Source organism: Rana temporaria, chromosome 4, assembly GCF_905171775.1.
Source record: "Rana temporaria chromosome 4, aRanTem1.1, whole genome shotgun sequence".
NCBI classification, from domain to species: Eukaryota; Metazoa; Chordata; class Amphibia; order Anura; family Ranidae; genus Rana; species Rana temporaria.
In genome coordinates, this window is record NC_053492.1 from 414,761,975 (window position 1) to 415,042,487 (window position 280,513).

Genomic DNA, 280,513 nt, shown 5'->3' on the forward strand with positions numbered 1-280,513 from the left:
CTTTCTGCACACCAGGAAGAAAGCCTCACATTACGGAGTGTAGTTACAGACAGAAGTACAGGAAGTGACGATTTCTCAGAAGAAATAAGGACATTTAAAAGGAAAATTGAAGGATGAGGTAAGTGAAGGAGGACTGCACTAAGGTAAAGGAAGCTATTTCGGGAAAAAATTCCTTTACAACCCCTTTAATCCCAGACTTGCTTGAATTATTGCAGGAATGGCATCCTTTTAGGTGTGAAAACTTGGTGAAAGAAATTTATCAGCGTGTCAGTAAATCATTAATCAGCTTTTATGGTGTAAGCAGCAAGTAAAAAAAAAAAAAAAGCTCCTTTCGGGCTCTTTCACACGGACGTTTTGTATGTCCTTCTTTCATACATCCGTTTTCGGATGAATAATGAACATGCATGTATTCCTATGGGATAGCGCATGTACATTCGTGATGGCATCCGTCTCCGTTATGCTCTGTTTATCATGATGGAGGAAAACACTTTTTTTTCTTCCGTATAAAAAACGGAACAGACATAAAACGAATGTCAGCGGATGATCCGATTACATCCGATCCGCTGACATGCTGGAGAAGAGCAAAGTCTCATGGGAGATTAGATAAAAAAGATAAGAAAAAGATGAAAAACGGACATCTGCTGATGGAAAAAACGGACGTTTGCGGATGTAAAATGGACGTTCACGGACATGAATTGTCAAAATTGACATCTGCACCCATTTTTCACGCAAAAAAAAAGGAACTGAACTGAACAGAAAGAAAAAGGAATGTCCATGTGAAAGAGCCCTTACAAGTTGACATTAAATTGGTTGTAAAGTATAAACTTTTATTTAAAATGATAAACATTATACTTACTTGGTACTGTGGTACTGCACAGATCCGTTTCAAATCCCCTCTTCTAGGGTCTCCCACTAGCGCTTTTGGCTCCTTCTCTTCTCTGTGCGCTACCACAAGAAGCCACTTCTTTTGGTGTCACACCTGCGGGCTCGCTCCCGGACAAAGCTGTGTGCGTCTGCAGTGCCGATCCTGACCTCTCTGGGGCCCTAAGCAAAATGACATGTCACATTAAAGTTGAGAAGCGTGACATGTCACATTAAAGATTAAAAGATTAAAGTTCAGAAGTGGGGGGAGGGGCTGTTCTGCTGTCGAAAATGACATCTTACATTAGAGTGAGAAGCGGAGGGTGCTTACTTCTTACCTCTTCTCCCATGCAGCCAGCGAGTTGAGAATCGGGGCCGAAAATTACTTCTCACCAGGCGGGGCCTCTAGTAATTTGGGGGGCCCTCCGCAGCTTTGCAGGGCCCTAAGCGTAGCATAGTGAGCCTATAGGGCGAATTGGCCCTGTGCGTCTGTGAATACAACATAACGGGGGGGGCGCGGTCTCATCCTCCGCAACAGCGGGAGCCAATGTATTTATTTTTGTTCTCTATTGCAAGACAAAAGTCATATACTGCTGGTGGAAGATTAAACACTGGCATGCCCGCCTCTCTTTTATCCAACTTGGCTGAGAAAAGCCCAACTCATTTTTGCTAGCCTTTTTTTCTTACTTGGAATCAATTTTGGATTTTTGCTTTCCATTCTATTTAATCACGATTCCTTCTTTCATCACTGCTGGTGTCTACACGTCAAGTGTCCAGATTGGCCTTTCAGACTTTGGAATGCCATACCCCCAGACTCCCTTGAAATTGACATGTGGGGTTAGCTTGGAAGTGACTTGTGGTGCTTTCAACACCTCTGTGTACTGGTAAAAGTTAGCGGTGAAGCTTTGTCAAGTCTAAAGTCATGCATGGTCACGTCTGGCTTTCTGATCCTTATCGGCTACAACCACCCGGGTTTGTGAGTACCTGAGGCCTTGCCTCCTACCTGGACCCTAGTTGCATTACTGTTACACGGTCAAAAAAATGTCTGTACCTAAACAGTCCTGCTATCACAGGGGGCCTCGGCTCACACTCTTTCACTGATTCTGGAGAGGTTTACTTTGTTCCTTTTTGAGGGCACTGACCCCATGGTTATAATGTCTAATTCATCGGAAGTCCTCCTGGGCTCTGTCAGATGAGGCTTAGTGCTCTACCCTATCATGATTGACCTCTATTGCAGTCGTGTAAGACTTTATGGCCACATTCACTCACTTGGAGAAACTGAATGCAGATGCACTAATCCGGTTCTCCTCTTGCAGTGTCAATCTCAGACCTTCCTTGGAACAGGCCAAGCCGCTGGCTGTAGTGACCATTTTTTACTTAAAGTCTACACAGTCTGTTGTTAATGAGAAGGTTCTTGAGGCAACATAGTAGTACCCTGTAGCTATCTTAGACTTCGAAAGGCACCGTTCTAGCTCTTGCACATTACGTTTGAAGGATCAGGCTACTGTTTCTAGCCTTGTGTCTTTAAAGCTCTTACTATTTGGGGCATTCCTCTAGGTTGACTGGAAGCACCCCTGGGCCTTTACCCCACCTTGGGGTTTGCTGGAATTTATTCTCTTTGAGAGACAAGTTATTAAATGGAGTGTCATATAGTGTATGTAAATGAGCTAGAAAGGGGCTGCAAGGGCTGGGACAGTGATAATAATGGGGGGGGGGGGGTTTACCTGGAATTGACTGCAGGGACAGTTAAAGGGCACAAATGTATAAACCTATTACAAGACAATTTTATGGTCCAGTACAGTAGTCGGAGAGATCTTCTCAGATTCAACCAATAACAAAAGGCTGCGGGCAGCCAATCGGAGGCTCAGGCTGTAAATCACGAGGATCCCTTATATACAGATGGGCGGGCTGACAATATTAACCCTGATGTAAGTTAGACATCTGGCAATGGGAGGAGGGGAGGTGTGTTCCTTCTTTCCTCATATATATTTTTTAATTCTTTGTTTACCCCCTCACCTGAAGCCATGGGTGAACTGGGACTTAGGTTGTGAAAGGAGAGGAATACAATTTCATGTGCAATATTAACAAGATCATGGAACAAATTTAAAGTAGCATTAAAACCAATATCAAAATTGTCATATAGTGCAGCTTACCAATACTAAGAGGGGGTGGCTGCATTCCCCCCCCCCCTGGTGATCTGGTCACCTCTTGTATTAGAGTGCCCCTACTCTGGATGAAGGAGCAACACAGACACCTTTTGAACAGCAGTCTGAGGGGGAGAGGTGTTGGATGTGCTAGCATATTTAGGTACACTTAAAAAAAATGTAGCCAAACTCCAGCTCACGCTGTACAATCTTTTTTTTTTTTCCTATTGGGATAAAGGTTTTACATAAATGAAAACCGATCATTGTAAGCACCTCTGCTAGTGTTAAATGGTTTGTCTCAACCCTCTACCTGCTACATCTTCGAGACAGCACGTTCTTTTGAAAAACAGTTTCATGAATTAAAAAATAACAAAACAGTAAATTTTTTTGTATAATGTGAAAGAGGATGTTACGCCGAGTAAATAGATACCGAAAAAAGGCACGCTTTAAAATTGCGCACACTCATGGAATGGCGCCAAACTTCAGTACTCAAAAATTCCCATATGTGACGCTTTAAAAATTTTTACAGGTTACTATTTTCGAGTTACAGAGAAGGTCTTGTGCTAGAATTGTTGCTCACGCTCTAACGATCAAGCGGCGGAACTGCCGCTTTGATCATTCTTATCGTGCAGAGAATCGGTGGCTGAAGACGGTGATATCTGAATGATGCCTGTAGCTGCAGGCATCATTCAGATATCACTGCACAAACCGAGGACGTCCCAGGGACGTGTTCGGTTGTCAAGAGGTTAATCCTGTGTAAGCAGGGACACTGATCCATGCCTTCCCTTAGTAAAAGCACCATCCCACAGTACACAAAATCACCAGCTAGCCACACCGTTAACCCCCTGATGTTAACCTCTTCCCAGCCAGTGTCATTAGTACAGTGACAGTGGATATATATATATATATATATATTTTAGCACTGATTACTGTAATAATGTCACTGGTCCCCAAATGGTGTAAATTAGTGTCCAAATTATCTGCCACAATATCAGAGTCTCATTAGAATTTGCTGATCACCGCCATTGCTAATAACAAAATAAATAAAAAACCTCTTCCCAGCCAGTGTCATTAGTACAGTAGATATTTTTTTTTTTAGCACCGATTACTGTAATAATGTCACTGGTCCCCAAATGGTGTCAATTAGTGTCCAAATTGCCTGCCACAATATCCGAGTCTCGTTATAACTTGCTGATCACCCCCATTGCTAATAACGTAATAAATATATAAATCCTATAGTTCGTAGACACTATGGGGGAGATTTACAAAAACTAGAGAGTGCAAAATTTGGTGCAGCTCTGCAGAGAAACCAATCAGCTTCCAGTTTTTATTGCCAAAGCTTAATTGAACAAGCTGACGTTAGGAGTTGATTGGCTACTATGTACAGCTGCACCAGATTCTGTGTGCTCCAGTTTTAGTAAATCTCCACCTATAACTTTTGCGCAAACCAATCAATATATGCTTATCGGGATTTTTATTTTATTTTTACCCAAAAATATTTACTTGAATACATATTGGCATAAATTGATGAAGTAAACCTTCCGGAAGTGGTTAAATAACTTTTGTTTTTTGCTAGTGCCTGAGTTTTCAGCTGTAATAAATAGCCTCCAGTAAAAAATAAGTCCTATGGTGCATCAAAATATGTTTGATATAAATTGGCTTTAAAACCTGTCCAGAAATCCATACCTCACAATGGATTGCGTGGAAACCGTTCTCGGGCTCCCTGCTCCTATCTGATTGAGGACGTAAGCCAATTACAAGAGCAGGGGAATGAGGACTTGGGGAAATCTGTCTTCAATCTGTTTGCTATAGCAGAGCAACTGATTACAAAACCTTGAAATACACTTGGTAGTTCCAATAAATCAAGAATGGCTGCAGAACTAAATGGGATGTTCATTTTAGAATCTATGCAAACAGCTAAATACACCATGGAAATACATATATGGGCGCCATATAACATGCCAAAGAATTTATATTGCTCTCTATCCAGTTCAAGGTTCTGCCAGACAATCAACCAGCCTGTTGACCTGACTTTATACTGAAGTTAAGCAACGCTTCCCTACATCTGGACAGAGATGGGCCAACAACAGACTGATGATGTCATTCCTCTGCTTTTTACAGCTGTCACCATGTTCCTTGGAAGTAGATGTGAATGCAACACACCTGATTGATTCCTAGTCCTGCCCCTCCCGCTCCTCTGAGCTCTGCTGTACAAGGAATTTTAAGAGGCTAAAATTGAGTCAAATACAGATATTTACATAAGCTGCATTTACTACATACAGTATGTAGTAGCTATACAATAAAAAAAATATATATATATATAATATATATAAAAGAATAGCCCATTAAAACATAAAATAAAACAACAGCTTTTGCTGCCATATTCATCTCTAATCTGGTAATGTCCTATCTACCTTTCTCTGCTGCTAGATGTTCTCAGTCTGATGGCCAGCATTATTCAATCCACTTCCTGAGCCCAGGTTGTCTGTGACTGGACATTGAAAGGCGAAGCAGCGCAGTGTTGAACTCATCTGTCTTACTGCTTTCTCTCCCTAACAGCATGCCCCTTGCCAGCCAACTGATTGGCTCCTTGATGCTTCCTCCTACACTCCAGCCCTGCTGTACAGGAAATGCAGGAGCCTTATACTAGGTCAAATTCAGGTAAATACTTGCATCTAAAAAAAAATACATTTAATGATGTATTAGTGATTACAGAGCTGCATAATTCTAGGTCTTTTATATCTGCCTATAGTTCTGTTCTCTTTTAAATGCAGTACTGCATTCATTGGTATTTTTTATATCTGCCTTTAGTTTTAATAACCATACATTACAATACCAATTACACACTGCATATTTTTGCAAAGCAAGAGCTAGACTTTAAAATGGACTTTTACCCAAATGTATAATTAAACTCATTGTTTCATTTCATTTAAAGCCCAGACAATAGACTTGAAAATTCAAAATTAACCAAGGATCTGAATTACATTTACAGTGGAGCTATTCTTAAATGTCCACAGCTATGCTAACATAACTGGAATTGATCAATAGTAATAGAAGACATGAACTTCCAACCTTCCCTGTATAGCACATTGCTCAGGAATGCTTTCTGTGTTGGTCACCTGACCAAAAGCCTAGGCATATGGCCATAGATCTCTGCTGAAGAACACAAACTCATTGTCATGGACCTTGGAATGCTGAAGTGTTTCTACTTGAAATCTGTTACACAGTGGGGGGTCTTCTGCCCTGTCTTAAGGCTAACCCCCCCTCCCTCCAGACGGCTCCATGGTCTGGAGGAAAAGCATTGTTCTGTGTTTGGCTGTTTGTGTACTGTGATTGCCCCCTGGGGCTTCTGTCTCATTACACATATCAGTCCTCCTATTCAAGCTATCGGACCAATCCCTGCTGACCCTGTTTCAAGTCCTCATTTGCATGGCCAAGGGGACCTAATTGAGAACTACAATGTACTTTACAATTGACCAATAGGAATGTGGTTGTTGGGGGCAGGGAGTTCAAACTGCTGTATAAAAGTGTGTGTGCATCCAATAAAAGAGTCTCCTGTTTGAACTTACATACAGCCTGCCTGGTGTTTGTTCTGATGGATTTCGAACGGCACATAGCTGTAGTTCGCATCCCGGAGCATCGGATGGCCAAACCATCAGATGTCGCGATCCGCAATCTGATCCAATAGTAGCAGAGGAGTGTTGGGAGAGCGGAACCGATCGAGCAAGGGTCTTGTTACACTCATGTTTACACATTTCTCAGCTTTCCTTCCTGGCTATGCAAGCTGGTTATGGCAATGCAAGCCATCAAGCCTTCTGGGAACAGGAGACTAGAGTCAGCAAAATCTGGAGCATGCCCATGTTGGTCTATGTAGTGCTTCAGTGTCTGATTCGCCTTCTACAATTTTCAGACTGGCCACTATTTACATTTAAAATAAGCTTGTTTGGCCAGGTGACAGGTGCACACTATTTGGAGTCAGGAGTGCACCGCTAAGGTAGTGGAACCTACGACTGACTGCTGCTGATGGAACTCTGGGAGGTTCAGGAAAATAGGTCCACTGGAGCACCAACACGGATCCCACTGGGAGCTAGAACATCGATTCCCCAGGGCACGGAGTCTAAGAGCCAGCAGATGTTCACCAGAGCCTCTAGTGCTGAGGATGGACTGCGCTGCAATTGGCTCCAAGTCATGACCCCCAGCAGGGGCGGACTGACCATTGAGTCACTCGGGCACTGCCCAAGGGCCCCATGCCACTAGGGGGCCCCATCAGGGTTGCCAGGCTCAGTAAAACCAGGGACAGTATGTAAAAATCCGTTTTTTTTTTTACATCTGTCCCTGATATGTCCGAAACCGACATGCTTTTGATGTGAAAATCACGAGATTTTAGCTGCCCCGCCTCTGCACTGCCTCCTGGCGTGGTGGCCATCTGTAAGCCCGGGGGTCCCATAATCTTCTATTGCCCGGGGGCCCCATGAGTTGTCAGTCCGCCCCTGACCCCCAGGGTCTCCCAGCTCACACTCACGGTAGGCTACAGGAGAGAGGGGAAGGAAGCAGCAGCCTGGAACAACATGGATAGTCAGGAGATTAGCCAAAAGGTTAGGGCAACAAGCAGATGGGGATAGTCTAAGAACACGCCAAAGGTCGGGCTATGAAGCAGACAAAGACAATCAAGAACAAGCCAAGGTCGGTAAACAGGATCAGATGTAGGACACAGAGCAATGAGCACACAGAAGCCAAAACACACAATATTGATCAGCACGGCTGGCTTGCAGTGCACAGGTTAATTTAGAGTTCCCTGATAGAGCCTGGGGTGGAGCCATGCTTTGAGAAGAGATTACTTAAGCAACCAGGTGAAGGGCAGCTGGTCTCTTAACCACATGCCGACCGCCACACGCAGATATACATCGGCAGAATGGCACGGTCAGGCAAAAGGACGTATATATACGTCCCTGTTAAGAAGCGGCATTGTGGACGTCGCAAGCTCCGTGACTCCGACCACGGGCATACCCGTGATCATGTCACGGTGAGGAAGAAGGGGGAAATGCTTATGTAAACAAGCATTTCCCCAGTCTTCCTAGTGACAGGACAGTGAACACAGCTTCCTGTAATCGGAAGCAGTGATCACTGTCCTGTCACACACAGTCCATCCCCCCTACAGCAAGAATCACTCGCTAGGGCACACTTAACCCCTACAGCGCCACCTAGTGGTTACCCCTTCACTGCCAGTGTCATTTTCACAGTAGCAGTGCATTTTTATAGCACTGATCGCTGTAAAAATGACAATGATCCCAAAAAAGTGTCCGATATGTCCGCCATTATGTCAAGTCATGATAAAAATCGCTGACGCCGCCATTACTAGTAAAAAAATATTAATAAAAATGCCATAAAACTATCCCCTATTTTGTAGACGCTATAACTTTTGCGCAAACTGATCAATATACGCTTATTGCAATGTTTTTTACCAAAAATATGTAGAAGAATACGTATCGCCCTAAACTGAGGAAAAAAATGTTTTTTTATATATTTTTGGGGGATATTTATTATAACAAAAAGTAAAAAATATTGAATTTTTTTCAAAATTGTCGCTCTATAAATTTTGTTTGGGAGCCACGTCACACGACCGCGCAATTGTCAGTGCCGAATCACAAGAAGTGGCCTGGTCTTTGACCAGCAAAATTGTGCGGGGCTTAAGTGGTTAAGCTGAACACATGGATAGGTAAGCTGACAGACAAACATTACTGCGGATCCATGACAGAGCTAAAGCCACAAGATACTGAATATACTAATGGCCATTAAAAAGTGTGGAGTTTGATATTTTAAGGCAACTAATTCAGACCTTTCAGTGTTCAGTGTTTGCTTTGATGGCCCATAGCCACCCATCAGATACCTACTTTCAGAAAAGGCTTGAATCTGATCACTAGCTAAGTCTAATGCTTAGCTTAAAAAAAATCCATACAACTTTAGTCACATTATTTACCTGTAATGAAGTTTGTCTAAAGTTGTGCAGGCAGATGGCTCCTGGAGAAATCTTCACTGCAAGAATGCTTTCTCTTCCTGTCTTCTGACACTGCAGGGGTTAACAGCTTCAGGTTTTCAGGCAGAACAGCAGTACAGATGGTCAGACAGGGACACATCTCCATCCTTCCTCTTCCTTCATTGAGTAATGTTCTTTTATTGATTACATTGCTTGTAATCCTGACTCTCCAGACTCTCCCTATCCACAAATTATGTTAATGCGGAGGTTCACCCTCAAATTGAACTTTCTACCTAACCTGTCTCCAGCCTTAGTAAATCACTGCTGCGTTGTCATTTTTTGTCATATGTTTACACTGTATACCTGTATTCTTGCTGACTTCCGGGTCTTCTTTCTTGCGGGGAGTGGGCGTGTGGCTCCTTTTCCCCAACGGGGAGCTCTGCGCAATGTCTCCTGGGAGTGAGTGTTGATCCTCCCAGGAGACGCGCTGTGCGCGTCATGCCTTCCGAAAATAGACGACGTGAGACTCGGCTGTTTACGGCGCTATACGGCGCCTGCGCCTGCCGTGTAGAGCTGACTGCGCAGGCGCCGTAAAAAGCCGAGTCCCACTTTGTGTATTTTCGGAAGGCGTGACACGCTTTTCCAGCACGTCAATCATCTTTGCCTTGTCTTAGGAACGCCTACTCCCCGGGGCAGAGAGAACCCGGAAGCTGGGTGAACCCCCGCTTTAACTTTTTTTAAGTCAGCAGAAGGGCTAAATGACAGATCCACTTACCTCTGCAGCTAAGAAAACAAAGGAGCAGGGTCACTCAGTGATGTCACTGAGTAACCCCGCCCCCATGACATCACTTGCATCAGGTGATTCCACTCCCTTTCAACTCTCTGTTGGCAGTCGCCGTTCATCATAACCTACATTGCTGGACAACTTGATTGACGATGCATGTACTTGGGTGAACTTTTTTCTTTTTTTTAACAAAGGACTTTATTTTACTTGACTTTTCTTGGTGAATAAGTTGGGGTACTATGTACCCAATGCTCATTTACATGGGGGGCCAGGATCTGAGGGCCCTTTGTTAAAGAGGGCTTCCAGATTCTGATAAGTCACCCCCCGCACCCTCACAACCACCAGGCCAGGATTGTGGAGTAGAGGACAAGGTGCTTTACCCCCCCCCCCCCCAAATGTTGAGGGCATGTGGCCAGGTATGGTTTGAGGGGTGCACGTGCATGCAGCTTTCCTGGCCTGCCAAGCTGCATGCACGGATAAGAGTCTGGTATAGATTATTAAGGGGAAACTCGCTTTTTTTTGTGTGTGTGTGTTAGCCCCCCTATTCATACCAGACCCCAAGGGTTTGGTATGGAAGGGGGGACCTCACGCTTTTTTTTGTTACATTTTTGACACTTTTGTTTACATTCTGCTGTGAGCGGGGTGCCGGCTCCATAACAACCAATGACTCATCCCAGCTGCTGACAGACATGCTTTGGATACAGATACCAATGTGATTAGCTGCTGCCAAGCCATCAAATGGTTGGTGTCAAAGCTGATCACATGTGCAGCACAATGGCAACTGTTGATCAAACAGAGGCTGAGATGGCAGCTTCCTTGGCTGTAAAGAATAGAAGGGTTTACTTCCTCTTTAACTTCTCTATCCCTAGCAGTTTTTCTCATTCTTCCTCACTCCCATGCTGCTCCATTGAGTCATGTGAAGTGAGAATTGAAATAACAAGCCCTCTTCCATACAACAGTACTAGGTGCTTCTTCATTGGTCCAGTAATGTCCCATGAGAGAGGGTAATGAGTTCATATCCCTGTGTACACTCCGACAAGTCAGTTTGGAATTTACATAGGATTTTGTTTCCCCAGTCTTGGAGGCCAAACACATTGATACAAGAGAGAGAGAAGAGAGTTAAATTACCCATTTTCTTTACCTTGCATTGGCAAAGAAAAGGTCACGCTACTATTCCAAATGATATTGTAACTGAACAAAAAACAGGGAGACATCCAAAGAAAAACTTTCCGATACAGGCCAAATGAAGCTCTGCTCTTATGAGCACCTTTCCTTCACCCCAGCCATTCAACCTTTGTCTCATCTCTTGCGTTATATCTGGGCAGTGGGTTAAAGAACAGCTCAACTGGATTATCAGAATTATCAGCACCTGCACTGCATCGAGGTTATTCGCATGCTGCATGAATCATGTACAGATTGAAATAATACAGGAATGAGATCAGACAAAATCTATTTCTTAGATGTGAATGTTTCTTCCCCGTCCAAGCTCAGGAAGTAACAAAGTATGCAGCTCCATAAGAAAAAGACGAAAGTGAGCAATTGCAACATATTAGGATGTCTGTTAGATGAGAATCTCATGAATCATCATTATATCATAAATTATATTCATCTGGAGCCTAATGGTAGCATTAATATCAAATAGTTAACCTTTTGCTAGGCTCAGTCTGTTCTCCATTATTTCTACATTAGTGACATTTGCATTTTAGCATAGAACTTTAGACAACGATGTGACAGATTACAGCTGCCATTGTGGCGGCTTACCTGTAAAATATGACAAGAAAGTATCTGCAGAAACTTTATTAGCTGCTGCATTGAGACTCAAACGTTTGCAGATGTCAAATAGTTTCCACCTGCAACAGGAATAAATGTTGAATATTTAATATAAGGCGCAATCTCTGAGGTTGAAAAGGTTCTTAAAGCCCAGGAGGACTATGTTAGAAAACGTGGATTCGGCATGAGTAGCAGTTCAGGCCTACAAAACAAAAAATATATTCGTTCAAAAATTGTGAAATACCGTATTCATCGGCATATAACACGCACCTTCATTTTAAGAGGAAAGTTTCAGGAAAAAAATTAAATTTTAAATTAAGAACTTTGAAGCAAAATAAGGGTCAGTGCCCATCAATGCACATCTGCAGCCTCAAAATTGCCCATCAATGCAGCTTGATCAATGCCCATCTGCAGCTTCACAATTGCCCATTAATGCAGCTTGATCAATGCCCATCCGCAGCCTCACAATTGCCCATCAATGCCCATATGTCGCCTCACAATTTCCCATCAATGCAGCTTGATTATTGCCCATCTGCTGCCTCCCCATTGCCATGAATGCAGCCTGATCAATGCCCATCTCAGGGAGGGGGGCGGGATGAGCGCCGTCAAGAATCTCCTGTTTACTCAGAGGCATCTTTAATACAATGTCCCACCTCCTGGACCAGCTTCTATGATAGACAGAACACTGATCCAATGCCGGTCCAGGTGACGGGACTTCAAGAGCAGTATTGGCGTATAACACGCACACACTATTTGCAACCGATTTGCAGGGTGAAAAAGTGAGTGTTATAAATACAGTAAATGCTTGCAGTAGAGGTGTTTACTTTCTAAGCTGAAGCAGCATAGCCAGTGGTGTAGTGACGTAGTGGTGAGTACTAAAACAATGGTCTTGAAAGACAAGCCCATGAAGATGACAGTTGCTTCCAGCTTCAATCCAACTCCAGCCAACTTCCATCCCTTCACCAGCATTCACTTCCCACCATCTTTGATATTGCCACTGGGGATAAGGTACACGCACTTTATGCTGTGGAACTTTTTAATGAGACTCTGTTAAGTGCAGTACAGAACATCTTAATCCACAGATCAGACACTCACTTGAAAAGGTGTTACTCAACTCCAACTGATGCATCTTCAGTTATCTAGCAGTCCTTGTACAAGAGCCATTACACAGAGAATCCCTAAAGCTTTCCATACAATAGTAGATGTGTGTACGGAAATTCTTATTGTTACATTCAATTACTTGGCAAACGTCATTCGCAAGTACTTCAATATTTTGTTTGCATTTCAACATTCATTTTTTTAAATTCTTTTAAGAAGTTTTTTACAGACAGTGCACAAATTACAGTTACAAAATGTCAGGCATGGGGCAGTCCACACTGGATGCTAAACAAAACAAGTACAGCACATCCCCAGAAAACCAGCATATAGTATGTACACCACCATAACTATAAGCCTAACAATATCAACCGGACAGGCGCATAGTTCCCTGTCTGAGTAGTTTTCTCATTAAATAGAAACCAACAAGTAGAACCCCATATCTGGGACCACTTATGCCGCGTACACAAAGCCTTAGTTCTCCGTCACATACAATAAAAGCAGCCAGAGTTTTGTGTCGGGGAGTATGCTATAAATAGTTTAGCACAGAGCTGAATGATTCAACGATCAGCTCTGAAAGTCTCTACCTATGAGGAGAGGGGGGGGTGTGCCTTTCCTCCAATTAGCTGTCTTGGCTTTATGCCCAAACTTCACTGCAGTGTCGAACAGGAAGAGAAAATCTCCCAACACGATGTGAACTTTCTAAACAGAATATGAAGCTGAAGACAGCAGATATACATGTAAAACTTATGTAAGGAGATGTGTTTCATCTCTGTGTATCATCTGAGGCTGTTCACTTCACTGGGTATATGTGAGAGTTTACATCCACCTTAATACAAGAAAGGACTTTGCTTGCTTTGAAAACCGCAGCTTGGCATTGCATGCTATTATTAAGTTTATGATCTACCAAAACACCTAGATCCTTCTCCAACATTCTCCCAGTTGTACTCCCCCTAGTATGTATGATGCATGCATAGTCTTAGCCCCAAAGTGCATAACTTTACATTTATCAACATTAAACCTCATTTGCCACATAGTTGCCCAATTAAACAGTGCATTAAGGTCGGCTTGTAAGTTGGAGACATCCCATAAGGACGTTATTCCACTTCATGACTTGGTGTCATCTGCAAAGACGGAAATGGTACTTTTAATGCCAGACCCTAAATCATTTATAAAGATATTAAAAAGTAAGGGTCCCAACACTGAACCTTGGGGTACACAACTGATAACCTTAAACCATTCAGAGTAAAGCCTCGGATACACACGATCGGATTTCCGTCAAACAAAGTGTAGGACTTTTGTCCAAAGGGCGTTGGCCGTGAACTTGTTCTGCATACAGACAGCAAAACGCTGTCAGCCAACCAATACGAAACTACGTGTTTTTCCAGCTATTTAGCGCCACCTTTTGGGCAACTTCTGCTAATGTTGTACTATGGTTAGCATTGCTTCTGAGCATGCATGTTTGTACTTTGGATTTTTGTCTGACAGGCTTGTATACACACTATCAGATAATCAGGCATCACACATTTGTTGTCGGAAAGTTTTAAAGCATGCTATCCAACATTTGTTGTCGGAAAATCCGACAACAATTGTCCGATGGAGCATACGAGCATACAAACCCTGCCATCACACAATTTCCATCAAAAAATCCGATCGTGTGTACAGGCCTGAAGAGTCAATAACCACTTCTCTCTGAATTCTGTCTTTTAGCCAGTTTTCTATCCATTTACAAACTTTGTCAAACGCTTTTGCAAAATCCAAGTGTAACGGCTACCCAAATAGTGAGAGGGTATCAGCCGTTGGAGATGTCCTTTTCCCTGGCAAGTTGCTGTATGCAAGTAAAACCGGTATCATCCCATCCACAAGATCCAGAGAGAGAGAGAGAGTCAGGCTCAGCTGTGAAAGGAGCAGGATAATAGTCCCATAGCATCCCCTTTCAAGAATGAGACAAGGCTGCGTTTTGAAGGGTCAAAAAAACCGGAATTTTTAATGGTACATTCACCTAGCTTATATGTGGTTACAAGCTGTTACAGGACCAATGAAACTCCCCCCCCTTCTCACACAGTGGGGGGGCTTCAATACAGATACTTTAAAATAATGACATCTCCTTGAATTAATCACTTAATCAGTATCTAGACGTTTCAGCCCCGAGACCCATTTAACATGACCTGATCAGACACATTCCTTTCTCAATAGAATTCAATTAACCTTTAGAACAATACACACTCACAGATAATCCCATCAGCATACACCTGACAGGAGACTGTTAACTACACAAAGGAGAGTCAATTAGCTGAAGGAAGGGGGGCATTAGAATTTAGGAGTGAAAGAGTCACTCTACAATTAACCCTTTGTAGGCATCACTGCATGAGGATTATAGATGTCCAGGCAGAATACATAGTTCCGTTACACTGCTCCCCTTTTGTGGAACACTCCGGCAGACCCAGATTGATCCTTTTCGGGTCAACTTGGGGATGTCCGCTTGCGTGGAATTCATTATATGACAGCGTCGCGCACGTCGCCGCGTCATCATCACGGCGACGGTGCGACACGTCATCGCGATGGGATTTCAGCGCGGATTTCGATCCTATGGTGAGTACACTCCATCGGATCCAAATCCGTGGAAATCCTTGAGAGGATTTATCTGCGGAAACAGTCCGTTGGACCGTATCCGCGGATAAATCCTCTCGTGTGTATTAGGCCTCACTTGCTTTGCTCTCTCAATGGCTCCCAAAAACTGTTGCTGATGCTCTTGGGACAGATAAGGCACCACCTGGATGCAAATCCCATTTAATCTTTTGACAATTTCCGCCTGTTTGTGCATTTCAATGTTCAAGCCACGGGACATCTCATAATACATGACGCAGTGTCGTTGCATCTCTGATTTCTCACTGGCCAACTTGTCACATTCCCATTTTAGACTGTGATATTGTGTCGGATCTACAGTACATGTCGGGGAAGTTAGTCTTACCTGGGTCTCAGCAGCAAGCGAGTTGGTTCCTGCAACGCGGGTGGTCACGGGACAAGCAGCAGCAGGTGTAGGTAAATAAGCCGAAGTCAGAGGGCCAATGTCGTTGCCCAGCACAACCTCGGCAGGTAGGTTTGTCCATGATACCAACCGTGGTCTTTCCTGACCCGGCTCCCCAGTCTAAGTGCACCTGGCCGGTGGGTACCCCTGCGACCCGGATGGCAACTGTGCGAGTGGACATGTTCTCTGGCTTTACCAGATGTTTTTGAATCAAAGAGATAGTAGTCCCGGTATCTCTTAGACCTTGTGCTACTTGTCCATTCACCCGTACCTCCTGACGGTGATGCTGACGGTTATCTGGAGAGGCAGCTTGTATTGGGTCTGCCTCATACAAAATTCCCAGACATTCCTCAAGCCCCCCTCGGTCACTAGGCAGTGGGCCGCAGAGGGACGTGATGGAGTGACCTCTGTGTTGGGTGTTGTGCGTCTCCAGTTGTTATTTGTAGCTCTCAAAGGGCAATAACGAGCAATATGTCCCGTGTTGCTGCAGTTGTGGCACGTCACCCTCGACGAATCCCGGGGGTAGTTGTTAGGCCCCTGAGGACTTGGTGGTCCTGGTGGGACTGGAGCCCGAAACTCTGGGCGTGGGGTGACGGTTGGAGTACGCGGTTCTACCTTATGAGCCAGCCGTGTAGTACCCTGGCTTACTTTCCTTGTTTCCGCGTACTCATCTGCTAGCCGAGCCGCCTTGTTTAAGTTAGCGGGACGGCGATCTCGTATCCAGTCTTGTATGTCTGCGGCCAGGTCTTGGAAGAAATGTTCCATTAGGAACAGCTGCAATACTTCCTCCCCGGTGTTGGCCTTGCACCCTTGGATCCAAAGGGATGCCACCCTTTGTAACCGGTTGGCCCATTCCATGTGGGAGTCCACAGCCTTCTTCTTGGACTCCCGGAAGCGACGGCGGTAGGCTTCTGGAGTTACGGCGTATCGGGTTAGCAGCGCCTTTTTAACTTGCTGATATTGTAAAATATCCTCTGGAGCAAGAGCCCGAAAGGCTTCATTGGCTTTGCCCGACATTTTCCCAGACAAAATAGTGACCCATTGGTCTGGTGGTACCTGGTGTAGTGAGCACTGCCTCTCAAAATCAGCCAAATATCCATCTATTTCCTCCTCACTTTCTACAAAAGCTTTAAATGCAGTGAACGGTATTTTCTTTCCTGTAGCCGCGGGTGGGGGAGTAGGAACTGCATGTGTAATGGGCTGTCTAGCTCTTACCAGTTCCAGTTCTTGTCCCCTCTTAGTTTGTATCTCCTCCCTTGCTTCCCGGACAGCTGGTTTATTAGTTCCACGGACGTTTCTGGATACAAGGATAATCTCCGCTGTACAATCCCAGTAATTACATCTTCCTCGCTGACAGGTGCAAGGGGCTCATTTCCTTCCATGGATTCATCCATTTCGTCCAGCTCCAGCAGGTCAGCTATCAGCTCCCTCCGTGGTCTGTTACTGGCACTCCTACCATGACTCTCCAATAAATCTTTTAGTGTGGATCTTTTCAACCTGGCGTAGTGAGACTCCATTCAGAACTTGCTGTCTGGATAAAAGGACCATCCCACCGCTGCCAACCGATGTAACGGCTACCCAAGTAGTGAGAGGGTATCAGCCGTTGGAGACATCCTTTTCCCTGGCAAGTTGCTGTATGCAAGTAAAACCGGTATCATCCCATCCACAAGATCCAGAGAGAGAGAGAGAGAGTCAGGCTCAGCTGTGAAAGGAGCAAGATAATAGTCCCATAGCATCCCCTTTCAAGAACGAGACGAGGCTGCGTTTTGAAGGGTAAAAAAAAACTGAATTTTTAATGGTACATTCACCTAGCTTATATGTGGTTACAAGCTGTTACAGGAACAATGAAACTCTCCGCCCCCCCTCCTCACACAGTGGGGGGGCTTCAATACAGATACTTTAAAATAATGACATCTCCTTGAATGAATCACTTAATCAGTATCTAGACGTTTCGGCCCGGAGACCCATTTAACATGACCTGATCAGACACATTCCTTTCTCAATAGAATTCAATTAACCTTTAGAACAACACACACTCACAGATAATCCCATCAGCATACACCAGACAGGAGACTGTTAACTACACAAAGGAGAGTCAATTAGCTGAAGAAAGGGGGGCATTAAAATTTAGGAGTGAAAGAGTCACTCTACAATTAACCCTTTGTAGGCCTCACTGCATGAGGATTATAGATGTCCAGGCAGAATACATAGTTCCGTTACACCAAGTATACCACATCCACATCCACCCCTCTGTCCAAGGTTTTACTTACTCCCTCATAAAAAAAGAAATCAGGTTTGTTTTACGAGTCTTTCAGATTTGTCTTCCATGTGTCTGTTGCTTTTCCATTAAGAACTCATCTATGTGGTCTTTTAATAAACTCTCCAGTATCTTCCTGAGCATAGAAGTTAAAATAACAGGTCTATAGTTACTTGGTAAAGACTTTGATCCCTTTTTAAATATAGGCACCACATTGGTCCTATGCCAGTCCAGTGGTATTATTCCAGTCCTTCAAGAGTCCCTAAAAATTTGAAACAATGGCTTTGAAAGGACAGAGCTCAATTATTTTAGGACCCGTGGATGGATGCCATCTGGTTCAGGTGATTTATCTACCTTTATTCTGTCTAAATATTTCTCGACCATATCACTTGTGCAGCGCTTATAGTAGCTCATATTGCACAAGAGTTTAGAAGAGTTTATAGTCATTTTCTTTTTCCAAAACTTTCCCCACTGCTGATTTTTCAATATAAACAATGTACACTTGAAAATGCAGAATGCTCCTAAACGCAGTTAAACTGACGTCAAAATGCACCTGCAATATGCAAACTGCAACCTGCATAGGTGTGAATCAGGCCTAAACTCTCCTCTTGAAATATCCCCCTAAATGCCCTAATGTGCATGGATATATAGGATAACATTTTGACTGCTTCTACAAACAGGAGAAAAAAATGCAAAACTCCTGTAGAGTTTTTTAAAGCCTAGTGTGTATAGACCCTGAATGTTAGTGAATAAGATAAACCTATGTTAACTTTAAATTATTAATGATGTGTGAGGGAAATTTTAAAAAAGATTTTTGATAGCCACACTTTAATATGCACCATGATGCATGTCAATGCTCATAAGCATGCAATGGTTTGCAAAGTTTTGATGCATTTTAATCGCTTTTAATGGAAAACACAGCAATGAAAAAAATGCATTGAAACTAAAAAGATGTGCTACCAGTCCAAACAAAACACGTTTACTTTACTATTATCAATATGTCAGTTAATTGATCAGAAAAGGTCAATTCTAATTGGTCCACATGGATTACTACACAATATCTATCTTGTGTTACCTGGGAAGGATTTCCTTCACAGTTTTCAAGCAAGCAAACTATCTCATTCATCAGGAGGAGCTTGCCGTCACGCAGGCATACTTCTATGTCCTGCAAAACAGTTTGTTTTCATGGTTCTTCTCTACTTCTTGACAGCCATGGATGTAAGCGCTGCAGCTATCATTAGATCCCAGTGCTTTGGTCCCTTTCTGCCCTAATCCCCTTCAGTCAATTCCTCCAAATCCTGACCTCGGCTCCCTGCCTCTCCACCTTATCCACATCTGCATTAATTGAGAACATGCAGTGTTCTCTGATTGGCACCCATAAGGAATGAGTGACCTCCTGTACTTACTAAGCAGTAGGGCAGCGGTCTGGCACAGGACTTGAAAGCTAGTGGCTATTACTTCAGTATCGTGCCCACCACAGTGATTTCCAGCTTCTACAGAAATTGCCAGGTATGGATCATACATACTGTACTTAAATAACTGTAACTATGCAAAAAATATCCATATCTGAAATTCAGCTTTAAATAAAAAATGTTTAACTCCAAGCAAAGTAAGTATCTTAATTTGGCCCGGTATCAGCCTCTTACAGCACCTGTACAGCAGACATAGAGTGTAAGAGGAAGAATAAGAATAAGAAGCCAGTCAGTTCTTGTGCTGGCAAGGTGCATGCGGATAGTGAGAGTGACAGACAGATAAGTTTAATGCTGTGCTGTTTCTCCTTTCTGACCAGCCACAGATTGGGATAGGTCCAAGAGGACCTGGGTTCAGAGAAAGTAGGTTAAATGATGTTGGCCACCAGACTGAGGACATCTAGTGGCAGAAAGAATATACTGCAGTTTGTTATTTCATCTTTTAATGAACTAATCATTCTTTTATCTAGTTATTCTTGGCTGGAGTTCTGTTTTTAACAGTGCAATAAACTTTAAAGCGGTTGTATAGTCCCCGAACATTTTTATTTGTTTGGACACCTGTAAGGCAAAAGGCATAATGAGCTAGTATACTCGCTAGCTATACCGCATACTAGCTCATTATGAAATACTTACCTTAGAACGAGGCGCCGGTAACTTACCTGGTCCGCGCCGAGGTAGCTGACATGTTGCCTCGGTGTGTCTTCCGGGTATCGTGGCTCCAGCGATGTGAGTGGCTGAAGCCGCAATGTCGTCACTCCCACGCGTGCATGTGGGAGACTTACCGGCAAGGTCCGGCGTCTGCTGGGCCTTAAGCCGAGAATCCCCTGTGCGCATGCGCCACTGCAGTCAGTGGCTCATTGCAAGGGGAATATCTCCTGAACCATAAAGGTTTAGGAGATATTTTTTTTACCTACAGGTAAGCCTATAATAAGGCTTACCTGTAGGTCAAAGTGAACAATTTGACTATACAACCACTTTAATAGTATAAATAACTGCATAGTTGTGTAAAAGGAGCACACCTATAGCAACCAATACGATTTTGGCTTCTGGTGCCTAATGCCATTTTTTTTTCCTGATTGCTCTGGGGTACTGTACTTTTGGCATTACTATTGCTCTTTACTATCTTCATCTTCTCTGCCACAGGAAGAGATTATATTACTGTGCACCAATCTTAATTACCAGTCAAAAGAATGGCCACACACTTGCTATATATATATATATATATACACACACATTATATATATATATATATATATATATATATATATATATATATAAACACTTATGCATATAACACATTTTTCCTCTTAATGTGATATTTTCCTAGACCTTTCCTTCTGTGTCTGAAGAACGCATTCTACCAGACTACAAAGTCATCAGAAATATGGCGACAAATGTAACACTTAACTGAACACTCGGCAGTCTAACTCTACTGTTAATGAGTAGGAAATGGAAAGAACCCGGATCAAAGTGAACATTCTTTGCTATTATAATATACATTACACTCTTTATGACTATAACAAACATTACTTAAAACTCTTGACTTGTACTTTCCACCAGAAACAGAGAGTGTCGTCTTAGATTTTCCAATGTAAATAGGCAGTTAAATTATTATATATCAGAGTTATGTTATAGTTATGTTGTATTATTAGTGGGAATGCTCTCCAAGTATTCCCAGTATTGTTATTAGTTTTTTTGTTATTAATTGGAATGCTCAATAGCATTCCCAGTATTGTTATTTGTTTTTTATTATTCTTATTCTGTACGTTTTTTGGCTCTGCGTAACTTCTGCATACTTTCAGCTATTAGGACCATTCAACTTTTAAAATGTGCATCTCTTTCAGCTAATGATGGGGACTTCTTCAACTTTTTTTCTACTATTTATACTTTTTAAAATATTATTTTTTTTAACATTGAAGTCAATGAGAGCATGCTTCAAATCCTTAAAACATTCTCCCGCTATCAAAAGTTTCAGCTCCTTCATACTTTCACCTGCAGACACCAGCTATTCGGCTATATCTTTTCAGATTGATATCTTTTACAGTTTTTGTGAAAAAGTAGTTTAAGTTTAGTGATTTTTTCAGAAATTTTTATCGATTATACAGTGTTTCTATGGGGCTTGTCAGAGGGGATGATGTCATCGCTACAGCAGAGAGCTTTAAAAAAACTATCTTTATAGAGAAGGAACAAATTGCTCTCACGCCCACAAGATCTACTTGTCATACACAATTTATACATCAAAATGTAGGTATTTTTGTCTAGTTTCAGGCAATGTGCTCAGTTTTGTGATACACCTTTTACTTTTGGCTGGTTGAGCTTCCAAATGACAAGAGTTCCACACTTTCTTCCATTGACTGTCATGTAAAAAATTCTTCCGATTTCCCAGCGAAACGCACAGAGAACTTATTTTTAAATCGCTGACATTGACACATTTGTAAGTTTATCAACATACATTTCATACCAATACGTTCACAAAGGCCGTGTGTCTCTAACAGTGAAGTCGCTGTTTTGATAGCATGTACTATTGTGGATTTATTAAGGTTTGTTTGAAGGCTTCTCTCACTCATTAGGTTTGGGGATTAAAGGGGTTGTAAAGGTAATTTTTCCCCCCCTAAATAGCTTCCTTTACCACAGTGCAGTCCTCCTTCGTTTACCTGGTGTGGAGAAAACCTCTTGAGGGGGAGGGGGCAAGTAGACAAGTGAGGACACTGTCTACTTTGCAGACAGAGAAAGGAGCTGTGTGTTAGTGGGCATCCTGCTCGCCCCCTCAAGAGGCTTTCTCCACACCAGGGAGAAAGCCTCGCATTACTGTGTGTAGTTACAGACAGAAGAACAGGAAGTGAGGATTTCTCAGAAGAAATAAGGACATTTAAAAGCAAAATCGAAGGATGAGGTAAGTGAAGGAGGACTGCACTAAGGTAAAGGAAGCTATTTAGGGGAAAAAAAGTTTTACCTTTACAACCCCTTTAATAATCAAAAATAGGCTTTATAAGTACTGAAGGAACGCTGCTTGTATGTCCTAAAGTGGTTATGGTGAATGGCTTTGGTGTGGGCTTAGCAATTCAGCTATTTAGCATTCCCACACATTTTCTGCAGGAAATGCATTTTCTAGTTCTTAATTTTAATTTTATTCCGTATGTTTTTTGGCTCTGCGTAACTTCTGCATACTTTCAGCTATTGAGACCATTCAACTTTTAAAATGTTCAGCTCTTTCAGCTAATGATTGGACTTCTTCAACTTGTTTTCTACTATTTATACTTTTTAAAATATTTAAGCTTTTTAACACTTTTTTTAACATTGAGTCAATGAGAGCATGCGTCAAATCCTTAAAATCTCCTTCCGCTCCTAAAAGTTTCAGCTCCTTCATACTTTCACCTACAGACACCAACAACCTTTATAATGTTCATAAAATATTCAGCTATCCAGCTATATTTTTTCAGTTTGATATCTTTTACAGTTTTTGTGAAAAAGCTGTTTAAGTTTTTGTGATCATTTCAGGAAATTTTAGCGATTAAACAGAGTGTCTATGGGATTGCTTAGAGTGGATGATGTCATAGCTAGAGCACAGAGCTTTAAAAAAAATGATCTTTTGTTCCTTTTCTATAAACTGCTCTCACAATTTTTACATTGTAGGTATTTTTGTCTAGTTTCAGGTAATGTGCTCAGTTTTGTGATACGCCTTTTACTTTTGGCTGGTTGAGCTTCCAAATGACAAGAGTTCTACACTTTCTTCCATTGACTGTCCTGTATAAAATTCAGATTTACACATTAATGGCTGTGTGTTTAGTTATTTTGAGGGGGCAGCAAATTTACACTGTTATACAAGCTGTACACTCACTACTTTACATTGTAGCAAAGTGTAAATTTTTCAGTGTTATCACATGAAAAGATACAAGAAAAGATTTATACAAATGCGAGGGTTGTACTTACTTTTGTGACAAACTGTATGTGAGCTCCCGCACACAGAGGGGTGTACTTACTTTTGTGACATACTGTATGTGATATCCCGCACACAGATGGGGTGTACTTACTTTTGTGGTTACATCACACATGGCGTGTGCTGAGGTCTGCAGCAATGAAGGATTTTTGTATTTGAAACTTTAATGTAAATCTAGACAGTTGAGGGGGTGTAATATTCCCGCTGGGTGGAGTATGCGATCCTCTTACTTTCAATATCGCCCCAATCGAGGCGTGGTTTTTGCCGCGATTGTCGCCTGACAAATCGCAGGACTGCTTTTGGGAAACAGGCATCCCGTCATTTTGTTTGTGTGATTTGTCAGGTGACAATATTGTCCCATGATTGGGGTGCCATTGAAAGTAACGGGATCACAAGCTTGTGACTCGTTTTGCAGGAATTCGGGAAATTGCAATAATTCCGCCCACGGTGCGGAACGCCTAGGTGTGATCACAGCCAAAGCTAAGCGTCTTCTATCAGTTGCTGGGTTCTCCTTCTATACATTCTGGGGGAACATTTTCTTCCTCAAACATTCCATACATTCTCTTCATTCTTTATTCCACCGCTAATAAATACTTTGCATTGACCTTGTATAGCGCTTTTCTCTCTGAGGACTCCAAGTATTGGAGATGGCGTTGGCCGGGAATCGAACCCGGGTCAGCTGCTTGGAAGGCAGCTATGCTTACCACTGCACCACCAACGCAAAAGTAGCATTTAGTGTGGGAGGAAACCGGAGTACCCAGAGGAAACCCACGCAAGCACAGGGAGAAAATGCAAACTCCATGCAGATAGTGTCCTGGTCAGAATCTGAAACAAGGACCCCAGTGCTGCAAGGCTAACATCTAAGCCTCTGTGCTGCCCATATGCGGCCTCTGTTCTCTAAGGCCCACCCCCGCTGAGCGGGGTAAATCACTTATGTTCACTTAAAGTGCCTTCACAAGAAATCCAAACTTATCCTAAACTACAATATATAACACTCCTATAATAAAACACACCCAAATAACAAGGAGAGGTACAGTGGTCCCCAAATTAGCAACACAATGGAGCTAAATATTCCATTCACCCTTAGGCCTCATTCACACAGGGGGTATGAATCTGTACCCCATGGGAGGACCATGTTTACCGAAATGAGGATGCACAGGTGTTCCCAGCATGCCGTGTAGGCAGTCCCATTGCTGTCAACTGGGGTGCAGTGACTGTACCCAATGTGACATCTGTTTGGGTGCCGGTGCACAACCCCTGAACGCACCTAGGGTGCGTCTGCACAACTGCACCGACATGGATGTCCTTTTTGGGGTTAATGCAGCCCCCACACAGGGTACAGATTCATACACCCCGCGTGAGTGAGGCCTTGGACTTCTCCATGAAGGACCTCACTGGCGGGAAAAGTTCTCATTTCTCCAGCAGAGAAAGCCTAAAGAAAGCTGGAAAGACTCCTCCCACCTCTGAAGACAAAAAGAGTTCCAACCTCCAATTATAGCCGGTCCAACACACGCCTCAAAAACATACCGGCCTTCAACCTCCTCTTATAGCCAGTCCAACATGCGCCTCAAAAACATACCGGCCTTCAACCTCCTCTTATAGCCGGTCCAACACATGCCTTAAAAACATACCGGCCTTCAACCTCCCCTCATAGCCGGTCCAACACACGCCTTAAAAACATACCGGCCTCCAAACTTCACAACATAATCAACTACTAATAATCGACAATACATAGATCAACAATATCACCTGTAAAAATGTGCTTGAGTTGTTAGTGGTAAACAGCATGCTAGGCCCAGGGGAACCAAACCAAGTCCTCCAAAAGCTGCCTCATATCCAAAAGTTGCCAAGAGTGTTTATGTAGACATTATGTTTTAAGGTTAATCAAAAATATCACATTCTAAAGGGAAAGGTAGAACAAGGGGAGGAGGAGTATGGAAGAGGCAGAGAGGGAGGAAAGTAGGGGGGATGAAAGGTTCTGGGTAAGGAAGGGGTGTGGGGGTTCCCCCCAACCCTCACCCTCTTCTTCCTCCAACCTTCCCTTCTCCCCCCTTTCCTCCCTCTTTCATACTCCCCTTTGTTCTACCTTTCCCTTTAGAGTGTTATATTTTTGATTAACCTTAAAGTTTATTGTCTACATTTACACTCTTGGCAACTTTTGGATATGAGGCAGCTTTTGGAGTGCGTGGTTTGGTTCTGCTCGGACCTAGCAGGCTGTTTACCACCAATATCTCAGACACTTTTTCTTACAGGTAATTATGTTTACACAATGTATTGTCGAACCTTAAAGCTTCTGCAAAGCTGCAGAATGGTAAATAGAGGGCTGATGGGGAGATCCTCTGGTTACTGGAGTGGCAGCCGCCACCAGTGTAGGGACCTGTGTTGGTACAGCCGTACCTGGCCCCTGGGAGGGTCCCTCAAACTTTTTGTTGAGTCTTCTTCTAGGAACAGCCAATTGTCTTGTTTGTCCAACTAAATTGATAGTTGGTGATTCAGAAGCTGCTTATGAGAATCTTTTAAGAGATTGATGATGTAGTGGATTCCTGTCATGATGGCTTGAAAGGAAGATCCTCTCCCTCATATTCACTAGCAAATCGTCCTCTTCTCATCACCTAGTTTAACTTTTCTTCCAACATTTTGGCCATCTTCAATCCCAAGAAAGCTGCACCCCTCCCATTTAAGTGCAATCTGTCACTACTATAAAGATGGTAACGGCCTGAAAAGTCAGCCCAGTTCGCCATGAAGCCAAACCCCTCCTCCCTGCACCAGTTCCTCAGCCACTTGTTAAGTATCATAAGCTCTTGCTGTCTATGTGGTGTGGCTCGAAGTACAGGCAGTATTTCAGAAAATATTGCCTTGGGGGACCTTTTCTTCAATATGGCCCCCAAGTCCCTAAAATCATTTTGTAGGGCACTCCATCTTTCTCTAACTTTGTCATTGGTACCGATATATACCATGACAGCTGGGTCCTCTCCAGCGCCATCCAATAATTTGTCCATGCAATCTGCAATGTTCCGAACCTGGTAAACAACATACTCTTTGGTGATAATGGTCTTTGTGACAGATTGCCCTCTGTATTCTTCCAATAACTGAATCCCCTACCACTAGTATGTGCCTATCCTTTCTGGTAACCTTGCCCCCATCTTCGTCACATGCTGGTAGAGTTTCTGTGTGAAAGTCACATGCTGGTGAATTCTTTACGTGATTGTCACATTCTAGAGGGGTCTCATTGTGAACATCACATTCTGGAGGAGACTCATGCCGCGTACACACGGTCGTTTTTCGGCATTACATTTTTTTTCGCTTTTCAGCATGTCCAAAAAACAACGTTTTTCCAACTTCATCATTAAAAACAATGTTGCCCACACACCATAATTTTTGAAAAATGATGAACAAAGCACGGTGACGTACAACACGTACGACGGCACTCTGAAGGGGAAGTTCTATTCGCCTTTGGGCTGCTTTTAGCTGATTCCTTGTTAGGAAAAGACGATTTGCGCCTTTTTGTCTATTACAGCGTAAAGAATGTGCTTACTCCATTATAAATGGTAGTTTTACCAGAACGAGCGCTCCCGTCTCATAACTCGCTTCTGGGCATGCGCGGGTTTAAAATGTCGTTTTAGCCCACACAGGATCATTTTTTACAACACGAAAAACGACGTTTTAAAAAACGACTTTAAAAAATGCAGCATGTTCGAATTTTTTTTTGTCGTTTTTCAGAAGCCGAAAAACGATGTGAAGCCCACACACAATGATTTTAAATGACGTTTTTAAAAATGTCATTTTTTTTCATGCCGAAAAACGACCGTGTGTATGCGGCATTATTGTGATCGCGAATTTCTGGAGTAGTCTCATTGTGAATGTCACATTCTTGAGGGGTCTCATTATGAACATCACATTCTGGAGGAGACTGGTTGTGAATGTCACATTCTGGAGTAGTCTCATTGTGAATGTCACATTCTAGACGGGTCTCATTGTGAACATCACATTCTGGAGGTGACTCATTGTGAACGTCACATTCTGGAGGTGACTCATTGTGAACGACACATTCTGGAGAAGACTTGTGAATGTCCCATTCGGGAGGAGTCTCATTCGGAACGTCACATTCTGCCAGAGTCTTAGTGGTAACGCCACAATCTGCTGGAGTCTTAGTGGGAAAGTTACATTTTGCCAGAGTCTCTACAGAATCATTGCACGCTTAAGGAGTCTTCATGTGAATGACATGGTTGATTTAAAGAAATTCCCAACTTTTGGGCTATTTTCTTTTTCCAACAGAGCTTCACCCTGTTCATTTAAGTGCAGTCCATCCCTGCTGTAGAGCAAGTAACCATCTGAAAAGTCAGTCCAGGTCTCCATGAAGCCAAACCCCTCCTTCCTGCACCAGTTCTTCAGCCACCTGCTAAGCTCCCTAAACTCCTGCTGCCTTCTTGGTGTGGCTCGAGGTACAGGTAGTATTTCTGAAAATGCTGCCTTGGAGGTTCTTTTCTTTAGTATAGCTCCTAAGTCCCTGAAATCATTTTGCATCCAACAATCCATCCATCCGATCTACAATATACTGTTCGTCGATCACCATCATTCTCACAGATTGCCCTCTCTGTCCCTCTAATGACAGAATCCCCTACCACCAGGATCTGCCTATCCTTTTCTGTAAGTTTGCCCTCATCTTCATGGGAGAAGATATTCCCATGGCTGCTCTGTTTTTTTGGTGGGTTCCCAACATGTACGTCACATTGTGCTGGAGTCTTAACATGAATGTGACATTCAGGTGGTGTCTCCGTGTGAACGTCACATTCAGGTGGTGTCTCTGTGTGAACATCACATTCAGGTGGTGTCTCCGTGTGAACGTCACATGCTGGTGAAGTCTCAGTGTGAACGTCACATGCTGGTGAAGTCTCAGTGTGAACGTCACATGCTGGTGAAGTCTCCGTGTGAATGTCACATGCTGGTGAAGTCTCCGTGTGAACGTCACATGCTGGTGGAGCCTCCGGGTGAACGTCACATGCTGGTGGAGCCTCCGCGTGAATGTCACATGCTGGTGGAGCCGCAATGTAGCATTCATATTTTGACTCGCTCACTAGGGCAGTCCTGCCTTGTGAGCTATCTCTGCAGTAAATACGCTACTATCTTCAGCTCTCCCTGTGTTTCCCCCCCCACCCACCCTCCATGTACATGTCTCCATCATACGCTACTATCTGCAGCTCTCCCAGTGTCTCCTCCCCCCCTCCTCCTCCCCCTCACTGTACATGTATTCTTCCCCTTAGATGTACATGTCTCCATCATACGCTACTATCTGCAGATCTCCCTGATTCTCCTCCCCCTCCCTGTACAAGTCTCCATCATACGCTGCTATCTGCAGCTCTCCCTGTGTCTCCTCCTCCCCCCTCACTCTCCATCTACATGTCTCCATCATATGCTACTATCTGCAGCTCTCCCTGTGTCTCCTCCCCCTCACCCTCCCTGTACGTGTCTCCATCATACGCTGCTATCTGCAGCTCTCCCTGTGTTTAGTCCTCCCCCCTCACCCTCCATGTACATGTCTCCATCATACGCTACTATCTGCAGCTCTCCCTGTGTCTCCTCCCCCACCCTGTACGTGTCTCCATAATACGCTGCTATCTGCAGCTCTCCCTGTGTCTCCTCCTCCCCCCTCACCCTCCATGTACATGTCTCCATCATATGCTACTATCTGCAGCTTTCCCTGTGTCTCCTCCCCCTCACCCTCCCTGTACGTGTCTCCATCATACGCTGCTATCTGCAGCTCTCCCTGTGTCACCCCCTCACCCTCCGTGTACATGTCTCCATCATACGCTGCTATCTGCAGCTCTCCCTGTGTCTCCTCCTCCCCTCACCCTCCCTGTACATGTCTCCATCATACGCTACTATCTGCATAGTATCCCAGATCAACGGCGTCCCAAGGGGGGGCCAGAGGGGGCCCTGACCCCCCCCCCAACATTATGCTGTGCCCCTGGACCGTGGGTAAGTGTGTGCACTGCAGACTGCAGTACACTGTGATCACTGAACTGCATTATCTCCATCCCTTCTCTCCCCCATCTGTCTCCCTCTCCTGTTGTTTCAAGACATTCACAATTTACTTTCACTTTTAGTTAGGCAGGTAATATACAGTGCAAATTTCTTTCCTGCATCCACAGATTGCAGGAAAGAAACTTCCATGATTCCCCCATCAACAGACAGTGGTGACAGAGGAATATCCCTCCTGCCCAGCAATTATATTCTCCCGACAAACAGTGATCATTGTTGCAGATGCGGAAATACAGTTGTGTGTCGTCTGCATAGGAGTGGTAAAATAACTTCTGGTTACTGATGATTTGAAAGAGAGGGCGAAGATAGATATTAAACAATATGGGCGACAAGGGAGATCCCTGAGGGACTCCACATGGCACCGTACGTTTTTCAGAAGTGAAAGACCCCAGTTTCACTGTTTGTGATCGGTTTTCCAAGAAGGAGGAGAACCAGGGTAAAACACCTTCAGCGACTCCGGCTACTTCAGCTAGGCTAGCCAGTAGTAGTCCGTGGTCTACAGTGTCAAAAGCCGCACTTAGGTCCAGGAGTATCAGGAGACAAGATTCTCCTTCGTCTGTGGCCTCTAGAGCATCATCCCATATTTTGACCAGCGCCGCTTCTGTTCACATCCCTATCAGCATGTCAACAGAGAAGGTTATACAGCATTACTGCTGCTAGGTGACCAGCTGGGGGGCTCGGCTCTATATAACCAATAGTGCCAGCCTTCCCCTGCATGCACACATAATGTCACCAGCACCTGGTCCTAATAGACTGCCAAGGAGACAGATGCCAGACCAGCACTGTCAATAGCATGGACAGGACAGCTGGGGAACCCCACAGTGGCAGAACACCAGGGCCCTGGTGGCAAGACAACATTTGCAACCCTGATAGTTCTCCCACTGCTTTGGACCCTTATGCCGCGTACACACGATCATTTTTCGGCATGAAAAAAACGTTGTTTTAAAAAAAATGTCATTTAAAATGATTGTTTGTGGGCTTCACATCATTTTTCAGTTTCTGAAAAACGACAATTTTTTTTTCCGAACATGCTGCATTTTTTAACGACGTTTTAAACAATGTCGTTTTTCGGGTTGTAAAAAATTATTGTGTGTGGGCTAAAACGACGTTAAAAACCTGCGCATGCTCAGAAGCAAGTTATGAGACGGGAGCGCTCGTTCTGGTAAAAATAATGGAGTAAGCACATTCATCACGCTGTAACAGACAGAAAAGCGTGAATTGTCTTTTACTAACACGGAATCAGCTAAAGCAGCCCCAAGGGTGGCATCATCCGCATGGAACTTCCCCTTTATAGTGCCATCGTACGTGTTGCTAGAGCATTTTTTTAAAACGATGGTGTGTGGGCAACGTCGTTTTAATGATGAAGTTGGAAAAACTTTGTTTTTTCTACATGCCGAAAAACTTATTTTTTTTAATGCCGAAAAATGAACGTGTGTATGCGGCATTATATTTTCTTGGGCTGGTGGCATATATTTATTGTTTTCTGCCACCCTGGGGGGCCCCAGTATAGTAGGAAGGGAGCTCACTGCAGAACATGTTAAAGGGCCCGTTGTGGGATCATAGTAAAGGGCCCTAGGATATATATATATATATATATATATATATATATATATATATATATATATATATATATATATAATTGCATTTTATTGTTGACCCCCTACTTTTGTCCCTGTCCCCCCATGTGCCCCCCCTAAATATGAAAGCTGGAGACGCCACTGTCCCAAATACTAGAGTAACGGTACCGTACTGTTCATGTTTGTAATTAAATGATTTTTCTAAGTACTTTTGGCGCATTTGGTATGCATAGCAGACTTTCCCCTCTTTAGCTACAGAATTTTTACTATGAAAAGGGTATTGACAATTGAGCTTCAGCAGCCCCAACTCTCACTTTCTCGAAGGACTGGACATTCCTTGGATGGCCAAGCTGACGCCTCATTTAGCTTTATCTTCATACTATACAGTATGTGTATATAGTTTTATATTTTAGGGCACGTAATGCAAGTGCTTAATATGCTTCTCTCTTGTATGTACTTTTTGATTGTTGGTAAAAAGTTTTGTATCTGGCATACTGAATGATGCCAAGTACCCTTAAAGCGGAGGTTCACCCTAAAAAAAATATATACCATCCTATCCAGCATACTTGCGTCAGCTACAGTATGCTGTTTTTTTTTTCACTGTACTTACCGTTTAATCGTTCATTTTCTTTTCTTCTTCCCGGGGGGAAAAGGCGTTCCTATGAAGGGGCGTAGATTATTGACGTGTGGCTAAAGTGTGTCACGCTTTCCGAAAATAGCCGGACTAGGACTCGGCTCTTAACGGCGCTATACGGCACCTGCGCACAGACTAGGAGCTGACTGCGCGAGTGCCGTATATAGCCGAGTCCTAGGTCGGCTATTTTCGGAAAGCGTGACGCGCCTTAGCCGCACTTCAATCATCTACGCCCCTTTATAGGAACGCCTATTCCCCGCGGGAAGAAGAAAAGAAAATGAACGATTAAACCGTAAGTACAGAGAAAGAAAAGGAAAAAAACAGCATACTGTAGCTGACGCAAGTATGCTGGATGGGATGGTATATAATTTTTTTAGGGTGAACCTCCGCTTTAATACCTTTAAGAAACTTCAATAAAAAACTACTGGAAAAGAAAGTGCCATGCAAGCTTATACATGCTCAATGTAGAGCTGGCTGTGGTTTGTCAGAAAGCCACAGCTGGCTCCCATATCCAATATGGTAGTGCTGGGGACCTGCAGTGCTGAGAAGAACCAGATGCTGGAAGACAATGCTGGACCCCAGGCACTTAAAGTCTGATTTTTAAAAGACTTAAAAAAAATCTATCTGAAGTTCATCTTTAAACTGTAAGAAAATTAATACTTCCATACCTATCCTCAGAATGGAAATGGTGGACACTTCACAGTTGGGCATATCTTGTGGCATACAAAGAAGAAAGGCAGACCAGCACATCTTAACTGTGTCTCCAAGAAGACAACATGGGGGACGGAGAAGGTTCCGGGAATGGCGTAGATACCTGCGGGTGGCTCTGGTATCTATTCCAGAAAGTGGGAGCAAAATAACTGTATTACACAGGTATCTGCTCCCCCCTGAAAGGTGCCAAATGTGACACCGGAGGGGGGGTTCCGAAAAGCGGAAGTTACATTTTTGGGTGGATCTCCGCTTTAAGGAGCGGGCTTGGAAGCCAGCTGCCAAACCCTTAACAATCGATGACTCATTAGCTGTCAGACAGTTTCCCCACTGACAGCTGAATGTACTGTATACAAAAAATTCCTGCAATAAAAAAGGAAAAAAACAGCGTGAGATACCCCTTAAAATCCATACCAGACCCAAAGGGCCTGGTATGGATTTTAAGGGGAACCCCACGCCAAGATTGTTTTTAAAAATTGGCGTGGGCCCCCTCAAGATCCATACCAGACCCTTATCCCAGCATGCACCCCGCAGGTCAAGAAGGGGGGGGGGAGTGCGAGCGCAAATTCAAATCATTCTGAAAATTTGGAGTCAGTTAGAAAACGAATGAATGAGATGAGTTTCAACAAAATTTGTTATTATTGTTATTCAAAAATTCTGATACATCTGAATCTCTGAATAGCCCAAAATGTGTCTGAATTTAGATTTGGGCTGAAACGAATTGCATGTGTCTAGTCCTTTGGCTTTATTAACCAGTTGGTAACCGCCCTATAGCCAAAATACGGCTACAGAGCGGTTCCTGTACTCTAGGAGGGCATCAATGTACGTCCTCCCAGAGACTGCGTTGTGCGCGCCCGAGCGGGCGCGCACACGCGATCGCCGGTGCTCGCCGGGTCTACGGGACCCGCAGCAACAGCACTCGCGGTAAGGAGCCAATGGAAGCGGCTCCTTACCACGTGATCGCGCCGTCCAATGACGGCGCGATCACTTGTAAACAAACCGGCGTCATGTAATGACGCCGGTTCCTCCCTCTCCTCTCTGTACCGTTCGGTACAGTGTGAGAGGAGAGGGAGGGGGGGGGATCGGGCGGCAGCAGCAGCCGCCGCACTGTGGGCTGGATCTGTGACAATTGCAGTCACAGATCCAGCCATCCCTGCGCAATACTCTGCAAAATAAAAATAATGATGAGTGCAATACTCTGCAATACCCCACCCCATACTCTGCAATACCCCACCCCATACTCTGCAATACCCCACCCCATACTCTGCAATACCCACCCTGGGGGGGTGGGTATTGCAGAGTATGGGGTGGGGTATTGCAGAGTATGGGGTGGGGTATTGCAGAGTATGGGGTGGGGTATTGCAGAGTATTGCACTCATCATTTTTTTTATTTTACTCTGCAATACCCACCCCCCCATACTCTGCAATACCCACCCACCCATACTCTGCAATACCCACCCCCCCATACTCTGCAATACCCACCCATACTCTGCAATACCCCCCCCCCATACTCTGCAATACCCCCCCCCCCCTACTCTGCAATACCCCCCCCCCATACTCTGCAATACCCCCCCCATACTCTGCAATACCCCCCCCATACTCTGCAATACCCCCCCATACTCTGCAATACCCCCCCCCATACTCTGCAATACCCCCCCCCATACTCTGCAATACCCCCCCATACTCTGCAATACCCCCCCAATACTCCGCAATACCCTCAATACTCCAATACCTTGCAATACGTCGCCTATGGGGATTTTTAAGTAGCAACGTTTGGCGCAATTTCACGAGCGTGTGCAATTTTGAAGGGTAATTTTTTAAGCACAAAACTGTTTTTTTTTTAAAAACACGCGTTCAAAAAATTGCTGCGAAAATACCGTGCAAGATAAAAAGTTGCAACAACCGCCATTGTATTCTCTAGGGTCTTTGAAAAAAAAGCATATATAATGTTTTGGGTTTCTATGTAATTTTTTTAGCAAATAAATGATGATTTTTACATGTAGGAGAGAAATGTCAGAATTGGCCTGGGTGCTCCAGAACGCCTGATGGTGCTCCCTGCATGTTGGGCCTCTCTATGTGGCCACGCTGTGTAAAAGTCGCACACATGTGGTATCGCTATACTCGGGAGGAATAGCAGAATGTGTTTTGGGGTGTAATTTGTAGTATGCATATGCTGTGTGTGAGAAATAACCTGCTAATATGACAGAAACTAGATTTTTTTTTTTTTTTTTACAGAATTTTCAGTCTTTTTTCTTTTATAGCGCAAAAAATAAAAACCGCAGAGGTGATCAAATACCACCAAAAGAAAGCTCTATTTGTGGGAAAAAAAGGACAAAAATTTCAGATGGGTACAATGTTGTATGACTGAGTAATTGTCATTCAAATTGTGAGAGCACCGAAAGCTGAAAATTGGTCTGGTGATTAAGGGGGTTTTCGTGCCCAGTGGTCAAGTGGTTAACCTCCATCACACTGGAAGGTTACAACATCTGGGGTAGAGGGGGCATTGGAGTATAGAAGATTTAAATAAAAGCAGCTGCCAGCAGCAGAAGGCACACATCATACTGAGTATGTAATGTCCCTTATGCTGATATTTTTTTAAATGTTTACTAAACTTTGGCTTTAAATACCAGAAAAGCCACCTTGCCAGTTCGGACCTGGTCCCAACTCATAAATATTGCTTTACTAAAGCCCAAGCATCGTTCAGCAAAATGGCTGTCCTTATTCATGCAGAACAAATTTACTTTAGAGCAAATGTGGCTGCTAATCCTCTACACCAGTGTATCCAAGACATTGGCCATCATTTTTAACACATTATTATGAATGATTACCGAAAGTGGAATTGAGTGTTTTGGAGATCTAAGATTACAGGTCAAATCCACAAGAGGGTTTTGATTTATTTAACAACTGGAAAAGAAAAAAGAAAAAAACAAAGATCAGAGACCCACAATAAGCATTCGTGTATGTTTTTTATTATTCCTGCCTTCCGAAATTACATTTATTGTTTCCAATCAGAAATGACAGTTGGCCTTTGTTTCTGTTTCATATTGTTTGCATCATCCAAAAATAACATTTTGAAACCCTACTGACACATACTTTAAACATGCAGGGTTGCTAAAGAACCAAACAGCAAAGCAGAATGGTCGAGAACATTAAGTGTAACCCTCTGGCAGCCGTCTTGCGGAATAACACGAATCCACGCGCATATTTGTCTGCTACATTTTCTTGTAAATCAGAAATGATGGATGTTGCCCCAAATGGTAATAATTTACAATTCTGTGTTTTGGATGTTTGGATGAAAAGTACATTTTCATTAGTTATTGGGAACGCTCTACTAGTCTAAGATCAGAGGATTTCATTACTTTAAAGTATATGTGTATTAAAGGAATTAAATGCAAAGAATAGTTAGGGAAGGGATGATAAGACAAGTGAATGTAACATCTCTGGTGAACAGAGTGAACCACAACTGCAGTTAGCAAGGGTTTCAATGCACTTCTCTATGTGAGAATTCAGTATTGGACCCCAGGCGTCACTCCAGACAAACAGGAGTTTGGGGGTTCTCTACATCATCTCTCTCTCACATAAAGAAAGGCGTTGAGCTACTAAGGATGGACGCATTACAACATGCGATCAGAGCTTAGCGTTTAAAATTTATAATATACACCTTAAAGATTCCAATGCACCTCTATATGCAAGTGATTATCAGTATGGGACCCCAGGCGTCACTCCACACAAACAGGAGTTTGGGGGTTCTCTACATCATATAACTAAAACATTTAGAGATGTATTAGGCCACTAAGGGAGTTGGTATGAAATACCATCAACCCTTAGCATAGAAAAGTTAGAGCAAACATGTTCAACAAGTTTAGGGCAGGGCCCATAAGCAAATAGCACTTATGTCAAGCACGTAGTAAATAGGAGTTGTAGAGACAACTAATAGTTGCATATGAGAGGCAATATTGCTCAGGTAATAATAGTTGCATATGAGAGGCAATATTGCTCAGGTAATAATAGTTGCATATGAGAGGCAAATATAGCTCAGGTAATTTGAGAGTAGATGTCCCTTTAAGATATTTCTTAGCAAGCAGTCATAAGCACAGCAGTCTATCCCCAGTAGTATGTTAATAGCCACAAGTCATAATAAATATCAGCAATTGTTTTAGGTGGAAGGTATGCAGCAGATGTTTCTATAGAACTACAAGTGACACAATTGCTACTTATACGTTTGCAGGGCTCCAGTGTAGCAACAAGGGATTCTGCAGTGTAGGGGTGTCAGCAAGGAAGGTCTCAAAGGTTGTCCCCGGCAACGACAGTCTGTTGCAGCAAATGTACAGTAGTAGCATAGATGCAGGAGTTGCAGGCTGGTCAAAGTTTCAGCATGGGGATCAATGGCACCATAGGTTGTAGCATAAGCCGAGCTATGGCTGACAATAATAAAACAGTGTGCAGTCAGCACACCGCTCTGTTTAAAGGATAGGGCCAGGTGCAGTGCATTAGCACTGATTCAAAGAGAAGCGCCGTATGTTGTGGCGCACTTCCGCGTTCCACGGTCACCGTAATGCGTTCCAGCGTGTAACGCACTACAGAAAAGAGAGGGCGCGAGGAGCACCTGTTACAGTGAACTGTGGTGATAAACATAATGCTGTGTAGGAGCAAATTATAGGAAGTAAGTGATGAAGATTTCAGTGTGTATGTGTGGTACAGCATAGAGAAGAAGGGGACTTAACAACGGGAGTGTCAAAATGCAGACTGCTCAAAATTGGGGGCAGGCACTATTCGAACAAAAATTTACCAACAGCCGTGTTCAAGAGTCGACGATTAGATCAACCCCTCTTGAATGGGAATGATTGACCAAAGATGGATGGAAATTCGGCTGGTCTCTGCTGAACTGGCCAAATTTTGATCCATCTATGGGCAGCTTTAAGCTCACACAATACAATGTCCTTTAGCTCTACTAACAACTATGTAAAGCAAGGGCCCCGTACACACGAGAGGATCGATCCGCTGAAATTGATCCGCGGATCGGTTTCAGCGGATAGATCCGCTGGTGTGTACGATCCAGCGGATATTTATCCGCGGATATATTTCGGGCCGACCGATTTCCAGCAGATAAAAATTTCTTAGCATGCTAAGAAATCTATCCGCTGGAATCGGCTCCAGCGGATCGATCCGGTGGTCTGTACAGACTCACAGGATCGATCCGTCCGAACCCATCCCTCGCATGCGTCGTAATGATTCGACGCATGCGTGGAATTCCTTATATGACAGCGTCGCGCATGTCGCCGCGTCATCATCGCGGCGACGGCGCAACACGTCATCGCGATGGGAATTCGGCGCGGATTTCGATCCGATGGTGTGTACACTCCATCGGATCAAAATCCTCAGAGGATTTATCCGCGGAAACGGTCCGGAGGACCGTATCCGCGGATAAATCCTCTCTTGTGTACTAGGCAAAGGAGTTTTCTGACTCGGGTATATTCTCATACTGCATAGTTTTGTCAAATCTATACGATTTTGTGCAAAGATTGTACAGTCTCATTGTAATGTGCATGGAGAGCTTTAACTTTGCAGCTAAAAGTAGACCTAACTGGATGACATTTAGTCATCTACGCAAATCTACGCAGTGCCATATTGCAAAAAAATTCCTGGTCATTGAGCAGCCAAATCTTCCGGAACTGAAGTGGTTAAAGAGCCGAGATTGCGATCACATGACCAGCCAGCTCTCCCCTTCCCCCCTCCAGACTGACATCAGCAGGGGAATATCTGCCCCGACCGCTGCATCTGAGGAGGAAATGAGAAAGCTGGTTGGTCATCATGTGATCGCAATCTCAGCAGTGAAATTAGGTATTTGCAAAATGTATTTTTCTAAATCATTCACAGAGGGGGATACTACAATAGGAGGCAATGCTGATGGTATATACAGGTTAGTGTGGCCTAACAACCACTTTTAGCATGTCTTGTCAGAGAGGTTGGAAGAACAGGAGCGGGAGGGCCCAAACAGGTCCAGCGGACACTCCAGGGATAGCATTACATGGCAAAAGAGTTCTCATAGATGTATTTCAACTTTCAATTTAGCTGTTTGCCTAACAGCTTTAAATAACTAAAAAGCGTGATCAACTGAAGCATGAGCACTGTAATCCCTCTCTGTTTTCCTTCCGTCTGATGGTATGAGCAGTCTAAGGTTGTAATAGTTTTAATAAGTTGTATTAGAACTTTAGAATAGTTATAATGTATGTTACCCAAGCCGGGGTATGCCCAATGGCTTTGTTTTGTAACACTTTTTTATTTTATTTTTCCAAAAAACTCAATAAACAGTATTTTCAAAAAAAACCTAAAAAGCGTGTATAGCAATTATATATGTTATTTTTAAAATCATACGTTTTCCTTTTACCTCTCCAATGCGTACAAGTCCTATAATATTTTCCTGAAATAAAAAGGGAACTGGAGAATGGAAAATAGTAATAAACGGAACATGTCCTTGTTTTTTGTGTTATATGTAAATTCTGCTACATTTCCTTTCCAAGCTTGTACTAATTGGCCTACAAAGGAAGGTTACATATACAAGAGGAAACAGATGTAATTTTCTCTGAAAGTTCAAAGATGTGATAATCTGGCATCCTGTAATCAAGAATGTCCTCCGTGGGTTATTAGCATTATTTTCAGAGGTGCGAGTTATCACACATGCAGGTGATAACTGCATTTCCTAAGGGCAGCGAGATCAGATTTTCCAAAGCAGAATTTCAGCATAATATTGTAGCACGGCATACAAGTTAGGAAATCTGGCTTAACAGTGTGCATAAATTTGACATGCAAATCATACCTACCATCAGGCATAGGCTCTGATTCATTACATTGTAATGACATTCAAGACATGATACATAACACTTAAAGTTGGGCTGTAGACAAACAGCTATAGAATACATATATGGCAACTGTTTTACCTGACAAAAGATTTCTATCTCTCTCTATCCTTTCTTGAGATTTGAACAGCCCGGCACATCCAGGTGGATGACACCACTTACACTTGGGATATACAGCGGTGTCCTCTCTCTACCGCCTGCCCTGTGACTGGATAGCAGACACCGACTGATAACGTAATCTCTCTTTTCTCATCTCCTACGAGAATATTCTTTATTTAGCACCTCTCTGACACCTCAAAGGCAAAATAGCTCCTCCAGAGGCAAGATAGAATTTCACCACAGCCGCTTAGTTTAGGCCTAAAATGAGGGGATTAAGAAAGCAAATTGGGCGCCAGTCACTTTTGTCTTTTTAAGGTTTTATTGCAGAATGGTAAAGAGGTGGGGGGGGGGGGGGTTAGGTGTCCCAGATACAGTAGCAGATCACTTACAGATTTTTGAGATCCAGATCAATGTCCAGCTTCACAGTGTCATGTTCCCAAATTTCAGTGCATCTTTCACAAACACGTTCCCAAGTTTCAGTGCATCTTTCAAGTGAGTCACCACGTCCTTCTGAGAGACCAATAAAAAACAAAAAAGAGGGCGCCTCCAATTTAGGTGTAGCGATTTACTTTAAATAAAGCATAAAAGACAATAAAAATGCACTCACTAAAAGTATAAAAGTAGATCAAGACTTATCCTAGACCCATATATACCTCTACAGCAGTGGTTCTCAACCAATCTAGTGCTGTGACCCCTTGATAAATGTTCCCAATCTGTTGGGACCCCTAACGGTAGAATTCTCATAGCGTGGGTTGTCAGCACCCAAGGCAAGACAAGTAATTTGCGCCACTAACTAGGCATGTGCAAAAGGGAAAAATTTGTTTCGTTTCGTTTTAATTCGTTATTTAATTAATTTCGTTAAGTTAGATTCGTTACATGTGTTAAATTTGTTTTCGGAATTCGCTCGTTTTCGACCGAATTCCGAAAAATCCGGTCGAATTCGAAAATATATCGACCGTTTTCGGAATTCGTTAGTTTTCGACCGAATTTTTAAAAATCCGGTCGAATTCGAAAATATTTCGACCGGATTCGAAAACAAATAGTCTCTTTTCAAATAGAATTTGTTTTCGAATTCAATTAGAATATAATTTTTTATTCGAATTTCGATCGAATTTCATCTGCGGGTTTTCGATTCGGAATCAAAAACGTTCGTTCCGATTCGGTAAATTCGTTAATATTGCAACTTGGGAATTCGTATGCATCCGAATGTCCGAATAATGAAAAATTTGTCCAAATTTCGATTCGGAACGAATCAAAATGCACATGCCTACCACTAACCCATGGACATTTTGGGCTCCCCGAGTCCCTTCCACTCGTACCATATTAAAACCCCTTCTGGTAAATTTTAGGAAGTACCATTCTCTTTATGTTCTCCATTCTTTCCCTTTTATCTCTCTATCTTCATTTCTTTTTTTCCCCCATACCCTCTCTCTAGCTGTCTTTCCTGTTCTTTCTCTTATTATTTCTCTCCCTCTCCCTTCCATGTATTCTCTATTTTTATGCCTTCTCTTATTCCTTGGGGATTGTGAATGGGCAGCCACAGGCTCCAGGAACTGCCCTGCTGTGCATCTACGAAAAGGCTGTGAGTGCTGCGGGCTTCAGGAACAGCCCAGGATTTGGTGACCCCTGGAAAATTGTCCCGACCCCCAGGTTGAGAACCACTGCTCTATAGGATCACCGTGAGGCTGCAGAGCTCAGCAGGCATGTGGCTAGTTGAAGCAAAATTATTGGTGAAAATACAGGTGTCAGGCTTTAGACTGGAACATAAGCATCAGTAGCTTCCAGAAGTGGCAATATGGCTGAGGCTCCAAACATCACCTCTCTCGGCTGGGTGATGACAGGAAGTGGAGAGGATGTGGCTACATGTTTCAGGGCAGACAGGAAGGCCCCTTTATCAAACCATAGGAAGGAGACTGGCCAAAGGACAAGTCTTTAAAAGCTGTGAGGAGTGGGAGGGGAGAGACCAGCCTTCTGCCTGGCTCTGTCCAGCAAGGAGCCTCCTTTGGGTCTCCTCCTTGGTGAGCTTCCTTCAGTCTAGGCAGGACAGCTTCAGCACATGTAAGGCCCCAAACCAGGCTATAGGGCCTAACAGCAGAGCTCAATCCAGCAGCACTTCCCTAGGCCTCAACCCAGGGAAAGCAAGCAAGCACATGGCCTGTTCCTTTAAAGAAGCTGCTGGGCATTGATCGAAGGTGAGTATTACATAATGAGCTAGTATGCCATGTATACTATCTCATTATGCCTCTGTCTTGCAGGTCGTGTTTTTTTTCCCCTGGGTTTACTTCCTCTTAAAGTAAGGCATGATAGGGTATGGTCAGCAGCCCCTCCTAGGGTGTTGACTTTACTCCTTCCACTCTCTGCTTGTGGCTCAGTGACATTAGCTGCAATGATGTCCTCTCCACGCTCAGGCAGCAACACCAGACTATTCTATTCTCAATTCTATTCCTTTCTATTCTATTTGAATTGATTTGAATTTCAGAAGCTAGCTATATTTGTTTTATTTTTTTCTATTCTACAGTATACTATTTTTTCTATTCTATTCTATAATATTTAATTTCATTATATTATTTTCTATTCTGTTTTATTCTATTCTGTTTAATTCTTTTATTTTCTATGCTATCTTATTCTATTCTATTCCATTCTATTCTAGAAAGCAGCCTAAGTAAGAATCATCATCTTATTTCACTTTTATACCTTACTGTACTTACTGCAATATGTTTCCACTTCGAATTCAATTTTATTTTTAAATTCGGATAATTCCTTATTTCATGTTGTTATAATTTATTTTGGATTTGTTGAAATGTGTTACTATTGTGATCCAGAAACCCAGACACATTTGAATCTCTGAATAATGAAAATTTCATCCAAATTTTGATTTGTAACAAAACAAATCGCTTATGTATAATGAATACACCCTACTGGGGTTATTTACTGCAGTGCACATCACAGTGTATTTTTATAGAACAAAGTTATCAGAAGCAACTCTGTACAGTGTCTTTATTTTATACACTTTGCAATCCCTGCCACAATCTTTATGCAATCTTTCAATAAACACCCTTTGTGCACCATGTGTCACCCTCATCTACTCAGGTGGAACTTAATTATAATCTTGGAAGTAAGGTTATAAGCTTGCAAATAAGGTCAAAACACAGATTCATCAGAGGAGGTCTTACCCACTCCAAATTCTATCCAGTGCATTGTCACCAAATTAAACACACAGCCGCACATTTATTTAGGTTTGTCGTGGAAATTTTATGATGATGTATTGAATATGTATTGTCATAGTGTCCCCCAGTGTTAGTTCTCCCGCAACCCGCTCTAAAGAGCTGACTGGGGCAGACTGACGCTGGCTTAGATACATTTCCTGAGGTTGGCGAAGGGTGTTTGTGGAGTGAGGATATGTCTGCCGGCAAAAGGGCCCCTGTGTGATGCACAGACGTTCACCTGGGGGGGATGTGTCCGCTCTGAAAACGCATTATCGGTTTAGCGGATGTGCGCTCTTGTTACCTCTTTATGGCTGATCAACATAAATGTGGTGGCTGCAGATAAGCTCCCCTTGTCAGGAACTGTGTTCATTGGTTGTTGCATGCATTTAACTAACCCTGTCGATAGGGTTTACTGTATTGTCACATCCTGTGTTGTCAAATCCTTATATGGTCATTTTCCTGTGTGGAGGTCATATTCTGTGACATCACTTCCTGTTGGTAATTTCTTTTGTGATTTAAGAATAAAAGGCCAAACGGGCTAGGCTAAGTCAGAGATGCTGACGGAGCTGGGAACATAGCTGTGGGGATATCTGTTTACTTGGATGAATGGGTTTTTAGGTAAGATGCATTATATCATTAAGACGAAATGTGTGCTTATTAGCACAGGAGATTTGACTGTGTGCTCTGCAGACAGCCAAACTTTCCATGTCAGTTTGAATATGTATTTATTACATTTCAGTGAAAATACTGTACAATAGAGGAGCAAGAGCAGGGATATTAAACAAAATCCCCAGTAACAAATGTGTATAACAATACAATTGAGTAATAATTTACATACAATGCATAGGTATGCAATAGTCATGTAAAGGTGTAACCAGGCCCCCGGGACCAAAAGCAGACATCGTGCAGGAGAAAATTAATAATCAATAATTAACATTGGGCCGGATTCAGATAGGTTAGCCGCAAGTTTTTGAGGCAAGTGCTTTATTCAGAAAGCACTTGCCTGTAAAGTTGCCGCGGGGTAGCGTAAATCCCCCGGCCGAATTCAAATTCGGCGGGTAGGGGGCGTGTAATATTTGAATCAAAATTTCCCAGCGTGCATTGCTCCAAATGACGTCGCAAGGACGTCATTGGTTTCGAACATTAACGTAAATTACGTGCGGCCGTATTCGCGACGACTTACGCAAACAAAGTAAAAATTTCAAAACTTGGCGCGGGAACGACGGCCATACTTAACATAGGATACGCTGCACATACCCCTCATATAGCAGGGGTAACTTTCCGCCGGAAAAAGCCGAACGCAAACGACGTAAAAAAAATGCGCCGGGCGGTCGTTCGTTTCTGAATCGGCGTAACTCCTCATTTGCATATTCGACGCGTAAAAGATACGGAAGCGCCACCTAGCGGCCGGCCTGGAATTGCAGCCTAAGATCCGACGGTGTAACACAGTTACACCTGTCGGATCTTAGGGATATCTATGCGTAACTGATTCTCTGAATCAGTCGCATAGATACGACCGGCCGGCCTTAGAGATACGACGGCATATCAGGAGATACGCCGTCGTATCTCCTATCTGAATCTGCCCCATTGAGTCCACCAGGGGCCTATGTTTAATTATTATGCTACTAACATTGGTAAATAGATACAAAGGCATGTTATGCTTTTTTAAACTTTTTAACATTTCTTCAGTTGCTTCCTGGTGTCTGGCCTAGGCCAAAATTATGTCATACATCCCAGAAGTCTTCATGGGTATTTTTTTCTTTCATCTGAAGGAGCAGAAGAGGGGAACGTCCTGCAAGCCTGAATTAAGGGCAGATAGATTCCAAGAAGCAAACTCTACATGAATCTTCTGCCCTTACTGAAGATGACCACAGCTAGAAATGGAGGGGGGTTTCAAAGTGATCTCTCAACAAAATGAAGCATGAAGACATGGATGGATGATAGATGGTGTATTCGCTCTGAATATTAAAATTAATAAAATAGTGTTTTCAGTTTGTGGTGCTCAGATCCAGTTAAGCTAATCATAATGGCAGTTTCAGACCAAAGGGTCCAAAATTCATTGCTCTGTACTTGTCCAGTTTTGATGACAATGAAAATACCCTCAAAGCCAATCAACATATACTGACTGTTTCCTAATGCAGGAAGTGCTTTAACAAGTCCTTTGTAGTAGCACAATACCGCTAATCAGATCTCGCCTTCTCATGATGTCTGCTCACACCAATCCTTGGCGCTAGCTATAGGAACAGTTCTATTTTGCTGTATTACATTACAAGCTACTACATCCACAACCAGCTTATTTGCTGATCTTTCAGAATTTGTGTTCCTGCTAATGCGCCATGGATGGGTTGCCAGGAATTTATACCAAGTCATAAATGACTCTCAAAGTTCCTTGGGTGTAAAGTGTTATGGCGTTGAAATGTTACACCATAATATTTATAAAGGCAAGTACCCCAGAAAAGAGAATTTAAACATGTTGACATAAAATAAAAGAACTGTTTAAAAGGGAACAATGCCCATGAAAATATCGAAGGTTTAAGAGGTTAGTAACCTTTTAAAAATTAAAAGCTTTCCAAAGTGTTTTCCTATCCACAAAATATATTGCTACGCCAAGGTCTTGGTTCTGCGACATTTGAGGTATATTCATTTGTATTTATGACAAAGTCTCTCTTTAAAATGCTTATACTCCTTAACCACTTCCAAACCGCTGTACGTCTTTATACGGCCTAACTTTAAAGATGTATATCTTGGTAACGAGGTATCAATCTTTAGTGTCAGCGGTTCTGTTAACGATAACGGCGGTCTCCGCGGCGGATTCGCCGCGAGATCGCCGTTATCGGCGGCGGGAGAGGGCCCCCCCTCCCGCCGCTCTCCCGCACCCTCCGCCGATTACCGTAGCCGTCGGTAGCGGCGGAGGCGATCGGGACCGTTCGGCTGCTGACTGGGGACGAGACTGAAGGAAAAATCTCCTTCGCCCGTCCCCATAGCTCTGCTGGGCGGAAGTGACGTCAAAACATCAGTCCCGCCCAGCCTCTTAAAGAAACATTTTTTTTTTGTCATTTGAAAAAATGACAGTTTCAAATAATTTTTTTTTTTTTTTGCATTTAAGTCTAAATATGAGATCTGAGGTATTTTTGACCCCAGATCTCATATTTAAGAGGACCTGTCATGCTTTTTTCTATTACAAGGGATGTTTACATTCCTTGTAATAGGAATAAAAGTGATAATTTTTTTTTTCCAGTGTAAAAAATAATAAAATAAATAAAAATAAATAAGAAAAAAAGAAAAAATTTTTTAAAGCGCCCCATCCCGACGAGCTCGTGCGCAGAAGCGAACGCATACGCGAGTAGCGCCCGCATATGAAAACGGTGTTTAAACGACACAAGTGAGGTATCGCCGCGATCGTTAGAGCGAGAGCAATAATTCTAGCCCTAGACCTACTCTGTAACTCAAAAAATGCAACCTATAGAATTTTTTAAACGTCGCCTATCAAGATTTTTAAGGGTAAAAGTTTGACGCCATGCCACGAGCGGGTGCAATTTGTAAGCGTGACATGTTGGGTACCATTTTACTCGGCGTAACATTATCTTTCACAATATATAACAAAATTGGGCCAAATTTATTGCTGTCTTATTTTTTAATTCAAAAAAGTGATTTTTTTCCAAAAAAAGTGTGCTTGTAGGACCGCTGCACAAATATGGTGTGACAAAAAGTATTGCAATGATCGCCATTTTATTCTCTAGGGTGTTAGAAAAAAATAAATATATAATATTTGTGGGTTTTAAGTAATTTTCTAGCAAAAAAACTGTTTTAGTCTTGTAAACACCAAATCTGAAAAACACCCAAAGTAGAGAAGTGGTTAAAGAGGAGCTACTGGCCTTATTCCAAAAACAGTGCAGGAGTCTAAGTGTTAAGCCCTGTACACACGATCAGTCCATCCGATGAAGCTGACTGATGGTCTGATGTGCTTACACACCATCAGTTAAAAAACCGATCAAATCCAACGCGGTGACGTAAAACACAACGATGTGCAGAGAAAAATGAAGTTCAATGCTTCCAAGCATGCGTCGTCTTGATTCTGAGCATGCTTTTGCGTAATAACCATCGGTTTTGACCTATCGGTTAGGCGTCCATCGGTTGAATTTTAAAGCAAGTTCTAAATTTTTGGACCGAAGGATAACTGACCGATGGGGCCCACACACAGTCGGTTTGGACCGATGAAACGGTCCTTCAGTCCGTTTTCATTGGTTTAGACTGATCGTGTGTACGCAGCCTTACTTTGCATAACCTATTGCAACCAATCAGAAATCACTTGGCTGAAGTCAGACAAACAAGAAAACCCAGTCACAATGAGTTGACTTTCCAAAGGGGTGATGTGGATTTAGGGGATTAGGCACAGATGACACCAAAGCAGGTATTGATAAAATATACAAACTCTATGCAGCTTATGTTGCTTGTTGGAATTGAAAGGAGATCTTCAGTCTGCAGCAATCTATATTGTTATTCTTTTCTTTCGGCATGCAGTGCAGCTTTGTTCCCTTATTTTAAAGCTGAGGTTTAGGTATGGAAATTTTTACATAGTCCTGCTTGCTTCAATGTAAGTATGCATGTTGCCATACCTGTGGGATTCCTCTAGAAGCTTGTAGTAAGCATCAATAATCACCACTAGCTTCTGGGTCCCATGCTGAGCAGTTGCCCTTTCCCCATGGAACACCTACTGAACACAGGGGATTTCTTGCTCAGCACCATGGCATTCAGAGAACTATTTGCACTTTCTCATTTATTGAAAAGTGTTCTTTGATTGGATGAGGTGGAGATTATGACATCAGCATCCGTTCCTCTCAATCTTGTCCAAACAGAGAATGCTTTTCCCTCTTAGATAAAGCTATATATCATGACGTCCGTTAAACGTCAATCACTGTTGAGTGAAATGATGTGATGTGATGGTTCTACCTGACACCCACAGTGTACAGCCAGGTGGAACCATCACTTCAGTAATGCCTACTCAACAGTGATTGACATTTAGCGGACATCATGTCTACTTAAAGTGGTTCTAAAGGCAGAAGAATTTTTATCATAATCACCCCCCCCCAATGGTTACCTAAGCCCCAACTCAATCCATGTTACACGAGAACCTCGGCTGCCCGACACTCTCCCTCCTGGTCAACTAGGAACACAGTGCAAAACATCTACATTGCATAGTATTGCAATACACATAAGCACAGCTGAAAAGGGTCAAACCCAGCCCCGATTTAACAGCTGAAAACATTTTAACCCACATAACCTTTGGGAGCACCTGCTTACATATACTTTATGTTCTTTTTGTTAACCCCACACCTCTCCTTTTATCCATTCCAGTGAAGTTTAAATCTGCGATTGCAGTTTGAACAATAAAAAAAAAATGGCAGATCCCCACATCAACACAAACTATGTTTGATACAGAGAATTCTCCCACTGTTCTATTGTATTCTGACAAGGGGGACTCCCCTCTCCATCAAGTTCACACTAGCCGAAGCTCTGAAAAGTGATCCGCATCGACCTCCTGAATGCCATCTCCTGGCAATTTTTTTTTTCTTTTGCTGAACAGCAGTTTATACTGGGGCTATTGTGCTGTATCTGCGAGGCAAGCATTTGGCTTGTGGTTTTAGCATGGTCCTATTAACTTTAACAGGTGGATCTGACAGGCACAGGTGGTGCGACCTGCCAACTTGGCATGTTGCGTTAGATTTCCTGCGGCTGCAATGCTTTGTGTTGCGACAGTGGTAAATCGAACGCAACAATACAGAATGTTTACAGCCTCCTCCGGCTCAGGTTGGTGGCAAAACCGCGGCTCGACTTCACTTTGACTTTATGACTTCACTAGCTTCTAAATGATTTTGGGTCAGTATGACAGCAAAATACCATTTACATAGGAGGTCAGCACTGGCAGATTACAGGTTTGTCTAATCTCAGGTTTGTTTTAATCTTGAAACTGACAACCTTGGCACAAATATGTTTCTTTATCAAACTGTTGCATTTCTAAGCACTGTTACTTTCAATGAGATTCTTTTTAGTTCAATCTGATTTTATTAAAAAAATACAAAGAGAAGTTAGCACACATTAAAAATACAAGAAATAGTCTGCTTTGGTAATAAAAGAGGATAAATTACAATCTCTTATATGCAAATTTATGATCAAATAATCAAAAATGAAAGAAGTACAGGTGGTTACAATGAGATTCTTTTTATTAAATTACGACAACAGAAAATCAACTCGCAATCCTGCCAACATCGCAGTCATAAAAAACAAACATTTGTTGTTACAAATGGATTTCATTATAACAAAATCATTGAATGAAAAAATTTGACTTTTATGCAGAAAAACACAGATATTCACCCTAATCCTCTGCGGCAAAGTTCCTATTGTAAAATGGCAGATGAACTGATTTTGTAACTGAGGGAAACATCTCAAATATCAGAAAAAGATGGGCCCGGCCACCAATGGGTAAGTATAAGATCCAAATCCATAAATCAGAGTAATCACATTCACTTTCTTTAGGGAGATCTCTTAACTGTCCAGCAATTCAAAGACTATATAAATCTTCAAGAGAACTAGAGCAGGCCTTTAGAGAGTTCTGTCATGTTTCGTAAGTATATCAGGCTGTGCACAATGCGTGGATATAATCAGTCAGGTAATTGCTTGCATTAAAGATAATTATAATAATTCTATACAGTCATAATATAATATTATACATGCCAATGTATTCTAAAATGTACATATCAAAGAGATAATAAAGGGGGTCTGGGTTTGTTCTGATTTTAAAGTGGTACTCTACCCAACAGTTAAAACTTCAGGACGTGGCAAGAGAAGGCACTTTGCACAGTAATACATGATGGGATGCCTGCACTCTGTTGAGACTGATTACAATCATTGTCACATGTAGAAGTCACATTGATCTGATCCATAGGTGCAAGGTATAAGCAGGGGTTAGTACCACATTTAGGGAAACCTCTCCCCTGGGTGGATGTGGTGGGTGGGGATAGCTTATTGTCTTATCTACAGCCAGAAGAACCTGGGGCAGAGGGTTATGGGAAAAGGCTACCCCTAGTATACTACGATGTAAACTTGTAGTTTAATGAAGTGAACTCCTTGGGGTAAGCCCGGTACAGGCTCTGCTGGAGAACCCACCTATAGGAAGCTATGGTGAAGACAGTGGTTGGACCTACAATGTGCAGAGATATTAATGTTGGGACTAAAGAGGTGGAGGCAAACGGTGTGTAGTACCCTCTAGTGTGCTAGGGAATTCGTGTACAGGTTTTTTTCCAGGAGTAGGCACATTTTTAGGCTTGGCTGGCAGCCAAGCCTGGGTGTATTTTTGTTCTGGTCTGGGAGACTCACAGGTGGTGTGACCAGGACCTCCCACTTCTTTCCAGAATGTTCTAAAAAGAGAGGTGAAGAGGGGAGGTGGAGCCACCTGGTGTATTCTAGGGAGCCCTGACCAATCCCCAACTTGCATTGACAGTGGGCAGGCCTCCTTAAATACCCAGGGTCAGTCCAGCTGGGGAGGAGTTGATTGGGTGGAAGATGGGGTGTTAGGCTGTTGGGGCCTTTGAGGGAGATCCCCAGTCTGGGATGGTGACCTTGGGCCTGGGCTCGGGTGCAGACGGGACCCTCTTAAAAACCACGGAGGTGTCCTGGCCAGGAGGTACAGGAGGAGCAAGAGAGGACAGCAGGAGAACACTGCTGGGTAAATCTCCAGGAGTTACACAGAGGCAACCAAGAGGGCTGGTGAGTGAGCACACACCATCGGGAGGACTGGAGGCCCGCCTGGGAGGACTGAGATGCAGCAGTCTAGGATGGGTGCAGAGCCAGTCTGGAGGATGGTGGTGTCACGGGCAGTGGAGCAAGGCAGCTGCAGTCAGGAGGGCTATCAGTGCCTGAAGAGGTGGTACTGGAAGCAGTAGCCACAGGGATAGCTAGCACTGTGACTTTTCAACATTTTGCTACACCATAGGGGCTCGAGGTCCCTGCCTGTAAAGGGCACCTGCTTTAGGCCTGGCTGAGCCAGTGTTAGGCTTACCAAATCAGTGCTAGCTAGTCCAGAGAGTGAAAGACAGGAAGCAATGTGCAGGAGGAGAGAGGAGTGATGATCTGACAGCAAGCAATGTGTAGGAGGAGAAGAGGAGCGTATATACTGTGATGTATATAGGAGTCCCAATGTTTGACTTTAATTACCTGGGCAGCTCATAAATTCACCTATCCAAGTTCATTTCCCCTCATTAAAAATACAAAAACAAGTGCACAAGGACTCTTTCATGTCTCTGAATGCCTGAAATTGTGTGCCTGGCTGGGCAGGATGACACACGGACCACAACACTAAGCATCTCCTATGGGGGTACAGCTACAGGTGTTTTCTGCTACAATAAATGGCTGAACGTATGGACATTCCTTATTTCTGGAGGTGGGCATCAACCCGGGAAAGTGTGAGTGATCAAGGATGGAGGAGTTTCTCCATGTTACAGGTGTGTGTGTGTACCCTATCTCGTTCCTGAGCAGGAGGGCGGTGGGTGGGGCCCTTGGTCAGCATGGTTGTTGCTGGCGGAGAATTGGGGCCCTGCTAACATAGGTATTGTCATTAGTCAGAATTTACAACTATGTTGTGCAATAAAGGAAGTCATAGCATTGTTAGTCCTTTATAGAAGGAAGGATGTTGTTAAGAAATGCAGCCAGCCAGAATGGTAACGGGGAAAAAACCCTGGGAATCCATCACTCCTTCCCTGAGGATCCTTCATTGGCTAACCGTAAAGGATCGGGTCACATTCAAGACCCTCTGTCTCACCCACAAGTGCACCCAAGGAAATGCTCCTCAATACTTGTGCGAGAAAATAAAACACTACACCCCCAATCGCATGCTCTGATCAACCAACCAAAACCTCCTCCACATCCCCAAGTCCTGCTACAAATCGAAGGGAGAACAAAAATTTGCAGTCCAAGGACCACGGCTATGGAACGCTCTACCCACAAACATCTGCATGGAAGAAAACCATCAGGCCTTCAGGAAAAAACTTAAGACCCACCTCTTCTGAAGGATAAGGATGACACTGGATGGAAATAAGCACCTTGAGGCGATATAGTTCGCATTTGCAGCGCTATACAAGTTATTCACTCACTCACTCTTATGGATTAATAGGGAGATAGACTGGGTAATGGAATTTATTTGTTCAGGTACAATAACATCAGTTCAGTAATTGTTCTTTTAACCACTTCTCTACTTTGGGTGTTTTTCAGATTTGGTGTTTACAAGACTAAAACATTTTTTTTTGCTAGAAAATTACTTAAAACCCACAAACATTATATATTTTTTTTTTCTAATACCCTAGAGAATAAAATGGCGATCATTGCAATACTTTTTGTCACACCATATTTGCGCAGCGGTCCTACAAGCGCACTTTTTTTGGAAAAAAATCACTTTTTTGAATTAAAAAATAAGACAGCAATAAATGTGGCCCAATTTTTTTATATATTGTGAAAGATAATGTTACGCCGAGTAAAATGGTACCCAACATGTCACGCTTACAAATTGCGCCCGCTCGTGGCATGGCGTCAAACTTTTACCCTTAAAAATCTCGATAGGCGACGTTTAAAAAATTCTATAGGTTGCATTTTTTGAGCTACAGAGTAGGTCTAGGGCTATAATCATTGCTCTCGCTCTAACGATCGCGGCGATACCTCACTTGTGTGGTTTGAACACCGTTTTCATATGCGGGCGCTACTCGCGTATGCGTTCGCTTCTGCGCACGAGCTCGTCGGGACAGGGCGCTTTAAAAATATATTTTTTTTTTCTTATTTATTTTTATTTATTTTATTATTTTTTACACTGGAAAAAAAAAATGATCACTTTTATTCATATTACAAGGAATGTAAACATCCCTTGTAATAGAAAAAAGCATGACAGGTCCTCTTAAATATGAGATCTGGGGTCAAAAAGACCTCACATATTTAGACTAAAATGCAAAAAAAAAAAAAAAAAAAAAAATTAAAAATGTCATTTTTTCAAATGACAAAAAAAAAAAATGTTTCTTTAAGACGCTGGGCGGGACTGACGTTTTGACGCCACTTCCGCCCAGCAGAGCTATGGGGACGGGTGGGGATGATTTTTCCCTCACTCGCAACCCCACACAGCTGCCAAACGGACCCGATCTCCTCCGCCGCTACCGACGGCTACGGTAAGCGGCGGAGGGCGCGGGAGAGCGGCGGGAGCCCCCTCTCCCGCCGCCAATAACGGTGATCTTGCGGCGAATCTGCCGCGGAGACCGCCGTTATCGTTAACAGAACCGCTGACACTAAAGATGGATACCTCGGTTGTGGCAGCAGCTGCTGCCGTTACCGAGATATCCATCTTTAAAGTTAGGCCGTATAAAGACGTACAGCGGTTTGGAAGTGGTTAACTTTGTTGGGACAATTAACTGCATAATGCCCAGAGTCCCCACAATATAGACACAAGTTCTAAGGCCCCGTACACACGGTCGGACAAAACCGATGAGAATGGACCGAGGTTCATTTTCATCGGTCCAAACCGACAGTGTGTATAGCCCATCGGTCTGTTTTCCTTTGGTCCAAAATTTTAAAACATGCTTCAAAACCGAACCGATGGACCGCTGCCCGATCGGTCCAAACCGATGGTTAGTACAGAAAGCATCGGTTCAAAACCCGCGCATGCTCAGAATCAAGTCGACGCATGCTTGGAAGCATTGAACTTTGTTTTATTCAGCACGTCGTGTGTTTGACGTCACCGCGTTCTGAACCGATCGGTTTTTGGAACGATGGTGTGTACGAACTTCAGACCATCAGGCCACTTCAGCGGTGAACCGATGAAAACGGTCCGTCGGACCATTCTCATCGGTTTGGAACGACCGTGTGTACAAGGCCTAAGGCCCCGTACACACGACCAAACATGTATGCTGAAACTGGTCCGCGGGCCAGTTTCAGCATACATGTTCGGTCGTGTGTAGGCGCGAGCGGGCCGAATTCCAGCAAACATTTGCCCGCCGGGCCTTTTCCCAGCGGGCAAATATTCGTGGACGTGTTTTAAAACCGTCCGCTGGAATCCTGCCCGCTCGGACATGTACGGTCGTCAGTACAGACCTACCGTACATGTCCAGGCGCCCGCCGTCCCTCGCATGCGTCGAATGACTTCGACGCATGCGTGGAAGCCTTTAAATGGCAGGCCCGCCCACGTCTCCGCGTCATCGTCGCGGCGACGACGCGGACACGCCCCGCGTATTGTTTACGCGCGGACTTCTGTACGATGGTTAGTACAACCATCGTACAGAAGCCCTCTGGCAGGCATGTACGGTGAAAACGGTCCGACGGACCGGTTTCACCGTACATGTTTGTTCGTGAGTACCCGGCCTAAGAGTGTCTTCTCTCTTTCTTCTGGGTGGAAATGGTCAACCTGCATAGGTTAGGGAGTGTTAAATTCTGGAACAACTTTTGGATCCTTCTGAACAAACTGACCAGCAGAGAAACGCATGCCACCATTACTTCCAGACATTCCCAGTCTCTCCTTCCTCCTTTAAGCAATCCTCTGATCGATTTGGATACATAATTGGATGGAAGCCTCAAGATCATTAGGAGGAGTCTCATCTTTTACCTGTTCAGAGAGCCCTTGGTGGAACTAACTCTTTTGCGCTGCTGGGTTCCAGTTGGTATCTGCGATCCAACATCTGAAATCAGCTGTGTACACAGCAACAGAGCACCTACCCTGCCGCAAACAATGCAACTTTGCTTCAGCAGTAGTGCAGCCTTTGGGATCATCAAAAACCTAATCGCAAGAGTCTCAAAATTATTCAGAGTGGCGCTGTCTTGTTAACAAACATTACCTTCCTTTTCTTTGAAGAAAATGCAGAAGGTTGAATTTGGAAATAAATGTGACATTGGTTAAGGAAACCTCTGAAATGGTGGCGGTCTTCATCGAACTTGAATGGTAGAAGCACACATGTGTTAGCATCATCTCAGGAACTTAAAGGGAATGTTCACTTCTACCACAAAACTGCCTATGCACATCAGGGACATCTGTAGATAAAAACAAAGGCCCAGATTCACAAAAGAGATACGCCGTCGTATCTCTGTTTCAGCCCTGGTTCACACTGATGCTACTTTGAAATCGTGCTATTTCACTTGAAGTAGCACGATTTCAAAGTAGCAAGGTCAGCGCGATTTCAGCTACTACTTGATAGACATCTGTGTGGCTTCATACACAGATGTCTATTGAAATCGCACATGAAATCAGCAAAAGTAGTGCAGGAACTACTTTTGCAAATCAGTGCAGCACCACAAAATCGGTGTCGCACCGATTGGAACAGTGCCATTGCCTCCAATACTTATCATGCGATTTGATCTCTCAAATCGCATGACAAATCGCTCCAATGTGAACCTAGACTTAGGGTCTTCCTAACTATGCGACTGATTCATAGAATCAGTTACGCATAGATAGCCCTTAGATCCGACAGGTGTAATTGAATTACACTGTCGGATCTTAGGATGCAATACCTCGGCCGCCGCTGGGGGAAGTTTGCGTCGTAAACCAGCGTCGGGTATGCAAATTAGTAGTTACGGCGATCCACGACGGTTTTTCGCGTTCGCTACGTCGCTGCTAGTCTAGTTTCCCGTCGCAAAGTTAGTAGTCGTTTTAGCTGCCCTAACTTTACACAGCCCACGTATGTGCTGTATAAAGTATGGCCGTCGTTCCCGCGTCGAAATGTAAAAATGTTTTTGTCCGGGAATACGAAAGTACGCTACGCACGTCGCCGTTCGAAAAAATGACGTCACTTCGCGCAAAGCACGGCGGGAATTTCAAAACGGAGCATGCACAGTAGGTCCGGCACGGGAGCGCGCCTAATTTAAATGGCACACGCCCCTTTGAATTACGCGGGCTTACGCCGGAGGCCGCCGGCGTAAGTTTTCATGCAAGTGCTTGGTGAATCAGGCACTTGCGATGAAAACTTGCGGCGGTGTAACGTATCTACGATACGTTACGCCGCCGCAGTTCTATGTGAATCTGGGCCAAACTGTGCAGCTCTGAATAAAGTTGAAGATTGCCCTTGCTATAGGTGTAGGCCATTTACATACCTTATGAAGCCTGATTGGAATACTCCCAGGATGTTGCTAAGTACTCTCAGAACATTTTAAAAGGAGGCCTAGTCATCCCTACTCTTTATAATCTGGCAAACTAAGAGTACAGAGACATGACTTAAATCAGGAAGTTCATGGGAGGAGCAAATAGTTCAGGGTTCAAGACAGGATCATTCAAGGAATTGTCCAGGGAACTGTCTGGCATTCCAGGTAGCTCAGCAAGAAGAGACATGGTCCGACACAGCAGAGGTTCCAGGTCCAAATCCAGGCCCTAACAGGGCAATCATTTCAGATATGATTCTACTGGCTATCATTGGCCCTTTAAGGGTGCCACCTGTCAGTGCCAACTGCCAGTACCAATCAGTGCCATCTGTCAATGCCAACCAGTCCCACTGGCCAGTGCCATCTGTCAGTGTCAATCAGTGCCACTTGCCATTGCCAATCAGTGCCATCAGTCAGTGCCACCTGTCAGTGCCAGTGTTTCCAATCAGTGCCACCTGTCAGTGCCAATCAGTGCTTCCAATCAGTGCCATCTGTCAGTGCCGGCTAATATCAGTGCCAGCCAATGCCACCTATCAGTGCCCATCAGTGTTTCTAATCAGTGCCACCTACCAGTGCCAGTGCTTCCAATCAGTGTACTGTACTGAGGACATCAAGTTTGTGGTAGAGTGAAAGGAACAGGCAGGGGGGAGTGGAGTGGGAGTGGGTGAGTATATGAGATAAAGGGGAAAAAAAAGAATCAGCTTAAAATATCGGCTGCAAAAATTGGAATCATATATCGGCCATCAGCTGCCCCGATTTCTAAATATCGGCATCGGCAAAAGAAAAACCCATATCGGTCGACCTCTAGTGCTCTGTATAAGGTATTTACTGGCAGAAAAAAAATGTTTTACTATCCAAAGTTAAAACAACAAGGGCAGAAGATTTAATAGATGGAAAGATGAAAAATGACTGAAGGTCCGCTTTAAGCTGGCAGTAAAATCTGGACGCTGATTCGTTTCTATGCAGAGCTGCCCCAGATTTTGCACGCTCCAGTTTTAGTAAATCTCCCCCAATGTCTCCTACTTCATATTGCTGAAGGCCAGCACCTGGCTCACACACACCTAATGTGGTAAGACATGTTAAAGGAGAAGTACTGCTAAAGATCATTTGGCTGTACTTCTCCTGTGACCTGTTTTCAACAGACAGCGGACTGAAGCCCACTGTCGGCTGACCTCACAGAGCCGTTCTAGGCTGGGGAAAGATCATGACCATATGGTCGGGATCCACCCACATGACTGGACCGGCACCTGGCTTAGCCTCTCACCGAGCTTCTGAGCCGGCTGCTCCCGCCCCCCTCCCCCCCCACAGCCCAGCGCTCCAATGAGCAAGGAGGGGGCAGTGCAGAGAGTGATAACTGACAGTTTGCAGCTCTCTGCTCGGGGAGCTCTGAGAACCAAGCGATCGGCGCTGTCATTGTTAGAGCCGGTGGGGGGACTGATGCAGCATCCACCTGGGTAAGTATGATTTATGATTTGGGTCATGTTAAAGGGTTACTAAAGGAATTTTTTTTTTCTTTAAAATAACAAACATGTTATACTTACCTCCACTGTGCAGTTCGTTTTGCACAGTGTGGCCCGGATCCACGTCTTCTGGGGGTCCCTCGGCGGCTGTCTCTGGTCCTCCCCGCAATTACTCACCACAGTCATGCGAGAGCTCGCATGGTAGTCAGTAACCGCATCACTGGATGTGATTGACAGCAGTGCCAGCCAATGGCTGCACTGCTCTCAATCCATCCGCTCTAGCCAATCAGTGGCCAGGCTGAGCGGCGAAGAAGATCTCGGGACCGCGCGCGGGACTTTCAAGGGGTCAGGTAAGTATAAGGGGGCTCGGGAGGCACATTTAACCCCCGCTAGCGTCCTAGAAAGGGTTAGAGCAGCGCATTGTGGGCGGTATAGTCGCGCTGTCCCATTGATTTGAATGGGCAGCAACGGTGGAGGAGCGGTATACACACCGCTCCAAAGATGCGGCTAGCAGGACTTCTTTTTACCGTCCTGCTGGCGCAACGCTGGATACAATAGAGCAGCACTTTTAGGGCGGATTGCATGCGCTATTTTAACGCTATAGCGCCTGCAATACGCTCTCAGTGTGAAAGGGGTCTAAATGCCATAAGGGCTCATTTACACGTGGGAGCAATGCCGCAGCCATGGCAGAACAATGCATGCGGTTGCGTGGTATTTAGGGGGGTTAAAACAGGCCGTGAGACGGCGATAGAACACCGCTTCACCGCCTGTCTTTTGCTCTTTGAAGAGCGATCTGAACCCGAATCGCTCATTACAGCAGGTGTATGCGAGAGTTAAGTGCGCTCGTGTCATGTTTACACTGACATCAATGGAAGCGTTTTGAGAGCGATAAAGCCTGGCAAGTGACACACGTAGAGTCAGTTTTGATGCGGCACAACGCAGTCATGTGACCAACACTGGGCGCTGCAATGCGCGTAATTTTGGCAAACGTTCCTGGAGCTCAGAAAACGTTCATGAAATGCCTGGTTGTGTCATCCTAACCTGAACCTGTCCATGGATACAAATGTAAACATTCATTCTGAAGTCTATCCTGTTATAATAACAGAGTACATCCCTCTCATGTCCCAGAGCGCCCCTTCCCCTCACAGCGCTGACAAGTCATGTGACCAGACACGTACGAGAGAGCAGCGCGCATGCGCAGAGGAGAAGCCGGCTCCGGAGCTGCTGCTTGGATACGTGAAGGGCCTTCTGGGGCCCCGGCGGGTACAGACAGAGCGCCGGTCCACCCGTGAGTGTACCATCCCCCACCCCTCTCCTCGCCACAGCTGTACCCGCACCGGACTGTGCATGTGAGACACGGAGAGCACGGACAGGTCACCTACCTAAGGGGGGGAGGGGACACCACTGCACCGGTTCACCTGAGGCGCATCAGTGTGTGTCCCCCGGTGGGCGGAGTCGTGTGGTGGGCGGGGATAGTGCTGTATGAGGAGGAATGTCCCCGCTGCTCAGTCCTCCTGTATTGTGTATATGGGGTCAGTGCCTAAGTCTGCGCTCACCTCAGAGACAAGACGTGCGCCGCGTTTTGTTTTTGGACGCGTTTGGCGCACATCGCTATAGGGCATCGCCTTCACTTAAAGGCGAGGTTCACCCTAAAAACAACTTTTTCTTACTACACTGGCCCCCCACATTACAATACGAGTATGCCTGTTAGTTTTTTTTTGCTGCTGTACATACCTTGATACAGCATATTCACCCGTGGCTTCGGGGTTGCGAGTCCCGCGGGAGTGGGCGTTCCTATCATGCTGGTGATTGACATTTTAACAAAAAACAAGCTCCCCCCCCCCGTCGCGTAAGCCGCATCACGATTGCCGAAAGGAGCCGAACGGCGATGCGCAGGCGCAGTATAGCGCCGACTCGCCGTTCGGCTCCTTTCGCCAATCGTGACGCGGCTTACGCGACGGGGGGAGCTAGTTTTTTGTCAAAACGTCAATCACCAGCATGATAGGAACGCCCACTCCCGCGGCACTCGCAACCCCCGAAGCCACGGGTGAATATGCTGTATCAAGGTATGTACAGCAGCAAAAAAAAAACTAACAGGCATAATCGTATTGTAATGTGGGGGGCCAGTGTAATAAGAAGTTGTTTTTAGGGTGAACCTCCCCTTTAAATAGGATATCTCTACAAGGGTTACACCTAGGGTTGCCACCTATCCAGGATTCACCCGGACAGTTCGGGTTTTGAATCAGTCACCTGAAACCCAGACACATTATTCAGACCGGGCTCTGGCTCCCCAATAAGCATGAGCTCCGGCGTGTTCGAAAGCTCCACGTGCAGAGCCCGCCAGGAAGTCGGCACTGCGCTGCGCTAATCACAGGCAGTGAGACATTTCCCGTACTCCGCAGCCGCGCATCAGGAAAATGTCTTACTGCCTGTGATCAGCGCAGTGCCAACCTCCTGGCGGGCTCTGCACTGGAGCTTTCGAACACGCCGGAGCTCATTCTTACTCCACAAGTAACCAAGCTAGTCATACGCAAATCTCTTGCCGCTGTTTGTGGACAGGTTTGGCTTCACTGAAGGGTGGGGGTGATGATGTCGGCAAGAGAAATTTGGCCACACCCACTGGTGCACGCTGTGCGCTATGTTACTACTCTCCTTGGGGCACCCAAATGTGTCCCAGGTCTTTTAGGCTACTTTCATACTGGGACGTTGGCGGTAAAGCGCCGCTATTTTTAGTGGTGCTTTACTGTCCTTTTTGTGGTGGTTCTTGCCCGCTAGTCGGGTGCTTTTAACCCCCACTAACGGCCAAAAAAGGGTTAAAAGCGCCCACAAAATGACGCTTTGCCAGCACTTCGGCAGGGCTGCCCATTGATATTAATGGGCAGGGGCGCATTAGGAGCGGTGGACTTTTTTTACCGTCCTGCCAGTGCACCACTCCAGTCTGAAAACCAGTGGCGGTGCGTCCATAGAGGGCGCAGGAGCGCCGCCCCCTCTCTCTCCTGCACCGCATTGCATGAATCTATGTATTGTTGCTGCCGCCCACTATTCAGATGGCCGGCCCCCTGGTGAGCGCCAGCCATCTGAATAACGGCAGCTGGTTGACTTTGGAAGTGCCTATCAGACCTAGTGGCTCTGATAGGCTGTAATTGGAAAGCCTGAGGGCTGTAATTGGCTTTTAAATAGTGAACCAGGAGACGCACGGGGGTGCGTTCCCTGGCTAACACTGACAGGCGTCTCAGCCAATCAGGTTTACCGTAAACCTGATTGGCTGAAGCGTCATCGAGGGCTGGAAAGGACATCGAGGGACTGTGGAAGGAGGATGGCTGACCCCAGAAAGGTAAGTGTCGGGCGGGGGGGCAATCTGTCAGCATTTTACAGGGCACAAGTGGTAGTTGAGACAAGTGGCGACAATTGATGGGCACAGTGTCGACAGTTGATGGGCACAGTGGCGACAATTGATGGGCACAGTGTCGACAGTTGATGGGCACAGTGGCGACAATTGATGGGTACAGTGGCGACAATTGATGGGCACAGTTGCGACAATTGATGGCACAGTGGCTGTATTTGGCATGGCACAGTGGCTGCGTTTAGCATGGCACAGTGGTGACAATTGATGGGCACAGTGGCTGCGTTTGATGGCACAGTGGCTGTATTTGGCATGGCACAGTGGCTGCGTTTAGCATGGCACAGTGGTGACAATTGATGGGCACATTGGCGACAATTGATGGCACAGTGGCTGCGTTTGATGGCATGGCACAGTGTTGACAATTAATGGGCACAGTGACAACAATTGATGGCACAGTGGCTGCGTTTGATGGCATGGCACAGTGATAAAAATTGATGGGCACAGTGGCGATAAATGATGGCACCGCATACCAGCTCATTATGAAATACTTACCTCGGAACGAGGTGAGAGGAACTTACCTGGTCCACGCCGAGGGAGATGTCATCTTTCCTCGGCGTGTCTTCCGGGTATCGCCGCTCCAGCGCTGTGATTGGCTGGAGCGGCGATGTCATCACTCCTGCGCATGCACGCGGGAGACTTCTCCCCGGCAAGGTCTGGCGGCTGCCGGGCCTTTAGCCGAGGATCTCCGCTGCGCATGCGCCGCTGCAGTCAGCGGCGCATTGCGGGGGGGAATATCTCCTAAACCGTACAGGTTTAGGAGATATTCTTTATACCTACATGTAAGACTTATTATAGGCTTACCTGTAGGTAAAAGTGGTAGTACAGAGTTTACTACCACTTTAAAACACTTGGGCTTTCACATTGGAGAGACAGTAGAGGCGCTGTTTTTAGCAGTAAAGCGCCTCAGTATGAAAGCAGCCTTAAAATCCTATAGTGTTTACTGCAAAAAAAATAATTGCCCTGTGCTGCAAAAGTGTTTGGTTTGAAGAAAAGGGGGCAACCCTAGTTTTACCGCTATTGGTGCCCACACTAAGCATTCACACGAGTACTCATCCCATACCTGAACCCAATACCCCTGCGGTGTGATTTGATATCATACACAATCAATGGGCTCAAATCGCACTGCAAAAAAAAATTGCATGTAATTTAAACAGGAATGCGGCGCGGTACCTGTCTGACTCACATTACCACACCGCTCCTGTACCCAGTCCGTACTCCTGTCCTGGGTTCTCACAGGAGCCGAGCATGATTTACATCTCTGGAGCCTATAGGCAGAGAAATCTGAAGCGCCCCCCTTACAAAAATAATAAGACAGCAAGACCGACTTTTTCTATTTTCTTGATAAATCACTTATACAAGTGTCTCACTCTCTAGTCCTGCAAAAAACATATTTATAATGGGCCAGATCCACAAATATCCTGCGTAACTTAAATCTTCCGATTTAAGTTACACCGCCGCAAAATTTCTACCTAAGTGCCCAATCCACAAAGCACTTACCTTGAAATTTGCGGCGGTGTAACTTAAATGTGTCCGGCGCAAGGCGTGCCGAATCTAATGGGGCGAGTCCCATTTAAATTAGGCGCGCTCCCGCGCCGGACGTACTGCGCATGCTCCGTCGGGTAACTTACCCGACGTGCATTGCGCTAACAGACGTCGCTCTGACGTCATTTGCTTAGACGTAAACTTAAATGGCTTCCAGCGCCATTCACGGACGTCTTACGCAAACGACGTAGAGTTTAAAATTTCGACGCGGGAACGATGGCCATACTTAATAGGGCTTAGGCAAATAGGACTTAGCCCTATTTTTACACGGCGTAACTCGACGTAAACTACGTAAATTCAGCGCGACGGGCCTGTCGGAACGTTCGTGGATCGCCGTAAGTGCATATTCTAGGCCGGCCGCAATGGCCTCGCCACCTAGCGGCCGGCCTAGAATTGCATCCTTAAGATCCGACAGTGTAATTCAATTACACATGTCGGATCTTCTGCCTATCTATGGTAAACTGATTCTGTGGATCAGTTCCAAAGATAGAAACAGGGATACGACGGCGTATCCCTTTTGAGGATAACCCCCTTAATCCCTTATCAGTGAGAGGCTAGGTTACACATTGACGCTGCGTTCCCTGTAAAAGCAGAACACAACACTATGGAAAGTATAAGTATTGCAGCTCCTAATTGTGCGTTGCGTGCCATATAGTGAAGCACATGAAAAGCATGCTTCTTCACGGTCACTTAACGTGTTCGTTTTGCGGTTACGTGAGGCACGGCATGCATTGGTCTTTATTCTTACAGTAGAGAAGTCATTAATTATAACTTTTTGTGAATTGGGACATTTAAACTTGCTTTTTTTTTTTAATTCCAATCTAAATTTAGTAGGAGTCGGAGTCGGTGCATTGTTTGCCGACTCCGACTCCAGGTACCCAAAATTTCCCCCGACTCCGACTCCTCGACTCCGACTCCACAGCCCTGGTTTAAATATACCTTTTGTAATATATTTGTTTCCATTTAATGTGCAGGTTGAAGAATGAAATACTCTTAGTTGGTGGTGCCAACTGAATAATGTAAGTATCCTTGCTTCCATTTCCAAATATTTCCTTTTAACCACTTCCTACCAGACGAACGTCCATGGTCGTCATTGACTTTAAGCTGGGATATCTGAATGATGCCTGCAGCTACAGGCATCATTCAGATATCGTCTTTTAGAGCCTGCGATTCTGTGCACCGTAAAAATGATCATAGCGGCTGTTCCACCGGCGAGAGGGGACATCATCCCCCCTCCCGCCGCCCTCTGGTGCTGCGATCGGTGAGTCGGAGAACAGATCCCCGGCCCCGGATGCCTACCATAGAAATTTCCGGCGGACCAGATGGTCGCCGGAGTCTCTATGATCGTTCGGAGGCTGGGCGCAATGATATGATGTCAAGCCCAGCCTCTGCATTAAAAAAAACTGTGCCGCCTTGGCTGGGAAGCCAGGATCGTTTTTTGTTTTTATTTAAGGCTTCCCAGCCTAGAGGTGAGATGTGGGGTCTTGTTGACCCCATATCTTACTGTAAACAGGACCTGTCATGCTTATTCCTATTACAAGGGATGTTTCCATAACTTGTAATAGGAATAAAAGTGATCAAATTTTTTTTTTAAGTGCCCCTGTCCCCGATAACTCTCACGCCGAAGCGAACGCATACGTAAGTCCCGCCCACATATAAAAACGGTGTTCAGACCACACATGTGAGGTATCGCCGCGAACGTTAGAGCGAGAGCAATAATTCTAGCCCTAGAGTTCCTCTGTAACTCAAAACATGTAACTAGTAAAACATTTTAAAGCGTCGCCCATGAGGATTTTTAAGTACCAAAGTTTGCGCCATTCCACGAGTGTGTGCAGTTTTGAAGGGTGACATGTTGGGTATCTATTTACTCATAACATTATCTTTCACATTATGCTAAAAAAGTGGGCTGACTTTAATGTTTTGTTATTTAATTCATGAAACCGTTTTCCCAAAAAAAGGCGCTTGAAAAATTATTGTGCAAATACTATGCAAGATAAAAAGTTGCAACGACCTCCATTTTATTCCCTAGGGTGTCTGCTAAATAAACGTATATAGTGTTTGGGGGTTCTGAGTAATTTTTTAGCAAAAATAAATATATGATTTTAGCATGTAGGAGAGGAGTGCCAGAATAGGCCCAGTATAGAAGTGGTTAAAGCAAAACCCTACCCAACATGGGAGATAGTAGAGCACTGCATTATGAATTTTCCTTATGCAAATTCAATTCCAAAAAAATTGGGATGCTGTGTAAAATCTACATAAAAACAATGCAATGATTTGCAAATCTTATAAATTCATATTGTATTCACAATAGAAACTAGAAATGTCAAAACTAGAAACATTTAGAATTTTAAAATATAAGGTCATTTTGAAATTGATTGCAGCAACACATCTCCAAAAAAAGCTGGGAAAGTAAGTGGCACTAATGCCGCGTACACACAACCGATTTTCGCGATGTGAAAAATTAAATTTTTTTTTTAATGTCATTAAAAACGACCGTGTGTGGGCTCCAGAGCATTTTTTGCGACGTTAAAAATGGGCATTAAAAATTTAGAACATGCTCTAAATTTTCGCGTCGTTTTTAACGTCGTAAAAATAGGTCGTGTGTAGGCTTTAACGACGTGAAAATAACGTGCATGCTCAGAAGCAAGTTATGAGACGGGAGCGTTCGTTCTGGTAAAACTAGCGTTCGTAATGGAGATAGCACATTCATCACGCTGTAACAGACTGAAAAGCAGGAAGACTGAAAAGCGCAAATCAGCAAAAGCAGCCCCAAGGGTGACGCCATCCGAATGGAACTTCCCCTTTATAGTGCCGTCGTACGTCACCGCGCTTTGCTAGAGCATTTTTTTTTTTAACGATCGTGTGTAGGCAAGGCAGGCTTAACAATAATCGGGTTGAAAAAAACTTTGATCGTGTGTACGCGGCATAACAAGGAAAAGTTTAAAGAAATATTTTGCAACCAATGAGGTTAATTTGCAACAGGTCAGTAACATGCTTGGGTATAAAAAGAGCATCTAGAGAGTCAGTGTCTCAGAAGTAAAGATGGGCAGAGAGGATCATCAATCTGTGAAAAGCTGCATCTAAAAATTGACAGACAATTTCAGAATAATGATGCTATATTTGCTATTTTACGTTGAGGAACATCTACAGTACATAAAAACATGAAAAGAGTCTAAGGCCCCATACACACGATAGAATCCATCCGCAGATAAATCCCAGCAAATGGGTTTCTGCGGATAGATTCTATGGTGTGTACACGCCAGCGGATCTCTTTCCGCGGAGAAATCTCCTCTGGGATGGATTCCAGCAGATCGAATATTTGTTGTGCTGCACAACGAATCCATCTGCTGAAATCCATTCCAACGGATGGATCCGCTCGTCTGTACAGACTTACCGGATCCATCCGTCCAAAGGGATTCCCCGCACGCGTCGTAATGATTTGACGCATGCGTGGAATTCCTTATATGACAGCGTCGCGCCCGTCGCCGCGTCATAATCGCGGCGACGGCGCGACACGTCATCGGCAGAGGATTTCCGCGCGGATTTTAATGGGATGGTGTGTACACTCCATCCCATCGAAATCAGCGGATTTCTTTGAGAGGATTTATCCGTGGAAACGGTCCGCTGGACCGTATCTGCGGATAAATCCTCTCGTGTGTATGGGGCCTAAGAATCGGGAGAAATATGTGCACAAGGGACAAGGCGATCACAATATCGGATACCTGTAATCTCCAGGCCCTCAGATAGCGCTGCATTAAAATTGGGCACAATTCTGTGATGGACATCATTGCATGGGCACAGGAGTACTTCCAAAAATCACTTCCTGTGAACAGTTTGCAGGTTAAGGCTTTATCTTGTAAAGAAGAAGCCATATCTGAACATGATGGTCTTCTCTGGGCCAAAGCTCATGTAAAGAAGACTCAAGACTGTTGAGCAGGTAGAATACTAGAACAGGCAAGAATAGGATAACATTTCTTGTCCGAAACACCAGCAACTGGCCGCCTCAGTTCCCAGACGTTTACAGAGTGTTGGTAAAATAAGAGGGGATTCTATACCGTGGTAAACGTCACCCTGTCACAACTTTTTTGAGACATGTTGCTACCATCAAACAAATTTACTGGTTTGTCAACAATCTTATTTTCCTTATTCAGTACAGACAGAGACTTGTTTAAATGAAAAGCAGTCCAACTTGAGGGGTGGCCCACTAACAAAAACAGATCAAGAAGGGCTTGACACTCCTTTTAAATTTTTAACTAAAATAATAAACATGTTATACTTACCGGCTCTACGCAATGGTATTGTACAGAGCAGCCCCAATCCTTCTCTTCTGGGGTCCCCTTCAGCCGTTAATGGCTCCGCCTCTTGTGTGTGCCACCATGTCTGCCTGCAAGGTTTTTTTTGTGGCGGGGTCTCACTTGGTAGATTCATTGAGCGCGTGACCTGGCTTTGTTCCTGTTTGACTGGATGATGCCGGGTATTAATCCTGGATGGGGTGACATCATTTCTAGGTGTCGGAAGCTCTGGTTCTAAACCTCATTCTCTGTGCGGGAGATGGGAAGGGCCAGCTGGTGCCTTAATGGTGGTTCTTTCCAGCACCAGCATTCAGAATGCCACACATGGAGGACCTGATACTGCATTTTGGACTCTTCAGTGCAGGCTGCAGCTCTAAGCTGGAGGTTGCTCACCTACTTGCTTTCATATGTTTGTTCCTAGGTTTTCACCTAGCCTGACATCTGTCACTTGGGGGCCCCTGGTTTTTAATAATAAAGAGAGAAATATATATCAATTGATATATATAAAATGCTAGACATTCCTTTTAATATATATAGATTTGTTTGCTCCCTTTACAATCTCATGGTGTTGTGGAATGTATGTTTTTGCTTTTCATAGAAGTTCTTAATGCGGTGTGAATTGCATTTGTACTCGGGGCTGGTGCTACCCCTAGGCAAACTAGGCAGCTGCCTAGGGCGCCGGCCGCTTTTTTCCCTACTCTCCGTCTGTTCGTGTTATGTAAGTTTCCGGTGCTGAATTATAAATACCTCTGTAATAAATGTTTTAACCTCTAGTTGGCGCTGCTGGGATAAAGTGTGCACATCTAGGGAGATGCAGGGGATGCCTCTGATGCATGCTACTCAGGCAGCCGCTCTGTAGTGTCATTATAGAGGCACAGCACTGGAGGACATGTCCTCTCATGGAACGGAAGCAAACATCCCCTGAGCGCCTCTATGATCAGTGCTCTCTACTGCAGCCACATGCTTCCTCTAGCGCCGACTCTTGTCACACTGATGCTCAGGCAAAGTGGGTGGGTTTAGGGGCCGGGGGGGGGGGGGTGTCAAAATTAGGTTTTGTCTGGGGTGTCGAATATCCTTAGACCCACCCTGTTTGTACTATAGATTACGGCATCTCTCTGATGTTTACAAAAAAATGCATTGCCATGCTATTTCATAGACCAGGGGTCAATAAATTGCGGCCCAGGGGCCAGATGCGGCCCTTTGCTTGCATTTATCCAGCCCCTTGGCCCCTCTGATAAGAGACACTATTTTGCCCTCTGACTTTAAAAATGGAGCATAATTCTTGCCACTGACTTCACCAATGGGACACTCTAATACCAAAGATGGGGCACGGTTTACTCCCACTGATCCCAGAAAAAAAAAAAATCTATTCCTGCTGCCCACAGTCCGGCGCCCCTAAAGTCTGAAGGAAAGTAAACTGGCCCTTTGTTTAGAAAGTTTGGAGACCCCTATCATAGACCCATAATATGAACTCCTTTTATTTTAATGATTTATGGAAAGTTATTGCAGCAATAGAGACTGCTCTTTAGTATATCTGTTGTGTATGCTCATTTTGTCTTGCACTTTGAAAGGGAGTCCTTCCCTGGCATACATAGTTGAAGTCTGGGTTGGATTTGTTTGCATATTATAACACCATAATTCTTTTCCAGGAATTCCTCTAAATTATGGTTATCGGGGTGCTCTTTCCTAAGACAGAAATGATAGATCTGGGGTAACACCATGGAAAAGGCAGTAAATTCATCAGAAACCTCACCTTCTAAATCATCTCAGGTTTCAAGTAGGAAAGAGACTGAATCAACCAAAGATGCAGACTCCAGTAAAACGCAGAAGGGAAAAAGAGTTGGCTTCGTATTGGTGCATGCAGGTAAGGTAGAACAGATATGAACATTTCCTAGTATCATCTGTTTATTTTTATTATAATTTTTTGGGAGTAGAGAAGAATGTACCCCCCCCCTTTTTTTTGCCACAATCAATGAGAGAGAAATTGATAGGAAATCTGAAATTCTAAAGTTGTTGCCATAGATGGATAAAAATGACAGATAAAACAGCGCTGGTTCCTCCTTGTTTGATACTATAAACTAATAATTGCAGCAAAAAATAAACTGACCTGTGAAGACTGATAACAACAAAAACCTGGGGAATGCCCAGGAAAAAACCAAGCCTACTTACCGACCAGCTCGCAGACACCCTATTAACCTGTCTAACAGTATGTGTTAAAAACAGGGGTGTTGTCCGCACACATTTGCAAACGCATGCGTGAGCTACAGAGCCGCGTCACGGCACCCTGGAATCTGTGGTCCTACACTAAACTATGAGTGTCCCCACAATGGAGGCACAGGTGAAGACTGACCCTTCTCTATTCTCCCTAAAGCTGAAACATTATAATTTGGGTATACATACACTTTTTAAAGTAAGATGTGCAGTTTTATACGTTATTTTTGCTTTGTAGAATCTAGTTTGAGCCCCAGTAACACCCTGGTCACACCGATCATGACATTGAAATCCTGCTACTTCACTTAAAGCAGCGCGATTTCAAACTAGCATTCCAGTGCTACTTCAGGTGCGACTTGGAAGACATCTGTGTGACCTCATGCACAGATCACTATACAAGTCGCAACTGAACCTTCAAAAAGTAGAGCAGGAACTTTTGACTGCTTTCAATGCGGAATGTAAGGTGCGATTTTAAACTGTCAAATCACATGAAGGCCCATTTATACATAAATTGTTTTTGAGGAGTGTTTTGTGCTGGTGATATAAATGATACAATTCTAACCTATTTTTTTTTTGGTGCGGTTCAAAATATTCTTCATGCTGCAGTTTCCAGCAAATGCATCTTTCATGTGGGTGAAAAAAACACTACTAAACCTTATAAAACTTTTATTGGTCATCAGTCCCCCTGAAGGTTTCTTCCTGCATTTTTTCGGGCAGCATAATGCCTCTGGGCAGGTCCCCTGTATGTCAGTTCTACATTGTGAGGGACACCACCAAAGAAAGTGAGAGAAATGGTTCTAGGGACCTCCGACACTGTTAATTCTAAATGAATGAACTGTACTATTGATCTTCATCATTTCACAGGTGTGTGTAATTTTGAAGTTTGGTTTATTTGTTATCTATTTACTTGACCGAATGTCGCATTGTCTTTTTTTCCCAAAAATTGGGTATTACATAAAGCCTGTGTACAAAATAATTTTCTAAATGATTTCTTATATTTTCTGTAAAAAAAAAAAAAAAAAAATGATTAACAGTGACAATGATATTGTGTGACATAATAAAAATCAACTTCTACCATTTTATTGCATAAAGGGTCTCTGCTTTCACAAAACATAATGTCGTAGCAGTTTTAAGTAAACTTTATGCCTAAAATGTTAATTTTGAAGCTGAGTTTTAAGTATTCAATTTTCATTGTTCCATCCTGAACCAGTGTAAGAATTCATGTGGCATACCTGTGAGATCTGTGGAAGCTTGAAATCACTGTAGTAGGTGCTGCTATTACAGTGATTTCTGCAGTCCTGTAGCAATTAGCTGCCCTGCTGCATAGTGTACATAGGTGGTCACTTGCTCGGCATGGGCACCATTTACAGAATGCAAGGCCCTCTCTGATTGGACTTGGTGGAGATTGTGACATTACTGCCCTGCCTCTTCACCTCATGGGACCTGGAAGATTGTGACAGTCACTTTAGTAGTTCCTCCTAATACAAGGATTTGCAGCTTTCACAGGGATCCCACAGGTATGGCACAAGCATACACACATTGGTCCGCTGGACTGTAACCATGCAATAAAAAGCTCACCTCAAATCTAACCTCTGGGGTAAAAAGGTAATATAAAATGCAGCTGAACATAATTTTTTGTGTTTGGATTTGCTTTTCTTTATACTGATAAGTAATATACATTTTATGATGCTGGGTCTTTTAACATGTATATTTGTTTAGGTGCTGGCTATCATTCAGAATCAAAAGCGAAGGAGTACAAGCATGTCTGTAAACGAGCATGTAAAAAGGTACATGTTTTATTTTTTTTTACCCCTATATATGCAATAAATCCCCCCCCCCCACACCTAGGCCTCATTCACACTGGCACTGACAAACATACATTTATCTTTGTTTATAGGACATTTTGAAACGCATATGTGATTTTTCTATGGTACCATTTACAATGTGCATTTTAGGTGCAGTCAGTTTAGCTTCATTTAGAATTCTGTGCGTCCAGGTTCCAATTAGACACTTTAAAATGCAGCTACATCCATGTAATCTGCTTTTAAAGTAGGAACATCCTAACACAGGTAAAAGTGATCTGAAAGGCATAAAACCCTTTCAGTCTGTCATTCTTGACATTTTAGTGTGCCCAGGAGGGACAGGTCCAGCATCCAGCCCCATTGCAGGCAGCCTATTTTTAAACATTGTATCGAGTGGTATGCTCAGAAGACCTGCGTTCTGGACTTTCATCCCTGAATGCACAGAGCCCTAAATGCAAGGACCACTTGGTGCAGCATTCAGCCCCATCCAACTGGACGCTGAACCGTGCTCAATAAAACATCAGGAAGGACAGAGTGATCCTCCAAGGCCCCGTGTGCCTTACTGTTGTTTTTTCTTCCCGGATGACTTCTGCTGTTTTAGAAAAGCTGCGTGCAAGAGTAAATGCAAATTGGCTCGTCGTAGTGTTTTACGTCACCGCGTTTTGGCACGGTCGGAATTTAGTCTGATAGTGTGTATGCAAGACTGATGAAAGTCAGCTTCATCGGAATTCTGATGAAAAATTCCATTAGATTTTGTTCCATCAGAAATCCGATCGTGTGTACACGGCATTAGTGTCTGAAATAAGAAATGTCTGTTCTGTTTTAACCGAATTAGCTTTTTTTTTCTTAGCAACTGTTTAAGACATTTCCACCCTACCATTTTCTAGCCAGCCATTAACATGAAAGGCAGGATTGCATTGGTTGCTACAGAGGACATACGGTTCTCCTTTTAGAATATATTTGAGAGCGCTGTCTGTTTGTTCTCAGTATTATAAACTTTCTGCCCTTTACATGACTTTAGGTTGTTAAGAGGTTCCGAGAAAGGTTAAAGAGTTCAGATCAACCAACCTTGGTGGTCCAAATGTTTTTTATTTGTAGCAATAGACTATATTTTTGTTTCTGCTGTTACCTTCAAGCAAATGTTACATTGTTTTCGGCTGTTTTTTTGGCTTTCATACATGGCAGCAAAGGAAATAATGTTGTCGTGTGGAAAAAAGAATGCATATTTTTTTTTTCGTACGTGTGTGTAATTCACTTAGTCTTTGTAATTCAAATTTCACACACTTGCCAACATATGACACACTAGAAAAGTATGTGGTTCCATCTCAGAAAGGAATTAGACATTCATTGCAGTGGCCAGATTAAGAGAAGCCACATTCTTTGTCTCTTCATTACATAAATTGTGTTTTCATTAGTCTGTGCTGCCAAACTTGGCTCGGCAGAAAAAATCATCTCTAGACTGGTACTGAATAGCTAAGACATGGTGGGAAATGACTGTCTGCCGGATTGGTGCAGAATCGGGATGTTTGCCTTGTTTCTGGAGGCAGTGAAAATGTAGGTTTGGCAAATAAGGAGACAGATATGGCACAGGGAGTTTCAGCAGAATATTTATGTGGAACAGGATATTTTTTTTTTTTTTTTTTACTAGGCTGGACATCCCTGTTAAAGTAATATTTCCTTCTAGTCTTTACAAATATACAAGTGGGCATTTTTTCATGCCATATATTGCTCTAGCCACATCGTTAATAAAGCGGAACATCGCCTTGTTTGCATACTACCCCTCCCCCTCCCACAGCGAGTACCTGGTTTTAACTGCGGCAATCTGTGTGGAAGTTCGGGGGGTTTGAGACTGGAGCTCCTCTTTATATTTGGCTGCCTTAAAGTGGAGTTCCACCCAAAAAAACAACTACATACCGGCACATGCAGAACACTATCAACAAGTGAAATGGCCACATCTATTTTTTTTTAATAGCGTAAATACCCTATATTTAGTTTTTTAGCTGCCACTTCTGGGCTTTCCCTCCCGAGGGAGTAGGTGTTCCTACTCCTTTCCCCGACGCCGCAATGTCATCTGGGAGTACAGTGTCATGTTACCCAGAAGACAATGCGGAATGAATGAATGCCATCACAACGGGGCGTGAACTTTCAATGACACCGCCCGTTGTGATTGCAACCGTGGTGTTTACAGCACTACTCGCCGTAAGCACTGCGCATGCACGAGGAAGAGTGGTGAATGCTGGGAGATGAGCATTCACCCCTACCCGTAAATCGGTGCTTGTGGGCTTCACAATGCCCACAAGCAAAAAAGTTCTTCCTTTGCAAAAAAAAGGACAGGCGATTATTTCACGACACCAAACAAGTGAATTTTAATTTGTTCTGTAAAAACACATTAAATGCTCAAAAAAACAAACAAAAAAAAAACACTATTGGCCGCGGAACCTCCGCTTTAAGAAAATTTCAAAAACTGCTGATCTACTGGGATTTTCCCACACGACTATCTCTAGGGTTTAAAGAGAATGGTGGGAAAAAGAGAAAATATCCAGTGAGCGGCAGTTGGGTGGAGGAAAATGCCTTGTTGATGTGAGAGAATGGGCAGACTGGTTTGAGATGATAGAAAGGCAACAGTAACCCAAATAACCACTCGTTACAACCAAGGTATGCAGAATATCGTCTCTGAAAGCATAACGCATCGAACCTTGTAGCAGATGGGCTACAACAGCAGAAGACCACACCGGGTGCCAAGCCTTTCATCTAAGAACAGGAAACTGAGGCTACAATTCACACAGACCCACCAGAATTGGACAATAGAAGATTTGAAAAACGTTGCCTGGTCTGGTGAGTCTCGTTTTCAGGTCCAACATTCAGATGGTAGGGTCAGAATTTGGCATAAATAACATGAAATCATGGATCCATCCTGCCTTGTATCGATGGTTCAGGCTGGTGGTGGTATAATGGTGTGGGGATATTTTCTTGCCACACTTTTGGGTCCGTTAGTGCCAATTGAGCATCATTTAAACACCATGGCCTACCTGAGTATTGTTGCTGACCATGTCTATCCCTTTATGACTACAATGTACCCATCTTCTGATGGCTCCTTCCAGCAAGATAATGCACCGTGTCACAAAGCTCAAATCACCTCACCACTGGTTTCTTGAACACAACAATGAGTTCACTGTACTTTAATGGCCTCCACAGTCACCAGATATCCATGCAATAGCGCACCTTTAGGATGTGGTGGAACGGGAGATTCACATCATGGATGTGCAGCCAACAGATCTGCAGCAACTGCGTGATGCTATCATATCAATATGGACCAAAATGTCTGAGAAATGTTTCCAACACCTTGTTGAATCTATGCCATGAAGAATAAGGCAGTTCTGAAGGCAAAAGGGGGTCCAACCCGGTACTAGCAAGGTGTACTGAATAACGTGGCCGGTGAGTGAAGGGAAACGGAAACAGTAAGAAGTGAGACATGGAAGTGGGTTAGGGACATAATAGGAAATCACGAATTCGGTATGACTACAAAAGGATTTGAGAGCCAGAGATGTAACGCTCTCTGATCAGGTTGGTGGCCTTGTAGGAAGGGGAGGGGGGAGACACTTTTAAGAGAAATCCTGCAGTTGGTAAGTGAAGGTGATGCAGGATTTAATCCGCCGCGTCCACCCAAATTTAGAGGATCTATTTTAGGTGGAATTTGTCCCTCAACTTATGGCAACAATTAATTGTTTCAGAGCCACATCTGGGAAGTTATATTTTAACACATTGTGTGTTTTTTGTTGTGTTTTTTTTTTTTTTTTTTAATGCAAAAAATTATTCTTATTAACTATTTATGTGCAGGCAATTGAAAAGTTACAAGCTGGTGATCTTGCGACAGATGCTGTCACAGCAGCGCTCGTGGAGTTGGAGGTATGTGTGAACATAAAACAACTGTTGCTGCAAAACTGTGTATAAAGGTGGTTAAAGCGGAGTTCCACCCAGAAATGAAACTTCCGCTGATCGGATTCCCTCCCTCCGGTGCCACTTTTGGCACCTTTAAGCTGGGGAGAGGGGAGTGGATTCCCGTCTGCTGTTGAGGCGCTATGCAGGCGCTTCGGCAGCGGTACCCATTCATTTCCTATACACCGCTCCTTCACCGTCTCAAAGATGCTGCTTGCAGGACATTTTTTACCGTCCTGCCAGCGCATTGCTCGAGTGTGAAAGCACTCAGGCCTTCACACTGGGACTGCAGGGGAGGTGTTTATCAGGCTCTTTACAGGCGCTATTTTTTAACCCAAAAGCGCCTGAAAAACACCTGTGTGAAAGGGGTTTTAGTAAGGATGTCGGCACCTGCAGCAACGTTTTTTCCTGACAAGATTCTGGCCCGTGTGTACAGGGCTTAAGGCTGGGAATCAAGTGATTAAACACTGCCCATCTCTCGGTTCTCAGAGCTTTGTGAGCAGAGAGCTGGTGACTTTCAGTCAGGCTGGGGAGTAGGCAAAAGTGGTTGGGTTCAGGCTCTCGGGGGCACCTAGCTGAGCCAAGCCACAGCTCTCGGTGTCCATTCAGACACGGAGCCATGACCTGGCCCCACCCCCTTTCTTTTATCATTGACTCACTACTGACTTTGAAATCAGCAGGAGCCAATGGTGCCGCGCTGCTATTTCAGCCAATAAGGAGGGGAGTCCCGGACAGCCGAGTCTCTCGTGCAACATCGCTGCATCTAGATTGACCTTAGGTAAGTATGAGGGAGGCTGCCACACACAGAATGTTCTTTACCTTAATGCATAGATTGCATTAAGATAAAAAACCTTATGACTTTACAACAACTGGAGTATGCATCTACTGACTGCTGTGCTCTCCCAATCTTGGCATCTTCCATATCTGGCATCACTCCTATCGGGTCTTGTATTTTAAAGGGCTTACTTGATAAAACAATCATGATTTTTATTTTATTTTTTATTGTCAAAACTAAGTGTAGCTTTTTTTCCCCCTCTATATAGGACTCTCCGTTTACAAATGCAGGAATGGGGTCGAACTTGAATCTCCTGGGAGAGGTAGAATGTGATGCCAGTATAATGGATGGGAAATCTCTGAGTTTTGGAGCGGTTGGATCTTTGAGTGGTATGCTCCATATACAGTAACAGTTTCTTATGCCTCTCCTGCCCTGTGGGAAGATCTGTACACTTAAATTTCAAGTCTGCACACCAACTTCATCATTTATGGTTTCAATCTTCCCACTGAATATGTGATTTATTTTTTAGTGAAAGCAAGAAGAGGAGTTGGTGTCTTTAAACACAAAACGTTTCTCTTTGTATTTGAATTTTTAATGGTGTTTTATCTATACTGGTGTATCTTTTCTTTCATTATCTTATATATTAGATACTTAACCCTGCCTTTTCTAATCTCCTTCCTCTTTAAGAGCCGGTTCACACTGGAGCGACCTGGGATCCGACTTCAAGTCGCCCCAAGTCGCGCGGTCGAGAAAATTAATGGAAGTGAATGGGAGCTGTCTTAATGTACACTACTGAAGTCGCTCCGACTTCAGAAAAGGTTCCTGTACTACTTTAATCCGACTTCTAGACAACTTGTAGGCAACTTGTACCCATTGATTTCAATGGAAGTCGCCTCAGAAGTCAGGTCACTGTCTTAACTGAAGCAACAATACAGGAAGATAACATACATTTCTCAGGCAAACCCCTCGCACCTCCCTCCCTCCCACAGAGCTGATTGTTGTTTGATTGGCCACTTGAAAGCCTCCTGTCCTGGAGGTGAGTTGAATTTGCCTTGTACTGTCCTGGAGGCAACTTGAAGTTGCCTTGTAAGTTGCCTGATGATTCATACTCAAGTCGTGTCACAGTTGCCTCCCAAAGTCGTGCTGGAAGTCGTGTTGCCCCTGTGTGAATGGGCTCTAACTGTCAACAAAATAGAAGCCATATATGTGGCAGCAGTGTTGTCCACATCCTGCTCATACTCCACAATCTCCCCTTTTCAGTCCCTTCACTTTCCTCTACTCGAGCTGCCCCACCTGACATTTGACAGCTGGGGGACGGCTCAGAAGTTAGGACTATGGATGGTACTATTAGAAGTAATGATTGTTAGGGGATTTCTCTCCCTAGTTTACCGGTCTCATGTTTCACATAAAGCACTGGCTTTAGCAACTTTTCACAAATTGCTTTTACCAGCAGCTCTGCTGGCAAAGGCAATCCATAAACCATCCCTAAAGCTTTGTGTGAAACATGAGACCGGTAAACTAGGGAGATTACAACATACAGGGACATACAATGTAATACTGACACACATAGGTTGGACTTGTGTTTTTTTTTTCAACCTCACCTACTATGTAACTATGAGAGGAATACCCCTATCAATCATGGCTCCCTGTGTGAGAACACAGGAAAGACGTTGCAGTTTGCATCTGAGGTCTCTAGCAATCTCTAACCAGCAACCATAACACTATGGTGTGGAGCTAGTAATAACAAAGTTGCATGACTGCAGTGCTCAAGGCATTAAAAAGGTATTAAGAAGTAGTTTTATTAAACTGTGAGACATGCATTCAGATCTCATACTTTATAAACATGATTTAAAGCAAACAATGCATGAGATAAAGAAAACAAAAGGGTTTAATATCACTTCAACCACTTTATTTCACCAGATATCCAGGATGGGCCATATTTCAGTATAGCAGGAGGACCCTTTGTCTTAATGGCTGGTTTGCAGAGCTTCCTTACAAGCTCTGTCTCATGTGGTTGCTTTTTGAAGTGGGGAACATTTCCTTAAAATCCTTGGATACTTATATCAAGGTGGTCAGAGGGGGGGGGGGGGGGGGGGGAGTACCCTCTTGCCTCAAAAGAAGGCAAAAAGATCCTGCTAGTCAGTCTTTAATTTAACCCCAGTAATAAAAAAGCTCCTAGCATTTCTCTCAGGTTTCGGAGTCCAAATCCAATCCTGGAATGCAGTTCGGTTGCATAAACCAGACTTCCAAATGAACAAACCCTCCTCTCAATAAGAAGGTGCCCCTACACAGAGAGGCGGATCTTCACGTTGCTTCAACTTTTTAACTCAACGGATCAAAACCTTTGTTCTAGAGCAGGAAAGATTCCAGGGCTTCTATTCTGTATGGGTGGCATTTTTTATATTATTGTTTCCTGCAAGAGCCTGCAAAGCATTGCACTCGTGATCAGTAGATCACAGGTGAAATGTGGGCTACTGTAGACATGACCTTTGGCTTTCTGCCCATACCTATGTATAGGCTTTCTTTTTGAAAGCTAGAGGACATGTCGGACTACAAGAGCTCTCATCAGCGACCACACAGCTCATTCAAACCACAAGTCTGTCTGCTGTGGTGTAAGTCTGTACTTGTAGTTTAGTCACAGGAATCTGTGAATGAATGACGCGGCTGTGGGTGCGGGAAGAACCCCTGCTCGCTGTCACAGGAAGGGGGGGGGAGGGGGCAGAAGCTAAAACATGTTACATATTCCACAAAAGATACAAGTGGAATATGTAGCGTGTTCCAAACATGAGCTATGCCTTTTAAACGTTACAAAATATAACCACCCTTTTAGAATATACCCACCCTGTTGAACAATGTTTAGTTACCTCAAGTTCTGAGAATCTGTGTTTGCAATAGTTGGATGCAGACATTAACTTTAGAAGGATGCCTTTTTTTTAAATTGTGAACATGTTGGTGAATTGTAATGTTACAAAAGTTCATAAAATCTGAGAAGCTATAGATGTGATGTGAATGGAAAGCAGATGGAAACAAAATGAAAAAAATCCCCCTCTTTTTCTTTACATTCAGTTGTTGAGCTGGTTGATTAAAGTTTACCTGCCATTGTGAACCCTTTTTATACATTTTATGAGAATGACAAATGTTGGGATAGCTAATGCTTCAGGCATTTTTAAGTGTGAAATATTATAAAGTTTCAGATTGTATTGTGTTTTTGATATTTAATATTTCCTTTTAATTATGTTGATCTATTGAATTTTGTTTAAGGTATAAAAAATCCAGTGTTGGCAGCAAACAAGTTACTGTTTGAGGGACAGAAGGGAAAACTCTCAGCTGGCAGGATTCCACCTTGGTAATTATATTTCCTAAGAATTCTTCTAGACCTTTTAAGCATTTCAAGTCACCATATAAACCACACTACAGTATTATTTTTTTTATAATAATCAACTTTCCTATAATGCAATGCAACACTTTTTTTTTATTTGATTTATGTAAATGGTGCTGTCGACCAGCATAATGTAGTGGAAGTGATTGCTAGAGACAGATTATAAGAGGTTGTTGGATACCTGATTGCATCTTAGCTGCTCTCCCATGGCAGGGAGGTACAAAGGTTAAATGGTTGTAGTTGTGGGTTTCTATCCATTCTTATTTGAGCTAGTTAAGCGCCATAGCCATTTTTACTTTACAGCTATGGATTTGTAAATTATTCAGTAACTTTCCCTTATGACACTGAGGAGAGGCATATATTATTTTTTATTTAATTTTTTTCCGGATAAACAACGCTTTGTTTTGATTATATTGTTTTCCAAGAGTTGTCAAATTTTCTGGACAATAAGGCTTCTTTCACATGGGTGGACTGTCAGTTTTTCAGGCAGACCCAATTGGGCAATCCATTGCCCTCTATGGAGTGGCGGGTGTCAAAGAAAATGTGTCCGTTGACACCCGCCAACATCCGATCTGCTAAAAATAGATGGATGGGGATGGGATGGCAATCAGGTGTAAACGCATACATGGTCCATTTATATCCGACCGCCCATAAAGGAGAGCGGGCTGTGTCTGTGTTCGCTCTGCATTAGTAGACATGGACAAGCCATCCGCCTGCTCAGCAGGGATCAGTGGGCATATTCCCCAGCCAGAATCTTGGCGGAGTCTGCCCCCTGTGAAAGGGGCCTAAATCTTATCCCACCTCTAATGAGCTTTTAGGCAAATATTTAAGGCACCTCACCCCCCCTGCTAATAGAAAATGCTAACAACAGTTGAGTGGGGCTTTAAACATGCTACATAAATTGCTCAAGACTCCAAAAATATATAAAATATGACTTGTTATTATTTATTAACCATGTTTAAAAGTATGTAGACCTACATTGATTTTCAGTTCCCTAATCAGGGATGCAGCATAGACAGTATAATGCATTAAAATTCCAATTTCCTCCTGCACTCCCCCCAGTGTCTAACCCCTTATTGTGTACAATATGTATTACCAGTAGTCCAGAGGCTTAAATTTCTTCACACGAGTAGACGTCTTCTTTCTCTCGCAATGCATTTCGCACATCTAGTGTCTTCAGGACAGGTGGAGAAATTTTCTATAACATCATATAAAAATCAGAATTGGGGCCAATACATTTACATATGTGTGCTTTTCTTTAATATTAATGTTCCTTATGCTCAGTTTATCAGACTTGTATCATAGCTATCTCTCCCTATGAATAGACTAGAGTGCACACCAAATGAAGAGAAGAACAGTCCCTCTGGGATAGTTAATTGTAACTGCAATCAGGGTGCATTTGGTACCCACAAATTACTGTTATAGTCCTGCAAAATCAAATAAAATGTTTACCTCTATCCTACTACCAAAACCATTTTTTTTTGTCAAAGAAAATACATTTTACACCGTATAATTCCCTTTTTAGATTTGTTCATATTATTTAATTATTGTGTTTACTGTAGATATTAACGTCTTGCTGTCATTTGGGAATAAATGGGTATCTCTCCTGCTCTTCATTAGGTACTCGAAGAGAAAAATATTTCAAATAGTAATAATAAGAATTTATTGCTGGCTGTAACCCTGTAACAGCACTGGTGAACGGAGTGAACCACAACTAGGGTAGCAAGGATTTCAATGCTCTTCTTTAAGTGACAACTCAGTATTGGCCCCAGGTCACTCCTGGCAAACAGGAGTTTGGGGGATCTTTACATCATCTCTACATCATCTCTCTGTCACATAAAGAAAGGCGTTGAGCTACTAAGGTTGGACGCATTACAACATGCGACCAGAGCTTAGCGTTTAAAATTATAGTAAAATTACTAGTGCATATGAGCTAAAATTAATAAACTGAACACCAGTGCTCTGTGAAAGAAGTCCATATATTGTGAGATGTTGAATCCACCACCATTCAGCAGAAATGACTGCTTACCAGCTTGCCACGATCCCCCACCACAGAGGATCAATGTATGCCTGCAATCAGTCAGCTCTCTCCAAGAACCAGCAAACACAAGTACGATTCCTGAGCAGTGGCTATTAAATGTACAGACACCAGTCCTACTGGAGAACCGTATGGAGCACGAGGTGACATCAGGGCGGAGCGATGCACTGACGTCATCTCATGCTCCATAGGGTTCCTACATATCAATGTTTTTGTTTCACATTTAATTTTTAAATTTTATGGATGCACATCCGTCTTCAGTTTAGTTTATAACCAGTTGCAGTTGATTTCTGTTTAAGGAACACAGCCTTAATTCCTGATCCCCTCAGTTCTCTGTCTGCTCAGAGTAGAGAGCATTGACTGTCAGTCACCGCTCTCGGCTCTGCTCTTGCAGCGCTCATTGGAGTACCAAGCTGGAGGGAGAGGGGCAGATGCAGCTGGTTCAGGCTGGGAGCTGGAGGCCGCTGTCAACCAGGATTACTTCGTCTGACAGCAGACAGTGCCAAAAGTAAGTTCACACTTGTGACCCACAAAAATACTTTGGCCATACTCCTCTTCAATGTTAAAACATAATAAAAAATGTATTGGGGTGCACTCTAATCACGTCCTTATGAATTTATTCTCTGTGTCTGTGTTTATTTATGTATGTACATATACAGGGAGGGGGGAAAAGTATTTGATCCCCTGCTGATTTTGGATGTTTGCCCAATGACAAAGAAATAATCAGTCTATAATTTTATTGGTAGGTTTTTTTTTAACAGTGAGAGACAGAATAACAACAAAAATATCCAGAAAAACGCATTTAAAAAAGTTATAAATTGATTTGCATTTTAATGAGTGAAATTTTGTGTGAGAACCTCCTTCCCTCAGCTAGGGCATTAAAAATGGGTCGTGGATGGGTATTCCAGCATGACAGTGACCCAAAACACAAGGCCAAGGCAACAAAGGAGTATCTCAAGAAGAAGCACGTTAAGATCCTGGCATGGCCTAGCCTTTCTCCAGACCTTAATCCTATAGAAAATATGTGGAGGGAGCTGAAGGTTCGAGTTGCCAAACGTCAGCCTCAAAACCTTAAGGACTTGGAGAGGATCTGCAAAAGGGGAGTGGGACAAAATCTCTCCTGAGATGTGTGTAAACCTCCTGGCCAAATACAAGAAACATCTGACCTCTTATTGCCAACAAGGGTTTTTCCACCAAGTACTAAGCCATGTTTTGCGAAGGGGTCAATAACTTATTTCACTCATTAAAATGCAAATTAATTTATAACTTTTTTGAAATGCGTTTTTCTGGATATTTTTGTTGTTATTCTCTCTCTCACTGTTAAAATAAACCTACCATTAAAATTATAGACTGATCATTTCTTTGTCAGAGGGAAAACGTACAAAATCAGCAGGGGATCAAATACTTTTTTACCCTCAATGTATGTTTGTGTGTGTGTGCACACAGATCAGAGTTGTTGTTTCCAGCCTGGATATGAGGTTTAACTTTCTGTATTATTCTGTAAACCTGCAGTTTGTGGTTTTGTAGTGTAGATGCGCAAGCTACTTTCTCTAGCCTGGGAACATCGTAACCAGTGGTTGATGTGAGAACTGCTAATTGACTATTCTCTTGCTGTTTACGTGGATATTTCTGACATTACTTAATTTCATTTGTCTGTTTAGCTTCAGGCAATAAGAGACCGGAGGTCCAACTTGAAACAAATTATGCTGTTTTAGGCGAGCTCCTCTGTGCGTTGTTTAGCAGCATTTGGCATTCACTTGTGTTTTTCCTTTTTGTAGTGGTGAACAGGGATTTCATCTAACAGATGACTTTAGTGTTTAGGGATAGCATGCACTGACATTGAAGATATTAGGCTATTAATCCTCTAGTGAACTGACAGCATTTCTTTCTGGAAATGTAAGTTTGGTCTTAAGTTGTGTTGTCAGGTTTTTTTGTTCTTTTTTATTTCCTGGTACTGACAGCACTTAACCGATTAATATAATGTTACAGTACCTTTTTAACTTTGATCAACAGTGCAATCAAAAGACAAAGTATTGGAAGGTCCATGCTATCATTTCATTGCCTCTGATCTATTGCCCAGTTACTAAGAACTGCTAAAAAAACACATAAGTGAATAATGTATTCGCAATCAGGAGAATGTCCTGAAAAAGTGGTGCGTTGGTTAGTAAGGAGAATTTTATTAACTTTTTGTATAAATAAAACCATCCTTGTAGACTTTTGTGATTCAGAGCTGTACTCTGGCCAGTGAAAACTCCTTTTGGTTTTTCAGAAAAAAACGATTTGATATTTAATATTTGTAGACTGGAACCAAGAGTGTGTAGCTTTTCAAAACAAAACAAACACAATCTACATCTACACATGCTCATGTTCCCACCATTCTAGAAGTCCAGCTTTATGAATAATGGATCGTCTGGTTGCAGATGAAACGTGACTATTAGCAATAAATTTTTACATTTTCATATATCTTTCAGCATTTCTGTAACACTGCACAACATTAGTGGGCCCATTTGCTGGAAGAATGTTGATTTCTGCTCCTAAAGTAAATCTGCTCTCCCCAGCCCTTCATTATATGAGCTGTGTGCACCTGGGCACACTGCTTGCAGGCTGTCTCTAAAACCCGGACACAGGGTTGGAGATCCCGTCCCACCCATATCTCTGAGGAATCTCCAAGCAACATAGCCCCTTGTAGAGATAAATAAATGTGAGAAAACTGCCAGAGCAGTTCCCTGTTTTAAAATGTAAGCTCTGCAGCTCTGCGCTCTGCCGATATGCAGACTCTGTGTCCTTCAATATCATTTTCATTGGGACAGAGCCTCGCTCTGCCAATATAAATATATATATATATATATATATATATATATATATATATATATATATAGTTTTGCCCAGGTGAGCCAATCTGCCACAGTATATCTGCGTGAGCCGGTCGGGAACCGGTTAAACCATTAATCACATACTAGGCTGTGAAAGGTCCTTTCAGAAGAAATACAGAGGATACAGGCAACTGTAAACTGTTTGCTATTATTAGGAGTAAGAGTTGCATGCATAAAAATCCTCCCTTGCAGTGGGGCCACTTCCACATTGCAAGGGTTAAATGCATGGAAAAGGTCTGTTGGTCTGAGGAAAGCGAGGTCTGTTGCTTGGGGATGTCACCTGGTTTAGGAATGGATTCCTGTGTCCTGAACGATTAAGATAATGGGAATTGACATACCTGTAAATTCCATATCTTGGAGTACAATACTGAACAATGGTCCATCCCCTCCTTTTTTTTTTTCTGTGATTTCCTTAATGCTTGCTAAACCGCTTCATCCACAGATTGGGCAAGGTTATAAGGATACATGGGGGGGGCTGGGGTATCCAATCAGCTGAAGGCTGCTTTCACACTGAGGCGCTATAGCGCTAAAAACAGCACCTGCAAAGCGCCCTGAAAGAGCCCCTCCTCTCACTCCAGTGTGAAAGCCTGATGGCTTTCACACTGTGCGCTGGCAGGATGATAAAAATAAGTCCTGCTAGCTGCATCTTAGCAGTGCTGTAGCTCCTAATGCTCCCCTGCCCATTGGAATCAATGGGCAGCACCGCCGAACCGCCAGCAAAGAGGCGCTTTGTGGGCAGTTTTAACCCTTTTTCGGCCACTATCGGGGGTTGGAAGCACTTTGCTAGTGGCTGAAGAGCGTCACAAAAACGACAGTAAAGCACTGCTAAAAAGACCTTTACAGCTGATGCCTCAGTGTGAAAGCGGCCGACAGGAAATGCAGGTAAATTTTCTCCAATCAAACAAAGCAGGAATCGTACACTAACCCGAAATTTGACAATTTTTTGCATGTTTTACCTTCAACATAGGCTCTTGCTTGTGATGTTAGTTATTTCAAAGCAAAGCCTCTGACCCTCAGAATAGTTTGTGACAAGTTCCTGGAATCACCATGCCTCTGTTTTCTCCTGGCAGCCATAACTCTTCACATTTCTATTTAAACTGGCCAACTGAATGGTTGGAGATATACTCTTTATACTCTGCCAATATTATAAGTTACATTTAGAAATTATAAGCAGCTGTATTAGAACCAACAGAGTTGTAGAAAGGTTTGGGTCGCTTGAAAATGCAGCCGAAAACGTTTCTGACTAGACACCCTAATCAAGCCCTTGACCATTTATTTAAAAAAAAATTAAAAACATGTATTTTAATGAAAAAGTATTCTCAATTCAGCTGCTTTGTGAAGGAAAATGTTGATCTGTGCTCCACAAATCAATCAGAACTTTTCCAGTGTACCTCAACACTACTTATTGGTAGGAATTGGGGTCTTCAGTCAAAATACATGTTTAAAGTGGTTGTAACCCCCCCAAAAAATCAAAAAGCCTGCAAGACAAAGGCATAATGAGCTAATATGCATAGCATACTAGCTCATTATGAATTACTCACCTTAGATGAAAGCCCCTGCAGCAGTCCTCGTACACTGCTCTGGTCACATCGCTCCCGGAGTTACTTCTGGGTATCGGGGGCTCCGGTGCTGTGATTGGCTGGAGCCGCGATGACGTCACTCACTATGTAGGTAATGGCATACTAGCTGAAGCAACGGCACGGGCGTGCCTTTGCTTCAGTGCGCATGTGCCGATGGCGTTGGCACATGCTGATACAGGGGATATCTCCTAAACCGTGCAGGTTTACGATATATCCGAGGTAGCTACAAGTAAGCCCTATTTTAGGCTTACCTGTAGTCAAAAGTGGTTGTAAAGGGATTACAATGCACTTTGTGGAGAAGAGCCTACCTTCTGAATAGTGCTAGTTTTCATCCTGACATCATCGTGTGCATAATTCCAGGTTAGTTATACCAAGGCTTTGAATATTTCCCCTGTGGTTCTCAGAAGGAAGGTAACGCAGCAGGGGCTTGTTTCACGAGTGGTTGAAGGTTTATTCCTAAAGCCCTATGAAAAGCTTAAAGAATCTGCCTGAAATTTATTTTTTATGAATATCAGATTAAAGTGAATCCATTAGGCCTTCTGCTTTAGCATAGTAGTAACAGCAGTATTTCTTGGATAGCATTGTCAGTTCACTGGTTGATTTTACTTTTTTCCTGGAACTGTTTTGAGACTTACCTATGTAACCCCTTAGTAAGTAAAGCAGAAAAATATGCGTGTCAGCACATTTTGTAAAAAAAAAAAAAAAAAAACCAGCATGTTCCTAAAAGTTCCAGTACCTCAGGCCTTATTTTTCATCACTACCCGTATATGCCAAAAGGGATAAGATGCCAGCTCAGGATTACTGTGCCAGCAGCATGACAGACCTCTGTTGTCAGCAATCAATGAGGCCTAATGTCCCGGTTCTCTTCATGTTTTACAGATAATATATATATTTTTTTTTTTTTTCTTAAGAAGACTTTTTGGTATGTGCAGTTAATGTTCAAGACTTTTAATGCCAGTAAACACAGCTGTGGGATGTTAGGCATCCTCTTTAGTTTGCTTTAGGAAATTCTGTCTGAGTAAATTTACGGAAAACCGTGTTAAATACCAGTAGTAATAAATCATCACTAAATATGATTCGAGTTTTATTTTTACACTCCATCAGGTCATGTCTGGCAGTGAAGGTTTTGGACAGAGATGGTCTATTTCTGCACGATCCTGTAGGAGTGCCAGTTACCCATAGCCGAATTTCTGTGTACTGGGTCTAATTTCTAAATTAAATTTTAATAGATCTCTACAGAACCTCATTCACAAGACCCTTTTCCAGTCGTGGAAATTTATTGCCAAGAAATGCCTACACTTAATAGTCCTGGTTTAAAGCTGAATGAGTATTTTGTTAGAGTTTTTTTTTTCTTTTAAACAAAATCTATAACTCTAATTCCTTATTGTCTACCTAAAGCAGTCACCAGATTTTTCAAAGGTAGGCATTATAATTGCAGATTATAAAAGGTAAAAAAGAGTGCAGTGGTAACCGATGTATAACAAAGACACTTTGATGTTAAAGATGTTGGGGTTATGCTGGGGTAGATAGAACTAAAGGGCAGTAAAAGAGTCAAAATACCTTCCTTACCTCTTGTGCTGGTCACTAAGGGCCTGATCCACAAAAGGGATACGCCGGCGTATCTACTGATACGCCGTCGTATCCCTGTTTCTATCTATGGAACTGATCCACAGAATCAGTTTCTCATAGATGGGCAGAAGATCCGACATGTGTAAGGGACTTACACTGTCGGATCTTAGGATGCAGTACCGCGGCCGCCGCTGGGGGCATTTCTCGTCGAAATCCAGCGTCGGGTATGCAAATTAGCACTTACGGAGATCCACAAAGCTTTTACGCTTCGTTTTTTCTCCGTAAGTATTCGTTTGCAGTCGCAAAATTAGGACTGCTTTTACAAAGTGTAAACTGTTTACACCTTGTAAAAGTAGACCCTTCTATCCCGCATCGCTGTAATTTTTTTTTTTTATTTTTTTTTTCCCCACCGCTGAAAATTTCTAGGTAAGTGCTTTGTGGATCAGGCACTTAGGTAGAGATTTTGCGGCGGTGTAACTTAAATGGCAAAAGTTAAGTTACGGCCGGTTTTTGTGGATCAGGCCCTAAAAGCCTAGGCATTTCATTACTTTATCTCTGCTGAAGAGGAAAATCAATTTGTCTGGAATCTAAAGCTGTATTTCCACCTATGCATTTTTTTGTGTTTTTTGCATTTTTCATGTGGTTAGGTTGTGGTGCAATGGCAGGCAGTTTTGTAAATTCTGCTGAACTTTGTTGACACAAAAAGCTTTGTCACTGGCAGTAATGCTTAACGCCTCTGCTTCTGCCTGCACTACTTTTAAGTATTATTGGGTGGTTGATGCTTTTGCCTGCACACAGAAGAAAATGGTGTTATCACACGTCTGCTCAAACAGGAAGTGGCTGAAGCTGCTCTGTCCTAGTTATTTCCCAATGCATTGTGGGATACAGGAATCTTTACTGCCTCTCCACCAGCACTCAGCTAACACTTTATAAATGTTTCACTAACATGCTATAGGTGCGGTTAATGTGCAGCACTATTGAAATTAATGGAGGTGGCTGGCAAGTGTCAATGCCTCATGAGAGCAACAGGCTGCTTAATTTCTAACACTACACAACACTACCACTCCTATGTGTTACTGCACTGTGTAATGCCTATTGTAGTATTCTTGACAGGCATTGAAGGGCGGTTTTAAGGCTTTATAAATGCTGCTTAACACACGGTATTGATGCATGTGTAAACAAGCTCTGAGTATTTGTAAGCTGGTTGTCTGTAGATAACTACACCTGATCTTGTGAATATACAGGCTAGGAGTCCTGAGTTCTTGGCTCCACCCATCTGAAACTATTGCTTAAAACTTAATGGACAATTGTTGTAATTATGATGCCCAAGTTGCATTATTACAATTCTACATGCCCGTGCGCCCTCAAAATTCAATTACTGGTCTCCTCGTTGAAGTAAGTAGCCCAGAATAGGAGGTGAATGTACTGTCATTTACAGGCCAGGTGAATGCCTAACTGATTCCAACAATGGACAGTAATGTCTAATGTTTTGTTTTGTTTTTTGCATTACAGTTTTTTAGTTGGAGATGGTGCTTTCAAGTGGTCTGTTGATCATGGGATTCCAACGTGTCCTAGAGACATAATGGCTACAAGTGAGTACAGCTTTTGTGATTTGACCATTGTATTGCATGAACTGTCCTTGTTCTATTTTTTTAAGGGTTTCGTTTATTTTGGAAATTATTAATGTGTTTTTTTTTTTTTTATCAATCATGTGAAGGTTAGCCTTGTGTCTGAACTTGGTGTCATATATAGTGATGTCCTGAGGGGCTGAATGTTTAGTCGGCCACACTACGCTCTCCTTTAACCTTGTTGAGAGGCTATAGTTCTATATTTTGACAGGGCTTAAACAAGCCTTAAAGCCTATAGCTATAGCCAAAGGGCAAAACACGGCACTCTGTAGCTTGTATTTAGTGTATGCACAATGCCTTGTCAGCCCATTAATTTAAGTGGGGAAAAAAAACACAGCTAAAATGTGCACATACAGTTTTTTTTGTAACCCAGCACACTAAAACACATGATAGCATGCTACCATGAATTGTGGTGTGCTGCAATGCATGTTCATCGGCAAGGTACATTAAGATGCCATTGAGAATGAATGCCACCCGCATCACACCAAATTGGCATTACCGTATGTTGTTATATATGTGTGTGTGTATGTGTGTTTCCTGTTTTTGGAAAGCTTTTGCATTCTTTAAATCCTCGCTGGTCTTTCCAGCTTATGGACTTGGTAGAGTGACAGTTAAATTTTGCCTGCATTAAACATACTGCAGCGTTTCACCATGTGCAGCTTTCACTGCTTATAACCTACTCTTCCAATCACAGCACCTTAAGTGGTCCAAGAGGGTGCTCTGTGTATGAAGGTAAGGTAAAAAAGGTAAAGGTAAAAAAATTAAAACGAATGCAGCCACCTCATCTAAGAATTTTAAGAATACTTTCTAATTCTTACGGTAAACCCAACGAAACTAACCTGGTAGAAAAATAATAGCCTTTTCTAAACAAGAATATTAAACAAAAACAAATTTAGTTTCAAGAAAATAATACAAGACAGACAGATTGTATTCTATTAGCAATTGTCTGTATGCAATAGAGTTACACTAAAGTCACTTGGCATAGCTGGTCCATAATGTCCGTAGCATACAGTACTCTGAACATGAACTGATAATAGCAAATCAGGTTTTTGGTCTTGGCAGTCTGTCTTGTAGTGTTGTCTATGGTAGAATCTCATGGGTCTCAGTCCTTGGTGCTGCACAATGGCTTCTTTAGCAGTCGTCAATGCAGTTTTCTGTTCTAAACCTCATAAAACGATAGTCTCTTTGTGGCATCATCATATATGATCCTCAGGATTGGTCTAAGAAGTAGGATGAACAGTATGCAGAATCTCACAATTCTGAATTTCTGTGATTCATTTTTGTTCGTAGGGGGCTACAGTCCCTGGATAGTTTACAGAACTGTCTCAGAAATTATTCTCTGTGGCCCACTCCTTATCATTCCGAGGATTTCTTTGTGGTCTCCCTGGTAGTCTGTACTTCTTGAGACAGACTGGTATCTCTGGTGAAGAAAAAAAGTACACTGGGGTCCATTTCACGTAACCTGCAGCTTTCACTCCCCCTACCAGATAGGCTTTGTGAGGATATCTAAACGTGAATGTGCCCCATTCCATCTGGGTTGACTTAACTTAACCACTTGTTTGACATCCTCCCATTCCTGGGACTCGGCTGATCACAGATCAGGTAAAGGGCCAATCACAGCAGGCCCTTTACCATGTGATCAGCTGTCAGCCAATGACGGCTGGTCACAGAAGTAAGCAGAAGCTGTTTTTTTTCCACTCACACTGTTGGAGTGAAGAAGAAAGCCTTTAACTAGCTTCTGTTAGAAGGACATTGGTTCCACAAAGTGCAGATTAGTGCTGCTATTCATTGCCCTCCAGTGCCGCTAATCAGGGCCCACGAGTGCCATCTATCGGTACCGCCTATCGGTGCCACCTCTCTGTACCAACTATTAGTGTCCATCAGTGCCACCTGCTACCCATCAGTGCCACCTCATTAGTGCCCATCAGTGCAGCCTATTAGTGTTCATCAGCAAAGGAGAAAAATTGCCTGTTTGCAAGCATATAACAAAGGGAGGGGAGAGAACCCACCAAGAAGGTCACATAAGTGGAACACAGTGGTTGACTATAAGGCTTTATTGTACAAACATTTCTAAAGCAGTTAGCGGTGATTGGCTAATAAAACGTGTCAGCATGACGTTGCACACATGACGTCTCTCAGGACTGCTGCTAGCGGGCAGTAACAGATGGTGAGATGACCACTGACTGTAACCTGAAATCAAGAGGATTGGAGTGTCTTACTATGCGGAGCGGGAGTTTACAATGCAACATAAGTGGTGAGACCCCCCCACTCATTCGCTTCCCAGCTAGAGCTGCCAACTCTACTCAAGTGGTGAAAAATCCCCCCCCCCCTTTTTTGCTCACCTGGTGAACATACATCAGCATCCCAGGCTTGCATTGGTGAACTACCCCCGCTTGGCATTTTAGTCCGATCTGGATATATCGTAAATATTTCAACAAATAGCTTCCAATCACCAAATCTCAAATGGAATCAAGGCCAGTTATTGCCTCTATTTGACGAGGACAGTCGTAGACACCCAGGATGCCTATCTGCATATGCCCATTTATCCACCTCAGCAGCGCTTTCTATGCTTTTTAGTTGGAGGCAATCGCTCCCAGTTTGCCACACTGCCATTTGTCATATCCTGGCAGAGTATTCACAAAATTCCTTGCACAGCTTCTTGCTCTTATAAGAATTCAGGGTATCCAAGTCAAAGGTTATTTGGACCACCATCTTCTGAATGGACTAATTTTCCCTTCCAGATATCTGAAAACGTCCAAAGAACTATTCAGATTAGAGCTGGGTGATTTTTGCCCCCCAAAAAAATCTGTGATTTATTTATTTTTTTTAAAAAGAAACTCGATTCACAATTCATATCACGTTTTATTTTTTTTTCTGATGGACACTGCGCCTGGTTCTAAGGAGCTGCGGGTAGGAGTTTTTAGGCGAGGCCACGGCTTTAGCCTAGTCTGCTGCGATCCTGGGAACAGGCCGCGGACTAGGCCGACGCCGTGGCCTCGCCTAAAAAATCCTGCCTGCAGCTCGCCGCGATCCTGGGAAAAGGCCACGGCTCTGGCCTAGTCCGCGGCATCCGGCCTCGTGGCCTTTTCCCAGGAGCTGCAGGCAGGATTTTTTAGACGAGGCCGCAGCTTCAGCCTAGTCCGAGGAGCGCCGGTCCTATGGGAAAAAAAATCGATTTGGTCAAAATCTGAATCGATTTGACCTCCCAACTCAATTCAAGATTTTTTCCCCAGCCCTAATTCAGATGCTTCAAGTTATTGATTGGGTAATCGACTTAAAAAAATCTGCACTCCAACCTTCGCCAGGAATACTTGGGCCTAATTCTAGAGACAGCCCAAGCAAAGCTCTTCATTCCAAAGAAAAACTGCTCTCATGCAGAACTCTAGACACTCTAGACTTGGGATAAAAGAAATGCCTTTCTGTGAGATTCTCCAAAAGAGTCAAGGGTCTCACGGTGGTCTCCTTTTAGGGCTGTCCCACTTGCCTAATTTTATTTTTTGTTGGCATGGTACAAGCATGCTCCTTCTCTCGAGCTACCCATGCTCCTATGTAGCCTAGCAATTAATTTTCTAGCTTGGTGGATTTCCCAGTGGGGAAGTCATTTCTGCAAGATCACTGGAAGGTGATAATGACAGATGCCTGTTTTTCAGGCTAGGGAGGAGTGTTCCACTTTTTCATAATTCGGGGAATATGGTCACCAGCTGAAGACGAGCTCCCCATCAACATCCTGGAGCTCAGAGCTATAAGAACGGCTCTACACCACTCGACCCCCCTTCTGGAAGAGCACCCAGTCCAGGACCAAATAGACAACAACACAGCTGTGGCCTATATCAGTCACAAGGGGGTACCAGGAGTCATGGAAGTTGCATGACTCCTGGAAGGAAGGAAGCTGTTCCATATTTGGGGTGTAAATTGTAAAAAAATAAATTTTTGGTTTAGATGTACCGTATTTATCGGCGTATAACATGTGCCGGTGTATAACACGCACCCTAATTTTAAGAGGGAAGTTTAAGGAATTTTTTTTTTCCACAGCCCCTTTTACATTCCAAAGCCCCCCCCCTGCACATTACACAGACCAAAGCCCCCCCCCCATGCACAATACACAGACCAAAGCTCCCCCCCTGCACATTACACAGACCAAAGCCCCCCCCCCCTGCACAGTACACCGCTCCTTTACATTGCACAGCCCCCTTGCACTCCCAGGAGACCCCCCAGTCTCCTAGGTCAGCACTTCCAGTGTACTCTAAAGTTTTAAAACAATCACTGCCAGTGACTTGTACATACTGTGTCACTGTTCTTCCCGGCTGGTCACATAATGGCTCTCCTCTGACCGCTCTCCTCCTCCAATCTTAGACTACACTCGGAGGGGGAGGAGGAGCTGGAGGAGGAGAATGGCCAGGCAGAAAAAGGTTTGTGCGGGCTATGACAGTGATTTGTTAATCTTTATAGTATGCCAGCGGACTGTCCCAGGGCTAGGAGAGGCGGGACGGCCGGCATGACACCAACGCTCCAATCCCCACCCACCACGTTTGTAAACAAGAAAGTGATATCGGCGTATAACACGCACCCACGATTTCCCCCTGATTTTAAGGGGAAAAAAGTGTGTGTTATACGCCGATAAATACGGTACTTTAAATGATCCATTTATGCTTGCTAGCTCTCAAGAGCCTTGCTTTACTTTGAACTACAGCACAGGTTTACTTGAATCCCTGTACTATCCGGTTATCGCAAGGGATGTCTTTTTTGTGGTGATGTCATAGCAAACATTGGGCTGTATATGGCCTGCATTAATCATGTGAAAACAAAAAGAACTAGAGATTGAGTGAAAGCAGATCAAGTCCATGTATAGCACCCACTGTCTGGCTTCTTTCAGAGCCTAGGCATGACAAGTATGTTTAACTGCTTGGGATGCCATACTAACTCATTAGAGAGAAATGCACAGCACATGTACACAAAAGACTCTTCCCTCGGATGTCAGATATTCTGGAATGCTGAAGCTCTATGGGCTGTACTAAAATTTAAACTAGGAACTTAGTAATGTGCCAGAGCATGAGGTTTTCTTTACAGTATAGTTTGTTTTTCTTTCATTTGCTTTCATTTCTCAGTTGTGTTTTTTCATGTTCAATCTAAAACTAGGTTTGTAAGTTTTTTATCTTTATATAGCTTGGGTATTAAATAAGAACTCTAAGTCTCGTTTGCATCTCAGCAACCCCATATGTTAACTAGTTGTGGTTGGTCACATTCAGTTGGACTTGTTTTTGTAAGTTTGAAGATGTTTTGCAGCTTACCCAAGCAGCTTATTTGAGTCCAGTAATTACAGCCACATAGGTTGCTTAATCCAATCGCCGTTGGATTCAACATTACAAAGTAAGTTCAGTTGAAGACGATCAACTACTACTAGCTATGCCATTTCCTAGATAAATAAGAACCTTTACACACATAACGAAGGAATAGTGAGTATGTGTTGCTGGGGAGAAGGCCATTCATTGCTTTGGACAAAAGTTCAGGTTTGTTTTAAAGAATCCAGCTGTAAGCAAATGATGACAATGAAAGGGTAAAGACCCAAGCAATTATGGGGACGTTTTGTCATTCTAATCTAGTACAAGTATCAAAATCTGGCAGGTGATTTACCATTCCAAAGTAAATCAGTCTCATGCCTATTAAAGTGGAAGTAAACCCTTATTCTCAAGTCATCCTCAAGGACGGTCACATGAGAGATAGGCTCCACCTCCTGCAGTAAAAAAAAGGGCACAAAAGTTTAATGTAATATCCTTTTTGACGCAGTCTACTTTTTGGTTCCGAACTCAAAAAAGTCTTATGCCGCATACACACCATCACTTTATGTGATGAAAAAAAACGACACTTTCTGTGAAGTAAAAAATGACGTTTTTGAAACTTCAATTTTCAAAGACGAAGTTGCCTACACACCATCGTTTTTCTCACAATGTTCTTGCAAGTGAGGTTACGTTCCACCACGTTTTACCATTGAAGCTTGCTTCATAAGTAGCTTCTGGGCATGCGTGGATGAAAAAACGTCTTAGAAAACGACGTTTTTTGCTACACACGGTCAATTTCTGTGAAGTAAAAAATGCACTTTTGAAAAACGACACATAAAATTGAAGCATGCTTCAATTTTTTTTGGTCGTTTTTTACAAGACATAAAACGACGTTTTCCCCCACACACAGTCAATTAAAGTGACGTTTTTAGAAACGTAATTTTTTTTCATCACATAAAGTGATGGTGTGTACGCGGCATTAGAGATGTTGGCAGATAAATCCGAGGGAACAAAAGGAGAAAGTTTTTTTTGTTTTTTTTGGCACAAACGAGAAACTCAAACAAGAAACTGCAGGCTCAGCGAAGATGGGTCTTCAACAAGAACAAAGGAAAAACCAACATCTTGTTCCCTAGCTCTGTGTCTAACTAACCCCAATGACGCCAGCAATGTTACATTTCCTCACTCAATGGCGAGCGTTCTGCTCATATAGTTTCATGCTACAAATAAGAATATAATTTACATCAAAACCTCCTACTAAGTTCCGAGTCACGACTCTCCCAGCCTTTTCACAGTAAAGGATACCCATGAAGAAGGCAATCATGGAATTACTGAAGAAAAAAGTGATAATGGAAATATATCCTTCTCATCACACATCAGGGTTTTACTCCCACGTGTTTTTGAGAGCAAAACTCTCGGGCAGACACTGCTTAATCCTGGACCTAAAAAACCTGTACAGGACAATTCTCTACAGAAAGTTCAAAATGGAGACTATCTTCTCGGTGAGAGCTCTACTCCCAGAAGCAGCTTTTCTCGTAACCCTCAACCTAAAGGACGCATACCTTCAAGTCCCAATCCATCCTAGCCACCAGAAATATTTGAGATTCACCACCCAGGAGGGCAGAGGTGGCTCTATAATTGGGCAAATTAGGCGGTCGCCTAACGCCCCGCCCTCACAGGGGCCTCGCGGCCACCTAATTTGCCTATTGCAGTATTTAACAGACGGTAGTTTCCCAGTCTGCAATGCCATAATGCTGTAATGTAATGCTCCGCGGCGATCTACCCGTCAATCACAGCCAGCTGACGGGTAGATCGAGTATCAGCCGACATGCAGAGTAACGTGGGAAGCGGCTCACGGCTGTAATAAGTCCTTACTGTCCTCTCTCATATCGTGCTGTTTCCCGAGAGGCCCCTCCCCTCCTCTCCCCTCCTATCCCCTCCTCTCCCCTCCCCATACCGTGTGCCCTGCTGTGCCCTGTGCCCATGTCCTGATGTGCCCTATACCCTGTGCCCATTACTCTGATGTGTCCAATGCTCTGTGCCCTGCTGTGTCCCATACCCTGTGCCCGTTTCCTGATGTGCCCTGTACCATGCACACTGCTGTGCCATGTACACTGCTGTGTGCCATGTACACTGCTGTGTGCCATGTACACTGCTGTGTGCCCTGTACACTGCTGTATGCCCCATGCCCCGCTGTGTGCCTTGTGATAAGCCCTGCTGTGTACCCCATGTTATGCTGCTTGCCCCATACCCATTCATGAGCCCCTTAAAGTGCCCCATGTTCTGCTGTGAGACCCATGATGTGCCCCATGTTCTGCTGTGTGCCCCATGATGTGTCCCATGTTCTGCTGTGTGCCCAAGGTTCTGCTGTGTGCCCAATGTTCTGATGTGTGCCCCATGATGTGTCCCATGTTCTCCTGTGTACCCCATGATGTGTCCCATGTTCTCCTGTGTGACCCATGATGTGCCCAACGTTCTACTGTGTGCCCCATAACGTGCCCATTTTTCTGCTGTGTGCCCCATGATGAGCCCAATGTTCTGCTGTGTGCCCCATGATGAGCCCAATGTTCTGCTGTGTGCCCCATGATGAGCCCAAGGTTCTGCTGTGTGCCCCATGATGCGCCCAATGTTCTGCTGTGTGACCCATGATGTGCCCAATGTTCTGCTGAATACCCCATGATGTGCCCAATGTTCTGCTGAATACCCCATGATGCGCCCAGTGTTCTGATGTGTACCCCATGATGTGCCCAGTGTATCTCAGTATTTTATGCATGTATTTTTTTTAAAATCTATTTAGCAGTTTTATTCACAGATAATGCCCTTTTGCTGTGTTTTTTTTTCTGCCTTCCTCTGGATAGATAGATGTGGGTATAGGATTATGTATATGGGATTGTATGATTTTTATTTTATATTTTTCTCCCTTTTTATTGGTTCAACTTTTTCAACCTGACTAGCTATGTAACAATGTAACATCAGCATCTGTGCTTGAATACAGCCGCTGGTGTCAGGTAGGATTACAATGATGCCAATTCGACACATCATATGGTTTAAAGGATAAGTTCACCTTTAGGAGCATGTTACACCCATATTTGGGATGTAACATGCTCCTTTGCCCCAGCCACTTGCCCCCGCCACTTGCCCCCAGAGCCCCCCTCCCTTTGATAGCAGGTGGGGGATCCTGTCCCCGCACCTACTGTCACATTTCGAAAATGGTGTGGCTGTGTGGGGCTTTGCCTGCACTCCTTTGTGAATTAATGACGCAGATCTCTAAATGAATAATCTACAAGTTCCATCCGCCATTACAGCAGACTTGTAGTATCAATGAACTGCGAATGCACTGACGAGCACACTCTTAGTTCATTCACACTGCCTACAGCTCAGGACCTGTCTCACTGTACAGAGGTAAGGATATACAGCTCTAGGCAGTGTCTGCAGGAGATTGACACTGCACCTGTGATCCACTGATCATGGCTGCAATGTTCTGTAGGCTCCAGTGAAAAAAATAAATTGCACATTTTTTTCCCCCTTAAAAATATGAGCTTATATTATTTTTTTCACAAAGGTGAACTTCGCCTATAAGCAGGCTTAATTGAAATTACACAAGTTTTATTATGTTATATTGCTTGCAGCATCGCACAAGGTGATGGACTGCATTGCATGGTAGTGTATTGAAATAAAAAAGTAATGCATGTCATACCTTATTTGACACACGCCACCCCAACAGTGTGATGTAAACTGACCTGATGGGAGATGATGCATTTTGCCTTGTCTTTGATGGGACTGTACCGAGCAAGACTACCTCACACCGTCCCACTACACCTGGTGTGAAAGGATGCAAGAATTCCACCAAAAAAATATAATAATTAAAAGTCAGCAGGAGGGGGGAGGGGGGCAGAGTAGGCGTCGGAGGTGGCGTAGGTCACTGCAATCGCTGCGGTGATCTATGCCCGGAAGTGGGAGCAAATACCTGTATTACACAGGTATCTGCTCACACCCGCCCCCTGAAAGGTGCCAAATGTGACACCGGAGGGAGCAGTGCAAAAAAAGCGGAAGTTCCATTTTTGGGTGTAATGGATATCTATCTATCTATCTATCTATCTATCTATCTATCTATCTATCTATCTATCTATCTATCTATCTATCTATCTATCTATCTATCTATCTATTATATATATATATATATATATATATATATAATATGCTTGGCAGACATTTTATTAAGGACTTGCAAAACAATGCAATTCTCCACTGGAGAATTTAACATACATTTTGTCATTTTATTTTGCCTTTTGTTCATTATTTTTATAATTTTTTTTCCAAGAGGTACAGACAGAGAGGCAAGGAGGTCAGTGCAGTAGATGAAGCAGCAGTCACAATCCGATCAGGAATAAAGAAGAGCATGAAGATCAATAGCATTAAAATAATCCACCGTTCAACATGACCATTTAACGGTGTGACCATCTAATACCCTACATGTAGCATTGTAACAAAAGAACCAGGAATAACAAAAATTAGCCCTCTCTAATAGGGGCCAACTAGAGAAAAGAAAATAAACTTTTTTTTTTCAACAGCGTTGCAACCTTATAGCAGCGAGCAAGTATTTTATAGCCCAGTTTCTGGTATTTACACGCCATGGAAGAGTAGTGAGCAAATTAACCACTTAAGGACCTTGGGTGTTTTTCAGATTTGGCGTTTACAAAACTAAAACATTTTTTTTTGCTAGAAAATTACTTAAAACCCCCAAACATTATATATATATTTTTTCTAACACCCTAGAGCATGGGTGCTCGACCTGTGGCTCTCCAGCTGTTGCGAAACTACAAGTCCCATGAGGCATTGCAAGCTGTTCACAGTTACAAGCTTGACTCCCAAAGGCAGAGGCATGATGGGAATTGTAGTTTCACAACAGCTGGAGAGCCACAGGTTGAGCACCCATGCCCTAGAGAATAAAATGGCGGTCATTGCAATACTTTTTATCACACCGTATTTGCGCAGCGGTCTTACAAGCGCACTTTTTTTGGAAAAAATCACCTTTTTGAATAAAAAAATAAGACAACAATAAATTTGGCCCAATTTTTTTATATATTGTGAAAGATAATTTTACGCCGAGTAAAATGATACCTAACATGTCACGCTTAAAAATTGCACCGCTCGTGGAATGGCGTCAAACGTTTACCCTTAAAAATCTCGATAGGCAACGTTTAAAAAATTCTACAGGTTGCATCTTTTGAGCTACAGAGGAGGTCTAGGGCTAGAATTATTGCTCTTGCGGTCGCGGTGATACCTCACTTGTGTGGTTTGAACACCGTTTTCATATGCGGGCGCTACTCCCGTATGCGTTCGCTTCTGCGCGCGAGCTCGTCGGGACGGGGCGCTTTAAAAACATTTTTTTGTGTTTTCTTATTTATTTTTATTTATTTTATCATTTTTTACACTGAAAAAAATTAAATAAAAAATGGATCACTTTTATTCCTATTACAATGAATGTAAACATCCCTTGTAATAGAAAAAAAGCATGACAGGTCCTCTTAAATATGAGATCTGGGGTCAAAAAGACCTCAGATCTCATATTTAGACTTTAATGCAAAAAAAAAGGAAAATGTTGTCATTTGAAAAAATGACATTTAAAAAATGTTGCTTTAAGAAGCATGGGTAGAACTGACGTTTTGATGTCACTTCCGCCCTGCTATGCTATGGGGACGGGTGGGGGCCATCTTGTCCTCACTTGGCACGAGAGAGGACCCGATCGCCTCTGCCACTACCGACGGCTCCGGTAAGCGGCGGAGGGCGCGGAAGAGCGGCGGGAGGGGGGGCCCCTCTCCCGCCGCCGTGTAAGCTGCTTTATTTGGATGTTGGGCTGCCTATCTAATCTTTCCGATAGGTTTCCCAGTGGCTTACTAAAGGCGCTCCTATGACGTGCATGAGGGAGCTCCAATATCCAATAAATTAAAACAAATGGTGAGAGAGACTCCCTCCTAATGGCCCTGAAGACATGAGAGCTTGAATATATGATATGTGATATGTAAGAGATATTAGAATCCGTCAGCTGTTTTAACCACTTTAAGACCACCCACCCGCATTGTACTGTGGAGAGACAGCTCCTGCAGGCACAGTGACATACTTGTACATTGCTGCCTTCTTCTGGGTTCAGGACGCGTGCCCCCCCCCCTCCCCACCAACTCCCGCTGTGATTAGACACAGTGGGATTTTGTCAGCAGATCTTGGCCAATGATTCCAATCACAGCCCAGAGCCTTGTGTTGACAATGGGCTCTGTACAGAGGGAACAATCTTTGTTTCTTCTCCCTGCAAAGCAGGGAGAATGAACATATAGACTTTTAGTAAAAAGCAGCACATAATACACACATTAAAGTGGTTGTAAACCCTAAAAAAACAAAAAACAAAAAAACCCTGCAAAACAAAGGCATAATGAGCTAGTATGCTTACATCGAAGCCCCCGCAGCGGTCCTGTCACCTTTTAAATAAAAAAACTAAATAGGTTCCCTATGTTAAAAGAATGTTTATACCCACAGTCCGTTCCTGGAACTTATGTTCCCTGTAAGAACTAATGCCAACTGAAAAATATTCACATCAGAGACAATTTTGTAGGTGTCAGATACCATGGTCTCTTGCCCGCCCTAGGTCACTATAGTGCATAGCAGTTATAGAGGGTCCAGAGGATGGTACCTAAATGTCCAACAGGGGTAACAGCCATATGACACTCCCAAAAATGTAGAACATAAAGATTCTTCGGTTATGAGTGACCCTCCCTCTATCTGATCATTGGGTGAAGAAAAAAAATGTAAAACCCTTTTTTTCATATTATTTAAGCCGTGGTCACGTGATTATCCCAGAATATCAGCACTGGGTCCTTCTCTCTGTTTACTTCCTGGATGAGACCACCTTCCAGGTGTCCACATCATTGCCTGCTTGATGTGGACAATTCTCATTGGCTGGACAGTGAGGGAGGTCCTCTCAGGATCCAGAAGAGGAACACCACCAGACAGAGGGCAGTGAAATTGGACCATCCAGCAAAGGTTAACAGGCGGTGCTGAATTATCAGCCCCACAGGCGGAATTAACATCATGAGAGGCCTCAGGTGAGTATATCTGACTTCACCAGGTTAACGGCTGGCAGGATAGGTTAGAAATAGATTTGGGATAGAGTCGTGCCTCAAATACACCAACAACTCCTTTTACTCATACAAATGTCAGTAGCTCAATGCGAAATGTTGCTTCCTGTCAAAGCATTTTGTAGTTAACCAGTTTTGCTATGCATTAGCGAAATTTGCAAATGTGTTGTCCAACTGACAAATACTCTAGCATGTTTCCATCTAGCAAAAACTCGAGTGCACACTTGGCATGTTATCGAATTCTTCCAATTCCAAATTCAATAATGTTTCTTTAGGCAGTTGTAGATCATTATTTAATGCTGAATTTCATAGAGCAGTGAAAGCTGTTGAATTCAGACTGTTCTTAAATTCCCAGTATATTGCCACAGTAGCGTTTTATGAATGGGCTCCAAACCTTTTCAATATACCAAGTAAACATTTTTTTTTTCTACAGAAGTATTGTGTGGAAGGTTAACAAGAATATCTAACATTACTTATTTACATTTGCAGAATTAAGTTTAGCTGCCTTCAAGCGCAACAAAAGAAAACTGGAGCTGGCTGAAAAGGTGGAAACAGATTTTATTCAGATTAAAAAGAGAAGACAATCAAGTGAAAAGGTTAGCATTAAAATTGTACAAATACTGACCTCATCTACTAAATAAGTTTATCCTTGTGATTTATTCAAGCATATCTCAACTCAAACTAAAATGTATTGTAGTGATTTTTACCAGTTTTTGTGGCATTCGTTTTTTGCCTTTAGTTTTCACCTTACATTCTTGCAAATAACACAAATCGTTTTCCAGATGGCTTTGTTTAAGCCGGCCATAGAGGGTTGGAATTTTGACTGGTCTAGCTGGGTGTGACCAGCATAGATTCGAACCGTGTATGGGCAGGCTTGTTGTAGCCAAATTGATTGATCGATCAACATGTGTATAACCAACCTCTTGGCTTTTTCATGCGATTATTGCCATTGGCTATTATACAGGATTTATATAGCACCAACAGTTTATGCAGCGCTTTATTATTATTATTCAGGATTTATATAGTGCCAACAGTTTACGCAGCGCTTTACATTATAAAAGGGATACAGTTATAATACAATAAAATACAAGATGATTAAGAAGGCCCTGCTCAGAAGAGCTTACAATCTAATAGGGTGGTGCAGGTGGTAAAAAGGTTGTAACTGTGGGGAATGAGCTGATGGAAGTGGTAAAAGATTACTTGGAGACGTGATCGGCTTCCCTGCAGAGGTGAGTTTTCAGAGATCGCCTGAAGGTAGCAAGAATAGGAGGTAGTGAGTTCCAGAGGATGGGAGACGCTCTGGAGAAATCCTGGAGACGAGCATGGGAGGAGGAGACAAGAGAGCTTGACAGTAGAAGGTTTTGAGAGGAGTGGAGAGGACGGTTTAGTATATGTTTGGAGACAAGATTGGTGATGTAGCTCGGGGCAGAGTTGTGGATGGCTTTGTAGGTTGTGGTTAGTATTTTGAATTTGATTTCCTGAATGATAGGGAGCCAGTGTAGGGATTGGAGGAGAGGTTTGGCAGACACTGAGCGGTTGGATAAGTCTGGCAGCAGCTTTACAATATAAAGGGGCAGGATTACAATACAGAAGGAATAGGAGAGCCCTACTGATGGAGCTTACAATCTAAAGGGAGGCTATAGCCGCTAGCAATAATCACTGTGTGTTCTCCTGGCCGTGGCTGCCGGAAGAATGCAAAAGCTCTGTGACTGGGATTCTCCACCATCGTATTCTTAGACCCCTGGTTATATGCCAACACCTTCAGGTGATTGGACACCGGCAAAGCTTTAAAGAACTTGTCCCCTGGGTGTCCCATTATATTGCTCTACCCTATTCTGTGAGTCCTCAGTTTTTTGCTAGGTGATGGACATCTTCTCTGTTACAGAGAAATCACTCTTAGCTTAACTAGTTTTTTTTTTTTTTTTTTTTTTAATTCAGCACTTAAATCGACTCCTTCACTGTCTTTTAACATAACAATAGAAGCAATGCATCCAGATCGGTGCAACCTCAGTAAAACACCATGGAGTTGGCCTGTAATGTTGTTTTGGCCACTGAATCCTGCATGGGTGCTTATCCTCTGTACTTTGTGCAACATGTTGAGTTAGCTGTGGGGTGCTATATAATTTCATTGTTGTGGTCCATCCCTATGGAACCCAGACCCTGAAGACTCCTCAAGGGGTATGGTGAGCAAAGCGTGGACACCATATAGGGACTGGCATCGTACTCAGCTTAGACTGGGTCACACGTATTTGACCATTACTGTAAAAACTGTTATTGTGTTTGGGATGTTTTTATTTTTACAGTGTAAAGTCTTCAAACTTGCCACTAAAATTCAACCACTCAAAGCTTCGTCTCAGGTGGGTGGATGACCAGGTGTTTCATCACACGTGTTGCTTGGCAGGCTATAGTGCTTAGCCGGATTGTTCCATAGGGGCTTGGTGAGTCCTATTTAAGGGTCTCCCTTCTGAGGTGTGTTAAATCTACACCCAGGTACTCTCTTTTTGTGGCTATTAAATGTCTTCAAAAAAGAGGAATGGGACTAACACTACAGGGAAGGGCACACCTATGTCATCAGTAGTTCCTGATGAACCTAGTCGTATCCCCTGAAAGACCAGAGGCTTCCGGACAATCTGAGCCACTGCACCTATCTGGGATTGTGCCTACATACAATCAACACTGCTGCTTCACCCTTTGTCCATAAGGATAATCTATCCTCAGCCATAAGCGGGTTAGAAAACAGGATTGCTGGCATAATTTCCTCTATCCCGCAGGTTGGCAAGAAGCGTGACAGATCCCCCTTCCTGGAGCCTCCTAGTTTGGAGCAGGAATGGGTTTAGAATGGGGAAGCTCTGGATTGTGGCTCAGCCTGGCCAAAGTTAGACCCTATATGTAAGAGGTCTAATGGCACTTTATTTTGTATCCCAGCAAGACGCTCATGGATGGATGGTTGTTATTCCATAAAGTCAGGCATTAATGGGCAATATCCACCACAGACTGCTATGTTATCTCCCCAAAGATCACCCTTCTCATAATAATGAAATACTTGTAAGGAACATCCAGCCGATCCAATATCCTGCATGCAGGAGAAATGAAGGAGACACTATAGTGCAGTAAACTTGCATGTTTAATAAAGAGTGATAGAAATCATGATCATCGCAAAAACTGCATTCCACTGGCCAAGTGAGTGTGATTACGTCAGCAACAAATATATGTTTATACAGATTTCTTAATATTTTGTTGGTGTGTCCTGCTGTCTCTGAGATTTTTAGGTTTCATTGATTTATTCTGGACACAGAAAATAATTATTTGTGGTTTGGAATCCTGTGGTACTTTAGCGCATTTTTTCTTTTCTTCGTTTTTACATTTGTCATATTGACAAATACAGCAGCATTGAGAGCATATGGCGCTGTTGTTAATCTCGAACTGTGTGTAATCAAGAGATTTTTATGACTGAATGAATGTTGTAATCTCCCAGATGCATTTGTCTGTAACTGTTTATTTTGAAAAACCGAATCTCAGTAAAGCATTACAAAAAGGAACATTCCTATCAGTTCTTGCCCCCTATTTCATACACACGCACTAAGGCCAGTTTGGAAAACAACTGATTAACTTGTTAGTGTATTTCTAATTGTTCTGAGTGGAATGGCCTGTAAACATGAGGAGAAACAAAAATGCATATTTGGGGGTCTTATTGCCATAATAGAGAAGTGAGGTTTCAGCATAGACCCATTTACTTATTTAAATCCATAGTTGCATGACACCCCGAGTCTTCTATCTTTTTTGCTGCAGAAAAGGAGAGTCCTTCTTCAGGTTGTACATGCTTGATTCTGAGCCACAGTCTGTGTCTATTGACACACACACACCATGTGGCATGACCTTGCCTCCAGCTCGCTGGCTGTGATTGACAGCAGCAGAAGCCAATGGCTGCCTCTGTGTCCAGGGAGGAGAGAGTAAGATGCTGCTCTCATACACAGCGCTGCACAGAGATGTTTTTTTACTCTAATGCATATACAGTTAGGTCCATAAATATTGGGACATCAACACAATTCTAATATTTTTGACTCTATACACCACCACAATGGATTTGAAATGAAACGAACAAGATGTGCTTTAACTGCAGACTTTCAGCTTTAATTTGAGTTTGTATATGTGCCTCCCACTTTTTAAGGGACCAAAACTAATGGGACAATTGGCTGCTCAGCTGTTCCATGGCCAGGTGGGTGTTATTCCCTCATTATCCCATTTACAAGGAGCAGATAAAATGTCCAGAGTTCATTTAGTGTGCCTTTTTGCATTTGGAATCTGTTGCTGTCAACTCTCAATATGAGATCCAAAGAGCTGTCACTATTGGATGAAGCAAGCCATCATTAGGCTGAAGAAACAAAACAAACCCATCAGAGAAATAGCAAAAACATTTAGGTGTGGCCAAATCAACTGTTTGGAACATCCTTAAAAAGAAAGAACGCCCGGTGAGCTCAGCGACACCAAAAGACCTGGAAGACCACGGGAAACAGCTGTGGTGGATGACCGAAGAATTCTTTCCCGGGTAAAGAAAACACCCTTCACAACAGTTGGCCAGATCAAGAACACTCTCCAGGAGGTAGGTGTATGTGTGTCAAAGTCTGCAATCAAGAGGAGACTTCCTCAGAGAGAATACAGAGGGTTCACCACAAGATGTAAACCATTGGTGAGCCTCAAAAACAGGAAGGCCAGATTAGAGTTTGCCAAACAACATCTAAAGAATCCTTCACAGTTCTGGAATAAACATCCTATGGACAGATGAGACCAAGATCAACTTGTACCAGAGTATGGAGGAGGAAAGGAACTGCTCATGATCCAAAGCATACCACCTCATCAGTGAAGCATGGTGGTGGTAGAGTCATGGCGTGGGCATGTATGGCTGCCAATGGAACTGTTTCTCTTGTATTTATTGATAATGTGACTGCTGACAAAAGCAGCAGGATGAATTCTGAAGTGTTTCGGGCAATATTATCTGCTCATATTCAGTCAAATTCTTCAGAACTCATTGGACGGCGCTTCACAGTGCAGCTGGACAATAACCCGAAGCATACTGCGAAACCAACCAAAGAGTTTTTTAAGGGAAAGAAGTGGAATGTTGTGCAATGGCCAAGTCAATCACCTGACCTGAATCCGATTGAGCATGCATTTCACTTGCTGAAGACAAAACTGAAGGGAAAATGCCCCAAGACCAAGCAGTAGAGGCCTGGCAGAGCATCACCAGGGATGAAACCCAGCGTCTGGTGATGTCTATGCGTTCCACACTTCAGGCTGTAATTGACTGCAAAGGATTTGCAGCCAAGTATTAAAAAGTGAAAGTTTAATTTATGATTGTTGCTCTGTCCCATTACTTTTGGTCCCTTAAAACGTGAGAGGCACATATACAAACTGTTGTAATTCCTACACTGGTCACCTGATTTGGATTTAAATACCCTTAAATTAAAGCTGAAATTCTGCAGTTAAATCACATCTTGTTTGTTTCATTTCAAATCCATTGTGGTGGTGTATAGAGCCAAATGGATTAGAATTGTGTCAATGTCCCAATATTTATGGACCTGACTGTAATGCATTAAGGGAAAAAACTTTAAAGAACCACTTTAAAGACAAAACAAGACCATACAAAACCCAATAAGTAAGAGTAGGAAGTGGATAGAGCAAGAGACATCCTTCTCATCCACTGATGGAAACTTTGAGGTGGGTATGAAATGTAAGTGGTGTATGTCCTAAATGTATTTAGGGGTATCCTGTCTGAACATTGTGCTGTAAAAAGAATACTCCAGACTGCCCCATTCTGTATACTCTACACTTACATCTTCCACACCACTCAACTCTCAACGATATCATACTGCTAATCTAGCTGGCTGCTCTCCTTATAGAAACTGCAGCTGGTTTCTTCAGTCTGTACATCCCCCTTGCTTTTAAAACTTTTTTGGACATCGCCAATTGTGGGTAATTGGCACACTTTCAGTCAAGGGGTACTCTTGATGGCTCTGAATATGTCAGATAAATATTGCAAGTGCTGTCCCTTTTAGGCAGACTTGGTAAATTGATCCAGGAGCCATGTTTTTTTACTGCCACATTTCATTTCCATTTCTTAGGTTTTATTTGCTAGCGTGTTGTGTAATTTAATTTTACAGTGTCTGGTTAAGTACAGAGTAAAGCCCATGATGCAGCTGAGATTTTCAGCAATTTAGTTGTTAGATGGATTTGCAGATGTAGGAATTTAATAACAGCGTTGAGGTTGAGGCTGGAGGTGTCTACAGCTCACTTTATAGGAATGTAATCGGAGTCTGTCCTGCATCAAACTGTGTTCTTTTATCCACAAATAGAAGAAGGCAGCTGCTTGAGGCGCAAAATGCAACTGTGTGTGAAGAGCAGATTATTTGCAGATTTGGAGAGATTGGAGTGCTGTAGGTTGCAGGTTGTCATTACATTATGACTAATACTTTTAAAGGAGCTCTGTTATGAGGGCAATATCTTGTAATCGGTGTTGCAAAAATAAAAACCTGTTAACATTAAAGAAAACTCAAGATAACAACGTTTCTTATATGCTGGTGTGGTAGGACTACCAGGTTATGGGATGTGATGCATTTCCACTTAAAGCTGAATTCCAGGCAAACAACTGAATACACACATGAAGTACATATATAAGAACTGTTTTACTTGCCAAATAATTTGAATTTCTCTTCATCTAGTTTTGCCACACTGCACAGTACTTTTTGTCGGGGCAGTAGACTTTAATTTTCTTTGCTACAGTTCAGGAATACTTACAGAATTTGACAGTCCCTGTGATTGAACATTGAAAGAAGAAGCAGTAGTCTAATGAGCTCACCCCTCTCGCTCTGCTCTGTACTCTTATTAGGTATATCCTTGCATTGCAGCATACCTGATTGGCTGCTTGTGTTGCTTCTCCCTCCCCTAGTGAGCTGTGCTGTACAGGGACTGCAAGAAGGCTACTACCAGGTCCAATTCAGTTACTCATTCTGTTTGAAAATACATTTAATGATTTATAAATACAGAGCTGCATTACTTTTCTTACCTGGAGTTTAGCTTTAAAGGAAACCTGTCATAGAACAGGTGATGGAAGGGGGGATGGCTTTTTTGGGGAAAAATGTAAACTTTCAAAAGAAAATTAATTTTTTTTGTAGATATTGCTAACCTTCTGCAATCTGTCAAAGCCACCAACACTAATAATAATGTTTTCCCTTAAAGCACATGGTTAGAGCATCAACAGATGTTAAGCTTAGCCAAATACTAATTCTGGGGGACTATAGCTAAACCTCAAATAATTGTGCAGTGCTCCATCCAACAAAACAGTGCAAAGATATACAGTGTGTATGTATCTATATAGATGTATAGATTATTACCTCTTGTATGTCAAAACACTATACTCCTATATATTTATGACAGGCAATAAAATAAACTTCACAATACGGCAAGGCTGCCCGACCCCCCGCATTATGTGTGCTCTCAACGCACAATGTGGTCTATATTTAAGGACGAAGGCAGCAAATGTTGTACATGCTGGGCAGGTGACATGGCAAGGTGACGTGGCAAGTGGACAGTCCACAACTTGTGGTAGGTGACGTGGCCAGGTGACGTGGCCAGTGGACAATCCACAACCTGTGGCAGGTGACATGGCCAGGTGACGTGGCCAGGTCATGTGGCAAGTGGACAATCCACAACTTGTGGCCAGGTGATGTGGCAAGTGGACAATCCACAACTTGTGGCAGGTGACGTGGCCAGGTGATGTGGCCAGTGGACAATCCACAACTTGTGGCCAGGTGATGTGAACAGGTGATGTGGGCAGGTGACGTGGCATGGTGACATGGCAAGTGGACAATCCGCAACTTGTGGCAGGTGACGTGGCAAGTGGACAATCCACAACTTGTGGCAGGTGAAGTGGCCAGATGACATTGCCAGGTGACATGGCCAGTGGACAATCCACAACTTGTGGCCAGGTGATGTGGCTAGGTGACATGGCAAGTGGACAATCTACAACTTGTGACCAGGTGACGTTGCCAGTGGACAATCCACAACTTGTGGCATGTGACATGGCCAGGTGACGTAGCAGGTGATGTGGCAATTGGACAATCCACAACTTGTGGCAGGTGACGTGGCCAGGTTACGTGGCCAGGTGATGTGGCCAGGTGACATGGCAGGTGACGTGGTCAGGTGATGTGGCAAGTGCACAATCCACAACTTGTGGCAGGTGACGTGGCAAGTGACATGGCCAGGTGATGTGGCAAGTAGACAATCCACAACTTGTGGCAGGTGACGTGGCCAGGTGACGTGGTCAGTGGACAATCCACAACTTGTGGCCAGGTGATGTGGCAGGTGGACAATCCACAACTTGTGGCAGGTGATGTGGCCAGTTGACATGGCAGGTGACGTGGCCAGTGGACAATCCACAACTTGTGGCAGGTGACGTGGCCAATCCACAACTTGTGGCAGGTGGCGTGGCCAGGTGACGTAGCAGATGACGTGGCAAGTGGACAATTCATAACTTGAGGCAGGTGACGTGGCAAGTGGACAATCCGCAGCTTGTTTCAGGTGATGTGGCAAGTGACACGCTAAATACAAGTGCACTGCTGCTCTCTCTGCTAATACTCACTATGGTGACGTGGCAAGTGGACAGTCCACAACTTGTGGTAGGTGACGTGGCCAGGTGACGTGGCCAGTGGACAATCCACAACCTGTGGCAGGTGACATGGCCAGGTGACGTGGCCAGGTCATGTGGCAAGTGGACAATCCACAACTTGTGGCCAGGTGATGTGGCAAGTGGACAATCCACAACTTGTGGCAGGTGACGTGGCCAGGTGATGTGGCCAGTGGACAATCCACAACTTGTGGCCAGGTGATGTGAACAGGTGATGTGGGCAGGTGACGTGGCATGGTGACATGGCAAGTGGACAATCCGCAACTTGTGGCAGGTGACGTGGCAAGTGGACAATCCACAACTTGTGGCAGGTGAAGTGGCCAGATGACATTGCCAGGTGACATGGCCAGTGGACAATCCACAACTTGTGGCCAGGTGATGTGGCTAGGTGACATGGCAAGTGGACAATCTACAACTTGTGACCAGGTGACGTTGCCAGTGGACAATCCACAACTTGTGGCATGTGACATGGCCAGGTGACGTAGCAGGTGATGTGGCAATTGGACAATCCACAACTTGTGGCAGGTGACGTGGCCAGGTTACGTGGCCAGGTGATGTGGCCAGGTGACATGGCAGGTGACGTGGTCAGGTGATGTGGCAAGTGCACAATCCACAACTTGTGGCAGGTGACGTGGCAAGTGACATGGCCAGGTGATGTGGCAAGTAGACAATCCACAACTTGTGGCAGGTGACGTGGCCAGGTGACGTGGTCAGTGGACAATCCACAACTTGTGGCCAGGTGATGTGGCAGGTGGACAATCCACAACTTGTGGCAGGTGATGTGGCCAGTTGACATGGCAGGTGACGTGGCCAGTGGACAATCCACAACTTGTGGCAGGTGACGTGGCCAATCCACAACTTGTGGCAGGTGGCGTGGCCAGGTGACGTAGCAGATGACGTGGCAAGTGGACAATTCATAACTTGAGGCAGGTGACGTGGCAAGTGGACAATCCGCAGCTTGTTTCAGGTGATGTGGCAAGTGACACGCTAAATACAAGTGCACTGCTGCTCTCTCTGCTAATACTCACTATGGTCTCACAAAATGGCTGAAATGGTTAAATAATACTGTTTTTTGAGCTTAGGGAGGGTCTTATGATGTTTCTTAACTAAACGCTTATAAACGCAAATGCGGTAAAACGCAGCGAAATTTCGCGGCAAAACGGGCGTTTTTAAACGCCGGTTTTCGTTTTTAAAAACGTGTGTTTAGCAGAGTTTGCACCGGCGTCCCATGTGCATGGGGCCTAAATGTATTTGTAAAAGAAAAATGCAGACACTGCTATTGTTTGGAAAGGCCTAATATTCCCTTTTCTTCACTTTCTGTAAAGTAATGAGAAATTTGAAACATTTTTCTTCATGTTTTGATTTGGAATAGAATAGATTGTGCAGCGTTCCCAATGCATTTGCATGCATGGAAATAAAAGCTATTATAAGGATTTTGAGCTTTACTCACGTTTTTTAAACACACTGCTATTATTTTGTACACGATTGTAGCATACACATAATAAATTCTAGTAAAGGTTTCTCAAATTAGACTACAAAAGTGGAACTACACTTGAAAGTTTATTTTGTCAAAAAGCCTCCAGCCAGAATATAATTACCGAGTAAAAGCCCACTGTCTGTGGGGACAGGAATTGAGAGCCAAGAGCTGGAATTTAGAGCCATTAGCCACGCAAAGTGACATTAATTAATGTATCCACAGGGCATCATGCTGGGAAACATTAAAATATAGATTAAGGGAGATGAAAATTATATCTATATATCCAATGTTGCAAGATTTGGGAAACAAAATGTCATAGCATCACTGCTTCCTCATGTTACACTGTACATGTACGAGCGAGCAATGGGTTTTAGAAAGCAGTTGATATTGGAACGAAGGAACACTTGGCTTGCATTTATGCAGGAGCTATTCAGAAAATGAGAATACCATCAACAATAGGAATTTAGCTAGTTGGCTGCCAGGTTCAGAATATGAATTCCAGTATGATATTCACAATGCTGGATGGTTGTCTCCAGTCAGTTTATATATCCAAAAGTTCATGTTTCAGAGTGCACCTTTAAGGCATACTATTGCATTATGTAACTGAACTCTTTAAGGGACATTGATGTGTGCATGCTTTGGAAAAATACTAAATTATAATTACGTTCGTCATTTATTTGGTGTAATTTTGCTTGCTTTCACAAGGACATTTTTCCCCGTAAAGAAGCTGTAGGAGGTATAAGTTGTCTCAGTTTGAGTTACTTTAGTAGTTTCCAAATTAGCCTGTCTACTGCTGCAGAGATTTAAAGTGAATGAGTCACAGTCCTCTTCATATCATAAGGAATACGTGTCTGTGGTATAATGGGCATATTAAATTTGGGAGAAGTCAAGCCTTCTGGTAAAAGTTAGTAATTTAAAGGGCCCATGAATAAAAAAGTAAATCTAAAAGTATGATCTGCTGTACATACTCGGCTACGTAAAGTAATCGAAAGGTTTTGGGGGGGGGGGGGGGATAAATACCAGTGTTCCTATTCAGGCATCGTATGCTCTTCCTCTTCACAGCTCTCTCTCTGCATCGTGGATAAAATAATTATGTAGTATTTTATGCTGATTCTGTGATATCAGCAGTCGATGTCTTTCCACAAAGTTAATCGGTCCAGAGATTTATGTGTTTGAAAGTCTTGCAAGTAGTCTAATGATAGGGGAATGAAGTAGTGAACATTCTTTGCTTCCTGAGCCTGTAAAAAAAAAAAAGTCCACAATAAACGGTTTACATGCAGAGCACACTGTAGACCAGTAATTTTTCCTTGCCGTCAGAGTCTCATCTCTATGCAGACATATTGTAAGAATTTCTCTACATATGTGTAAAAAGTTGCCTCCTGTTAGTTTACATGCACAGGGGCCTTCTATAATATTCCCATCTACGCTGGATCTTTCTTTTAGGAGCTGGCAGAAGAATTCTGTGTAAATAATGCTGGTCTTGTTTTTTTTTTTTTACATGCCTTTATGCAAGTTTACAAGCGTGTGGCATTTAGAAGCCATTGTGAGCAAACTCATTCTATTGGCTAGACTAGAGATTTTTCTTTATCGTACACCACGGGACACAGAGGCTAAGTCTTTACATAATGGGTTATATGCTCACCAGAGGTGATTGGACACTGGCACAACCAATCAGTCAGTTCCCCTCCAGATAGCCCCTCCCATCCGGGAAGTACCTCAATTTTTTTGCCAGTGTCTAAGGTGTAGGACGTGTGGAGAAGTGCTAAGGAAGCTCTGCTTGATAGACCCTTCGGGGGTAAGGAGCTATGCCTTTTTTGGATCCATCCAAGAGGCTATGAAGCTATGCCAAAACTGGAATGGATCCGCGCCTCCTGCAAAGAGGCGTCGCCTGTAATGTCTCTCTTTGGAGGACTGGGCTCTGGGGTCCGGAACTTTTTGTATTAGAACTTAAAGTCCTGGTCAGAGTCTTTTACAAGGCCCAGGAGGAAATCTTAACAAAATATTTCTCCGCAAAATCCTGCGGCGGGGATTAAGGTAAGAGGAAAAGGAGCCTAAGGATTTATCCGAAGGACCTGAGAAAAAATTTGAGGGGTGTCTTCTCAAAGTTGGCCACTAGAGGGAGTAAAGAGCTGAGTTAGTCTCACCTCATTCAGAAAAGTTTCAGACCCATTGGACAAGCACACTTCCTCAGCTGCAGAGCTCTACTGAACATGGCCACCGCTGCTCTCCTCACAAGACGCCTCGGCACAAGAAGGGGAGCGGGGAGACATGTACGGGCGCGCACGCTATTTTTAAACGAACGGCGCGGTTTCCCATGAGCACAGATCCCGTTAGGAGGCCAGCAGCAGCAGATCTTCCCACGGGACACAGCAGCTTTGGGGGCACGTAAGCTCTAGGTGGCTGGTAGGGCAACCCTTTTCTGCATCTCAGATGCTAAAATCACAGGTACAATACTATGCTGAAGTAGTGCGTACTACATTCAAGTTACCACCTTCAGGGTTAACTGAATCACCTGTCTTCTCCCTGGGTTCATTAAAGACCCTGCAGAGCACATATTCCTTCCAAATTCATCCATTACTGAAGAATTTAATGTTTGGGTACTGGTTACACCCAGACAAACATTTTTCTCCTCCTTAAAAGTTTAATATTCTTTATCCCATGGAGGATGAATTTACAAAGAGATTTAGTCTGCCTGCTGTAGATGCAGCTATATCTTGTGTAAATAAGAACCTGACTTGTCCAGTGGATGACGTACAGGTATTTTAGGATCCTTCAGAGAAAAAGCTGGAGTCCTTATTTAAATCTTCCTTCCTGCTTGCAGGATCAGTTGCCCAGCCTGCAGTAGCAGCAGTAGGCATGTGTCAGGTCATCAAGGACCAGATAAAAGAGGGACTGAAGGATTTGACTCCAGAGCAGTCCAAAGCATGGGAAGATTTGCCTAAAGCTTTGTTTTACGATAGATGCTATGAGAGATTCTATCCTGCAAGCATCTCGTCTTACACTCCAGTTGGTGCACATGTGCAGAATTCCTTTGGCTAAAGCATTGGTCTGCAGAGGCACCATGTAAGAAGCTTCTGGCAAGTTTCCTCTTTCATGGCGAACGCCTCTTTGGGGAGGATTTGGAAAAATACATCCATAAGATATCTAGCGGAAGGATTACGCTATTACCTGAGAAGAAAAACAAGCGATCTTGTTTTAAACGTTCTCTCTCCCCGGCTCCTGGTAAATCTACCTCCAGCCAGTGGCGACGGCATTTTCAGCCAGCCCCAAAGAGCAAGGAAGACCAGGCCCAAAGAAACAAGAAGCAGTGGGGTTCAGGTTTTTAATCAAACCTCTTTGTGATCCCAAAACCGAATGGAAACGTCGGACCCATTCTGGATCTGAGATTGTTAAATCGGTTTCTGAATATTCGCCATTTTAGAATGGAAACTATTCCATCAGTAGCCGCCACCCTACAGGGAGCGGGGAATTCATGGCATCCATAGATATCAAGGACGCATATTTACATGTACCTATCCATCCCGCTCACCAAAGATTTTTAAGGTTTGCGGTAGAAGATCGCCATTTTCAGTTTGTGGCTCTACCCTTTGGGGTAGCCACAGCACCCCGGGTATTCACAAAGGTACTAGCTCCTTTGTTGGGCAATCTCAGAGAACAGGGCATAAAGATTGCAGCCTATCTAGATGATCTGCTTGTAATAGATCAGTCCATGGCAGGACTAGACCACGCAGTGCTCACCACTATAAGATACCTGGAGCACCTCGGATATATTGTACATTTTCAAAAGTCCTCTCTACAAGCCCAAAGAAGGGTAGAGTATCTGGGCATGATCATAGATACAGCCCAAAGCCGGGTATTCTTACCAGAATTAAAGATCAAGTCACTAAAGGACCTGATCCACGTAGTCAAGGCAAAGAATCTGCCTTTGCATGTGACTGTTAGGCAAGATGGTAGCCTCTTTCGAGGCCGTCCCTTATGCCCAGTTTCATTCAAGACTACTTCAGGGCAGCATTCCAGCCGCCTGGAACAGGAAGATCCAAGCTCTGGATCTACCCATGCGCCTGTCCTCACAGGTGCGCCAAAGCTTCAGTTGGTGGTTACAAACCTTTCTCCCAGTCACCTGGATGCCAGCCTAAGGGGCTGGGGAGCTGTGTTTGAAGAAGCTTTAGCCCAGAGGACCTGTGCCAAAACCGAGAGAGGTCTGCCCATCAACATACTCGAGTTACGGGCAGTATACTTAGCCCTCAAGACCTGGACAAGCAGGTTAGATGGTCACCCAGTGCGGATTGAATCCGACAATGCTACAGCAGTAACTTATATCAATCACCAAGGAGACACCCGCAGTCAGGGTGCCCAGAAGGAGGTCAATCGCATCTTAAGATGGGCAGAAGCACATGTTCCTTGTCTTTCTGCAATGTTCGTTCCAGGGGTAGAAAACTGGCAAGTAGACTACTTGAGTTGCCAGCAACTTTGTCCAGGAGAGTGGTCTCTCCACCCCAAAATCTTTCAGGCCATATGCCAGAGATGGGGAACCCCGGATGTAGACCTGTTCGCCTCCAGGTTCAACAGGAAATTGGACAACTTCGTATCCAGGACAAGAGATCCTCTGGCCTAAGTATCGGATGCACTAGTGGTTCCATGGAATCAGTTTTCACTGATCTATGCATTCCCTTCTGATCGCTCTCCTACAGAGGCTACTCCGCAGGATCAAGAAGGAAAGGATTCCGGTAATCTTAGTGGCCCCAGAAGACCTTGGTACGCCAAGATCATAAAGATGGCGGTAGGAACACCTTGGAAGCTTCCGCTTCGCCACGACCTGCTGTCGCAAAGTCCAGTTTTCCATCCTTCCCTACAAACGCTAAATTTGACGGTTTGGCTGCTGAGACCCACATTCTGAATAAGAGAGGGATCTCAGGCTCGGTACTTTCTACACTTATTAATGCTAGAAAGCCAGCTTCCAGACTTTTTTACTATAGAGTCTGGAAAGCATGTTTCATGGTGTGAAACCAACAAGTGGAATCCTCAAACATATGACATAAGTGGGATTCTTGCCTTTTGCCAGCTAGGAGTGGATATGAAATTAGCCCTTAGTACCATTTAAGGGTCAAATATCAGCTATCGGTCTGCTTTCAAAGACCACTGGCATCTCATTCCCTAATACGGGCTTTCATTCAGGGGGTACTGCGGATTAATCCGCCAGTTAAATCTCCCTTGTGCCCATGGGATTTGAATCTAGTATTATCAGTGTTGCAGAAGTAACCTTTTGAACCTATTCGCCACATTTCGCTGATTCTTTTAAGCAGGAAGTTGGCATTTCTGATTGCTATCTCTTCATCTAGAAGAGTATCGGAATTAGCAGCTCTTTTTTGTAAAGAACCTTATTTAGTTTGTCATAAAGACAAAATTGTACTACGAACCCATCCTGCATTTTTACCTAAGGTGGTGTCGGCTTTTCATTTAAATCAGGACGTTGTCCTGTTTTGTTTTTTTTTCCGAATCCGCAGACAGCGGAGGAAAGGTTTTTTCGCTCTCTAGGTCTTGTGAGAGCTGTAAAGACGTATCTGCAGGCAACCGCTCAGATACAGTGAATAAAAAATGTGATCAGCGCTTACATAAAACAAAATAAAACCAAATCATACATAATAATCGCATATAACAGTGCAAACCTGTCATGGAATGAATGCTGTGCTTAAATGGTTGGCTGCAGCAGCTGGTCACCCTAGGGTGATAAACCAATTAGCCGTCAGACCAAATACACCAGGTAGTGATCTCTAACCAAAAGAAAACACAGTGAATAAAGTGAAGCCACTTATTTATACTGACTATTCCCTTCTTTTCCTTATTATTTATTCACTGTGTTTTCTTTTGGTTAGAGATCACTACCTGGTGTATTTGGTCTGACAGCTAATTGGTTTATCACCCTAGGGTGACCAGCTGCTGCAGCCAACCATTTAAGCACAGCATTCATTCCATGACAGGTTTGCACTGTTATATGCGATTATTATGTATGATTTGGTTTTATTTTGTTTTATGTAAGCGCTGATCACATTTTTTATTCACTTTATTTCACGGATTGGTGCACCCATAGATCCAGCAGCTGCATTTATATTTTATACACAAGTTCTTTTTCACGTTCCAACACTCGCAGTAGCGCAATAGTCCTTTTAACCGCTCAGATACGCAAGACAAATATTTTGTCTATTTTGCCGGATGGTCCCAAGAAGGGACAAGCGGCGTCAGGATCCGCTATCTCCAGGTGGTTTTGACAGACAATTTTTCAAGCGTATGGTTTAAAGAATAGGACTCCTTTTTCTGTTAAGCCGCACTCAACCAGAGCGATAAGTGCTTCATGGGCAGTGCACCACCAGGCTTCGGTGACTCAGATCTGAAAAGCTGCAACTTGGTCCTCAGTCCACACATTTTCCAAATTTTATCAAGTGGACGTGAGGACAGGAGGATGCCGCCTTCGGGCGAAGTGTACTGCAGGCAGCGGTATAGAGCTTCTGATCCTGGACGGCCTGCTTGATCGGTGTCTCCCCCCCCTTCATATGGAGCATTGCTCTGGGACGTCCCATTATGTAAAGACTTAGTCTCTGTTTCCTGTGGTGTACGATAAAGAAAATAGGATTTTTAGACCGCTTACCTGTAAAATCCTTTTCTTGGAGTACACCACGGGACACAGAGGTCCCCCCTTCTTATGGGAAAACCTTATTGCTTTGCTACAAACCTGAGGTACTTCCCGGATGGAAGGGGCTATATGGAGGGGAACTGACTCTGATTGGCAGTGCCAGTGTCCAATCACCTCTGGTGAGCATATAACCCATTATGTAAAGAAGTAGTCTCTGTGTCCCGTGGTGTACTCCGAGAAAAGGATTTTACAGGTAAGCTGTCTAAAAATCCTATTATTCCAGCCGCTAGAGTAGCGAGCATTAATCTGTCTGTCTATTAATACCCCGGCAAGAAAAAATATGTGAATCCCTTGGAATTAACTGGTTTTCTGCAGTAAATTGCCATAGATCTGATCCTCATCTTAAGCCTCGTACACACTGGCCAAATATCGGCCAGTTCAACAGAAACCAGCCAACATTCGGCCAGTGTGTTCAGCTTGTATCTTTGTAAAGGTCAAAAATTCCTCCTGATTGTTGTGGAGGTCTGATCCAGATTGACCAAAAGCACTTGCTTGAAGTCATTGCTGCTAGGAGGGTTGACCAGCTATTAACTCCAGGGCTTCACTTACTTTTTCCTCCAGCACTGGGAATGTTTGCTAGGTGTGTTCAATAAAGATGCGAGAAATTAGAATTGTTTGTGTGTTCTCAGCACAACCACTTGCCGACCGCACTATAGCTGAATGACAGCTACAGGGCAGCAGGCCAGTTCTGGGAGGGCGACATATGATGTCCTTCCATGATCGCACCCACCGTGTCCTCCAGACACAGATGATCACAGATCGGGGTAAAGAGTCAATCAGCGGCTCTTTACCACGTGATCATTTGTGTCCAATCACAGCTTATCACAATGTAAACACAAGCCAGTTATCAGCATTCCTTTCCATCTGCTGACAGCGTGATGAGAGGAGAGCCGATAACCGACTTGTGTGAAAGGGACATCTACACTGATAATTGGGGCACCGATGATCAGTGTCCTGATTATCAGTGCAGTCCCAATAGTGCCACCAATCAGTGGTCATCAGTGTCACCGATCAGTGCCGCCTCATCTGTGCCAATCAGTGAAGGAGAAAAATTACCTGTTTGCTAAATTTTACAACAAACTAAAGAAAACCTTTTATTTTTTGTTTTATTTTTGGTCTTTTTGTTTTGTTTAGCAAAAAACAAAAAAGCCCAGTGGTGATTAAATTCCACCAAAAGAAAGCACTATTTGTGTAAGAACAAATTATACCAATTTCATATGGGTACAGTGTTGCATGACTGCGCAATTGTCATTCAAAGTGTGACAGCGCTGAAAGCTTAAAATTGGCCTGTGAAGAAAGGGGGTATAAGTGCCCATTAGGCAGGTGGTTAAGCACAGTGGGGTTGATTTACTAAAACTAGAAATTGCTAAAGATGGTTTAACTGTACATGGTAGCCAATCCACTTCTAAATTCAGCTTGTTCAATTAAGCTTTTTTAAAAAAAAAACTGGAAGCTGATTGGTTTAGGAAGCTGACTGGTTTATTTGCAGAGCTGTACCAGATTTTGCACACTCCGGTTTTAGTAAATTAATGTATCTAATGTTGAGACTTGGATGAGGATCAGATCACATTTTTTGGCAAATTACTGCAGAAAACCAGGTAATTCTAAGGGGATCACCTACTTTTTCTTGACACTGTATGTGCTAAATAAGATTTTATGCTACAGGATATTTAATAAATGGTATTGAGAATGAACTTTTGACCATTACAATACATTGGTGAGCTAAGTTCAGGGAAGAAAGATGCCTGTGCGTGTTGTAATCATTCTAGGATCCCTGTAACCTTCCGGAGAAACTTTTGCTCCAGAAAAGGGGGAAAAAAAACATCATCTGGTATTTTTCACAAGCATATTTCACCAGAAACCTTTTCCATATTTTTAAGTTATTAAAAAACCTTCCTAATAAAGCAGGATACAAATCCATATAAATCCTGGATGCACTTTAATGTTTATAACCACAGAGATTGAGTTGCTAGGCAAGATGATTGTATGCCACATTCACTAAACGTTTAAAGATGTCATTTGTCTTGTTTCTCTCCATCTACTGTAAATACTACCAGCAGCAACACTCCTGACCCATAGCAGACTGACGGAGCAGCACACTAGCAGTAAACTGACTCCTGGCTACCTGAGGGTAATTGATATAGTGTCTGTAATAACGCAGCGATCTCGCAAGCTTTTCTTGTCCATATAGCTTACTTTACAGTTTGAAGGAGCCATAGCCATTTAAAAGGGAAAACAAAAATTGATTTATTTTCATGTAATGTTAATCATATAGAAGTGAGCAATTTGAAGATGATCTTGGCAAACTTTCTTGACTGTGTTTAAAATAAATAAACCTCATGCAAATAACTAATCGCACAGTATATGTATATGTTTTTTTTAACTGTTTTACTTTGCAGTAGATTTGTAATGTTGTTAAAGCTACTTGAGTGGTCCAGGCACCCCAGCCACACAGCATAGCCAGGACTTTTGATTTTTGAACTGTCTACGCTGTATTTAAAGCGGAGGTTCACCCTTTAAAACATTTTTTGACATCACACAAAGTCGCGCCATCCTACCGACACAATGGCGGTGTTTTTTTTTTTGTCAGCACATACCTCTTAATCCCGATTTTCACCTCACAGCGATCCCGCGGGAGTGGTCGTTCCCAAGCACTGCCTGTGATTGACAGGCTTCCGAACGGTGCATACTGCGCGTCACAGGTTGCCGACAGAACCCGAACGTCGGAACGCAGGCACCGTATAGAGCCGCACCGACGTTCGGGTTTTTTCGGCAACCTGTGACGCGCAGTATGCGCCGTTCGGAAGCCTGGGATTAAGAGGTATGTGCTGACAAAAAAAAAAAAAAAACACCGGCATTGTGTCGGTAGGATGGCGCGACTTTGTGTGATGTCAAAAAATGTTTTAAAGGGTGAACCTCCGCTTTAAGCATTAAAGCCAACCTAAACTCCCAAAAGAAAATTAGTTCCACTTCAACACTCCCCTTCTCGGCCAGCAGAATTGCTTTTTTTTTTTTCTTTTGTGATCTAATTTCTTTTGTTAGCCCCACCCCCCCGGCCCCCACCACCATTCCAGCCTAGGCCAGAATGACATGCATCTGTTTTTGCAGCCTCCTGGGATACTAAAATCACATCTCCCTGGAGGCTGCAGCATCCACACAATGTGGCCAGGGGACAGGCCAGTCACATCAGAGCTGACTTTCTACACCTAGAAGGAGCAACCAGCTGAAGAGGACCAAGATGGCAGCATGGGACCCACTGTCTGGCACTCACTGTGTGAATGACTCTCTGCTCTGAATGTACAACACTACATGTAACTGCAAAAACAAAACAAAACCTGAGGGTGTGAGTTTAGTACCACTTAGTACCGTTTTGTATGAACATACAATCAGTAATTTCTTCCCCCCCCTGAAAGAACCGTTACACCGTTTACACACACAGCTCCCGGTTCTCGCTCTGTCACGAGTGATCGCGGGTGCCCGGCGGTCATCACGCCCGCCGGGCACTCGCATCAGCACCGGGGGCGAGCGCGCCCCCTAGTGGCCACAGAGCGAAATCGATTATATTACGTGATTTTGCGCAGCTGAGCCAACCTGCTTTAGTGAAACTGGGGCAGGAGGTCGGCAAGCGGTTAAATAACTCATAAAACGGCGTTAAAGACAATTCACTAAAGGAAATAAATCGGTTATAAATAAATATGGTAAAGAAGTAGTGGTCCACACATTTTAAGGAATGTAAAAATTTCAAAACCAATTTGGAGTAGTCTCTGCCTTTTTGGATCAGTTCTTTTCAAAAGTAATGCATAGAAACCTAAATATGGAAAAACACAAATTCATTGGAGCTGATTTATTTAAAGTATAACTTGAGGAAAAACTTTTTTTGTTTTGGATAGAGGGGAGAAGGGTTAGACCACCCTGACAAGTTTCTATAACTGTCTGTGTTTCTGTTGGAGAGATTAATCCTCTCTATTTGTGCTGTTTACCATTATCATTGAAAGTGAAAGAAAATCCCAAATTTTGGGATGTCTGCAGAAAAGTAATAAAGGGGAAGTCTTCCAATGGGGGCACTGGCTCTGGTGACCTGGGGGGATTATTTCCATTTGTAGGGATCTCCTGTTCTGGCTATGTGACAGGAGTGAAAGGGAAATCTCCCCAATAACAAAGTTGTCTTTTTTTATTGTTGGAAGAAGGGTATTTATATACAGTATCTCGCATTGCCTAGGCCATCTTTATGTAGAGCAACAATTCTTTTTTTTCAGATCCTAAGAGAGTTCTTTGCCTTGAGGTGCCATATTGAACTTTCAGTGACCAGTATGAGAGAGTGAGAGTGATGACACCAGATTTAACACACCTACTCCCCATTCGCACCCAAGACCTTGTAACACTAATGAGTCACGTGACATTGGTGAGGGAAAATGGCTAATTGGGCCCAATTTGGACACTTTCACTTAAGGGGTGTACTTACGTTTGGTGTCAGCGGTTTAGACATTATAATCCTGTTTATAATGTCAAAACTCCAATCACCAATGATCAGCCATCCGAAGAGGAAGTGTGCGTCTCCTTGCAGATGCCACAATCACTTCCGGGTAGAGAATGGTGGAGCGCAAGCGTCACTTCCGGGATATCAAGCGGGTCAGGCATGCCCCCCACAAAATTGTCAAATTTAAAAGAGAAAGGGGAAGAGTGGAACTTCCCCTTTTGGGGAGAGTTCCACGTTAATACATGAATTACCTTGAATGTAAATTAAATTGGAAAAAAATGTATATTTACTGCAAATGCTGAATTAGAATATTCTATTTTTTCTTCTATTTCCTAATTTCATCATTCATCTTAGCATTAGAAATGCTGTAAGCAGTACTAAGCATGACCTGTATGTTGAATATGACAAAAATAAAAAATTAAACCGGTGTTAAGTAACACTGACAACATGAGGGTTCTTGAGGTTACAATAATACAGTGTGTGTGTGTATCTAATAAACTCTGTTCTATTTATTTTATGCCAATATAAACAATAGAAAAACTATTACGTATGTCTCGTGACCTTCTCAACTGAAATTAAATGCTTACATTTCCTTTCCAGTATTTATAGTAGAATTGGTTTACATTAAAGTCCGCCTCGGTGCCTTGTTAAAATACTTTAAAGCAATTGCTGTTATTACTCCACAGGAGAATGACTCAGGAACTCTGGACACTGTTGGAGCAATAGTTGTTGACCAAGATGGAAACGTAGCTGCTGCTGTCTCCAGTGGTGGACTAGCCATGAAACATCCTGGAAGAGTTGGCCAGGTGAATATCCTTTTATGTAGAATATGACTCATCTATTGTCTCTGCTTTAAGGAAAATGTCACCCTTAATTTGTATAATTCATTGAATCTCCTCCCCTTCCTACAACTATAGAAACAGCAGGCGTTAAATACCGAGGATCATTTGGTAACTGAGAGCTAGTAAATCGACTCTATTTTAGTTGCCAGTTAAAAAACAAACAAAATAACAAACCAAACCCCCCCCCCCCCAAAAAAAAAACTCTTATATATTGCTATCAATGTGAAGAGCTCATGGCAAGTAAAGTCAGTCAGTAAACGTCTAATACAATTCAGGCAAAAGAAATTGTGTTCTAAAGTCAAACCGGTCTCTCTATTTACATGACATGACCCATTTCATAAAATTCTGTTTTTATTTTTTTAGAAATGCTTCCTGTTTTCACAGTGGGCTTGGACTGGGTTGTTGCTTAAATACATAATCATTTGTGAAATTGGGGCCATTTAGATGATGGTGATACTGGCTACTATATAGACTCCACACCATACATGCCATGATGTAAGATTAGAGTTGGTAAGCACGTAGGCTGTTGAAATTACAAATAGTTTTTCATGCATTTCTTGCAAAAGGGACATCAATGCCCCATGAAAGCGAAATGCTGCTTAATTTTTAGCACAACACAATGTTACCACTCCTGTGCATAAATCACTGTGTGGTGCCTATTGTAATATTCATGGCAGGTGTTGAAAGGCGATTATGAGGTTTTAAAGATGCTGAATAAATGCCACTTAAACACAGGGTATTGATGCACATGTGAATGAGCCCTAAGACAAAGCATGTTTAAAATATTTTTTTTTTTTTAAAGAAGTATGGCAAAAGCTCCTTTTGGTCATACTTCTCCTGTGGGTCACAGGAGGGCACTTTGTTCCGCACTGCTGTGACCCAGTTTCAGCCAACAGCAGGCTAAAGTCTTCTGTCAACTGATATCATAGAGCTGTTTAAGCTCTGCAGGGATCCAAAAAATTTATATATTGTCAGGATCCACTCAGATGCCTATCCAGCAGCTCGCTCAGCCACTTGGAATGCCGCTGGGAGACAGGGCTCGTCGCTCCAATCCCCTCCACAGTGCAGCACACCGCTCTAAGCACTGACAGTCACTCTGTGCTCAGGGAAGAACTGAGTAATTAACGCTCTTTGATCACCCCGTTTTTGGTGAAGAACCAGTGGGGGATAGCTCCACCCTGGTGAATGTTTGTTTTTCGTTTTTTTTTTTTTTTTTTAAATCCTGCACTTCTCTTTTAAAATGTTAAAGCGGTTGTAAACCACTGAAGAAAAATAAATAACCTGTAAGATAACAGAATATTGTGCTAGTATGCCTCTCAGACTAGCATATTATGTAATTTTCACCCTAGAATGAAGCCCTTCCAGTGGTGATCCCTTCACCACTGAGACAGCTGATCTCTTCCTCTGGTGTTTCTTTGCGGGCTCTGGCGATGTAAGTGGCGAGAGCCGCAATGACGTCACTCCTGCACATGTGATTGGGAGCTGCCATTTTCGGCACGAGCACTGTCATCTGATGTCATCGGCTGCATGCACTTTGAATATCTCCTAAACTGTGCAAGTTTAGGAGAGATTCACAGAGCCTACAGGTAAGTTTTATTTTAGGCTTACCTGTAAGTACAAGTGGTGTAACGGAGTTTAGAACCACTTTTATATTCATATTGCTCTTGTTTTAAATGTCATTAGTGCTATTTTGGGAATGTTATTGTTGCTTATGATTGCAATTTTTATGTCTTAGGTAATAAGCCATGTCAAGGATGACATGGGTTTATGACAAGCTGTACTTAAAAAGAAACTGCAGTCTGCTCACATAATTTGTATTAAAAACATTGCCATTCTGAAGCTTCCCTCCAACCACTTTGTATATTATTTTATATATACTGTGATTCCGTACTTGCCAAATATGCTGCAGAAATCTCCCTCCACTGAGTCTGTCTGCAACCATTTCAACTATGGGCAGCTGCAGTTGCTGCCTGTTCACTTCCTAGATTTACCCAGAGGCACACCTCCAGCTCTGCATCTCTCATTGGCTCTCTTATGACTTATCCCCCTCCCTTCCTGGCAAACTCTCTCTCTCTCTGAGAGCTGTACATAATGTCCTAAGCCTAGGCTTTTTTCCAGACAAGAAACAGGAAGTGGCCCGTATAAGGTATTCACTAGCAGAAAAAAAAAAACGTTTTATTATCCAAAGTTAAAACAACAAGGGCAGAAGATTTAATAGATTTAAAAATGAAAAAATAACTGTAGTTCCACTTAAATGTGCTGCATAAGTGATATCTGGTGCTCTGTGTACAAAACTCCCTCTAGTGGCTCAATGTGTTTCTGTGCAATGCAACTTCACAAAATCTTGTTGTGGAGCTGATACCTGTTATTACTTTAAAAAATAACTTAAGCAGTTATGCTTTGAGGTGTTCCTACACACTGAAATGTTTATGTGCATTTGTAATTAACAACAGAAGAATTACACTAGGAAAGGCTGGTGATAAATAAGAACCAACAAAAACTTAAAAAATGTAATTATGACCTGCAGCTGTCTGACCATGGTTTTCTAATTTGCAACCAACCCATAGGCTCGGTTCACACTGGAACTGGCTGCAGATCGCACAGGAACGCTGTGTGTCCTCATTCTCAGGGACAAATCTGGGCCGAATCTGTGCCTGAATTCAGGGCCGTCTTAATAGCATCATGGGCAAAGAAATGCTCTGAGGCCCCTACAACGACAGTGCAGGTAAACAGACATCAAGTAGGTAGGAGGCAGACTGCCTCCCCTGTGTATCTATCACTCTCAGTGCCATCATTGGGCCCCCAATTTCGGGGCAGCATAGGCTCAAGGACCAGCTGCTTTGGGGAAAGTGCAGGGGCCCCCCATGCAGCTGGGGCCCCTGGGCAGTGCCCAGGTGTGCCCTCTCATTAACACAGCCCTGCCTGAATTTGTCCCTGAAACAGAGCCAAAAACACACAGCATTTTTGTGCAGTGCGCTCCGCAGCCGCCCTGGAGATGTGTGAACCGGCTCCATAGAGAGCCGGTCACATTCTCCTGCTATGCGAATTGGATGCAGGGAAACTTGCTTCCAATTCGCATAGTTGTGAACTCTGCCTTAAGCTTGAGGTAATCTAAAACGGGTAAAAAAAAAAGTCTAAATTGGAATTTAAAGCAACTAGCATGCACATATAGATGCCCACCTACCACCTCTGCTGATCTGTAGGGGTCTCAAAACCTGGAGTACTATGTAATGCAAGTTATCCACCAAGGTTTCTGGTTACTGTTCCCACCTCCACCAACCTATATGCTTAATTATCGGTAAAGCGGACCCAGCCAGCATCATGCATATTTTTGCATGTGTAGCACATACAGTTATTTATTACCTCTTACGTTGATCATAGCACACCTTTCATGACATTGAGGTTGATTTACTAAAGGCAAATATACTTTGCACTGCAAGTGCACTTTAGTGCAGTTAGCTTTAGATTTGAGGGGAAGCTCGGCTGCTTTCTAGCATGTGCGGGCAAAAAATGCAGTTTTTTATTTTCCTTGCATGTTCCCCTCAGAACTAGAGGATTATGCCTTTGTCTTGCAGGTTTATTTTTTTCATCTGGGTTTACAACCACTTTAATGATAGAAAATGCAACACGTAATGTTAATTATTATATATAACTTGAAGTGTAAATTAGCACGTTTGCAGTGTTCTCTGTGCAGCATTTATAGCAGTTTACTTGTCAGTTTCAGTTATTATTGAGAGACTCCTAATAGTATAGTGTTTTCTTTCATTTGATCCATATTCCAATGCCTGATGGTAAATGCAGTTTGTTTTTAGTCATTTAATTATGTCTAGTCCTTTCTAGATTACTGCCAGGGGTTTGTGATAGCTCCATACTGGCACTCTGATCTCCAAATGTAATCTGATATTTCTTTGCTGAGGTAATGTGCAGGGCGCTTGTTAGATTGAGGGCCACTTGTGTGGTCCCTGGAAATATTCACTCTAAAATTGTTCTCAGGTGCAGTATTGTATAATTTATAATGGGTAAAAATGGCAGAATAGGTTAAATGTTCAAAGAGATAAAGAAAATATAGTAATTACAATTAATGAAGAGAACAGCTGTGGTATGACTTGTCAGATGTCAGTGCTGTTTTGCTAGCCAACAGTAGACAAGCAATTGAGTTGCTTTACAGAACTCTTAGGCCGCGTACACACGGTCGGTCAAAACCGATGAAAACGGACTGAAGGTCCATTTCATCGGTCCAAACCGACCCATCGGTCAGTTATCCTTCGGTCCAAAAATTTAGAACTTGCTTTAAAATTCAACCGATGGACGCCTAACTGATGGGTCAAACCAATGGTTAGTACGCAAAAGCATCGGTTAAAAACCTGTGCATGCTCAGAATCAAGTCGACGCATGCTTGTAAGCATTGAACTTAATTTTTCTCTGCACGTCGTCGTGTTTTACGTCACCGCGTTGGACTCGATCGTTTTTTTAACTGATGGTGTGTAGGCACATCAGACCATCAGTCAGCTTCATCGGTTAACCGATGAGAAAGGTCCTTAGGACCGTTCTCATCGGATGGACTGATCGTGTGTACAGGGCCTTAGATGTCCTGTGCCTTAGGTTTAAAGTAGTAGTTAAAAGAGAAGTACTGGTATGTTTTTTATTTATTTTTTTTCCCCATCATACTTGCCTAAGTGGATGCAGCATTGGTCCGATGCTGCAGCTAGCCCCCGGCGCCTCTGCACTGAAAACCGAGTGATCGAACACCGCCTATGGCTCGGTTCTCACAGCTCCCCTGTCATTTAGCAACTCTCCACTCTGCCCCCTGCTCTCACTGGAGTGCTGAGCTGTGGAGGGGCGGGGAGCAGCCATTTCAGGCTCTCAGCAGCTTGCTGAGAGGCTGAGACAGGCATCAGTCCAGGCCCCTAGCGGATCCAGACTTTATTGTCAGGATGACACGGTGCCTGGACTGGTTCCAGGGACATCAGCAGAGAGCGGACTTCAGCCCTCTCTTTGCTGAAAACCAGTCACAGGAGTGCAAAACGAATTGCACTCCTGTGACGCATAAGAGAAGCCCAGCCAAATGAGCTCAGGCTGGACTTTTAAAGCCTTTAATTTTTTTATTTTAACAGTGCATTGGACAGTACCATCAGTGCATGAATTGCTCAGTCACAAGGTCAAGCTGTCAACATCAATAATATGTAATCGATAGCACAGGTGCTGTTGGCTACACATTTTTGGTAGTGACATGTCAGCCTGCAGTGGCCAATAGGCTGCATTAATGCTTGTATACACATAAACATTACACATACTTTACTTGTGTACAGTGCCCAGACAACTTAAATGAAGAATCTTGCTGCCAGCAAGATTCTGTACTTTACACTGCCAAAATCAGTATACATGCCAGATTGAGCCTTACAAGCTAATGCAGGTGGCAGTCTTAAGATCCATACACGCGATCGGATTTTCCGACAACAATGGTCTGGCGGATGTATTTTATCGGACAATCCGACCATCTGTATGCTCCATCGGACAACTGTTGTCGGAATTTCCAACAACAAATGTTCGCTGTGCAAATTTTCCGACAAAACATTTGTTCCGTCGGATCATCCGATCCTGTGTACACAAATCCATTGGACTAAAATCCAAAGTACAAACGAGCATTCTCCGAACCAATGCTAAACGTCAGCCAACAATAGCAGAAGTTGCACAAAGTGTGGCGGCAAAGAGCTGAAAAATCCACGTGGTTTGGTGAATGTTGGCTGAAAATGTTCTGCCGTGTGTCGCCATACCAAGTTCATGGGCAACGCCCCTTCGGACAATAATCCACGGAAAAGTCAGATGGAAGTCCGATCGTGTGTACGAGGCTTAAGTGGAAATCAAATTCAAAACTTAAAAGACGCAAAGCAATAGTGCTAACCAGCATTCTGCCAATTAAACTAATTGTAATACTTTTTAATTGTTGAAATTAATTGTTTGTGTGGTGAAAAAAAAAATTGTCCATTTTAGAAATCAGACTAAAAGTTAGTGGATATTTATTTATGTATTCTAATAGATGAAGTAAGATTATAATCTGAGGCAGATATAAAAACAAACCCCTTTTTCTGTTGAATTCTTTGTAATTAGGATAAAGGGTAAAGTGAAATTGCTGTCCCCTGGAGACAGTTTCCAAGATTCAATATTAAATATCGGTAGATTGCAGCTGCTGACCTATTATGCTGGCATATTTTAGGGTAATTTAGCCCAATTTCTTATTGAAGGGAGTACAGACTTTGCTCTTTCTAGGTGCCATGATATGAGACTTTTTCCCCATTTATCTATTAAATCGTTTCTTTAGTGGCTAAACAGATACATTTTGCTTTTGTACTTATAGTATACAGAAGAAATTGTAAGATACTTTTATGTATTTTTGCAGTCTTAAAGCAAAATCATACAAAATGGAATCTACTAGTAAAAGAACACTCTCATTATACCCCAAATCATCATTACCTCTCTACCCTTATCACTCATTGCACTTCTATACCGAAACAATTGACCCCTTTTGAAAATTGGTGCAGGTTGAACCCACACTCTAAAGGCCTAGTGTCTGCTCTATACGTGTTCTTTTACAAACTCCCTAGGTCCACATAAACTTGCCTACATGGAAAAATGGGAACATGATCTTGGATGTACAGGAATGGGAATCTATATGGCTAGCTACCTCTAAATCAGAGATATGCAATTAGCGGACCTCCAGCTGTTGCAAAACTACAGGTCCCATGAGGCATAGCAAGACTCTGACAGACAAAAGCATGACACCCAGAGGCAGAGGCATGATGGGACTTGTAGTTTTGCAACAGCTGGAGGCCCGTTAATTGTATATCGCTGCTCTAAATTTACAATTATTATACTTGCTCAAGAAAATGCTTATAAATTCATGTCTCGTTGGTACATGACCCCAGGTCGCGTATCTACATTTAATCCTGATACTTCACCTCATTGCCTCCGAGGCTGTACTGACCATGGTACTATATTACATATTTGGAGGACATGTTCTGTAGCTTCTTGTTTCTGGACCAAGATTTATGATCTATTATGTTCTATTCTTGATATCACTCTCACGCTCGTTAAAAACTCTTGGGCTGCTCTCCTAAACCAACCTATTCTAGATTTGAGCTGGTGGGATTTGTTTTCTTGGCGGCACGACAATCATTAGCCAAAGCATGGAAACAGAAATCAATACCCTTCTCTGAAGTCAAACACGCCTCTTAGGTACTATGGTTCACAAAAAATGTACCTCTATCCTCACCGATAACCACACTAAATTCTTAAAACTATGGGAACCGTGGCTTGATTATATCAAATACAGTACTTTAATATTGATCTTTTCCTACTTTCTCTATGATTCATTCCAACTACTACTGTCTACACCACTATTGGTTCCACATGGGATTACAGCCTTCTTGTTACCAACCCCTCCCTGCTCCCTCTTTTCTCTCCACTACTTTCTTTTTATTCATTTCCTTGTATATTTTTTATGATCCTAATTATTCTGACCTCAACGACATAGATCTTTTCTATTCAATTAAAAAATGTTCACTTTCTAATACAGGGAGTGCAGAATTATTAGGCAAGTTGTATTTTTGAGGATTAATTTTATTATTGAACAACCATGTTCTCAATGAACCCAAAAAACTCATTAATATCTAAGCTGAATATTTTTGGAAGTAGTTTTTAGTTTGTTTTTAGTTTTAGCTATTTTAGGGGGATATCTGTGTGTGCAGGTGACTATTACTGTGCATAATTATTAGGCAACTTAACAAAAAAAAATATATACCCATTTCAATTATTTATTTTTACCAGTGAAACCAATATAACATCTCAACATTCACAAATATACATTTCTGACATTCAAAAACAAAACAAAAACAAATCAGTGACCAATATAGCCACCCTTCTTTGCAAGGACACTCAAAAGCCTGCCATCCATGGATTCTGTCAGTGTTTTGATCTGTTCACCATCAACATTGCGTGCAGCAGCAACCACAGCCTCCCAGACACTGTTCAGAGAGGTGTACTGTTTTCCCTCCTTGTAAATCTCACATTTGATGATGGACCACAGGTTCTCAATGGGGTTCAGATCAGGTGAACAAGGAGGCCATGTAATTAGTTTTTCTTCTTTTATACCCTTTCTTGCCAGCCACGCTGTGGAGTACTTGGACGCGTGTGATGGAGCATTGTCCTACATGAAAATCATGTTTTTCTTGAAGGATGCAGACTTCTTCCTGTACCACTGCTTGAAGAAGGTGTCTTCCAGAAACTGGCAGTAGGACTGGGAGTTAAGCTTGACTCCATCCTCAACCCGAAAAGGCCCCACAAGCTCATCTTTGATGATACCAGCCCAAACCAGTACTCCACCTCCACCTTGCTGGCGTCTGAGTCGGACTGGAGCTCTCTCTCTGCCCTTTACCAATCCAGCCACGGGCCCATCCATCTGGCCCATCAAGACTCACTCTCATTTCATCAGTCCATAAAACCTTAGAAAAATCAGTCTTGAGATATTTCTTGGCCCAGTCTTGACGTTTCAGCTTGTGTGTCTTGTTCAGTGGTGGTCGTCTTTCAGCCTTTCTTACCTTGACCATGTCTCTGAGTATTGCACACCTTGTGCTTTTGGGCACTCCAGTGATGTTGCAGCTCTGAAATATGGCCTAACTGGTGGCAAGTGGCATCTTGGCAGCTGCACGCTTGACTTTTCTCAGTTCATGGGCAGTTATTTTGCGCCTTGGTTTTTCCACACGCTTCTTGCGACCCTGTTGACTATTTTGAATGAAACGCTTGATTGTTCGATGATCACGCTTCAGAAGCTTTGCAATTTTAAGAGTGCTGCATCCCTCTGCAAGATATCTCACTATTTTTGACTTTTCTGAGCCTGTCAAGTCCTTCTTTTGACCCATTTTGCCAAAGGAAAGGAAGTTGACTAATAATTATGCACACCTGATATAGGGTGTTGATGTCATTAGACCACACACCTTCTCATTACAGAGATGCACATCACCTAATATGCTTAATTGGTAGTAGGCTTTCGAGCCTATACAGCTTGGAGTAAGACGACATGCATAAAGAGGATGATGTGGTCAAAATACCCATTTCTTTATCGTACATCACGGGACACAGAGCGGCATATTCATTACTATGTGGGTTATATGGAGTACCTTCAGGTGATGGACACTGGCAATCTCAAACAGGAAGTCCCCTCCCTATATAACCCCCTCCCATAGGAGGAGTACCTGAGTTTTTTCGCCAGTGTCTTAGGTGTTGGTCATGGAATAGCTTTGCCTCCACATCCTTGGGATCAAGGCAGGCTAACCGGATCTGTCCAAAGTGCCTCAGTGCCAAAGTGGACAGTACCCGGGCCCCCAAGCCGAGGGGTTTTGCCTATAACGCTTCTCTCTTTAGAGAGCTGGACCCTGGGCCCAGGACTTAGAGCCTTTTTTGTTAAAGTGCCTAAAGTAACCTGTTTGCCAGGGTGCTGTATAGGTCCAGGACAGTGGGTTCCTTCCAGGACCCCAGGGCCTGAAGGTCTAGTACGCTACCCACGGAGATGGGTGAAGGTTGGACCGCTTGCTGTGCAAGGTCCTGCGGCATGGAGCAGGTAAGAGGGGGGGCCTGCGGGACTTGGTTCGACAGCGGGCCCTCCAGGGATCTATGGGGAGGTTAGCCTGTGTATGCTCTGGCATTGGCAGTTGGGGCCACTATGTCTAAGAAAGACAGGATGGTCTGGGTATTTTACCCCCCAAATATTGGATTCCCTGGTCTGTTTGCAGGTAACCATCTGGCTGCGCGCTAGGTGGGTAAAGGAGGGGCTGTGGGCCTATACCTTTCCCAGAACTTAAGTGTTAACTTACCAAGAGTTCCTACCTGGCTGGGTGTCAGGCCGCAGGCAGCTGAAGATCTAGGCCGCTCTGTGTCCGGTAAAGGGATGCTTCAGAAACGCTCTCCTCTGGGCTGTAGCATGTATCCTGCATAGCAGGACTCCTGGTGTCTTCCAGCATGGCCCCCCCCTGATAGCGGTCGCGCGTGCGCGCACGAGAATATAGCAAAATTTTGCGCCGTTTCGGAGGGGGGGGGGGGGGGGGCGGGGACGTCAGGTTCATAGGAGGAAGGGGCGTCCCTTCCTCTGTGATGTACAGCTCATTCAATCTGAGCTTGGACAGGAGGACACAGAGCGGCAGCGCTGCGGCTGAGGAACAGTGACACCCGGTGGCGCAAGCGAGTATTGCAGTTCTGGAATTCAGAACTAGCTTAATTTTGTCCAGCCTAAAAAATCCTTATGGCAGCAGGTGGATACTAGCAATTTTTTTTGTGGGGGACAGTGTGCTTAAAAAAAAAAAAAAAAAAGAGAATATATATATATAATTGAAAAAAAAAAAACTTTTCTTTGAAAAAAAAAAAAAAAAAGGAAAAGGAAAAAGCACTGACTGGATTCCCCACCAGGTTTTTGGTCATCAGTAGTACTGCTGTTCCCTAAACCACATATATTATCCCCTAATTACAACAGTTAGTTGTTGTATACGGGGGTACCTCGGTATTGTACCATGGCTCCCAAAGGCTCGGGATCAAAAGGGGCAAAAGGGGTCAAAAAACCAAAGGGTTCCCCCTCGGATTCTGAGGATACGAGTCAAGCTATGCCGGTACTCTCCCCACCTGTCAACCCAGTGGTGGGTGCCTTGGTTGAGCCAGTAGGGGGGTCTGGTGCTGAGGCTGGCCCAGATCCACCCAACCCTGTGTTTATCACAGAGGAGATGCTAGCCGTCTCCCTAGGAGGGCTAGAGGAAAGATTGGCAGCTATGATCACCAGATCCATGCCAGGCAAGAAGCGGACTAGATCCCCTTCGCCTAAGTGTGTATCCTCGGATAATGAGGTTCTCTCCCCGGAGGAGTTAGAAGATCAGGAGGATCAATTGGACCAGAACCTAGAGGGTTCAGAGATTGAGGAATCTACTGTAGAGGAACCATTTTCAGCCTCCCAAGCGGAGAGTTTATGGATACAGTATTTGACAGACATGGTCCGCTCGGCCTTTAAGATGCCCTTACCAGAGCCTCAGCTTCCGGAGGTTTCCTCTTTGGGATCCTTAAAAGCGCCCTTGAGCAACGCAGTTTTTCCGGTCCATCCTCTGTTAGAGGAGTTAATCTTCCAGGATTGGGTACGGCCGGACAGAGTTTTTCTGCCGCCTAAAAGATTCTCTATTATCTACCCTATGGAGGAGAAATTTGCCAAAAAATTGGCGCTCCCAGCCGTGGACGCAGCCATCTCCTGTGTGAATAAATCATTAACTTGCCCGGTGGAAAACATACAAATGTTTAAAGACCCGGTGGATAAACGTTTAGAATCACTTTTGAAAGCCTCCTTTGCTACGGCAGGAGCAGTGGTACAGCCAGCGGTGGCTGCTATCGGGGTCTGTCAGGCTTTAAAGGACCAGACAAAGCAGATGCTTAAAGACATTCCTGCCCAGCAGGCAGAGGAGTTATCTGATATTCCCAGAGCTTTGTGCTTTGAGGTAGATGCTATAAAGGACTCCATCCAACAGGCGTCTCGTCTGTCTCTATGTTTGGTGCATATGAGGAGGCTCTTATGGTTAAAGAACTGGGCGGCCGAACCACCATGCAAGAAAATGCTGGCGGGGTTCCCCTTCCATGGAGGGCGACTCTTTGGAGAAGATCTGGATAAATACATTCAGACTATTTCAAGTGGCAAAAGTACCCTTCTACCAGTAAAAAAGAAGTTCCGGGGGCCTGCCTTTAAAAGGCAGCTTTCCCCTATGCCGAGTACCTCAAATTCCAGGCAGTATCGACGGCCTCCTGCGCAATCTAACTTTAACAATAAGTCGCAGGGACAGGCCCCTGGGGGCAAGAAGCCATGGTATCGCAAACCAACAAAGCCAGCCCCTAAGTCGGCTTTATGAAGGGGCGCCCCCACTCACTCGAGTGGGGGGAAGGCTTCGTCTGTTTGCAGAGGTTTGGGAAGCCAACATCCCCGACAAATGGGTCCAGTCATCTGTGGCCACAGGCTACAGATTAGAGTTTCAAAAGTTTCCTCCACCTCATTTCCTGGAATCAAGGGTTCCGAACGATCCAGCAAAAAAGGCCTTGCTGCTAGCGGCATTGGATCGTCTGCTTCGCCAGGGCGTGATAGTAGAGGTACCAGCCCAAGAGAAAGGGCTAGGTTTCTACTCCAATCTGTTTGTCATACCAAAACCCAACGGCGATGTCAGACCAATTTTGGACCTAAAGAGTCTAAACGTTTACCTAAAGGTCCAGTCATTTCGGATGGAATCCGTTCGGTCAGCAGCCGCCGCGCTCCAGAAGGACGACTTTCTGGCGTCTATAGACATAAAGGACGCTTACCTTCATATACCGATCTTTCAGCCACATCAAAGATTTTTACGCTTCACGGTGGCCCAGCGTCACTTCCAATTTGTGGCGCTCCCTTTCGGGCTGGCTACGGCCCCCCGGGTATTCACGAAGGTCCTGGCTCCAATTCTAGCCAATCTAAGAATCCAAGGGGTCACGGTCCTAGCATACTTGGACGACCTCTTAATCATAGATCACTCGGCTCCTTGCGTGGAGCGAGCAGTAGCCCTCACGGTTCAGTACCTGGAGAGGTTCGGTTGGATCCTAAACCGAGAAAAATCAGCATTTCAACCCTCAAAACAGTTGGAATATCTCGGCATGAGGTTAGACACAGCTCAGCAGAAGGTATTTTTGCCCCTGGTAAAGGTCAAAGCTATCAAAGAATTGATTCGATTGGTTCTAAGCAAAAGAGAGCCAACCGTTCGCCTATGTATGCGTTTACTAGGCAAGCTAGTGGCCACGTTCGAGGCGGTACCTTACGCACAGAGCCATACTCGCGTCCTACAGGCAGCCATTCTAACAGCTTGGAACAAGAAGGCCCAGGCCTTGGAGTTTCCGTTAACTCTATCATCAAGAGTCCGGCAAAGTCTGGGCTGGTGGTTAAACCCTCAGAATCTGCTAAAGGGAAAATCTTTCTCCCCCCTAGCCTGGAAGATAGTGACCACAGATGCCAGCCTGAAAGGCTGGGGAGCGGTCTTGGATGGTAGCACTCGCCAAGGTACTTGGGCAGAGGCGGACAAGCAGCTGCCCATCAATATCCTGGAGCTCAGAGCTGCTCGGCTAGCCCTCGAGGCTTGGACAACCAAATTGCAGGGGTCCCCGGTGAGGATACAATCAGACAATGCCACAGCTGTGGCATATATAAACCACCAAGGGGGAACCAGGAGTCGCGCCGCTCAAAGAGAAGTGAGCTTAATTTTTTTATGGGCAGAAGCTTATGTACCCTGCATATCGGCAATATTCATTCCCGGAGTGGACAACCTGCAGGCGGACTTCCTAAGTCGCCAAACTCTGTCGCCAGGGGAATGGTCTCTACATCCCCAGGTCTTTCGGACAATCTGTCAGAAGTGGGGTGTGCCAGACGTGGATATCATGGCATCAAGGTTCAACAAGAAACTAGACAGGTTCATATCCCGGACAAGGGACCCGATGGCCTGCGGAACCGATGCGTTGGTGTGCCCTTGGCATCAGTTCAAACTTCTGTATGCCTTTCCCCCGCTACAGTTACTACCCCGCCTGTTGCGCAGGATCAGGGTGGAGCACAAACCAGTCATCCTGGTAGCTCCAGCATGGCATGGTACTCACTAATCCTAAAGATGGCAGTGGGAGACCCTTGGACGCTTCCTCTACGGCCAGACCTACTCTCACAAGGCCCGATCCTCCACCCTGCATTACGGCGTCTAAATTTGACGGCCTGGCGGCTGAATCCCTGAGTCTCAGGGGTAGAGGGCTGTCTAGGCAGGTAATCTCTACCCTGATCAGGGCTAGAAAGCCGGTCTCCAGGGTGATTTATTACAGGGTCTGGAAGACCTACGTAGGCTGGTGTGAGTCCAAGAAATGGCTTTCCCGCAGGTATACCATTGATCGAGTGGTTAAGTTTTCTCCAGCTAGGAGTGGATAAAGGCCTGGCATTAAGCACAATCAAAGGGCAGATTTCAGCTTTGTCAGGGTGGTTTCAACGGCCGCTGGCCATCCACTCGCTGGTTAAGACCTTCATGTAGGAGGTCTTGCATATTATTCCTCCAGTTAAATCCCCGCTTTGTCCGTGGGATTTAAATCGTGGTCTGTCAAGTTTACAGAAACAACCTTTTGAGCCACCCACTCGCTGGTTAAGACCTTCATTCAGGAGGCCTTGCGTATTAATCCTCCAGTTAAATCCCCGCTTTGTCCGTGGGATTTAAATCGTGTTCTGTCAAGTGTACAGAAACAACCTTTTGAGCCGTTGGCTTAAATTCCTTTGGTTTCACTGACAAGGAAGTCAGTATTTTTGGTCGCCATAGTTTCCGCCAGAAGAGTATCGGAGCTGGCAGCCTTATCCTGTAAGGAACCATATCTTATTTTTGCATAAGGACAGGGTCGTTTTTCCGCCCTCATCCTTCCTTCCTACCAAAGGTTATATCCAGTTTTCATCTAAACCAGGATTTGGTATTACCATCCTTCTTTCCTAAACCTACTTCCGGAAAGGAAGGGTTGCTGCATACCTTGGATATTGTCAGGGCCATGAAGGCCTATCTTAATGCTACAGAGAAGATTTGAAAAACAGAGGTGTTGTTCATTTTGCCCGATGGGCCCAGGAGAGGGCAGGCAGCTGCAAAATCCACCATCTCGAGGTGGATTAAACAGTTAAACACTCAGGCCTACGGCTTGAAGAGGTTGACTCCTCCTTTGTCAGTAAAGACTCATTCTACCAGGACCATGGGCGCCTCCTGGGCAGCACACCATCAGATCTCTATGGCTCAAGTTTGCAAGGCGGCAACCTGGTCTTCAGTCCACACGTTTAAAAAAGTTTACCAGGTGGACGTTAGAAGGAATACTGATACAGCCTTGGAGCAGGCGGTGCTGCAGGCTGTGATTTAAGACCCTCAGAATCGGGGGCACCCTTGAGTTAAAATTTAAATTTAAGTTTAATTTTTCTCGACTAAGTTGGATTTATTATTATTATTTGAGTATATCTCTAAATTAAATCCTGTTGTCTTGGGAAGATGTCTCCCTCCCCTCATTAAGGCATTGCTTTGGGACATCCCACATAGTAATGAATATGCCGCTCTGTGTCCCGTGATGTACGATAAAGAAAAAGGGATTTTTAAATACAGCTTACCTGTAAAATCCTTTTCTTGGAGTACATCACGGGACACAGAGCTCCCACCCCTCTTATGGGGACCATTTTGGGAGGCATACTGCTTGCTACAAAACTGAGGTACTCCTCCTATGGGAGGGGGTTATATAGGGAGGGGACTTCCTGTTTGAGATTGCCAGTGTCCATCACCTGAAGGTACTCCATATAACCCACATAGTAATGAATATGTCGCTCTGTGTCCTGTGATGTAATCCAAGAAAAGGATTTTACAGGTAAGCTGTATTTAAAAATCCCTTTTTCCCTAATAATTCTGCACTCCCTGTATATTGATTGTTTTTATTCATAAAATTGTATGATATATTTATTGTAAAACAATCATGTGTAAGCAAGGATGCTGTTTTTATTTTGCGATTGAGTATTCTTTGCAAAATGAAGCTTTACCTCATTTACTAAGCTCTGAAGCAAGTGCACTTGCAGTGCACAGTATATTTTCCTTTGACTTTTTTATTCATACAGGGCAACAGACGTAAAGTGGTTGTAAAGCTACTATATTATGATCATACCATCCCATCTGTTAAATAAGTGTCCCAGTGTCTGTGCTGTATAAAAAAAGATGCATATTTCTACCTTATGTAAAAGCGTCTCCCAGCGCTCACGTAAATGCTCGCCTCTCTCCTCTCAAAGGCTGACAACTACAGCGGGAGGGGCCGAGAACTCAACTGACATCAGCCGGGAGGAGAGAGGCGAGCAGTCACACCATGTAGGTATTTTAGATTATACAAAGGGCCAAATTACACAGCACAAGCACTGTGCTGTATAACATGCCTTAAGGCAGTGCTTCTCATTTTTTTTCTGTCATGCCCCCCCTAGGAAGAAGAAAACATTTTGCGCCCCCCGCGCGACTGTAAATAGTATCATTTGTCTATAAAATTGTTCTAAGTACACCTCTGCATAACACTGTATCCACATATCCCCCCACACAGTATTGCCCTTCTTCACATATCCCCCCACACACAGTATTGCCCTTCTTCACATATCCCCCCACACACAGTATTGCCCTTCTTCACATATCCCCCCACACACAGTATTGCCCTTCTTCACATATCCCCCCCACACAGTATTGCCCCATCACATATCCCCCACCACACAGTATTGCCCCATCACATATCCCCCCACACAGTATTGCCCCCTTTACATGACCCCCTATCACATATCCTGCACACAGTTTCCCCCATCACATAACCCCCCTTTTCCCCCCACAGCACAGCCCCCACTCCTCATCCTTAACATTTCCATATATTTTTCCTCCCTTCCTCCCTCTCCACTCCTACCTGTAACTTTTCAGCGCGGAGAGCAGGAGGCGGGACATTCGTCAAGTGAAGCCGCAGCAGCACTGGGCGGTGCGGGGAGACTTTTGGGCGAACTGGTGATTGGCTGCTAGGACCGCCTCCTAGCAGCCAATCACCTGCTGTCCAACATGACAGGGTGCTACCTCTCTGGTCCCGTCCCCCAGTTCAAAAATGTCCCGCCTCCTGCCATCTGCTCCTCTAACTAGCGGAGGAGGCTGGGGACAGAAGCGGATACTAAATGGCGCGATCGCCGTGGTCCGGAACGAGCCCCCCTTTATGGAGCCTCGGGCCCCATGGGGGGCATGCCCCACTATTTGAGAAGCACTGCCTTAAGGGAACGAGAGTCTTTTTTTTTTTTAGGGTTACGAAAACTTTAAGCTGGCCATACGTGGATCAAAAATTCAGCTGTTTATTAGGACCTGGCTTAATTTCATGTATCGGCACTGTGGTTATACCGAAGTCAGTCTACCATTCAACCTCTGTAAAACCACTGTGTCTGATTTTTTTTTCTGTTCGATCTGTTGTGCTTTTTGCATTTTGCAGATTTGCACTACAGTCCATCCAATATGGTTTCCTATGGAACACATTCTGTAGCTTGTTGTCTAGGACCCAACCAAGGTTATTATTTGACTATGAAGGAACGAAAATTTGAGTGCATTCCTTCATCCCCCCCCATGTAAAAATGTTTACTGCATTAGACAAACGGACTTGTTAAGATAAGTTCTTAATATTTCCCCCTCCCATTCTGAGTGCCGCTGGGCGGGATATGACATCCACTGAATCAATTACTTATGATATAGAGATATACTTTTTTTTTTTTTTTAGAAATGCATAACTGGATTAAATTTGTCTTGGACTTTGGTTTTAAGTGTTTTCTATTGTCTTCTATGCAGGCCGCTCTGTATGGATGTGGCTGCTGGGCTGAAAACACTGGAGTTCACAACCCATATTCTACAGCTGTGAGTACTTCAGGTATTTACTGCTTCCATTTAACAATTACTTACTGCTACTTTTCTCAAGCGAGTGAGTAAAGTAGAACATGTGTGTGCCACATAGGCATTCTGTGCACAGCTGTATCTGTCAGTGCTTTTTCAACTTTGTTCTATTTATACCCCTTGTTTCTTTACTGTGTACAGTGCATTTGTAAGTGGCATCTGCTTTGAATCTTTCACTGTCCTTATTGTTTTATCTTGATTTCTTGTCTCTATGAATCAAAACACACTTTAAAGAGAAATCTTACAGAAATAAACCTACTGGCTTACAACTTTGGCACTTGATAAGTTATTTTCACCTGTAATTCTTGGTTTTCCAGGTGTTTTAGATTGTCACCTCAATGGCCATTAATGGGGCTGTTTACAAATGGAAGTGGCCCTGTTTTAGGAGCTTTTCATGTTTTAACATTGAGGGTTGTTCTATCAAAGCTTCTTATAAAATGTAGTAGCACCCCTCTGTAGCTGCTCTTTAGCCAAACCATTAAATTAGAATTGAACTTCCAGTATAAATCCTCCAAATCCTTTCCCGGTGCGCTAAAACAGGTGGTGCTCGAAATCGTGCAGACCAATTTCGTTAGAAAAAAAACACAGCCAGAGCAGAAAAGCCCTTGCCAATATGCTGCAAAGAAGGACTCTTGCTGTTTGCTGTGGTCCAACACACCAGCTAGAGTTGGACCTTTAGCTCTGCAATCGGCAAAGCTCATACTCCCTACTATGTAGAGAGGTATGGATCTGGCTCAGCAGCAGGTGTATGGGACCTCTTCTGGGAGATCACTGCTTCCACAGACAGAGCAAGGGTCCTTTTCTACAGTGTGCTGACAGGGCACAAGTATTTCAACTCATTCATTCGCTAAATTCTAAAGTAAACAGAGTATAAACATATTCGTGCACCAATACGATGATGTATGTATGGTGGTGTACGTGTTTTTTATCTTCTTATAGCAGTAATGACGAACCTTGGCACCCCAGATGTTTTGGAACTACATTTCCCATAATGCTCATGCACTCTGCGGTGTAGTTGAGAGCATCATGGGAAATGTAGTTCCAAAACATCTGGGGTGCCAGGGTTCGCCATCATTATTATAGCTTCTTCCTGTTTTTTTTTTTTTTTTCAGACCGCATAAGGTTTTTTATCTGGAATTCTTCTGTATTTAGCTGTATGTCTTATACTTTATATCATAACAAACCTTCTAGGGCCTGATCTGCTGTAGTAGAGAATCCTCTCCATAGCATGATCCATCATAGTAGGCGCAGTGCAGTTATAATCATATTCATATATCATGCAGTACATGCCTGTCCAACGTTCCATCGCCGGCATCTTTTTCTAAATGCTTCGGTTGAACGGACCACAGTACCTCAGTCCCCGTCTGGAGCCTAACGCCCCGGGGGATCAGGGTTTGGGTCCCTCTTCACAGGAGGACCACTTGATGTTGCACCCGTCTGCACGTTTTTGTGAACACTCTTTATGTGTGTGCACATTTTCTGCACCGGGTGGAGTTTTTGGGTGTGTTCACACGCCATAGGCTTTTAATAAAAAAAATCTTTTTCTAAATGCTGGTCTTCAGGGACTCTTCATTGGCTAGCGGGGGAGGACGTCACTCCTGCGCGTGCACAGAATATAGTAGTTTTGTCACTCGGACACCAGCCAGATACTGTAAGCTGAGCTTTGCATTCAGAGCTCAGTTTACAGCACCAGAGAAGACAGCAAGCAGGCAGGTAAGGGTTTTTTATTGCAGAAGAGATATGCAATGTGCAATAAAGCCTGTCTGCTCGCTGCGTCTTTCAGCGGAATTTCAGTTCTGCTTTTGTTATTGATTTATTGGTACTGTACTTCAAGGGATATTCAACAACTTGAATTTTTTTTCCATTAATTCCTTAACCACTTGCCCACCGGGTTAATTCTGGCACTTCTCTCCTTCATGTGAAAATCACAATTTTTTTGCTAGAAAATTAATCAGAACCCCCAAACATTATATATTTTTTTTAGCAGACATCCTAGGGAATAAAATGGCAGTCATTGCAATACTTTTTGTCACACCGTATTTGCGCAGCGGTCTTACAAGCGCACTTTTTTTGGATAAAAATCACTTTTTTTAATTAAAAAATAAGACAACAATACATTTTGCCCAATTTTTTTATATATTGTGAAAGATAATGTTACACCGAGTAAAATGATACCCAACATGTCACGCTTAAAAATTGCGCCCCCTCGTGGCATGGCGTCAAACTTTTACCCTTAAAAATCTCGATAGGCGACGTTTAAAAAATTCTACAGGTTGCATTTTTTGAGTTGCAGAGTAGGTCTAGGGCTAGAATTATTGCTCTCACTCTAACGATCGCGGCGATACTTCACTTGTGTGGTTTGAATACCGTTTTCATATGCGGGCGCTACTTGCGTATGCGTTTGCTTCTGCGCGCGAGCTCGTCGGGATGGGGCGCTTTAAAAAATTTTTTTTGGGTTTTCTTATTTATTTTTATTTAGTTTTAGAATTTTTTACACTGAAATAAAAAAATAAAAAAATTGATCACTTTTATTCCTATTACAAGGAATGTAAACATCCCTTGTAATAGAAAAAAGCATGACAGGTCCTCTTAAATATGAGATCTGGGGTCAAAAAGACCTCAGATCTCATAATTAGACTTACATGCAAAAAAATAAAAAATGTCATTTTTTCAAATGACAAAAAAAAAATGTTTCTTTAAGAGGCTGGGCGGGACTGACGTTTTGACGTCACTTCCGCCCAGCAGAGCTATGAGGACGGGTGAAGGAGATTTCTCCTTCAGTCCCGTCCCCGCTCAGCTGCCGGACACATCGGATCCCCTCCGCCGCTACCGACGGCTCCGGTAAGCGGCGGAGGGCGCGGGAGAGCGGCGGGAGGGGGGGGGGGCCCTCTCCCGCCACCGATAACGGCGATCTCGCGGCGAATCCGCCGCGGAGACCGCCGTTATCGTGTACACCACCGCCCCCTGAAAAGATGAATATCTCGGTTGTGGCAGCAGCTGCTGCCGTTATCGAGATATTCAACTTTAAAAACAGGACGTCTTTTTGACATGGGGCGGTGGTCAAGAGGTTAAAGTGGATGTAAGCCTAATTTATGAAATTTGAGTTGGGCACATATATCTGCAGTGTTTTGTTATCTCTCTTCAAAGAGCCCATAGCTCAACTCAACTCCGCTGTCTCCTGACCCATTCCTCTGTTATCAGCCTGATAACTCCTGACAAATTCTCGGATTAGATAAAATCAGCCTGACATTTCTGTCAAGGGAGGTTGCTAAAATAGATTAACAGGGAGCTGGACCTATTACAAAACACCTCTGAGAGTCGCTGCTTATGTGGAGAGGAGGGGGGAGTGTGCCTTTCCTTCAATCAGAAATTTAAGCTATCTTGACTGTATGCCCAGACATCACACTCTACAGGAGAAGAGAGGAGAAAATCTCCCAATACGATCTGAATTTTCTAAACGGTATGTAAATGTGAAGACGGCAGATATACATGTAAAACCTATGTAGGGAGATTTTGTTCACCCCTGTGTATCATCTGAGGCTGTTCACTTCACAGGGTGTATTGAAGGTTTACATCCACTTTAACTTGTGATTTTCAGTCACCTGATCATGGAAGTTGTTGGAGCGTTGATTTCTCTTTATGGAGTAGGTTGTGCGGCAGTAGTGTTTACCAGAAGTTAAACCTTTTGCATAAATGCGTTTATACTACAGTCGCTGGAAACCCCTTTACTACACACAGGTGATCTCCATTTAACTACTTGTGTGCCTTTTGAAAATAATTGGCTACGTTGGTGGTGATTCTGTGATTATTTCTGTGTTTTTATTGTCATTAAAGGGGATGTAAAGCGAGAAGGTTTTTTATCTTAGTGCGTTCTATGCATTAAGATAAAAAGCCTTCTGTGTGCAGTGGCCCCCCAAATACTTACCTGAGCCCCATCTCTGTCTAGCGATGTCCACCAGTGACTCGGCCATCTAAGACTCTTCCCCCTGATTGCCTGAGACACAGCAGTAGTGCCATTGGCTTCCGCTGCTGCCAGTCAAAATCAGTCAGCCAATCAGGAGAGAGATGGGCAGGTCTGGCCCATGGCTCTGTGTCTAAAAGGACACAGGGAGCTATGACTTGGCTCAGGTGCCCCCATAGCAAGCTGGGAGGGGCCAGGACTACTAAAGAGGGACCCGAAAAGAGGAGATTGCTTTGTGCAAATCTTTATACAAGTTTGCCGATACATTTTTTTCACGTTGACTTTTAAAGGTATAATTTATAAGGGTAAAAAATCAACTATAATTTAATGTTCTATGAAGGTAAAACATGAAAACTTTCAAAGAGTGACAATACTTTTTATTGGCACCTTATTTATTCACGTCGGGTGGATGTTATTTATCTGGTGGAGGCTTCACTGTCTATTCAAGATACAGGCCTTTTCTCACGAGAGCATGTTATAAAACAAAAGGACTTTTTGTTCACAAATTTATTTCTATTTCCTATTATTGCACATGATTGGCTCATATTCATTGTATCATATATGGACTTTAACACTTCGATTATTGTATTTTATATGTTTATATTGATTTGATTGAGCGCCCCCTCCCTCACCTTTCCATATATTTTTCAGTCACCTGAATTTTGGGGAGCTGCTACTTTAGTTTATTCACCATTTTTGTATACTGGTTTGCTTTTGGTAATTCCAACCGTGGCGCATAGATTTTTCCACACCAGTCCTTATATGGTGGTTGCATTACTTTTATTCGTCAGGCTAAGAACATCTTTCAACAATTACAGACAATATCTTATTCTTGCTGGAAATGAAGCATCCTTGTCACTTTTTGAGAGCTGACCAGAAAGCAAAAGCAATGTAATTTTTCTTCCGTAAGCTACAAACCTCCCCACTTCACAAATAAAAATGAAGGAAAGAAGACATGTTTGAAATGTAGCCTGGGTGGCAACCATGGCTCCCTTTATACAGTGAAAGAAGGAAGAAAAAATCTACCCAGGCACAGGAATTGTATCCACAAAATTGCTAGATCATTGGAAAGGCAAAAAGCCTGAACAAATAAAACTAATGCATGCATCTAACTTAAGGACTAGTAAGCTGCAATATATTAACTTTTTTGTTTTTGAGTTTAAATATGCTTTAAAGGTAGCATATTTCTTGCATGCATAATCCATGGAATTGGAAGCTCATCCATCTACCTGCTACAGTTATGACAGAATTGGTACAGATCTTCTAAGTCAAGTTCCAGAGAACTCTGAAGACCCTGCATGTGTCCAAACCCTGCACCTATATATTCATTTTGTGGTGGTTCCATTTTGCCTTTTTTTTTTTTTGGTGATTGTTACACATCATTTATTTCATGACATTTGTAGTTTGTCTGTTAACAGTCGTTACTTAACCCTTGTCACATGCTTTTACCTTGATAAATATTTGAGTTTGATGAATGATGATACCCTATGTGAAGGTCTGTTGTGACCCATGTATTTGTGAGCTTTTTCACTTCAAAATGATTGGTTACTTGCACAGGGTATTCTTGATCAAGAACATACAAATTAAGAGAACACACTTTAACAAATGTTAGCTTGATGAGTGTGTGGCTTAACCATCTGCTTGCTAAGGGATCAGCCTATTGATTTGTGGTATTTAATTGGAGCTCTATCTCTCTTTCTGTTTGAGGATTCTTTTAATTTTTTTTGTGGCAGTAATTTCTAGAGGATGTGGGTACTATCTTTAAATTAAGGCATTCAGCTTCAAATTGGAAAAAAAATAATCTGGATATGTAATTAAGCAGTGTAAGAGAAGGTTAATGAAAAACTCCCATGTGGGATCTGCCTGTTCCTTAATAATCCTTCATCGTTGCTGGCTTTGCCATCGCTTGAGTGATGGTTGAAGCTTTGAGAACAATTACAGAGTGTTCAGTGGTCTCTTAAAAGGCACTGATTTTATATTCAGGAAGTACAACCTCTTACAGAATTTCCTGTAATTATTTCTACATGTTGGCATAACATTTTCATATCCTTTTGTGATGTTTGTTTTTAAAAATATACCTTACCTTTTAGTGACATTAATAAAATCTTTAGCAGACTAATGTATCATTGCCTTCATTTACCAGAGCCCAGCTTACATTTTTTGTATTAGTACTTGCAACACCTTCTAATGTGCTTTAAATCGGCCATAGAAGGTTTGAATCTGGTCAACATTCAAACCATGTACGGACAGGCTGATCATTTAGCTTGGTTACAGCCATCCTGTAGGATTTTAAATGCATTTATTTCTAGAGGCCAATATAGCCGCTAGCAGTAATTACTGTGTTCTCCTGGTGAGGATAGCTTCTCCGGCCAGGAAAATATAAAGGCTCTGTGGGAGGGATTCCCCCCATCAACACTGACTGTCGGGGGGAATCAAGTGATTCCCAGGGTTGCAGGATAGAAAATCACTCTGTCTATGGCTGACTTTAGTCTTGGTACAGCATACAGTTATTAGACAAAAGACTTGTTGGAAAGTTTTTAATACATTTGTGATGAATTGTTTTGAGGAACCGTGTTCAAACTGATTTTTTTATTTTTTTTAAATGTGTGTGGTCACCAAGTGCATTAACATTACCTAGGCTTATTGAAGCTTATAGATATATAAACATTAGTCACATTTTCAACAGAATAGAAATTACAATTAATCCGTATGTTATGCACATATTGATAAACACATAAATAATCAAACTTTAGCTTAACGCTGAACCTGAAAATATATAACGCAAATTAAATATATATGGGTGTTTTAAATGCTAAAGTATTTGCAATTCTTTCTATCAATTACTGAGATTTATACAAACAACAAACGAAAAAATGCCTAGGTGCGAAAAATCATTTAGGCCACTTTCACACCGGGCATGGTTGCTGTTCCAGATCACCCAGATCTTCTATGGCAAGGTCCCATTTTCATACACTGCTTCATGGTCCTTGCCTTTAACGGCATAGCTGTTGATACATAGGCCCTAAAGGAAAGGGGCATCTTGAAATCTGTAATTCCTAAGCTTCTTAGTGCAAGAAAGGCCACTTTGCAGAAGTTATGTCATTGTACTTGGAAGATGAATTTCCATTGGTGAGCAGAGGTACTTCCACCCTCGCCATCATTCCATGGGTTTGTTGCTTGCCAACCTAAAGTTGGGGCTGAACCAAAAATTTGCCTTGAGTATTTTGAAAGGGCAGGTCTCAGTCTTGACCATTCTGTTCCAGAGACCCTAGCCTCTCACTCTTTCATATGAAAGATTTTGTTCAGGGGATGCTCATATTTTGTGGGACTTTGCTTTTGGTCCTCCAAAAACTGTCTTTTGAACTGATCAAGAAGATTCTTTTGGGAGATCTTGGGTAACCTTACTTGTGGCAATTACCTCTGTAAGAAGGGCTTTAGAGCTGACCAGCTGCCCTGTCCTGTAGGGAACCTTTTCCTTTTTATGGTGTTACATAATGCTTCCACTTAAATATTTTTACTTGCCCTCCCTTTGTCCTAGTACTAAGCGCAAAGGGGGCAACCCTCTATTGTCTGGATGTGTTGCTCTCTGTGAGTGTTTGCAATTGGGGTCATGCCCTCCATCCAAATATCACATTTGATTTTCATTGGGTGCAAAAAAGGTGGTTCTGAATTGCGATGCACAATTACTGGGTGGATATGCCAGATAATTTCTTGTCTCTATTCTCTGAAGGGTAAGGAGCTCTGTTCTGATACAGACTCTATACTACTTTACAGCCCTGTTATCTTTTTAAACAGTTTTCTGTACCACTGGAACTTTTGATTTCCACGCCATTCAATAACTGGATACACTGTTGTTAGTATAAATAGGACATGTGAAAAAGTTGATCTGTTTTTAAATTTAGCTTGGTGCTATATAACACTGTATTGTACAATAATGTTGTGGTATTGTATTGTGAAACAACTGGATTGATTCTATATTATTGTGCCTTGAGCCCTGCAGCAAATGGGAAATGTGTATTTTGTGAAGCCTAGCAGACCAAGCATAAACATTGAATGAATAAAGCTGGTACTGGGATGGTCTGTCTCCAGTGCTCATAAATGATAATGTTGTTTCAACGAAACACAAATATTGTTACAGTATATGCCCCCAACCTCTTCGGTACAATTCTCAAATCTTTACTGGAATCATTTATTTTTATGAGGGTCACATCAGCCTTTGTAACACTTCAGAAACTCTTAAACCTAAAAATGGAGCCCTGACTTTTGAAGTTACACTTGTTTATTATTTGAAATATTTCAACGTTTTAACTGTTGCTTCACATAGCAATCACAGTTCTTTTATGTTGTGATATAATTATCACACTGCATGCTTGGTGGAATTTACATAATTTCACATAAGTACAACTAAAAACTGTGTGAAATCATATATTGGTAATTAAACCTCTTAAAATTGTAATCCTTCAATTAATTTAGAGCTGAAGAATGTTTAAGTCTGTTTAACTAAGAAATTGGTTACCCTCACTATCGATGTGCTTTCCCAATGCTAAACTTCATAAGAGATGCAACATTTGCAGATCATTTCTAACAACTATACAAGCCAAAGCTCAAACTGCATCTCCCATGATCCCTTTCTGGATGCCGATTTGAAAGGGGTGTTTTTTTAGTGAGACTAGATCCTTCCGCAGGTGCTGTCAGGCTAAAAGACATAGGTTTGAGATAGGCGTGGCCATACAGTAGACATACATGAGGCTTGTTAAGCTGTTTTTATTATTATTATAATGCAACATTTACATAGCGCCAACAGTTTGTGCAGCACTTTACAACATGAGGACAGACAGTGCAGTTACAATACAAATCAATACAGGAGAAAACAGAGGGCCCTGCTTGTTAGAGCTTCCAATCAATCTACACTCATTACACTAAAAGAACAGCCCACTGTGACATTGGGGGAGATTTACGAAAATTGGAGCACACAGAATCTGGTGCAGCTGTGCAAAGTAACCAATCTGCTCCTATTTTTTTTTTTTTGTCAAAGTTTAATTAAAGACGTTGAAGTAGTAGCTGTTTAATTACTACACACCGGTGCACCAGATTCTGTGTGCACCAGTTTTAGTAAATCTCTCCCCCCCCCCCCATTGTGTCATTGCGTTTCACTGCAGTTTTAGTAGGAAGACAGGATGGAGGGGTGACAGTACTGCTGTCTCCGATTCCACCCAAGTATCGCTCCACCAGTCCAACAAGAAGCCGTCAACTCCCTCTGTCTTGTGCTTTGGCGCCATCTTAGTGGGGAAGCTGCAGGCTTTGCTGGCAGAGATGGAGGCTGCAGGACCTGCTGAAAGCCCTGCACATCCTGAAGACCAGACCTCAAGCACAGAAACAGAGCTCATGCTGCAGGCTATTGGGCAGAGGAATGCAACCTAATACACAAGAACATAGATAAGATCAGAGGCTGCCTCTCAGAGAGAGATACCCCCATATTGGCTACTAAAGATGCCATGGCACAGCTTTCTGACCTCCTGTAGTCTCTCCAACGCACAGTCCAGACGCTGGTAGACAAATTGGACAATGCAGAGAATCATATGCTTTGGAACAACATCTGTGTGTTTGGCCTCCCTGAGGGTGCAGAGGGGGACAGTCCCACAGAATTCGCAGAAGAAATCTTCAAAAACCTCCTGCATCTCACTGAGGTTTTGTCACATATGTGGTCGAGTGGGCACATAGAGTCCCCACTGGGAAATACGTCCCTGGTGCCCCTGCACAGCTATTTCTGGTCAGGTTCCTCAATTACAGGGACTATATTCTCAGTGAAGCCCGACAGCACCCCATCTTGCCATACGACAACACCACAGTCCATCTGTATCCGGACTTTTCAGCGGATTTGCAAAAGAAACGCAAGCCCTCCAAGAGCACAGGGTGCATTATGGTATGTTGTATCCCAGTCGGCTCCCGGTTGCTCATAGGGAATTGGTACGCTTCTTAAATCTCCTGAGGAAGCTGATGCCTGGTTACTAACCCTGGAATAAGCTGCTTTGGCCTGGGTTGCTGACATGGGCCTTACTGAGACCTGGCGATGGAAGCATCTAGTGTATAAGGCATTTTCTCATCTCTCGGCCATTCATGGTTTAGGATCCTGCATAGAATTTTTGTTTTGTTTGGCTCCGCTCTTACTGGCTGTTAAAGTGGTTCAGTATCCCCCAGCTGCCTTATCTGACCACGCTCCTCTAGAGCTGAATTTGTGCGTTCCTACTTGGAGGCAGCTGGGCTGTTGATAACTGGCACCATACTGGATCCTTGACACCACAGTGGAGGAGAATGTTTCTTCCAAAATGAATCAATGGGAGAATAATGAATCTTCTGTCTCTCATTCAATGGTTTGGGAAGTGTTTAAGGCTACTGTCAGAGGGGAATATATTTGAGCTATGAAGGCAGCTAAGAGGGATCTCTCTTGCCATACTAGGTCCTTGGAGCAGAGGCAGCAGAGGCATTTACAGTGGATTCCTCTCCTGCATTGTTTTCCCTACATGCTCAGGCCAGGCGTGATCTATCCCTTCATTATACTTAATTAACTTGGATGCCAAAATTATGGCTGGTAAACTGTTTGAATCCCGGGGATAAAATCTGGAAGCTATTGACCAACCTGGTGGCGGAACCCCATGTGCAAACTGTTATCCCTGCTATCATTTCCACTATTGGAGATTGGCTTACCAACCCAGAAGATATTTTGGCAGGATTTTAATTCTTCTTTTAGGGCACTATATAGCCGGGCTATCTTTTCGACTGAAACTGCCTTAGCAGAAGAATTTCAGCCACTATCTCTACCGTCCCTAGCTTTAGAAGACATGGAAAGCTTAGAAGCACCAATCTCAGTGCTTGAAATTAAAGCAGCTGTTGGATCCCTTACCAACAATAAGACTCTGGGGCCTGTTGATCTCCCAGGGGAATTTTATAAAACTTATGCTTCCATAATAGCCCCTATGTTGCAAACACTTTTTTTCCACATGTTTAGACATAGTTGAATTACCCCAAACCATGCACCAAGCACATATTGTGGTGTTACAAAAGCCGGGGAAAACCCTACAACATCGCTCTTCCTATAGATCAAAATACCTACTAAATTATGAGCTTAAAATTCTCACCAAGGTTCTAGCCACCAGGGTGCTCAAGGTAATCCCCACCCTCATTGATATTGATCAAACTGGATTTATGGCAGGCAAATCCACAGATATTAACTTACAAAGGTTTTTCACCTATCTCCATAATCCCCCCCAGGTGATAAGGCAACCAGAATACTTGTGGGTTTAGATAGAGAAAAAGCTTTTGACACAGTAAATTGGGCATATATGGCAATGGTCTTGGAGATTTTTGGATTTGCACAAAACCATCGTAGGTGGATTTGTATTTTATACCAGCCCTCCACAACACAAATAAAATTAAACCGTGATCTCTCCCCTGCATTTGGCGTAGAGAGAGACGAGACAAGGTTGCCCCCTATCACTGGCCCTATTATCCTTGGCAATGGAACGTTTGGCCTCTGCCTTGAGACAGTCAGACAGAGTAGGCCCTCCTTGCATGCCACCCTGCAAATTCTATATAAATATGCTAATCTATCCTGCTTAAGGGTTAACTGGGGGAAATAATTAATTCTTCCCATAGATGCAGGGGCACGAGCAGTAGCTGACCCCACTTTGCCTCTTACATCCTTAAGATACTTAGGAGTTAATATTACTTCCAATGTTATGGTTTTTGCCCATCTGAACGTATACCCCTTGTTGCATACTACCAAGTAGAGACTGAAAGCACGGGACAATTTACTGCTTTCTCTCATTGAACAAATTAATACATTCTCCCAGTTTTCCTGTATGTTTTGAGACTCTCCTCAGCGTGGATTCTTAAAAAAATCTTTATACAATTTTTGATTCTTTGCTTTTCTCCTTCTGGAAATCCACTCCTCCCCATTTTAGCAAGAAAACATTATGTAGACCCTGGACCCAGGGGGGATAAGCATGTCCTGATTTGTACTCCTATTTCTTGGCAGCATTTCTTTTACATGCCCACAACTGGGCTATTTTGGATGACACTTATTCATCCATCGTACTAGAAGTTGCTTATCTAGGCTCCTACTAGTCTTTATGCCTCCTCCCCTACTGGGAATATCGCTTCCAATAATTCTCTCAATGCAGGTGGTGATAAGGGCCTGGCGGCTGAAAGTGCCTAAGCGCATTGTTGACACTCACCTTTGGTCTCCTAACACCCCATTGTGGTTTATTTCAACCCTGCCTGAATTTTAGTTCATTCCAGGTCCGACTGTCTGGGCATCCAGGGGCATCAAAACGCTTGGACAGATATGTCCTGATGGTAAGCTTTTAGCTTTTAGATGATAATAAATCTTGGTTTAACCTCCCTAATTCCTTGTTCTTCAGGTACCTGCAGCTCCACCATGCCTATTCTGCCCAATTTGGCACATCCCCAGTTGACCTGTACACCTCAGACACTGAAAATATGTTATGTAATGACATGTTAACTAAACTGCTTTCAGAACTATACAGAACTATACATCTGTTCATGTTGGTATAGAGACTCTACAGACTAAATGGCAAGCGGATGTTCCAGATATAGATAATAAAGATTGGGATTATGCTTTCTTTTAATTGGTAGCTAGTAGAGATAGTGCTGGATGTGCTCGGAAGAACATGCAGATTTCAAACTTATTCTGGACATGTACGGAAATACAATTTTTTTTTGCTGAAGTTACATAGTTCATTGTTACACTAACTATGGTCGGGGTTCCTCTCACCATAGAAGTTTGCTTACTTGGTCTGGTGACCCCTCTAGCCCCTGTAGGGCACTTGGAATCTTCCTTAGTTTACTCCTTTTTTACGCTCGTAAAGCCATTATAATGAAATGGAAATCCAGGGAGGCCCCACTATAGTTTTCTGTCAGTCCTTAGTGAATGCTGTATTGCTTTTATATAAAGTCACATACCTCTCCCGTGGATGTCCTCATAAATTCTCTAAAGTCTGGGATATCTGGCTTGAATCCCCCTCGACCGCTTCTGCCTGAGATATTAAGCCCTCTTGGATATAAGTATTTGTTGACTTATGCTCTCTAGGGATATTGTGACTTAACTATGCATCCAGTAGCTCAGAGGTGCATATACTCCTAACCAGGGAAACCTTAAAGATGACTAGTACCATAGGTTATTCTGTATTTAGCACTGAGCAGCTGTTTTGTTAGAGTGTTATATGATCTTATGTTTTTTTTTATTGTTGTTTTGTTTGCTTTGAGCTGGGTATACCCAGAGCCTCTGATTTGTATTTTATTTGCAAAAGGAATAAAAAGAAATTTAAAAAAAAATGGCTGCTTTACTGGTTTTATAAGTCCTCTGTGTCCCCAGAAAGAAAAGGGCCATAGAAATATACAGTATATTTGTTAATAAAAGAGCAAAATTCTTTGAATTTCACTCTGCTGCTGTCCCTCCTTCCAGCAAGCCCTGTGAAAGATGTGATAGCAGAAAGAGTAGAGGGACAGAACATGGCTTGGATGAGTGGTGAGACACTTTTCCTTGCAAACAGCAGGTGGGTCAGTATAATTAAAAATTCCATTGTCCTGGCTTTGTTTATGTCAGGGCTCGACAAATCCCGGTCGCCAGGTCGCCATGGCGACTAGAAATAGTGTCCTGGCGACTTGGCTTGGTTGGTATTACAAGTTATTACCACCAGATGTGTGAGCTGGCGCTATCTGGTGGTGGCCGTTGGTATTACAAGTTAAGTATTACAAGTTAAACAGCAATTCTAATGTCATTTTTCACTATTTTTCACTGCCATCGTCTTCCCTCTAATTAGAACCCCCAAACATTATATATATTTTTTATCCTAACACCCTAGAGAATAAAATGGCGACTGTTGCAATACTTTCTGTCACGCCGTATTTGCGCATCGGTCTTACAAGCGCACTTTTTTGGGAAAAAATTACACTTTTTTTTAATTAAAAAATAAGACAACCGTAAAGTTATCCCCATTTTTTTTAATATTATGAAAGATAATGTTACACCGAGTAAATTCATACCCAACATGTCACACTTCAAAATTGCGTCCGCTCGTGGAATGCCGACAAACTTTTACCCTTTAAATTCTTCATAGGCGACGTTTAAAAAAATCTACAGGTTGCATGTTTTGATTTACAGAGGAGGTCTAGGACTAAAATTATTGCTCTAGCTCTACCAATCGCGGCGATACCTCACGTGTGTGGTTTGAACACCGTTTACATATGCGGGCGCTGCTCACGTATGTGTTCGCTTCTGCGCGCAAGCTTGTCGGGACGGGGCACGTTTTCTGGCTCCTAACTTTTTTAACTGGCTCCTAGATTCCATGCAAATTTGTCAAACCCTGGTTTATGTTCAAAACACTTGTAGTAAATAAGAGAATTGGTAATTTATTTGACATTGTTGCCACTCAATCAAAGGTAGCAGCTTCGCAAGGGCTTTTCTGACAACAGCAACAGGTAAGTTGGGGCACATATAGCGACTGTAGAGATACAAGTGAAATTCGAAAAATGTGAATATCGTGCAAAAGTTAATTTATTTCACTAATGCAACTTAAAAGGTGAAACTAATATATGAGATAGACTCATTATATGCAAAGCATGATAGTTCAACCCGTGATTTGTCATAATTGTGATGATTATGGCTTTCAGCTCATGAAAACCCCCATATCCACAATCTCAGAAAATTAGAATATTACATGCAATCAATAAAACAAGGATTGTACATAGAACAATATCAGACCTCTGAAAAGTATAAGCATGCATATGTACTCCGTACTTGGTTTGGGCCCTTTTTGCAGCAAATACTGCCTCAATGCGGCGTGGCATGGAAGCTATCAGCCTGTGGCACTGCTGAGGTGTTACGGAAGACCAGGATGCTTCAATAGTGGCCTTCATCTCCTTTGCATTGTTCGGTCTCATGTCTCTCATCTTTCTCTTGGCAATGCCCCATAGATTCTCTATGGGGTTCAGGTCAGGCGAGTTTGCTGGCCAGTCAAGCACAATAATCCCATGGTCATTGAACCAGGTTTTGGTGCTTTTGGCAGTGTGGCAGGTCAGCAGACATGAGTGTGTTTATATATATATATATGTGTGTGTGTGTGTGTGTGTGTGTGTGTGTGTATATATATATATATATATATATATATATATATATATATATATATATATATATAGGCCCGGATTCACAGACACTGGCGCATATTTATGCCGCCGTAGCGTTTCTCCTTTACGCTACGCTGACGCAGCGCAGAGAGGCAAGCACTAAATTCACAAAGCCAATGCTTCCAAATCTGCGCTGGGTTTCCAAGGCGCAAGTCGGCGTAAGTGGTAGTGGGCGTGAGCCATGCTAATGAGCCGTGACCCCATGCAAATGATGGGCCGAGCGCCAGACACATACGTATCGCCAACTGCGCATGCGCCATCCCATGGGCGCATCTCAGTGCGCATGCTCACAATCACGTCGGAACAACTGCCTAAGATACGTCGGATCACTGTCTACGGCGTGAACGTAACCTATGCCTAGTCATATTCACGTCCTGCGTAAACGACGTAAAATAATTTGGCTTGTGTTCCCTGGTGCAGCCCTTTGCATGGATGCTGCCGAGTTACACCTCCTTTATGGGGCATAACTTTACGCCGGACGTATGACTTTACGCGCACTGCGTCGGAAGGACGTACGTTCGTTAATCGGCGTATCTCCCTCATTTGCATATGTGAATAGAAAATCAATGGGAGCGCCAAATACGTCCAGCGTAAATATGCGCCCACTCTACGCCGGCGTAGGCAAGTTACGTCGGTCGGATGAAGCCTATTTTCAGGTGTATCTTAGTTTTGTGGGCACGGCGCACAGATACGACGGCGCATATTTGCACTTACGCGGCGTATCTCTAGATACGTTGGCGCAAGTGCTTTGTGAATCCGGGCCATATATATATATATATATATATATATATATATATATATATATAATATATTGTGGCAGAGCGAGGCTCTGTCACAATAAAAATAGTGGTAAAATGGACACAGGGTATGCACATTTGCTGGGTGCAACTCTACAGAGCGTAGATGTGGACTGGAGAAGACTGCTTGTGCAGCTTTCTCCAGGTTTTGGTATTTTGAAATGGGGCTCTGTAGTTTGGAGATTCCACAGTGTCTGGGGTGGGACGGAATCTCCAACCCTGTATCCAGACTTTGGTCATTACCAGCAGGGTGTGTGCTCAGATGAGCACAGCCCTTATAATGAGAGTGTAAGAAGATCTCATGGCTCTCCCAGTTGAAGATAGCTCCTGGAGGAGACAGGAGGTCTCCAGAAATCAGAGAGGCTGTAGGAGACAGCCAGAAAATTGGTAACGGCAAGAGGCAGAGCTATAGACGCTGAAGGGAAGCCGCCTATGTTGAGGAGTCCGCTGGTCTTGGTGACCAGGATAACGTGCAGAAGTACTGCTACAGAGAGCCAGGTGGGCTAGCATTTTCTGTTTGCATTTGATGGAGAAGAACCCCCTGCATGGGAAACCTTTGATTGAACTTTTTATTTTTGCCTTTTTAATAAAAATGGGCTACCATGCCCTTAAAACATAGTTCCTGACTGGTGTGAATCACTGTGGAGCAAGGACCCGGATTCCACCGTCTTGTGCCCGCTGATTCTCCACCACTTGTAAGATTGGGGGTTGTTAACTCTCGTGGTATGCATTTTTTCAGTGCATACCCTGGGGTAGATTCAGATAGAAGATACAAAGGCGTATCTCCACATACGCCATCGTATCTCTGAGTCCGGCCGGTCGTATCTATGCGCCTGATTCATAGAATCAGTTACGCATAGATTTCTCTAAGATCCGACCGGCGTAAGTGTTTTACACCGTCGTATCTTAGGCTGAATATTTACGCTGGCCGCTAGGTGGCGCTTCCATAGTTTTACGCAAGGAATATGCAAATGAGCTAGATACGCCGATTCAGAAACTTATGTCCGGCCGGCACATTTTTTTACGTCGTTTACGTTAGGCTTTTTTCGGCGTATAGTTACCCCTGCTATATGAGGCGTATCCTATGTTAAGTATGGCCGTCGTTCCCGCGTCGAGTTTTGAAAATTTTACGTCGTTTGCGTAAGTCGTTCGCGAATAGGGCTGGACGTAATTTACGTTCACGTCGAAAGCAATGACGAATTGCGGCATAAGAAAAAAACGCGGTATAAGAACAAAACAGTACAGTCTCTGTAGTATTAAAATACACAAAACAGCGCTAAAAAATCAATGATGATAGACTTGTAGTAAAAACCACTGAATAAAGAAAGTCTCGGGCCTCATACACACGACCGAGAATCTCGTCGTAAAAGAAACATTGTTTGCCTCTATGAGTTTCTTGTCAGGCTTGTCGAGAATCTTGTCAAGCTTTCTTTGCGTACACACTGTCAAGACAAAATCTTGACGTTCTCAAACGTGGTGACGTACAACACATACGACGGCACTATAAAGGGGAAGTTCGATTCCACTGGCACAACCCTTGGGACTGCTTTTGCTAATCTCATGTTACTGCGTGTTAAATAAAAGTTTGGTAAGAGACGATTCGTGCTTTTCAGTCTGTTACAGCGTGACGAATGTGCTATCTCCATTACGAACGGTACTTTTAACGAAGGTGCGCTCCCGACTCATACTTTATTCTGAGCATGCGCGGGTTTCTAAGCATACACACAAATGTGTTTCTCATTGTAAACCAGCCCGACGAGAAACACGACGAGGAAATTGAGACTCCCGACGAGAAAAAAGAGAACATGAAAAACATACACACGACCGTTTTCCTCTGCAAAAAAGCTCTGCCAGCATTTTTCTTCATGGATTTTGTCGAGGAAAACGGTCATGTGTACGAGGCCTCAGATGTAGTCAAGGTGATGTAAACAATCCAAAATGCTGAATGGAGTCTCAGTAGTGGTAATCCTAGCGTGCACCTTGCACCAGGGAAAACAATGATCTCAATCCACCGCGTGATGCACTCTCCCATAAAAGCTTTTTTCTACATTTACTATTATGTTCCTTCAATTTTCGAACTATGGAGGTATACGTATACACATAAATATAGTCAATGTGGTAGGTTGGCCTACCCTCTCTTTTCCCACTTTTTTTGCATTGATTGCGGTTGGTGTTTTTTCACAACACCACATATTTTAGTTTATTTATTTTCTTTTTCACATGACACTACTAATTACATATGTTTTTCACTATATAATTTGTTCATATAATTAGATTTTTTTCCCCATATTTTATTCTTTTTGCACTTTTTAGACTATTCAGGTTTAATTACCACTACATGTGCCATGTATATTAATCACGGTAGATGTATACACATGATATTCACTTAAGCAGGATACATATTGTTGTTTTCACATAATGGCATTTGATACTTAATAAGTAGTAGGGAAACCCCTACCTGTATTCGCAAACCATATCTATCAAACTTACTCTATGTATGTATGTATTTAATTATTTTTGTGGTTGCCTGTATTAATTTATAAGTAACATATATGTATTTTTGCATTGTTTGTTTTCATTATTAATAACATTAGTCTATTCATTTTAATACATTTTGATCACCTGCAACCTGTTCTATAAAATAGAAGGTCTTCATGACCTCCACTACAGCAGGTTTTTATTAATCCTGATTGGAGTGCTTTGGCAGTCCTTAATTGCATTTTCAATTTCACCTGTTTTTGATCACATGTCTGGATAGGATTGATATATGTATTGGCTATGAGTAAACACTGAAGTTAGTGTGAAACGCGTCGGCTGTCCTAGGTTCCGTTGCTGTGACTTGTAGTGCCTGTTTCCAGTCTTTTACATTAAAGTTACGTTGGATTGGAGTGAAGCTGTCCTGATCATCTCTTGTTCTTATTTGCCATGTGCATTGCTAGCACCCTCAGTTCCTGAGAAGAAGATTGCACCCAACAAGACCTGCCTGGAGCTGCAATCTCTGTCTCTTTACCAATCCATCTCCATCCAAAGCGTTTCCCCATAATAAGCATCTTCTGGGAAAGAGGCTCTCTTTTCCCAGGAGATGCCTTACCACCCTTACAGTAAACCCCCCTACGCAGTTTAACCAGTTAATCACCGCCCCATAGCCGAATTACGGCTACAAGGCGGTTCCTGAACTCTTGGAGGACGTCCATGGACGTCCTCCCTGAATCGCGCTCCCGCCCGCCCCCCTGGGGCGCGCACACGGGAGTGTCCGTGACCAGAGGACCCGGCGCATCACGGATCACGGTAAATCGCTACTGATAGAGGCCAATGACAGAGCAATTACTTGTAAACAAATCAGCCTCATTTGATGACGCCGGTTCCTCCCTCCTCTCTCTGTACCGATCGGTACAGTGTGAGAGGGGAGAGAGCGGAGGCAGCAGCAGTGCTGTGGGCTGGATCTGTGACAAATGTAGTCACAGATCCAGCCATCCATCCATCCCTTCTCAGCCATCCCTGCCCAATACTCACAATACCCTGCAATACTCTGCCCCATACTGTGCAATCCCTGCAATACTCTGCAATTCTCTGCTATACCCCGCAATACCCCACAATACTTTGCAATACCCCGCCATACTCTGCAATGCGCCCCCTCCTACTTCTACCAACTCAACGCTACGATCAAAGCCATCATTTTTTTTTTCAGGCTTCCCAGCCTAGAGTTGAGATATGGGGTCTTATTGACCCCATATCTCACTGTAAAGAGGAACTGTCATGCCATGTTCCTATTACAAGGGATGTTTACATTCCTTGTAATAGGAATAAAAGTGATCAAAATGTTTTATTTTTTGCGTAAAAACGTGTCAAACTAAAGTAAAGTAAAGTGAACAATAAAATATATATATTTTTTTAAAGCGCCCCTGTCCCTGTGTGCTCGCATGCAGAAGCGAACGCACACGTAGGTCCCGCCCACATATGAAAACGGTGTTCAAGCCACACATGTGAGGTATCCCTGCGAACGTTAGAGCGAGAGCAATAATTTTGGCCCTGGACCTCCTCTGTAACTAAAAACATATAACCAGTAAAAATATTTAAAACGTCGCCTATAGGGGTTTTTAAGTAGCGAAGTTTGGCGCCATTCCACAAACGTGTGCAATTTTGAAGGGTGACATGTTGGGTATCTATTTACTCGGCGTAACTTCATCTTTCACATTATACAAAAACATTGGGCTAACTTTACTGATTTTTTTTTTTTTTTTTTTTTAAGCACAAAACTTTTTTGTGCGAGATAAAAAGTTGCAATGACCGCCATTGTATTCTCTAAAGTATTTGCTAAAAAAACATATATAATGTTTTGGGGTTCTATGTAATTTTCTAGCAAATAAATGATGATTTTTAAATGTAGGAGAGAAATGTCAGAATTGGCCTGGGTGCTCCAGAACGCCTGATGGTGCTCCCTGCATGTTGGGCCTCTGTATGTGGCCACGCTATGTAAAAGTCTCGCACGTGGTATCGCCATACTCAGGAAGAATAGCAGAATGTGTTTTGGGGTGTAATTTGTGGTATGCATATGCTGTGTGTGAGAAAAAAACTGCTAATATGAACATTTTGTGAAAAAAAAAAAAGAAATGAAAAAAAAATCTTGATTTTGCAAAGAACTGTGGGAAAAAATGACAACTTCAAAAAACTCACGATGCCTCTTTCTAAATACCTTGGAATGTCTTATTTCCAAAAAGGGGTCATTTGGGGGGTATTTGTACTTTTCTGGCATGTTAGGGTCTCAAGAAATGAGATGGACCGTCAGTATTTCAGGTGTGATCAATTTTCAGATATTGGCACCATAGCTTGTGGACTCTATAACTTTCACAAAGACCAAGTAATATACACCAATTTGTACTTATTTTTACCAAAGATATGTAGCAGTATAAATTTTGGCCTAAATTTATGAAGAAAAAATACTAATTTGCTACATTTTATAACAGAAACAAAGAAATTAATTTTGTTTACAGAATTTTCAGTATTTTTTCTGTTATAGCGCAAAAAATAAAAAACCCAATGGTGATTAAATGCCACCAAAAGAAAGCTCTATTTGTGTGGAAAAAAAGGACGAAAATTTCATTTGGGCACAATGTTGTATGACTGAGCAATTGTCATTCAAATTGTGAGAGCATCGACAGCTGAAAATTGGTCTGGTTATTAAGGGGGTTTAAGTGCCCAGTGGTCAAGTGGTTAAGGTATTGTTGCCCACCCCTCAGTTAATTGCTTTGGGAGTACCCATGGTCAAATGCACACCCTGTATCCTACAATTAAAGTGATTCTAAACATAATTTTCCTTTAAAATTAAAAGAACATTTCATACTTACCTGCTCTGTACAATTGCCTTGCACAAAGCCTCTTCTCGAGTTCCCCACGGGGGCTCTGGGCTCCTTCCACCTTCTGAATGCCCTATAGCAAGCCATTTGCTATGGGGACACTTGTGCTTGCTTGCTCGCAAGCTGGCTCTGTGTGTCCATTGACAGAGCATGAGGTTCTCTTACCTTGAATTGACAACCATGGCCTTCACTGTGGTGTGCCCCATGCTGCGCTTCCTGCTGGCTGAGGTTGCATGATAACCTTTAGATATGAACAGAGTCACCTACCGTCTCAAAAGATGGCCTCATTCATCTCTGTGGATGATTACTGTGCACGTGTCTCCAACAATGTTCAAGAACCATTGTGAAGGACATATAACCACAAATCAGTTAAGGCCACAACTGTCTTGCATCAAAATGTGCACATCAGGGGTGTGTAATACATATGGTTATAGCAGTGGTTCTGAATTCCTGTCCTCGGGACCCATTAACAGGCTAGGTTTTGAAAGATAACTGAAATAAAACACTAGTATTCTAGTGGGTCCTGAGAACGGGTTGAGAACCACTGTGTTATAGGGATCAGGGGGTGTTTTTTTGCACATTGTTGGAAAGTGCATACTTCATTTCTTTTTGCTACCTTTTGATGCTTTGCTGCTTAATTCTTTCCTTCCTCGAGTAGCTTGGATAAACTGTGTTAACCCAATAGTCCTTTTTTCTACGACTGCTGTTACCAGTAAGTGTTCTTTGCCACGTTGCTTTAACTCAAAAGCTTCACTGCAAAGTTGCTGACTAAGCAAATATCCTCCTGTAGTATCTAAGATCTCCATCAAAGCTTAAAACTATACAGAAGAATCCAGGGCCAACTTCTGCTAGCTAAACCTGACTCAGGAGTAAGTAAGAAACAGCTTGAAGCTGATGTCAGATTTCCGAAGTCTTCAGCATATGGCTCGCAGAAATAAGACTGGATTTCATTTCTTTCGTTCATCAGAAGTTCCTTTCATGTTCTGTAATTGAAAGCGTGTGTGTTCCAGTGTATAGCCTTGGATATGTATGCCCTCTGGCACTCCTGTTTCTAATTTCCTGAGTTAAAAGCAGAGTCCTTCAAAAGAAGAGGAGAACTACGATAATTTCTCCCTGACATGCTGCTTTGGGCCCTACTCCACAGGACTCGTCTTCTGTTAGGCCACTGTAGGACCATCATCTGTGGAGCCAATCCACATCTACCAAGGGTGGTAGAGTTTTCTTTCCTGTGTCAGGCGTGCCCATCTTCCATTGTACTAGTATTTTTTTTTCCATTGTTGGCTTCCAAACTAATACATGGCTGGTGCCTCATATAGCATGCTGCCTTTTGAACCTTTTGTTGTGGTTCTGCTAGACTTGACTAATATACCAGTGGTTGGAATTTTATGCTTCACAGTTCTTATAATGTGGCTTTAACCATTTCTGAAGTAAAAAGTAGGGAAGGCCATGTTATGAGATGCTTTTATGTAAATAGGCCAATGACTTCAAGTCATAGCTTAAGAGCAGTGAAGCTTAACCACTTAAGACCCAGACCAAAATGCAGCTAACGGCCCCGGCCAGGTTTTGCGATTCGGCACTGCGTCGCTTTAACAGACAATTGCGTGGTCGTGCGACGTGGCTCCCAAACAAAATTGGCGTCCTTTTTTTCCCACAAATAGAGCTTTCTTTTGGTGGTATTTGATCACCTCTGCAGTTTTTATTTTTTGCGCTATAAACAAAAATAGAGCGACAATTTTGAAAAAAACTCAAAATTTTTGCTATAATAAATATCCCCCAAAAATATATATAAAAAAAAAATTTCCTCAGTTTAGGCCGATACGTATTCTTCTACCTATTTTTGGTAAAAAAAAATCGCAATAAGCGTTTATCGGTTGGTTTGCGCAAAATTTATAGCGTTTACCAAATAGGGGATAGTTTTATTGCATTTGTATTATTATTATTTTTTTTACTACTAATGGCGGCGATCAGCGATTTTTTCCGTGACTGCGACATTATGGCGGACACTTCGGACAATTTTGACACATTTTTGGGACCATTGTCATTTTCACAGCAAAAAATGCATTTAAAATGCATTGTTTACTGTGAAAATGGCAATTGCTGTTTGGGAGTTAACCACAAGGGGGCTCTGATGGGGTTATGTGTGACCTCATGTGTGTTTACAACTGTAGGGGGGCATGGCTGTAGATGGGACGTCATCGATTGTGTATCCCTATAAAAGGGATCACACGATCGATGCCGCCACCACAGTGAAGAACGGGGAAGCTGTGTTTACACACAGCTCTCCCCGTTCTTCAGCTCCGGGGACTGATCGCGGGACTCCAGCGGCGATCGTGTCCCGTGGTCCCAGTTACGGAGCTTCGGACCGGGTCGTGGCCGCGCGCCTGCGACCCATGGCTGGGTACTAGAACAGGACGTACCTGTAGGTGCATGTGCCCAGCCGTGCCATTCTGCCGACGTAAATGTGCAGGAGGCGGTCCTTAGGTGGTTAACTAGTTACTGACCGCCCACCGTCGTTATACGTCATCACTTTAAAGATGAATATCTCTGTAACGGCAGTAGCTGCTGCCACAATGGAGATATTCATCTCTTCAGTGGGCGGTCCGGTACACGATAACGGCGGTCTCCGCGGCGGATTCGCCGCGAGATCGCCATTATCGGTGGCGGGAGAGGGGCCCCCTCCCGCCGCTCTCCCGCGCCCTCCGCCACTTACCGTAGCCGTCGGTAGCGGCGGAGGCGATCGGGACCGTTCGGCAGCTGAGCGGGGACGAGACTGAAGGAAAAATCTCCTTCGCCCGTCCCCATAGCTCTGCTGGGAGGAAGTGACGTCAAAATGTCAGTCCCGCCCAGCGTCTTAAAGCAACATTTATTTTTTTTTGTCATTTAAAAAAATGACATTTCCAATTTTTTTTTTTTTTTTTTTGCATTTAAAGGGTCACTAAAGGAATTTTTTTTTTTAGCTAAATAACTTCCTTTACCTTGCTGCAGTCCTGGTTTCATGTCCTCATTGTTCGTTTTTGCTTTCATGTTGCTGTAAATCCTCTCTGTTCTGGACACTTCCTGGTTGCCTGTTTCCTGATAACCACAGTACTGGGAGATTTCTCACGGTGGTCACTAATCAAGGAGGTGTGATTACTGTGTGTAAAACTAAACTGGATTGGTGCTGAGGGGTTTTAGACAAAGTATCACTGCTCTCTATTGGCTGACTGCCCTCTAGTGGCTCTCTGTACATCAGAGAACCAGCAAACAACAGCAAAAACGAAACTACACTGCAGGCACATTATATGATTGTTTTTTTATCTATTTTTAATCATTTTTAAAAGGAATCAGTTAACTATTATGTCTCTATGCCCTGTAAACAGTCATTTCAGCTAAAAAAAAAAATTCCTTTAGTGACCCTTTAAGCCTAAATATGAGATCTCATATTTAAGAGGACCTGTCATGCTTTTTTCTATTACAAGGGATGTTTGCATTCCTTGTAATAGGAATAAAAGTGATAATTCTTTTTTTATTTATTTTTTATTTCAGTGTTAAAAATTGTAAAATAAATAAAAATAAATGCGAAAACCCAAAACAATTTTTTTTAAAGCGCCCCGTCCCGACGAGCTCGCGTGTAGAAGCGAACGTATACGCGAGTAGCGCCCGCATATGAAAACGGTGTTCAAACCACACACGTGTTCAAACCTCGCCGCGATCGTTAGAGCGAGAGCAACAATTTTAGCCTTAGGCCTACTCTGTAACTCAAAAAATGCAACCTGTAGAATTTTTTAAACGTCGCCTATCGAGATTTTTATGGGTAAAAGTTTGACGCCATGCCACAAGCGGGCGCAATTTTTAAGCGTGACATGTTGGGTATCATTTTACTTGGCGTGACATTATCTTTCACAATATATAAAAAAATTGGGCCAAATGTATTGTTGTCTTATTTTTTAATTTAAAAAGTGAATTTTTTCCAAAAAAGTGCGCTTGTAAGACCGCTGCGCAAATACGGTGTGACGAAAAGTATTGCAATGACTGCCATTTTATTCTCTAGGGTGTTAGAAAAAAATATATATATAATGTTTGGGGGTTTTAAGTAATTTTCTAGCAAAAAAAAATGTTTTAGTCTCGTAAACACCAACTCTGGGGCTAAAGTGGTTAATGATTAAATTACAATGCAGTAGGAATCGAATATATATATATATATATATATATATATATATATATATATATATATACATCACATCACATCACATCACATCACACACACACACACACAGTGTATATAAAGTGTCTCCACGCCCCTGTTAAAATGTCAGGTTTCTGTGGTGTAAAAAAATGAGACAGAGCTAAATCATTTCAGAACTGTTTCCAACTTTAATGTGACCTATAAACTGTACAACTCAGTTGAACAACAAACTGAAATCTTTTAGGTGGAGGAAAGTAAAAATACAAATATAAAATAATATGGATGCAGAAGTGTGCACACCCTTAAACTAATACTTTGTTGAAGCATCTTTTGATTTTATTATAGCGCGGAGTCTTTTTGGGTATGAGTCTATCAGCATGGCACATCTTGACTTGCCAATATTTGCCCACTCTTCTTTGCAAAAACACTCCAAATCTGCCAGATTGTGAGGGCATCTCCTGTGCACAGCCCTCTTCAGATCACCCCACAGATTTTTAATCAGATTTAGGTCCGGGCTCTGGATGGCCCTTTCCAAAACTTTAGCCTTCCTCTGGTAAAGCCATTCCTTCGTTGATTTGGATGTATGCTTTGTGTCGTCATGCTGAAAGATGAAGTTCCTCTTCATGTTCAGCTTTCTAGCAGAAGCCTGAAGGTTTTGTGCCAATATTGACTGATATTTGGAACTGTTCATAATTCCCTCTACCTTGACTAAGACCCCTGTTCCAGTTGAAAAAAAAACAGCCCCAAAGCATGATGCTGCCACCATCATGCTTAACGGTGGGTATGGTAATCTTTTGGTGATGTGCAGTGTTTTTTTTGCTAAACATATATTTTGGAATTATGGCCAAAAAGTTCAACCTTGGTTTCATCAAATCATAACACATTTTCTTGCATGCTTTTGGGAGACTTCAGATGTGTTTTTGCAAAATGTAGCCAGGCTTGGATGTTTTTCTTTGTAACAAAGGGCTTCCATCTTGCCACTCTACCCCATAGCCCAGACATATAAGAATACGGGAGATTGTTGTCACATGTACTACACAGCTAGTACTTGAACTACAGATCCCTCTGAAGCCTTGGAAGATCTCTGCGGACCTATGCTATATTTTTAACTTTTTGCTATAATAAATATCCCCCCAAAAAATAAACACATTTCTTTATCAGTTTAGGCCAATATGTATTTTACATATTTTTTGTAAAAAAAAAACTGCAATAAGCGTATATTGATTTGTAATAGGGGATAGATTTATGGCTTTTATATAATATATATATATATATATATATATATATATATATATATATATATATATATATATATATATATATATATATACATGTAATGGTGGTGATCAGCATTTTTTAGGCAGACTGCAACATTGTTTCGGACACTTTTTGGTGACCATTGACATTTATACAGCAATCAGTGCTATAAAAATACACTGATTACTGTATAAATGTCACTGGCAGGCAAAGGGGTTAACACTAGGGGGTGAACAAGGGGTTAAATGTGTTCCCTGGGAGGCGTTTCTAGCTGTGGGGGGAGGGGACTGACTGGGAGTACAGAGAGATCACTGTTCCTAATCACTAGGAACAGACGATTACTCTGAACTCCCCCTGTAAGAACAGGGATCTGTTAGTTTACATTGACAAATCCCCGTTCTGGCTCTCTGTGGAGCGGTCGTGGTTGGCTGGCGGACATCGCCAAAGTCCGATGTAGCTGTTAAAGGGATCTCTGTACAGTTACGGCGATTTGCGGGAAGAGCCAACCTGCCGCCGTATAATGATGGTGGCTGGTCAGCAAGTGGTTAAAGGGAATGCTCCTAATCTTAGCTTATTACCTGTATAAAAGACACCTGTCCACAGAAGCAATCAAACAGATTGCAATCTTCACCATGCCCAAGACTAAAGAGCTCTCCATGGATCTCAGCAACAAAATTGTAGACTTACACATGGCTTGAATGGGCTACAAGACCATCGTCCATCAGCTTGGTGAGTGGGTGACAACAGTGCAATTAATCACAAATGGAAGAAGCACAAAATAACTGTCAATCTCCCTCGTTCTGGGTCTCCAGATCTCACCTGGTGGAGTTTCAATGATCGTGGGAATGGTGAGGAATCAACCCAAAGCTACACGGGAGAATCTTGTCAATGATCTCAAGGCAGCTGGGACCATAGTCCCCAACAAAAAAATTGGTCTAAAGTACTGAAAACCTGCAGCACCCGCAAGGTCCCTAGCTCAAGAAAACACATGTACAGATCTGTCCTGAAGATTGATAATGAACATTTGAATAATTCAGAGGAAAACTGAGTGAAAGTGCTCTGGTCAAATGAGACCAAAATCTAGCCCTTTGGCATCAACTCAACTCTTCGCGTTTGGAGAAGGAGGAATGCTGCCTATGACCCCAAGAACACCATCCCCTTCGTCAAACATGGAGGTGGAAACATAATGCTTTGAGGGTGTTTTTCTGCTAAGGGGACAGGACAACTTCACTGCGTCAAAGGGACAATGGACGGGGCCATGTACTGTCAAATCTTGGGTGAGAACCTCCTTCCCTCAGCCAGGGCATTGAAAATGGGTTATGGATGGTTATTTCAGCATGACAATGGCCCAAAACACAGGGCTAAGACTACAAAGGAGTGGCTCAGGAAGAAGCACGTTAAGGTCCTGGAGTGGCCCAGCCAGTCTCCAGACCTTAATTCCATAGAAAATATGTGGAGGGAGCTGAAGGTTCGACTTACCAAACGTCTGCCTCAAAACCTTAATGACTTGGAGATGATCTGCAAAGAGGAGTGGGACAAAATCCCTCCCAAGGTGTTTGCAAACCTGGGGGCCAAAAACAAGAAACATCTGACCTCTGTGATTGCCAACAAGTACAATGTCATGTTCTGCAAAGGGGTCAAATACCTTTTTCACTCAAAATGCAAATCCATTTATATATATATATATATATATATATATATATATATATATATATATATATTTTTTTTTAACAAGCTGTGATACTTGCCAAAGGGGGCAGTACAAGATATTAACTCTGCAGGGTGCCCAAACTTTTGCAGACGCCATTTTTTGGTTTTCTATCATTTTGAAAGTGTAAATGATGGAAATCAAATAAAATGTTTTTTGACATATAAGAATGTCTAATCTGTAATTTGATGCCTGTTGGAGATTTTTCCATCTTTCCTTGGCTTCGTTATGCACATTAATACAAATTTTTACCTGGGGTGCCCAAACTTTCGATCCCCACCGTATGTGTGTGTGTGTGTGTATATATATATATATATAATATATATATATATATATATATATATATATATATATACATATATATAGTGTGTGTGTGAGACTTTGAGAGGGGAGGGCTGTGTCCCATTGAAATGTCTGCAATCTTTCATTGTTCCACCTTGTGCCAAGTCCTATGAGTGCCTGCATCATTTATATAATAGTGTAATAACTGTGACATTCAAAAGCATTTCTAAGTCAGCCCAATACTAATACTATTTTAAACAGAAATAAAGACCACATTCTTTACCATGTTATTTGTCTCTCTACTGGAATTGCCAGTCTTGCTGAGGTGCAGTGATCTTGGTGTCAGAAGCCGTGGGTGTTAGCTGAACCTGGTTGGTGATATATAATGCTGGCATGTACAGAGAACAGAGCTTCCAAGCATGGATGGACTAGCTGATGTTTATATGATTATCAGAAACCATCAATTACTTATGTAGCACTACCCCTGAAGGAGCTGCTGGTTTAGATTTGGGCCTGCCGTTACCTTACTGTTCCATTTGCTCGTTTCAGGGGTTCTCCTTGAAGAGTTGTCCATAAGAATGTCTACACCAAACACGAAGTTCAAGGGTTTTATTAAACACAGTTCTCCAACAGAGGGGTAGAGGGATAGGGAAAGACTCAGGTACTTTTGCTTTGCGGATCACGGGTACAACTTAGATCCAGAGGACTAACTCAGCTCCACACTGGATTTCAGCAACCACCAGATAGGCCTACTCTCACTGCCCTAGCAGCTGGTGCGAAGCTCGTCAAAGTCTCTGCCACAGACTTGATAAGTGTTGTCAGGCCGTCCCACGATCTTCTGCCACAAGAGCGCGTGGCCACTCGCACACTTTGTATAGTTCTAATAAAGTACACAACTCACGGTGCCTAGAATCTTTCAGCCAGAGGGGCAGCACAGTGAGGCAAATCCGCCAGGTTACGTCCATCAATTGAATCCCACTGGTTCAGCTTCCTTTCATAGATAAGGTAGCGAAGGACCATCCCTGGACTAGTAAGCCCCGAGGCTACGAAACAGCTTACACATCCCTGAGGCCAGGAGGGCCATTAGGTCAGGATCGGAAGACCAACCCCGCCAAAACGGTGTCTGTGCCTTAAGTACCCCTCCCCAGAATGCACAGTGGGTTGACCATGCCTCCTGAGACACTTCTGGGAGAGAGATACCCAATACATCCAGCATGTTGCCTTTCCAATCTTGACCTGCGGTGACAGCAATACCCACCGTCAAGGGGAAACTTGCGCAACCCAGCTGAACTGAAACAGAACCAACAATTTAGCATCATTATTCTGAGCTAAACTACTGCTCAGACAACTATAATTTAACACATAGCGCCCACTCAATGAGAGCATGGTGCTACACTTAATATCTTTCAGAAGCGCTCTATATATTTTTGAGCAAGCAGTGTTTGGATGCTGTTGTTTCTGCAAAGTAGGTATGACTACGTTTTGACAGACAGGGTGCCCCAACTTTTGCACATGGCATGTTATATTTTATTGTTTCCAGTGTGATCAATTGAGCATATACTGAAATTAACAAGTTGGAGCAATTGTATTTTGCTTTTTCCTATGTACAGTATACCAATAAAGATGTCTCTCTAAGTTGGTGAAGTGGTGAGGCTTACCCTTAAAGCTGTAACAGTTAAATCATTTGTAAAGCTTCCATTTTTTCTTTTAAATAGTAAACATGTCATACTTGCCTGCTCTGTGCACTGGCTTTCCACTGAGCAGCCATGCTTCTCCTCTTCGGCAAGTGCCCCATAGAAAGCTGCTTTCTTTGGGGGCACTCTGGTGTGAGCTCACTTCCAAGCTTCTCTGCCTGCGTAGTGAGACACAGGCTCCCTTGTTGTAGGATTTGATTGACGGCAGCAGGAGCCAATGGGGTTGATTTACTTAAGGCAAAAATACTGTGCACTGCAATAGGGGTGCAACGGATCAAAAAACTCACGGATCGGATCGATCCTCGGATCAGGAGTCACGGATCGGATCATTTTCGGATCGGCAAAAAAAAAAATGATTTATGAAAATAAGTCTGATTCAAGTCTGGGCCATCAAGTCATCACCATCACTGTTCCAGTCCAACATTGCCCCCACACTAGTAAACACTGTAATAATAGCCAGTTTAACATTGCCCCCACACTAGTAAACACTGTAATAGAATAGCCAGTCCAACATCCAACTCACTGTACTTGCACTGTAATGTCCACCATTGTCCCCCACTCGTCGTCATCACCATCACTGTTCCAGTCCAACATTGCCCCCACACTAGTAAACAGTAACACTGTGATAGCCATTTTAACATTGCCCCACTAGTATAATCATACAGTAATAGAAATTCCAACATTCAACTGAACTCACTGTACTCAGTTCGGTTGCAGTACGCGCTCTTGCAGAATAGAAGATCCACGAGCAGAGGGAGGGGTGATGACGTCAGCGCGCACCGCAGCCGGGTGTACCAAGATGGCCGACCGCTTCGGAGCTAGGCCGAAGCCGCGGCCTTTCCTAAGGCCGTGGCGGCGGTGCGCTTCCGCAGATCGCATTCTGTGCCGATCCGAACAGGTCGACCCGTTCGGATCACGGATCGGTCACGATCCGTTGCACCCCTACACTGCAAGTACACTTGTTCCAGAGCTTAGTAAATGAGGTAAAGTTTCACTTTGCAAAGAATACTCCATGCAAGGAAAATAGAAAAACAGCGTTGTTGCTTGCATATGATTGGGCGATAGTGTCCCCACATTTTAGAGCTTTCCCTCAGATCTAAAGCAACTGCACTTGCAGTGCACAGTATATTTGCTTTTAGTAAATTGACCTTCCTGGCTTCTGCTATTATCAATCAAATGTATAGTTACCAGAAGGCCATCCATGCCAGAAAGGTCCAGCGATGATCCAGACAAAAATGGAATGTCCTGGTCATTCAAATTCAGTATAGAACTAGCAATCCTATCTTGCAAAAAATAAATAAAGGAACTGTTGGGCTAAAATAAGGTGGTCAAGACCCTTTATTACTGGGGTCATTTTGACTAATATTCACATTGATAAAACATGTAATTTCCCAATAGGTGCCTACATTTTGTATTTTAATATAAATCCACTTTTTTACCTAAGTAAAGTCAAGCAAGTGATGTACAAATATGAAATTATAGCTGTGTTAATTTAAAGGTATACCTAAGTGGACATGTCCAAAGGTCAGAAGATTTTGGATTCGAGTATACAACTTTATCTACTCGTTGACCCAGTTGAACATGGCTAAATCTGCAAAGCAGGCTCTTTTGGGTGACAGGGTGGTGGGGGCCTCTAAAGCTCAAAGGCGCTTGCTTATGTTTATTTTTATATCAGCTAAAATCACGATAGCTAGAAATTGGCGCTCCGCCTCCTTGCCACTTGAACAGCTTAAAAGGAAACTGTCATGGTTGATGTTAAATGAAAGATTGACGGCCCTGGTTCAGGACAAGCTGGAGAATTTCAAAAAGGTTTGGGATCCATGGCTGGCTTATTTAACTAACGATCTAAGATCGCTGGAGGGGTGAGCTACAGTAATGGTTCCATTTGGCGGATTACTGGGGGCTGGCCGGTCGCTCTTCTATCTATTCTCTCTCTTTTCTGCTCTTTCTTTTCTTCCTTTTCTTTACTATGTACGTTTCTGTCCACTTCTTTACGTCTCCACCTTTCCTACGGAAGATGTTTGATGCGGGTCCTCCCGTCTGGATAGCAATATTGGTGATAAGATGGGTTTGGGGTTTCCAGACCTGGGACCCCTGACTGACGGGTTATGGGCCTACTTAGGTTGGGTCATTGAATATTTGAGGGGAACTACACCCCGTGTTTTATTTTGAAGTATTTTGTTATGTGTTCTTCCTATTTGTTATGATGAAGATGCCAAACAATATAAGGTGTTATGCACTGTGATCGAGACCTTTCCGGGGCTCATTGACACTTCCAGAATATGTGGCGATGCATTTCTATTGTTGTAATACTTTTTCTTTCTTTCAATAAAAACTATTGAAATATTAAGGTATACCTAAAGCCAGTTTTTTTCATTTGTTTTTGGATAGTGTAAGGAAAAGTTTAAAGAAAAACATTTTTTTTTCCCTTCCTTCCTGATTTCCACTAGGGGAGATTTTCCTTTACTTCCTGCCTCAAGGCACAACATGATGTGAAAAGAGATCTAAGGCTGATTTAAGAGTGACCCTGTCTGAATTTAAAGCGAACCAGTGGACAGGCTTTAGACATTCACATTGTTACATATTCTTGTAAATGAGCTTAAAATAACTCCTGACCTCTTTCAGCAGAAGCACTGAAGTCATTTTCTCAGCAGCTCAGCTTCCCTGCTCATTCCTTCCTGAGAACCTGCTCTGTGTTTACTTAAGAGAAAGAAGTCTGGAAGGAAAGGACACATGGTTGACTTCAGTGCTTTGAATTTAGAGGGTGAATTGCCCCATGGTACCTGCAGCTATAAAACTCAGTGGAGTCGTCTTTTTAAAACTCATTAAAGTGATTGTAAACCCAGATAAAACAAAAAAGGAAAAAACTGCAAGACAAAGGCATAATGAGCTAGTATGCATCGCATACTAGCTCAATTATGAAATACTTACCTTAGAACGATACTGTTGCAGCGGTCCAGGCACACTGCTGTGACATGTTATCCCGGAGTTACTTTTGGGTTTGCGGGCTCTGGCTCTGTGATTGGCTAGAGCTGCGATGACATCACTCCCACACATGCAAGTTTAGGAGAAATTCACGGTACCTGCAGGTAAGCCATATTATAGGCTTACCTGTAGGTAAAAGTGATTGTACAGGGTTTACAACCACTTTGACCACTTCAGCCCCGGAATGTTTTACCCCCGTTAACCACTTCAGCCCCGGACCATATTGCTGGTCAATGAACAGGCCCCTTTATGCGATTCGGCACTGCGTCGCTTTAACTGCTTGAAAGAAAACCATCGGGTTTTTAGGAAAAAACTGAAGACCCACCTCTTCTGAAAGACCTGTACAACTCTGGATGCCAGCGCCTTGAGGCGATTAAGTTCGCATTTGTTTGCGCTATACAAGTTTCTCACTCACTCACTCACTCACTGACAATTGCGCGGTCGTGCGACGTGGCTCCCAAACAAAATTGGCGTCCTTTTTTTCACACAAATAGAGCTTTCTTTTGGTGGTATTTGATCACCTCTGCGGTTTTAATTTTTTGCGCTATAAACAAAAATAGAGCGACAATTTTTGAAAAAAAATGAATATTTTTTACTTTTTGCTATAATAAATATCCCCAAAAATATATAAAAAAAATATTTTTTTCCTCAGTTTAGGCCGATGGGTATTCTTCTACATATTTTTCGTTAAAAAAACGCAATAAGCATTTATTGATTGGTTTGCGCAAAAGATATAGCGTCTACAAAATAGGGGGTAGTTTTATGGCATTTTTATTAATATTTTTTTTTTTTTACTAGTAATGGCGGCGATCAGCAATTTTTATCGGTACTGCGACTTAATGGCGGACACATCGGACACTTTTGACACATTTTTGGGACCATTGGCATTTTTATAGCGATCAGTGCTATAAAAATGCATTGATTACTATAAAAATGCCACTGGCAGGGAAGGGGTTAACACTAGGGGGCGAGGAAGGCGATATGTTCCCTGTGTGTGTTCTAACTGAAGGGGGGGTGGACTGACTAGGGGAAATGACTTATCGCTGTTCATACATTGTATGAACAGACGATCCGTCATTTCTCCCCCTGACAGGACCGGGAGCTGTGTGTGTTTACACACACAGCTCCCGGTTCTCGCTCTGTAACGAGCGATCGCGGGTGCCCGGCGGTGATCGCGACCGCCGGGCACACGTCGGCACCAGGGGCGAGCGGGGGGCACGCGTGTGCCCCTATTGGCTGAAATGCGAGATGACGTATAGCTACGTGATCTCGCGCAGCCGAGCCGACCTGCCGCCGTATAACTGCGTCGGCTAGTGGTTAATGACCAGAGCATTTTTTGCGATTCGGCACTGCGTCACTTTAACTGGCAATTGCGCGGTCATGAGATGCTTTGCCCAAACAAAATTGATGTCCTTTTTTCCCCCACAAATAGAGCGTTCTTTCGGTGGTATTTTATCACTTCTAAGTTTTTTTTTCACGCTATAATTAAGAAAGACCGACAATTTTGAAAAAAACTAAACTATATTTTTTTTACTTTTTGCTATAATAAATATCCCCCCCAAATAGAAAAAAAATTGAAAAACAAAACAAATTTCTGTATCAGTTTAGGCCAATATGTTTTCGAATACATATTTTTGTGAAAACAAATCTCAATAAGTGTATATTGATTGGTTTGCGCAACAGTTTTAGCGTTTTTGGGACCGCTAATATTTATACAGTGATCAGTGTTATAAAAATGCACTGATTACTTTATAAATTACACTGGCAGGGATGGGGTTAACACTAGTAGTGATCAAGGGGTTAAAAGTGTTCCCTAGGGAGGTGTTTCTAACTGTGTGGGAGGGGACTGACTGGAGGAGGAGAGAGATTGCTGTTCCTGATCACTTGAGACAGACAATCACTCTCTACTCCCCTGTCAGAACGGGATCTGTTTGTTTACATTGACAGATCCCCATTCTGGCTCTCTGTGGCCACGTGCATCGGATCCTCCACCATGCAGCGAGCGTGCACGCGCCCACCTGCTATAGCTCTTAAGAGCCGACGTACAGCTACGGCGATTCACGGGAACGAGTTGACCTGCCGCAGTATAATGGCAAGAGCTGGCCAGCAAGTTGTTAAAAATAGCATTAGAGCTTATTAACAGTGCTTTATTATTTTAAAAGAAAAGCCAGTGACCCTGACCGTTAGAACTGCACATAGTGGGGTTAATTTACTAAAGGCAAATAGACTGTGCAGTTGCACATTACATAGACATTTGCTCCAGAGCTTAGTAAATGAGGGGAAGCTTTGCTGATCCATCATCCAATCATGTGCATGCAAAAATGCTGTTTTTTTTTTGTTTTTTTTGCATATGATTTTGTATTCTTTGCAAAGTAAAGCTTTACCTAATTTCTGGAGAACATGCCTCTGCAGAGTGCAACTGCACTTGCAAAGTGCACAGTCTATTTTCCTTTAGTGGATCAATCCTAGTGTGTCTCATATTGATGTCTGTGTGTACAGAGAACCTAAACCGATAGCGCATATTTTAACTGTAAGAGTGCTGTAATGGCACTTGTATGTAATCCTCGATAGAGAAAAATACCCCATAAAACAGCCTGATTAATTTGTCCAGTAGATGGAAATCTGGGCGTTATTGCACTAGAGCCACTCGTGTATGATCTGTAGCCATCTGGTTTTGTGTACTCCATATAATTGATATGTTCCATATTTAGATGCTATGGACTGTGCATGCATGTCATCACATGGATTGTGTATTTCCAAGCTACAGATTATATCTGTTCAGTAGCTCCTGTATTTGGCAGCTTGTACCTCAATTGTTTCCAGCTTTACTAAATAGTGGCACAGTGAAAAGCTATAGAATATTAGTTCCACTCTCTCTAAAACAGTTTAATATTCTAATTACCGGGGTCTCCAAACTACGGCCCTCCAGTTGTTCAGGAACTTCAATTCCCATCATGCCTACTCATGTCTGTGAATGTCACAGTTTTACAATGCCTCATGGGATATGTAGGTCCGCAACAGCTGGAGGGCCGTAGTTTGGAGATCCCATACTATACAGAGATATGAGCAAAGGTTTGCATATTGGCGCATGTTTATCCGAACTCGCTCAGTCTTGCAAATGAAAGTGGTCAGTGTCATGATTTTTTTCCAAAACCGTAATTACTCATACCAATTTAGGACAAACTAAGTGCTTTTTATAATTAAACAGTTTAACACAGCTTGATGCCTTTTCAGAAATCTGGAAAATCCAAGGAATAATTAGGAGTATTTTGCGATTATTATGGAATATGTTCTTTAGTACATTTATATGTTGATCTATTTTTTTGTGCTTTATTATAAAATTTAGAGAGCTCAATGAAGGACTATATAAAATGCTTCAACTCATAGCAGCAATTTCTTTAGGGTTCATCTTGTTGAGTTCAGATTACCGTATTTTCTGGCATATAAGACGACTTTCTAACCCCTTAAAATCTTCTTAAAAGTCGGGGGTCGTCTTATACGCCGGTAACCTAACATCTTACCTTACCAGAATCGCGGGCGTACGATTTTTCAAAAGCTGCGCCTCCGACGTCTTCTGTTCCGTGATAGGCGGAAACAATCAGCTTCCCAGGAGGCACTGTGTTCAGTGTCCGCCTATCACGGAGGGCCTCTCGTCCTGTGTTTAGTGTCCGCCTATCCTCGGACGAGAGGGCCTCCGTGATAGGCGAACACTGAACACAGTGCCTCCTGGGAAGCTGAATGTTCCGCCTATCAGGGAACAGAAGACGTCGGAGGCGCGGCTTTTGAAAAATCATACGGCCGCGATTCTGGTAAGGTAAGATGTTAGGTTACACGGCCGCGATTCGCATGGGATAAGGTAAGGGCACGGTCTGGTCATGTAATGGGGCAGGTCTGGTCATGTAATGGGGCACGGTCTGGTCATGTAATGGGGCACGGTCTGGTCATGTAATGGGGCAGGTCTGGCATGTAATGGGGCACAGTCTGGTCATGTAATAGGGCAGGTCTGGCATGTAATGGGGCACAGTCTGGTCATGTAATGGGGCAGGTCTGGTCATGTAATGGGGCAGGTCTGGTCATGTAATGAGGCAGGTCTGGTCATGTAATGAGGCAGGTCTGGTCATGTAATGGGGCACAGTGAGGCAAGGCATGACTAGTAGGAAAGGGGGTAGTCTTATACGGTGAGTATATCCCAAAACCAACATTTTGGCTGGAAAATTAGGAGGTCGTCTTATACGCTGAGTCGTCTTATACGCCGGAAAATACGGTAATTGCTGAATCCTGTTAGTCTATTAAAGTCCAACTCCATATTAGTGTGTATGTGTGTGTGTGTATATATATATATATATATATATATCTCCAGCATCTCACAAAAGTGATTTCACCCCTCACATTTTTGTAAATATTTTATTATATCTTTTCATGTGACAACACTGAAGAAATGACACTTTGCTACAATGTAAAGTAGTGAGTGTAAAGCTTGTATAGCAGTGTAAATGCTGTACCCTCAAAATAACTCGACACACAGCCATTAGGGCACTTTCATGAAGGGGGGGGGGCGTCGGCGGGTACCATCGTTTTAGCAGTTCTTTGCGCGCACTTCGGCAGCGCTGGCTATTGATTTAATTGGCAGGGGCGTTTTAGGAGCGGTGTATTTACCGCTCCCGCAACTCCCCAAGGATGCTGCTTGCAGGACTTTTTTTCCTGTCCCGCAACTCAGGCTTTCACACTGGGGTGGCATAGGAGGCGTTTTTCAGGCGCTTTACACGCCTTCATTACAACATCATGGATTTGGTGGATGTTGGAGACCTTGTGCTCCTCCACCTTCTGTTTGAGGATACCCCACAGGTGGTCAATAGGGTTTAGGTCTGGAGACATGCTTTGCCAGTTCATCACCTTTACCCTCCGCTTCTTTAGCAGCTTCTTTAGCAAGGCTGTAGCCATCTTGGAGGTGTGTTTTGGGTCACTATCCTGTTGGAATACTGCCCTGCGGCCCAGTCTCCGAAGTGAAGGGGATCGTGCACTGCTTCAGTATGTCATAGTAGATGTTGGCATTCATGGTTCCCTCAATGAACTGTAGCTCCCCAGTGTCTGCAGCACTCATGCAGCCCCAGACCATGACACTCCCGCCACCATGCTTGACTGTAGGCAAGACACACTCATCTTTGTACTCCTCACCTATAAGGTTAGATCATGTGTCAATTACTTGAAAACAATACAGTTCTAGCTATATGCCCAGAAAGCTAAGAAACATTTTGTGTATTCCCATGAGAAAGCAGCTGGATAAAGATAAGTTTAAAACATAACTCCTCATATATAACAGATACAAGTTGGAGTCTTTAAAGCATATCCCACAGGTGTATAAATATGTTGCCTGTGTCCTGTACTGCAGGATTAAGATAAAAGGAGTTTTGATATATCTGTAAATGCCATATCTTGGAGTACAGTATAGGACTCTGGCCACACTCCCTTCCTTGGTTACACTCTGAATTGCTGCAAAACTAAGGATTCACAGAGTGGGTATGGTTATAGGCAAGGCACCCAAAGGAGGGGGAGGGGGGTGTATGTCCTTAAAAGCTTGCTAGTGTCCAATCAGTTAAAGGTACACGCCTATAACACATGATGTCCTGTAATGTACTCCAAGATATGGAATTTACTGGCAAGTCAGATTTCCCCCACTCCTTTGTGTCTCACAGAGAAATGGGGAAATTATAGCTTTGCAGAGAGCTCTGTTAGTAGTTTCTACATAAGTATTACGAACTTGTTTAATGTATTTAGAAAGCAAGACATTTACATAAAAACACTTCTGAAGAGGTAGAGAATTGATGACTTATTCTTGTTCCAGCTTTTATTCTGTCCATATTTTTTGCTGAAGTGAATTATGTTTTAAAGCACACCTTCAAACTCTGACTCTTGGTCAATTACTTTTCCTGCAGCCTTACACTTTTAAATGTGAACAGAATGTCGATTCATTATTAAACTTAAAGAATTTTATGTAATTATAATTGAAATACAGATGTATTGATGTTAGTTTTCAGGGAATACAAAAAGGATGGCATAGTGGCGAGTATTAATTTATCTTTACCCCTTGTTTTTTACAGGCTGTGGAGAGCACCTTGTCAGGACTATACTTGCCAGGGAGTGTTCCCTTGCACTACAGGCAGAAGATGCACATCAAGCTTTGCTAGAGTCTATGCAAAACAAATTTATTGGTAAGTCTGTGTTTCAGCAGCACAATGACATGGTACTGTGAAGCCCTGTACACATGATCGGTTTGTCTGATGAAAACGGACCGATGGACCGTTTTCATCGGACAAACCGATCGTGTGTGGGCCCCATCAGTTTGTTTTCCATCGTTGAAAAAAAATAGAACATGTTTTAAAATTTTCCTAAGGTTAAAAAAATGATAGAAAAAGACGATCGTCTGTGTGGAAGTCCATCGGTCAAAAATCCACGCATGCTCAGAATCAAGTCGACGCATGCTCGGAAGCATTGAACTTCATTTTTCTCAGCACATCGTAGTGTTTTACATCACCGCGTTGGATACGGTCGGATTTTTGACCGATAGTGTGTAGGCAAGACTGATGAAAGTCAGCCTCATCGGATATCGGACGAAAAAATCCATCAGATTAGATTCCATCAGATATCCGATCGTGTGTACAGGGCTTGAGTCTTTAGAGCCAACCACTGAGGTTGTGCATTCAGATCCCAAAAGTAACCCTGTCTGCATGGAGCTTGCGCATATATATATATATATATATATATATTTTAGCAGACACCCTAGGGAATAAAATGGCGGTCATTGCAACTTTTAATCTCGCACAGTATTTGTGCAATAATTTTTCAAATGCCTCATGAATTAAAAAATAACAAAACGGTAAAGTTAGCACAATTTTTTTGTATAATGTGAAAGATGATGTTACGCTGAGTAAATTGATGCCTAACATGTCACGCTTTAAAATTGCGCACACTCATCGAATGGCACCAAACTTCGGTACTTAAAAATCTCCATAGGCGACACTTTACATTTTTTTTACAGGTTACTATTTTCGAGTTAGAGAAGGTCTAGTACTAGAATTGTTGCACGCGCTCTAACGCACGTGGCGATACCTCACGTGGGGTTTGAACGGCGTTTACATATGTGGGCGGGACTTACATGCGTGTTCGCTTCTGAACGCGAGCTACCGGGGACAGGGGTGTTTTACATTATTTTTTTTTACGTAATTTTTTTTATTTTTACACTTTTTTTTTGATCACTTTTATTTCTATTACAAGGAATGTAAACATCCCTTGTTATAGGCATATATTGTGACAGGTCCTCTTTATGGAGAGATGCGGGGGCAAAAAGACCCCACATCTCTTCTCCAGGCTGGAAAGCATGAGATTGGGGAAAAAATTCACAGATCTCATGCTTTCAGCGACTTTGTTTACTTCCGGGTACCCGGGCATGACGTCACAACGTCACGCCTGGCCCTTTCGATGGTCATAGAGATGACTAGTGACCATCTGGTCACTGGAAATCTCTATCGTCGTGAGCCGGCGCCGGCCGATTCGTTCTCCAGGCCCCCGATGGCACGGAAGAGCCCGGAGAAGCACCGGATGGCGGCGGGAAGGGGGGAGGTCCTCTCCCACTGCCTATAAGAAAAATCAAGCGGTGGAATTGCTGCTATGATCATTCTTATGGTGCGCAGAATCGCTGGCTGCAAACAATGATATCTGAATGATATGCAGGCATCATTCAGGTATCACCTCAAAAATTTGAGGATGTCATATGACGTCATTGTGTAGAAGCGGTTAAAGCTAAAATAAACTACGTTAAGGCTGGACCTAAGCTTTAAAGTGGAAGTAAAGGCAAAACCTAACCAATTCTAAACCTACTCCCACCCCCTTCTAAGCCTAATCTATTTAACCCTGTAAAGAAAATATTTACCTATTCTGAAGCCACTCCGGTCCGGTCACCAGCGGCGCCCTCTGTGTGCAGGAGAAAGCCAACAATGCCTGGGAAGTGACATCACCCGTAGACTTGCCATGGGGCTTCAGTTTTTGGCTGCCTCTAGTACACACTCAAGCCGCCAATGACAACTCAGCCTGGGACCAGACCAGAGTGATCTCTTTACAGGGGTAGATAGATTAGGTTTAGATTGGGATGTGGAAATAGGTTTAGAGTTAGTTCGATTTTGTCTTTACTTCCACTTTAATACAAATGTGAAGTTGAAAATACTTATGTAATCCAATGCTGGATGTCTATACCATTTGCAAATGCAGATATACCAGCAGATGCAGTTATATGCAAATCTTGACTCTTTCAGTAAAAGTCAACCTGTTGTGTGGCTTCTGACCAATGAAGGACTCGGAGGGGGGGTGGACATGACCAAGCTCAGATGTGTAGAAACAGTCGAGATTTGCAATAAATAAATCTTCCTGTATCTGTCTTTTTGTTTTTGTTTAATATAGGTGTCCCTGAAGGTAAATATTTTTTTCAGCAAGTACTTTGTTTGAATTGACCAGATTTTTGACAGGGTTTAGTGTATTTAGCAGTGCTTGATAACACCTGTACATTTTAATATACATTTTTATTTCTTTTAAATAACGTCTAAACATAATTACACAGCATAAGTGTGTTTTCTTTTCATGGTGCTTTTATTGCATATATTATATCAGGTTTCTTAATGCCTGTCTTCATTCTGGGTGTACGTGTAAGCCCAAAGGCTTTACCAACATTTTTTTCTGTGAAGCAAATAAATAAATGTGACTTATGAAGTGAAGGATTTGTGAACATTTTCTGAGAAGCCCGTTCATTTCACATATGCCTGCCAGATAAAAAAGACTTTCTTCCAGCTTGCTAAGAAATTTGTTTATAGCTTAGCTCTGGATAGTGTCTTGTGTGTAAAAGGGTAATTTTATCTATTCAAAAATAGCAAAACAAGCATTTGATGTATCGAGCATAAATCTGATTGGTGATGTGGTTTCCCGTTACCCTGTTTTCCCCCTCCTAGGAATAAGCAGGATAAAACAAGTGTGCTTAGTTTGTGAAAGAAATCAAAATTGACTTGGACAGTTCTCTCTGACAGTGAGCAGATGCAGTTATTTACAATCCAAACTAAGATTTACATAAGTGTATTTAAACAGATAATTAAACCAGCCGCATGGCTTTTGTACAAGTTACACATATTGTTCAGTTGTATAAAAGAGGGAAAATGTGAATGTCTACATAATGCCAGTATGGAATTCCATCATGTATGTTACAGCTTTTCTCAAATTATGCTGACTATAATAGTTGGGGCATATGGTGTCCTTTTTTTCCCTCTGAAAATTGCATGTAATACTCTGTACCGGCGGTTGTAAGCATATCACTCCTTGGAGGTGCAAAGTTCATTCTTCTTTCTTTTTTTTTTTCTGCCTGGTTCAGAATGCTAGGGTACTTGCAGAGAAGTTGTAGACTGGAGGAAATAGTTACCTTATATAGAAAAAAGGAAAAATATTATTTACAGTCTAAAAACATAGAATCATATAGCTCTTTAAAGGGTCACTAAAGGAATTATTTTTTTTAGCTAAATAGCTTCCTTTACCTTACTGCAGTACTGGTTTCATGTCCTCATTGTTCGTTTTTGCTTTGAAGTAGCTGTAATTCTGCTGTGATCTCCACACTTCCTGGTTGCCTGTTTCCTTATAACCATCATACTGGGAGCTTTCTCACGGTGGTCTAAGCTGTCATTACTGTGTGTCTAAAACTCCTCAGAACCAATCAGATTCATTTTAAAAACAAAACACTGCCCTGGATTTGTTTGTTTGTTTTTGTTCTGTGAGTCTTCCCGACTCACCTCTCACCCGGAACTTCATGTATGTCCTTTAAAACCGAAAGTGAACCTAGAGGCACATTATATGATGGATTAAATTCAATTTTTAATCATTTTTAAAAGCAATCAGTTAACTTTTATGTCTCTATATCCAATAAACAGTCATTTCAGCAAAAAAATTTTTTTCCTTTAGTGACCCTTTAAATATAGAATGTTTTGAGCAGATAATGCACTTATCCTTTAACATTTTCATTCATCATTCCCCTGCCTGCTGATGGAACCCATACAGGATCAGCATTCCTGCTGAACCGGCTGAGATTTGAACTGTCTATGATCGGCATATTGTTTTGTACGTGTTCCCCACACACACAGATATGAACATAGCCTTCGGTGTTTAGCTTATGTGGTCAGTTTAGATTTTTTGTGTTTGGATCAACACAGAGTTAAATGGAATGGTCATAAGGTAACTTCACATTATGTGGACATATACAGAGTGCAGTACACTGCTACTAAAATAAATCTCCCCCCAACTGACTCACCCCCACCAACAGATATACACGCACAACTGCTTCACATCCCCATGCCTCTTCCAACAGACATCACTCCCCTATCAAAACCCCCACACTCTCTACCTGTTGATTGATTTCCCTCTCTGACCACCTTGTACTACACTGCTGTCAGACATCCTGCCCCAGCCTCACTCCACTCCTTCCCCCCCACCCGGTAGCACTAACTATGCTGGTCCTTGACCCACAGATGGGCAAGCGTAGCCCATGATACATGGTGGAAAGTAGGGGGGGATGTAAAAGTAATCTGGAGGCACCAGTCTGCTTTCATCTGCTTTCATCTGACAGGTGGCAGTCTGCTTGTGAGATTTGCACACAATCCTGGTAGCTGCAGCCCCCAGGAATGTGTGTAAAACACCCCACTGTCAGTTACCTACGACGCGCTGACTTGGCAGAAAAAGGGTTAACCCACTTCCTTATTCTAAACCCATCCTGGCCTGTTACTGGACAGTGAAAGTAAAAGCAGCATAGTGAGCTCATTGCTCGTCACCCTGCTTTCTCTTCCTATCCGCATGCTTTTTGTCATCACATGCTCTGCTGGGACTGCCAGAAGCAAATACTAGGTCAAATTTACGTACTTACAATGTGTGCATTTTTAAAATACATGTAATGCTTTATTGAGGAAAACAGAGCTGCATTCATTTATGCCTTTTACATCTGCCTATAATACAGCTTTAAAGCAGAGGTCCGCCCAATAAAAAAAAAATTAAAAGCCAGCAGCTACACATACTGCAGCTGCTGCCTTTCAATAATAGAACACTTGCCTGTCTTGGAGTCCAGCGATGTCGCAACCGCAGATGTTTCCATCATCTGTCGTGCGCCATTGGAGGTAAGGGAACCTGGCAGTGTGGCCTTATGGTTTCACGCCAGGAACCCAACTGCGCATGCGCGAGGCCCTGCTCCTTTCTCCTGCTGGGCCAGCGCTGGGGAGGAGGGAGCCCTGCTGTGACTTCATGGGCCGCGGCGCTGACTTCCGGAAGTGGGAACAGGATACCTGTCCCCTCTCCCCCTGAAAGGTGTAAATTGTGGCACCAAAGGGCGAGAGGAGAAAAATGAGCAGAAGTTCAGCTTCAAAGTGATTTAAAGCTTTCTTTCTTTTCTTTTTTTTAAATAACAAACATGTCATACTTGCCTCCACTGTGCAGTTGGTTTTGCACAGAGTGGCCCTGATCCTTGACTTCTGGGGTCCCTTGGCGGCTCTCAAGGCTCCTCCCAGCATCAGATAAACCCCCCCTAGGAGAAGCGCTCTTCCGGGGGGTTACCTTGCAAGCGTGCTCCCGAGTACAGCATTTGCATCCATAGACATAAATGCCGGACTCTGCCCCAGACTCTGCCCCATCCTCTGGCACCCGCATCATTGGATTTGATTGACAGCAGCGGGAGCCAATGGCTATCAATCTATCCAATCAAGAGCCGAGACTCTGTGCAGAGAGGGACAGCACGACTACTCCTAGTAAATGCCAGGGCTCAGGTGAGTAAAACGGAGGGCTTGGGCGGCCGGTGAATGCCAGAAGTTTTTTCACCTTAATGCATAGGATGCATTAAAGCGGATGTGCCACGGGAAAAATATATTAAAAGCCAGCAGATACAAATACTGCAGCTGCTGACTTTTAATATAAGGACACTTACCTGTCCTGGAGTCCAGCGCCGATCGCAGCAGATGACGAGCCGATCGCTCGTCACCCTGCTGCTCCCCCCTCCATCCACGCTGAGGGAACCAGGAAGTGAAGCGCTCCGGCTTCACTGCCCGGTTCCCTACGGCGCATGCGCGAGTCGCGCTGCGCCCGCCGATTGGCTCCCGCTGTGTGCTGGGAGCCGAGTGTTCCCAGCATACAACGGGGGGGGCGACGGGAAGCGGAGGAAAAACCCGTCCTTTGCCCGTATCGTAGGGCCGGAAGTGGGTGCAGATACCTGTCTGTAGACAGGTATCTGCACCCCCCTCCCCCCTGAAAGGTGTCAAATGTGACATCGGAGGGGGGGAGGGTTCCGATCATCGGGACTCCACTTTAGAGTGGAGATCCGCTTTAAGGTGAAAACATACAAGGGTTTACAACCCATTTTAAGGTTTTAAGTCAGGTGTGGCACTCATCATACCTTGAGCAAAGCCACATGAAAATTCCAATTTAACTAATTGGCAGAAATGTTGTTCAGCCTATCAAATGACTGTTTCTCATTGGCAATTCCTGAGCTTGATGTAAGATTGTTTTGTTTGTTATCTACAAAGATAAAAAAACATATGTGGCCGCTAAGAACCATGTTTTAGGAGTTTTTTTTTTTTTGTGTTCCATCTGTATGATTTGTTACTCATTTCATGGTTATCATTCTAAGTTTATAAAGCAAGAAGAGATCATTTAACCATACAGCTGGAAAACTGAGAGATGCTAACTTAAGTTGCAGCTGCGCCCTTAGCTATTTTTTGTATTCACAACACCTTCATATTATAAATATAGCTGTCCACTTATTCCTCATCAGGCTGCAATCACACCTTCGTGTTCCAGGAATAGGTAAAAAGTGTGCTGAAATGTATATTGAACTTGTGGTGCCATTATTTCTTAATGGCACCAGAAACGTGGATAGCAGTTGCACAACAAAGCACTGGCTTTGGGGGGCGCAATTGAAATCTGGGGGGGGGGGGGCGGAGTAAGCCCCCAGCACCTTCCTAGATCCAGGCACGCAGCACTTTCTTCTCTGTTGCCAGTGCTATTGAAAACATAGCATCCCTACAAACATGCACTGGCTGGGCTTGTCTAGATTTCAGCTTAAGTATGCACTGATATACCATTAATGTACCTGTTTTAGAAAAATAAAAGCTTCCTATGTTTTTTTAAGACAAGGCCCCACCTTAGCCCCTGGTGTGTTTCAATAAAAAAAAATTCATGACTTCCTGGTACGTAGATTTAGGACATCAAAACCAGTAATACACAGGGCGGAGTTCACCAGCTGACCCCATTAGTGCACACTCTGTACTTATGAACTATGTTTTCACGGGAAAATACGGAAACTGCGCTGTAAACCAACATGAAAATAAAAACTGTGGAAATTATCTTAAATATAAACAATATAAATACCACACTAAGTGCACAAGTGTAAATGTACCCAAATGATTATATATTAGATAGTATAAAAGTCCAATTGCCAACAACTAAATGGCAGCAAAAAGGAAAAAGAAAGTCCTGATATGCTTCAAACAAAAGTGATTCCACAATGACAGCAACGTGAAGAAAAGCCTATACTGGCACCAATATGACACGTGTCCCTTCACCAGAAGTACAAGCCTGCTTACCAGAACACAGGCTAAATAAGCGCCTGGAAGTCAAACACACTCTGGACTGGAATAGGTCATTAGGAAGATGGACACGGGAAATCTGAGCGGATCCAAAATCGATCTCAATTTAGACAGCTGGAGGGTGGATGGAAGTAATCCGACCGAGTGGAAACGATCACCTCACTCACAGCAGGTATCTCGTACAGTACGGATACAGGTGGATGAGCTTTGACGTGTGCAGCCTTTATTCCAGCATCCCACACCATCTGGGATTGCAGGCGGTGTCCTATTTTTTACAGCAATCGGGTTGCCATTCGCTTGCCCTACAAGAGTTCATTATTTCAGCCTTACGTTATCTGCTTACACATAATTTTTTTATGTTTGACGGGGTCTGCTACCTCCAGAGATGCGGGGCTTCGATGGGGGCCAAGTTCTCACCATCCCTGGCTAATTTGTACATGGGATGGTGGGAAAAGTCCCGCATATTTGGAGATACCAGCCCCCGCCGCCTAGATACCATTCTATATTGTCGTTACATAGACGACCTGCTACTTATCGTATCTGATGAATTTGCAGATTTAAACGAATGGCTGAAATATCTCAATGACAACAAGCTGAACCTGCAATTCACGGGTAATCTACAAACTACCACCATAGAGTTCCTGGATGTAACGCTCACAGGAGCTAATGGCAGTATTTCCACGGGACTCTACAGGAAAAGTACAGCAGGCAATGCTTTGCTGCGAGCTGACTCATCCCACCCGATACATACCATCAATAGCATCCCATATGGACAGTTTTTACGTTTGAAGAGGCTATGCACTTCTCCCAATGATTTTCTAAAAGAGGCAGATCAAATGGCGCTTAGATTTAGGGACAGAGGCTATTCAGCAACTGTCATTAACAACGCCCTACGTAGGGTTAACACTATATCTAGAGATTCATTATTGGCCAAAAAACGAGTAAAGGACATCCAGACTGGATCTTCGGCTCACAGATTTGCCCCCCTTTTTTCCACAGCCTACAGTACAGAGTACCATAAGATTAAACACATCGTTAATAAGTATCTACCTGTCCTTTATAGTGACAGTACTTATGCGTCTATTCTGTCTGAGGGTATCAAATCAGTGAGCCGTAGAGCCCCCACTTTAGGGGGTGTCCTTTCACCCAGCCTATACGTCTCACAATTTGCCTCTCCCACATGGCTTGATTTTGTTGGTACTTTCAGATGTGGCACTCATGGGTGCAGATACTGTCCTTTAATAGGCATTGGCAACACGGTTCAGTCATGTTCCAACGGCAGAGATTTTAAAATTAAACAGTATGTCAACTGCAACACAAAATTTGTAGTTTATGTCATCTCGTGTAGTATTTGTCATGTTCAGTATGTTGGAAGAACTATAAGGAGATTAAGGGATAGACTTAGTGATCATTTATACGACATTGAGAAGAATCATAACACTAACGTGGCCAAACACTGGAATAATTTACACAACAAAAATATTTCCAGTTTATCCATACAGGGTATGGAGAGGGTAGTGTGTCCACCCAGAGGAGGAGATAAGTTTAAGCTTCTCTGTAAACGGGAAGTTTTTTGGATTTTCCATCTTGACTGCAGACAGCCGCGGGGACTCAACTTTGACTGGGATGTCTCTCATTATCATGACTGAACATCGCCTTCCTTCCCCGCCTTTGTCTCATTCCCTCCTCTCGTGGAGATACATGCCCTCTCCTAATCTATTCTTCCCACATTCCTCTAGTCATATTATATCATATATTATCTATTCTTCTCCTTTTTTCCTTTTTCCTCATTCCACATGCCTATATCATATTATTTCACACATAGTGACTGTTTTTTATCTATTTACAATACTGCCTTAGTATACTAGGTCTAAAATACATGTGTTGTGCGGTGTCAATGACACTGCACAACACAGGTACATATTGGAACATAGATGGACCAGTCTCCATGCGGGTCCGATATACATGCATCATTTTGCTGCACTTCACCTTTATTTAGACCAATCATCAATCGGGTTCCTTATTAAATGTCTTGAGATGCAGAGGGGTTCTGCTAGGAGGGGAGAGGGGATGGATCGGCACATATCTGTGTTTAGAGTATTCACAGTTATGGCCATTTCATTTTGAATGTCAATTTCATTTTAATTGATACACTTACTATGGACTTTTACTCAGTCTAGTCGGCCAGACACATAGTTATCATTGCAGTGTCTGTGTTGCTTTGTCTACCACATTTTTGTTCATTGACATTCAATCCTTATTTCCACATATTTCATTTCATAACATTTCACACAACATGGGAACATTTCTCATTTGTGTCTTGATACTAAAGATTTAAATCCCCCCCCCCCTCCCCCCCTTTCGGTTCCAACGGTGCTTCTTTGAAGCCCAATTTTACGGAACATTATATCCATCACCATTTTTTCTTTTTTCCCTTTTTTTTTCTTTTTCTTCTTTTTTCTTTTTTCTTTCTTTCTTTTTTTGGGGACCATGTGTCCTCCTCTATAACATACACCATAACCACATCTTTCTTAAATCCATGATCTATTTTTCAGCTTAGTTCCACATATGCTGGATAATGCACATCAAGCATTATTGCCCTTAACGGTTTTACATTCCGGCCTTCTGGAGAGTCATGATCAGGGTCCCTATGACATATCGATTTTCTATAGTGTCCCACAGTGTCATATCACTGTTGACTTAATGTCCATACACACAAATTTTGTGTGTACTATGGACACAATACACCAGACCGTAATCTTGACCTAGTTATGATCATGTTAAACCAATAGCCATATATTACTGTTAACCCTTATGTACAGGAGATGTTCTTTTCCTTCCCGTTTTTTACGGTAAACTCTTTGAGCTTGTTCTATACTTATTTTCTGTTCATGAGAAAGATATTTACTCCATATACATCGGTATAGCCTTTTGGAGAGTCATGCCTCTGTGTTCTAGATATTGATTTCTGTATTGGAGAGCCTGTATTTGTCTCCCGACAATTAATCTTCACACTATAAGAGTACTATGTCTTCAACTCGTAACTAGACACATAGAGGCTTTGACATTAGCAATCTCCATATGTATACATTTTTTGGTCTGATATACATGACCTGGGGCAATCTTCTCGGGTTTACCGTATAAAATAGATGGATTACATCTTGACTTCCACTATGTGCTTATTAACACTAAGTCACAGTTGATATATTATATATAAAAATATCAATGAAATTTAAAATATTGGTATTAACACTAATACACAGAAGTTTATCTTTTCAATTGCAATTGCGATTACGATAATCTTCTATATTTAACACTTTATTTTTCATTCTTTGTTTAGAATAACACATATAGTAAAACACTAGATAATTGATTCTAAAAAACTTTTAAAAAAACTTAAAAAAACCTAAAAAATTTAATAATAAAAGACAAATATAGTCTAGAAAATATGATACACATAAAAAATTAAAAATAAAAAACAAAATAAAATATAAAAGATTTAGAAGCACTTCAATATTCACCCCCAGGACATAGTTCGATGGGTATATTCACTATTTTACACAGGAGTGTTTATATACATATTTTTATAATAGTTGTGTCTTTCACAAAACACAATAAACGAAATTTTATTTTATTTTATTTTTTATTTATTTTTTATTTTTTTTTTATTATTTTTATATTATTTTTATTAACTCTAAGTGGAGTCATACACTAGTTACAATGGTTATCTTGCCTATTTGGAGACCCTAAGATATATATAGGTGCGGTTTGTCTATTCACATGTCCTAGGCATATGTATGGTCTTATTTTGTTTTTGTTTCTTTTTTTCTTCACTTTAACATGTTAATTGCAAGATATGCTACATCACCTGCTCCATATAAATTGGTTTTAATGTGCATGCAATTAACTATCTAATTGTTTAATTGATCCAGTCTCGCCATAGGCGAATGTTTTCTCACATGATGGTGGTATGGGTATATATGTATTTTCAGTGTGAACCTATGTTAGCCATGACTAAGCGCTGAATTGCAGCGTGAAACGCGTCGGCCAATCTGTATCTGTTGTTTGCAGTGCCTGTATGTACTTTTTACATTAAAAGACCAACTTTATTTTAAGTCATTTTGGAGTGCGGCTGTCCAGAGTTCTTTTCGTTTATCTCGTACAGTACCGAGGGAAGAAATACTCGCATAGCATAATATTGTATGCACAAAGTTTAATGTAAAAAGAGTCAGATATACTCACAAAAGCATCTGAATAAAATCGCATATAAAAACAAACAGCCGGCCGGCAAGAAGACACCCGTCCTATGGGTGAAGACGTCAGCGTGTCAACTTCCCGATGATCGTTTTGTCTCACAAAGACGTCGTCACAGGTGATCAGGTGATGCACTGGAAATAACCATAATGGAGAGCTGTGAGATATAAAACAAATAAAAATAGATGAGGACCAAAGAATAAATCACTAGGGCGTCAACTTCAGGTATCACTGAAGTTGACACCCTGACGTCTTCGCCTATAGGACGGGTGTCTGCTTGCCGGCCGGCTGTTTGTTTTTATACGTGATTTTATTCAGATGCTTTTGTGAGTATATCTGACTCTTTTTACATTAAACTTTGTGCATACAATATTATGCTATGCAAGTATTCCCTCGGTACTGTACGAGATACCTGCTGTGAGTGAGGGGATCGTTTCCACTCGGTCAGATTACTTCCATCCACCCTCCAGCTGTCTAAATTGACAGCAGTCCAGAGTGTGTTTGACTTCCAGGCTTATTTAGCCTGTGTTCTGGTAAGCAGGCTTGTACTTCTGGTGAAGGGACACGTGTGATATTGGTGCCAGTATAGGCTTTTCTTCACGTTTCTGTCATTGTGGAATCACTTTTGTTTGAAGCATATCAGAACTTTCTTTTTCCTTTTTGCTGCCATTTAGTTGTTGGCAATTGGACTTTTATACTATCTAATATATAATCATATGGGTACATTTGTGTGGTATTTATATTGTTTATATTTAAGATTCATTTCCACAGTTTTTATTTTCATGTTGGTTTACAGCGCAGTTTCCGTATTTTCTTTTGCTTTATTATTTGTGTTGTGGCACAATTTTTTTTACTGCTGCTTTATATTCATAATATTGCATTTACTGCTAAGTTAGATGCATTTTCAGTATTTCACTTATTTGTATTGTGTTTAGTCACCATTAGGGAGCGCGGTATTTTCTCTTCTTTTATGTTTGCACAGCATCCCTCCAGACATGCAATTGCCTGCCTTCATGGACAAGCTTTTGGCACAATCAGGAAGTGTGAAAGATACAGTGTGCTTGTCAAAATCGCCCCATATTTGGTTGTAACAGGAGGATCTGAGAGGTTGCACATATTGGTGCCTGCATATACCTCCAGCATTACATTTTTTAGGACAGGTTCTCTTCAAGCTGACCATACATGTTAAAACCTGTTTGAGCACAGACTTCATACATGCTTTATTCGTACCAAAATTGTGTCATCTCCAGACCTACCTAAACAATCCATTCAGTCTGCATTTAGTCAGGTAGGCCCTTTCACTGTGTAGTTATTGACAGATCTAAAGGACATTGTACATTCAGATTGTAACATGTATGGTCTAGGATTAAGAATAAGGTTCAGTTAAAGATGCTATGGGCTTCCAGTGCTGAAAACAAATGTATAATACGGAACAATTCATAATAGTTACTTCTCAGTTGCGCTTACTGATAATCCTTTAACCACTTCCCTACGGCCGTACGACTTTATACGGCCGCAGGGTGGTTCTAAATCTCCGTGCCCGCCGCATCACTGAAATGCCGATGCGCGTGCCTGGCGGCCGCAATGTCCGCCAAGCTCCCACGATCGGCGGTTACAGAGACATGGACGTGGATCTCTGTGTGCGTAATCCTGTCAGGAGAGAGAGGAGACCGATCTGTGTCTCTTGTACATAGAGACACAGATCGGTCACCTCCCCCAGTCACCCCCCTTCCCCCACAGTTAGTAACACTCACTAAGGTACACATTTAACCCCTCCCTCACCCCCTAGTGTTAACCCCTTCAATGCCAGTCACATTTATACAGTAATTAGTGCATATTTATAGCACTGATCGCAGTATAAATGTGAATGGTGCTAAAAATGTGGCAAAAGTGTCCAATGTGTCCGCCATAATGTCGCATTACCGATAAAAATCGCAGATCGCCGCCATTACAAGTAAAAAATAAATAAATAAATAATTCTGTCCCCTATTTTGTAGGAGCTAAAATTGTTGTGCAAACCAGTTGCTTATTGTGATTTTTTTTTTTTTTACCAAAAATATGTAGAATGCGTACCGGCCTAGACTGAGAAAAAAAAATTGAGCTATTTATTACAGCAACAAGTAAAAAATATTATTTTTTTGTTCATAGCGCAAAAAATAAAAACCGCAGAGGTGATCAAATACCACCAAAAGAAAGCTCTATTTGTGGGGAAAAAAGGACGCCAATTTTGTTTGGGAGCCACGTCGCACGACCGCGCAATTGTCAGTTAAATCGACGCAGTGCCGAATCGCAAAAGGTCCTCTGGTCAGGAAGGGGGTATATGTGCCCAGTAAGGAAGTGGTTAAAGCCCTTTCAGATACTATGCCTAAACATGGTTTATAGCTTCATTATATCAAATTACCATACATTTAAAGTACAGTAGTTACAAAAATTCAACATATATTTAGTAATTATAATAATTATACTGTTGCTTTCAAAGTCTAAATATTGACAAATCTGAGGTCTGCAAACCTAGCCAGTTTTTTTTTTCCTATTTTGATTTTGACCAATCATGTTGGGTCTTAACTTTTTGGTTTGTGCCACTGGGACAACTAATATGGCCCCTTCAGGGATTTTTTTTGTTTGTTTGTTTTATTCTCCCTATTAGGTTACCTGACCATGTGTAAACAAACTGCTTATACAGGAAGAGTGTAAGGTCAGTATTGTTCATTCCACATCTTCCCTACACATAGTTTTCCACCATACCCTTTTAGGTTGACTGCTTCCCTTTCCCTGTGTTTTTCCTCTTGGATTGTGTACTTGGAGATAGAGGAGATCAAGACCTTGGTACTTAAAGCATCCAGTTTCAGGATGGGCAGTGTCAGAGAAGACTGTGTGTAGACACACTGCGTAGTCACAAAATGGTGCAGCAAATTTTTTTTTTTGGTTTACTGACCATTTAAGTATCCAACATTTTATTAAGAATTTGAATTAGTCATATCGTATTAATAGATTTAGAATAGTGTCCCTGACAGTGTCCGATCCCATTGCTCATTTATACTTGGCAAGCCATTATGTAATTTTTTGAATTTGTTCATTGAGTGCTGTCTGGCAACTACTGTGTAAAAAAAGGCCAAATTAAGTCATAGAAATAGATATGTAGTCAGATAGACTTTGTACTAACGACGACTATTTTCATAGTCTTGCTTACATATTCCCATTACAGCAGTTATGCAGGATGTCTAATTTTGATTGTGCAGTCAAATAGGAACCAGAGTTAGACTAGTGCATTCACAAATCAACATTTAGCAACAAATCTGTTCTGGCACGCTCCTTTATCTTTTCTGTACTACATGTCTATGTAGGACACTAATACTGAGGGGTGTAGCTGTTAATAAGATTTCCCATCATAAATAGAGTAGGGAGGCAGAAAGCAAATATTTAATTGAAAGATTCGGGTAATTTAAAGTATTTCCAAGCAAAAATCTGCCAAATCATTATGAGGGGGGTACAGGACTATAAAGAGAAAAAAGGTTGTGCAACTTCATTTGGGATTTTTATTTTTATTTTATTTTATTTATTACTGCTATATTTAGCATCAAAGTCCTGCACCTACAACTAACCAACTGGTTTCCCATGACTCTTATTCAAAACAAAGCTCTGCACTTTCAGTTAGGCTGATATCCACCATAATTTTGTATTTGTCTCCGTATTTGCATTTAAATACTTTGCTTTTTCTTAAAAAAATTAAAAAAAAGTTTTAATAGGTTTAGATCACATATTGTACATAAATAATGTTGCAAGCAGAAGGTAAAAGGCACAAGAAATATTGAAACTACTATATTTATAGCAATTTAGAACAGCTAGTCAATTCCTACCACTCACAGTATGTGTTGAAATAAAACAAAGTCCACAGAAAAGATGTTGATGGAAATTAGGCAATCTGCAATTATGAACTGGAAAAACGGAATCTTAACCACTTCAGCCCAGGAAGAATTTACCCCCTTACTTACCAGAGCACTTTTTGCGATTGGGCACTGTGTTGCTTTAACTGACAATTGTGCGGTCAAGCGACGTGGCTCCCAAACAAAATTGACATCCTTTTTTTCCCCACAAATAGAGCTTTCTTTTGGTGGTATTTGATCACCTCTGCGGTTTTTATTTTTTTGCCCTATAAACAAAAATTAAGCAACAATTTTGAAAAAAATTCAATATTTTTTACTTTTTGCTATAATAAATATCACCCAAAAATCTATAAAAAAAAATGTTTTCCTCAGTTTAGGCCGATATGTATTCTACATATTTTTGGTAAAAAAAAATTGCAATAAGCATATATTGATCGGTTTGCACAAACATTATAGCGTCTACAAAATAGGGGATAGATTTATTGCATTTTTTTACTAGTAATGGCGGCGATCTGCGCTATTTTTATTGTGACCGTGACATTGCGACGGACATATCGGACACCTTTGACACATTTTTGGGACCATTCAAATTTATACAGCGATTTAGTGCTATAAAACTGCACTGATTACTGTATAAATGTCACTGGCAGGAAGGGGTTAACACGAGGGGGCGCTGAAGGGGTTAATATGTTCCCTAGTGTGGTGGTCTAACTGTAGGGGGAAGGTACTCACAAGGGGAGGAGACCAATGTGTGTTCCTCTGTACTGGGAACACACATCGGTCTCCTCACCTCTGACAGGACGTGGATCTGTGTGTTTACACACACAGATCCATGGTCCTGCCGTGATTGCGGGCAATCGTGGGTGCCGGGCGGACATCGCGGCCGCTGGGCACGTGCACCGTGTCCCGAGCGATGCTGCCGGGTGCACGTGCAACACCTAGATGGCCGGGAAGCCCAGGACGTCATATGACATCCACCCAGGATGGGAGATGCCATCTTTGGATGTCCCAGGACTATAGGCAGGTAGGGAAGTGGTTAATGCTCATGTATCATGCTCTGTGGGACAGAGTCCAGAATGAGTCCATGGGTGAAAAGTCGAGGTGCCAACACAGGGTGAAAGGACAGCTCTTTGACACATAGGTTAGGGAATTGAAAAGAATCTGCAGCTCCTGGGCACATCAGATCTGAGAGAAAACTGTTGTAGAATGTAAAAGGAAACAGTTGCCAGAGCGCAGGATTAGTCATGTTAAATTCGACTATGTTTTACTAATCCTGTACCCTGGAAACTCTGTTTCTTTCCTTTACAACAATGCATATGAACACAATTGTTATTTACAACGGTATTTAGAAGTTCACAAGAAGACTCGGTTAATGTCTTGGTTTTATTTCAGCAAAACAGGGAAGGGGTTTGGGTAATATCAAATTCTCATACAAAATACCATCTTGCTGTGTACTTGGAGGTGACTGATTTTGGCTATTTCAGTCCATTCCTTCCATTCTATTTCAAGCGCATCTCTCGAGCTCTGTGAAAAGTTTGGGAATTTTTCCAAGAAGGCAATAGGCCTGGCTTATTCACTTGGAGCTTTAATCTGCAGGTGATGGACAAGCCAATGGCAGATGTGGATATTTTTTATAAAATCATTGTACAGCACACCCATCTTTCAGAACTAAAAATAAGACATGGCATAATTAGATTTGCAAAAACACATTTGTTAAGCATTAATAGTCTGGCTCGCCATCTGTCAAGTGGTTAATCGAACAGTGAAACGTTGGCAAATTAAGAGAAGTTGTGTGCACACTGGTAACATACAAAAATCCTAATATTACAAATAGGGATGTGTTAGTGATCAGTTATTTTAAAACAGATCCAAGTTTATAGAATGTAGAGTTGGCATACATATTTCTGTTTTGATGCATTCTCAAAAACATGATTAGATAAAGACAAGATAAAATATTGTTTATGACATGTAAATAAATTCAATTTCATGTTCCTGTATAAATGTTTTACATTTAGTTTTAAAGGTGGCCCAGTATATAAAGTGATGTTACAACATGTGAGGGATAACAACATTTGGCATACTTCTGCAGGGGACATGGACATCAGAAATAGTGAATTGTGTGATATTTGAGAGACAAAATTCTAGCCATAGATAGTAAATAAATGTGCCATTTTTGGTAGAAATCCAATTATTCTATTCTTGTTAAAAAGATGAAAAAAGCTTGCACCTATGCATGCACATATTACATACAACCCCAATTACGAAAAACGTTTGGGGAGCTCTGTGTAAAAATCTACATAAAAACAGAATTCAGTGATTTGAAAATCTCATAAACCCATATTTTACCCACAATAGAAAGTGTATCCCCGACAAACTACACAAAATTTTCCCGACGGTACCCCCTGAATGCTGGCGGTGTGGCTCGGCCAAGGGCTCACTACTCCACATTTGGTGGGACTGTCCCGTATTACAGCCATTTTGGAAAGAAGTGCACAGCCTCATTGCCAAGATTACATCATATCCCTTAGACTTCGCCCCAGCGCAATTCTTGTTGCACCACACGTCCTTGCCGAAGTCTGGTTACCGCAAATCGATCATGATTCACCTCGTCAACGCAGCCACCCAGTGTATCCCCTGGAGGTGGAAATCTACTTCACCCCCCACGGTGTCGGACTGGCACCTCAGAGTGCAGAAACTGGAGGAAATGGAACAGCTCATCCACCGTGCTAATGATACACATGCTACGTTTATGGACACTTGGACATGTTGGATTCAGTACAGAGATTCATTGAACCCATCAGAGCCACCTGTTCCACCTGACGTTCCCCACTGATTTCCCAAGTAGTCCCTGACAAGACGGTCTAACTTACGACCACACCTCTCCCCCTCAACGTGCCCCTCCTTCCCCCCCCATGGCCCCCATTGCCCCCCCCCCTTTTTTTTTTTTTTTTTTTTCCTCTCTTTCTCTCGCTCTCATGGCCAGTGGGGTCAGTCACCGCCCCCTTGACGAAGTTAATAGAGACTCGTTGCCTCCTGATAGTGGCGAGATACCGCTTGTTCTCTTTCTCTTTCATAGATTTCATACTTAGAGACATTTTGATTGATTAAGTCTAATATTTTACTGTATTGCTTCCCGTTTGCAACGGTGTAAGTTCTGATTGTAAAAACTTTGGGACCATCCCACACAGGCCACTGGTTGCACCCAGGTCTGACATGCTTTGTTGCTGTATGTTTGGTGAAAAACCAATAAAATTGTTTTAAAAAAAAAAAAAAAAAAAAAAAAAAGAAAGTGTATCAAATTTTAGTTTAGGATTAGAAAGAATACCATTTTAAGAAAAAAAATATAGAATTATTTTGAAATTGGTGGCAGCATCATGTCTCAAAGTTGGCACAGTGCAACAAAAAGCTGGAAAAATAAGAGGTACTAACAAGGAAGAGTTGGAAGAACATTTTGCAAGTAATTATGTTAGTTGGCAACAGGTCAGTAACATGACTCAGTATAAAAAGAGCATCTTAGAAAGTCAGTTTCTCAGAAGTAAAGATGGGCAGAGGTTCACCAATACGTGAAAAGATGTGTCTAAAAATTGTCTAGCAATTTCAGAGTATTGTTCCTCAACGTAAAATTGCAAAGACTTAAAATATATCATCTACAGTACATAATATCAAGAAATTCTGAGAATCAGGAGAAATCTCTGTTCACAAGGGAGAAGGCCGTCAAATGGCACTGCATTAAAAACAGGTATGATTTTGTGATGGTCATCACTGTGTTGGTTCAGAAATATTTCCAAACTTCACTAACTGTTAACAGTTTCCAAGTCATCCAAAAATGCATGGTAAAGCTCTATCATGCAAAGAAGCCATATCTGAACATAATCCAGAATCCCCACTGTCTTCCCTGGACCAAAGCTCATATAAAATGGTCTGTTGCAAAGTGGAAAACTGTTCTGTGGTCAGACAAATCAAAATGTTATTTTCTTTTTGGCAACCATTGGTGTAAGTTCAAAAGTCTGCATCTCTGATGGATTGTGGGTGCAGTAGTGAGTATTGAATGGGCAGCTTGCACTTCTCAAAAGGCACCAACAATGCTGAAAGATATTTTCAGGTTTTAGATTAACATATGCTCTTTTCGTGGCAGCCTCTTTTTCAGGGAAGACCTTGCATATTTCAGCACAACAATGTTAAACAGAATCCTACCGTATTTTCTGGCGTATAAGACGACTTTCTAACCCCTTAAAATTGTCTTAAAAGTCGGGGGTCGTCTTATACGCCGGTAACCTAACATCCTTACCTTTTCCTAAGACATGTTGAATCACGACCGTACGTTTTTTCAAAAGTCGCGCCTCCTACGTCTTCTGTTCCGTGATAGGCGGAACACTCAGCTTCCCAGAAGACACTGTGTTTAGTGTCCGCCTATCACGGAGGCCCTCTCGTCCTGTGTTTAGTGTCCGCCTATCACGGAGGCCCCCTCGTCTTCGGACGAGAGGGCCTCCGTGATAGGCGAACACTGAACACAGTGCCTCCTGGGAAGCTGACTGTTCCGCCTATCACGGAACAGAAGACGTAGGAGGCGCGGCTTTTGAAAAAACGTACAGTACGGCTGCGATTCTGCATGTCTTAGGATAAGGTAAGGGCACAGCGAGTCTGGCATACAGCTGGCATGTAATGGGACACAGTCTGGCATGTAATGGGGCACAGTCTGGGATGTAATGGGGCACAGTCTGGCATATGGTGGCAACGTGAGGCGAGGCATGACTAGTAAGAAGGGGGTAGTCTTATACAGTGAGTATATCCCAAAACCAACATTTTGGCTGGAAAATTAGGGGGTCGTCTTATACGCCCAGTCGTCTTATACGCCGGCAAATACAGTACATCTATGACAACAGCATGGCTTTGAATTAGAAGAGTCTGAGTGCTTAACTGGCCTGCCTGCAGTCCAGACCTTTCACCAATTAAAAATATTTGGCGTATCTTGAAATATAAAATACAACAAAGAAGACCCAGAACTGTCAAGCAGTTCAAATCCTATATCAGACAAGATTGGGACAACATTCCTCTCCCATAACTCCAGCAACTTGTCTCATCAGTTCCCAGATGTTTACAGTGTGTTGTTAAAAGAAGAGAGGGGGTGCTACACTGTTGTAAACATGACCCCGTCCCAACTTTTTTTGAGATGTGTTGCTGTCATCAATTTCAAAAATATGGGTTTGAGATTTGCATATCATTGCATTCTGTTTTTATGTAGATTTTACACTGCGTCCCAACTATTTTGTTTTGGATTTGGGATTGTAGTAGTATTATTCACTTTACAATTAATGCTTATGCACCGTTTATTGCTAACTCCCAGTCTAGTGGTACGGAACTTTATTCTAAGTTACCTAGGCCTAGTGATTACACTGTCTAGCGGACTGTGTCTGGACCTACCTTCTGTGTGTTAATTTATGATCAAACCACCGTTTAGTGTAACCTGTATCAATACTTTGAGTTAATTTACCACTAAAATGGCATTCAGCCAGGTGTGTCGAAGTGGTTAAGTCGAGGCGCAGAACAGAGAACCCAAATTACCAAGCAGCTCCCGCGGGGGTAGCACTGGATAAAATACTAAATACTATAATGTTGTGCCTATTAGAACACACAGACAATTATTAAAACATGACAGAGGTGCATGCCTCTTAACCAAAAAAAAGTATTTGTTTAGAGAAAATTCAGCAGTAAACAGACATCTTCTTTAGTTTACTACAACCATACTTTATTCTGAACACTAATTGATTCCTTAACTGTCACCACTGTCCTCTCTTCCTGCTTACTGGACACAAGACCCCTGGCATCTTCTCCTCCTCATTCCGCTCACTGATCGCTTAGACCTCATTATTGTTTCCTGCTCTCGTATGGTCACACTGCTCCCCTTGTCCTTTCCTTTTACTCACTGATCACACAGCCCCCAGCACCCTCTCCACCTGCTTACTGACCACACAGCCCCAGCCTCGACACACACATTGCCCCAGCACTCAGTGTCACAATTACCCACAGAGCCTCAGTCGTCTCACTGCCTCAGTACCCACAGTGCCCCAGCCACAATGCCACACAGTGCTCAGTGCTCCAGTCACTCACAGTGCCCCAGTTGCTCTGACTCAGTATTCACACTGCCCCAAGTTACTTACAGTGGCCCAAATTACTCACAGTGCCCCAAGCTATACTCACTCAGTACTCACACTGCCCTACGACCAGCAGAGCCCTCCACAATTCACACTGCCATTACTCCTCTCTAGTTCCTGCTCAGTTCTGTCCTGGCAGCTTTGCTCTGCCCTTGTAGTCAGTCTTCACAGCGTTTCCAAGGTCTGCCTCCAGCTACTACCTCTCATCTCCAGCTTCTGCCTCTCACTTCTAGTGTCTACCCCTCACATCCACCAGGCTGATATGCCCTGTAATCACAGCTTAATGCTATATTATTTTTGTTAATATTTTGTCAATCTTTTCTCCGAGACTGTCTCCCTTTTACCTTAATCAGGACATTATCCTGCCTTTACTTTGTTGTGCTGCAAGCATCCTAAAGAGATTCTCTACATGTTTTAGATGTGATATATGCAGTGCAGGTTTAACAGCCATCAGCCAACTTCTCTGTTTGTCCTGCCCAAAAGCTCTCGAATGGAAGGTCCTGGGTCCTATTGCAACTTTTAGGTGGAATTAGGCAGGTTATCACTATGTAATAAACCTTGAAGGATAGGAATTATCCTGTCCCTGTAAATCCTCGCTCAACTTGTTTAGTTAAAGTTTCGGGGTTTTCATCAACAAGCACCTGTTGAACATCTGTTCACACATTTGTGAAGTATACCATGTCGATGTTCAGGCGTCTGTTGTCAACTTCAGCTATAAGATCCTATCACATGGTGCAGGGCTGCTGTGAATGACCCTCTACTATGTGATCTCTGTGACCCATCACAGTAGTAAACAATGACATATTGTTTACTACTGTCCATGGTGATCGATGATTGACTACAGCAATCAAATAATACCAGGGCTGCCCACAGCTTGGTCCAGCAATCAGTGTTCTGTGTCCGGTGGTCACAGTGGGCACAGACTGTACTTCTGCACACTCCCAGGGAATGTGCACAAGCAGCGGAATGCGGGGGGATGTACTGATATGTTCGCCTGCATCAGTGCTCTTCCCGCTTAGCCATTTTTGTACTATATTCAGATAGGAAGCTGTTAATAGAGGCCTGTGTCCTGTAATGTACTCCAAGAAAAGGATTTTACAGGCAAGTCAAAATTCCTTCTCTTCCTATAACATTTTTCTGTCTCCCCTACTCTATGCTGTTCCTGATAAAGTTGTCATACTCTTCCTAACTCTTCTCTGACCTCTAGTTATACTGTTCATCTTAAAAGTTCCTTTTTTTTTTCCTTTTTTTTTTATCTTGGCAAGTAGATCATCTTCTCTAAAGGAGGCACATAGCACTGTCACATTTACTTCTCTTTCTGCAAGCCGGGGTTAAATTCACAACATAACTTCTTTGATCTTGATTCCTGCTATGACGAGCTTTGTAAGGAACAATGCACCAAATATATTTGTCAGCATAATCACCTGCTGTACAATTCAACGCATGGAGAATAGTGATGTCTTTGTGCCCGGATTAATGCTATCCACATCATGCAACAGTCCCATTCATCATTTACCCTCATCTCTTATTTCACATGAACTGTAAGGCCCCTGAATGTTCTATGCATTAGTCCATATTTCTGGGAATTTTATTTACTAAATTGCAGCTAGCCCAATCATTCCTTTGATTCTTGGCGGAGGCACTTTTCAACTTTCTCCCTCTACGTGATACACAGCTGGCCCAGTTTAAGAAAATGACTTTAAACTGACTCCACCAGTGCCCTGTTGAGAGCAAAATTCTAAAACAAGAAAACTTGTCACTATAAAAAACACTTCTAGGGCCTGACTACACTTGAATATTTTAATTGCATGAGAACATGAGCTTTAACCCCTTCATAGCAATTCCCTCTGTTGAAATCAGGGCATGATGGACTTGTCTTTAAGAGGCTAAAAGAAAATTGTCATAAGAAAAATACATAGGCTGACTTTTCTAGTTGCTTGGTGGTCTCCGGCTTTAGTACTTTCTGAATTGCAAACAGCAAGCATTCAGCAAGTGAAGTAAGAAGTTAGGTCTGTTTCCCATGGGCTTCAGCTTGTATAAGAGCAGTGTGAACAGCAATCTTCTATAAAACATTCCGCAAGCTCTTACAAAGCTTCTAGTGAGCTTCAAGCAGCTTTCTGTAAGCCTGGTTGAAAATGTTGAAGACAGATCCTAATGGGAGTGTTGATTTAGACTTTAAACAAGCTGCTAGCAGGCTTCAACATGCTTTTAACAAGCTTCAAGTAGTGCTAAAGCCTGCTAGCAGCTTGTTTAGAGTGGTAAATCGGCACTCTCATTAGGATCTGTGTTAAACATTTATAAAAGCATGAACAAAGATTGTCTCTGGACAGCTGCACTCTGAACAAATTGTAGCCTTTTATTTAAAGAAGGACAGCACTACAAGTCACAGCAAAATAAAATAAAACGTGACTACTGACGCGTTTCGCACTGAAACTAGTGCTTAGTCATAGCTATTGACCACCGAGGCTCTGATGAAGGAGGTTCACCTCTGTAATGCGTAAGCCATAAATGTCGGTCTGATGTCATCTGATCCGTGTTGCTATCGTGGTTGCTGAGCGATACTGTCTACCAGCATAATTGTCTGATAAGCGCTGTCTTTTTACTCTGTTTGTGAGTATGACTATTGTTTTAATCTATTCAATAAAATCCCTTTAAGTTATAATGCACTAGGTTGGTGCGCCCTCTTTTTTTCTTTTCTTTTAATTGCAATAGGCTGCCATTTTTTAACAAAACTCTCAGTGAGGGAGATGGAAGATATACTAGAGTGCAGTTACCCTCAGCTTTACATGTCTTTTTTTTGTGTGTCTGTAGAACTAGAAGTGTAGAATTGCCATACACTAGGAATATTCTGTGCGTTGTTGCTTTTGGAAAAGGTTATGGCATCTATGTTTGATTTTTTTTTTTTTTTGTGCACTTTAACTGCTATGATTAGTTTTGCATTTTATTGTTGATGATTTTGTATTTTAACCAGCTGCATTGATTTCTTCCAGGCTCCCCATTTTTGGCTAATGAAGACAGCATCCTAGGTGGCGTAATTGTGCTTCGGTCATGCAGGTGTTCCTCAAAAATAGACTCCACAGGGGATAAACAGGCTCTGCTGGGTAAAATACGTTGCTTTCATGCACTTGTGTTTTGTAGTCAAATTATGTTGACCTTTAATCATCTGTATTTCTTGATACTGTTGCTTGTTTTAGGAACCATGCATGTTCTAATTCTTGGTTGTACTTTATAGTGGAGTTCCTGTGGAGTCATACAACAGAGAGTATGTGTGTTGGATATATGTCTGCTCAGGATGGCAAAGCTAAGGTTTGTATGCTCTTGTGTATCTATAAGGTTCAATTCAAGCTCCAAAATATTTGTCATTTATTTATTTTTAAAAGCCTGGAAGGGTAAGAAAGAACCCCATGTGTCTGGTTTTATTGCTATACCTTTTCTTATTGGGAATATTTTCCTTCACTTTCTGTTCTAGTGGCAGGCATTAGTGGTAAAACATCCTTAACAGGGATAAAGCAGCAAAATCCCAACAGATGACGTAAAGTCATGCATACTTCAGCTCACGGCAATCTCTGGACAAAAGCAGTACATGCATTAAGTACACTTTGAAAACGTTATAATGTGGACCCTGTGAACTGTACGGTCCAGTAGAGCACTGGTCTCCAAACTGTGGCCCCGGGGCCAGATGTGGCCCTTTACTTGCATTTATTTGGCCCTTGGGGCACTGTTCTTCTAATTGATATTCAACCACTGACACTACCTATGAGGCACTATTTTTCATACTGACATCAATAATGGGGTTCTATTCTTCCTACTGACACCAATGGTGGGGAACTTTCCTTCCACTGACACCAGTGACGAGGTACTGTTTTTCCTATTGACACAAATGATGGGACACTATTCTTCCTACTGACACCAACGATGGGGTACTATTCCTTCCACTGACACCAACATCCAGCCCCCCTAAAGTCTGAAGGACAGTGTACTGGCCCTTTTTTTGGAAAGTTTAGAGACCCCTGAAATAGAGGATCTGAATATTTGCTATGCTGCTTTCAACCGCCTAAGCAGGATTATAGCTACAGCTCTCTTAAATATGGATATTCTGCATATGAACTAACTCAGAGAATACAACCTACTGTCTCTGCTTCTTTAAAGTAGATACAAACCCAATCACTTAAAATTCATAAATGCTTTTAAATGATAATGTTGTTTCAAAAGATTTTAAATATTTCTAAATCTAAAGTTTTCCTCTAAATTCCTGGTGATCCTGCTATGAAGGTTCTCATTCAAGTACTTTCGGTTTCGGGGGCCAAAATTGTCCCTCGGTTGTTCCCCAGCATTGTCACCCTGTCAGGCACACTCCTGATGGAGAGTAAAAAACGGCATTGCCAACACACAAAGCAAAGTTATAGTTCACAGTTGTCACTATCAGGAAATCAGTCCTGCAAGCGCTTGAAGTTAGGAAATGACTAAAAAAGGTTGCATGAAATTAGCAACACTAAAATGCAAGAAAGGATGTAAAAAGGTTGTTCTGTGATGCAAGGTACTTTTTATTTCATTTCCAATAGATATGGGGAGGATAAGAACCTCTGTGTCAGGTGTTCATTGCCATCTGTGTAACTATTTTCCTACACAGAATTGATGAGAAATATCCTCGCGTAAGAAATAGAGCCTTAAATATCTTTATTTTTTTTGGACCTGTGCATTCCTGACCCCGTGACAACTGCTCTCCCCATTTCTTGTACTGTGGCAACAGGGACAGAAAAAAAAGAGAACATTTTCCCAATTGGATCTCAAACACAACCTAGTAGAAATATTAACTCCTCCAAAACTCTAATTCCAGAATGCCAAAAAAAAAAAAAAGGATTTTTCAAGTATGGGATAATCTTGTGCCCTTAACTTGCTAAATTGCTACACATAAAGTGACACCAAACTCTGGTTTAAAAAAAAAAAAAAAAAATTTTTATTCAAATCTGTATTCCTAATTCAAAATAGTATCTTCTATTACTCTCAGCCTGCTCCAAATCTCTAGATTCCTTTTGTTTTTTGTTGTTGTAATCCAACTTCATGTTAGAAGGTGACTCCTTTCGTTCTTCATGATCCCACTGTAAGTAGGAAGGTAGCCACTCTCTTACCTGCTCCCGAGATGGACAATGGGGTTTGTGGTGTGCATAGAGCAGTGTGCATGCATGGCAAATTCCAAAGAAAGGGAAATGAGGGAAAATAGAGTTTTGGGAGCCCATGGAGGAGGCTACAGGGAGACAGGAAAACAGGAAGAAGATATTTCATGAAAAATAGATTACAAAGCCATTAAGTAGTGGATGTGTGTGGATTGTTTTTGGAGAATAGGAACATTGTTTAGTGTCACTTTAATGGTTTCCTCATCTTCGGAGAGGAGCTTGTGATTGTGAAGGCCAGGTGATCCCTAGGTCAGGCAGTAATCTGCCTGAACCATATAATGCCTTTCCTTTACATATTGGAGTATAAGAGGGAGGTTGTGCAGTCCACAATCATTTGACAAGAAGCTACTGTTCCACCTAGAAACCTTGCAAAAGCCTGTTGAATATGTTTCTGACAGGTTTATATAAAACCATATTTAGTGGACTTCTTGGCTTTGAACTAATTGCAGTTATTACTAGATAGCATTTGAACTTCACTTATTGAACTTAGCTGTGAGATATGAGTGTAATAAAAGAGGCTAAATGCATTTCAAACGAATGGTACCATTCAGATCCAGCATGATCTACTTAAATGTCACCCCCAAAGAGTAAAAGGCAAACCACATTCAAAGCATGGGAGTTCCAACGTAGTCGTTTCTGATATCTGACTTTAGTTCATGCACTCCCAGAAACCCCTTAGCTGGTTTTGGCTGAATGAAATGCCTGCTTCACATTCAAAACATTGCATATCTTTTAAATGGTAAAATAAGGATTAGGAACAGATGCTGTAGGCGATGAATTTCACACTTTACAATATTGCAGATAGCTGGCTTTTATATCTAATCTAAGTAGATTTACTGTTGTGTTTTTTTTGTGAAGCATAAAATAGTGCTCAAGTTCATTTGATTCCAGCGGTTATATTCTTCGGCGGTAAAATGTTATTCCACAAAGAATGTGTTTTTTCGGTTTGATATTAAGTAATGCCATTTTATATAATGTGTATGATATTAAAGTACATCTAAAGCCAAAAATGTTTCTTTTTGTAGTTCTAGATATAACAGGGAATAGTTACGGTAATTTTTTCTTTTTTTGTTCTTTCCTGTATGCATCTTTTTGAGATCTCCTTTCACCCCCTTTCTCGAAAATTGAGTCCACAGTAGAGATTTCACTGGAACATATGTCCACATTGGACGATTTCCTATTATTTCCTGTCCTGGTGACTAACAGTAACAGGTTTGATTTTGTTTAACTTCCTGTTCCTGTAGCAGTAGTCTCATGACAAACAGTGACATTTAGAATGGCCTGTCAATGGAAAGCAACTGAACAAAAACTAGACCTGCACCGTTTCAGTGCAGCACACTACAAAGCATAGTATGTGTGCTGTGATGTGCTACAGTGCAGGTCTGTCGGCACCAACTGTTATCCAATCTGACATATATTTCAATATGAGTGGCACCAAAATGCACCTCAGAGTGCTATACAGTGTTGGGATTACATGGTAAATACAGATTTTAACACATTATCACAACACACAAATGTGAAAGAGGCCTAATGCAAATAATCTTAATTTTTCAAAAGCCTGTAAGGGTTCAGGTTTGAGATCTGTGAAGGGGTCCATAATTTTATGATAAGGGCTGGTGCCCTGATTCCCCAACTTGCTCTTTATTGATAATTTGATGATGTGGGAACTCCTGTTTGTGTTAAAGGACAGCTATTTCTCTTCCACAATCTAAGCATTGCAAGTATGATCTCCATAAATAATCTAGTTGTGGTGAGATAGCACCACCGACTGGTGGTATATGTGCGCTTCACAAACAAATAGTAATAAATAAAAAAATAAACTTACCGTCTCAGTAGCTTGGCAGACAGGGACTTGATCCAAATGACAGTGAAAGTCTTCACAGATGAACATCAGGTCAACAAATCATAGTGTGTCTAGCTCCAACAGAATACAATGCATGTGGTGAATGGAGGCTGAAGCATTGAGGGTGGGACTAACTTCATCGATATTGATACAATATTGTATGGACACATATGGTTTGAACACACTGATGTGGGCAGACTCTGAGATTTATTGAGATCCAATGGATTTATATTCATTTTAACCACTTAAGGACCGCCTCCTGCACATATACGTCGGCAGAATGGCACGGCTGGGCACAAGCACATACATGTACGTCGCCTTTAAGAGCCCAGCCGTGGGCTGCGCGCGCCGCCAACGTGGTCCGAAGCTCCGTGGCCACGGGACCCGTGGACCCAAATATCGCCGGTGTCCCGCGATCGGTCACAGGAGCTGAAGAACGGGGAGAGGTGTGTGTAAACACAGCTTCCCCGTTCTTCACAGTGGCAGTGTCATTGCTCGTCTGTTCCCTGATATAGGGAAAGATAATCAATGACGTCACACGTCTAGCCCCGCCCCCCTACAGTTAGAAACACATGAGGTCACACTTAACCCCTACAGCGCCCCCTAGTGGTTAACTCCTAAACTGCAATTGTAATTTTTACAGTAATCAATGCATTTTTATAGCACTTTTTGCCGTGAAAATGACAATGGTCCCAAAAATGTGTCAAAATTGTCTGATGTGTCCACCATAATGTCGCAGTCACGAAAACAATTAATAAAAATGCCATAAAACTATCCCCTATTTTGTAAACGCTATAAATTTTGCACAAACCAATTGTTAAACGCTTATTGCGATTTTTTTTTTTTTTTTACAAAAATAGGTAGAAAAATACGTATCGGCCTAAACTGAGGACAAAAAATGTTTTTTTATATCTTTTTTGGGGATATTTATTATAGCAAAAAGTAAAAAATATTGAATTTTTTTCAAAATTGTCGCTCTATTTTTGTTTATAGCGCAAAAAATTAAAACCGCAGAGGTGATCAAATACCACCAAAAGAAAGCTCTATTTGTGGGGAAAAAAGGACGCCAATTTTGTTTGGAAGCCACGTTGCACGACCGTGCAATTGTCAGTTAAAGCGACGCAGTGCTGAATCGCAAAAAGGGGCAAGGTCCTTAACCTGCATATTGGTCCGGGTCTTAAGTGGTTAATTATGTTTTTATTTTTTACATATTTGAGAGCACTTCATTATTATCAGTGTATGCACTTTATTGGTGCCATTTTGCACGTTAGATTATTATTATTTTTATCTTGTTTAGCGCCACATTGAGCACAAGTCACAATTTGTTTTATTATTCTTTTTGTAGTGCTGGTTGCTTATAAGGAAATAGGTGTAGATCAGAGCCTGAAAGGGTTCACTGTGTTTATTTTTTTAGGTATGCAAGTTTGATTGCTGTCCTAGATGTATTGGAGTTGATGTGTAATATTTTAATGCTGTGCAAAGCAGCATTTTGTTTCCCTCGATTTGCCCAGGTCACATGTAGTCCTCAATATGAGCTCCAAGTTGGCGCTGTGCCGAATTCGCAGTATTCCACAGTGAGGATGACCTCTAATGGCTAATTAAGTGTTTACATTGCAGTAAAGTAGGCGATTCGAGGAAGGATGCATCTGCCAGAGCAGACAAGAAAAATTTGACAATGTCGTATAACTAGCGAATAAAATGTCTTATTTACACTGATTACCTATAAGAAAATGTATGTGTTTATAATTACACAGTCATAAAATTTGATCTCCACTTAGAACCTTCATCGATCATCAACTGACTGTGGGCTGCAAAACTCCTTGCACATGAAATGATTTAATTTAGTGCTGAGAAAGCCAAGCAGGTTAGAGTGCAACAGAGGCATTGCAAGCAGATCATAAGCAAGGGCAGCTTTTTCAACATGGTGAAACACTTGAAATAACTTTTTCTCTTTTGTTCATGGACAGACACAGCCTGAATCTTGACAAAGTGGGTATTAGCCTTCCTTTTGGAGTGACTAGGCAGAAACGTATAGTAAATGTTAAACGGTTCAAACACACCTAACAGCCCCCCCAGGGGGCGGGCCCTCTAGAAATAACCCCTTTTTCTGCATCTCGCAGATCAGTTTTTTTCCGCCTAGTTAAGGAGAAGACATGGCTCCCTTCGGGCCCATAGGCCTGGAGGCTTTTAGTTCAAATTTATTTTTGGATTTTTTGGTTTTATTTATTTAATTTTTTAATCGCTCCTGTGATCTTTGATCAACTGCCGACTGGGCTCCAGGCTGGATCCCAGATCCTTGTAGTCCCCCCAGTTTCGGCCATCGAGCGTGTGCCGACCATAGCTACGCACAGGGTCGTTCACAACAGGCCCGTCGCTCTAGGGGTGGCCGGTGAACTATACACTCCAGGGCATGCATATGACCAGTCTAGAGAGCCGAGTTGCAGCAGCCGGGCCGACAGTCACCTCCAATACCATGCGGGAGATGGTCTGTCTCGGATGCTTCCAGCATAAACCCACAGGAAGGGTAAGTAGTTACTACCTTGCTTCGGCAGGGGAACAGAGCTGGGCATTCTTCGGATGCTTCTTTCGGCCGCAAAGTTGTGCAGGCGGCTGTTTAGAGTTGCATCTGTTTAGAGTTGAGGAGCTCTGATTTGTTTTGGGGTGAAGTTTAATTTCATGCTGTTCCCACCGCTCGTTTTTTGACACTGCTTTGGGACTTCCCACTTTGTCAAGATTAAGGCTGTGTCCGTCCATGAACGAAAGAGAAAATAGGATTTCATACTCACCGTAAAATCTTTTTCTCTGAGTTCATGGACGGACACAGCACCCACCCCTCCTTTTTATGTTTGTACTGCTTTTTAACGAACTGATCTGCAAGATGCAGAGAGAGGGGTTATACCCAGAGGGCCCGCCCCCTGGGCGGGGCTGTAGGGTGTGTATGATGTGTTTAACATTTACTATAAGTTTCTGCCTAGTCACTCCTAAAGGAAGGCCAATACCCACTTTGTCAAGATTAAGTGTCCGTCCATGAACTCAGAAAAAGATTTTACAGTGAGTATAAAATCCTATTTTTGTCTTCAGGGAACCCCTGCTAATAGTCATTATATTTATTCAGCTCACGGTACATTGGTGTGAGGGTCACTGGGAAGAATGCTCCTTACATTTGTTGTAATTGGGAAGAAATCCCCCTTACAGATAGCTGAAAAGATCAATGGTGTTTACTCATCTGAGATGCAGAAATCACTTATTGCTCAAGGAGCCCCTAGCAACCTTTTGGAGGAACCCTAGGGTTTCACAAACCCTGGTTAAGAAACCCTGAGCAAGGATCTATCTGCTGATCACATAGGTGGGGTTTCTTACTTGAAAAAATAGACACACTACAGCACTACTGAGACACCCCAAATGACATCTTGAGGGGGGGGGGGGAAGCTAACAGATGGGAATTAGTATGCAGTTACTAAGTTTAACAATACTGTTGGTGCTGCTCCTCTGACAGGTCCTGAATACATGCACACACAAGGAAAAGAAAACACAAGAGAGCGCTTCCATTAAAATGTAAATATATGTGACATTAAAATAAAGTATTGCACTCACTCAGTATATATTGGTTGTATGCATGTCATCCTTCCCCTTCAAAGAGCTGCAGAGATCAGGCAAGCTGCTGTGCTGCTAGATGTCAAACTGTCAGTGGTGCTAGAGGCTCCAGGAGGCTGCAGAGATCGGCTAGAAAGTGGCTGGTACACTCAGTCTGTCAGTGGTGCTAAGATCTCAAGGAAATTGCATAGATCAGCAGGAGGTGGCTGGTATTGGCAGAGTAATGCTATTAAGCAGCTGAATTTTAATCTGTCCACAGTGCTGGGAGCTAGAGTTCAAGCTGTGTAGCGGCTTCCGGGTGCTGTCACCCCACTCACCTGTGGTCAGCTCAGCTTGGCTCTCTTCCGTGATGACGTCACTATGTAGTTGGGGGCCTGGTTATGTATTTCAGGGCTCCGCCCCTTGGTCAAACCAACAGGCCAATCTTTGCAGCCTCCTGGAGCCTCTAGTACTGCTGACCGTTTTACATCTTCCCAATTGTTTGCTGAAAATAAGATAGCCCCTTTAAATGATTTCTTAAGCTGCCCATACATTAATCATTTTTTTTTTTTTTTTTCATTCAACCAGCAGGTTGAATGAAAAAAATATCCAATTTCACTGTTCCTGCTGTGCTATTGTGTTCTGACGGAGAGCCTTTCCCCACCGTTGGAACACTCTGATTAGTGTTGCCAGCTATAGCCTGTGCCACTGATCGTCCAGCAAAAAACAAATGGGCTGGTTGTGCAGAAGGTAAAATATAAATATTGAACCATATATGGGCACCCCAAAGCTCCATTCACACTGCATTGAGTGCACATAAATTCATATGCATTCGTATGCCAATCTTTGCAATCTCCTGGAGTCTCTAGCACCGCTGACCTTTTTACATCTTCCCAGTTGTTTGAAAATGAGATAGCCCCTTTTAAATGATTTCTTAAGCTTCCCATGCATTAATAATTTTTTAACATGCATTCGTATGCTGCAATCATTTTTATTTTATTTTTTTTATTTCACAAAGCCTTATTTGTAAAGAAAGCTTCAACTGTTTTTTGACTTTCGCTTTTATGTGCGTTTATATGCATTTACACGCACTGCAAAAAGTGAGGCATGCTCTACGTTTTCTCAGGGCACAGAAATCAGCTCAACACACTGGTGTGGACTGCTCCTATTGAAATACATTGCATATACAAGTGTATACATGCTGGCATGCTTTGATCATAGCATGCCAGCACATCTAGTGTGAATGGATCCTAAAAGAGTTGTAGAATTGTTTTTTTATTTTCGTATAGTTAAATTTAATGTGGCCATTCAAGGGGACCACATATATACAGTTGTGCTCATACGTTTACATACCCTGGTAGAATTAATGATTTCTTGGCCATTTTTCAGAGAATATGATTGATAACACAAAAACTTTTCTTTCACTCATGGTTAGTGTTTGACTGAAGCCATTTATCATTAAATTACCCTGATCAAAAGTTTACATACCCCAGTTCCTAATACCATGTATTGCCCCCTTTAACATCAATGACAACTTGATGTCTTTTGGGGTATTTGTGGATGAGGCTCTTTATCTTCTCAGATCGTAAAGTTGGCCATTCCTCTTGGAAAAATGCCTCCAGTTCCAGGAAATTCTTGGGCTGTATTGCATGAACTGCACGTTTAAGATCTCCCCAGAGTGGCTCAATGATATTGAGGTAAGGAGACTGAGATGGCCTCTCCAGAACCTTCACTTTATTCTGCTGTAGCCAATGACAGGAAGACTTGGCCTTATGTTTTGGATCATTGTCGTGTTGGAATGTCCAAGTACGTCCCATGCGCAGCTTCCTGGCTGATGAATGCAAATGTTCCTCCAGTATTTTTTTTAAAAACATACTGCATTCATCTTGCCATAAATTTTGACCAACATTCCTGTGCCTTTGTAGCTCACACATCCCCCAAAACATCAGCAATCCACCTCCGTACCTTTCATCATAGGCCTTGTTGACTCCTCTTCAAATGTAGAGTTTGATTGTGGCCAAAAAGCTAAATTTTGGTCTCATCGCTCCAAATGACTTTGTGCCAGAAGGTTTGAGGGGTGTCACTGTTCTGTTTGGCGTATTGTAAGTGGGATACTTTGTGGCATTTGCGTAGTAAAGGCTTTCTCCTGGTGACTTGACCATGCAGCCCATCTTTCTTCAAGTGCCTCCTTTTTGTGCATCTTGAAACAGCCACACCACATGTTTTCAGAGAGTCCTGTATTTCACCTGAAGTTATTTGTGGGTTTTTCTTTGCATCCCGAACAATTTTACTGACAGTTGTGGCTGAAATTTTAGTTGGTCTACCTGACCGTGATTTGGTTTGGTTTCAGGAGAGCCCTCATTTTCCACTTCTTGATTAGAGTTTGAACAGAATTTGCCTTTCTCAATTCCTTGGATATCTTCTTATATCCCTTTCCTGTTTTATACAGTTCAACTACCTTTTCCTGCAGATCCTTTGACAATTCCCCATGACTCAGAATCCAGAAACGTCAGTGCAGCACTGGATAAAAGATGCAAGGGTCTGTCAGGAGTCAAGAAACTCACTGACCTTTTATACACACACACTAATTACAAGCAAACAGATTGTAGGTGAGGATGGTTACCTTTTAATAGCCATTCAAACCCTTTTGTGTCAACTTGTGTGCATGTTATGCCAAAATCACCAGGGTATGTAAACTTTTAATAAGGTCATTTGGGTAGTTTTTGTTGCCATTATGATTTTAAAAGAGTAAACACAGTTGATTCATAATAAATGGCTTCAGCCAAACGCTAACCATGAGTGAAATAAAAGTTTTTGTGTTAGGCCCCATACACACGAGAGGATTTATCCGCAGATACGGTCCAGCGGACCGTATCCGCGGATAAATCCTCTCGAGGATTTCAGAAGATTTCTATGCGATGGCGTGTACACACCATCGCATTGAAATCCCCGCTGAAATCCTCTGCCGATGACGTGTCGCGCCGTCGCCGCTATTATGATGCGGCGACGGGCGCGACGCTGTCATATAAGGAATTCCATGCATGCGTCAAATCATTACGACGCGTGCGGGGAATCCCTTTGGACGGATGGATCCAGTAAGTCTGTACAGACGAGCGGATCCATCCGTTGGAATGGATTCCAGCAGATGGATTTGTTGAGCATGTCAGCAAATATCCATCTGCTGGAAATCCATCCCAGGGGAGATTTATCTGCGGATAAATATCCGACGGAGTGTACACACCATAGAATCTATCCGCAGAAACCCATTTGATGGGATTTATCTGCGGATAGATTCTATGGTGTGTATGGGGCCTTATTGTTCATATTCTTTGGAAAATGGGCAAGAAATCATAAATTCTGCCAGGGTATGTAAACTACAACATACAGTATCTCACAAAAGTGAGTACACGCCTCACATTTTTGGAAATATTTTATTATATCTTTTCATGTGACAACACTGAAGAAATGGCACTTTGCTACAATGTAAAGTAGTGAGTGTACAGCTTGTATAACAATGCAAATGTGTTGTCCCCTCAAAATAACTCAACACACAGCCATTAATGTCTAAACCGCTGGCAACAAAAGTGAGTACACCCCTTAGTGAAAATGACTAAATTGGGCCCAAAGTGTCAATAGTGTCAATATTGTGTGTGGCTACCATTATTTTCCAGCACTGCCTTAACCTGATTGGGCATGGAGTTCACCAGAGCTCCGCAGGTTACCACTGGAGTCCTCTTCCACTCCTCCATGAAGACATCATGGAGCTGCTGGTGAATGTTGGAGACCTTGCGCTCCTCCACCTTCTGTTTTGAGGATTCCCCACAGATGCTCACAAGAGTTTTGGTCTGGAGACATGCTTGACCAGTCCATCACTTTTACCGTCAGCTTCTTTAGCAAGGCAGTGGTCACCTTGGAGGTGTGTTTGGGGTCAATATCATGTTGATATACTGCAGCCCAGTCTCTGAAGGGAGGAGATCATGCTCTGCTTCAGTATGTCACAGTACATGTTGGTATTCATGGTTCCTCAATGAACTGTAGACCCCCAGTGCAGCCTCATGCAGCCCCAGACCATGACACCCCCACCACAATGCTTGACTGTAGGCAAGACACATTTGTCTTTGTACTCCTCACCTTGTTGCTGCCACACACACTTGACACCATCTGAACCAAATACATTTGTCTTGTCTCATCCGACCAAATATATATGAGTGGATAATAATGTTAAATAAATTACCACTATTGAATTGGTGAAAAAAAATAAACAATTTGTAAATTAGTATCGATCATATGTGGAGCCTGTCTTCCGGACGTTATAGGAATTTGTCTTTGGACCTTTGTGACCTATGCCTTTTTATGAATATTGGACTTTATTACTAATTCACCAATTTATACATTTTTTCACCAATTCAATAGTGGTTATTTAACATTATCCACTCATATATATTTATAGGTTTCACAATTCACTTTCACACTTTAGCAAGCAAGGATATCTTTTGGTTTATTGTTTGTTTGATTAATTCATTATTCATCCACCTACTTGGTACTACTTATTTTTCTTGTAAATGCACATTTATTTGGTTTACTTATCTACGTAATTACGGTTATTTACCATTTATAGGGCAGGCGCTGTTTGCACATTTAACTTTATGTGCATCTTTCACATTTCACTCTTTGTATTGAACAGCAGCTGCCTGTATTCATTTATTTATACACATATTTCTATACACAGGTATTGTTTCTTTATCGTGGGTGATTTATGCAGATATTAATCCATGTCCTTAGTCTGCTTGTCTTCAGCAAACGGTTTGCGGGCTTTCTTGTGTATCATATTTAGAAGAGGCTTCCTTCTGGGGCTACTGCCATGGAGACCAATTTGACGCAGTGTGCGTGGTATGGTCTGAGAACGGATAGGCTGACCCCCCACCCCTTCAACCTCTGCAGCAATGCTGGCAGCACTTGTACGTCTTTTTTTCCCAAAGACAGCTTCTGGATATGACGCTGAGCGTGTGCACTCAACTTCTTTGGTCGACCATGGCGAGGCCTATTTTGAGTGAAACTGTCCTATTAAACCACTGTATGGTCTTGGCCACTGTGCTGCAGCTCAGTTTCAGGGTATTGGCAATCTTCTTATAGCCTAGGCCATCTTTATGTAGAGCAACAATTAATTTTTTCAGATCCTCAGAGAGTTCTTTGCCATGAGGTGCCATGTTGAACTTTCAGTGACCAGTATGGGAGAGTGAGAGCGATAAAACAACAATAACAAATTTAACACACCTGCTCCCTATTCACACCTGAGACCCTGTAAAACTAACAAGTCACATGACACCAAGGAGGGAAAATGGCTAATTGGGGCCAATTTGGACATTTTTACTTAGGGGTGTACTCACTTTTGTTGCCAGCTGTTTAGACATTAATGGCTGTGTGTTAACTTATTTTTAGGGGACAGCAAATTTACACTGTTATACAAGCTGTACACTCACTACTTTACATTGTAGCAAACTGCCGTTTCTTCAGTTTTGTCACATAAAAAATATATAATAAAACATTTACAAAAATGTGAGGGGTACACTTTTGTACATAAACCTAGGTACGTAGCTGTAAAACACACTGTGCCAAAATGTTGGTAATTCTCTCCAGCCAGCCCTCAAATCTTAGCGTGCCCTATTTTGTATTAGACCTTCTTGTGTCATCTTTCTTCTTAATGGACAAGGAATCAGTAGATAATCACACTACCGATTAATTTTCCAGTGAGCAGATGACATCAGGATGCCAAGACAGGGGTGTGAACATGAAAATTATTGGTAAAACCCAGAATTTTAATTTCTCCTACCATTTTCTCTGGGGTTAGCTGGTTGCTGGGAATGGTCTATTAAGCCATGAAAGTAACACTGTTGAGCATAAAAGAAAGATTTTTTAGATTTTTTTCAGATTGAAATATTGTGATTATATTTTTGGTATTCATATACCGTGTCTGATCTTTGGTTTTAGAATTTCCCCTGAGTTCCTTTTTTATTTATGTTGCTTTTATCATTTGACATTACATTACAGCCAGACATAATTAGACAATCACACCAAGCAGAGTGGTTCAGCTAAGCAATTTTATTTCTGCCTATACATACTGGGGCTTGGCAATACACCAAAGCTGCTATCATAAAACTTTAATCTTGCGTTTTAGGGTTTTTTGTAAATGTTAAATTAGAACCTTAATTATTATTTTATCCATTTTCATAAAACATAATGGGGGTGGAGGTAAACCACATCCTATTATAGCCAGTAATCCCATCTACAGAGCACTTAGAGAGCATGCTTATAGCAATGAAGCCTTGTTCTCTGTCATAGTCTAGTCATGTCTCTGACTTGTGTGGTTTCTTTGGAAATCCCTAAGAACCACATTTTTCATCTGTGGCCCACAGCCGAGTACAACCATAACATAACTGAGCAGGAGTTTGCAAAAGAACACTCAGTGATTTGTGTTGTTGTTTCAACATAATTTGATGGGGAATTTTCAGCACTAAAAAATCAGTAGCGTGGAGATAGAGTAGACATGGCCTCTCTGCCAAGGACCCCTCACTCTCTATCCACATGATCTGATAATACCATATAGCAAACCTGTCAGTAGGGATGAATGAATCTGCCCAAGTCTTTTTTGAGCCAAGTTCAGGGAACCTAGCAGGAGGCTCATGAGTCCTGAATTCACAGTGAGGGGGAAAAAGTAATTGATCCCCTGCTGATTTTGTACATTTGAACACTGACAAAGAATTGATCAGTCTATCATTTTAATGGTATGTTTATTTTAACAGTGAATAATAGAAAAAAAATCCAGAAAAACGCATTTCAAAAAAGTTATAAATTAATTTGTATTTTAATGAGTGAAATAAGTATTGGACCCCTTTGCAAAACATGACCTAGTACTTGGTAGCAAAACCCTTGTTGGCAGTCACAAAGGTCAGACGTTTCTTGTAGTTGGCCACCAGGTTTTCACACATCTCGGGAGGGATTTTGTCCCGCTCCTCTTTGCAGATGCTCTCCAAGTCTTTAAGGTTTCGAGGCTGACGTTTGGTAACTTGAACCTTCAGCTCACTCCACATATTTTCTATGGGACTAAGGTCTGGAGACTGACTAGGCTACTCCAGGACCCTAACATGCTTATTATAGAGCCACTCCTTTGTTGCCTTGGCTGTGTGTTTTGGGTAATTGAAATGCTGGAATACCCATCCACAACCCATTTTCAATTCCCTGGCTGAGGGAAAGAGATTCTCACCCAAGATTTGACGGTGCATGGCCCTGTCCATCGTTCTTTTGCGGTGAAGTTGTCCTTTCTCCTTAGCCAAAAAAACACCCCTAAAGCATGATGTTTCCACCTCCATATTTGATGGTGGGAATGGTGTTCTTGGTGTCATAGGCAGCATTCCTACTCCTCCTCCTCCCAAACGCGGCGAGTTGAGTTGATACCAAAGAGCTCAATTTTGGTCTCATCTGACCACAACACTTTCACCCAGTTCTCCTCTGAATCATTCAGATTGGCAAACTTCAGACGGGCCTGTACATGTGTTTTCTTGAGCAGGGGGAATCTTGTGGGTGCTGCAGGATTTCAGTCCTTCAGGGCGTAGTGTGTCACTAATTGTTTTCTTGGTGACTATGGTTCCAGCTGCCTTGAGACCATTGACAAGATTCCCCCGTGTAGTTCTGGGCTGATTCCTCGTTGGTCTCCTGATCATTGAAACTCCACAAGATGAGATCTTGCATGGAGCCCCAGATCAAGGGAGATTGACAGTTGTTTTGTGTTTCTTCCATTTGCGAATTATCACTCCAAGTGTTGTCACCTTCTCACCAAGCTGCTTGGCGATAGTCTTTTAGCCCATTCCAGCCTTGTGTAGGACTACAATCTTGTCCCTAACATCCTTGCATAGCTCTTTGGTCTGTGCCATGGTGGATAGATTGGAATCTGATTACTTCTGGCTCCCAGGTGTCTTCTATAAAGGTAACAAGCTGAGATTAGGAGCACTCCCTTTGAGAGTGCTCCTAATCTCAGCTCGTTACCTGTATAGAAGACACCTGGGAGCCAGAAATATTGCTGCTTGATAGGGGATCAAATACTTATTTCATTCATCAAAATGCAAATCAATTAAATTTATGTCGTAATTCTGTCTCTCACTGTTAAAATAAACCTACCATTAAAATTATAGACTGATCATTTCTTTGTCAGTGGACAAAGGTACAAAATCAGCAGGGGATCAAATACTTTTTTCCCTCACTGTAACAGCTAATATGCAAGCACCTGTTGAAAAAAGGGGGTTCCTGGTGTTTCAGAACAGTAAAATGTAGCCTTTAAAAGTGACATTTAAATAAATGAGAGGGCACTGCATGGGGTTTCCCTTACTATTCTATTATATACACTTATCCAGACAGGCTATCTGCATAGGCAAGGTGAGTCATGACAGCTAATGTGCACCTCCCACTTCCTTTACTTTACCAGTCCATATGCTTTTCATCATTAAGAGAATAGCTTGCAAGGGGGAATGGACGGTAAAGGCCCCCCCCCCCAAAAAAAAAATCTATATAATAAGAGGACCTCTAGATTTTTTCCATTCCATTTTTTTTTTTTTTTTTTTTTATTGCTTTGAGCACACATTGACTTGTGCTGCAATTTCCCATCAAAAGCCCCTATAACTCACATGGGCAGATCGGAAAAAGGACTTTACATGTTTTACCCAATGCACAGCACTGAATTTTACTCATTACTGTTAAAAACAATGACAAACTGGTGTACATGTGTTAATAGGCACAGAATCATATATGTATGAATGGTCCCTAGAGATTTGTTTCAAGTTTTGGAGAGCGTGAGGAAGACCTAAAATTTCTGTTGTTTTTTTTTTATCTGTCTGTGACCCAGTGTACTCGCCAGGACAGAAAATCACAAACCGCAATAAAGCCATGTTAAAAGATTTAACCCTGTCACACTCTACCGGAATTTTTTTTTATATTCAATGTCCTCACTGGAGAGATTTACCAGCATTTCCAGTCTTGACATAAAGTGAGGGGAAATCTCTGTAGTGCGGATACAGATGACAATAAAAATCGGATGGACCCTTCTCCCATCAGAAAAAAAATAAAAACATTATTTTGCTAAGTTGGTTTTTAAACATTTAGATAGGGGTTAATAACACCCCTGTGTCCTCCTTCACTGCAATCTGCTGGCAGAATTGCATGCAAAGGGATGTATCTCTGAGGTAGACAGGTAGTACAGGGTCACTGTCCAAAGATTGCAGTCATAGGAATCGTCTGAAAGTAATACTTGGTCTGTCTTTGAGAAATTGAATAAATGTCTAAGGACTCTTAACACCTAGCCTGTCGCTTGTGGTGCATTAATGAATGTGCCTTGCATTTAGGTGGCCCATTTATTCAGATGGGCTGCCAGCACGTCACATATCAATCAAGCACAATTTTTTCTGCTGCAGCATATGGTGTGGTACAATGATATGAGGTTCACTGTAACGCTTTGGACCTTCATTATCTTCATAGTGTGTTGGGGTGACATTGACAATGAATAGCACTACAGCGTGATAAGGATTTATGCCGCCCCCCCCCAAAAAAAATGCAGTTGATTGTCTCTTTTGATGACATGCAGAGCTGATCCTTTTCCTAAAAAGACATTCATGCAAGCGTGTCATTGATGCTTTTTAGAAGAGTTCCTTCGCACCAAAATTGCTGGTTGGTTTTGTGACCGTTTATTTTTAGTCTGTCTGAGAAAGTAGAGGCACTGGGGCTGGAGTTTTTATTCCGGACACTCAGTCCTCAGTGCAGCTCATTATTACTGAGCTCTCTCACAGGCCACGGTGCCTGTCACAGACAGGCTATGGCCAAGGAGTTTTGTAGTGGGGTGGGTGAAGCCTGATGGGGAGCTCTGAGATTAGTTCCCTGTCAGATCTGACTTCTAATTTACTATATATGGGCATTGCCATTGTTGGTAATGACGTCAGCCAGTATCTCCTGCCTCTTTAATTACATTCAACTTAAGCCTGGGCCCAACTGATGGCTGAATGGGGCCCGGGAATAGATCCGCATGTGAAAAGTTGTCACATTCATCACGGCTTCCCAGCACAGACATTCCCCACTCCTGAGCACTGGTCTCTTTGGTCTTAATTAGTGTCCGTTTCTAAATCTGTGAACTGGCAGTAAATCTTTTTGAATCTGTCACAGCTATAGCGAAAGATTCTTAAAATCTGCCTGAATTTGTTAAAAGGAAGAAAATGGCACATATGACAAAAAGCGGCTAGAAAAAAAAAAGTCAGATGTACTGTACAATCAAACATAAAGACCAAATTTCAATTATAGTGGCAGCAATGGTTTACTGTACAATCAAACATAAAGACCAAATTTCAATTATAGTGGCAGCAATGGTTTACTGTACAATCAAACATAAAGACCAAATTTCAATTATAGTGGCAGCAATGGTTCCAAATCCGGTATTGTGTACACCATCATGTGAGGATATATACCGTAATATGATTGCAGAATTATTACGTGGTCCGCCACCAATGTAAAAGATGGACCTTTACCAGAGGTAAGACTCATGGTGCCCCGATGATGTCAGTTTTGATTAACTACGTTTACATTTTTCGTTTTGGTTCACTTGTGCACACATTTGATGAATAATTTTAGTGCTGCAAATATTGGTTTTTATACCTGAATTTGTTGCATACATTGATACTGTTATTGAAACTGTGGTAAATGCTTGCATGAATTAGGCGTAGTCTATCGGTAGAAAAATATCTGAAAACGTTTGATGGAATTCCTCAGATTTGTTGAAACCCTTTATTTCTTTGTAACAGTCATTCCTTTTTTCCTGTATGGCTTCCCGAGTACAAATATGCCATTTCTGATACATTGACAACAAATAAAACTAATCATGTTCCTCGCAGAAAGGAGTTTGTATTTATAGTGGACCCTCTGTATGTATTGTAAAATGTTGTGATAGCGTGAATGATATTAGTTTTTCTTATTTTTTTTCAGACACACATTTCCCGGCTTCCTCCAGGTGCGGTTGCTGGCCAGTCTGTAGCCATTGAAGGTGGAGTATGCAGGCTGGAAAGCTCTCTTATCTGAACTACATGCTTCCCTGGCTGAAGACTCCATAACATTTTAGATGGGGGTGGTGAGTTAAATTAGTTGAGGTCCTTGGCCCTGTTCCAGTGATGCATCTTTTTGAATAGCTTGCGCTGTGCATCTTCTCTTCCTCCTCTCCTGCTGTTTGTGCTTGTGTTAGGAAACTCTCAGAATACTTTTGTAATATTCTGCTGACCCACAGCTCTGGCAGTTGGCTGCAGGGAAACCAGAAGTAGGTTCTTAGTGGAGGATTTATAAGATGGTAGCAAGCTCCACCCGCTTCATAAAAAATCTGATGGAGTTTTTCATTTAAACATCTTATTCTTCGACTCATTCATCCAACATTCAACTCCGTTACAACAATTCTCCAAAACGTTTCTGGTCCTCTTGACATTTTACGAATGCACTGTATTTTCTGAACAGCATGCAGCTGTGTAACCTGAAGTCTCCTATTGTGCCACTGTGTTGGCTTCTCCCTAATATGTCCGCTTACATTAGACTGCATTAAAACGTCAGTAGTTATTGGACTTAGTGTGCACTTCTTTACCTTAAAGATTTGTTATTTTGCTTCTAAGGTATAGAGGCTTACATATTTTGATAGTATATGTTATCAATGATATTTTTTTTCAGTAATAGAATATTTCCTTTTACTTCCATTAATCCTATGACTGTCATGTAGATACATGTAAAGAATGTGCATACAGTGAAGGGGAAAGGTTTAATAAAATGTATAAGTATATATCTATTTTTTTTTTGTTTTTTTACGTTTCTTGGCTGGTACATATAAAGAAGGCCTTCATCAAATAAAGACTGGTAGTTTAGTCTTGGGGGGGTGATGATGGACTGGCCTGTGTTTGTGTGTAAATTGCTGCCCTTGCTCTGAAGATCCAGCACTTAACAGTTTAGCGGCCTGGGTCTAATATGGCACAATTCCTGGGATCAATAGATTGCCACTGGTTTTATTTCTTTATCGCTCTTATTGTAGCCTTATAACTGTGAAAATGGGTAAGTAGAATAATCAATAGACGGCTCTATTTCTCAGTGAATACTGAGACACTTTAAGGATTTATATGCCAGTTATGTAATCATTAAATACATGGCAGTTGATAGTATGTATCAGGTTATTGTAAGACATTTCTCGTCCTACTTTTCCCTACTAAAATTATATGGAAATTGTGAACTCTTTTTCTGAAAATGCTAGTTGCTTAGCTGTCATGCTTGTCTATTGTCTTTTATGCTTTGCATCACCAATCCAGGACAAGTGTGTATATCAATAGTTCAGACTTTCTAGTTTGCATTCTTTGTTCCAAGACAAACATATTAAAGTCAGCAATGCCAGTGCCCAAGTGCCCAATTTTCCGTTAACATAAAAGAAGCTTAGGCTCCTTTCACACTGACAGGGTCCGCCAGTAGATCCACCTGCTCAGCAGGGAATCTCTCCACTGATCCCCACTGAGTATGCAGCTGACAGGTCTCTGTACACGCCACTGTTGCAGAGCGGACAAGGACATAGCCCGCTGTCCTTTAATGGGCTGTTGGATGAAAAGGGACAGTCTGTCAGTTTCCATCCGACTGTCATCAGATCCGCCGGACGGATGGGGGCATGGATCCCCGTGCGTCTGTTTTTATTGCACAGGATTGGATCGGATGTCAGCACGTGCCAATGGAAATATGCCTGTTGACATCTGACGCTTCATAAGAGCTATGAATGGTCCGATCGGGTCCTGAAAAACGTTGGCGTAAAGTTGCAGTTGTAGCAAAATTGGTAAGGGGAGTAACACCCTGCAAGAATTCTGTGGAATGGGTTTTGGGAGCTGGATTATCGTACTGGACATGCAGGAGAGTATCATTTACCCACAAACCTGTCCTCCATATCCTCCATCCAAGCAGACTTTTTTTTTTTTGCAGATCTCATTTTAATTTAGAACAAGTAGGTAGCTATGGGTTTGCATTTTTAGAATCTTTCTCTACATTTTTTTTTAGCAATTAAAGCTGACTACAGCCACTTTTTTTTTCCTTGTTTTGGTTTGTGTGTAGTCCGGTCCCCTGCCAAGTCTGCACTGGTGTCTTGAGCCCAGGTAGGGAGATCTGTCCCTCTAAGTCTGTCTGACAGGCAGGGAGATCTGTCCCTCAGTCTGTCTGACAGCTAAGGTTCACCTTTAAAAGTAAAATCCTGGTTCCCCTCTCTGAGCTGCATTCTTCTTGCACCTCTTTGGAGAAGCCACTAGGCAGGGGGCAATATGAAGAGCCATAGATATAATTCAGTACATTATAATGGTAGCCCACTAGCAGATTCTCTCTATATAGAAAAATTATACTCCTGAGGAGTGAACCGGGAAGTTTAATTTCCAGCCAAGTCACAGATGGACTTGACATTACAGGGATCTTCCAGCAAGAGTCACGAGTAGAGACTTGACAGCAGCTAATGACAAAAGGGTTTTGAGTGGGGTTCTTCTTTTAACGTAGCAACCTAAATGTGTTTTACTTGAAGTGAAATATAATTGTGGTATGCAGATATGTTTAACTCGTATACAAAAGGATGTGAATTGTGCACAGTATTTTCATAATTTAAAACTTTAGTTAAGTCATTTATGAAATGTGTTCAAATCGACAGTATATTTTAGATGGGCTTCCAGGCAAACCAGTGAATTTATAGAGGATGTTTGCTAGTAAATCTGCTAAATATTTCGATTTGTCCATAAATATTTTCTGTAAACAAAAAAAAAACTCAAAGTACTGTAGTAAGCGTGGACAAAATAAAATAAAGGCTATGTACTGTAAACTGAATATAAACTGCTCCTTTTCCTTGTTTAAATATTTTTTCTAAGATGGCAAATACAATTACAAATAAAGTAATCTATTAATAAACATTTTCCATTGTGTAGTCTTTTATTTCATTACCTTTTTGTTTGATTTTTTTTTCCTTAAACAATGATCAAGCTGTATGGTCAGAACTTTTTAATGTAATGTAAGAGGATTAAATTCCCCAGTAAAAAGACATAAGGTATTAAGGGAAATTAAAAGGAATTCCGCACACATATTCTGACAAGAGGCGCATATAGCACACGACACAAACCTTACACTATATTCAAAATTCTTTCCAAAATGGTATTACGGTAACTCCTCAATTAGAAGAGCAAAAGGAGTAGCAATAGGTCTGGAAAAAGATGTCAGCTTTATGTTGGAAGATAGGAAAGTAGATCCAGAGGGACGGTGTATTTTCCTGAAAGGGAATTTTCAGGGGATGGCGTGCACGCTGGCAAACGTGTATTGACCTAATAAAAACCTCAAAAATTACATGAAAGAGATTTTGGGTGAACTCATGGAGTTTAAGAATGGCAATTTAATTCTAGCTGGAGATTTTAATTTCTGTATGGACCACCGATTAGATAGTACGTCTAGTGCACTGGGTAATGGAGATAAACAACTAAGATTAGTAAAGAAAAAACGACACAAATGTTAGCTGGTGGAGGTCTGGAGCGCTTAACACCCTCGTACAAAAGATTACACATACCATTCCTCAGTGCATGATACATACTCGAGGCTAGAATATATACTGGTGGAGCATAGACTCCTGCATGCGCCAGTAGTGATGAAGTTAAAGCTCAAAGAGCTAGAAAATAAGACAAGCACATGGAGGCTGAAAGAAGACCTGATAGAAGACACAGAAGTAAAAAAATATATAAAAAACTAAATAGAACAATACTTCCTGATGAATGAGACACCTGAAGTCACAAAGGTTTTGATGAATTGTCATCGATGAAATGTATTAATTTATGATGCTTTTGTATGGAAAACTAAATCAAGTTAAAATAAAAAATATAACTTATTTTAGTCATTTATTTTTGTGACATGGGGATGTCTTATTTATTTACGCTATGTACAATTATTAAAATACAGTCATGTCTTCTTCTGGAAAAAAAAAATATATATATATATCCATCCTGATCCTTTAAAGCGCGATAGACAGCAACGTGTGTGTTGTGTGTCATTTACCCCTCTCTCTGTTCTAAAAAACCTGGAATAGAGCGATGAAAAGTTTTTTTTTTAAAGTTCCTGTGCCCTCTGTCTTCTCTCCCCCCTGTCGGCTCAGGAGTCAGCATTATGAAATTCTGTAATCCCAAAACTTTAAAGTCCTTGTAAAATTATGTAATCAGTTCTGTAAAAAGATTATATAATGTGCAGTGTGTCTCCTTTTGTAACTTTATTGTAGAAAGTACCTTATTTAGAACGCCACTGGGTGCTCACGTGACTTGCCGAAGCTCTTCTTCCGCGCTCTGAATACTGCAGAGGGAAGGGCCGAGATCCCCACTGACATCAGCCCCGCTCCGAGCACTGCAGAGGGAGGGGCCGTTGAGGTCAGCCAGGAGGAGAGGAGAAGATCTCCTATGGGTCACGTGAGTGCCCAGCAGCACTGTAAATAAGGTATTTTCCACAATAAAGTTACACAAGGAAACACACTGCATATGATATCATGTTTTTACAAGAACTTTACCTAGGGATGATTTTCGAGGTAGGGTTTATATTGCAGCCATCCCAAAAAATCACTCTAGGTCTTATTTTTGGGTTGGGGCTTATTTTCAGGGTATAGTAGCTTATAATATTGCTACACAGGGTGTTTTGAAATTTACAATACACAGTCATAGAGTGTTGTATGATCACGCAATTGCCAGTTAACCCCTTGCCGACCGCTACACCACTATATACGTCGGCAGAATGGCACAGCTGGGCAGATCAATGTATATATTACATCGCCTTAAAGGCCCAGGGTTGGGCTGCCGATGTCTTCCGGGAGTCCCGCGATCGTCTCACGGAGAGGAAGAACGGGGAAATGCTAATGTAAACAAGTATTTCCCCGTTCTGCCTAGTGAAAGGACACTGATCACAGCTCCCTGTGATCGGGAGCAGTGATCAATGTCATGTTACACGTAGCCCATCCCCCTACAGTTAGAACACATCCCTAAGACACACTTAACCCCTTACCTGTCCTCTACTAGTTAACCCCTTCACTGCCAGTCACATTTACACAGTAATCAGTGCATTTTTATATCACTGATCACTGTATAAATGTTAATGGTCCCAAAATAGCACCAAAAGTGTCTGATGTGTCCATCGCAATGTCACAGTCATGATAAAAATTGCTGATCGCCACCATTACTAGAAAAAAAATATGAATAAAAATGCCATAAAACTATCCCCTATTTTGAAGACACTATAACTTTTGCGCAAGCCAATCAATAAATGCTTATTGCGTTTTTTTTTAACCAAAAATATGTAGAATATGTATCGGCCTTCTAATAATAATAGTGCAGCGCAAAACAAACAATTTTAAACTATACATACAGAAAGTTAAAACATATGATATATGATATATAATTAAAAATTATATAATAAAGTCCATATAAAGTGCTCAAGTGCAAAAAGATGATCCAAATCGGAATATAATAGTGCAAAAATCCAAAAGGTGATATCCAGAAGGAACCTCCACCAAATAGCAGGAATGGCCTCTCACCTTACAACTTCGACCTGCAATAGGTCACAAAGCATAATCAGAGAACCACCTGTTCTCAGAGGACAGCAAGCAATGCAGCAGTAGAACCACGATATCAGTCAGACTCAGGATCAGGACATGGCAATCAGGGCATAGAAAACAAAGGAGAGGAAATCTAGTGCTCTCTGAAGCCAAAATACATTTATTTAAGAATAAAAAACGAATACACTCACTGTATAAGCACTCTCAAACGAGTGCAGCGAAACAGCATAAAACATCCATAAGAGCATGGGTTTCAGTCTAGGTCGGCGATCGCGGTTGACGTCACATGTGGCCCCTTCCCCTCGTACGACGTTACGTCCCTATGAGCGGGACTTCATCAGCGTGGGGTGAAAAAAGGCAGCATGCAAACGTCCCGCTGTCTAGGTATAAGAAGCCTGTGGCTGCCATAACACACCCACTAGTAATCAAGCCCTCCCATCAATCCTAATTAGACAACAAAGACTGTCAGCAAAGGAAGGCACAAACTGCACCACGATGGAAAAAAGTGACAGATTCGATCATAATGGGAAAAAGGAAACACATTCGATCGGAATACTATCAAAGGGCAGACTCCTAAATACCAAAAGTTATATATATGCAATAAGGATAGAAATCCTCAAAGGCAAAAAAGACCCCTTTAAAAAGAAATCTTACATAAAAAATATAAATGACGTCAGCCACGATCGCACACCCAAATTACATAAAATACATCAAAAACACATATGTAAATCCTTATATATTAACCCATTAAGGTCTCGAAAAGGAACACTACGTGTAACAGATAGATACTGGACATAAATGTTATGAATATTAAAAATAAAAATATTAATATTAAAATATATATATATATAAAATATAATATATACAAAATATAATTAAAAATATTTAAAAATATACAGATACATAAGAAAGGGGGGATTATCTATTGGAAATAAAACAATTAAGGTCAAACTCTACATTTAAACCAGCTGGCGAGGATACTTTAGTCTCATATATCCAATAAGACTCACGCCGACTCAATTGGCGGATGTAATGTCCCCCTCGCCAATGTTTTGTAACTTTTTCAATGCCCCAGAATTTTAACCCTTTGGGATTCCTCTGGTGACACTGCCTAAAGTGTTTAGATACACTGTGACTCCTAATACCCCTTTTGATATTGCTGATATGTTCCCCCACTCTCACATGCAATGCCCGTGACGTGCGACCCACATACTGCAAGCCGCACTCACACTCAAGCATATAAACTACGCCGATAGTATCGCACGTAATTAATTGCTTGATGGGATACTCTAACTGGGTCACATTGGAACAGAAAGACTTCCGTTTCTTAATATGCTGTTTGACATGCTTGCAGGTCGCACAGCGACCGCAAGCATAAAATCCAGATAGGAAGTCAAAAAGTTTTGGCTGTGCAACAACTGGCGGGTCAATTACACCAGGGGCTAGACTATCCCTCAGAGAGGGGGCTTTTCTATAGATGAATTGTGGCCGATCCGGAAGGGCCGGACCCAAAACAACATCGCCCTTCAAGATGGGCCAGTGTTTGGCCACTATTTTTTCAAATTTCTTATACTGAATGTTATAGTCAAGCACCATTTTGAAGTTAGATGGCTCCTTATCAGTAATGGGTGGTTTGTCAGCTACAATAACACTCCTCTCTAACAGCCTAACTTTTTCCATTTCTTGCATAATCAAGGGGCGAGAGTAACCTTTAGACACAAATCGATTAGATAATTCCTGCGACTGGGCCAGATAATCCGACTCCAGGGTGCAATTCCTGAGGAGCCTCACAAACTGGCCGCACGGGATATTGCATAGCCACAGACGATGGTGACAACTTGACAAAGGAATATATCCATTACGATCAACTGTTTTAAAATAATTTTTGGTTACAAGCACATTATCTGACTTGAATATCTCAAGGTCAAGGAAGTTTATCTTATCATGGGAGACTGTCCAAGTTAAAACTATATTCTTGGTATTAGAATTCAGTTTATCCATAAATAATTGTAATGAGGGCAGGTCACCCTCCCAGACCATGATAAGGTCATCAATGTACCTACGGTAACACCGCAACTGGTGCGGTCTATCTTGGAAAACAACGTCACGCTCCCAGTGCGCCATAAAGAGATTGGCCACACTGGGAGCGAAACGGGCTCCCATAGCAACTCCACATTGCTGAAGAAAAAATTCTTTATTAAACCAAAAATAATTTCTTAACAAACAAAATTTAAGGCAATCCAGCAAGAACTGCACATGATCGTAGCTAAGGTCGGAGGACTCTAACGCCCAACGAACCGAAGTCAAGGCTGCTTCGTGATCGATGATGGTATAGAGCGACCCTACATCTGCAGTCACAAGAATGGTATTGGGAGTGCAGGGGATAGTATCCAAAATCTGAATGATCTGTTTAGTATCCCTGAGGTAAGCAGGCAACCTACATACAAGGGGTTGTAGAAAAACATCAAGATATTGTCCCAGTCGGGGACTGACGGAATCTATGCCGTTTACAATAGGGCGGCCAGGAGGCCTTTCAGCATCCTTATGTAATTTCGGTAGAAAGTAGATAATGGGAGTCCGGCAGTAAAAAGGATCTAAATAAGAGGCCTCCTTACTGGTCAGAACACCCTTACCCTTACCCACTTCCACCAAAGAATGCAGCTCATTTTTATACATCACCATAGGATCACCCCGCAATACAGAATAAGTACTACGGTCGCTCAAAAGTCTGCTCATCTCCTCGAAATAATAAGCCTTACTGAGCACAACAAGCCCCCCCCCCTTATCAGCGGGACGAATCACTATATCATTCCGTTTTTCTAGTGATAAAATTCCACGCTTAATACATTGAGAATCTTTCACTCTCTTGATGTTGAGACTTTCCAAATCTTTACACACCATATTGCGAAAGACATCAAGATGCCTAGTATCTGTATATTGTGGGTTAAAAGTAGAGCGGTTCCTAAGATTCGAATGACCCGGAGTAATCCCAGAGGAATTCCTCTCTATTGGATTAGACAAGAAATACTTTTTCATATTCAGACTTCTGGTGTACTTTTGTACATTGACATAAGTCTGAAATTTGTTCATATTCCGGATCGGGGCAAATTTTAAGCCTCTATCTAAAACTCTAGTTTCATCATCGGTCAAAGGAACTCCGCTAAGGTTAAAAATTCCAGTACCTATCAGGACCTTGGCCTTTTGGGCTCTTCTACCGCCTCTGACCCCTCTAGATTTTTTCTCTTTAGGGTGGATTTCCCCCTTGGGGTCTGACTTAGAGTAGGAGGACCGTTCTCCCCCCAATCCCCTATCCAAGGAGGTGGGTAAGGCGGAGGTCCCCTCCAAGGGGTCCTCCCCTGCCCTAAAAAATGCTGATTGGTAGGTGGAGGTTCTTCCCAATAGTTCTGCAAAGGTGCATAGTAATTATAGGTGGGCAGAGGTGGGGCCCCCCCTGGGACACCACCCCTCCCACCACCCTGTCCGTTCCCCCTGTTAGAGACTGTCCTCCAGGGGGGAATGGCCTGAGAATCAGGTCCAGGTGATTGAGGTAGTCTACCGACTTGGTGACCCGCTTTTCCTCTCGTATTTTTATTTTTGTTATTTTTGTTATTTTTACCCCTTCCCCTTGTAGGACATTACATCCGCCAATTGAGTCGGCGTGAGTCTTATTGGATATATGAGACTAAAGTATCCTCGCCAGCTGGTTTAAATGTAGAGTTTGACCTTAATTGTTTTATTTCCAATAGATAATCCCCCCTTTCTTATGTATCTGTATATTTTTAAATATTTTTAAATATTTTTAATTATATTTTGTATATATTATATTTTATATATATATATATTTTAATATTAATATTTTTATTTTTATTTTTAATATTCATAACATTTATGTCCAGTATCTATCTGTTACACGTAGTGTTCCTTTTCGAGACCTTAATGGGTTAATATATAAGGATTTACATATGTGTTTTTGATGTATTTTATGTAATTTGGGTGTGCGATCGTGGCTGACGTCATTTATATTTTTTATGTAAGATTTCTTTTTAAAGGGGTCTTTTTTGCCTTTGAGGATTTCTATCCTTATTGCATATATATAACTTTTGGTATTTAGGAGTCTGCCCTTTGATAGTATTCCGATCGAATGTGTTTCCTTTTTCCCATTATGATCGAATCTGTCACTTTTTTCCATCATGGTGCAGTTTGTGCCTTCCTTTGCTGACAGTCTTTGTTGTCTAATTAGGATTGATGGGAGGGCTTGATTACTAGTGGGTGTGTTATGGCAGCCACAGGCTTCTTATACCTAGACAGCGGGACGTTTGCATGCTGCCTTTTTTCACCCCACGCTGATGAAGTCCCGCTCATAGGGACGTAACGTCGTACGAGGGGAAGGGGCCACATGTGACGTCAACCGCGATCGCCGACCTAGACTGAAACCCATGCTCTTATGGATGTTTTATGCTGTTTCGCTGCACTCGTTTGAGAGTGCTTATACAGTGAGTGTATTCGTTTTTTATTCTTAAATAAATGTATTTTGGCTTCAGAGAGCACTAGATTTCCTCTCCTTTGTTTTCTATGCCCTGATTGCCATGTCCTGATCCTGAGTCTGACTGATATCGTGGTTCTACTGCTGCATTGCTTGCTGTCCTCTGAGAACAGGTGGTTCTCTGATTATGCTTTGTGACCTATTGCAGGTCGAAGTTGTAAGGTGAGAGGCCATTCCTGCTATTTGGTGGAGGTTCCTTCTGGATATCACCTTTTGGATTTTTGCACTATTATATTCCGATTTGGATCATCTTTTTGCACTTGAGCACTTTATATGGACTTTATTATATAATTTTTAATTATATATCATATATCATATGTTTTAACTTTCTGTATGTATAGTTTAAAATTGTTTGTTTTGCGCTGCACTATTATTATTAGATGTCAATGTGAGGTGTTTTATTTGAATTTACCTTAGTGCTGGCTTGCATTTTTTAGTTTATATTTACATTCCAGCGCTGAATAATTTTTCTTTATATGTATCGGCCTTACCAATAAAATGTATTATGAAAAAAAAAAAAAGAATATGTATCGGCCTAAACTGAGGAAAAAAAAAAATTCTATTTCTTTGGGGGATATTTATTATAGTAAAAAATATATTTTTTTTTTCAAAATTGTCGCTCTCATTTTGTTTATAGCACAAAAAATAATAACCGCAGAGGTGATCAAATACCACCAAAAGAAAGCTCTATTTGTGCGAAAAAAGGACGTCAATTTTGTTTGAGAGCCTCGTCGCACGACTGCGCAATTGTCAGTTAAAGTGACGCAGTATCGAATCGCAAAAAGTGCTCTGGTCTTTGGCTAGCCAAATGGTCCGGGGCTTAAGTGGTTAAAGTGGTAAAGTGCTGAATTGAGGGTAAAGTGCTAAAATAGCAAAAAAAATCCCTGGTCATTAGGGAGTAAAACCTTCTGGAAGTCAAGTTAAACAAAGGTAGGGTTTGATGTCATGCCAAACATACTAATTATGCTCCAATAGAGGGGTCCTGTTCAGTCTTTTGTTGTGAGGCAGATTTGTAGGAAGTTTTTTTTATATACTTATCCTTTTAAAGTGTTACTAAACCCAGTAATATGAAAATAGTTCTCCCCCCACAATGCCCACAGCTTATAAATCTTTTTTTACATTAAAAACTGCCACTATATAGCTTTTTGGATGATCTGTATACCACGGTTACAAGATAAACTGCACAGTTTCTCCAGTGCGGAGACTTCAGGTAGGTGGAGATTTCTACTGCAGCCTGTATACACGCCCACATGTGTGATGTCAATATCATGTGATATTGACATATGATGGCTATGAGATCACATGACATCACTGGCTAGCTCTGAGAACAAGTAAATGTTCTCTCCAGCATAAAAGACAGAACTAAGTATGTGCAGGCCAGCCACTCTGCCTGTGTAAGCTGACCTTCACCAGATAGACAGTACAGGAGGGGGAGGATCTATGCATACAGGATAAAACAGCCTTTTTACACAATGCAGAGGATTAACCCCTTAAGCTCTGAATGAGAATGACAAGCATGCTATGCTGCATATAGACGGATTTTACTGTTGTGTGTTTAGTAACACTTTAAACCCGCTGTAGAACCCACCCTAGATTACCCCCTTCTAACTGTAGGCCAACTTGATTGGCCTAAACCTGAAAATCTTTTAGGGCCTAAAGTTAACTTCCGCTAACTGTAACCTAAACGGCTAAGTCTTATGAGGACTGGAGGGGGGAGAGGTGTCTTGGCATGTGTCAATAAAAATTTCCTTCAGGCAGAGACAAATGGAGAGATCATTGCATACCAACCTTTCTTGGTGCTGCCGGGCAAACCCAACACTTTTTTGCCAACTTTACATATTTATGCATATCACTGGTGTTTTTGTTTATTACAAAATGTTAATTTTTTTAAATTAACCATTTAGAAATCTTCATTGTACAACTCCTGTCAGATACTTAAATTCTGCAGTATCTTGGCTGTCTTTTACAATAGAGTTCTCTGTCTGGTCCAAACTTCAAAGGAAATTCACACATTCTTCATGCTGTGTAAAAGCACTGGTCATGAGAGGAGCCCTTTGAAGTTAACAGGTGCGATACCACTGCATTTACTGCAGACCAGAACCCCAGCACAGCTTCAATCTTTCCTGATAGTAGTTAGTAAAAAATGACATGAATTCTAAAATTATAACAGTAGCTAGCTGTACAAGCATAATTATTTAACTAGCTAACTGCCCCTTATTTGTACAAAAATTTTTTTTTCCCGTGGTGTCCCTCTTTTAGCTCTGATGTGTTGAGTTGTATGTATGCAGTAGCTAATTGTTTATTTTGTGCTTAACTATTAAAGCAGAGTTCCAGCCTTTTTTATGTTTATTAAAAGTCAGCAGCTACAAAAAGTGTAGCTGCTGGCTTTTAATAAACAGACACTTACCTGCTTCACTGTCCAGCGACGTGGCCGCCTGGAGCGTCGCTCCTCTCCACCCCCTCTCCACCTGCGCCTCTATTTAGACTGTGGACACCCGGCCATGACATCTTTCGGCTTCGCGGCCGGGCACTCACTGCGCATGCGCGAGCCCCGCTGCGCTCTAGGAGTGGACAGGCGATCGCCTGGGACCTGTCATGTGTCCCAGGCGATCGCCTACAGGGAGGGGCTGCCTAAGTCGATATTACGAGTTGCCTAAGCAGTCCCTGGGCGGAAGGAGAAAGTGGGACAGGAAGTCCCACTCCTAACGAAGCCCCCACTCCCCCCCCCCAAAAAAAATTACATGCCAAATCTATTTTAATATTTCCCAACACGATGTCCCATGCTGGGAATATAAAAAAAATTGAGAGCCAGCAGCTGACACTTTGTGTAATGCCGCGTACACACAACCATTTTTCGGGTTCTAAAAAATGAAAAAAAAAAATGTATGTCATTAAAAACGATCGTGTGTGGGCTTTAGAGCATTTTCCGGGGTTCTGAAAAACGGCCACATTTTTTTTTCGAACATGCTCTATTTTTTCACAACGTTTTTCGGGTTGTAAAAAATGGTCGTGTGTGCTTTAACGACGTGAAAAATCCGCGCATGCTCAGAAGCAAGTTATGAGACGGGAGCGCTCGTTCTGGTAAAACTACCGTTCGTAATGGAGTAAGCACATTCATCACGCTGTAACAGACAGAAAAGCGCAAATCGTCTTTTACTAACACAAAATCAGCTAAAACAGCCCAAAGGGTGGCGTCATCCGAATGGAACTTCCCCCTTTATAGTGCCGTCGTACGTGTTGTACGTCACCACGCTTTGCTAGAGCATTTTTTTTCACGATCGTGTGTGGGCATGACCGTTTTAATGATCAAGTTGAAAAAACATTGTTTTTTCTAGAGCCTGAAAAACGTTGTTTTTTACAACCTCGAAAAATGATCGTGTGTACGTGGCATAACTCTTAATCCCAGCAGTTACTGACAACTGTAGTCCCAAGTGATGATCTGTAACCAATCACAGTAGTTCCCATCATGTCACAGGACAGAGTATACAGCTCAGCCTCACAGATCAGGGTACAGTTGTGCTCATAAGTTTACATACCCTGGCAGAATTTATGATTTCTTGGTAATTTTTCAGAGAATATGAATGATAACACAAAAACTTTTCTTTCACTCATGGTAAGGGTTTGGCTGAAGCCATTTTTTAACAATCAACAGTGTTTACTCTTTTTAAATCATAATCACAACAGAAACTACCCAAATGACCCTGATTAAAAGTTTACATACCCTAGTTCTTATTATCGTGTATGCCTCCTTTAACATCAATGACAGCTTGAAATATTTTTGGATGAGGCTCTTTATCCTCCAAGTGGAAGAGGGAAGAACATGTGGGACTTTGTATGAATCAAGCAGCCAAGGAGGAAACACGTCAAAGTGTGTCTGGTGGGTAGGAAATGGTAAACAAGAACCATGTATGTAGCACAATAACACTATTTGTAGCCATTGAGTAAAACATAAATGATACAATTTATTGCACATAGATTTGAGAACATAATAATGACATAACATGGTACCATGTGGGCTCATTGCCACCAATAACCCTTGGCTACCTTGGAGCATCACTCCCTAGAGCCTTACACGTTACTCCCTCTTTTTCTTTCATGGACACCATGCACTTCAAGGATTGTTGTGTTGACTTATCAACATCACAGTGGTAACTATTTTTTCCTTTTGGTGGTTATTACCACCCTTACTTTCTATAATGTTTGTTTCCAGCACTGGTCCAGCCAGATCTACTTTCCTGCCCATATCTTGGGTGTTAACATAATTTATTATCCCTTCACTACCTTATTACTCAGTCTACCCCTGATACAAGGTTTTCACCATAATTACCTTTTTGGTCTTTGTTACCAACTCTATCACATATACCCAAGTCTTGTCCACTTTCTTTCACATTATTGTACACACCAATAATTGTTCATCCTATCCTATTATCATTATTTTTATTATCATTTTTTAGATGTCCACATTGATACAATTTTCACATTGGAATTCACCATTGGGGAGTACCCGCTTTGATGCTTCAAATTTCATCATTCTGCCTCGGGGTGTGCCGCCTCAGCTCCCGGGGCTGATGACCCCTTATCCGACTTTCGGCCTTCTATGCACATTACCGGAAATGTTGTGGTTCTGCAGGTATGATTGGATGCATACGTATACATACGTAGGGATGTATGTCTTTGTACAGACATCCATATATATATGGTCTCCATCTTTGTTCTTCTAGATCAGTGGTTCTCAACCTTCTAGTGCCGTGACCCCTTGATAAAATTTCCCAAGTTGTGGCGACCCCTAACAGTAAAATTATTTTCGTAGCGTGGGTTGTCAGCACCCAAGGCAAGACAAGTCATTTGCACCCCTAACCCATGGACATTTAGCGCTCCCCGAGTCCCTTCCACTCGTACGGTATTAAACCCCTTATGGTACATTTTACGATGTACCACTCTTCCTCTTTGTTCTCCTTCTTTCCCTTTTATCTCTCTTTATGCTAATTTCTTATTCCCCCCCCCCTATCCCTCCCTCTAGACATCTTTCTTATTATTTTTCTCCCTTTTTCTTTGTTCGCTTCCCCTCTTTTCCTCTCCATTGCATGTATTCTCTATTTTTTATTCATTCTCTTACTGCTTGGTGGGGGGTGGGGGGGAATGGGATGAGTGACAGTGCTGATGGGGGTGGGATGAGTGGCAGTGTTAGGGGGAGTTCTGATCAGCCAACTTCGGTGCTCTTGATCAAGGTCATCTGCTGATCTGAGAACTTTAGTGGGGACTTTTAATGGCAACTCTAATCACAGGTCACTGTGACTCTGGCTTCACTGTGTCTCCGACTTTGTGGTGTCTCATAGCAGTGACACCTATGCCGTAATCAGGAGATAGGGTCTCCTCCAGCCCCTCCCACTTCACATTCCTCATTATTCAGCTGATCTTTAGTCTCTGCCCCCCAGCCATGCGATGAACTTAATGGGCGACTGTGGGCTCCAAGAACAGCCCAGCTGGGCAGTCACAGGCTCCGGGGACAGCCTTTCTGGGCTGTGAAAAGACTGGTAGAGCAGCGCGGGCTTCAGGAATAGCCCAGGATTTGGTGACCCCTGGCAAATTGTCATTCGACCCCCAAGGGGGTCCCGACCCCCAGGTTGAGAACCACTGTTCTAGATGGACACATTACAACTATTATTATTATACTTTTTAACATCGTACATTATTCTTTTAGATTATTACCTACCCTTTCCGCTCCTGATGAGTGGCGTCAGTCACGAAACGCGTAGAGCTACCAGATCTCTATTTCTACCCAGAACACCATTTCTACACATACTAAGCATACTGGAATATACCAATGAACTACAAGTCTATAAAATACCTTTTTTACCTGGAGACACATGCCGATCAGTCTGGTTCTAATACTGTCTGCAATATGAACCCATATGTTACGATGCTATGCTTTTATTATTATGTTATCAAATTGTTTGAAATCTATCATATATATTTGACTACTGGCTACGCATTTGACTACTATGTAACTTATGTGGTCCACTGTAGCCACGTACGACTTACCAGACAATATCTGTCATGTTTTTTCTCCTTGAGCTTATTATTTTTGCTCGCTTATTTATTACTATTGTACCATACTACCAATATTGGGACCATTGGCGTACACCAATGAATCCCAATTTTACTAGTTTTTTCTAAAATGGAGTGACACGTCAGTTAGTCTGGTTTTTATTTTTACATACATTATGAACATGTATGTTGCCAAGCCATATCAACTATATGCCAGCATTATACCTACTATGTATTATATACTACTGTAATTACTGTGCTAACATGCTATGTGTGTGGTTCTTGGTGGCAATGAGCCCACTTGGTACCATGTTATGTCATTATTATGTTCTCAAATCTATGTGCAATAAATTGTATCATTTATGTTTTACTCAATGGCTACAAATAGTGTTATTGTGCTACATACATGGTTCTTGTTTACCATTTCCTACCCACCAGACACACTTTGACGTGTTTCCTCCTTGGCTGCTTGATTCATACAAAGTCCCACATGTTCTTCCCTCTTCCAATTCAACAGGGATGGAGGCTACTGTTTATTTTTGAACATGGCCTCATTTAAAGTCCCACTTAGTTTAGCCTAGGCCCAGCAATTATCAAATTATCCTCTAAGTGTGTTGATGTTCCCCACAGCGCGCGTGTTCTACAGCCCCTCCCCTCTTGTCCGGGAACCTTTGATAGGCAGATCATCCATCTAATCCTGGGATGGGTAACTATCAAAGTTTCCCGGACAAGAGGGGAGGGGCTGTAGAACACGCGCACTGCGGGGAACATCAACACACTTACAGCTATTGAATTGAAAGCTTTAATCTTCCCCGCGGTTTGAACGCGGCGGCAGTTCTGCTCTGCTCTCCTCGCTCGCCCCCCCTGCTCCCAAGCAGTCAGCCAGCCAGACACTCGCCAGCCCTCAAAATTTACTCGCAAAATGCGAGAGGCGAGTGTAAATTTTGAGGGCTGATCTACCATCCACAAACAGATGGCCTGGTCTAACCTTTCAACAAGACCCTAAAAGCCATACTTGAGAAGATGATACAAAAGAATGAGACAATTTTGGACTACCTTTTGCTGACAGTCTTGTTTGCCATTGTGAGGTGCCTCAAACCTCCATGGTGTTGACACTTTTTAAATTGATATCTGGACAGAGACCCTGGGGACTACTTGATCTAGTGAATGAACAATGGGAGAGTAAGTACACACCTCACAAGTGTATGTCTCCCATATATAAGAAGGGATCACAAATGTGATGTTTTTGGTCAAAGAACATGTTCAGACTGCCTAGGTGACACAGCACCAGGTTTATAATAGGTTGGCTATGGTATTATGCTATGCTGTTGTGCCTAGTGCTGGAGGAAGCGCTTTTAGTCTATGAGTTTAACATTTAATTTTTGTTTTAAATAAAGTACATTTTTTAATAGAAAGAGCTCATCCTTTTATGCACCACTTTTAAGCCTGGGTAGACTTAGACAGTCCAAAAGAGGATCAGTAGGACAAGAAAAATGCAGATGGTTGCACACCAACGATCCACTTTATTCGATTGTTAAGACCAAAATGACAGGTGGTGGATCGTTGGTGTGCAGCCATCTGGATTTTTCTTGCCCTACATTGTGCAGCATATAAGCTGGGCTTGCACCCGACTGGAGGAGGGGTATGGGGATGTGTCACAGGTGAACCCACCTAGAGCAGCGATACAGTGTTGTCCAAGAGAGGATCATTATTTGTTGGTGGGCTACTGTTGAACTGTGCTTTAGACCTGACCTTATCTGGTAAGTGAGTGGGGCCACTGGGGGCATTCCGAAGATTGGTGGAAACAAGCACTAGAGCACAAGAGGATTGGGATAAAGCATTATGGATCACATATACAGTATACTCAATAGGCTATAACCATTAAATAGAATGATAGCAGAAGAGTAGAGGGGGAAAAAGAGAGTGAGATGTAAGGTCAGAAATATGGGGGTGGGGGAAATGGGAGGTAGTTGGAAGAGCTGACCAGGAAGGTTAATACTTGACCGATGTTTTAAGGCAGGGTAGAGACTGTTGTCACAGTTCTAACAGTCTCCAATCGAAATTCTGTGAAAGACCCACAGTTTCCATACGTTATGAAATGCTACCTTGAAGTCTAATAGTGAGTTTCTCATTACTCTTAGGCCGCGTACACACGGTCGATCCATCCGATGAGAATGGTCCGACGGACCGTTTTCATCGGTTCACCGCTGAAGCAGACCGATGGTCTGATGTGCGTACACAATCCAATTTTTGAAGGTCTCCAAGGGTTCAAATTCTGGAAAGGAAGGATTTTAAATAATAGGCAGCGATCGATGAGGAGAGAGCAGGCCTCCCAAATACTTGATACTGTCCCAGAGCTGAAGCAAATGTTGGGTAATAGGATTTAGCAGCAACTTGCAATCTTCTTGGGAATGTAGCCACAGCAAGTTATGAATAGACAGGGGAGTGCAGTCCACTGCTTCTAATTCAATCCACAGCAAAGTCTTAAATCTTGCATGGTGTTTAGTTAGTTGTGCGACTTATGCAGCCCGGTAATAGTGCAAGCCCCCCCTTAAAATCTGGTTCGGTACATGACTTGATTTAGAGGTTCTCAGCCATCGGCCCTGGAGTGTAGTATGGGGGGAGGGAATAAAAATTGGTAAAGCTCGAAATGGGTATAACAGTTTGGGTAGGAACTTAATTTTTATGGCCACTGTATGCCCCAGCCAAGATATGTTGTAATAGGTCCAGTTTTAATTTTCTGAAGTAGTAGGGGGTAATTGAAAAGCATCCCTCTTTCACCGAGTCATTTTGACATGTGCTCTATTCCATATTTTATGCAATTATAACTTGTAATTGCTGAAACACCTTTGTTTAAAATGCTCATTATTGACTTTTTTAATAACTCTAAACAGCCTGAATGCAGCAAGTAACGATTGAGTCTTGTACACCGCTAAATATTAGGCCCTATATGGCCACTCTGCAGTAGCCCTAGAAATTCTAAGCTATGAGGCTTGCAGAGTTCCTTACCCAAATGAAGCATTTGTCTTTAGCTTCTCTGTCTCTTCTGCACATTTCACTGTCAGTGACTCATAAAGAGTGACATTCACAAATAAACTGTGGTTACTTTTATCTGATATGCTCTGGCACTGACTGAGCACTACTCACTGCCAGCAAACACACTAAAGTGAGGTTTGGCACCATGTTATGTGTGTGGTCCAATTAACAAAAAATTCAAGGAAGATCTCGCCATAATTAATAACAAGTGCATCATTGCCAAGCTTGCTTAAGTTCCAAACATGGTTTTATGTCATGAAGCCTTTATTTGTACTTCTAAAATGATCAATTGTTTGAGACAATATTTATTTTGCTTTGAATATATTCTCTTTTATTGTTTTGTGCTGTAACATTCTAGTTCAGGAAGGTTTAAAGTGATCATCAGAAATTTGTGTTTTTGTCATGTCTAGTGAATGTTTTATGATGAACAGGCAGCAGTGTTCCCAACTGCGAAATTGTTTAAGCAATGGCTTAATGAGACCCTGTCATTTGGGCCTAGACATATGGAGTTTTTTAAAGAGAATAGAAATAGCTTTTTCCATTATGAATGTTTTAGTGATTTGTTTGAACTGTTAGTTAAAGTTTATGTAACCAAAACTTGGTGGGGAAGGTTAAAACTATCCTGCTAAAAACTAGAAACTAAAATTCTGAATTGTCCCCAACGTCTTGTGCCAGTGACAAAGGTTACCAGGACGAATAAAGGTGTAAATCTCCCCAGCTGGGACCCAGACAAAAAAATAAAATTGACAGCAGTTCTAAGCTTTCTCTACTTTGTTCAAAACAAAAAAAAAAAAGAAAATGTTGCCTTTATATACATTTTATATGTACACTCCCAGACCTTAAAGTTGGACTCTACGTAGCACCCTCCAAGATAGGTTTATAGGATTACATACATTTTGTTCTGCTCACTATAGCCAGTGGAGCTGCTGTTTTTTGTTAGGTAAATTTAGTGTTGCTCATTGTAATCAGAGTTGATTTTTCTGGACTGTTAAGTGCTTCAGCTTCGGCAGGTTTGATTGCTTCTTCTGCTTTCTTTAGAATTGTGTCTCTTCATAGAACATACAGGTGTGGCGTAAGTCAAATGAGCAGCAATATTAATATAGCCCTGGTCAATCACAGGGAGGGTGGCCCTGAAAGCTGCTGGGAGTCTGTACAAATACTCTGAGACACAGAGCTTACTGATATTTTCCTTCATGAGAGGAACAGAGCCTAAGGGGGGCTGGTTGCTCCCATAGGCAACTCTGTCATGTGCTTGCTGTTCATGAGGCCTCAGGTGGGTGACCTGAGGGCCTGCTTTGCTGAAGTTATGGCGAGCTGACTAAGGGTCTTAAAACCATTTATCATTTTCCTTCCGCTTCACAATTATATGCCCCTTTTTGTTGGTCTATCACATAAAATCCCAATAAAAGACATTTACGTTTTTGGATATAGCCTGACAAAATGTGGAAAATTTGAAGGGGTATGAATACTTTTTTAAGGCACAGTCTAATTCACTGTGAAGAGACTCTCCTCTGATTGCTCAAAGAAAGAAAGAAGCTTTTGTGCTTTTAGTGAAAAAGGACTACAGCGCTACTAACAAATAATCTCAAAGAAACCACACAAAAATACCTAAATAATACAGCTGCAATCAAAAAACGGTGAACTAAACCAAATAGTAAATGAATGAAATACTGATGTGCTCGTATTAACTCATGTGCAATGTGAATCGTACATATAATCAAACAATAAAAATTGGTGAAGACAACTCTTAAAGCGGGAGTTCACCCGAAATTTTTTTTTTAACATTAGATTGAGGCTAATTTTACTAAGCAGAATCGGGTGTTTTTTTTTAAATCAATGCAGTACTTACCGTTTTAGAGATCGATGTTCTCCGTGGCTTCCAGGTATGATCTTCGGGACTGGGCATTCCTATTTGATTGACAGCCTTCTGACGGTGGCATACAGCGCGTCACAAGTTGCCGAACGTCGGTGTGGCTCTATACGTCGCCTGCGCACCGACGTTCGGCTACTTTCGGGATATAATATACTATTATATATACGTTGTGATTTTATTTATGCACCTCAGTCACTTTATCTGCACTGTTTGCACATTCATTCAGTACACCTTTTAGATGCACCTTATCTTAGCATTTATAGCATTTTTTATCTTTTAGTCAGGCTATCTGCATGTTTGCATTCATTTATCAATTATACTATTTTGGTTATTTATACATTTTTACCAACACCATTCTATGCTATTGGAGCGCAACACCATCCCTTGATTTTTTCCTTTGAACCCATGATGTAAGCTCACAACAATAGATTCCAAATGCAAATATCACACGTAGAATCAACTCCAGACCTTTTACATTCTTAATTGATAAAGAAATAATGGAGGAGTAGCCCACATCTGGCCATGAAACAGCCTGCGATTCAATTGTCCAATTACTTTTGGTCCCTTAAAAAAGGGGGGGGTGGCTATTCTTAAGAGCTGTAATTCCTAAACCCTTCCTCCGATTTGTATGTACATACCCTGTAATAAAACCTGAGAGTGTGCACTTTCAGCCCATTATATAACTATAGCTTGAATATAGATACCTGAAAAGAAGTAAAATTGTGCCTGTGTGCAAAAATATATGGAGCTAACTGTACATACCTCTATGGCTGCAGCATAGCTGTGAGGTGCAGCTGTCCCCCACCACTGATCACTCAGTTTTCAGTCTGCTCTGAGCAAAGCGTTCTGATTGGCAGTCCCTCTTTTCTGCTCTCCCCTTCCAGTGTTCACTGGCGCACCGGGCTGGGGAGTGGGCAAGAGCAGCTCACTCAGGCTCTTGGTGATGTGATGAGAGGCTGAGCCAGCTGCTGATCAGGCATCTATTAGGGTGCATCCTGACATTATTGTCTGGATCCTTCCAGAGCCTGGAGTGGCTCTGTGACATCAGCAGGCTTTAGGTGACAGGAGAACACAAGTAAGTGCACTCCTGTGACCCACAAGAGAAGAATAGCCAAAAAAGCTTTGTCCATTCTTCTGTTTAAAGGCATGGTAAATATTCCTACCTGCACCTTTCTTTTTTTTCCCCTGTACACAGTCTATAGCGGAGAAAATCTTTACATTCCTGTAAAGAGATTGGTCTCTTGTGGTCCCATCATTACATAGTAAGGCAAACAAACAACACAGGGAATATAAATACACTAATGCCTTTGGAAGTGCATTTGGAAATGTGCAATGCTTTTTTTCTAAAAAAAAAAAATATATATATTTTATCTAGGCAAGTTAGATTTAATGTCAAGTTAACTGACACTGATGAACATGCTGAGCATCTAGGTTTCAATGACTCCTGTGTAGGGAAGGGTTAAAGGGGTTGTAAAGCTTTGTGTTTTTTCACCTTAATGCATCCTATGCATTAAGGTGAAAAAACATTCGATGCTTACAAGCCCCCCAGCCCCCCCCCCCCCCGTTTACTTACCTGAGCCCTCGAAAGTCCCGCATGTTGTGAAGGCGCTGGCTTCTCGGCCCGGTCTTCTTGGCTGTTCTCGGCTCTTCATTGGATGATTGATATCAGTGCAGCCATTGGCTCCCACTGCTGTCAATCAACTCAATGACGTGGCAGGGCCGAGTGATACACTTCGCGGCTATGGCCGCCGCCTGTATCACGGGAGCGCGCCCGCAAGCTAACACCCTTGGGAGAGCGCTTCCGGGGGGCTGGGCCGAGTGATACACTTGGCGGCTATGGCCACCGACTGTATCACGGGAGCGAACACCCTTAGGAGAGCGCTTCCCAGAAGGGGGATAGCTCTTGTGGGGAGGAGCCGAGACAGCCGCCAAAGGGACCCCAGAAAACGAAGATCTGGGCCACTCTGTGCAAAATTAACTGCACAGTGGAGGTAAGTATGACATGTTTGTTATTTAAAAAAAAAAAAAGAACCTTTACAAACCCTTTAAGTGGGTGATTTATGCAGGCCGTAGATGGTGTAATTTTCTTTCCTGCAACCCCAGGTTACAGGAAAGAATATTGCTAAATTCTCCCATCAACAGTCATTGTTAATGGGGAAATCCCTCCCATGGAGCTATTGTGTTCCCTTTGTGGAGGAGCGTGGGGAGCCGTCTCTGCTGGGAGAACACAGTGATTATTGCTACATTGTGTACATTCAGCCTACTCATAGATGGTTTAAATCTTGGCTGGTCCCTGCTTAACCAGCCGAGATTTTAATCATTTATGCCCGGCATCTACTGTAGATAGTGGAAAGTCTGATACTTAGTATGGCTGGGTTCACACTGATACTACACAACAGTCATACGACTTTCATCCTACTTTGCTCTGCGACATCAGTCCTACATCGGACCTACATTGGTCCTGCATCCATCTGACTTGAATGAACAGAATACTACTTTGATCCAACTTTGTGATAGTCTGACTTGTCCTTTGACCAATCACCATGTCGGATGTCAAATGTCGAATGGTTAGGACAGGGATCTTACTTTGATCTGACTTCAATGATATTCAATGGGCTGAAGTAGGATCAAAGTCGGACCAAAGTAGTACAGGGAGCATTTTCAAAGTCAGACCAGTTAAGACGGCTCCCATACTGAAACATTGATTTTCACACGTCATGCGACATGAGCTGCCAATGTCAGAGCGTTTGTCGCACCAGTGTGAACCCGGCCTTAAACACTGTAAAGCTGCACTATACGCACTGGGGTTGATTTACTAAAATTGGAGAATGCAAAATTCAGCTTGTTCAATTAAGCTTTGACAAAAAACAAAACAGAAGCTTCACCAGATTTTGCACACTCCAGTTCTAGTAAATCAACCCCATTGCCTCTCCTTTCTGGGAGCCTCATACAAAAACCCACCAGCGTCAAACTTCCAGTGCCCAGAACAAATGTATCAAATACGTCTTTTTTGAGTTCCCCTCTGAAGGCCTACCTAAATACATTTACTTGGAAAATGACACCATTCATTTCCTTTCAAATATACATTGTATCACATTTTTCTTGTAGTATAATTTCCCTTTTAAATAAAACCAAACTTCAAATTAAATGATACATTTCTGTTTATTCTGTACGTACACTGAGCAAATCCCCCTCTTATTCCAGTGATTTCCTCTTTGTAGATGGAAACCCTACACTGGAAATTGTAAACAGTAACCTATAATCCCCACATCTTGTAAAATAAACATAGACACTTAAATGAGCCTACTCGCTAATGCCATTCTACCTACAATTGTCATTCGAATCTATGACTAGACTATACAAAAGTCAGCACAGAATACTTTCCGCTCAGACATATTTCATTTCTAATTTCATGACTCATTGCCTACTGCTGTGTACTACTAGTGTGTTTCCACTAGTTAACGGAGGAAGTTAGCGTCACGGGTGGGTGAATGGGAATTTTTAAGAGAGGGGAGGTTTTATCCTTTAGATATAATGCCAGTTCCTGCAGAATTCAGGAACTGAGCGTATCAGACTTTCCTTTCTGTGTTGGGAAGACCAAGCACATCATAGGTTGCTCATCTCCTCTTCCTTAAAATCTGAAAAGCTGCTTTTCTGTATGTCATATTGGGGTTTATTTATGGAAAGGCAAATCCACGTTGCACTACAAATGCAAACTACTAGTGCAAAGTGCACTTGGAAGTGCAGTCGCTGTAAATCTGAGGGTAGATCTGAAATGAGGGGAAGCTCTGCTGATTCTATCATCCAATCATGTGCAAGCTAAAATGCTGTTTTTTTATTTTCCTTGCATGTCCCACTCGGATCTACAGTTAATGCATTTCCAAGTGCACTTTCAGTGCAATTTCAAGTGCACTTTGCACTTGTAGTGCAAAGTGGATTTGCCTTTCGTAAATAACAATAGTGCGACGCTGAAATATGTTGTGCACAATTCCTTCTAGTGACATAAGTTCAAAAAACGAACTATAAATTCAAACTTATCAAGTGTAAACTAAAGACCATGCACCACACAAATGTGATGCTAGGATTGGTAAAACGATCACACAAACTGGTGCGTGAAGTAATAGTCCACACAAAGAAAAAGTTACTTTCCAATGATTGACATGTGATGTAGAATGTCTTGTTGCCTGAAGAGATCACCAAGGCATCAAACAATAGATATAAGTATGTTGAGGTACTCTTACCATGGGGTGTGGACTCAGCTGTTTTACAACAGTAAGTCTCATGCGCTTCATGGTCCCGACAAACCTGGATCACTGCAACCAAGGGCTCCCCAGATGGTGGTATATCCTTCGCCCAGATGGGATGGATGCCACACTCAACAGGAACTGGACAGATGGACCTTCCAGTGCAGGATGCAAAATAGGGAAATTCCAACAGGCTCGCAGAGCAACGGAAAAAAGGAAAGAAAAAAGAGTGCTCCGAATGGTGCAGGTCAAAAAAATAAACCGTGACAGGTTTTATTTTAAAATTTCATATAACAAAAAATGGGCAGATAAAAAGTGATCACATGAAGTTTATAAAAGCAGTATGGGGTGCTGTAAAGCGGAACCCGATGCGTTTCGGCTTAGAGAGCCGTCACCAGGGGCATGTTACTGCACCCCCATACTGCTTGCTTTTATACACATGTACCAAACCAAGGCCAGCCCCAATGGGGGCGGGGACAGGAAATGGCATAACAAAACAAATTATGTAATGTTCTATACATCACAGCTAAACCCAGCATATATATTAAATAAACCAGGCAAAGTATGAAAATAGATTGTTTTAAAACATCTCTAAATATTCATAAAAACATGAAATACGGTCAAAGTCATCCTAACCCATGGATGTCATATAATAAACCTCCTTTAGTTGAAATTGAATGACGGTAGTATGATCCTTATATGCCAATATTCAAGAAAAAGTGTGTTTGGGGACACCTCATGTACCGGAAGTGACGCGCTGTCAAAAACACAGTCAAAAACGTCAACCGCTGGTGTCACAGTGAAGTGTATACAATCATAGGGGCTAGGATCGCCACAAAAGCCCCTTAACTTGAGCACCAAATGAGACCCGGTAATCAGCACATATAACGCGCCTTGATGCACACTAGCCGCAATCGCCGCCGTCACCGAAGACGCGGTGACGTGACGGCGCTAGGGTCTGGAGCGCCGGCCAATTGCGCTACAATGAGCGTCAACCAATCGCACTCCGGAATGGGTGGTCATGTGACCACCCATTACCCACTCACAGACCGGAGCAAGGAAGAATGACACTCCCAATGTCCGGAGTGGGAGCCAATCAGAGGATCGCGTGCCTATAACCTCGCGTCACGCGGTCAGACCTCGGCCAATCTAGCAGACTCACCCCTTGTACTGATGCCCATACATGGAGACCACAGACTCCATATCGGTGATGGGCAAAATTAACTAGGGGCATAAAGTCACTGTATATGTGCAGAATGATAGACTAACTGAATGAATCAATCCCCAGGGACTTGTACCACGGAGAAAGCAAAAAATAAAAAGCACATACAATATCTGTGTGAGAAGTGTGAAATATTAAAAACCACAATGTCCAAATGGTTTATAGTATTAGGCTGAATAAAACCAATCTACATATACATGGGCATAAAAAACACCCAGAAAAAGTTAACTAGAAATGGACTGTAATAGCCCCACTCTATATATGCCCATATAGATGCAAATTGGTGAGCAGATACCTATGGTATATCCACATATTGGAACATGAGCCCAGGGTACTCACGCCTGGTTAATGAAACAGTTGATGTCCCATTCAATGTTCATGCCGTGGGGTGAGTAACACCTGAGCTCATGTATCCAATACGTCTCCAATCTGGAGACCCCCCGCAAACAGGAGTCGCCCCTCCAATGAGGAACAAACTTATCAATGACCTGGAACTGGGTGCCCCTAGGGTCTTTATCGTGTCACTATAAGTATTGTGCACAACATATTTCAGCGCCGCACTATTGCTCTTTATTTCTCATTTACTTTGTTTGAGTGCTGGCTGCTTTTGTATACACTTTTTGGTTTAGCACAGTTTTTCCCCCCTTTTTCTACTTTCGTAAATAACCCCCATTGTTTCAGTTTGGTAATGGCCTGAGAACTCTTAAAACCAATTAATATTCACTGTACATGGCTTTTATGATTAACAAGACCTACCAGATTATTCCAAACGGTATCGGATGGTATTAAGCTGGGTGGGTTCTGAAGCTGTAGATCACAATTCAAATAAATATTTTCTCTTAAACTTGTAGATTCATTTTAATATATTAAATAGCATTGTGGTTTGTGCTTGTCTATATTGTCAAAAGTATTGGGACACCTGCCTTTACACACACACATGAAAAATTGAATGGCATCCCACTCTTAATCCATAGGGTTCAATATTGAGTTGGCCCACCCTTTGCAGCTATAACAGCTTCAACTCTTCTGGGAAGGCTGACCACAAGGTTTAGGAGCGTGCCTATGGGAATGTTTGACCATTCTTCTAGAAGCACATTGTGAGGTCAGGCACTTAAGTTGTACCTGACTATCTGCAATAATTTCTTCCGTTCAAAGTGCTAAAAAAAAAGCTTGTCTGAGCAGTAAGAAAAAAGGGGTGGGGAGCTGAAGTTACACTCTGCAGAGCTCAGGGAGGAGAGCTCTGAGAGCTGATTGGAGGGAAGGGACACACCTCATAGCACACAGCACACAAAAACAGAGTTTAGGCATTAACCAACTGGAGCTTCCTCCCCAGTCACCATTTTTCTCTTGGTGTCAGGAAAACTTGTCAGAAGTTATTCATTCTGAAAGCTCAGGATAGAGGCAGCAGACGGAAAAGAAACTTAGTGCTCTTAATTGAGACAAGCACACTATAGAGGGATATGCTTGGTTCATATTTCATGTCTGAGGTTTACAACCACTTTATTATGTACAGTCTGGAGGAAAGAAGGGAAAGGGCAGACATGACTGAAACCTCAATTATCAACTTTAAGGGGGCGAATACGGTTCAGAAGGGCAGAGTTTTAATATGAAGCCAAAGGCAATACCAGATTTTGATGCCAACTGTGTTTTTCCACAGTACACAATACATTTATTGAAAATTTAGCTTAATCCATGGTTCAAAACGCAATTTTTTTCTTGTGTTCTTATCCAAATATATCACCTTTATCTGTTGGCACTGTTTGAATAATAAACTAATGTTTGTCTGTTCAAATATGTTGCAAAAGTCAACAATTTTATGGGGTGTACTTAATTTTTCACATAACTATGACTAATAAAAGTTCTAAGTACACTGGCATAACAGTGCATTGCCCTCTTTTCGCTCACCAATGTAACTAATTTAGGCATCAATCTTCAAATATCACAATCGGCAAACACTGCTTTAGTGCTAATCCAAGATGTTTCCTACTCAGAGTGAAATGATGTATTATGTCAGTGGTTCTCAACCTAGGGGTCAAATGATGATTTGCCAGGGGTCACCGAATCCTGGGCTGTTCCAGAAGCCTGCACCGCTCTCCCAGCCTTTTTGTGTCCACCCAGCAGGGCTGTTCTTGGAACCCGCGGCCGCCCACTCAGCCTCTTTGCAGCCGCCCATTCAGTTCACGGCATGGCTTGGGGGCAGAGACTAGTCAGCTAACTAGTGAGGAATGTGAAGTGGGAGGGGCTGGAGGAGACCCTATCTCCTGATTTCGGCAAAGGTGTCACTGCTACGAGACACCACAAAGGGGTTTTAATATTGTACAAGTGGAAAGGAACCTTGGGAGCTCTAAATGTTCATGGGTTAGGGGCGCAAATTACCCGTCTTGCCTTGGGTGCTGACAACCCACGCTATGAAAATAATTTTATTGTTAGGGGTCCCCACAACCTGGGAAATTTTATCAAGGAGTCACGGCACTAGGAAGGTTGAGAACCACTGTATTATGTGTTAGTAGCACAGTATTCAAAGATACTCAAATATCTTACAGCTTGTCAATCTTGTGAGCAATCTTTCAATATGTGGCACCTTTTTTTCCATTTAAGTTTTTATTGGAATTTTTATACATACAAAGGAATGTCATACATCATCAAGACAAATAAACATACAAGAGTGTAGGACAACATCGCATGATAGCGTTAAATTTTTACAGCTTGAAGATAACTTGGATGGATGGTAGATACATCAGATTAGTCGGCATCCTCAAACATGCCTTAAAATGAAACTTTATAGGTCCCAACATGGGCAATTAGTGATTGCGAATGATGCATAACAGAGGTACAATTGCAACAAGCAAAGGTGAGGCATCAAGCAGTAATAGGAGTACAGGGAAGGAAGTAAATAATAATAACAATAGTCAGAAAAGAAAGGGAAGTAAGGGAGGGCCAAGGCCCAGGGGGGGGGGGGGGGGGAGGGGAAGGGGAGGGGAAGGGAATGGGAAGGGGAAGAGGGAGGGGGAGGGAGTGGGAAAGAGGATGGGAGTGAGATGGGCCTAGTAGTTAAAACCAGTACAAAGTGTGTTAATACCAGGGTATGGAGAGATCCTCCGCTGAAACGTAAGTAATCATTAATAGCTCATAAGTAGACGGTTAACTAAGGTAAACCAAGATAAGGTCACTGCTTATACCACTCAGTCCATATTCGCCACCTCCCATCGAAGCTCCTCCTCTGGCCAGCTCTGGAGGCGATTAGGGATTCGTAAATGTAGTTGTCGCGAGTGAGGGAGAGTACGCTTGAGAGATTGGGGACTACATTGGATTTCCAGTTCCGAGTAATGAGGGATCTGGAGGTTAGCAGGAGGTGTGTAACCACAGTTCTAAACTGAGGGGGGAATTTGTCAATATTTAGGCTTAGCAGAGCCAGGTCAGGTCCCGGCCGCGTAATAATACCTGTAATAGAGGATATGCATCTGAACACACTATTCCAAAAGCTAGTCAAGTGTTTGCATTTCCAAAAAACGTGCATAATGTTACCCACCTCTCCACATCCCCTCCAGCACAGAGGCGAATTAGCCAATGAGAATTTGGACATCCTGTATGGCGTGAGGTACCACCTCAAGGAAATCTTCTGGGCCAGTTCCCAGTGGTTTGAGCATTTAGAGGCCTTGAAGACCGAGTTGAGAGCAACCTGCCATTGTGAGTCCGTGTAGGTCTTGCCAAGGTCCGCCTCCCATTTCAGGAACGGGGGGCCTTGACGAAGGTGCGTCTATGCTGGAGTAGAGTGTAGAAAAGGGGTATCCCTTTGATCAATGGAGTGGAGGATGTGAAAAATTTCCACACTTGGGCCGGGAGAAGAATTTTATGGCTGTTGGCTGAGTGTAGGAAATGAGATATTTGGTAAAATTTGTATGCGTCATTCGAGGAAAGGTTGTACTTGGACTGGAGGAGCTGAAAGGAGATGAGGCGGTCCTCGTGAAAAAGATCCGAGACTTGGGTGATGCCCCTGCTTCTCCAGTCCCCAAGATTGATATTGGGGATAGCACTCATTAGGGTCTCAATGGGGATTGGTACTTCCACCATTTCGTCCCGAGGGTCGGAGATGAGTCCCAGGTCCCTCCAAGCCCCCAAGGAGGCTCGAATGGACAGGGGAAGCTGGTGTAGAGGAAAGGGTCTCAACCTATCAAGGAATAGTAAGAAGGGTAGGTCTTTAGTGGGGCTTAGTGACCGCTCGATGCTGCACCAAGGGACCACCGGAGGGACAGAAAACCATGTCTTTAGTTGGTTCAGGAGGGTTGCACGGTAATAGTCCCTAATGTCCGTAAGACCCATGCCACCGGTGGATCTATGCCGAGTCAGTAGTGTTTTAGAGCATCTGGGTCTACGTGCACTCCACACGTAAGTTCGTAAGATAGAGTTCAAGGATCTCAGGTGGGGGGGCTTAATGGGGACAGGGAGCGTGCGAAAGACGTACAGGATCTGGGGTAGCAGTAGCATCTTAAAGGAAGCCAGACGTCCAGACCAGGAGAGTTCTGTCTTAGCTAGTCGGGTGGACTCCTTCAAGAGTTTCCCTATTAGAGCTGGGTAGTTGGCATCCGCCAACCCCGCAGGGTCTGCTGTGATCTGGAGGCCTAGGTATGAGATGCTATTTGTGGACCACGCATATGGGAAGGCACCTTCCAGATAGGCCCGGTCTGAGGGAGGGAGGTGGATAGGCAGTATGACCGACTTGGAGCAATTGACTTTATAATAGGAGATGTTACTGAAGGACTGGAGAACACTTTGGATGTGGGGGAGTGATTTAGCAGGGGATGTTACGGATAGGATGATGTCATCGGCAAATAAGTTAATCTTGTGGAGTGTGTCTTGGATAGAGAAACCTAAGATTTGGGAATGGGTTCTGATTTTTTCGGCCAATGGTTCGATCAGGAGGTTAAAGATTGAGGGGGATAGGGGGCACCCCTGACGTGTCCCATTAGATATTTGGAAAGGTCGGGAGAGGCAATTAGAGGAGTAAACCTGGGCCAGGGGATGAGAATAAAGGGCTAGGATAGCTGATACAATAGGGCCCCGAAACCCAAACTTAGCTAGAGTCTGGGACATATAACCCCAGTGGACCCTGTCGAACGCCTTCTCCGCATCCAAAGAAAGGAGCAGAGAAGGCGTTCGAGAGGCCCAAGCGTGCTGCACCACCCCAATGATTCTGCGAGTGGCGTCAGAAGCCTGTCTGCCTACCGTAAAACCGGACTGGTCTGGGTTGATTAATGATGGTAAAACAGTTAAAAGTCTGTGGGCGAGGATTTTGGCATAGAGCTTAACGTCAGTATTTAATAGCGAGATGGGGCGAAAGTTAGAAGGGACATCAGGGGGTTTGCCGGGTTTGGGTATAGTCACAACATAGGCGTTTAACATCTCAGGGGGGAGGCTGGCAGATGACATGGCCTGTGAGAGCACCGAGCGTAAGGTAGGAGCAAGGAGAGTACCAAAGGTTCTGTAATAGTCGTTTGGTAGCCCATCAGGACCAGGAGATTTACCTAGGGGCATCTTGGCTATCGTTTTCAGAATTTCCCCAACTGTGATGGGGGCATTTAAGACCTCAAGTTGAGAAGGGGACAGGGTGGGTAGAGCTAGATTGGCCAGAAATGTTTGTATGTCCTGGTCTGTGGGCTGTGGGGTGTTAGCGTCATCTTTTAAGTTATATAAGGATGAGTAGTAGTCAGCAAATGAGTTGGCTATGTCGTTCGGGTCGTACATCTTGCTATCATTAGTCGGGTTGCGAATAAAGGGGATTTTCGTACGAGTCCTCTGGTCCTTAAGATGGCGAGCTAAAAATTTGCCAGCTTTGTTTCCAGAGGAGTAGTATGTCATCTTCAGGGCCTTAACAAATTTGTTGTGGGATTCTAGAAGTAGGCGTCTAAGGTCACATCTAAGTTAACCAGTTTGGCTGACAGATTCTGTGTCTCTATGGATCTGATCTCCCGCAGGAGAAGGTCTACCTTCAGGGTCCTTTGGCGTTTCAATCTCGAGCTAGTTTGGAGTAGAACACCCCTAATGAAAGCTTTGTGGGCGAGCCATAGGACGGTCGGATCTGCAACCGAACCCTCGTTGATCTCAAAAAATTCAGTCAGCTGTTTGGTGATGTTATTTACCTGGTCTGGCATTTGAAACACTCCCGCATTGGCCCTCCACACACGAGTAGGGTTGGGGGTCAACTCCTCCGCCAGCACAATAGAGACAGGTGCGTGGTCTGACCACGAGATGTCGTGAATGGAGGAGGAGGAGACTACCCCAAGCAGGGACCTATCTACCAAGATCAGATCGATACGGGAGTAAGTATTATGCCTTGCTGAATGGAAGGTGAAGTCTCGTTCATTAGAGTGTTGACACCTCCAGACATCATAGTAGTCCTCTCTCAGAAGGGCAGGGAAAAGCGTTGGAAGGGGACGTTTAGACTTTGAGGTTGTGTCAACACCGCAATCAACCGACATATTAAAGTCACCACATATGATAACCTCTCCTTTTTTAACAGAAGAAAGAACCTTGAACACCCTATTAACAAACCTGGCCTGGTGGACATTAGGGGCATAAAGATTAACAATTGTATAAGAACGATTATTAAATTCACCTATAACAATCAAATATCTGCCAGCAGGATCAGAGATCACCTCCCCGAGTTTGAATATCACAGAGTCTCTGATAATGGTAATGACCCCTCTATGTTTCCTATTGGGGGCAGAGGTGAAGAATATGTGGGGGTAGTTCTTGTTTGTAAGAGAGGGGGCCTTAGAGGAGAGAAAATGGGATTCCTGTATACATAGAATGTCCGCCCGCAGTTTTTGGGCCTCCTTCCATAGTGCAGATCTTTTAACTGGGTGGTTCAGTCCGTGAACATTAAAAGAAACTATGTTGATCACCATTGTGTGTGGGGGGGATACAGAAACAGTACCTTAGATTGGAGAAGCACTTTAAGCTCAGTTGAAATCCAAGGTGTTGCTGGTCGAGGCAGAGGGCTTGACACATCCTGGTATGTGGGAGGTGGTCCATCTCTTGGCAGGGGGAGAAGGTTGGCAAAAAAGAAAACAAAGACAAAAAAAGGAAAAAAACGACAAGGTCACAAGAAAATAGAACAGTCATATAACACGTCGGCTCGAATAGAGCAAACCTGAGAAGTAAAAAGGGAGATTCATTTTCGAATCTGAGGGCAGCCATGCTGCTCATTTAACACGGAGGGGAAAGTGTCTTAGACAGTAGGTTCATGGTAGTTTGGTGATGTTTACGAAGCCGGAGCACCTAGGAGGACCGCTTCTTGCCCTTCTTTTTGTGGGTCACCATCTGCCAGGAATCCTGGGTGGCAATTTTAGAGGTCGTGGGCGGGTCCCCGTCCACCTTTTCAGGGACAATATTCCAGGATCGCAAGAGATCGATGCCTTCCGAGAGGGTGTTAATCACGGAGGTGTGGTTGTCTTTTGTGATTGTGAGTTTGGCAGGGTAGCCCCATCTATACACAATTTCATGGTTGTGCAGCGCTTTGGTAACTGGGAGAAGGGACCTGCGCCTCTGCATAGTAAATTGGGAAAGATCCGCGAACAACTGGATGGATGAGTATTGAGCTGGCGGGTCTTTGTTTTTTCTAAAGGACATCATAAAACGCTCCTTAATTTGGAAAAAATGCACCCTCATCAGAACATCCCTGGGTATGGAGTCAGGCAGGTATGACGGCTTAGGCAGGCGGTGTATTCTATCAATTGCTAAGTCCGCATCAGATAGATCAGGGACAATCAGCTTCATAAGGTCCTGAGCATACTGCAGCAGTTGTTGGGGGAGGACAGATTCAGGGACACCACGGATTTTGACATTATTTCTCCTGGATCTGTCCTCCAGGTCTGAGACCTTTGCTTTGAGCCATGATATTTCATCAGCCTGCTCGTTATGGGCATCTACTAAGGAGTTGTGGGAAGAAGCAAACTCCCCCATTTTCTGTTCCACATGTTCCACTCTTCCCCCCAGCTCCTGTACATCCGCCTTGAACCCCCTCATGCAGTCCATCATGTCGGCGTGGAGGGAGCTGCGGAGGGACACTAACATATCCCTCAGCATGGTGTCAGACAGGGGTTTGTCAGTGGTGGGAAATAAGTTGATCGCCTCCGCCAGCTCCCTGGTGTCATTAAGGGAGTCTTGTGCACTGACCTGTGTGTTGCTCGTGCACTCGGGGGACAGCCGCGGCTTTGACTTGGCTGGGCTGCGTGACAGCGGGGTGGAGGCCTCCGGGGATCCGTGCGCCGCTCCCTGTTGAGGATTCGGACTGTTGGGGGATGAGCTGGAGCCGCTGGAGGAGGACGGCGAGGCGCCGCCGGCGCCATCTTGGATTAGGCCGCGAGGAGTCGGCGGGAAGAAGTGGGAAAGCTTCTGGATCTGGGGAGCTGTCTTCCTTTTGCGGGCCATCCCGAGGGTCTAGACGGTCCGGAGGAGCGATCCAGGTGGTTGTGAGTGGCGGAAGGTGCTTCGGCCCGTTGTTTCACCTACTGCTGGCACGGAGCTCTCTGCTCAGGCGTCCATGCAGGAGCTCGGTAGCCACGCCCCCCAATATGTGGCACCTTTTGTGTGTACAGTAGGTCAAAGACTTTAGAGACCAATTGTACGCAAGTGCATAATCTGACTAAACACACACACACTTTAGTTATTTAGATTACACATGTAGCGCTATTCCCGTAGGAGCCACGGGATTACTGTCCAGGTCTTCCCAACTTTTGCCCCTCAGCCAGGCATACAACGGGCTCATTCATTCTTTCTTCAAGGACCAGTCTAGGGGATGTTGTTTTTGTGTTTTTTATTTTTGGAGAACTTGGATAGGGTTCAGTGTAGTGTAGAACTATGTACAACTTGAGGACTTGGTATTTCCTGGCTTGAAACAAAATTCAGACTTCAGCTTAGTAGTAGTGGTAGTTAGAATCACAAGAGCAAAGTCCCTTTAAGTATAATAGATATAATCTAGACAAAGCTCTTCAAAACATCAGCCATTGTCCCATTTAACAGACCCACAGCTGACTATAAGGCACCAGAGGGGTAGCTAGGGCATATGGACCCCAACATCTCTCAATGTCTGTACTCACAAGTCCCAATGACCGATGGTAGTCTCCTTCCAAGCGACACCTTCCACTAATACCAGACCGATCTTTGGCAGACAGCTCCTCTTTAGCATCTGGGTCTCAGTATTCCCCCCCTCAGGTCACCCACCTTAGGCCTCACCAACAGCAGCTTATTCTGCCTGGGAGGGCAGCGTGCCTCCCAGGCTGGACTAATCCACTCTGGGAAAAAATTCACCCATCATATCATCAGAGCCTACCTCAATATTTAATATTCATGTTAATATTCATGTTGTCATCTGCATATCTCCACACCTATCATCCAGAATCTTCTCAAGTTACCTGGATACAGAAAAATCTGTTAGACTGGCAGCAGCAGGGCACATAGAACAGACCTAGATAAATGATCACAGCTCACTGAGTACAGTGAGCCAAACTATGCTTTTACAAAACTACAACCACACTGACTACAGTGTGCCAACTAACTTTACTTATCAAAAACACACACTAACACGTATCTAACTATTCAAGCACCTACCTAGGAGGGTGCTACACACATAAAGTATTACTAAGGGGAATCCAAAATCATGAAGTACAAAAAAACAGGAATTTTACGTGAAATAAATATGTACATTGTCACAGAACATAACAACACATGGCTGGTTTGTAAAATAATGTACCAAGTTAAAGGCATGTCAACAAATAAACATGTCCTATGCTGCCCAGCAATAAAAATGGTTTCTTTAACCACCTAAACCCAGGACCAATATGCAGCTAAAGGACCAGGCGCCTTTTTGCGATTCGGCACTGTGTCACTTTAACTGACAATTGTGCGGTCGTGCGACGTAGCTCCCAAACAAAATTGACATCCTTTTTTTCCCACAAATAGAGCTTTCTTTTGGTGGTATTTGATGGCGGACACATCGGACACTTTTGACACTATTTTGGGGCCATTGTCATTTTCAAAGCGAAAAGTGCTATAAAAATGCACTGATTACTGTGAAAATGACACTGGCAGTGAAGGGGTTAACCTGTAGGGGCGCTGAAGGGGTTAAGATTTTCCTAGGGAGTGCTTACTACTGTGTGGGGGAGTGACTTTGCGTGTGACATCACTGATCGTCGTTCCCTATGACAGGGAACAGACCATCAGTGGCAGCCACACTAGGAAGAATGGGGAAAGGTTTGTTTACACTTACCTCTCCCTCTACACTTACCTCTCCCCGTTTTTCAGCTCTGTGACCCGATCGTGGGATACCAGCGGCGAACGGGTCCTGCGGGCGCAGAGCACAGGACCAGGTCACGAGCGCGCCTCTGGCGGTGTGCTTGCGACCCACGGCTGGGCTCTTAAAGGCGACGTATAAGTACGTGCCTGTGCCCAGCCGCGCCCTTCTGCCGACGTATATCGGCGTGAAGGGGTCCTTAAGTGGTTAAATAGATCAGATTGGTAGAGCAAAAAAAAAAACTGAATACAATATATATATACAGTAAAACTTTTAATTGCGAGCATAATTTGTTCTGAAAATGTGCTTGTAATCCAAAGCCCTTGTATATCAAAGCGAATTTCCTCATAAAAAATAATGAAAATTCAGATGATTCTTCCACAACCATGTAACATTGTATCCAAATCACATCAATTAAGATGAGCATCCCACTTAGGGCTCATACACACTGCAGCTCAAAAAATAGGCTACTTTTAAAGGCATTTAAGCTTTTATTTCAGCTTAAAGAAGCTTGCACTTTTTTGTGGTCTTGTGCAAATTTTTATTTAGCTTCTTTGAGCTTTTTTGCGCATAAGCGTTTTTTTTCCAAAAACCCAAGTCTATGGGCACAATTCAAATAGAAGTCCCCTTGAAGTAGTACGGGAAACTTTTCTAAAGTTGGCGTAACTTCAGTAGTGCTAATTAAGACAGCTCTCATTAACTAAAATGGGATTTCTCTTCTCCTTTATACTCAGTTGTGACGTCACTCTACTCGTATTGCAAGACCTCGCTCGTTCATGAAGTTAAGTTTTATAAAAATAATTTTGCTAGTTTGTAAAACACTCGCAGACCAAGCTACTCACAATCTAAAGTTTAACTGTGCATGTATATATATATATACACACACACAGAGTATATATATATATATATATATATATATATATATATATATATATATATATATATATTTAAGAAAAGAGAGAGAAAGAGAAAGTGGGAAACATTTCATAGTATTCCTTTAAACTTATTAAATGTTATTAAAAATACGTTTTTAATTTTGATTAAACTGTTCAAGTTGAGCTCTTGGCTAAAAGAGTAAAAACTATGCAATGCCAATGCTGACCAAGCAAGATTTGAATGCAAAAATGCACTTTGGCTGTAAACTCTATATGCGAAGGAAGGATTAAATCAAATATTGGCTGTACCATACACTAGAGAAATTTAATGAGAGCATATCACATTCAGGCGAGTGAAGAAAATGCCAAAGATGGCTCATTGCAAAGTAAACTTGAGCTGTAGTAGTGAAAAATTACTGTTGCGGTGTTCAGTTTAGGCAGTAAGAGCAAGACACAGCAGGGACTGCTGGGAGGAAAGCCAGGATGTACTTACCATGTCTGTTGCCAGGGCAACCAGAAACACATAGCAAGTCGGTACAATGGTCACCCCTGCAAGTACATGCTGCTTCAGACTAATAAAAGTATTCATGGGCATCTATAACAAGCCTGGTTGGATGCTTCAATGAACATTTAAAATCAAAATAGTCTAATGAGCATATAAGGACTACAAACCTGTTTAGGGAAAACTACTTTTGCAAAATATGATGAACCATCTTGTCAAATGGGAGGTGGTAGGTGGAGATGCACTGAGCCAACACCAACTTGAATGCAAATTTGGAGTGTGGAGCTTGATCTTGCCTGGAGCAGCATGTGAAATTTTCTAGCTGTGTTTAGAATGAATGTTGATTTTTCTTTTAATTTTAATTTTTGCATAGTTGATATTGTGTACTGTCACTTTTTTTTTTTTTTCCTTTTTTGTGCTGCTTTTTTCTTACTGTGAAAATAAAAATGTAAAATATTGAAGCTAATTTGAGGCTTTTTGTTTGACACAAGAACAGGTCCTTGATAGTTTAATAGGAGCTTCTGTAATCCTCGCAAGTAGGGATGAGCTTCGAGTTCGAGTCGAACTCATGTTCGACTCGAACATTGCCTGTTCGCCTGTTCGGCGAACAACGAACAATTAGGGGTGTTCGCGGCAAATTCGAAAAGCCGAGGAACACCCTGTTAAAGTCTATGGGAGAAATCTAAAGTGTTAATTTTAAAGGCTAATATGCAATTTATTGTCCTTAAAAGTGTTTGGGGACCTGGGTCCTGTCCCTGGAAACATGTATCAATGCAAATTTTTTTTTAAAAATGGCCGTTTTTTCAGGAGCAGTGAATTTAATAATGCTAAAAGTGAAACAATAAAAGTGTAATATTCCTTTAAATTTCATACCTGGGGGGGTGTAAAGTCAGCATGTGAAAAAGCGCATGTTTCCCTGCACAAAGTGTCATTTCTGAAAGAAAAAAAGGCATTTAAAACCGGCTTTGCGGCTCTAATGAATTGTCGGCTCTGGCAATTCAGAGATGATTCATTCATAAAAAATAAAAATAAAAAAGCTGGGGGTCCCCCCAAATTCCATTAACAGGCCCTTCAGGTCTGATATGGATATTAAGGGGAACCCCGCCGTCAATTTAAAAATCAAATGACGTGGTGTTCCCCCCAAATATCCATACCAGACCCTTCAGGTCTAGTGTGGATTTTAAGGGGAACTCCACCCCAAATTAAAAAAAATGGCGTGGAGTTCCCCCAAAAATCCACACCAGACCCTTATCCGAGCATGTTAACCTGGCCGGCCGCAGAAAAGGGGGGGGGACAGAGTGCGGCCCCCCCCTCTTCTGAACCGCACCAGGCTACATGCCCTCAACATGATGGGTACAAGGGCCTCATCCCCACAACCCTTGCCCTGGTGGTTGTGGGGGTCTGCGGGTGGGGGGCTTATCAGAATCTGGAAGACCCCTTTAACAAAGGGGACCCCCAGATCCTGGCCCCCCCCCTATGTGAATTGGTAATGGGGTACACTGTACCTCTACTATTTCACGAAGGAAGTGTAAATAGTTAAAAAAAACACACACACAGACAAAAAAATCCTTTATTAATAAAAAAAAAAAAAAATCCAGCGATGTGAATGCACTCTCGGCCCGGCCCCCCGCTCCAACGTGGTCTTCTATCCAGCGAAGGATGATCTCTCCAGCGACGGGTGATCAGCGGCCCGGTCCAGCGATGAGAAGATCTATCCGTCCAGAGCGCAGCAGGCAGCCTCAGATGATACACAGGGATGAAACAAATCTCTCTACATAAGTTTTACATGTATATCTGCTGTTTTTAGCTATATATATATATCCTTTAGAAAGTGCACATCTTGTTACAGATTGAAATTAAGGAAGAAATGTGCAGAGCTGTCTGCTAATCTATTTATAGCAACCTTCCAGGACACAAAATTCAGGCTGCTTTTATGCAGTCATGTGACGATTCGCCTCCTTGGTGTAAGTTCTTTCAACATGTGAAGAACATGTGGCAGGAGAAATATATAAAATATAACTATTCAATTTAATTGGGTATTTATCTATCTGCTAGATTCCATAGGTCAATATTAGGTACAGTATGTGCAACTGCCTGATAACCACAGTCCATCCTCCAAAACTGCCCAGTGATACATACTTACCAACTGTCCTGAAATTCCCGGCTTTCATAATTCCCGGGAAATGTCCTGGGAAATCCTTGTTTTCCTGATTTTTCTCCGCTGCCGTCTACAATGTCTCCACCGGCTACCATTTTCTTGAAGACCAGAACAAACAAGACCAACAGACCACCTTCCGCCCCTCTTCCGGTCTGTCTGGGACCTGATGGGGGGTGGGCGGCGCAGCAGCTCAATTTCTATTGGCAGCCACAGACCAGTTCCACCTATTTTGTTCCACCCTGTTCTGTAATGGCGGCGGAGAGAGTGTCCGCTGTGGGGGGATAATGTAAGAAAAGGGAGGCTCCACTGGGGTATACCTGCTGTAAGGAGGGACTCCGCTGGGAATGCCTGATGTAAGGAGGGACTCCGCTGGGAATGCCTGATGTAAGGAGGGACTCCGCTGGGAATGCCTGGTGTAAGGAGGGACTTCGCTAAGAATGCCTTGTGTAAGGAGGGACTCTGTTGGGGACACCTGATGGTATCTGGTGGCAGGCGATGGTGGCACGTGACACACTTGGGGCTTCCACTGATTCAGCATTATGGTGAGTTGAACTATTTGATTTTATAATACAGTAGTAATAATGCGCTTCAATCATCCTGACACCATAACAACCATGGTGCCAGGATGATTGAAGTGTATATTTATCTGCTGATTGTTAAACTTTCTGAAATACACATATTTCTATTGCGGTGTAGGATCTGGGCCTGTTGTCCCTTCATCCCTTTCTTCCTTTTGCTCTCTTTCTCCCTTTGCTTATCCCTTCCATCCCTAGTTCATCTCATACTCTAACCACACCCCCTTTGAGTGACGCCCATTTAAGCTCCGCCTAAAATTTAGCTTAAACCCGCCCACGCTTTTATTTCCACACCTACACATGAATGCCCCACCCCTAATTATAATAAGACTCCGCCCACAGAAAAAATGTCCCTATACATTTTTTTACAATATTGGCAACTATGGTGATAGCAAATTTCCCTGTAAAAGTATAAAAGAATGCACAAACCAAACTGCCAACTGTTTGCTGTAACTACTATAATGCTGCATTCACACCTAGGCGTTTTCACGCCAGACGCCCGCCGCTATTGCACCCTGAAATACGCTGGAGGGGTGATTTTACATTGTCGGCTATGGAGATGGTTCACATCTCCACGCCGAACGCCGAAACGCCTGAAGCTCAAAACAAGTCCTGGACCTTTTTTTCAGGTGGCTTTCGGCGTTCGGCCATAGCCGACAATGTTGATCACCCCTCCTGTGTATGTTACGGCGGCGTATTTTATTGCGTTTTGTCGCGGCAAATCGCAGGACAAAACGCCGCAATTTGTCGCTGCAAATCGCGGTAAAATACGCCGCGTTCAGGTGTGAATGCAGCCTTAAGTGTGATTTGGAGTTTGGCTTAGATTTGTATCTAAATCTGCTAGTCCAACGAACACTCCCCTCCCCCCAATCTGAGAATGTTGTTGCCCAAAGGTGCCCCCTGCGCTCCTTCATCCAGAGTGCATGCACTCTAATACAGGATTTTGAAAAAAAAATGTGCTTAAATGTGCATCCCTACAGGGTGATACTGTGGATGCATCGGTAAACATAACGTTGGCACACTCTAATACAGGAGGTGTGTTACTGGCCAGATTACCGGGTAAAAACAGAGGGAAAATGCCCCCCAGAAAAAAAACAAATGCAACTACCACATCTAATGAATGGTAGGCTGCAATATACCGTATTATATTTCTGGTTTTGGGTTTAATACCACTTTAACATTTAGATAGTTATACACATGGCTTCATACAGTATTTCAGCTGTCTTATTAAATGGACAAACAATAGTCACTGGTCACTAGTATTACTGCTGACATCCTGTGTATTTAGTCAAAGTGATTGTGATAGTCAAACATTAAAAAGGTTAATAAAATGAAAAGATGAGGTCTGCATGGCTGAAATGTGCCATTAATCCCTTCTCAGCAGAAGGCAGGGTTGGCTGCAGGACTTTGATCATGCACTTTTAAACAGATAAGGCCCCTTTTTCTTGTCCATGGGAATCATCCCAGGTGCACCTTTTGATCACTTGCAATGTTAAATCCAGACCAGACCGTGGAGTACCCGCTGATCAAAAGCAGCACTGAAGCAAACGTATGGACAGCCTCAAAAGCATTTACAAAGTATGAATAATAAACCGAGCAATAACTGCTCCTTTCAGTCTGCCTAAGTGCTACATGGGATCAAAGGCTCCCGGGACGTGCGGCCTTCTTCACAATTATCAGCAGCAGTGGGATAAATTAAGAGCCGTGCAGTCACACAATACACTAAAAGCTAAATAATAATCAGGCCTTCACCTAATTCCATTTTTATAAAGCTTTTCGTCTGCTCAGTAAAGCACAGTAAATAAAAGAAATTGGTGAGCTGTTATCCACTTTTTAAAGTGACACTAAACGATATCCTTATTCTCCAAAAATAATCCATGCACATACTCAATGGCCCTGTAATCGATATTCCATCAAATTCTTTCTAATGCCCTGTACACACGATCAGTAGACATGTGCAATTTTTTTAGTTACGAATACGTTTTCCGTCAATTTTCGTTATTTTAGTTGATTCGTTAACACACGAATGAACGAACGATTTAGCGCAATTAATACGAATAACGATATTTTCAAAATAACGAATATGGAAAACAACGAAGATACGAAAGAAGAAAGAAACGAAAACATAGAAACAACGAAAATACCGAACCCCAAAAAAAAAAAAATTACGAAAATCAAAATGAACGAAAATGCAAACTTACTAATATGCGAAGACCGAAAAGAAAACAACCGAAATGCCGAACAAAGAATAAAAAACGAAAATCAAAACTAACGAAAAATAAATTACGAATCTTCGTAAAACGGAAATTAAAACAACGAAAATACGAAATAATGTAAATTAGCTTTCGTTAGTACTGAAATATTTCTGGACATTGACCAATAGCCACTGAGCGCTGTCCCTTTCCTCTGAAGAGGTTTGTTCCTTCCCCCAATGAGCTTCTTTCTCATTACCTCCTGGCTCCTTGTGTCTTTTTCTGTGTTAGACTGCAGTGCATCTAATTTCTAGATTTGTATTTGTAATATCTGACATATTTTAGTTTTCTTCTACGTCAGACTTCATTCTAGACAGGGTGTGTGTGCTAACTAAGACAGTCAAGTCAATCACAGTAAAGTACGAATTACAAAATTACGACGAGTAGTGTGTCGAATAAACGTAAAATGTATTCTAACAGAATTACGAATGCAATAAAATCTACAAAGTATGTTTTTACAATCAAAGGAAATTAGACACGAAAATACGAATGATCATAAAGCAACGAAGATATATTTCTTACGAAAATACAAACGCGGCATGATGGAAAATGTAATGTAAATACGAATAGCAAAACAACGAAAATTAAACCAACGTAAAAACGAAGGAACGAATAAAATCATTTTAAAAATACGAACGCGGCAGAATACAAAATATAACGAAAATACTAATCTCGATTTAACGAAAAATAAACTAACAGAAAAAAACGGAAACGGAAAAAAAAGTGTTACGAAAATACTAAAGAGTACGAATACGATAACTAACATCTTACGAAATTACTACTCGTTACGAATCACGATAAGCGAACAGATACGAAACAGAAATAAACAAAAATTTTTGCTGTGCACATGTCTAACGATCAGTCCATCCGATGAAAACGGTCTTATAGACCGTTTTCATCGGTTAACCTATGAAGCTGACTGATGGTCAGTCGTGCCTACACACCATCAGTTAAAAAAACGATCGTGTCAGAACGCGGTGACGTAAAACACAACGACGTGCTGAAAAAAACGAAGTTCAATGCTTTCATGCATGCGTCGACTTGATTCTGAGCATGCATGGATTTTTAACCGATGGACGTGCCTACAAACGATCGTTTTTTTCTATCGGTTAGGTATCCATCGGTTAAATTTAAAACAAGATTGCTTTTTTTTAACCTATAGATAAATAACCGATGGCGCCCACACACGATCGGTTTGGTCCGATGAAAGCGGTCCATCAGACCGTTCTCATCGGTTTGACCGATCGTGTGTACGCGGCATAAGACTCCATTCACACAAATGCGTTTTTTAATGCTTTTTGCTTTTTTTTATCATATTTTTAACATGGGTGACCAATGAAACACATTCACATCAATGCATTTTTGTGCCTCTGTGTTTTTGGAAAGGGTCAGAGACTTTTCCCCCGCAAAATGCAGCGTTTTGCATGTAACAGACTTCAATGGAACTGTATCCAAAACGCAAGTACTGCATTTATTACTACAATTTTGCCACAATTAGCGTTTTTCAATTTGTGTGTTTTTTTTTTTTTGGACTTTATATACACTGCATATAGCTGGTTGCTAAGGAGCGGGCCGGGAAGCAGGCTGCCACGTCCTTAACAACTGATGAGTAATCAGCTGTCAGCAGGCTTACCCACTGACAGCTGAATGTAAAAAAAAAATTGGGCTAAAACAAATCAGGAAAAACCCCAGACTCTTATCTGAGCATGCAGCCTGACAGGTCATGAAAGCGAGGGGACGAGCAAGCGCCCCCCCCTCCTGAATTATACCAGGCAGCATGCCCTCAACATGGGGGAGGTGCTTTGCCCCTCCACCCCAAAGCACCTTGTTGAAGGGGACAAGGGCCTCTTCCCCACAACCATGGGCGGTGGTTGTGGGGGTCTGTGTGCAGGGAGCTTATCAGAATTTGACAAGGGGGCCCCCAGATCCCTACGTGAATGAAGACAGATAGAGCTTTCTGTTGGTGGTATTTAATCACCACTGGGTTTTTTATCTTTTGCAAAAAAAAAAAAAAGAAAAGACTAAAAAATTTGGGAAATTTTTTTTCTGTTAGAAAATGTTGTACATAAGTAATTTTTCTCCTTCACTGATGTGCGCTGATGAGGCTGCTCCGATGACACAGCACTGAAGGGCACTAATGAGGAGGCACTAATATGCAGCACTGATGGGTGGCACCGATGGGCACTGATTGGCAGCACTGGTGGGCACTGTAAGGACTGCACTGACAATCAGGAAAAGTGAGAGTAAATCTCTACAGAGTGTAGGGTATACACATTTAGACAATTGTCAGTGAAAAGTGAAAACTCTGGTTGCTATTTTTAACAACCTTAGATTGAAGGATACCAGTGGCCATTGGAAATTAGACAACACTACTTGCATGGCGTTTGCATGTTCTCCCTGTGCCTGTGTGGGTTTCCTCTGGGTCCTCCAGTTTCCTCCCATATTTCAAAGACATGCTGGTTAATTGGCTCTTGTCTAAACTAGTCCTAGTATGTGAATGTATGCATATGTGTTAGGGACCTTAGATTTTTAGCTCCTTGAGGGCAGGGACTGATGTGAATGCACAATATATGTAAACTATTGTAGCTATATAAATACCTGTAATAGATAAATATATCAATTTAGGTATTAGGGCGGACAGACTAATGCCCCGTACACACGGTTGGACTTTTGACCGGGAAAAACTCAGTTGGAATTTCCGACGGAAAAATAGAGAACCTGCTCTCTATCTAAGTCTGTTGGAAATTCCGACGGAAAAAGTCAGATTGGGCATACACACGGTCGGAATATCTGATGGAAAGCGCCCATCTGACTTTTTCCATCGGAAATTTCGACCGTGTGTATGCGGCATTAGAATATGAAGGCTAGGATAGGAGTTAAAGCCACCCAGAATGTGTCTTTGAATCGATTTAGAACAACCTTTTTCAACCTTTTCAAGGTCACAGAGGAACCCTTTAAATATGTTTCCGGCCTCAGCGAACCCCTGCTAAAAATGAATATACCTACAACTCATGATACATTAGTGTGATGGTCAGAAAAAAATGTTTCTTACACTTGTGGATATTGGAAAGAATTGCCCCCTTAAAGACAGCTTAAAAGATCATCTCAGTGGGAACTTACCTGAAAGGCAAAAATTGTGCATTGCTCAAGTAAATCCTAGAATACTTCTGGAGGAAACCTAGGGTCCCATGGAACCCTGGTTGAGAAACCCTGATTTAGAGGGTAAGGCCATTATTACATAAAAATAAAATAATTTTTCAAATCAGCATGCAAACCATTGCATCCAAATGTAGTGGATTACGGCGCAATGCCAGTCTAATGCAGGCTCTTTCTCAATCTATCTGCAGTGGAAGATGGGACTTGTAGTTGATTCATTCACAGATACATGGTGCGATTTTCACCATGTTACACCCTAAATACAGATGTAACGTGTAACAAAATGCAAAAGGTGGAGTTAGGGTCATCACTGGGTCCAGGCATTAGGAGCACATGCCCGCTGTCTCCTGGCCAGTGTCAAGTGACACACTTTCTGTATAGGAAGTAGGGAGGGCAAGTCTAAAAATACACTACACTTACCCTTTAATTCATGCAGACATGTTAACGTGTCTCTGTAGTAAATGGGCTAAAACTGAGATATAATACATCCATTTTCTTTGTGTTGCTTGACTTTAAATAGTTTCTGAAAACTGCAGGTATTCCTTTCAAGTATAAGTACTTATAAACACATGTGTGAATGGTTTATTATTGCTACTTGTAAGAATTTATATGTGTTTTTTCAATAGGGATGCAGCAAATTCACCATATAATATTATTTTTCCAGGATGTCCTCATGCTGTGCCAGACCAGTCTGTAGTGTAGCTATGGGGCTGGTGTACAGAAGGAGAAGCATGACCTATGTACCCCTTAGTATAAGTTATGTAGAAGCATAATAGGACTCACAGGGGAGCCCACTAGATGTATAAGTGTGTGAAGATAAAGGTCGGCACTATTTACAGAAGTACACTGCATTTGCTCTGCATTTTGGGGTTTTGTAGGTTACAACTAATGTTATACTAAAGGTTCTTTTTCTTCTTTAATGTGTTATACTTAGCTGTTCTGTGCACTGATATTGCACAGAATAGTCCATTACCTCCTCATTGGCAGTCCCCCACCTTCATTGTCCCCTCCTTGTTCCTCTGGGTACCCCCTTAGCAATCTGGGTGCTAAGGGGCCGAATAAAGGGTTAAATGCACCCTTGTAGCGCAGCTGCAGAAGCGCTTTGCAGGCAATTCGGCAGCGGTGCCCATTCATTTCAACGGGAAGGAGTGGTGGAGAAGCGGTGTATACAGCGCTCCTCCATCGCCCCAAAGATGCTGCTTGCAGGACTTTGTTTTAACGTCCTGCCAGCGCAGCACCCCAGTGTGAAAGCACTCTGGCTTTCACACTGGGGCCGCAGGGGAGGCGTTTTTCAGGCGCTTTACAGGTGCTTATTTCCAAGAACGCAGTCGCCTACAACACGTACGACGGCACTATAAAAGGGAAGTTCAATACCAAGTGCGCCACCCTTGGACTCCTGCTAATCTCGTGTTTGTGAGAGACGATTTGCGGTTATATGTCATCTGCTGCTGTTGCCGATCTCTCGAAGTCCTGGACCAGATTGTACTCCCTATTATATGGATTAAAGTGGCAGTTAGAGTGTTTTAATAAACCAACTAACACTGACAGGGATGCTTACAATGATCAGATTTTATTCATTTAGCTAAAACCCTTATCCCAAAAGGAAAAAAAAAACGAAATCCTAACTTATTAAGCAGTTACAAAATGAATTTGTTAGTCTTTCTAAATCTACTAGTCCATCTACACCCTTACCCTACCCCCTCCAGACAATACTGCTGTCCAAGGGCGTCTCCATTGGTCCTCCATAGATAGAGGAGGCATCCATACTTCTTGTTTTTGGATTTACTGTAGATTACACTCTTTATTACACTCTTTATTTAATTTTTATTACAAAAAAAGTGTCATTATGGAAATATGAACACATGCTATTGCCCCCTTGCTAGCTCCCTGGCTGCCATTTCCATCCGCTGCTTCTCTAGTTAGGACTGGAAATGAGTAAACTCTCACCCTAAATGCTCGTTCTGGGAAAAGCGTATCATTAGTGAAACAAGGATGAGCGTGACATCTAAAAAAAAAGTCACAGCCGCCAACACTTGTATTCCACATGATCTATAAAACTCTGAAGTCTCCAGCATGGACTCTCTGATCTGCCCTTACTGACCTGTAGGTGTGAACTTGGGCAGCACCAAAAAAATTCAGCACAAGATAAAGATTCTTGTTTCTAATGCGAAAGCAGACATGCCAGAGTCATGTACTAAGCATTTGATGTTTCTGGAGCCAAAAGCAATATTTGCTTTTCAGAGGCAGAAAACATAGTCCCAGTTGTATGAAGTGTGCCCTCCTTGCTTCCTCCATGGTTTCTCTTGGCTGCTGCATATTGGAAACAGTCTAGCCCTTCATTGATTTTCACGGTCTGCTTGGGAGGGAACAGAGTGTTTCTGAATCAAGTGACTTGTCAGGTTGTCAGCTTTATATGTTCAGATGCCACTGAATGCCTTCTCTCTTTAATATACTATGGCACTATACAGTCAGCAGTAAGTCAAAAAATATATAGTCTTTTTCAATAATTAAAGAAATAGACTTTATGTACATAAGGTTATTAATCTACGCCATTTTTGTTTTCAAAGCTGGTGGAATGATTTGACATTTTTATTGTAAAATTAAAAAAATGCTGAGGAAAGTGAAAAAAAAAATAGAACCAGACCTGTATGGTTATTGTATTGGTATTGCTATCTTAAAGTATTGATGTTGATGTAAAAAATCTGGTTCCTGGACAGGTGGCTTCTACACCCCAGAGGATGATCTGGTTCCTGGACAGGTGGCTTATACACCCACCCCAGAGGATGATCTGGTTCCTGGACAGCAGGCTTATACACCCCAGAGGATGATCTGGTTCCTGGACAGGTGGCTTATACACCCACCCCAGAGGATGATCTGGTTCCTGGACAGCAGGCTTATACACCCCAGAGGATGATCTGGTTCCTGGACAGGTGGCTTCTACACCCCAGAGGATCTCCACAGTCTTCTTGGCTTGTAGTGTAATGTAACAAATATGGAAATTGAAGTTCCACACCACTGTAAAAGGGTGCAAATACAACTTTGATTGATTGATTGATTTTTGGCACCAAATGCCCACTGTGAAGTGAGCGTCTAAGCGCCGCTGGTGAGATGTTACTTTGAATCAATCCATGGTGAGGAAGAGAGAGGAAAGAGAAGAGAGGGCGGTGAAAGGAAAGGGTATCCAGCCCTTAGGGGAGCAAGAGAAAAGAGCCGTGGAGTGTTAGGCCCCGTACACACGAGAGGATCCATCCGCTGTAATTGATCCGCGGACCGGCTCCAGCGGATAGATCCCCTGGTGTGTACAATCCAGCGGATCTGTTTCCGCGGATTTTTATCCCCTGGGATGGATTTCAAGCGGATAGAAATTTGAAGACATGCTTTCAAATATATCCGCTTGAATCCATCCCAACGGATTGATCCGCTGGTCTGTACAGACTCACCGGATCAATCCGTCCGAAGGGTTCCCTCGCATGCGTCGTAATGATTCGACGCATGCGTGGAATTCCTTATATGACAGCGTCGCGCACGTCGCCGCGTCATCATCGCGGCGACGGCGCGACACGTCATCGCGAGGGGATTTCGGCGCGGATTTCGATCCGATGGTGAGTACACTCCATCGGATCCAAATCCTCGAGAGGACCGTATCCGCGGATAAATCCTCTCGTGTGTACTATGCCTTAGAGAGAAAAATAGAAAAGAAAAAGGGGCAGTGGGGATACTAGAAGAGGGGTAGAAGACATAATAGATGTCTGAATAGTCAGGGCCGTTCCGGAATCATGGTTATTAGGGAGGCAAGTGGCCCCTTCAATGAGGGGGCGGACTGTGAGAGGAAAAAGAAAAAATTATCCATAAGCCTGGACGAACAGCTCCGTCTTCAGTTTTTTTTCTGAAGAGGAGCAGGTTAGGTGTCATCTTAAGTTCTAAGGAGAGGGCATTCCACAGCATGGCACCCCTACTCTGGAGTCGTTTGCCTCCCATGGAAGAAAGTTTAGATGGAATAACTGTGGCTAAATGTTGGGTCTTGGATCTTAATGGGCACGAGGGTTCATAGTGCACCGCCAAGCTGTGTAAGTACTTGGGACCCTGTCCCTAGTACGCACGAAAGAAGATACAAAGTGTTTTAAAGATCACTCTCTGCTCGATAGGGAGCCAATGAAGTGATCTCCTGGCCAGGCTAATGTGATCTCGTCTCGCTAGACCGAGTACAAAGCGAGCAGTGTGGTTCTGAACCACCTGGAGCTTATGGGCCCCTTTTTGCAGGGCACCCAATAGGAATACGTTTGCCCCGTCTAACCGGGAATGGATAAAAGCCTGGGCAAGTAGTGATCTGTTATTTTGCGTGAATAGATGTTTCACTTTTCTGAGAAACCTTAGATGGTAATTGGCATTCCGCAGGATGTTTCTAAAGTGGGGCACAAACGAGAGGGTGTCCAATAAAAGTCAGGGGTAGTTGCCAATACGTTGCAGGGGTCTAAAGACCCTCCCTTCGTTAAGGTGTGAAAACAATGTGAATAGACCAGAAGTGAAATAGACCTTTAATGTTATTTCTTCCAGTGTGATTGCAAACATGTGCCTTGTCAGCAGTAATGAAAAAAAGATCTCTGAAAAGAGGGTTGTAATGGTACAATTCTTTTTTCCTAACTAGCTTCCTTTACCTTAGTACAGTCCTCCTTCACTTACCTCATCCTTCGATTTTGCTTTTAAAGGGGTTGTAAAGGTAAAAAAAAAAAAAAATCCTAAATAGCTTCCTTTACCTTGTGCAGTCCTTCACTTACCTCATCCTTCCATTTTGCTTTTAAATGTCCTTATTTCTTCTGAGAAATCCTCACTTCCTGTTCTTCTGTCTGTAACTCCACACAGTAATGCAAGGCTTTCTCCCTGGGGTGGAGTGTCGTGCTCGCCCCCTCCCTTGGACTACAGGAGAGACAGGACGCCTACTAACACACAGCTCCTTTATCTATCTGCAACGTAGAGAGCGTCCTGACTCTCCTGTAGTCCAAAGGAGGGGGCGAGCATGACACTCCACACCAGGGAGAAAGCCTCGCATTACTGTGTGGAGTTACAGACAGAAGAACAGGAAGTGAGGATTTCTCAGAAGAAATAAGGACATTTAAAAGCAAAATGGAAGGATGAGGTAAGTGAAGGAGGACTGCACTAAGGTAAAGGAAGCTATTTAGGATTTTTTTTTTTTTTACCTTTACAACCCCTTTAATCACAATGATAAAACACAATATAACTGACTGCATAAGTATACACCCCTACAATAGAACACCCATTAATGATCAGCTAAACATCACATAATTGCACTAGCTTAAAGGAACCTACGGTATTTAGAAAATAAAAAACGAACCTTTACAACCCCTTTAAGATTCTCACTGTGTATTGACAAGTGTTGAGTGATACTAACCAATCACACCCTGGTTCCCCTTTTTTTAAATTCCTTTATTGACCAAAGAAAGTTACATGTAAGGCCCCGTACACACGACCGAACATGTTTGCTGAAACTGGTCCGCGGACCAGTTTCAGCAGACATGTTCGGTCGTCTGTACAGCCGAGCGGACAGGATTCCAGCGTACATTTGCCCGCCGGGCCTTTTTCGAGCGGGCAAATGTTTCTAAACTTGTTTAGAAACATGCCCGCTGGAATCCTGTCCGTTGGACATGTTCGGTCGTCTGTACAGACTTACCGTACATGTCCGAGCGGCCGCCATCCCTCGCATGCGTCAAATGACTTTGACACATGCGTGGAAGCATTAAACTGCCAGGGCCGCGCACGTCGCCGCGTCATCTTCGTGGCGACGGCGCGGCCTCGTCGCCGCGTATCGTGTACGCGCGGATTTCTGTATGATGGTGTGTACAGCCATCATACAGAAATCTCCGGGCGGACATGTACGCTGAAAGAAACCAAAATTCACAGTATGTCTATTAAGTAACATTTAGGCTCTAAAAAAGTCATGAAGCAACAGGCCCAACGCTGCACAGAATACATGGACTTAGAAACGACAAATAGAGGGATATTGCTCAGTGCATCACGCTGGAACACCGATCAAAAATTCCTATACGTGGTCAAGGTAATTATACTTAAAAGAAAAAAAATAGTGAGACAAACCGATTATAAAACAAATGGTAGCAGAGAGTAACTTGGTTTGGGATTTTCCAGTAAAACTTAGAGGGAAGTAAAACCTCCCTTGGGCCTAGTGCGCCCAGGGATGGGGCAATATGAAAACAAAAGATGCCTAAAGATACACACCGTATCTGTGAGGTAACTCCCACCCCTGAATCTCAAAGAGGGGAAAGGTGAGGGGAGGGGGAGGGAAGACAGGGGGACGAGGGACAGAGAGAGTGTCCCAGGACAGAGAAGCATTGAGTAAAGAAAAAAAGAAAAAAAGAGGAAAGAAAGAGAGAGCAGAAAGGGCCTCTCGCCCAGAGGGTAAGGCCGTTTCCAGGAAGCTCAGCTCGATTGAGCCATCTCCTGCAGATAAGAGTCAGTGTATATAAAGTGATTCCAGGGTCGCCAGGTCTCGCAAAAGGTCTCCTCCCGGTTGTTTAGGGTAGCGGTGAGATCCTCCATGTCCCTCAGTTCATTCACCTTAGCAAACCACAAGGATTTGGATGGGGGGGTCCTCCGATCTCCAACAAAGGGGAATGCATGCCTTTGCCGCGTTTAGTAGCTGGATCGTGAGAGATGCCTTATATTTTTTGAGCGGTCTACTTGAAAGGTGCAACAGACAGGCCGCCGGGTCCCCTTCTAGGTCAACACCTGTCAAATGCTTGACTGTGCAAATCACCTCCCGCCAAAAGGGAACAAGTTTGGGACAGTCCCAGAAGATGTGCAGCATCGTCCCTTCAGCATTTCCACATCGCCAGCAAACACTGGTGATATGTGGGAGGAAACGATGTAAGGTGGTGGGCACCCTGTACCAACGGGTTAGGATCTTGTAGCATATCTCCTGAATCCTCGTGGCGATGGATGACTTATGGGAAAAGTTAAGGATCTTCTCCCTCTGTGCATCCGTGAACTGGGTGCCCAGGTCGGATTCCCACTTGGTGAGGAAGGGAGGAATGTATCCCTCCGCCGTTCTAGTTAGAGAGGCATAAATAATTGAGAGACCATGCCGGACCGGTTCCCCCTGACAACACAGGTGCTCTACTTCCGTAAGCGGATGAGAGGTGCCAAGGGTCCGTAGACACTTGCGTAGAAAGTTGCGAAGCTGGAAGCCGCTCCAAAAGTCCAACGGAGGGTCCGTGGCAGTCACCCCAGCAAAGGTGGAAAGTCGGCCATCGGAGCCTACAAAATCACAGAGATGAAGTCTACGACTCGTGGCCAACCGCTGGAAATGGGGGTTCCGAAGACTGGGCTGAAACTTCGGGTTGCCAAGGACCGGGACCATGGGAGAGGGCAGCGGCGACACCGATGTATGTCTAAATGTGTCCCTGGCTACCAGAAGAGTGCTACCCAGTGTGGGGTGATCAGAGAGGGCCTTTGGGAGTGGCGACGTGATCCACGGCCAGCTTTTAGCTGTGCTGTCAGAGTCCTCCATCTCCATGGCCACCCAATGTTTTGCCTCTGCATGGCAGTGCCAGTCCACCAACCTGGTAAGGTGTGAGGCTCTATAATAGGCTTTCACATCTGGGAGACCGACCCCTCCCCTATGTTTTGCAAGATGGAGAAGTTGTAACCGGATACGGGATTTGCGATAGGACCAAACAAAATCTCTAAACATTGAGTTCATCTGCTTGAAGAACACTTGCTTGCAGCAAGTATAAAACCTTGGGTAGCAGCGTCATCTTCAGAGCATTGCACCGGCCGAACCATGTCAACGTGAGTGAGTGCCAGTGGAGAAGGTCTGCTTTAAGATAGGTAAGCAGGGGTGCGAAGTTAGCAGAGTACAGGGTAGAGGGGTCGGGGGTGATATTGACTTCCAAGTAGCGAATCGAATCTGTTGCCCAGCGGAAGAGAAAGCCGGGCGGAGCGATTTGATCAAATTACTACGCCCCGTGATGTTCCCCTTTTTCAGCTTGATTGGTTGACATGAACTGTAGCGCACACCCAAGTGCCTTTAGTACCAGAGCTTGAAAGCTGAACTTTGGGATAAATAAATATTGTCTCCATACAAGAGTCTTGTGTGCTGTTTCTTGAGTCGTGGTGTGCTTTGTGTACTTCTTGCATATCTGTGCAGTATTCCAGTGTGATGCTTCACCTCTGTGCAGGAGCTTAAAGGATCAGTTCGATTTTTAGAAAAAATAAATAAATGCACATTTTTTTTGAGCCTGTAAAGCATTGCACCAGCGATCATTAGATCGCTGGTGACATGCAGGTCTCCAGCAAATATGCCAATGTATCTGCTTCTCTGTACATCCCATATGGGCAAGCAGATACAATTTGACAGGAAGAGAGAATGAACTACCACGGTACTAGGTAATTGAAAACTACAAGCCAACAGCCACAATGGCTGTCAGACCTTGTCGTTTTTCCATTCACACAACACTGTGAATGGATGACGTGGTCAGGCGGGTGGAGCACCACAAGGCCGGGCTTGTTGCAGAGTGTAACAGCTAGCAGGTGGGAGAAGATCCCCAGCTAGCTGTCAAAACGGGGTATCGGGGGCCAGTGCATCTTTAACATGTTACATGTTACACCCTAAATATGTCTGTAAGATGTAACATGTTACAAAAGGTGAACTTAAACTTTAATACAGACCAGTCACTGCTGCTTCTCCTGTATCCGCCCCCTCCTTAAAGTGTAAGTAAACCCCCCTTATAGTTTTCAGCCAAGGAAGCTGCCTTCTTTGCCTCTGTTTAATCTACAACTGCCATGATGGTGCACATGTGATCAGTTAAGACACCAGCCAATGGTTGAGAGCACAACCAATGGGAGTGTTACATTCCCGGCACGTGCCGAAAATTAAACTGTTTTATGGATGGGTTTACTTCCGCTTTAAGTTTTCTGCAGGCAGCCTGTAGTGGGTGCACCTGTTGGGCCCCTCCCACAGATCCTCGCTCTGCACAGGCTATGTACAGCACAGTGATGGTGTCACTGTTACTTACATTGTAGGATCTTAACAAGGTTCCAAGTAGAGCTTCACCGTGCAACAAGAAGAAATGAGAGTGAGACAAAACTTTTTTTGAGCATTTAATTAATTGAAAATAACGATTAAACTGAAACAGGCTGTTTTTCAGCTGATCAAAAGTTTAGGACCACATGCCTTTAAAAGGCCAAATCTGTGCAAAGATGTGGATTCATTGTCATTCTCTGTCAGGTAGTCACACGTTGTGATGGCAAAGGCAAAAAAACTCTCCCTTTTTGAACTTGGTCGGGTTGCTGAACTGCATAAGTAGGGTCTCTCAGCAAAACACTGGATGATCCTCAACCCAAATTAAGGCCCTTACTGGTGCTGACTGCAGCCCCATAACCATCAGACGGTATCTGAGACTGAAGGGCTTCAAAAACAAAAAACTTCTTCAAAAACCTTGTCTCCTTGAACGCCACAGAACTGCTCGTTTGGACTTTGCAAGAGAGCACCAAACATGGGACATTCAAAGGTGGAAGAAAGTTTTATTCTCTGATGAGAAAAAATGTAACCTTGATGGTCCTGATGGTTTCCAACGTTACTGACATGACAAGCAGATCCCACCTGAGATGTTTTCTATGCGCCACAGTGGAGGGGGCACCATAATAGTCTGGGGTGCCTTTTCCTTCGGTGGAACAATGGAGCTTCAGGAAGTGCAGGGGCGTCAAACGGCCACTGGCTATGTCCAGATGTTGCAGAGAGCATTCCTCATGACTGAGGGCCCTCGTCTGTGTGGTAACGACTGGGTTTTCAACAGGACAACGCTACAGTACACAATGCCCGCAGGACAAGGGACTTCTTCCAGGAGAATAACATCACTCTTTTGGCCTATCCTGCGTGTTCCCCTGATCTAAATCCAATTGAGAACCTTTGGGGATGGATGGCAAGGGAAGTTTACAAAAATGGACAACAGTTCCAGACAGTAGATGGCCTTCGTGCGGCTGTCTTCACCACTTGGAGAAATGTTCCCACTCACCTCATGAAAACACGAGGCATCAAGCATGCCGAAACAAATTTTTGAAGTGATCAACAATAACGGCGGAGCTGCTCATTACTGAGCTCATGTTTGGAAGTTGGATTTCTGTTTTGGGGGGGTTTAGTTTTTTTTGGAGGTGTGGTCCTAAACTTTTGATCAGCTGAAAACCAGCCTGTTTCAGTTTATTCATTGTTTTCATTAAAGTGGTTGTAAACCCTACTTTATGACTTTTACCTACAGGTAAGCCTATAATAAGGCTTACCTCAGTCTCATTTCTTCTTGTTGCATGTTGAAGCTCTACTTGGAACCTTGTTAAGATCCAACAAAGTAAAATATGATTTTTTGCCAATTTTCAAGTGGTCTTAAACTTTTGATCAGGACTGTATCTGGGTTTGCAAAACACACAAAGTGGATTTATATCATAAGTGACTACTGAGGAATATATTAAAATGTTTGTGTCTGGAGTAGACCTTGAAGTGAAGTGTTGTCCGACTGATACAATATAAATAAGACTGATTGCCCGACTGATACAAGCCTTGGTATCTGTGGATGTCTCTAATCATTACAATTAAATTTTATGTATTCAGAAAACCTTTCTATCTATTTTAGTATTATCAGGGTCTTTTCTTTTTCTCTGTAAAGTAAAAAAAAATCCCCAAAAATTGAGAACACCTTCATAAATTTACTGACCTAACACTTCTCAAACAGCTTTTCTCTTTTTACATGGCTTGGAACCTTTTCAAGAACTGAACAATTCTAGAAAAATTCCTTGGCTGGCAATTGTGAGATGGTGAGCTTCCAAGCGCTTTTACTAGCAATGCAATTCAGAGTCTTCAAAGGAAGCTATTTCTGTAGCTACTCCAAGAACGACCTACTTACATTCCATTTGTAAATTTGCTGCAGGTGATTTTGTACGGATAGGATGGATGAGATTGTCAGAGTTGAAGCTGCTCTCAGTCTCGT

The 280,513-nt window shown here is 42.7% G+C and overlaps 1 protein-coding gene, 1 long non-coding RNA gene and 1 other non-coding gene across 6 annotated transcripts; 2 read left to right on the forward strand and 1 right to left on the reverse strand.

Moving 5' to 3' along the window:
• Positions 1–23,968: 23,968 nt before the first annotated feature.
• Positions 23,969–24,040, reverse strand: TRNAG-UCC. Its single transcript has one exon. It is a non-coding gene; the product is annotated as a tRNA-Gly (tRNA).
• Positions 24,041–58,218: 34,178 nt separating this feature from the next.
• Positions 58,219–226,066, forward strand: TASP1 (taspase 1). 4 transcript variants are annotated; one of them, XR_005748753.1, is made up of 16 exons: positions 58,219–58,339; positions 67,938–68,152; positions 70,219–70,286; positions 74,139–74,207; positions 75,281–75,401; positions 78,274–78,358; positions 87,964–88,043; positions 100,972–101,078; positions 122,488–122,607; positions 140,055–140,133; positions 152,416–152,472; positions 179,663–179,773; positions 204,491–204,601; positions 204,733–204,806; positions 223,104–225,274; positions 225,310–226,066. XR_005748753.1 is itself a non-coding variant. In XM_040351287.1 (16 exons), the coding sequence occupies exons 3-16, from the start codon at positions 68,008–68,010 to the stop codon at positions 223,194–223,196; spliced, it is 1,320 nt and encodes a 439-aa protein (XP_040207221.1). In that variant the 5' UTR covers positions 58,219–58,339; positions 62,971–63,015; positions 67,938–68,007; the 3' UTR covers positions 223,197–226,066. The 4 variants fall into 4 exon arrangements, 3 of the variants coding, with proteins under 3 accessions (XP_040207221.1, XP_040207219.1, XP_040207222.1); XM_040351287.1 differs by adding an exon at positions 62,971–63,015 and having other exon boundaries at positions 223,104–226,066; XM_040351285.1 differs by having other exon boundaries at positions 223,104–226,066.
• Positions 226,067–237,765: 11,699 nt separating this feature from the next.
• LOC120935447 lies at positions 237,766–239,690 on the forward strand. Its single transcript, XR_005748492.1, has 2 exons — positions 237,766–237,902; positions 238,974–239,690. It is a non-coding gene; the product is annotated as an uncharacterized LOC120935447 (long non-coding RNA).
• Positions 239,691–280,513: the final 40,823 nt, after the last annotated feature.

Coding starts and splice junctions, on each gene's coding strand:
- TASP1 (XM_040351287.1), top strand. CDS start 68,008: ATGGAAAAGGCAGTAAATTCATCAGAAACCTCACCTTCTAAATCATCT. Junction 78,359..87,963: donor GCTGGCAGGATTCCACCTTG/GTAATTATATTT, acceptor TTTGCATTACAG/TTTTTTAGTTGGAGATGGTG. Junction 204,807..223,103: donor CTCAGGATGGCAAAGCTAAG/GTTTGTATGCTC, acceptor ATTTTTTTTCAG/ACACACATTTCCCGGCTTCC.